This window comes from Watersipora subatra, chromosome 7 (genome assembly GCF_963576615.1).
Source record: "Watersipora subatra chromosome 7, tzWatSuba1.1, whole genome shotgun sequence".
NCBI lineage: Eukaryota > Metazoa > Bryozoa > Gymnolaemata > Cheilostomatida > Watersiporidae > Watersipora > Watersipora subatra.
Window position 1 is genome coordinate 48744311 of NC_088714.1, and position 288358 is coordinate 49032668.

A 288358-nucleotide genomic window follows, 5' to 3' on the forward strand; every position below is an offset into this window, starting at 1 on the left:
CATAATAGTTTAACCAGCTACCTAAAGCGTCAAACAGTCTCAAACCTGTATCTGTAGTTAGTAACAGTTGAAACACATCTATATTTGGTTTCTCAAGTTTAACAACTTGTGCTTCATGATCTCACTATTATTCATACCTTAGTTGCTTTGCTCCATGTTGGTCGGATTGCTTCTGTGACTCTATAAGTAGTTATCTCGGTCGACTGTCGCTTGTTGTAGGTTTTAGGCTAAGTTTTATTGCTACATGTAGTTGAAGCATTCATGATGTTAATCAGTGTTCTTGTCTAAATCCTTATTTAGAATGTTTCAAACATGAAGCAGCAAGGTCAAATTGCCTTACCTATATAAAGCATTTGTTATTATTACTATTATCTTACTCAAATATCAGGGACTGCTTTTTGGCAGCTTTTTCTTTTTTATGAAATTGATGTTTTCAGAAGCTACGGGGCAAAGGAAAAGCAAAACAGAAAATAACATCAGCTCCTGAGCCTGTCGAGGGTTTGTGAACTTACAACTCTCTTTATCAACGTATCCCGTACACAAGCATCCTAGATCATGCACGTAGCTAGAGCATGCCACAAACAGGTCATGCTTCATACACCCAAAAGTTGCTTACTATAATCAGTTGAATGCATGAAACATGATTACCTGACATGCCAGTTGCTTGAAGGAGATTTTACACTCAGGTAAAGCATTGCAGTTGTTGTCTCTGTTAGCAAAACTTACTAGCATTCTATTTACAAAAAAGGTTCATCGAGAAACATTTGTATTTGTAAGTTCTGACAAATATTCCTTATCGTATAATTTTCAATATGTTAAGCTTATAAACATTGTTGGACAGTACCATGGACTAGATTGGCTTGATCTTACATGTATATACATGTAAGTAAATGTATATACATGTAAGTACATGTACATACATGTACTTACATGTACATATACTTACACATGTAAGTAAATGTACATGTACATATACTTACATGGAGTAGTTTTGTAAGAAGTTCATTTGTTTATTTGGTTTCATTAGCAAAGTGCTATCAAAGTTTACTTCTGTTATCTGAAAAGTTAGACACGCATCATATAGATCAATATCTTTCATGAAATATGTTTGATAACAGTGATTAAGCTTATTAGCTGCTTAAACAAATGCACTGTTTGTAATATCCAGATTATAAAGTTGAATCATGTCTAGCATTAGCTGTAAGAAGGTTTTACTTGTTTTTGTGCAACTGTTGACTAAGTTTATATTGTTTTTAATTTTAACTAGTTAAATATTTTTATTTAGTTTCACCCCGAGTTATAAGTTTTTCAGTTGATATTGTTACTGAGAGTAGCTCACCCTTAGCTCAGGCTTCGCTCTGGACACTGGAGCTTGTGACAACTTCATCTGTAAATCAATATGGGAGAAGCTAGGAAAGCCAAACCTAAAACCTACTACAGTTAACTACAAATCAGCCTCAGGACATCTCATAGAGACGCTTGGCAAATACAAAAAGAAGCTCTCTCCATCATATTTGCTCTAAAGAAGTATCACCAGTACCTGTATGGTCGACGGTTTATCTTGGTAACTGACCACAGACCTCTTCTCACACTTCTAGGACCTACCAAAGGAGTTCCAGCTCTAGCAGCCAACAGACTAGCAAGATGGGCACTGGTACTAAATCAGTATGACTACACCATAGAATACAGATCTACCCAGCATCATCAAAATGCAGAAGTCCTCTCAAGACTGCCAGTTGGACCTGATAAAGAGTTTGATGCAAGAGAAGATGAGGATGATGTTGATACTGTATGCACTATTCACACTGTTGAACAACTCAGACCAAGATACTCAACAGAAGAAGATCAAGACCCTGGAGATAAACCTGATATAACAGAGGAGACAAAACTGCAACTACCAGCCCCTACAACTGTAACAGAGCAACCTCCGTCTAGAAGAAGACCACGCAACCCTCGTCTACCCGATGGAGATGAGTATAGCAGAGACAAACCCCGAAGGTCTAAGAGAACCAGAAAGAACCTTTAGCTTAGTGAGGAGGTGTCATGCAAGTGCCAAGTATTATTGGTACTTTGCAAACAAACATTATGCTTATTAGCTAAAGCTTTATACAAGCTAATATTATATAGTACTGTCTCATTATAGCTATTAATAATGCTTGTAGCTTTTTACAAAGCTTTTCTATGACCAAACATATAAATACTTGGGTTTTCTGTTATCAAATCAGTTGTCTCTGGAGAGTGCAATAAACCACATTTCTCTAATTTAATACTCTATTTGATTGCTTCTGTGCAGAAACATAACAAGAGCTCTCATATATACTGAGTAACTGTTGTATTCTGGTTAACTTTTTTTATCTTGTATGATGGACCTTGAAACATTTACAACTCCTCACATCTGCATATTACCAGTTGTAGTTTATAAACCCCTTATCAGCTCAAAGGTATTAAAAATGCCATATTGTTGTGACACGACTTCAAAGAAAGACTTTTAAAGTGAAGCCATTATTTATTCATAGCTTATCGCATGACATTGTCTTTTTATATTAGAAAACCTCAAGAATTAACTTACTTGTACCTTTAATATATTAGAGGAGCCAGGTACTGAAGCTATGGACTTAGAGATGGAGTTTGAAGTGACAATGATGCCGGTTCTGGCTGACTGCAGCAGACAGAGACTGAGGAGTTTTTGCATGAGTTTACTTAAGTATGGCTCAAATATAAATGAGAGGGTGACAATTAAAGAGGTCATTGCAGCATTTCAGGTGAGTCAGTTCCCTTTCTCGTCATCAGTTTGCAAGTTGATAAATTGCTAGCAGTTTTTACTCACAATTGATCAATTTGCAATGATCATTTATTAACTCATTGTTGATAATAATTTAACAAAGAAACTCCTAGATTACTAGTTTGATTGGTTTATTGTTAGCTTCTGTAGTGCTTGTAATTTGACTTGGTTCTTGATTAAATTCTGTTTTGGCTCATTGTTTGTGCTGATTATAGCTGTCAAAAGCTGTCCTTGGCTCACTTCTCAAATAGCCTATCTTCATTTTTCCTTTGGCTTTTCCTGTTTGCAAGATCACCATCACAAAAAGACTTTTACTTAGTATAGGGTTTATTGTGACTATATGCTCATTAGATTAACCACAGGAGTAGTTGAAGTAGAATGACCTTCCTAACACCCACCAAAGGTTTTTGTGTGACATGAGCCATCAACCTACTGCTCATAAGCCAGAGCCCTAACTACCAGTTATGGCTGTTTGCTGATTTGATTATAGATGACTGAGTTTCTCTTTGGCACATTTCTTAAATTGATCATAGTTGACAAAATCTTATATTGACTCATTCCGTGAATAGACTAAAAGTGCACTTGAAATGGACTGAAAGTTGATTAACTTTCTCTTAGACTTATTTTTGGAATTGCATACACTTGGCTACATTTTTCTGTGACTTTTTTGAGCTGATTACAGTTTATTAAGTCCTTCCTTGACTTACTCCTTGAATTGTTTTAGTTGAGTAAATTTCTCTTAAACTTATCTTTTTAATTAGCTATATAGTTGGTTCATTATTTATGTTGACTTTAGTTGAGGGATAGGCTTCGGATTGACCATATATGTAGCTTACAAGCTACAAACTAAATCACCTCATCGAAATTTCACTTCTTGCTGTTATCATCCATTGCAGGAGAGCAACATTAAGTTGCCAGGGCGTGCGATGCAGCTCATATCAGAAGTCTATCTTGACTCCAAAGGTATAGATTTTCACAGGCTCTATAAGAGACTTGAAACAGCCCAGTCAAAGACGGGTAGAGACAGTGTTCGTGCTCGACAGCTACTGGGGGACCGAAGGCATTATAACCAAGTATTATATTTTGTAGAGCTTCAGTCTACCTTATGCCAAACTTTTTAGAACTAACAATTTGTCACCGTAATATGTAATGTTAGTTCGGTCTTTCGTAAAAAACCTTTTTAGCTGATTTTTAATTGATAAGTTTTGCACAAATTTTTGCAAATTGTATATTTCTCACTACCATTGCAAGTTGAATAAGGTATTTAGAAAATAGTTTGAACGAAAATGATAAAATTAAGATGTTATTTCATTTGTTTGAGTTGAAGATATACCTATCACTGCCCAGATTTAGTCTTCTATAGTCTTGAACGACCCGCATCAGAACGTGAACAACTCTTGCTTCAGGCAGTAGTTGGTTTCAAGCAGTATATCGTTAAAAGACAAAGTTTGTTCATTTTAGAATTGCTCTACAACAACCAGTTTAGTAAGTTATTTGCTGCAAACAGCTTTTGAAGGTTGAGGCTTTTTTATAGATTGCTTTGTCTCAAAATAACTCAAAGAAAAGAAAGATTTATATGTATAGTTATGAAAGATTTTGCAGCTGCATGAAACCACTTTAAAAGTTATATAACCAATTCAATAAATTTATTTAAGTTATTAAACCCTTCTTTAAGACAAATTAGTTTTTCTCCTAATCTTGTTATGTACAGATAAGTGAGGAAGCCAAAGATGCTGATTTCTTAAGGAGAATAGAGGAGCAACTCGTTCAGTGTCAGCACTATTTTGAGCTTGAAAGCTATAGAGCTGGCTGCCTCAGGTTAGACACCAGCAGGACTGGGAGGCTTTCTCTTGATCAGGTATGCAAGTTTGTATCATAGAGGTCATTCATAGCACTTGTAACGAATTGTTACTCTGAAACACTAGTTGATAAAAGTGAATATCTGTTACATGGTTTGTATCAATTTCAAGTGTACGTGTTTTTTTTTAATTAAAAGCATCTCTATTAATAAATCCAACCCTGTGTGTGCGCGCACACGCGCACATGTGCTTATGTGTGCACACGTATGGGGGCACATGTGTGTGTGGCTTGTGTGCGTGCATGTGTGCAAAAATGGTTGTGTGTGCAAAAGTGTTTTTGTGTTCATGTGTATGGATGTGTGTATGCGTGTTTATGCGTGTGTGTGCACGCGCGTGTGTGCGCAGGAGTGCATGTGTGTGGGTGTGTGTTTATGCATGTGTGTGTGTGCATGTGCGTGCGTGTGTACGTGTGTGCGACTGCGTTTGTGCATGTTTGTTTGTGAAAGTATGTGCGCATACTCGCGTGTATCCATGCCTGTGCACCGTGCATGTGTGTGTCTCTAAGTCTGCCTAAGCACTCTGCATTTTCAAATTTGCTAGCCGACTTTGTCAAAACTTTACACGCAAATATTTGATGTCAAAATTTCATCTGATTCCTGAAAATCAGCCTTTTAAACACCCATTTGATTAGAAACTCAAAAAGGCGTCTTGGCATTCTTTAAGGACATTTGTTTTTACCGAACACATTTATTAATTGATGTTGTAAAAGCAATGCAGCAATTTGCTTAGTAAATCTACACCATTCGGCAGACTATCTATTTTAGCAATACCATGCACATTGCACACCAGGATTACTGATGGGCAGATTATGTAATGTGTAGCTTAGCTAGAACATTCTAGAATCTAGATATATTTTATCTAAAAAGACAATGAAAACAGTATTAACATTGTACAAGCCTTGACTGTTGTAAATGCAGTTATGAATACTAGTAATACACAGTTAGTAGTAGTACATGCACAACATAATGTTGTTTTTTGTATCAAATCTGTTACAGTGCTTTGGGATCAATAGCAAACTGAGTTCCACTTTTATTCTGTTACAGAATGGCACTATTGTTCTCAAATTAATATACAACAACCAAAAATTGAGATCATTTTGCCTTGCAAACTCTGATAATACCACAAGTCAAATACAAATACAAAAATCTACTTTTAATGTTAGCGTTTTTGCAAATTCTTTAAAAAATCTGAACATGAAAGTAAATTTTCAAAACTTGTTAGAGTTGAAAGTTTGTCTGACTACAGCTTATATAGTATATTAATATATCTCATCTCTAAGTTTACCTGACTACAGCTCATGTATGATATCCAATATATCTCATCTCTAAGTTTACCTGACTACAGCTTATATATTATATCAATATTGCTCATCTCTAAGTTTACCTGACCACACCTTATATATTATATCAATATTGCCCATCTCTAAGTTTACCTGACCACAGCTTATGTATTGTGTCAATATTGCTCATCCTCACTTTTTCCTGTTATTTCCTGTTAGTTAAATTAATCTATCATGTTAGCGATATATTAAAATTTTATATATGTTTATTTACATGCTGTTTTTACATCTAATTCAATTATAGATGAAGCAGCTGGCTAGAGAACACGCACTGCCTATATATGGAGCTCTATTAACAAATCTACTCAACAGGTGTGATGATGAGAAGAATGGTTATACAAGGTAAGCTGATGCTGAGTGTTTTGTGCTAGGTTTCTTTTTGCTCTTCTCACAACAATTAATCTTCTAGCATCCTGATATTTTCAGGTTTTTATGGCGTCGACAGCGCTAAGATTATTAATTGCTATAAGATCAGTTGTAGCAGCATTTAGGATCTTCGATTGTTAAAGATAATACAAATATTCGTCTCTAAAGGTAGTAGCTTTACACTAAGTTTCTTGATTTTAGTTAGCTACATGACAGTACAATGGTTTATTTCTATAAATACACATCTATAAGTTTATATACTATTGTTTCATGGAATACTTATGTATGCTTGTCAGCATATCTTTGGCCAAACCACTTATTTGTTATTTGGTTCATATCTACCAAACAATGTACATAAAATAAATGCACACGCGTGTTTGTTCTACACCCGTCTACTAACTGTCATGAAGATACGAGTCTACATAGTTATCATCTTGACCTGTTTTATTGACTTGTTTGACCCGTTTTTTAAACAACTCATCAAACAAACAGCTCAAACTCAAAAGCATTACTTGAAAGAAGAATTTATTATTTATAAAATGGCAATGAAAAAGTTCAGCACTGTTCAAATACAGTCGTTACTTTTTTAACTGTTTCACATTACTGTTCTCTGGTTGCTAATAGCTGGCCCGAGTTCATGAACTTCTTGACAAAGGCAATGGAAACCTACAGCACCAACAACCTTGGCAAACCAAAACTGGGAACTAATAAACCCAGACTTGAGCAAGGTATGCCATAGTGTGCATTTGTTTTATCTTTAGTCAATTTTAATATTTATATATCATATAGTTTTTATAAATATTTAAAATGTTATACGCATATATTAGCTATACATATGTATATATAGGCATACGTATATGTATATACTAGTTTAATGCCCGGCATCACACTGCTAATGAAATAATTACTCAATAAATTTGAGTAACTAATCTAATAAACAAGCAAAATTTGTACTACAGTAAGAGTCGTGTAAGAAGCTAGCTTATTAAACATTATGCGTAATGATCAACAGTGCTAGTTAATAACCCTGTGCTTCAAGTGTGCGTACTTTAACCAATGTAATGACTATGACCATGATACATCCCCTTCTATCCATTCAATTCTAGAACTAGAGGTGCCAAGTTCAAAACCAGTAAAAAGGGCAATTTTAGTCCCTGAGACTTTATCGCTATAAGTGTACATGCGAACGACAGACACTGAGATTTACAGAGATATATATACTGTATACATTACACTTACATATGTATATATGTACACATATGTATATCCTTCTCAAGACTTACCGTAAAGCCTGTATTTGAATGCCACCTCTATTTCAGCGCCATTACGGGAAAAAGGTTGAAAAATAGAGCGCCACCCTTTATTTGAAAGGGTTAAAGTTATTTTCTCAACATTTTTACGAAGTGTTTAAAAAATATAATGCCTCACTTTAATTAAGCGTCACCTCTAATAAAGCGCCGGTCTATGGGAGGGTTTGAAAAATAGAGCGTCATGGCATTCAAATAAAGGTTTCACGGTATATAAACTTCATGATTTATATCATTTTTGAAATATAGAAAGATTTTGATATGTATGTCAAAATTTATTTATATATGTAAGCAGTTCCCAGATGATTTCTCAATCAACAGGTTCTGTAATAACAAAGGTTAAACGGAACTCTGTGTGCTTTAACGAGCCTGGCCTGTCATCTTATGGCACATTCCAAAAGCCTACAGTCAGTGGAGTGGCACACAAACTCGTGTCCAGTAAAGAGCATAAGGTGCCTGGACAAGTACCTGCTAATGAAAATCACATTATTCAAGGTACTGTAAATGTATTATATGTGTCATCTATCATAAAAAGCAGTCGTAACATTCATAAGAAAATAGAAAGTACGTCAAATCGCATCTAATAGTCGGCCTTCTAAGGCTATCTAGCCATCAGCCATGCTAAAGGCCAGAGTACAACAGAGGTGAAACAATTATGATACATTCAAACAACAACATTGCTTTGTGCTACCACTGAATACACTGCCATCATCACCTATGATAAATATTGAACCGTTTTGCATGCAGTTAGCCAGTCAAAACCAAGCAGCAAAAAAGCATCAAGGAATCTCTGGGATGAGGGTTTCGCTTGTAGTCAAGCCTCGCAATTATATATTCTCTTTTGCATTTTACGACTCAATTATCAATAATGTCCAGACTTTTTAGTTTTTTAGTAACAACATTTCAGGCCTCATTTTACAGCATTGATGACTCTGAGAACCTATTTTTTTCCCAGAATAATACAAACTTATAGCAGATGCTTTTTTGTAGTTTTTCCTCATATTTCTCCCTCTTAAAAGTTAACTAACAGCATGAGGAAGTCATTTATGGCAAAACGTAGTATGATATACAATGCCATTGCAGACGATTATCTATTGCATGAATGCAAGACAAAGACCCTTGTATTGACTGCCAATCCGGTACATTTCTTTCATCTGGTTGCCAAATGACAGATTTGGTTACCAAACATGGGAGATAGGATGCAAGGCAAAGTATATTTCAAAAATAGTGAACAAATCTATTGATCTATATCTATAAATCTATATTTATACATCCAGCATTAATTTTTTAGCAGATGTTATAGAATTACAGTAACCACACTAAGCATAAATCTTGTGAAATGCGCTAGCATGAAATTTTCCTTCACATAAATGGAAAGTTTAAAAAGCCGTTTGTAAGAATTTGGTGTTCTCAGAAGTCATCCGTTTAAAACCTACTAGCGCACACTCTGTTTACACGATTAAGGAGTTTAAACAAATAATAATATTGCAAATGAAATAATAAGCAATATAATTTTATAGCATCGCAACTGTTTCTGATCAATATTTGGCAAACATCGTTAAGTTTTTTGTCTGTTTTTATAATTTGAAAATATTGTTGAAACCTGGTATTTGGTCAAAATTATAAAAAAGTTAATGTTCAAACCGAATCTGTAATGTTATCTGCTGCTGTCATAACATTTTGAACTATAAGCTAACCATTTAAATAGATAACTTCAAGAACATGTAAAACAACGCAACTATGCAAATCTTGAGCTTTCGGAATATAAATGTTGTTGTCTATCACTATAATTACTAAGCAGCAATTACTAAATCAGCTCCAAACTACCGGATTCCATGAGTCTTCTTTATGCAAGGCTAAGCTAAGTTCCACTTCACAGATCTGTATTAACGCTGTAGGCTTATCTGCCTAATACAAAGGCTTCTACTAGCGAATGCATTCAAGGTCAATCTATGGCTACTAGTACCCTAGCAGTCTAGTGTGCTGTGAGAGATTATTAAACTCTGTGCACAATATTCCAATAATCGTGGAAGGAGAGTGATTGGCACAGGTAGTAGTGCGTCAGGCAAGGAACCTGCATGATGCAGGTTCGAATCCTGCATGATGGAGTTTTTTTTACTAACTTTCAATATTGGCGACAAAGGGACAGTCGAACATGGCTCCTAATATAGCAAATATCTCCTTAGTGCTAATTTACAAGGCAAAGCAATAACTTGACAGCCCCAAAAATACAATTGAAGCAAGTGACAGTATAATGTGAGGTCATGCAACACATTTCTTTTTTGTTTGTCTTGACAGCTTGCTGTCATGTTTTAAGACCACTCAACATGCTGGAGTGTTTGCTTTTTGTGATTTGTACAAAATTTGAAGCTAGCGGTTCATATATATTACCAATGCTCTTACCAATCAAGGTTCACTAGCTTTTTATATAGCTTATATTTTCATTCATTTTGCCAGAGCGTAGTGTTCCTGACCCTTCCGATGAGATAGATCTGAGACTTTCACAAGAGGATTCTAAGGTTCCTACAAAGGAGTTTGTGATTAATGGAAAGCCTGTACGCCTTGTCATGCCATCTAATTTTCAGCAAAGTTCTCAGCCTATTATTGATCCTCCGCAGCAACGCCTCAAGCTAGATTGGGTGTAAGTCTAATTCAAACTAGATATGTAGTTCTAGTTTAAACTAGATTGGGTGTGAGTCTAATCTAAACTAGATGTGTAATTCCAGTTTAAACTAGTTTGAATGTAAGTCTAATCTAACCTAGATGTGTAATTCCAGTTTAAACTAGATTTGGTCTGACTTAGGTTAGATGTGTAATTCTAGCTTAAACTAGATTGGGTGTGAGTCTGACCTAAACTAGATGTGTAATTCCGGCTTAATTAGATTGGGTGTAAGTATAATCCAAAACAGATGCGTAAGGTCAGCTTATATTACGTTGGATGTAAGTCTTGCCTAAACTAGAAATCAGGTCTTATACTAATTAGACCTGTTAGACTGTAACCGACCACATTGATCTAGAATCCTTTGACTTATAATACATGATTTGCGCTGTTCTAGTAAAAATGATGGTAATTCAATAGATAAGATAAATTGTTTTATAAAAAGAATTCTAGTATAAATAGAAACTTGAAATTGTTTTCCCTTTTTCACATAGTCTTTACGCTATGACAAACACTTTTGCCATCGATATATCAGCTTTTTAATGCTTTCAGCATAAAAATCTGTAGATGAACTTGTTACAAAGTCACTCGATACAATCTTAATCTAATCATCACTTGTAAGGAGAGTTTCTTTTAAAAACTAAATGACAGGCCCAAACAGGTAGCAATCAGATAGTGCAAAATTAGGACTGTGGGGAGCATGTGGTAACAACTCTCAAGAAAAGTTGTCGATCGTTTTTTATTGTTGTAACTGCTGTAAGATACCCGCATTTTCTTGATAAAAAGAACTCCAACTATTTATGAACATCAACCTTTATTCTAGATCCTTTTCGACCTGCTTTAAAAGTTCACAGTAGGTAATACCATGAACAGTTGAGCTTCTTTCAAGATAGGAAACGGTGATGGACCCCTTCATGTTTCATGTAACTAATTATGTAACTATGTAACACGTAACTATAATTATACAAATATCTCTTACGTTGAAGATATGGATATAATGGAAAAGGAGTGAAGAATAACTTACATATGGTGAGCAATGGAGACCTACTTTACGTTGTCGGGCACATGGCAGTGCTTTTCAACCACAAAGGCCACAAACAGAGGCATTATAAAGAGCATACAGCTTTCATCACTAGGTTAGCCTTCACTCCTACCATCTCAGTCAAACTCAACATGTAATAAAATTTCTGCTACAAAAATTCAAACAATTGAGTTCAGTAAGTAAGAGGGGTTAGTATTTGATTCTGTGCTCCAATTGGTTAGGGGTGTGTAAAAATGTTGTCAAGTTACATCAATCAGTAAAAATTATCTTACAGAAATCCACACTAAGACTTGTGAACTACCGAACACGTATTCCAACTTACCACACTTACACCAACCAAATCACAAGACCTTTTTAACATTTTGCATTATTCCAAGCTTGCTCTTTTCCGCATTTGCGTTACAGGTTTCAAAATCTTGCGCAAACTATGCCCACAATATTTGTATTTATCCTTCCACACATATGACAAACATCATTTTCTATTTAATGACACCAACATACTAAATACACCGTCATATGTTTTAGTTTACGAACTTTTTGTTACTACAACTTTCCATTTACTATTCCGACTCCTCTGCAATGTTATTAGACACAATACTCTCTCTCCCTCTCCTCTCTCCCTCTCCTGTATCTCCCTCCTCTCTCTCTCTCCTCTCTCTTTTTTCTCTCCCTCCTCTCTCTCTCCTCTCTTTCTCCTCTCTTCCTTCTCTCTCCCACCCCCCCTTCTCTCTCCCCTCTCTCTCCTTTCTCGCTCTCCTCTCTTTTTCTCCTCTCTCTTCTCTTCCTCCCTTTCTTTCCCCCCTGCCTTTTCTCCCTCTCTTTCCCCCCTTCGTTCCACCCTCTCTTTCTCCCCTCTCTTTCCACCCTCTCTTCTCCCCCTTTCCTCCTTTTTTCCCCTCTCTTTCCCCCTCTCTTTCCCCCTCTCTGTCCCCTTCTCTTTTCCCTCTCTGTCCCCATCTCTTCTCCCTCTCTTCCCCCTCTCTTCCCCCCCTCTCTTCCCCCTCTCTTCCCCCTTCTCTTCCCCCTTCTCTTCTCCTCTCTTTTCCCCACTCTCTTCCCCACTCTCTTCCCCTTTCTCTTCCCCTCTCTCTCCTCTCTCTCTCTTTCTCCCCTCTCTCTCCCCTCTCTCTTTCTCTCCTTTATTTCTCTCTCCCCCTCTTTCTCCCCCTCTCTCTCACCCCTCTCTCTTCCTCTCTGCCCCTTTCCTCCCCCTTCTCCCTTACTCTATCTACCCTTTCTTTCTCTATCTTCCTCTTTTTTCCTCTCTAATCCCTCTTTCCTCTTCTCTCTCCCTTCCTCTTCCCTTTTCTCGCGACTCTTCCCTCTTCTTTTTGCCTTCTCTTCACTCTCCTCTCCACTCTCCCTTTTTCTTTCCCCCTCTGACCCCCTTCTCTCCTTTTACTCTTTTCCCCTCTCGCAACAGACTCTTCCCTCTCACTCTCCCTATCCCCCCTTTCTCCCTCTCTCCCCTCTCTTTATTTCTCCTTCCTCTTTTTTTCCCTTTCTTTTCCTCTCTTACTCTCTCTTCCCCTCTTTTCCCTTCTCTTCCCTCTTTCCCTTCTCTTCTCCCTCTCCCCTCTCTCTTCCTCTCCTAATCTCCTCCTCTCCACTTTTCCTCCCCCTCCCCTTTTCCACCTCTTCCCCTTTCCCACCTCTTCCCTCTCCCCTTTCCCCCTCTCCCTTCTCTCCCACTCTCACCCTTCTTTTCGCCACTCCCCTTCTCCCTCCCCCTCTCTCTCCCTTTTTCTCTTTTTTTTCTCCTTTCTCAACTTCATGTGATGCTTTACTACATCTTTTTATCTCAGCCTGGTTCTGCCCTGATTACTCTTTCCTTCATAGAGTTGTGAATATAATAGTTGTTTTGGCAATCACTCATGACCCATCCTGTGTACATGTCATCTTAGGTCCTTTTTCTATCAGGTTGTCTTAAAAATCAACTTACACTAAATTTTTGTAGATTTTATTAAAAAGTATTAATATTTCTCTATCAGTCGCCATTGTTTTTGACGTATGAGGTCATCCAATTGTCAGAATGTTTCTAAATTAAAATCTATAAAACTTGATTGTGATTAAAATGCTCAAAAGTAAAAAATATGTGTCATATGATGACAAGTAAATATCGCGTTCAAGTTGAACTGCTATGCGTCTCTATTCTGTCGGTCTCTTTGCATTTATAGATTTCATAATCACACTTCTGATTGATCTGAGCATTTTAACCCAGATCAAGTTCTTTCAATTTTAATCTTGAAACATCCTGGCAATCAGATCACCTCAAACATCAAAAACAATCACAAATAATAGAAAATACCAATACTGATAAAATTTACACAAACTTTTTTCAAGTTGATCTCTAATGTAACATATCTAGTTACTAGGGAACGTACTTCAGACAACAATGCTGCTTTTTACTGCTGCCAGCTAGCGTTGGATCATAAGAATTTTTATTTTCTCACAAGGTTGACGGGTATTACTTTATTTCAGCATATCAGTGCATGGCGACAGGATTCGAGTAGCCACGAGCCAATCACGGTATCTTCTTGGCTCTGCCCAGATTCGTATTTGGAGGAGTGACAATTTACAGACAGTTGGCATACTTGAGGATGAAACTCATTTGGTTAATACCTACTCTAGTCTGATGTTTTGTGTGCCACATGTAAGTTTTGTGTCAATGTCTTCACATGGGTGAGATAGATTATAGGAATTTCATTTATTGATTGATCAACCTGTTTTAAAATACATCTAGTATTTTAAAACTCTCTGAGTGTTCAAGCATTTAAACCTTTCTAAGTGTCCTCTCCTTTCTTCCTTTCCTTCTCACTTCTATCAGTTCACCATCTTTATCTCTCGCCTCCCTCTCTTCCTCTTCGTACCCTCACATTCTCTTTTTGTCACACTTCTCTTTCTCTTTTCTCTTTGCATTTTATTTCTCCTTCAAATCAACTTTTCAACTCACACTCCTGCGATTTTTCTCATACCTTTTTCTTTTCAACTTATTTTCTTTTTCGCTCCGTGATCTGTAAGGGCCAGTGGCTTTTTGTTGGTGAACTATATATTTTGCAGCAAACAAAAGAAATCTGTTCACTACAAAATTTGATAATTTTTTTTCAAAATATATAATTTGCCAAACGTTTTTATTAAGAACTCAATTCATTCTAATTGTCTTCTCAGACTAACATTTATGAATTTTTGTTATTTCCTTAAGATTACTTAGGCTGTGTAAAACTCAATTTTTTTAGACATTCATTGTATTTTTCTTCCTTGAGCTGTTATGGTATTATGGCTTTGCTAGGAACGATTGTCATCCTCCTTAGACTCCGCTACAAGATCTGCATACTGTAATCAGTTGTTGGTGGGAGAGCAGAGAGATTCAGTACATGTGTCTGTTTGGGACATTGGTACACAGTCTAAGTTGGCTACTACTCCAGTCAAAACTGATAAACTGTGTTGCTTAGGATTTAACCCGGTACTCCCACTTTCGGTAGTAACATTAGGTGAGCTTGGAGTTCTATTTACACATGAGAAGATAACTCCTTTGCCCTGAGCCAAATTGCTTTACTGTATGCCCCATAGTTTTAGTTTGTTAGAAGGATTTATATGCTAAGTAATTAGAGGATTTGCTAGCTTAGAAATCAGCATGATTATTACATGCGAAGATAATTCTTGATAGATTCACAGTATCTACCAAAACTAACGTTTGGGTTAGTTTTGGTAGCTAAATTCTATTACTAGCTCTCTACTAACTAAATTCTCTACTCACTAAATTAGTAGAGAATTAGATAGAGCATTTATCTTGGTTAGCTACTGTCAGTTTTGTGCATGCGTTGTCATCAGGCTGTAGATCTCAACTGAGGATCTGCAGCTTGATGACAGCACACGCACAAAACTGACAGTAGCTAACCAAGATAAATGTTCTATCTAATTCTCTACCATTATATATATAATATCCATACATTTATGTGTATTTAGTCTTCAGCTACTGTCAGTTTTGATGATGCAGTCTATCCTTTTAGGAAAGTATAGACTGCATCAGATAGGATATGATAGGATTCATATAATATATATGCGGGTGGTGCGTCTGCTCATGTGAGTGTGAACTTGTAGGAGTCTGAGATGTTGAAGCTGAATATGCTGTCTATATTTATTAGTTAATTTGGTGTAAACTGGTGCGCTAGCATAATTACTTACATCTAGTTATAGTATTCTTAGTGAGCTAAGTCAGTGATCAGCCACCGCGAGTATAGTTATGGATTTTACTTAAACTTTAGTTGGCAGCATTATAACTACTCAATTCTAAGAGTAATCATACATTTGCTGCATTGAGAACCAATTTAGTTGGCAGCATTATAACTACTCAATTCTAAGAGTAATCATACATTTGCTGCATTGAGAACCAATTTAGTTGGCAGCATTATAACTACTCAATTCTAAGAGTAATCATACATTTGCTGCATTGAGAACCAATTTAGTTGGCAGCATTATAACTACTCAATTCTAAGAGTAATCATACATTTGCTGCATTGAGAACCAATTTAGTTGGCAGCATTATAACTACTCAATTCTAAGAGTAATCATACATTTGCTGCATTGAGAACCAATTTAGTTGGCAGCATTATAACTACTCAATTCTAAGAGTAATCATACATTTGCTGCATTGAGAACCAATTTTTCAAGCAAAGCTTTTCAACCCAGAATATGGTGATAAGTCTTTTAACTGACAATCAGTTATCTAAATTAACGTATAATTAATTATCAGCTAAGTTATATAAATCTGGGATTTCTTAAATACAAGTTTTACTTTTAATTTTTTCAAAGCTATTATGATGTATTTAGTTTGCGGTCATAATATAGTCTTCACTAATACATGTACATTAAAATGGAGAGAGGTAGAGTGTTATTAAGGACATATGTGTTATTTATTCATTGCTGTCTACAATCTTTATATATTAGTTGTCATACCTGCCAGCACAGTGTTTGTTCTGCTATCATTTTCCACGTTACAGGAAAGGAGCATTTCCAATGGTGGAAATTCGATAGAGCTAAAAAAAGAATTACTCCTGAAAAAGAGCCAAACTTTGGAGTAAGTAACTTTACAACAATAAGTTAAAATGCTAAAACAGGCTAAATTTGGAAAATTTCATCATTTGTTAGTCCACCTTTGGCGACATCTCTGAACTCATTCTTTTCTATACGTCATGCAAGTTGTTTGCTCAATGGTAGTAGTTCTCTCTTTATGTTTGATGCAACCACCAATTATATGGTAGTTGCTGCACGGTACTGTAGCAATTAATGCTATATGGTAAGTATCTGATGTCAGGCTAAATTAGTTTAAAAGTCTATAGCGCTAGCTGTCAAATCTCACTTTCATCATACTTCTGGTATTAAAACAGGCTATGTGAAGATGTAATAGTGCTTCTTGTTGGTTGTTTATATTCAAATGAATATGATAAACCAGTAAGAACATATTAAAAGAAAGTTCGGTCTTTCCAATTTTGAAAAAAAGTTGAACGGGTTTGTTTTTATTTGTTAGTATCTAAATGGTTGTTTTAGTGTTTTTGGTATGTATATACCAAAGTGAAGAGTAAATCGTAAAATCACTTGTAAACTCATATATTTTTCCAAGGGCATTGCTGTAAATTATACTGTATCAATAGTATAAGTAGGTACTCTTCCATTTGTCTACACTTGTGCAAAATTTAGGTGTAAAATTTCCATTAGATTTGTACAAAAAAGTATAGCACTTTGCTACTTCCTGATTGGATTATCGATGAATGTATTGGTGCAGCTGGGAATGAAAGCTAAATTCTACACCTGCATGCATTACTCTGAAGATGGGGAGCTGATCACCGGCGACTCAAATGGCAGTGTTTATGTATGGCGTAAGGGAGACAACTCTCCTTCTAATCACATCAAGCATGCTCATGAGGTAAATTTGAGCCTTTTTCGCCAAAGTTAAATATTTTTCAAAAATCTTAGGAACTGTGTGAGCGTTCCCAAATTTAAGTCTGTATAAGTTCAAGTGTATATTAATGTGATTGCCGCGTTATGTAATCATATATACTAAATTAATTACTGTCTGTTGAATCTGTTGCTTGAGTGATATTTCTTGCTTTCAAATAATGGCGGGTTATAACATAGATTCAGTAGTAGATGAATAACTTGTACCTTGCTATTAAAATGCTGTATAAAGCACTTAAACACAGCCAGGCCTCGGTTTTTAAATGCTTCAGATATTGAATAGATTTGAGTTCAAAAACCATTCTAAATTCAATTGCTTCAGTTGTTGAACCAAAATTTGGAACTTGAACACTTCGAACATAAGTGAAAGAAAACCATACAACACGGTTCAGTTACTGGATGTTGCTCTATCATTATCTCTAGTATTCAACTTTCACATGTAGATGTGGTTATTGTTAAATACAAAGTACTGAACGCATTTATTTTTAGTATGGTGTATTAATGCATTATTTGATTTTCATTTTGATTTAAAATAAAAGGCACAAGCGACTTTTACACTTTTATTTACAAAAAAAAACTGAGGAAGCGAGGCTGGTGTATGAGCTGCTATGTGTACAGTAATAAAGAGTATTATTTTATAGACTATCTATTCTTTTAGTGTTCTGTTTATGATGTGAAATAATGTGAAAATGCATCTAAAAAATCATTTTTAGTTTATGTGTGAATTGAGTTCATTCACATTATTTGTATTAAAAGGATTTCTGAATTTAAACAATTTGCTTTTTGAGCATTATTCTGAGATGTATTGCGACTGTGTATTCAATATTTTTTACCTTTAGTGTCTTTTGCATTTTTGATCATTTGTCTGACTTTTTAGCAAAAGCTTTTTTTAATTTCTGATAATGGAAGTTAGTTATTTAAAAGATTTATAAAACTAGGAAATCTTAATGAAAGTCTTTAGTTAGAAGAATGAAGTTCGATTTAAATATTAAATATCATTAATGCTAGCTGGTAGTAAAAGTTGCACTTCTGGTTAGCTCTCTCAAATGTGTTTTTGTGCAATTTCACGGTGGCTCAAGTCAAAGTGTAGGAAAGCGAGAATCATTTTCACAAGCCTAAAAGCGCTATTAAAGACTTCAAGGAGAATGCAGCACCCAAAGGTAGTTAGGTTTGATCATATCTTATATAATTATACTAGCGAAATGCCTAGCGATGCACGGGTATTAAAAAACAGATTACAAACCGTGCCAGGTAATGTAGTTGCCTGTAAATTAACGATTATGGTTTGCGATTAAATTTGAGCAAGTCAGTATCCATATTGCGGAACTCACTAATAAGAGCCGTGAGAGCAAGCTTTAGTGACATTACACCATAACATAATGCAGTCATAGTTTGCCGTCTGTCAGAAATCGACCGAGCATGCTTGAATCGAGCATTATGGTAGAAAAGAGGTGACCTAGTTCTCAGTATCTACCACTTCCAGTACTGTCCAATTAACCTGAAGGAATGCCTTTGCAACACGCCCTGTCTGACAAAGCCAGGTAGCCATTTCACTTGCCTCGTGTGCAAAGGAGAGAGGTGAATTTTTAACGTGCCCACAATATCAGTGTGGTACACGAGGCCTCCAAGTTATGGTCTAGATCCTAAAGACCCAGCAATTAAGGGTTGAAGGCTTGCTGGGAGCTTTTTGTAACCACTAATATTGCCCAATGAAATCAATGCATCTTGCGTAGCTCAATTGGTGTGCTTATTGCCTGGTGAAGGGGAAGTTCTGAAATAGATCCTTTTGAGATACATGTTCTTCATTCCATGATTTTAATAGCTATAGCTAAACAGATGGTATCACAGACAAACAGACGCCTAGATTTATATAATGTATATAGATAGTTATATCACATACATTTTATCATTATATCGAAATACCTTTGATGTGTCTAAACTTTGCTTTTTTGGCTTTGTGGTAATGCAGTTCATTTTGGTTGTATTAAAATTAAACCTGAATATATTGAGAGAATTTTTACTATGACAAGAGTCGTGTCTGTCTGTCTGTTCGTCTGAAACCATGATAAGAGCTGATGAGGAAACAAATAATACTACACGGGGATCAAACTCAGATATCCAGGTTTGCAGCCAAGAGCGCTACCAACTGTACCACATTTTCTCATCAGGGAATAATTGTACACATAGCTATTACATATGATGACCTTTTATGGTGTACAGGACTGCCAGATTACTAATGTTCTTAAATTTCTCTATTTTTATCATCCCTGCCAACGCATAATTATGTTCAGTCTATCTTATGATGTCAGACTTAGCTGATGTGACAGTGTGTACAAATAACCTAGTGATGCATGTAGTGTTTCTACCTTGTACGACTGTTGATTTAGCAGGTAGACTCTCTTGAGTTGAAGTAGAATCGTAAAAGAGAGGGCAATAATGCATCAAACTTGCTTTTTCATTTATTTTAGATGTTTTTAACTTTTTATAGGGCATTTTGACACCTGATCATTATTATAAAATTCTGTTCTTACAGGGACCAATCGCTGCGCTGACTTTGTTACGGAACTGTCTCTTGACTAGCGGAAAGAATGGTGTGATAACTCTATGGAAATATGGGTATCACCTTGATAGAATTATAGATATAGGCATCAGCCTACCGTCTGTGTCATATGGCAACTCACTCCTTTATTTCTCAGGTATGTTTTGGAATTTCTTTGTAAACCATCTACATGTACCCGTGTTTATAGTCTATTTGAAATTTTTATTAATTTTCAAATTTTGTAAACTTATTCACAGCTTTCCCATCATGATATAATAAACAATATTTGTTTTCTAATTTGGAGGAATTAAGGTAAACTTCAATTTTTACAAAAATTGGTAATAACTCCCTGGTTGCATCACAAACCAGGGTTAATATATTGGAGTTGTCAATACTATCCTATTATTCACTATGGGTCCCTTAGCTAATGAGCCTTAGAGGGATCTGTTCCTCTATGGGAGGTGTTATTACAGACATACTGCTTGTGGGCACTGCTACCAACTCTATTATGGTGCATGAAATACATTGCAACTCTCACGGAATGCCAAGAAACCTTATGCTATTTGATCATCGCTATGCACAGGTTGGTGTAAGCTGTGATGGAATGTGAAGTTTTATTTAGACCCTTTTGAATTTTATTGCAGACATTATATTACCCTTAAGTGATATATTAAACCAAACTTTTATTTCTTGCCATAAAAACAGAAAAAAGTAACACTTTTAGCCATAAGTCATACTATAAAACAAAATTTTAGATCTGCTAGAAAAGAATAAACATTTAAAGTCGTAACAAATTATACAAAATGAAATGCTTTTTTGTATACAGTATATGTTTGCTCCAGCATAAGAAACAAATATTGAAATAAATTTACTTTGTATGTAAATTCACTATCCTGACTCCTCCGCACTATTATTAGTTTATGAAATTTTGAAACACTTCTGTTCAACTCATTCAATAATTTCTGGTTTCTCTCTTTTTATATTTGTTTTGGCATGTAAGAAAAACATCATTTTGGTTGATGATCACCAATGTGAATATAAAGGTGTACATACATATAAAGTTTGACTGTATGACCAGATAACCAGAGGTATGTTAGAATGCGACCAGGATACTGTTTAGTCAAGTAACATAATTACCAAAAAGTTAAAAATGCTTCCGTTTCAAGTATAGTTTAATATATTGAAATGTCAGTTTCTACATGTTTTTTTGCTAACTCTGAGAGTTATAGACAGAATTAAATTATCATATTGTGCCAGGATGAGACAAACAAATCAACTAAATTTGCGTCTGTTCTTTAACTGTTTGTAGACTACATTAAAAAGTATCGTAACAGGTAGGAGTGTTGAAATAGAAATAACAGTGAAAGTGGTATAATATCAGTTAACATCAGGATATGCTATGAAAAACTCTGTTAGATGTATTGACAACTCGCCCTGCTATAGGTGTGTGAGTTGAACATACAAAGTTTTTGAATATTGGATTTATCAATTTATAAGAATATTTTATATAATTATAAGAATAAGAATGTTATAATTTATAAAGTTTGGTATTTAGATAAGAACAATAACACAACATCATTGTAGAAAGTTAATCATTGAAGACTGGTTTTAGACTACTCAATCCTGATTACAACTGAGTTTTTAAAAGAAAGAGAAATAGGTCATTAACCTATACAACTATGTCATCTCTTAGTTATGTTTTATATAATTGATACAAGCTGATTGCTAACAAACTCTTGGCAAACATATATGTTTTTGGAAACTATTTGCTGTAAGTCATTTAAATGCACTTAACTTCCATCCAGCAATGGGTAGATAGACAGATATGTACACACTTTATACACATGCTTAAAGGGCTTGCTTAGGGTTAATAATTAGCACTGTTTACCATTACGCATAATGGTTGTTAAGATGGCCCAAAACTAGGGTATTGTTTTAGAAGGTAGTTTCTAAATCTCTGAGGTTTTGTGTTTAAGTTTAATAGTGGGTTTTAAATTTTACTAACAAAAATATATATAATTTATAACCAGGTTTTTTACCACTGATTAAATGAGTATTCGTGGTTATATTTATTGAGAGAATATTGAAGACATCTGTGTATGCTTCTTCCTAAATCCTAACCCAGTTCTCAACAAATTTGATAGACTCAGCATAGGGTGGTCATGGGAGCGATCGCATCAGGTGGAATATTTGAAATTTCTAAAAAAACATTGTGAATGCAGTTCTCCTTATAAGGCTTGCACGCTTTTACAATTAAAGGTGTTACAAAGTCTATATGTTGTGTTAGGGTGTTGCTGGTGACATCGTCTCTATGGCAACGTTTCACGACAAAGACAACCCTAAGCTTGTAATATGCTCAGGGTCATCTGGTGACATTATCTTATATGACACGGAGAGACAGGAGGTTGTTGCTAGCACAATTATACCGGTGAGTGATCACTGTGGCAGGTGCTTGGCATGAGTGCTTGGCTAAATCTAGAAGAATGACATGTCTTCACTAACTTACCAAGCGTTCTACAAGTATTGATAATACAATGTAGATGGCCGCAGAGTAAAAACTTTGTAGACAGTCCTGTATAGAATGATAAATCTACCTTTCCAAAAATAAAAACTGTTGGAATGAGAAAGCCGTTAGTGTCAAGTGAGTGAGGAGAATGACAAGGTCTTCTAGGGGTCACAAGCAAGTATTGTATAGAAATTATTTAGTCAGTCGATGTGTTCTATTCAACAGGATGTGATGCTAACCAGTATGGCTGTTTCAGCCTCTGGTGTTTACCTGTTAGTCGGAACTCAAAAAGGAACGTAAGTGCTATATCAACTGTATCAACAAGTGGTGTATCTGACTGTTTTACTTGCACTTTCCTAGCTTATTATTATTGAACAGCATGACGTCTCACATCCTTTAGTTAGTGTTAGTTAAATCATAAATGAAGTTGTACATATATCTGCCATCATGGTACAGCTTGCACTTGACATCCGTTACAATTTACAATTACTGAGATTAAAATTTTCTAAAAAAGAAGTAAAAAGAGTAAAAAGAATTAAGTCTTTTCTTGTTGTTATGGCATACATATGACATTCTAATGTTAGACTCGGCAGGGTCTGTAATAGACATGCACACATATTACACACCTTCTACTGATGAAATACACACATATTACACACCTGCAAGTGTTGAAACACACACATTACACTTCAAGTAATGAACGAACGCAAATAATCTTAAATACACAGTTGTAAACTGTAGAGTTGTGAAAAATTTTGTTAAGGTGATAAAAAAATCGTAGGCTAAATCTATGAGGGAAGATAACTCCAGTTTTAAGGTTGCGAGTCTTTTGTTACATTTACTATCTTAATGCTATGAGATATATATAGCAAGTCTTTTAAACACAATCAGCTGTATCCAACACAGTTTATGCAGTTTGTATGCACTTTATATGAGTTTTACAATTATACATTTATGCAGTTTTTACGACGATATGAGCTAAGTGTTGAAAACGAGCAATGGATAATAACAAATAATAATTCACGATATTATCTCTATGGAGAATCGGAATTGGGTTGCTAAAAATCAAGGGAAACCAATATTTTTTGAACTCTTGTCCGCTGATGTTAAATAATGTCTGACACCTGCATTACTCACTATTGATTTCAGTACCCTCAGTACACAAATACCCAGACAAGCTCTTATCTGCTTTTCCTTGTTTAAGTTGGTCCCTATATATGTAGAGGTTATGTAGCTCTATTGTCTAGGGTAGCTGATATTGGTCAGGCTTACCTCAGAGTGATTACAAGGGTTTATTGTCACATTCTTCAGTGATTATGGTTATGGTAACGTAGCAGATGCTTTGGCTTCGGGGGGGGGCATTAGGAATAGTATCAAGAGTTGTGGTGACTTTCGCAAGTAATATCTAGCAATTTCATTCATAGAAAGTGACACTACCATTAGCTCAAGTCAGCAAGAAAGGATAACTTTCATAGAATAAAACCTTCAGAGTTTGTGTGATAAACAAACCTATACTCCTCTTTATTTCTAGACTCCACAATCATCAATGCCTTTTTTCTAGAATCCTTACTAAGTGACCCTCAACTGGGTCTGAGATCCTAGTAGTATGTATAACCTAAAAGTTTGAAGATTTAGGGTAGCTCTCATTTCACCCCTCTGTGTATTGATGCTTTCTCTCTGCTACACTCCATCTGACTAGCTATTCACTGTTAGCCTTAGTTCTTTCAGTTTAGACTTGGTTTCTTACTTCAAATATGTTTTAGGGTTATGCTGTATCAAGTGGAAGTTAAAGATGAATTTGTGCTGAAGAAAGTTGCAGTAAAAACTTTGTCCAAGTCAAAGGTGGGACTGGTGAGTGTTTCACCAAAGGGGTCACTGATCTCTGCAGTGTGCCATTGCACTGTATATCTGTTGGCGTGGAAAGAAGGAGAAGACAACGAGAATGAGCTTACTCAGATTGGAAAGTTTAAAGTTAGTCAAATGCATTACTTATTTGTCAAGTTGTCAATACAGTTGCTTCATATTTAATTTTACATTGAATTTGCTGTCGGAGGGATTCAAATAAAGTCAGCAGTAATATTAAAAAGGAAACTTTAGTCATCTCTGCGTATGCCCTGTGGGCAAATATTAAGCAGCTGAGCTATTTTTATCTATTTCTATTCATCAAACCTCAGCTACAAAATTGGTATCAGTTTACAAGCTTGCATCACTTGTTCTTAGTTAAAATTCTCCATAATATTACAGAACAGTGTTACCGATTTTATACCAAACGAGTATGCTTTGCAGTCTTGTCTCGTGTACCTTTAGAGATTGTAATTAGTAGTCACTATATGCATAATTAATTTGTGCAGTGGCAAAGTGTCTGAATGGTGTAGAGGTTAGAGTGCTGGACTGTAAGATGGAGGGTCTAAGTTCAATTCCTGGGTGAGGTGGTCTTTCTAAAGCTCTTAGTGTGACTTCAGACAGAGAAACACTTGTCTTATTACAGTAAAGACTGGAGTATAGTGTCGGCAAAAATTGTTCCTTTTCCAAAAATATTTTTAGTATGCTTTTTCAAAGGTTTTTCTCAAAACAGATTAACACTCTTAACTTTAACAATATGTAACAGTATTAGATGTACAATCATATCACATGATCTGCATGTACTAACATGGTTTATCTTAATCAAGTCATCCATTTATCATACCATATGTTAATTTATCACATACCCCTAATTTGAGCACATATCGGTGTAACAAGCACATATAATCATATGAAATGTCCTTGAGCATCATACTATAATCTATATGTAATGTTATCTAGCTATCTGAGTCTATAGATTATCTCACTGAGCGATATATCTGTGTGTCTTAAGTGTAGATTTAACAGTATTCATATGTGATTGTTCCAGACACCTTCCTATGTTGGTCCAGTTACTCTCCTTGATTGGTCAGTGGAAACAAATAACGGAAGTCATATACTCCGTCTCTTTTCTATGTCATCCCTACAGACGAGCTTATGTAGGTATCTTTGTTTTGCCTGACCACTTAGTCTGATAGAACACTAATATATATATACGTGTACATACACTAACCTCAGTGTTTGTCTTTTTGCCTCTTTGTCAAGCCCTGTGTCCAGTTATAGCAATTAAAATCTAGCATTTAAAAATCTACACAGCTCTAGATTTGATCCCAGAACCTCCAGATCTAAAGGTGGAGAACTTAACTATTAAGCTTCACTGAATACATTGGGCTAATAGTCATTACATTGGTTAATATACTAACGCTTAGAGTGGTTGTTCGGGGTTAATAACTACCACTGTTGACCATTACACGCAACGATTGTTAAGCTGTCCCAATCGCGTTATTGTCTTAGTAAAGATTTTAGGAAAGATCTACCATTCCAAGTAAGTTACTTCAATTCATTAGTTAATTATTCTATTACCTGAGCAATGCAGGGCATTTGATTAGTATATATAATTCAAAGTCTGTGTGTTGTGTGTATGTCCAGCCATGGCGATTAAAATCTAGCAAGAAAGTCTGCGAAGATGAAACCTCCAAATCTACAGGCGATGAACTTAATCTCTATACTAAAATACCAAAGTGATAGATGATTGTTATGACCTTGTTATGACCTTTATTATATCTGTTAAAATACTTTTGCTTAAAGCACTTTGGGTTATTAACTACCACGCTTGACACTTGACAGTTACACGGAACGGAACATAACTTTCGTTCCGGAACAATGGAAATAGTTTTAGTAAAGGTATGCTTACATTTAGTAACCTACCAGGTAAGTTACTCAAATTCATTAAGTAACTATTTTATTACCCTTGCAAAACCGGAAATTTGGCTAATATATGTATAGATATATATATCTAACTTAGGTATATATATATTATATATATCTAATTTAGGTATATATAATATATATATACCTAAGTTAGGTATATACATATATATATATAATATAGATATATTATATAGATTATATAGATAGATTATATATAATAAGATAGATGGATATATATCTGATAGATATATATGCAATTGAACTTGGAACTTCCAGTTCTGTAGCCAAGCATTTACTTAAAAGATTAAGCTGTCCAACTAGCTATACTATGGAATAAATTGTGCATATACTCATTACACCAGCCAGTCTTTCATGGTTTCATGCTTAATAATTCAGCGAGCGTTATACGTGAAGCCATAGCAGAAGAACAATAAACTCCCATGGCCAACAACACTATTGCAATTATTATAGAACTGTAGTAGGCACTGCAACCGATACAGTATGAATTACAGAAATAATATACACAGTACACAGAAATAAACAAACACCTTCACTTAAAAGTGTCGTAAATGTTAAAAGAATCGTAGATTTTGTATGCTGATTAAAAGTAAATTTTCTGTGCAAAAACCTTTTTTATTACGTCTGCAAAGTCGAGTATTTACCTAGTATATTTAGGGCATACTAACTGTGCCTCTCGGCGTTCCCCGGGTATTAAAAAATCAGCTTATAAACAATGAGAAGTGGTGAAGGTTGCCTACTACTTGCTATTAGCCTGGCACGTTGCCAATAGAAAATTACAGTACGCTAGCTAATTAGCGCCAGGCTTCTAGTGGCAGTGCGCCATGACGCAAATACCATGACCGCGTCATGGTATTTGCTTCTATATAGCGACATATATGGCGTAGTTAGTCTATCAATCTCTGTAGCCGAATCAATACGGCGTTGGACTGGTAAATGAGGGGGTCCGAGATCAAATCTTCTTCGGTACGGCTTCTTTATTCTAAGATTCTAATAATAGCTACAGCTGGACATACCGAAGGAAAACTGATGACAGACTTTGAGAAATATATATAGTATATATACTATATATAAATCTCAAAGTCTTCAGCTTTTTCAAGATTGATTAAAATCAAGCAAAAATGACGTGAATTCCGGGATTATGAGCCTTAGAAAAAGGTACTGACATGGCAGTAGCTGCAGTATAGAAGGATACGGCCCTGATAAGATCTCTTTTTACTCTTTGGAGCTTTATATATTCAGTCTGTATGTACATGTTAGATTTTCAAGTTTATTTGTTGCCTTTGTTGTATAGGATGCATTTGTTTTAAGACTACATGTAATTATTCATTGTATGTATTAGTGCTTTTGGTTTCTCAAAGCGTTAAGAAAATATGAAGCAAATATTGAAATGAATCACTTTTGTGTGAAGGTTTGACTACATAAATCTTATGAGCAGATGGTCAGCTTTATATTAGAATAAAAGGAAGATATTGCTTAGCAAAATAAACTAATTAGGCAAAAACTGAAAATGAATGTTTCAATAATGTTTTTAGTTTATTTTATTTTGTGTTCTTATTATTTATTTTCTAGGTTGGTTTGCAAAAATTTTTCTGATGAGATGCACCCATTAAACTTTTGGGTTATGTTCATACGTACATATACCAGTATTTGAAGAATCAGTTGCTCTGTTTTAGGGGATCCTCTAAAAATGGAAATGTTAACTTCACTGCATCCTTTGCATAGCTGTAGCTGGTCGACTCATAAGCTTCCTCTACTCTACACTACTGCAGGTCAGGCTTTAAATCCTGTTATACCTTTCTACGACTATGTCTCTAGGACTATCTCTCTAGGACTATGTCTCTAAGACTATGTCTCTAGGATTATATCTCTAAGACTATGTCTCTAAGAGTATGTCTCTAGGACTATGTCTCTAGGACTACATCTCTAAAACTGTGTCTCTAGGACTAAATCTCTAAAACTATGTCTCTAAGATAATGTCTCTAGAACTACGTTTCTAAGATTATGTCTCTAGGACTATGTCTCTAAGACTATATCTCTAGAACTATGTCTCTAGAACTATGTCTCTAGGAATATGTCTGTAAGTTTATGTCTCTAAGACTGTCTCTAAGACTATTTCTCTAAGACTATTTCTCTAAGACTATGTCTCTAAGACTATGTCTCTAGGAAATTGCAGTTCTAATATAGAGCCAAATGTGAAGAAAACCAACCGCTCTCTTATTTTGTCTGTTTTCCCTTTATTTTTGCTTTTGCTTAAAGAGCTTTTTCAAAATCATGAAAAGTTAAACAAATAGTTAAATGTATTTTTATGCTAGTAATCGTGATGAGTAAACAACTCCTCATTTGTTCGTCTTTCTTTGTACAGAAGCTGAGATATGTAAACAGCGAGCTCATGCCTTGTCTAACTGTTTAACCCGTTGATATCAAAGACTGCGAATTGCAATGATAAAACCTACATCATAGTCATTTTTACATGTTTCAGGTGAATAATAGTTTATCTGTAATAAAAAAGCAGATATACTTTATTATACAGACACACACTTTGTGTCATTTTATGAATTACAACTCAGCCTACCTGGAGCTGTTCTACCTTTGGTTACAACACAACGTCAAACATCTAACTCGTTGATATCATTGATAATACTTAATGTTAATTATGATGATAATATAAAAATGGTAATTATATAAAATTTCCAAAGCAAATAATTTTGTCCTAATTTTTAAACAATCTACTACAAAGCATTTTGCATTAAACTCTCTAGTTGTATTATAAAGAAGGTCAAGGGGCTGAAGAAAAATAAATGAAATTATGGAAGGAAAACCTTAATTTAAAGCTCTAAAATAATAGGAATTTTTGGCAGCATGCCATTTATATTTTTTCTCTGATAGTATGTGTAGTAATCACAACCCTAGTCATCAGCTAGTAAGGACACAAATCAACAATAAGAGTGCAAACAATCACACAATCAGAGACCGTGCTTCCTTCTATTTACAGTGGTAGACTGATATTTTAATTTTGGATTTTAAAGTGACAAGCGTGTGCACTTTGGCTTCTACTGCTCATTCCTCATGTCTCGTCTGTTGCCATTTTATAATAACTGTGTGATTGGCTCTGTTATGTGACTAATATAATATCAAGCTAGCAAATGGTGTTAGAGTCATATCAAGGCCTCTTGGATGTGTTTCCAAATATTTTAAGTATTATTTCTTCTTTTCCCCAGGCTAGCTGACATCTATGTTACCTTTGTTTATTTGGTGATGTTATGTTGTCATTTTCAACTAGTATTGGACTAGTGCTTTTATTAACTATATTATATATGTGTTGCTTTATTGCAAATAATTTCAGTTCAAACAAATGTTTTCTAAATTATGCCACAACTAGCAGCTAAAGCTAGCGTAGTCGTTTTTAGTGTAAGCACCATCTAATCAGACAGACAAGCCAAACAAACTCATACCTCGACATACGAGTGCCCAATATACAAGAAACTCAAAATATAAGCAGAGTTTTAAGCAAGTTTCTTCCTTGAGATACGAGTAATCTTTGAGATACAAGCATACGAATCCGTTCTTGATGGCCACTATCTGGTCAAGTATAGAAGATACCACTTTCAAAAATAGCATCACTAATTCTCTCTTTTCAAATCAGATTTTAAAAAGTTGTTTAAAGGTTAGCTAAAGGCTATACGAAAGCAAAAAGCGCCAAATTGAAAGCAAATAATAAAGTATTAAGACTTAAAGTAAGTTTAGTTAAAAATTAAAACTTAGTTTCAAGCGTGCGATAAATTATATTAAAGATTGCTACAATTCTTATAAATTTTATTTTATTAATGAGTCATTGTAGGCCCTGTGCATGTGATTGTTTAGCAGTTTTGTAAAAGTCAGGCTATAACAGTCTTTCATGAGATCTGTTGCTGGGAGTTGCCCTACCATTCAATGGGAATTATTTCACCTTTGCAGTAAACTTTCTTTTACCAACAAAAAAATTTGTCCAAATATTTTCAACATTTCTATATGCCATCAAAAAACGCTGAAATTTTTAGATCAAAACTAAAGTATTTTTGTACTCATTATAGATGTACGGGCTATCTTTTTGTTTTGGTATTGAGATTGACAACGGCCTTGTAGACGTGTTTGATGAAATCATATTTTGTTTATTTTACATTCCAAATGTAATTAAAAAAAATTAAATTTTTTGCACATTTATTCATTAAAATTTATGTTTTATCAAGTGGTCCACTCAGCTGACTTGGGATGATACAGTTTTCTCCTCTTGGAATGGTTTTAGGTGTTTGGTACAGCAAGCAGTGCATTGAAGATGGCCTTCAATGCATAGATGTCAATATCAAGAAAAAGTTGATCGCTGTATGTAGCAAGCAGGGATATCTATGTCTTTTCCGGTATCCCTGTACTACCAGTGGGGTAGGTGAACAGTCACTAAAACTGCAGAGAAATACTATTGAAAATTGATACTTTTGCACTGTGAAAAATGCTTTCACTAGTTTTTTTGCTTGGCATGATATGTCATTTGTAGATTATTTTGTTTTGTGTGTGTCACAAATTTGTACAAGGAATATTCAGAGAGTTAATTAATGACTTTATGATGAGTTAATGAGAAGTTATCGTCTCTCATAGAAGTGAATGGCTTTTATTTGTATCATTTGTCATTTTTCGTTGTTCAAACTTTATCACGATAACTGGGTGCATGACAGACCAATAAACAGACAGGCAAATACCAAGATTTATATACATGCATATAAACACAATTGTATTGAGGCTGGGGTTGTTATGACCAAGTTTGGTGTGCAAAAAATTGTAATAATATTTAAAGATCTGGTAAAAATAAATCTACTCTAGCTTTAACTATGTTTGCTACTAATGCAAGGAGGTAGACATTTATTAGTTACAAAATAAAAGATTTAAGCTGCTTTTTCATTTGTGAAAGTAAATTTAGACAAAACTAAACAATCAACATAAGAATCAGAGGGGGATTTTCTTATCTAGTGAAAAGATTATCTACCTTGAAAATCCAATTTAATTGAACAAAAATATTCTTCTCTAATTTGTTTAAGTAGTTTAATATATTGCTCTAAATGTAACAGCACTTGTATTTAGTAAAACTTTATAAAGAATTGTTCATTTTCATTTGACTGAATGTTTATGGTGTTACTTTTATTATCTGTCATTTGTGGATAAGTAATAGAGGCCTTGTTCCTAGGTCTATCGTTTTAAGGTAACTAGCATACTTTGCATGTTACTCTCAGCTTTTTATATGACACGCAAGAGAATTGGCATAAACGTATTTTGGTTTGTTATCACATGTTAACTACAGGTAAAGTATTATATATGCACTAGTATTTAAGAAGATTTTGTCAAATAAAATATACTAAAATTAGCTGCACAGTTTTAATTGTGGTTCACAATGAAATAGATTGGTTTGGTTTAAATAAATAGCAATAACGCTCTGATGGCTTTTATGAAACTGATGATACATGTGCATGTTAACTCTTAAATACTTTCGTGAGTTATCTTCTCCTGCACTATAAGTTTTGCATTTGAGAGCTTGTACTTCTCTATATAGATGCAGTCAAGCTACTACTCATTCGATTTAATGAAGTTGAACTTTACAGTTTTTACTGCATTTGCTATTAAAACGAGTTTTCAAAATTCTGTCAAACTGTATAATAATACAGTAGCCACAAAGTAATAGTTGGTGAGCAGTATAACTTATTCTCATTATGTTTTGTTTATCTTCTCTTTCTCAGATTTTCAATTTTCTAAAAATTATCTGTGGTTTGTAATATAGCAGTGTCTGTCCGAAAAATGACAAATTTGACCGATAGGTGAATCTGGTGACAGGCGACGCAATTGATGCATGTTGTGAGGTTCCTGCTAGAATGTTGGGTTGTAATGTTTATTTTTTATTATTACTGTTATTAATATTATAACCTTATAGTATTAATATATATATGTGACAATATGAATATTATACTGAACTCTACCGCACGTATACCCATATTTCACTTGCTCATGTATAATGTATATTCATATTTTACCATATTGCTATCCTAGGAGTATGTGTGCGAGACAGTATAGGTTGTTCAATGTATGGTACAGTATTCAAATTTAAATGTCCGAACTTTTTCAATGCCTGTAAATACCGTAAGTCCTTATGCTCAAGCCGCGCGACTTGTCGTTGAGCGCGGCTTCTGGTTCAAGGTAATAAGCCGCGGCTAAATCCAAGTTTTTAAAACTTACGTGAGGCTTAGGGCGGCTTCTCGATAAATGCGGTCTCTGCTCAGTTCCGTGCTATAACCATAGAACCGCAGTCATGATACACTTTTATGTACGGGATTTTGGCAACCTACTCGTTTATTTTCAGGGTCATGTTTATGGAATACTTTAGACTAACGAAGAATTTATCGCTAATGTTTAACTCACCACAGTCGTAGGTCATTAAAACCGTTTCATTCCTGACCGCATATTTCCATAAACGTGAAGCCCTCTAACAGCGCAATAAAAATTTAGCTGGGACATGACAAAAAGTTGTTGATGCAAGGGTTTAGAAATTTTAATTCGAACTTGGAAGTAAAAGAAAATTCTTTTCACATGTACTGATGTAGCCTGTTTTCTTATTCAAGAGTACTGGGTATAACGAAACCCTTCTCAACACTCTCGCTCCTGAAGGGGTCAAGGACGACAAAACCTCAGTCATTAGCCGCGGTCTGTGGGCATACGCGGCTTGTTGGAGGATTATTTTTTCTTTCGTGAATCATCTGGTTTTGAGCACAAGCCGCGTGGCTTGAGCATGAGGACTTACGGTAGTCAAATATGGTCTAGTCTGTATTAGTCCAAACAAATAAGAGTTGTCTGCACTTAGATTTCACCTGCTTTCAATCCTAAAATAGGGTGAGACACAGACACATGTAGCTAGTTTCATTATTGATCAAGTTGCAAATGTTTCATCAGCTGCTATTTCTTTTTAAGTGAGATAGTCAATACCTTGTCAGCGAATCAGCATATTCTGACTAACGCGTTTGTCATATTGTGTGTTCTCCCTTTTGCATAGGCATTCTCTCACACCTACCGATGTCACATCCAACCAGGAGATATTCTCTTCTCTAGTCCTAGCTTGGTGCTGACTCATGGCAGCATTGACTCGTGCATCATGCAATGGAAACTCCTATAAGCTTTTATGATTAGAGAGACTTGTGACAGTAGAATCACATCAAGTTAATTGTTCAATTCACCGTTATAATAATTATGGAAATTGTCTGTTTCTATTTTAACATTAGCAATTTTTATTTATAATATTGAATGCATGTTTTAAAATCAAGTAAATTATACCCTTATGATACCCTTAACACAGGGGTAGGCAGCTCAGTTGGCATGCGGCCTGTGAGCCGTAGTTGGCCCACCCCTGCCTTAACATATGATTCTTTCAGGCTTGATGTGAAATTCTAGCAGCTATTTCACACTGCAATTTAGGTGATCTATACAATAATAAGAGCAGAGTTTGTCTGCCTGTATGTCTGCCTGTCTGCAGCCAGGGTTAGAGGTTAAGATAAAGGATCACTTTCAACAAGGTCCCAACTCGTGACATTCAGTTTGGTAGATCGACACTCTAACACTTGTACTAGTCAATCACCTTTAGGCATTTCTGAATAATTGTTTATATACTTATACTCTATGTTTTATCGTAAAAAAGGGAGCATAAATAATATCAATAAAGTCTGAAAAAAGACCATTTATGGATAAGCTTTTATGGTATACTTCACTCCTAGGTTGCTAGTATATTTAATAAATAAAGTAAGTGGTTTCACAAATATTGCAGTTTCACAGGTGAATATAGAATTCTGGTAAAAATTAACAATATAAATAAAATAAATGAATATTTTGCAATGCTGTACAATATATTATATTACAATAAATAAACACATAAGTTAGTTGAAGCTTATGGTATTCTAAATTAAGTTGCGATGCCAACTTTCATCGCTGTTTCTACCTCTGAACCTTCTCACAAAAAGACTTTTATTCACATTTCTTCGAAGCATGTAGAGGTTTGAATGTAAATTATTCTATCACAAGTATATGGTAAATTTTCAGCTGGTGCGTCAAAGGTGGTATTTAACTGGCCAACTAAATACTCAATTAGTTGTTGGTAATCACCAGAAAACAACGGGTAAAGACCTACAAACTATAATTTGGTAGAACATATGACTTCAATGGTAAATAAGGCCAGTTCAATTTTCTTAGTTCTTTTTTTAATTTGGATGCTGTATAGTGAGCGTATTTCAACCTCTCACAGTGACATTACCACTGAGCTAAATTCTCATCTAAATTGGTAAAAAAAGGTGAGAACCAGGGGCAGTAATAAGCATTTTTCCTCATTTCCCCAGCTACATAAGTATATTTAAGAAAATACTGAATACCACATTTTTTCATACCGTTCACATATTTGTTTAGAACAGTAGATGTTCTCCCATAGCGAGATATTTTTACTTATTTTGCTAACAATGTTGGATTCTAAATATTGAATGGTCATTCATACTCCATAGATCACTGACATGTTTCAATTCTCAAGTACCAGATATCCACGGTGTGATGATTTTATTTTGTACGTACCAAGAGATACACGCTACAATTGTATTGCTAAGTCTTTTAATTTTGTCAAAAGAAATAAATGTATACATAAACTTAGTTGTTTCAAACTTTTCATGTATAAATTTCTGTTTTTGCATTTTTGACAACACATGACAATACCTTTTTATTAATTGATTTTTTGTGGCATCGTAAGTAAAACATTTTTTCCATAATAATGGTTCTGGACTGCTTAATAAAGGTTATAAATAAGTAATAATGAAGAACACATATTTTGCCTCAATGTTATTTAATGAAAGATATTCTATCAGAAAGACACTAAATAGAGATAATACTATGGCATTGGTTTGGTTTGGCTTCATTAAAGTATTTTACTTGAGATTGTTTTAATCTAACCTGAGTTGAATTAACACAAAGGCCAAACAATGGGAGACCTGATTAAAAGTGAGGGTCTTTTGTACTTTCTACCATTTAAAAAGTTTGTACACTTTTTTATCCCACGACCAAACGAGCGGAGCGAATGTTTGAGTTTTATAATAAATGCATGTGCACACAACTCACGAAAATTATTCATCAACAACGTCGCAAATCCTTGTACCGAAATCTCATCAACAAATTTCACCCTTTTTCTATGGAGTCGTTTAAGTATAATAACGATACAAAACACATATAAACCCATTTAAATGTATTACCAAGTCTTTGAAAAGTGTCGATAGTATCTTAAAACTTACTCATCTGATTGGATTATACACAAATAGACAGATTAGTTTGGCCGAAAATCGTTATTAAAACTTGCCAAGCCTTACTTTTATCAAAATTAAGACCGGCAAACGAAACGCCAAGCGACAGAGAAGAGACCCATTAAGTCATGCGCATTCCACAAAAAAATGATGTGCACATTTCACCAGTCTATAGCATTGTCGAATTGCCGAAGGTTTCTGTAATTAACGTAGAAGTACTGAAATATAATCGTTTCTTTTTTGTCGATTTCAAAGTAACTGACATTTTAAACACTTTTGAGTACTTTGGCTTTCTAATTGATGTCCAATGAAAGCAGTGAGAGTAAAAGAAATGACGATGATATTTTTTCTAATGATTCTTATGAGATTATTACAATATTTAATTATAAGTTTGGATGACTATTGAAGTGTTATAGTCACACTAACAACATCGATGATGGGCAATATGTTACTGTTATTATTTTTTTCTAAATAGTTTTGTTAAATATATTTTCTAAAAATCTATATAAATATCACAACTTCTTGATATTGTTAGCTATGACGTTTTGAAATGTAAAAAAAATTGTGCATTGGTTTTCTATTATTACTATATTAATAATATTGGTTCTAATAATATCAGTGCATTTTACTTCTAATATTGCATTCCTCCTATTGCAGGGGGAGAGATATAAACATATAATCTTTTTCTTTCATTATTGCTGTTTGCTGTACATAATGACACTCACACCCAGTACATTACAGCTACCATTGCAGTTATCCTATTGCGCTGCAGTGCCATTTGACTGCTAATATTGCATTTCTCAACCATCAGTACCCTTTCTTTTTTTCTAATATCACTTTGGTCATGGGCTGTATGACAGGGGAATTTTTAGTAGTTAGAAATAGATGACAGTCAGAGCAGTGAAGAAAGATCTCTTCAAGGGATATGGCTGATGAGCAAAGAAATCACTTTGTCCCTTTTTATTGGACAGTCCATAATAACTTTTATTGAAAAAATGTTTCGCTCATGGTGCCACAAAAAAATAAATAAGTTAGTTAATAAAAGGTACTGCCATGTGCTGTCATAAATACAGAAATAGAAATTTATTTAAGGAAGATTGACACTATCAAACTTAGTTATACATCTTATCTCTTTTGACAAAAGATTAAAAGGCAGCAATAAAAATGTTGAGTTTATCTTTTGGGAAGTACAAAATAAAATCATCACACCGTGGATATCTGGTACATTAGAATTGAAACATGTCAGTGATGTATGAAGGAGTTAAACCATTCATTATTTTGGATCTAACAATGTTAGTAAAATAAGTTAACATATGTAACAGTGGGAGAACATTCACGGTTTTAAAAAAGTTTAGCTGACACAAAACAGTTTGCTATCATCTGTAAATTAAAAAATAAATAAAGAGTATCATCATTCATATCAGTCTTTTGTTGACATGCTTTGTGGTTTTTGAAACTTCCCCCTATCAAATGTATGTCAAAGCAAAATCAAGGGATGACTAGAATTCACACACTTTTTATTCTATGCTAACTTTTTGTTTAATCTCTGTACTGCTCTATAGTCATATAGGTTCTACATGACAATATGTTTGATTGTAAAACGAGTCATGCCTGTGTGCATGATTATGCAACAACCATGTCAAGAGAAGTAGTTTTCCGTTGCAGTTATGACTAGGCTTCAGATTTCTAGTAGCAAAAGAAGACGCTCACAACATCTTGAAGCGCAGGAAGGAGAGGTGTACAACAGTATGGACTGTGCAAAGACAAATATCTAACTCTGCATCAATCTATTGTTGCATCGATCTATTGTTGCATCGATCTATCGTTGCATCGATCTATCATTGCATCGATCTATCGTTGCATCGATTTATCGTTGCATCGATCTATCGTTGTATCGATCTATCGTGGCATCGATCTATCGTGGCATCGACCTATCATGGCATCGATCTATCGTTGCATCGATCTATCGTTGCATCGATCTATCGTTGCATCAGTCGGTCGTTGCATCGATCTATCGTTGCATCGATCTATCATTGCATCGATCTATCGTTGCATCGATCTATCGTTGCATCGATCTATCGTTGCATCAATTTATTGTTGCATTGATCTATTGTTGCATCAATCTATTGTTACATCAATCTATTGTTGCATCGATCTACTGTTGCATAAGTCATCGCTTAGTTGTTTAGTAGTTTCGTCGTTGCTATAAGATAAACAGTTATTTACATTAGGCGTAAGATGTATATATAATTTGTTTACATCTGCTTGTTCTCTATGCATTCTGAAACGATTGAATAAGTTTTGACCAAGCTTTTGCAGAGCAACTTTTATAGGTCTAGAGATGGTTTTAAGCTATATTATTCTAAAGGGCTGGACTAAAGGCTTCCTAATGACCAAATACAGTTAAACTATTAGAGTTTTCAGATATAAATAAATCTTTTGTAGTCAAACCTTTGTGGTTCTCAACATGGTCTTAAGATGGTGATGTTCTGTGGAATTGAATTGGAAATTGGTACATTGAGGCAATCATAAGGAGATGATTGATTATATTTAAAAACATTGAAGAGTTTGAAACTGTTTTATTGAAATATAAACTGCATACATTTGCTTTTGTAAAAATAAAGGGAACAATCTAATTAGGTAGAAATCATAAAACATGTTATACTTTAGTAGCACTGTCAAGCTACACACGACATGTTATAATAAGGGCAATATTGGTCCGGAGTTGTCACATATATACATTTGTCAGCATCAAAATCAGCGCTAAAGGTATTCCATTGTTTTTTGGGTCTCTCATGGGCTAGCTGGCAGAAATAGCAGCTGTAATCTACAAGGATATAAAGGTAAAATAGTATAAAACTTAATAAGTGAGCATATGGCAGTTTGGTCTGTGTCTTTTCTGGTGCATTTGCACCAAGATAATTAACTGGAGTTGTGTTTCCGCCGAAAGCATTCTAGATAGAAAGGCTTCCAGTCTGTTTACAATTTGAAATAAGTTTTTGCACAGACTTCATACCAAACCAACTCAAAACTCTGACCATACAAAATAGGCCGCATTTTCAGCCAACAAAATACAACATCGATATCCATTCCATTTGAACGCTTATTAGCATAAAGACAAAAGAGTGTCACTCCATTGCTGCTCACTATATACATACTAGCCAAATGTCCAGAGTTGCACGGGTATTAAAAAACAGTTTATGAACAGCGGCAGGTAATGTAGTTGTCTGCCACTCAACATTAGCCTTGCACAATGACAATGATTAATTTGAGTATGCTACTATCCGTTTTGCTAAACTTACTACTAAGAGCCGTGAGAGCAAGCATTGGTGACATGACGTAATGCAAAGTTCTATGCGTATTTTAACCAAGATTGCCAAGATTAACTTATATTGCTTAATGAATCCATTGCATCTCCCATAACGTAATTGGTTAGCTTATTGCCTGGTGAACGGGAAGTTCCAAGGTCAAATCCAGCGCGATGCAGATGTTTTATTCCTAGATTTTAATAGCCATAGCTGAAAAGACTGCACAACAGACTTTAAGATATATATACATATATACATATATACATATATACATATACATATATATATATATATATATATATATATATATATATATATATTACATGTATGCATACTAATTATAGTATATATTTAGTAATTACTGATTAATATTGGTTTTAAGTTGTTCTGGTATAAACAAACCTAATACTATTAATTAAATTTTTAGCTGGGAACAGAATACATCACCATTGTATTTCTGAAGCTATTGCAAAATATGATCGGTCATCGGTTGTACTCCATCAATGATGGTCATCAAAATCAGACAAACATATTAAGCAGAAGTTTACTGCTCTTGTGTTGGCGACGGAAAAAAAGTCATTTCTACAATCTTTTTTATACCAAACAGACTTGTCAGTGTGGAAGCAACTCTTATAGATTGTCCTGGTGTAAATGCATCATTTAGTGTCATTTCTCAACAAATATTGGGTGTTTGATAAACATGCAATATTTGCATAATTCTATGCTCAACTACACAATTATCAGCATTTGACAATTTTTTGAAAAAGGAAAAGCCGCTTTCAGTTTGGCCTGTATTAGTTTAAACCCTAGTCTAGATTAAACACTAATAGTTTTGTGCTACTATTCATATCAGATCTTATCAAGAAGCCAGTGTCATTGTTGACAGTTTGGTGTAGGTGCTTTTCTAATTGTCATAGCCAGTGTCGTTGTTGACAGTTTGGTGTAGGTGCTGTTCTAATTGACATAGCCAATGTCATTGTTGACAGTTCGGGGTAGGTGCTCTTCTAATTGACATAGCCAGTGTCGTTGTCGACAGTTTGGTGTAGGTGCTCTTCTAAGTGACAAGGCCAGTGTCGTTGTCGACAGTTCGGTGTAGGTGCTCTTCTAATTGACATAGCCAATGTCATTGTTGACAGTTTGGGGTAGGTGTTCTTCTAATTGGCATAGCCAATGTCATTGTTGACAGTTTGGTGTAGGTGCTCTTCTAATTGACATTGCCAATGTCATTGTTGACAGTTTGGGGTAGGTGCTCTTCTAATTGACATAGCCAATGTCATTGTTGACAGTTTGGTGTAGGTGCTCTTCTAATTGACATAGCCAATGTCATTGTTGACAGTTTGGTGTAGGTGCTCTTCTAATTGACATAGCCAGTGTCATTGTTGACAGTTTAGTGTAGGTGCTCTTCTAATTGACATAGCCAGTGTCATTGTTGACAGTTTAGTGTAGGTGCTCTTCTAATTGACATAGCCAGTGTCATTGTCGACAGTTTGGTGTAGGTGCTCTTCTAATTGACATAGCTAGTGTCATTGTCAACAGTTTGGTGTAGGTGCTCTTCTAATTGACATAGCCAGTGTCATTGTTGACAGTTTGGTGTAGGTACTCTTCTAATTGACATACAAGTTGGCATTGGCTATGTTGTACAAATCCATCCCTGCATAGAGCCGAGGCTACCGATCAAGTTTGCTGAATGTTTCTTTCAGAATTCAACCGGGCATTAAAATTATACAGTGACATAAAATAGTCAGTTTGCATTCCTGTGTGTTATCAGTAGTACGCTCTCAGTTATCCAGTGTTATCAGTTTCTGTAGAATCAGATCAAATTTATAATCATTATTTACAACGGTTTATGCATTACGTATGTGTAGAGCTCGATGCACCTATATATAGAGCTCAATGCTGATATATAAAGCTCAATGCTGATATATAGAGCTCAATGCTTATATATAGAGCTCAATGCTTATATATAAAGCTCAATGCTTATACATAGAGCTCAATGCTTATATATAGAGCTCAATGCTTATATATAGAGCTTATTGCCGATTAATGCTGCCATGCTTGTAAATAGATCACAGGGCTTGTGAGCTCACTGCTTGTGAGTACAGCTCAATGCTTATATACAATAGCACCATGCTTACACGTATGGCACAATGCTTATATGCAAAGTGCAATGCATATGTATAGAGTTTATTGTTTACCTCTAGAGCTCAATAAATATAATTAGAGCTTATGGCATGTTTAAAAGCTCATTGTTTAAAAATTTTCATAAATTAGCCCGAAAGGTGTCGGATAACAATATTAAATTAATCATAAGTTTTAATATCTCATTTACTCTGCAGAAAGCAAAGAGAATTTGCTGCTGCTCTATAGATCGGTACTACTCAGTGTCATTAAAGTTATGTACTATGTTTTAAAACGATTTAAAACCAGTAGCCGACAGTTTGAGTTCTAAAATTGGAAAACTCTACATACCTCCTTCTATCCGATGTTTCGTTTTGTTAAGTTCATACCTATTTCTCCAGTTATGATAGTAATTAAAGGCCTTGTCATCATCTGCTACGTAGTTGAGATGTTTGGCCAAAGCTTTGGGTGAGGTAAAGTTTCTCACGTGTATAAAGCTATTTGGTGGAGCAACTTTTGTATATTCCTCTATTGACCTGCCTCCTAAAGCTACTGGAATCGTCTGTCCATTTTCTTTTAGAACTTTCCAAAACTTTTCAGAAATGTAGTCTGTGCAGAGGGTACTTTCAAATGACAAATAGAATGTATATTCTCCAAGAGCCGGCTCTGATTTGTTGGCTTCATTCTTTATCAAATCACCGAGTTGATCGAGACAGCCTTCGTATTTAGTGTACGCATCAACTCTTATATGTTTAGACAATTCCTGTACATACTCTGCTCGAGCACTCGTTACTCTGTGTTGCTTCCATAGATGCGAGCAGTGTGAGACAAACCACAGCGCTCTGGCTTCTCTATGCTTATGCAATGCCGCAAAGTTTGTATGATTACTGTTTGGTCTTTTCAATACTTCAATAGCAAAGCTATACAAGCTTCCATCGCTGTCGGCAGCGTAAGTTACAGAATAGTTGAAGAGTCCATTCCATCTTTCTCGTTGTTTTCTGTTTAATAACAAGTGGTCATAAGGTTCCTTGGAATGAAATGCTGTCAACAAGGAGGCACCTTTCCACCTAGGAACTTTGTAATGTGTTACAGCGCGTTCGTTGAATATCACTAAGTCAGCACCGGAAATATTTGTGCCACCCATTTCTTGTATGCATTTGTATTTGCCACATGTTTGGTAAAACTTGTGGAATTTCACATTAAATCCATTCATGGTTCTTAAAACTCTTGTTTGCTCATCTTTTTTTTCATTCCTGCTTTTTTTAGGTTGTCCAACATTTGCTAAAAACTCTTTTTTACTGATGGCTTCTGCAGGATCTCCTAAAATAAACAAAAAAGATGCTTACTGGTTAGCGGTGAAGTGGACATCAAACTGCTGGAGCTGCTCAGACAAAAATGTATATATGAACCATAAACATTATTGAAGAGTGATGGCTGTACAAGTTTGCTGCCAACAATGAACTGGTTGAAAAACTACAGCATTGACCCACGAGGCAGTATTCAGGAAACAGCGAATCTGACAGATAGCTTAAGCTGAGCTCATGTCTCCATAAGCAAAGTTAGAAAAGATCAAGCACTCCAGCTCAGTCTTTTGGGCCAAAAACAGGATGATTCTGGAATATTCTTTTTATTGCTGGGATTTATGTAATTGTGTTAAACACAATATTTGCTTATCTATATATATAAATCACAATGTTTGTCTGTCTGTAAGTTCATCTGTATATCCGTCTGTCCAGCTATAGCAATGAAATTTTAACAATGAGAAATCCGCTACAAATTGGATTTGAACTCGCAACCTCCAGTTCTGCGGATATCCATTTATTCAATACACTATACTCAGAGCAACTGGAGCAGCAAAGAGAGCAAATGAAACAGCAGAGACAGCAGCAGAGAGCAGTTGGAGCAGCAAAAAGAGCAGCTGGAGCAGCAGAAAGAAGAAAATAGATGGCTGATCAAACTTCTAACGCCGAAGAACAAAATTAAAGCAGGAAGAACTACTCCTAATTTTACTGTTTTGGACCCAAATACAGAGCTGCGACAGACTATTTACTGCGCTTCAGGACATTCATAGGAGCCAATTCTATTACTGAAAACAAAGTTCCACAAGTATTTCTAATCAATCAACCAAAATTTATTTACAAACAATTAACTGATTGGTCAGATCAACAAACTCCCAGGAAATAAGTCAACAAACTGACAATGGAAGATATTGAGGACTACATTATGACTCAATATAACTCTAGAACTTTCATCGTTAGAGAAAGATATCATTACTGGAGCAATATAAAAAAATCCAAGAGAGACAATTCAAGAGTTAGCAGCAAGAATTAGACATGATTCTACAACTTGTGACTTTGCAAGCATTACCGATGCACAAGATGAAACTTTATGTACAAGATTCATCTGCTCTGTCGGGAATGAAGCAATACTTAAAGCACTATTCAAATTGAAAGATGAAGACCTTACTTTTGCCAGGGCTATCGAAATTGCTATGGAAATGGAGGAAGCAGCAAAAGTAGCAAAGGAGACAGTCTATGGTGCAGCAGATCCTGTGAAGGTGGTAAACAAAAAGACGACAACTTCAAAACCGTCAACATCTGCAGATCAACAGAAATGTTACCGGTGTGGAAAATCTAACCACAAATCTACCGAATTCAGATATAAAAAATCTACCTGCAATTACTATAAACTTACAAGACATCTAGAAGTTGTCTGCCGTAAAAAGCAGAAAGGTGCTAAGCCTCTGAACTCAGTGAAGGCCGTCACAACACTGGAACACTAATCCACAGCTACATGTCAACCTTGATTTACAAGGTCACACAATGACCTTGGAAGTAGACACTGGAGCGGGAGACAACTTTATATTTCTGGAGGAAACTGGGTAGCTCTACACTCAAAACGTCAAAAGCTCAATATGAGTCCGCAACAAAAGACAAGATCGACACACTAAGAATCTGTCTCATCTAAACAAAGCTAGATTCATATCAACATGAGAAGCAATTACATTTTGTTGTAAGCAAAATACCAAGTCTCAACCTTCTAGAAAGAAATAGTATTCGACAACTTGGAAGCTCAGTTGATGGATTAATCAACCAATGTCAATCGTAGAAGATTAAGCAAATCAAATCCGATGGAAATCTACGAGCAGCATGTGAAAGACTTACTTCGGAGTTTTCTGATCTTTTCAAGAAAAAATTGGGATGCTTGAAGGATTTTGAATTAAATATATGCATCAAAGAAAATGCACATCCTATATTCTGTAAAGCTAGACCAGTACCTTTTGCCATTCAAGAGGATCTATCTCAAGCCTATGATGCCGGAATTGCAAGAGGAATATGGGAACCTGTTCAATTCAACTCTTATGGGACACCAGTGGTACCAATTAAAAAAACATTGCTGCCTGAACAAACCAAAAGAAAACTTCCAGTATGTGGAGACTACTTTGTAAACGGTGAATCATCAGTTGGAAACACACAGACAACCTATTCCACTACCAGAAGATCTGATGAAAAAAACTGGGAGGAGGACATGGTTTCACTAAACTTGACTTGGCTGATGCGTATAATCAGATTACTCTGACACCTGAAATTCAAAGGAGATTAGCTCTCATCATGCACAGAGAAGTTCTACTACAGAAGAGATTATCATTTGGGATTAGCTCTGCCCCAGGATACTGTCAAAAAATCATGGAGTAACTAACTCAGGGTCTTCAAGGAGTTGCTGATTATCTTGATGGCATTCCAGTAAGCGGAGACACAGCTTAAGATCACCTGAGGAACCTTTGTAGAATTCTACAAAGACTTCAAGACAGAGGACTATGATGTAGACTGAAGAAATGCACATTTGCACAAGAAACTGTGAAATACCTAGGACAGCAAATTTCTAACCAGGTAATAGCCAAGGGAACTGGAGCGGAAGCTTTAAAGAAGATGCCAGTACCTATCAATGTGGCTACTCTCAAATCTTTCTTGGGATCATTTCAGTTTTACCACAAATTTCTACCAGATCTATCTACAATTACAGCACCTCTCCAAAGGTTACTCAAGAAAGGAGAACAATGACACTGAAGTACGGAACAGCAGACTGCATATTTGAAGCTGAATGAGATGCTATGCAACAACTCAGTGTTGGCACACTTTGACCCTTCTCTGAATATCGGGATTTCTTGTGATGCATCAGACGTTGAGCTAGGAGCAGTACTTTTTCACCAATACAAAGAAGGCAGTGAAAGACCAATTTCTCATGCTAGCAAGACACTGACCGATACTCAGAGAAGATGCAGTCAAATTTAAAAAGAAGCTCTATCTATCATCTATGCACTAAACAAGTTTCACCAGTTTATCTATGGGAGGAAGTTCATCTTGGTGACAGATCACAAACTTCTACTAGCGCTGTTTGGACCAACTAAAGCAACACCCGCTATGGCAGCAAACAGACTGGCAAGATGGGCTCTTACTTTCAACCAATATGACTATACCATTGAATATAGAAAAACCTCTGAACATGGAAACGCAGATGCACTCAGTCGCTTACCCATTGCACATGATGACAAGTTTGATGGAGAGAAAAAAGGCACTGTCAAGATATTAACACTGTCTGCACAATCAACACATTGGAAGTCAGCTGAATCCATTAGATCCTGGTATTCTGAAGAAAGAGACTGCTAAGGATCCGGTACTCAGCACAGCAATGAAATATCTGAAAGATGGATGGTCTAAAGGGCATGATGGCAACCAAGCTAGAACCATGACTGAAGGCTATTCTGTAAAAGATTTCAAGATACTTGAGATGTCATTGTCAGCTGATAGCGGATGCTTGATGTTTGGAACAAGAGTTGTCATACCACTATCTCTACAAAGACAAGTTCTTCAACTTTTACATCTTGGACACTTTGGCATGCAGAGAATGAAGCAACTTGCTAGAACTGCTGTTTACTAGCCCAGGATGGATCAAGACATCACAGATACTGCACACCAATGTACTTCATGCAATGAGCATCAAAACAAGCCGGATCATCTACCAAATCACCCTTGGATGATGCCAGAAAAACCATGGAGCAGAGTACACATTGACCATGCAATTAACTTCATGGGAACCAACTGGTTGGTGTTAGTGGTTGCCTACACAAAGTATCCATGTATATATGCTACCAGTTCAGTAGCAACCGAAGCTGCTAGAGACTTACTCGAGAAGGACTTTGATCACTTTGGATATCCACATACCAAAGTGTCTGATAATGGAACTACATTTACTTCCGAAGAATTTCAAGAATGGTGCAGAAATCGAGGAATCATTCACCTGACAAGAGCACCATACTATCCAGCCATCAATGAAGCTGCAGAAAGTCTAGTTCAATTCTTCAAACAAGCGCTCAAAAAGTCGGATCTCTCAGCTCAGTCTGCTTTGCAAGAATTTTTGATGTTGTATAGGAGAACGCCACTGTCTTATGGTTACACACCCAGTGAACTGCTGAATAGGAGAAAAATCAGAACAAAGAGCGATACATTACTGCCATCACCAGCTCACTTAGCTCAAAGCAAACAGATGCAGGATAACCGATCAACTAAAGCAGTTCATCATTACACAGTTGGAACACCGTGCTATGCTTTATACTGTGGACCCAAAAAAGATAAACAGCCTAAATGGGTGGAAGCTGTTGTTATCAAAGTATTTGGCAGCAGAACAGTCAATGTTAGAGTACTACCCAAAGGACCAACCTAGAAGAGACATTTGGAACAGCTCTGTCGTAGACATGCTTCACCAGAAGATGCCAAACCACCTGCCGAAATACCAACCACTCCAAGCAGTCTTCCACAATCACAACCATTGTCTGCAGCTACAGTACCAAAACCGAAATCCAAGATTGCCTGATGGCAATGAATACAACAGGGACAACCCCAGACGCTCAAAGAGATAATCTAATCACTGAAGTCACCCATACAACTTCAAGCTAGCAGGGAGGTGTTGGGACATTACATTGGACAATCACTGCATTACATTGTGAATGAAATTGACTATGTCATTATAGTATTATACATAGCTTTTTATTTATGGAATAATTACAGATTACTTTTACTTGCTTAATGTATAATTCCAGGATAATACTTTTGCTATAACAGCTCTCTATACATATATATATACTTGGGATGTCTTTTACCAATTCATGGTAAACTCAGTACTGGAATAAAGAACATTACAGTGAGAACACAACATATAATGTTTACAGAAATAAACGAACACCTTAATTTAAAAGTTAGACTGGTTAATGATTCTGTTGATTAAAAGTAAATTTCCTGTACAAAGCCCTTTTTTATCACTGCCGCAACGCCTGACATTCACCTAGTAAATGTATAATAAAGAAGAAATCTTACTGTCATGTTTATATTACATGTATTAGTTAGCCAATGTATGATATTGATAGATTACCAATACTATTAAATTACCTGTATGTACTTTTAAAACACCTTTTTTAAATTCACTCAATAATTCCTGATTACTGTCTTTGCATTTTTTTGAGATGTAAAGGAAAATAGAATTTTTTTTGATAATTATTGATGCCATTAGAAAGTTATAGTTCTATACATACATGTGTATAGTTGCACACATACATGATTCATACATCCATACATGCATCCATACATATATCCGTACATACATGGGCACATACATACATGCATGTATACACAGACACATCCAAACATACACATATATATTTATACACACATCTATACATACATCTATCCATACATATACACATTATGTACTTTCATGCATACATACATCTATACATACATCCATGCAGACATTCATCCATACATGCATATATACTCGCATATATACATGTACTTCCATATATACATACATTCATATATATACACACGCGAGCCCGCGCGCACACACATACATTGATATATACATACATATGTATGTATATATGGATGGTTATTGTTTTGACACGTAATGTTCTCTCGTGAATTAAAAGGTCAATAAAAGGCTCAATATAAAACTTCTCATAGCACTAGTTTATGACAAACACTTCGAGTTTTACCGAAGAGCCCCTACCAAATATGGATGCTCGCTAGTTTAGTTTTGTTTCAGCTTGGTCTAATCGTCTAGTCGTAATCTGATCATGTGACCCATACTTCCTGCCAAACAGCGAGAATAATTTCTGCAGCATTTTTCGACTATCACAGGTGACCAACAGGCTCGTCATGTTTATCAAAGGAGGATATGCACTCCTTCGAGCCAAGGTTAAAAAATTGAACGATTTTTTACGGTAGGTTTTGAGATATCAGTGCTCAAAGTGACAGCATTACAATGATGATGAAATAGACGCGTAAGGACAACAGACATGGTTTTATTGAATGGGTGAAGTGCGTTTGTGAAAATATTTCGACGATTGAGGTTGCATGAAAGTGTAAACAGAAGCCATCTTGTTTAATTACGCCCCATTTGAGTCGTTTTGGAAAGGGATTCTAATCTACGACAGTTTTGAATTGGCGGCGATTAACTGTTCGTCTTTTTAGCTTTTAAGAGCTTTTAATTAAATTTTTACATTTTTTGCACCTACAACACAGCAGAGTAAGACATGGTGAATCCTTTGATACCAAATAACATTAATGTGAATTTTGTTGCAAGTCAACCTTTAATGAAAGTAAACTGTTGCATTTTTAAATTTTTTTTATTTAATTTTAATTTAAATTTTCTGTAATTTAGGTCACCATGTGCCTGTTAACACTTTAATGTTCAAAAAAAACTTTGGAAGACTAATTAGTAGTTTATCAGAAACAGACTTAACAAATGAAAGTCAAAGACAAATATATGCAGAATGCGCTGTAACTGATTTCTCTAATGAGCTAGATTATGTATTAGTCTCCGAAAACCCGGATGTCTCCTTGTCGTAAAACATCAAAGTGAAACTTTCCTATGTATTCTAACAGCTATTGAGTAACACTAAACTATATACCAATATTTGATTCGAATGATTTGTTTAACTACGGCTGGTTCAAATACAAATGGTCTAATAGACCCATTCGTCCAAAAACGTTTAGTCTAAAACTGATCTGTCCAATATACAATTTGATCTAATGATGATTAATCTAAAATGGATGTAAAGACAATAATAGAAATATGAAAACTTAAATCAGATATTCGTGTTTAGTACACACAGGTTAAAATAGCATTTATTTCATTGAATTAAATGTAAACTCAAGTCATTTTGTGTAGAAAAACCTTTACAATACAATAAGAAAATGAAAATTTAACAAAAGAAACCGTGTTATAATTATACTGTTAGGTTAAGGTTTTAGATATGTGCCAGTGCTTGGAGAGGTTAAATATTGTTATTGTCCTTTTTGTTAAAAACAGTCAAGATTCTCTCCGCTCGTTCAATATCTTTTCTTTTGAGTTCTCTCTTATGTTCTCCTCAATAATGGGTTCATTCTGCTCTCTACCAATGTTTTGTTCTTTTTGTAGTTTGAATTAGACCAATTGTTTCGTTGGAGCAATCAACACCTTTAGACGAGTTGATTTTAGGTGAATTGGTTTTGAACCAATTGAAATTAAAACGATCATCGTTAGATCAGTTGTTCAGGGCCAACCATGGGAAGACTATAATAGTCAGAATTTTTCACAGCCTGTAGCTTTTTGAAGCCTTAGCTCTTACTGAAGAGTGTTTGAAGAGTGGTTAGCACTGTACCATCAAATCTTCTACCCGTTTGTTTCTAAAGCTGTCATAATCTACTGTCAGCATCTCAAAAAATAAAAACACGTAAAAATCAATCACAAATTTAATCTTTGCAGTAATTTCACAGTGTTTGGTTCGTAATATTTTCATGCTTTGTTTGAACCAAACTTGTTATATACTAATTCTCTGTTTAATGATTCTTTTCTCAAAGCATTGTAGATTCAGTTGGTTTAAGATTTTTTGCTTTTTCTGATGTATGTTGCAGCAATAATATGACCCTATTTCAATCATTTTCTTGTATACTTTTTCATCAATTTTTACGTTTTCCAATATGTTGATGTTTGATGTTTTTGAATAAACAACAGCTAATACTAAAAACCAAATTACTGTAAACTTTCAGGTAAACAAACTAGATGTGTATTCAAAACAAAAATTATTTTCAGTTCTTAGACAAATAACATTTAATTGATAGCTTTTTAAAATGAGAAATATTATATTTAAACTGTCTTACCTGTCATAATCCATAGCAGAGTAATAGTAGTTAATATCAGGGCAAGTAAAACCATGGCTCGACGCCTCGTGTATATCATGGTTCTTCTGTGTATACCGCGAAAGCAAATGCTGTTGTGTTTCATAATTGCTTAGCATTACACACAATCACTTTCCGTCTTACAATGGGTCGTATTATACAATGCTTTTCTCTTGTCTGGTTTTGTATGAACTAAGACTTTCGTTATGAAAACAACATAACTAATTTGTTTGGCCTGAAATATTATAATCTTTACTATAATCTTTACTATAATCTCTACTGTAATCTTTATTATAATCTTTACTATAATCTTTACTATAATCTTTACTATAATCTTTACTATAATCTTTACTATAATCTCTACTGTAATCTTTATTATAATCTTTACTATAATCTTTACTATAATCTTTACTATAATCTTTACTATAATCTTTACTATAATCTTTACTATAATCTTTACTATAATCTTTACTATAATCTTTACTATAATCTTTACTATAATCTTTACTATAATCGTTACTATAATCTTTACTATAATCTTCACTATAATATTTATTATTATAAAAGCTGCGTTCTTTTGTCATTTTAGAGCCAAAGGTAAATGTTAGAAAAAAGGTTGCGCTTTGCAGGATTTGAACTATCAACTTCTAGTATGGTGGGCCGATCGACTGCCCACTGGGTTCACAGAATAGTTGTACTTACAGTCATTACACCTGATAGTCTCTCACCGTACACTGGAATGCCAAAATACAAGTAGCTTTAACAATTTGGCAGGTTACAATCGCTTCTAGTCTGTGGTATTTTACCAGATAAAGTCAAAGATAGTGATTGCATTTTGTGAGCTCCTTGCTATTCTATTGTTTCCCATATACTTAATTTGTTAGTAGATTACTACAGATTTGCAAATGATTTAGATTTTTTGGCAGATGTACATTTATTTTGACTGTTATGATGAAAATTTAGCTAGATTTAATTTTGGCTGTTTGAACTGACCAATCACTTTGCTACGCTGAATGCGTATTTTGCCAATATATATTGCGATATACTTTGTATATTTGATTTTGCAATATATATATATATATATAAATTTTTTCTTCACCCCGGTTAACCCGTATGGGGGGGTAATTTCTGCCCTAACTCGGGTCTCCTACCACAGACCTGGGAGTTTGAGCACTCGCCTCAAGATCTTAGCTGTTCCCAATAGCGTACTTTTCTGCAACTCACCTGAGTTGATTGCTGTCGGTATTTGGGCAAGCCACACTTTATGTGCCGATGTTATTGCACCCAGTGCCCCAATGATTACCGGGATTACAGTTGTTTTTACAACCCAGCATTTTTCATTCTCTTCTCCAAGAGGGAGATATTTCTCTACCTTTTCTTTTTCTTTGCTGGCTATATATTGTAGTCATTGGGTACTGCTATATCTATTATAGTAGCCCTCTTGTTCTCCTTGTCCACCACCACTATATCCGGTTGGTTTGCTAGGATATGCTTGTCAGTCCAGATGTAGAAGTCCCAGAGGATCTTAGCGCGGTCATTTTCATTGACCTTACCAGGAGCTTCCCACCAGTGTTGTGGTTTATTAAGGCCATACTCATCACATAGACTTCTATTCACAACATCTGCGACATGATTATGCCGCTCAGTTTATGCGTTTCCTGCTAGCTGCTTGCATCCACTGATGATTTGTTGGATGGTTTCAGGTGCATCTTTGCACAGTCTGCATCTAGGATCGTCTCTAGTTTAACAGATTTTTGTTTGGAGTTGCCTTGTTGGGAGCACTTGCTTCTGGGCTGCCATGATTAGCGACTCTGTATTGGCCGTTAGGTTTCCTTTGTTCAGCCACATATATGTCTGGTGAAGATCACCAACCTTAGATATTTGTCGGTGGTATGCACCATGAAGAGGTTTCATGTGTCAGTCAATTTCCTCATCATCAGGGTGAAGCTCCATTGTCAGAGCAGCCGATTGAAATTCAGCTAGCAACTTATCCGAAGTGGCCATGAAGGCTGCATAGGCTTTGATGCTTTGCTCTTCCTCTTTCACTGTCTGCTGTACGCTTTTGAGTTTCCTACCGCCATCTTTCCTATCGAGATACAATCTAGTAGTATCAGATACATATATATATATCTGATACTACAAGATTGTATCTCGATAGGAAAGATGGCGGTAGGGAACTCAAAACATTTTAGTACAAACGCATCTGATGAGTGCATCGCACGAAACAAAATTGTAGTGCTATGACTAAAAGTTTACTTTCTTCATAATATTTTTTTATACATGTATATATATACAGGACAGATAGCACAGTTGGTAAGGTATTGGGACAGTGATTATTAGGTCCTCGGTTCAAACCCCAACAACTGCACTTTTCCGGTGGTCCTTAGACAAGACCCTTGCTTGTATAACGTCTACAACCTCTATGATGAATGCAATAACCAAAGCCATGCCGGCTCGGACGTTGCCCGGTCAAACAAGGTCCGCGCTGTCTGTAGCTGAACCAAAACAAGGCAGTGAAAAATGGGCTACTGGTTCAAAACGGATGAAATAGACTCGGACTGATAACATGGACCTCATGCAATGCTACTTTATGAGTGAACCTCAAAAGTGGGGCTATATGGGAAGGATCCGTCAACTGTGGATAAACATGTGCCCTGAATTGCCACTAACCGCTAAGCAACTTGTAGTTCAGAGGAGTAACATAATCAAGCGGCACCTCATATCGCAACTTGAGGTAGATGAAATTATGGAACAGTTCACTCAGGTAACCTCAACCAACGAGGAGTGCATGTAAACACACACTATCACACATACACAATCGTGTGTTGACTGACGGGTTGAAGAAGACATGCACTTGGACCTTGACCCAAGGGTAAAAGAGCTTGCGGAAAATATCCTCAACAAGATGCCAGCTGCTAATGATTATGGAAGCAGGGTACAACTACGAAGAGTTAGCAAAGCCATACCTAAGAAGCTGTTAGAAGACATTAACTTGGCACTGGAGTCGATCTCAACTGGATCGATCAGTGAGACTAATGCCCTAATCTACAGTACAGCAATCGTCATCTTGGGGGAGATGAGTATTAAGCCACTGCCAACAAGGCTTCAAGCCATTCCATCCTGGCAGCTGAGGCTACAAAATAAGATCAAGGACTTGCGCAAGAAAGTTAGTAGGCTCAGTAAAAGATCTAATCACAGTTTGGAGCGCCCAAAATAGGAAGCCACACTAGAAGCTCTAGAATCTGCCAAACAGCAGCTAGTAGCACTCTCGGCACGACTGAAGCGGTACACCAAAGAGCGGGATAACAAGAGAATGAACAAACTGTTCATCAATATCCATCTAAAGTGTATTCCCAGTTCAAAGGTGAACTGCAGAGGAAAATGTCAGATCCTCCCCGATCTAGCACTTCAAAGTTCTGGAAGGACACCTGGGAGAAAGAGACGACTCATAACACCACTGCAAATTGGCTGAAGAGGCTTAAAGAGAGCCATCAACACACTGTGGCTCAGCAAGGACTCACCATCGGCGAAGTGGACATCAAGTGCAGAGTGCAGCGTATGAAGAACTGGGCAGCACCTAGCCATAACATGATTCAAGCCTTCTGGTTAAAGAAATTGACATCACTTCACACTAGAATGGCTAAGCAGATGGAATGCCTAATAGAACAAGGGGATCATCCAGAATGGCTGACCAAAGGACGAACTGTACTTCTGATAAGAGATCCAAAGCAGGGGCCGATTCCCAAAAACTATCGACCAATAACGTGCTTGCCCACCACCTAGAAACTGCTCTCAGGAATAGTTGCAGACAAACTGGAAGAGCACATGAGTCACTATATGACCAGTGCTCAGAAAGGAATTGGGCGCAACACCCGAGGAGCCAAACATCCTTTACTGGTGGACCGGACGGTCTGTCAAGACAGCAAGAGAAGGCAAACCAATCTTGCCATGGCTTGGATTGACTACAAAAAGGCCTATGACTCAATTCCCCATAGTTGGATACTTGAGTGCCTCAGTATGTACAATGTTCACCCTGCTCTTGTGGCATTCATCAAGATGTCAATGACCAAATGGAAGGCGGAACTGGAGGCTAATGGCAAAAAGCTGGCGAGTGTAAAAATAAAGCGAGGCATCTATCAAGGTGACTCCTTATCACCGCTGCTCTTCTGCATATGCCTAAACCCTCTAAGCAATATGCTGGAGGAGACTCAATATGGGTACTAGTTTAAGAGTGGCACCAAGATAAACCACCTCTTCTACATGGATGACATCAAGCTGTACGCTAACAAAGAAAGGGACATTGATTCGCTAATACACCTCACTCAGGTATACAGCAAGGACATCGAAATAACCTTCGGTATTGAGAAATGTGGTAGGCTAATTTTTAAGAAAGACCATTCTATGCTCACAGATGGCCTAAGAATGCCAAATGGTACCATCAAAGATATAGAAGAAGGGTGCAACTACTTGGGGATTATGCAAAGCAACATCAACCACGAAGCCGAGGTACGTCACAAAGCCATTACTGAATACAAGAAACGCCTTCTGCAGGTCCTACGGAGCCAGCTCAATGCCAAGAACCAAGTCATGGCAATAAATACCTATGCACTGCCAGTAATAAGATATCCAGCAGGCATAATAAAGTGGACTGAGGAAGCCATCAAGGAAACAGATATAGCAACTCGTAAACTGCTGACCATGCATGGAGCACTCCACCCAAAATCTGATACTACTAGATTGTATCTCGATAGGAAAGATGGCGGTAGGGAACTCAAAAGTGTACAGCAGATAGTGAAAGAGGAGGAGCAAAACATAAAGCATATGCAGCCTCCATGGCCATTTCAGATAAGTTGCTAGCTGAATTTCAATCAGCTGCTCTTACAATGGACCTACACCCTGAAGATGAGGGAATTGACTGGCACACGAAACCTCTTCATGGTGCTTACCAACAACAAATATCTAAGGTTGGCGATCTTCACTAGACATATATGTGGCTGAACAAAGGAAACCTAATGGCCAATACAGAGTCGCTAATCATGACAGCCTAGGAGCAAGTGCTCCCACAAGGCATCTCCAAACAAAAATCTATTAAACTAGAGACGATCCTAGATGCAGACTGTGCAAAGATGCACCTGAAACCATCCAACACATCATCAGTGGATGCAATCAGCTAGCAGGAAATGCATAAACTGAGCGGCATAATTATGTCGCAGGTGTTGTGTATAGAAGTCTATGTGACGAGTACGGCCTTAATAAACCACAACACTGGTGGGAAGCTCCTGGTAAGGTCAATGAAAATGACCGCGCTAAGATCCTCTGGGACTTCTACATCCGGACTGACAAGCATGTCCTAGCAAACCAACCAGATATAGTGGGGGTAGACAAGGAGAACAAGAGGGCTACTATAATAGATATAGCAGTACCCAATGACTACAATATAACCAGCAAAGAAAAAGAAAAGGTAGAGAAATATCTCCCTCTTGGAGAAGAAATTGAAAAATGCTGGAATGTAAGAACAACTGTAATCCCAGTAGTCATTGGGACACTGGGCGCAATAACACCGCCGCATAAAATGTGGCTTGCCCAAATACCAACAGCAATCAACTCAGGTGAGTTGCAGAAAAGTACGCTATTGGGAACAGCTAAGATCTTGAGGCGAGTGCTCAAACTCCCAGGTCTGTGGTAGGAGACCCGAGTTAGAGCAGAAATTACCACCCATACGGGGTATCCGGGGTGAGGAAACAATTTTATATATATATATAGTTATATTATATATATGTATATACACTATAATATATATAATAAAATTATATATATAGTTATATATATTATTATATAGTTACTACATTTTTATTGTTAGATATGTAAACATGTGAAAACTTTGCAAAATAAGCATTCATCATAGCAAAGTGATTGGTCAGTTCAAACAGCCAAGATTAAGTCAAGCCCCTCCCCAATACGGCCACAATTGTTAGGCAAGTCGGTTTTGCATTCTTACTTCGGAGACAGACATTTGGATATGTTACTTTAATAAAATTGGTTTTTTGTTGGACAAAGATTATCCATTTCTTGTCTTCAGTTATATAACCGACAGCAAACTTGGGAATGTCGACCTATCATTTTTGTAAGTCTGCTAGGGAGGTTTTAATGATAGCTTTTTGTGTGAGGTAGACAGAATAACGGTGTAGTTGTATTGTGCCAAAACACTCATGATATTGATGTAACTTAAATGTTCATTTCTTATTTAACTAATGGTCGTACCTCTTGTATTATGTGTAGAGCCCGACCCAGCGATATCCCTTGTCCTTGCCATGAATATAGTTTGATGAATCTATGCCTCTCTCTGTAGCGAGTGTCTGTGTGGCTTGGAGGGCCACTACTGCATACAGTTAATGCCTTTTTTAATAATAGTGGTGGTTTCATGTGGCCAAGTGTCTGTCATTCTTGGAAGCTATCTTCTCCTAGCTCACTACTAGCTATCTCACTCTCCACTCCTTAACACTTCCCTCTATATAACTAGGGCAAGTGCTAATATTAGATTAGTATACTATAGAATTACATGTTCCTGGTTGTCGTTAACAGTAAGTAAAGGTATAATGTTATCTGAGGTGTAGTGTTGATTAAAACTAAAGAGTTATCATTCCTACAAAGAGTTTAGTTCAATTCTGCTGGCTCTAGCAGGTTGTATTTTAAGAAGCTTTGAGTTAAGCTCACCCTGCTAGTTTCTGCTGAACCACAGCGGTCTCAAAATTGTAACTTACAGACGCCACATGTGAAGGTTATACACACCCACCCCCAAAATATTTTGCTTCAGTATTATGCATGTTGGGTGTGAAACAAAGGAGCATGACAAACCGGCATGACCAACTCACTGTACTAGTTTGCAGTGTGGTCCACTGATCACATGATAAGTAACTCGGGTTACAGAAGTTTAAAAGATTTACAAAAAAACATATGGTGGTAATGAATTCTATATTGAATTAAATAGGAAAAAGCCTCTATTTGAAAGCAAGATAAAAGAGTGATATTAACAACATAGATAATGTAGTCAAAACAAAAGAAATGCTGTTACAACATTTGGTATCCTCAAACTATGAATATATGACAAGATATAATAGAACTAGCTGTGCCCCCTGGCGTTGCCCAGGTATTAAAAATCAGCCTATAAACAATGAGAAGTGATGAGATTTGCTTACCAGCCACTTGAGTTGCCTGCCACTTGCTGGCAGGCAACTCTCCAGGAAGTGGCAGGCCATTGCCAAGTGGCCTGGCACATTGCCAATGGAAAATTCCACTAACTTAGTTAGTAAACTTCAAATGCTGGTAGGCAATGACGTTGCGTCAGCATTGTTGCTCATCTAGGCTATTCTAATAATAGCTATAGCTGGAATGCAGACAAACATACAACATACAGACATAAAACATACTTTGAGAAATATATAAATAGAATACGCCGTGTTTTCGAGGGCATGAAAAACACAAAATGATTGTTTGCTGATTGAGTGTCAGTGCAAGTATTGTATGATTCTGCAGAGCTGGTCTCGTCGTCTTCAGGAACAGCAGCCCTAGACACTGCAACACCAAAACTAAAGCACCAGGTTGTGACAGTTGCATCTAAATAATGATGCCAGCCATTTCCAGCCGTGGGCGAATAGTCGAGTAAGGCTGTGACAGCTCTGCACATGTTCGGCTACTGCCAAAATGTTGAGCTGGATTACATGCTCCCGGTTGAGTAACATTGGGTGGGCTGTCTGTCCCATGACTTCATAATCTGGACAGTAGCATAGATGTCTCACCATTTGTCAAACGTAAGCAAGTTAGGGTTTAGGCCCTATTGATACAATGTTGAAACAGCTGAGGCCTACAATACCCCCATCAGGAAATTACTCAGGCGCTGAGAGAGGGTCTATTGTGTTGCAGTGGGATTGGGTGTTCATCAAGATGACTCATGGTGAGCTCTGAAAACAGTGCGTGTGAACAAGCACTCGGGCACAGTTGTACATACCATGTTCTTGACCACGCTCTTTGAATTGTATGGTTGGTTGCCTTTTTAGAAAGATGTTTGCGATTAACTTTGTTTAATTGGGAATGCCGACCTATCATTTTTGTAAGTCTGCTAGGGAGGTTTTAATGATAGCTTTTTGTGTGAGGTAGACAGAATAACGGTGTAGTTGTATTGTGCCAAAACACTCATGATATTGATGTAACTTAAATGTTCATTTCTTATTTAACTAATGGTCGTACCTCTTGTATTATGTGTAGAGCCCGACCCAGCGATATCCTTTGTCCTTGCCATGAATATAGTTTGATGAATCTATGCCTCTCTCTGTAGCGAGTGTCTGTGTGGCTTGGAGGGCCACTACTGCATATAGTTAATGCCTTTTTTAATAATAGTAGTGGTTTCATGTGGCCAAGTGTCTGTCATTCTTGGAAGCTATCTTCTCCTAGCTCACCACTAGCTATCTCACTCTCCACTCCTTAACACTTCCCTCTATATAACTAGGGCAAGTGCTAATATTAGATTAGTATACTATAGAATTACATGTTCCTGGTTGTCGTTAACAGTAAGTAAAGGTATAATGTTATCTGAGGTGTAGTCTGTTCAGTATCTCGGTATAGACTGACTAAGAAAAAGAAATGCACTTGCTATTATACTGTCTTGTCAAGTGTGAGTTGTCTGTCACTAGGCCAACAATATAATCACGGAGCGGCAACTCCGAATCTCAATAATTATGTGACAAGCAACCCGGCACTGCTGGAAATAGTAATGGCTAAATGAATATGAATTATTCTACTCATATCAATATGCAAAAGGCGTGTAGGGCACTTACTATCATTTTGTACAATATTATCATCATCTTAGTCATCTTTCTTTCAAAAATTAGGTGTAATTTATTTATTTTTTATATGTGCATTGAACAAAACTCTTTAAATGTATGCAAAATACTTGACTACATACTTGTACTAGTCATTTGAACTTATTTTGGGGAAAGTACAATCGACACCGTGCCCGAAACATTTAGAACTGCTTAATACATAATAGGAGTTGTGGCGACATAGTTTACTCTATTCATATGTACGTATTTCACATAGCCAACATCGTGTTAGTAATAGTTTGTTGAAAAAGAACACAACTCAGGCGAGAAAAGCGTACCTGGCATAAGGTATACTGGCATGAGTTTGTTGAAGGCGTTTCTATAATTACGATGCCTTGGTTCTACAAATAGAAACAAAATCAAGGCTGTATCGCTTTATTTTCCAATAAGCCAACCGTCATTCGCTTTCCAGCTGAGAGCGTGTTTATAAGGAGATTTAGGGTAATGTAATTCTTTCTATTGTAAATTTACTTATCCTATTCAGTACTCGATGCACAATACGTCTGCCTTTGTATTCAATCAATAGGACTGGATGATCTGATGAGTTAGGAGCTTTTATTCAGAAGTATTCATACTGACTGTATAATTAGTAGGCTAGTAACAGCGACGTCAGTGCGCGTGCTAAATGAATCGAATATGAAATCATGTCTCGTACTCTTTTTATCTCTCATTTTGTTAGTGTTAGTCGGACATGTTTTATACATTCTATCAGGTAAGAGTGAGTGATTATGAAGATTAATCCTTGATTCTACCTTTTGCTTAAACTTTTGAGAAAGGTTTAATAAAGAAGAAAGCAAATATAAATGTAACAGACTGGACAGTTGGTGTCAGACCTGCCAACCCAAGAGTGGGGCAATGCGTGAGAGTTGGCAGGTATGGTTGGTGTATAGAGATGAAGATTGCTAATGTGAATTAAAACTTATGGATATTTCGGCTAGGATGGCTTTTGGCATGAAATTTGAGCAAAAAGACAGGTTTTCCTTTTTATTTGATCACGATTTTCTATCTTCTGCATTATTAAGATGTATATTTCACTGGCTACCCATTCCCTTTTAGTATGACTTGCTTGGCAATAGTATTTTTCGTAGCATCCTGTAGACTGTTTATACTTGTCTGTTACGCCAAATAGACATGAAACCTTTTTTCCATAACCATAGTTCTTTTAAAATCCTCAAGAACTTGATGTTGAGTGATACCATCAAACCATCCTTTGCTAATATAGAGCATGAATCATAAATGGGAGTCCCTCCCATGTAGTTTCATTTTTGCTACTTAACTTAAGAGAGTTAATGAATTTCTTTAAGTGGCTTCTAAGTTGTAGTAAAGTCGTTATTGCATCTATTGTGTATAGACCTGATTTAACATTAGTGCAATCAGACATGTATAGATTCAACCTCCGTAACAGCAAGTTTATAGTTCTTAAACTGAAAACCCTTAAATTTAAAAAAACATGTTCTATAACTTGCATAGACTCGATTTATCTTTCAAAGCCTCTCAATTGTCATCAAGTTTGAAAAATGTGCTTATATGTTCATTTTCCTTTTTATGCCTTTATTTAGATTTGTTATGAATGCTTGTTTTTGCATAACGATAGGCGGGCCTGAGCACCATTTCAAAGGCTACGCTACTTTTCATTCATTTAAATATTGATTAACATAAATATACGTATTTATTCTGTAAATAGTACATCAAACTACATGTACCATTTAGTTAGCTCTCAATTCAGATCTTATAGATTCAAGACTGACTAATACTCCCTCAGTTTTTCAAAAAGTGATAAATATACCAAACATGGTACACCCATCATATCACATTAAAGTATACTTAAAGGTATCAAGTGAATTAAGGTTGGGCTTTTAGGTTCGTTCATAAAAAAAATTATGTCTAGAACCTTTTAATATGGATGCATAAGCAATTTGATCAGACCTCTCCATGTTTTTCACCGAAACTGAAGTATTTAGTTTAAAGTCTAAGTTAAAGTCTAAAAATTTTAGAGATTTTAAAATTTTTAGATTTTAAAAAGTTTTTAGATTCTAAAATCTTTAGACTTAAGTCTAAAAATTTTAGACTTTAGTCTTTTATATTTCATTTAAGACTAAATAAATAGTATTGTAATTTTATACTCATCAGTGCGTTGAACCATCCACTGTTACATTAAGCATATGTTGACATCAGCCCCAACATATGTAACAGTCCTAAGCATAGCATCATTTTGTTGTTTGTTACTAGAAAAACTAGCCTTCAGATAAAAGACGTGTTCATGTCTTTTACACGAGCTTTATTCCAGACTCCTAAGCAACTAAGACAACTAGAACATTTGTGACCACTCTTTGATAAATAGCCAACTCTAGACTTACACTCAACACCCATATACGTTTTCTTCAAGATGATTTACATCAGTTAGATAAACTATGATACAAATAACAACAATAGCAAAGAATGCCTTTCTACTTGTGTTGTCATATTGTTTACATGCATTATTTTTGGCAACTTCTGTTCAATTTTAAATCATTATCATTTCTTGGTCTATTTTTGAACTGATCAGCTTTGATAGACACTACGTACAAATCTATGTACTACTACCCTTCTAACATGGCAATATATTGCCAGAATTTCTTGGCCATAAACTTATTAGCCAAATGTTCTAAATTCAAATCAGTTTCTGCCTTTGCTGCTCATGCACTGGAGATGTCTAAAACTATCGTTAACTAGAGCAAGCGCTCTCATTGTACTATTGTTACTCCAAATTTAGCGTTTCTACACATTCTTTCATCCTAACAATTAACAACTAACTTAGAGTTAACAACTTAATTTAGTAAGTTAAGTTTAAGTAAGTTAACAACAGTTAACTTACTTAACTTACAGTTAACAACTAACTTGTAGATTATTAGCCGATGGTAATTTACCTACACACATTTACCTACCTACACATTTTATTATCTACTGTAAACTTTGATTGAATGTTCTCCGGCCAGATTATTTGTTGAGTTAGTATTTGTCACATCCTAAAGCTTCCTTACCATCTTTACCAATCAATTGTCACTTTTGTCTATGTCTATGTACATCCATTTACACGTCTATTTACTCTAATATTTGATCGACCAATTAACAAGACTACATTGTACTTCAAAGAACCATTTGCAAAGGTGTAGATAGTGTTGAACCTAACAAGATGTTTGCCCATTACGCGAGTGGCAGAAAGCTCTCACTTAATCGTTGCAAATTTATCGAACCATAGGTTGCAGAAGTGGTTCTGCAATTGAAATACTTTTCAATGTCACATGTCATGCTTGTCACACTCAGCATACACATATGTCAGCCGTGGAGAATATTAGTTACAAATAAAAACAAAAGATTATGGACACTCTGTAGCAGGTGTAATAGTTATGCTTGGAGATTTTTAGTTGCGTCGATACACAAGAACATAATTGAGGGCACTTTAGAGTACATTAATGGTATACAGCTTTGAAAAAGAGTTATTATTCTCTGATGCCCATATTTGTGTGATTTATTACTTTATCAGCTTGCGGCATCTTAGTACGTATTAATTATTAAGAAGTATTTGAGGAAAATCTTTTGTAACTCAAAGATATTCCCATATAATTTTTTACAATTGCCACACTTTTACAGCTGCTGAAGAACTTTTCGCAGATGTGCTTTTGAAAATACAACTGGTCCGTTTCAACAGTGTGCCAATTCTTTAAAAAGCTACCACTAGCTTCTAAAGGATTCTAAAGAGACTAAATGCAGACCTAGTTATCTCAGCTCAGCTATGTAACATAGAGTGACACACTATTCTTTAAACAACCAGGTCATGATTGTTTGGTCTACATAAGAGTGTATAACAAATTGTTATTTCCACAAACAACAATTTTTAAAAGATTCTTTCTAGTTATTGTAGAAAGAACAAAGCATAGGCAGACACCAAAAAGCGTTCTGTGTTTTTATACGGGTCTGCAGGTAGCCGCCCTAGGCACCAGTTTTTGCCTATCCTGACCTACAAAGTTTTACATTCGTGGCTTTTAAGACTAAGTTCTTCAGAGTGCAGGCTATTTTGTATCTACACTCGATATTGACAGACTTTTAATAAACCCTTTGGGCCAACCATCATCATTACTTTAATTTTTTGTTTTTATAATATATATATGGATAACCAAAGTATCCTTCATTTTTTCGTGACGTCGTTTTATCGTTGTCTGTCATCTTTATGGACAAACTTTGTCGCTAAAAATACAAAGCTTCTGCAATTAATTATTGCAAACAATGCTTTTGTTTGCAAAGCTTTTATTTTAGTATCAAAACAGCACCGAAAAATACTATTAATCAAGAAAATGACGATCGTTTTCTACAAAGATGGTGGCTTTTTCGCGGACGAGCATATGTGCAAATGGGGGTGATGACGTAAAAAAACGATGGTTGCTTTTTTTATTTAAACGTAATTTTCTGATAATTTTTTTTGCACAGTTGCGTGTACTCCATGAGCTGAAGAACTGCTAGGTTGTTCGCAAATGAAAATGAATGCTAGGTTGCGCCTCTTTTTGCCTGCAAATAGAGGCGCAAATAATATTATATTTTATACTAATATTATTTCAATAAAGATTAACTAACTAATGAAAATAAGTTTTGCTCTTTTTGAAAGGTTCATAAACATTTTGGCCATTTATGCAACAGTAACAGACAGAGCACACTACCAAGTTGTAAAAGGCTTTCTGCCCATAGATGTACCACATACTGAGCAATTATTTGACACTATCAACTATAGCTGTGGAAGTTATTTTATGGAAATCGACAATGCCAGGAGTATTTTGTAGACAAACTGAAGCAAATAAAAACATTCAACTGCTGGGCAATGAAATATGTGCCCTTTTCCTAAGTACTCCACATTCGATGAAACAATTGTGTTGGTTAGTCTACCACATTTCGTCACAATAGCCCACCTAGTTTGAGGGAGCAGCTGTAACTCTACAGCTTATGACTAATGGTTCTTTGACACTACTCTTCAAGCTGGTAAAAAATTCGGAGAAGATTAAGGTTACTTCACAAACATAATTAGCTAGAAGGTTAGACGTAATTAACATTGTGACAGCTAACCAAATGGTATCAGAATCATGGAGTGAAGTTTTACCTTAAAGGAGCAATTAGGATGTATTCAGTCATGGGTACTTTGTGGTGAGTGCTTTTTTTATTGCTTGTATGGAAATGCTTCCAATTTTCGTACTTTAAAAAATATAGCATATTAATTAATCGAACTTTGGTCTTGCAAACAATGTGAAGTAAGATCAGGTTTATTGCCTGTTCATCAATCAAGCAAAGCATGCCTTCATGAGTGACGTACTACTAAAAACTTAGTATTATTTTGTACTAAACAAGAACTTTTTCAAAGACAAGATTGTTTTAGTGTGATTGGGAAAGCAGTCTGTCGAGATATTATTAGTTTTCTTTATGCACTTGACCCCCGGGTTACAGCATTGACAGCATTGACCCCGGGTTACAGCATTCCTGTCTCACGGTTTTTTGCTTTTCAATGTGGAACATGAAGTTTGCCAGCCCCTCGTTGCAGCGTTGTCTTCGGCATAACATCAACAAAAATTTCTTTCGAAATTTAAATTTAGCGATCAGTGCTCTGCATACGTCGGAGTCGCTAAAATGCTGGTATGTTACTCTCCGAAATCTCTCTCAAAAACGCCTTAAAGATGTATGATGCTCTCTCAGTTCTACATTATTTGTGTTTCGTAAGATGATTAATTGAGACGATGACATAATTAAAGTTTAGTTTAGTAGAATACACACTAAAACTTAGCTGTAAATGCTCATGTAGTGAACTAAATTAATTAAAGTTGAATTCAAATTTTATGTTCTCCGTCTGTCTCTAAGGTAAAAACTTCATGCAGTACGTACTGTACATGGTAATGTTACATTTTATTGCAAATCCTAACCACTAAATAGGGAGTTATAGTTAATAAGGTTAATATACTATTTTGTTACTAATTTTTAATGTGCATTGCGTATATAAAATTTGGAATCTTTTCTTACAGGAAGGGGAGGAGTGTTTTTATTCGATAATTACTATACCCCTCTATATGACATTTGCTAATAAGAAGGGCTGATAACTATATAACTTTATCACTGACTTCCTTGCAGCTCTCTTTCCACTTTCTTTTGCCTTCTGTTCTGTCTAGTTCCTTCAACTTTATGTTACACTTCACTACATCTTTGTATCTCAGTCTGGGTCTGCATGAAAAGAGGAATCAGGGCAAAACCAGAGTCTAGACTGAGATACAAAGATGTAGCAAAGCGTAACATAAAGTCGAAGGAAGTAGACAAAACACACAAGAGAAAGTGAAAAATAGAGCTTTATGTTTGTTCCTTATCACCTCAGCCACCATGTTCTTCTTTGTCTATCTTAATAAACTAACATAGAGAATGCTATTAGTGCTATGGTTGTAGTTAATCCTTTTTCATTTAAGATTGTGTTCTTTCTATTTAAACATTGGTTATGCACTTGACTTTTTTTAAACTAAAATAATAACGGCTGTTTTCTCCTTTTGTGTAGCGACAAGTTCATTATAATTTGTAAAAATATGATGTTATTTGCACTGGTTAATGTCATACATATGACTCTCTCCAAAGTGTGTGCCTTGAGACGTACTAACAGCTTCTACTCATTCAAATGTTTTCTACTCCTTCATGCTTTTGTTAAAGGTCAAACAAATGTTGTCTACATTCGTGCTGTTCTTCAAAGGAGTCCAACATATGTGACCATCTTGCCCAAAAATCACTCTACACATGAAAAGCCAACAATTCACCAAACTGCTGTTCGAATCGTCCGGCGAATGAATGGTTACAAAGCAAGGCGAGCCGCCTATCTTATCAATTGCGGGCAGTATAGGTGCCGAGTAGAATCGGGAACTTCTTCTAACGGAGCAGACATTGCATTTTTTAATGAACAGGATGTGGACTTTTACAAAAAACCACCAAAAAAGAACCAACATGTGCTTTGGGCTTTCCAATCCAAAGAACCACAAAACCACATTTATGAAGCGATGAATGAGGAGTGGGATGGTCTTTTTAATTACTCTATTACATATGTTCGACAGAGTGATGGGGTCTTCTTTAATTTTAGAGATCGTGTTGTGGCAAAGTTACCGCCCGCCCAGATAAACTTCGCAATGAGATATACAAATAAAAAGCCAAGAGCTCTGTGGTTTGTGTCACATTGCTTGAACCGATGGACGAAGCATCGCGTATGGAGTGCTCGAGTAGAATACGTTCAAGAACTGTTAAAATATATGCAAGTTGATGTTTTTACGAGGTCATCAACCTGCAGAACGCAATTGGGTAGTCTAATAAAAAGATTGCCTACTGGGGGCCAACCTGCATTAACATCATATACGTTCTATTTATCATTTGAAAGCACCATATGCACAGATTATATTACCGAAAAGTTCTGGAAAGTTCTAGAAACAAGTGGACAGACGATTCCCGTAGCTTTAGGAGGTAGGTCAATAGAGGAATACGAGAGAATTGCTCCACCAAATAGCTTTATACACGTGAGAAACTTTACGTCACCAGAAGCTTTGGCCAAACATCTCAAGTACGTAGCAGAGAATGACGATGCTTTTAATTACTATCATGAGTGGAGAAACAACCATGTGATACAAAAGAAGTTGAAGACAATCAGATACATGGGAGGTAAGAAAACGCTACAGTTTTCTTTTTCATAATTTTCTATCGATAGCCTTTTTTCCTTTTTCTTCTTTCTGAGTTTTCTTAACCTCTCTTTAAACCTCTCTCTGAGCCTTGTCTTTGTCTCTCAATTAGCGTTGTCTTTGATTCAATTGTTTTTTTACTAATAGGCTAATTAACCCTGTACATGAGTGTTTATTTGTTATTGTTTTAATTAATATTATAGAGTGCTGTTTCTTTACGGCTAACAGCAAACTTTAGTTTCTTCTGAAATGCTTCAATGATTTTAAAACTTCTGGCTTAACTAATTGTATCAGCTTATTAAGAACATCATGTAATAATACGCATCTACTATAGCAGTAATCAGGTGGATTAGTTGCACTATCATGCTATGATTTTGATGATAAATACATGTATGTTCATAAAATATACATACCATGAATAATAGGCAGAGAACATCATGTTATAGCTTAAATGATATACATATACATACCAGTAATCATGATAGGTGGAGTATCATAATATAGCTTAGATGATATACATATTTGTAATCATAGGTGGATATCATGTTATACCTTAGATGATATACATACTAGTAATCATAGGTAGAGTATCATGATATAGATTAGATGATATACATACCTGTAATTTTAGGTAGAGTATCATATTATACCTTGGATGATATACATACCTGCAATCATAAGTAGAATATCATGTTATACCTTAGATGATATACATACCTGTAATCATAGGTAGAGTATCATGTTATACGTTAGATCATATACATACTAGTAATCATAGATAGAGTATCATGTTATACCTTAGATGATAAACATACCTGTAATCATAGGTAGAGTATCATGTTATACCTTAGATGATATACATACCTGTAATTATAGGTAGAGTATCATGTTATACGTTAGATCATATACATACTAGTAATCATAGATAGAGTATCATGTTATACCTTAGATGATATACATACCTGTAATCATAGGTAGAGTATCATGTTATACCTTAGATGATATACATATCTGTAATCATAGGTAGAGTATCATGTTATACCTTAGATGATATACATACCTGTAATCATAGGTAGAGTATCATGTTATACCTTAGATTATATGCATACCTGTAATCATAGGTATAGAGTATCATGTTATACCTTAGATGATATACATACCAGTAATCATAGGTAGAGTATCATGTTATACCTTAGATGATATACATACCAGTAATCATAGGTAGACTATCATGTTATAGATTAGATGATATACATACCTGTAATCATAGGTATAGAGTATCATGTTATACCTTAGATGATATGCATACCTGTAATCATAGGTATAGAGTATCATGTTATACCTTAGATGATATACATACCAGTAATCATAGGTAGAGTATCATGATATGGCTTACTGTCGGTAGGTTTGGCAGACTACAGCTGCTTTGACATTTTGTTCTATCTTAAGGTCAAGGTTGGCTAACATCTGCTTTAAGTTACTACCGTCAAGGTCAATTTGGTTTGTTCTGGCTGTTTGATGTCCAGCATGGCTGTCAACTGTCCTGATCATTACGATGACACCTCACTCCATATCACCTCACCCCTCTTTTACTGGGTTTCCATGCTTCAAATGGATTCGGAGTTGACCTCTACCGACGAATTCTCACCTTACCGTTTCAACAATTCGGATTTGCACTCTATCAGTTTTTCCAAGGCTAGCGAAGTACTTTTCAAAATAGAATTTGTTAAGTAGACTTGATTTTGGGTACACAGTCAATTTTCAATTTACGTATCGTAAACTTGTTGCACTAACTCAGCCAGGATGCCCGATCAGAATTTGTTCTTTCATTTTTGCTGCCCTCTAACTTAAAAAAATACAACCAAATTCCCTACTTGTTGTACAGTTGTTACTTCAAAGGTTGCATGGATGACAGTCACTTGTAGTAAAAAAACATTTAAATCCTAGAAGTTAAGCCTAGGAAGAGGTCAGCACTAGTGCAACGGGAATCTGTATAATCGGTAGGTTCAGCTATTAATAAGGTAATAAAATAAATAAAAAGGTAATTATTTCATCATCATCGTACGAGCAACCCTCATTGGCAATAGTAGTTAGAAAATACCCACTTTGTGGTATGATGAAAATGCTCTGAATTTCTTACCTTTTTTGGGGAGAGCTTTGCCAGGTATCAATTCGAGTTCATCAGCGGTGAACGTTTATGTCACATTAAATAGTAGTCTCACTGCGAATGCCTTTGCACAAAATTAGTGAAATGAAATGACGTCGATTCCATTGGGATTTTACTGGTTCTATGATTCAGAGGGAAAGAAACTCCGAAACCATTCGAAGAATGGAAACCCATTAAAATCTCAGAGTGCCTCACTTCTCAATAGCTAAATATTAATCGTGATACAGGCGGGGTTTAACATAAATTTTACAACAATTTATACAAAGACTAGGGAAATGCCTGGCATTGCACAGGTAATAAAATAATTACCTAATGCATATGAGTAACCTACCTGGAAAGCTAGATCTTTACTAAAATCTTTACTAAAACAATACCTGCATTTTGGGCCAGCTTAACAATCGTTACGCGTAACAATCAACGTGATAGTTATTAACCCCAGTCAAGCGCTTCAAGTTTGAGTTGTCTTAAATCTTAACCAATGTAATAACTAATTGCTTAATGAATCCGCTGTACACCACGTAACTTAACTTGATGACAAGCGGATCTTTTATCAATAGATTTTAATCGCTATAACTGGACGTAGGGTTTAATAAAAAGTCAAGACAAACACTGATCTGTATATATACGGTATAGAAGTAACCTATTAGCCTATGATCCTCTTAGATTAAGAACTAGATCTGCGAAATAAACATAACTGGACTAAGTTGTTTTTGTTCGAAGGTGACACGGTTGAAAGTGATTCAGAAAAAATGTTTTGTTTGCATGATGTCACCACAACAGTTTCTCTTCCATTACGACCTCAACAGACTGCTTTTTTCAGGTAACCTGAAAATTGCTTTTAGGTGAAGCAATACCAGGTAACCTGGTATGGCTTTTCCTAAAAAGTAAGAAGTTGCTTTGCCTGTATGTAAGAAATGGGAGGGTGTTAGAAAATAACCTGCAGTTTTTTAATTTTTGTAATATTTTATTGTAGTGTTAAGGTCAAGGATATTTATTCTGTTTTGTTGAGGTCAAGAGTAATTGATACATTTTGTAGATTACTATTGCTACTACTGCGTGCGAGCCCATGAGCGGCCAAAGAATGTCTGGCAGACGTTCAGCACAGATTTTAGTGCCGAACAGTGTCTTGATGTCTCTACACCTGATCTCTACTGTCCCTATTACAATATCTCATGCGAGAGCCAGAATCTGTGATATATCGCTTTTTTTCAATTGGTAAAATCTCTTTCATAGTTAGTATGCAGGCCTCAATGCTTTTTGGTAACTTAATGCTTTTCTATTTTAATTTTGTTTCATGTTTATTTCTGTTAGTATTTTCTAATTTGTTAAAAAATTTTGTCAATCAGGGATAGATATGCTTAAACGACATGTAATAAGTATATTACTTTTGAGGCAACTGAAAGCACCAAATGCTATTTATGTATATTATAGCTTGATGGCCAAACAATATATAATTTGTTAACATATTATTAAGAAGAATTAGGTCCCAAGGTGTAAATATCATGGCCGCAAGTTCAAAGGTACCTTGCTAGCAAGGAGGATAACAGAATTATAAAAAAACAGTACCTCATGAATAGTTGTTTTTTTTTCTTTATGCAAGGGAAGCTGGAGAAGAAAGCAAAAATATGCATTTTATAAGAAAAGCTGTTAGTGGGGCAAACCACTTCATTTTAATCCTTAGCAATCGCATTACAGAATAAGTTTCAGCCATTTATTAAAGGTTGACTTGCAACAAAGTTCACATTACCGTTATTTGATATGAAAAGATTCACCATGTCTTACTCTCCTGTGTTGTAGGTGCAAAATATGTGGAAAGGTGATTACAAGCTCTTAAAAGCTCAAAAACGAACAGAAAATCGCAGCCACACGAGACCGCTGTAGTTTAGAATCCCTTTCCAAAACGGCTCAAATGTGATGTAGTTGTGAAAGATGGTTTCTGTTTACACTTTCTTGCAACCTTATTCGTCGAAATATTTTCACAAATACACTTCACGCATTCAATAAAACTATGTCTATTGTTCTTACGCGTCTGTTTTATCGTCACCGTAATGCTGTCACTTTTAGCAGGATATCTTATAACTTACCGTAGAAATTCATTAAACTTTTTAACCTTAGCTCGAAGGAGTACATATCATTGTCTGATAATCATGACGAGCCTGTTGGTCACCTGTGATAATCGAAAAGTGCTGCAAAAACTATTTGCGAAGTATTGGGTCACATGATCAAATTACGGCTTGCCAATTAGACCAGGCCGAAACAAAACTGTAAAGTAGCGAGCATCTATATTTGATACGGGGTCTTCGGTAAAACCCGAAGTGTTTGTCATAAACTAGTACAACGATAAGTTTTATATTGAGCTTTATATTGGCCTTTCAATTCATGTGAGAACATACGTGACAAGACGATAACCAAAATAATAAATCAAAATAAAGAGATTCCAATCTACGGCGGCTTTTCGTTTTTGAGCTTTTAAGAGCTTGTAATCACATTTCCACATATTTGGCACCTACAACACAACAGAGTAAGACATGGTGAATCTTTTGATACCAAATAACTGTAATGTGAATTTTGTTGCAAGTCAACCTTTAAGGTAGGTTCAAGAAGTAGCTGAAACATGTAAAGAAATAGTGGTGTAGAAATACCTTGTGGCTCAGTCTTCTAAAACCAAGGTTCTGAATAAGTAACCCTTGATTATTGTAATTATTCTGTGATATAATTGTGGTTGCGTTGTTATCAAACCCAACTTTTTCCAAGTAAGATTCTATTTCATTTTTGGCTGTTGCCTGTCATTGGGATCCTTTGAAAGTTCGCAAAATTGATTTTACAATCTTTATCTTTCCAATCGAGCAAGTGTAAATCACGGGCTAGCCGGGTCACGCAAGATTTTCGCCACGCATATACAAAACAAAAACAACAGGGTAGACACACTTTTCGCGGTCTTCCGCACGAATATTCAAAAATACTAACAGATGTCAATTCTATCGGCTAAACACAACCTACTAATGGATGAGCAACCTATTAATGTATCCGAATACCTCATATAAAATAAGCCAACCATGTTACATAATGGTTAATACCCACTTTTTCTCTGGAAATATGCCTGCCCGCAGTTTTTGGCCAAGAATAACCAGGGTTCATTATACACCAAAATGTTTCTCACGGGTTCCGGAGGTAGCCCGTACTGTAAATACTAGGACAAAGATAATTTCAATACTGTTCTGTTTTTAGCTGCACTACCAAATGTGAAAACTTTCTAAATTTTCACAACATTTTTACACCTATATAGATTATTACGTAGTCCAAAGACAAGTCCGTTGAGGTAGAGTATTGCCCCTATGGCATCACTTGAATACTAGAAAGCTTGAAAAGCACAGCGCCAGACTTTCTGGTGTGGTTCTCATATCAAGGTTTGCGTCAGATGAAGGTGAGGACACCTGTGACAATTAAAAATTTCAGCTGATAGTAGGAGAAAGTTCCAGAAAGGGATGTGAGAATGCTTAAAAACGAATTTAGCATTAGCAGCTGACAAGAGAAGTGCCTGAAGCAGGGTGCTGATAATCTACCATGTCTCCTTAATATGCTCGGTGTTTGTTGGATATTAAAAGTCACAAACACAGCCTATCATCACTATTTACATATAGATCCAACTTTGTAATTGAAAAGCTCTAAAAAAATCTTAACTTCTGTCAGTTAACTTTAGTCAAATTTAACTAGAGATTCCACTGTCAAACAGCCCATGACCAAAGTGATAATGGAAAAAAGAAAGGGTACTGCTAAAGACGAACTGTAAAGAGATTGGCTGGCAAGGCAGGTTGGTCAACGCGTCGACGAAGGACAATGATGTCATTGTGTTGTAGTTGGCGAGGTAAATTTATAACAAAGTCATTTAAGTTCTGAGGGAAATTGGTGATATGACCTCTGAACCCAAATTGGCCACTATGCGGCATATTGATATTGTAGGATTAAACTTAGCAATGAGTTACTGTTTTATAAGTGTAAGAGTAGATAACAATTCAACTGATGGACCTGGGTCCATATTGTTGGCTGCACTGAATTTATTAACAGTGTCAGGTCTAACTTGTTGGCACGCATGACATACTTGTATTTGAGCATTGTATGTAATGAAATGTTTCTCATTACATCCAGTACATGTGAGCTGTGATATGTTGTTGTCAAGTCTGCCTAGAAAGTTGTTAGCAGTTCTTGAAAATCAAGACAATCTAAAGATTGAAAGTGAGGAGTGTGATGGAGGGGGCAGCATTGGGAGGAAAAATATTGTTTTGTGCAATATTTTCATGGTCAATGATGTCCATAAAATCATGATCATCATCTGGAAACAAAGGGGCTGCCAAGTCCATGTCATTTACATCGCCTGCAACATCTAAGGAGTTCTTTGAATCAGATGAGTTGTTGTTATTAATTTGAGTAGCGTGTTGTTGAACATTAGCATTTGATGTTGATGGTTGCTGTGAGGACCTTCTATTTATTCTCCTATTGAGCTTTAGTAATTGAAAGACACGTGGACGGCCACTGCGTTGGCCACGACGTGGTGTTCTGGGAAATTGTATGTCCATGATAGTTGTCAAGTTGTTTTGAAATTAAATTCAAAAAGTCAATTATGCAAAACAAAAGGTTTTATAAAAATTACACCTAATCTACTACTTTCTCAAACCTATGTTTTACAACAATAAAATAAATATTAATTAAAGCTGTCGGCCTAATCTACTGTACTGTATGTAATTTAACAACAGCAATAATGAAATATGTTTATTATATTTCTGAAATGCAATATTAGAAGTTAACTGGCAAGCTGCCGTGTAATATACACAGTTTGAATGTTGGTTGTGTTGAATGTAGAATGGTTTTGATAGCGATCTGTAACAAAAAGCGAGCATCAGCATTCACGCGTCTGGAAGTTTTCCGCAAACTGGAGCAAAATAAAAAAATGTTCTCGTCATTAAGGGGCATTGTAGTTCAGCCCTAGCTTGTACATAAGATGTAAAGAATTTTGGCTAATGTTCTAAATAATTTAATAAAACCTTCGGTAATTGGAAAAAAAAAAAACATAGGCTGATAAACTGTGTACCACAATTTCGCACCTGTAAATCGATCTACGCCTCAAACGGTCTACGCTTAATACAGAAACCTTCGGATAAATAAATTCGAATTATTATTCTTATAATTAAATCTTATATTAATTTTATAAAATTGAATATTTATCCTTATAATTAAATATTTTTGCAAGATATTAAAACGGAAAGACATTAGAAACCTTTGGCAATTGGACAATGCCACAGACTGGTGAAATGTGCACGTTTTTCTTGTGAAATGCGCACAACCTAATGGTTCTACTCTCTGTTACACGGCCTTATCGGCCTTTCGTTGGCCGGTCTTAATTTTGATTAAAAAAGGCTTGTCATGGTTTTAATGGCAATTTTAGGCCAAATTAATCTGCCTATTCATGTATAATCTGATCAGATGGGTTAGTTTTAGGATATGTCTACAAATTTAAAAGACTCGGTAACATATTTAAATAGGTTTATATGTGTTATGTATCGTTATTATAATTAAACGATTCCATAGAAAAATAGTTAAATTTGTGGATGAGATTTCGGTACAAGGGTTTGCGAAGGCCTTTCATGAATAATTTTTGTGAGTTGTGTGCATATGTGCATTTATCATAAAGCTCTCAAACAATTGCTTCGCTCGTGTTTGGTCGTGGGACGAAGAAGTCTTGAACACAATAATGATCCATTGATGTACCATAATTCATCAAATAAATACTTAACAAACTATGAAATAATAACAAATAGCGTTTATAGTTTAAGCTGTCTCATAATTATGATCTCCACTGTAAAGCAGAAAATTTTTTCAACACTTATTAACACTTTTCATTACAAATAGAAGTGTGTATTTGCATAAAATCGGAAACTTTATTGACCATACAGAATCTATTCATAACCGAAGAACAAAAGACCTATTGAAATTCTTTAGAATTGTGGCTAGCTATACAGAGGCGCTTTTATCAATCGTTAGACCAACAACGAGTAATGCAGACAGACTGTTTCAGTATCTTCTATGCTTTAAGCTACGGAGCATGAGCACTCCGTGTAAGATATGGAAACGTACACTCACTATATGTTTAATAGTAATTGGATCAGCGATAGCATTTCAACTAGCAGGTAAGGTTCTGTATTATACTTGTTCATTCAACTGACCAGTTAGTTTCTTCTACTAGCCAGTAGAATGACTGCAAGTAATACAAATAGATTATTTCAATACCTGTGTCACCAAGGCAGAACAACGAGTAACGTTACATGAGATCGGTTTTGAAAAAAGCGATTCTAGTTTGGTGACTGAATCGCTGGCAACATGCGCTGAGAAACCCCAAGTGTAAGCAAGCCCTCGAAGATCGAGTATGACGTCTGCTTAGCTTACTGCGAACAGAGACTGTGCGTGTTGTTAAGAGCATTATTACACAAGCTATGGCTCTGTGATCTTGTCTGAACATGTCTGAGTCCCGTAGCAAGGAAGTCTCAATGGCTGGAGACATGCCCAGTTACCGAGAGCAATATAAGGTCGAATGTCATTCGGTGGCCATTTTGGGAATTAGGCCCCAACTAGTGTTTGCAAGGCGAGCATTTCAGACCCCTAGGCTACAGTTGCTCTCTCATCCCCTTGACTGGTAAAACCTGAATAATAAACTAAAATAGCGTCACTGCATTTTTGTCATGACAGAGTTTGGACAGTGTTTTAGCGTAAGCATGACACTACCGGCCTTAAAGGTTGACTTGCAATAAAATTCACATGACAGTTATCAAAAGATTCACCAAGTCTTACTCTGCTGTGTTGTAGGTGCAAAATATGTGGAAATGTGAGCTTTGTATTGGCCTTTAATATCACATGATAACATCGCGTGTCAAAAAAATAACCACAATGTTTGAGTACGTCATCGAAGTAAAAAGATTCTAAACTACGGCGTTTTCGTGATGGCGGCGATTAACTGTTTGTTTTTGAGCTTTTAAGAGCTGGTAATCACATTTCCACCTATTTGGCACCTACAACACAACAGAGTAAGACATGGTGAATCTTTTGATACCAAATAACTGCAATGTGAATTTTGTTGCAAGTCAACCTTTAAGGTGAATAGAACTTAGCTCACCTACACATCTGCTATGACAATGTGACGGCCGATTTCTGTATGCTTTTGCTTCTGTGATATTTGTTAACCAAGTTCTTGGCATCATATTATTTGACTGCTGCTTTGTAGCTGTTAACATAACAGAAAAACCAGCTGTGCGTAGCTACTTTGAGGCGTCAGCTATCTACTTCTACTCTGCATATTAGATAATAACCTTTTCATATAGACAACAGAAAACAACAGTTAAACACTTCTACAATTAATGTTACTGACTCTTACAATTAATGCTATGATGTCATTACTGTGTTAGAGAGTGCTCTTAAAAGCACCTTCACTATCATCGCTGACCTAGTCAGGAGTATTTATGTTTAAATAATCACATTATTTCTGTTAAACAATAACAACTGTAAACATTTTGACAAATTATATTCTAATAAATCATAAAGTTAAAATTAAAAAAGGCAAATAAACAAATAACTTCATTTAATTGAATTTTAAGTGAAAATACAAAAATAAAAAAGCAAAAGATAAAAATTTTCATTAAGTAAAGAAATAATATGTATATACATAATATTGTATTATATCTATTGTGTATACACAAATCATGTATTATTATTAATACATAATAACACACGATGTAATACATAATATATATAATACATGATAGTATGTAGTATATAAACACTATTGTGTGCTTAGTTTTTATTGAGCAATATCAAAACAATTTTTTTTTCACAAATCCATGAACAAAGTAAAAACTATAATTAATTTTGTAACAATAAAATGGTTTGAACAATAGCATTGCGCAGGTATAACGTTGTGTAGGTTTTATCAAACTCTGTATACTCCATTACACTATTCAGTACGCACTTGAGGAAAAAAGCTTCTCAAATTATGTTCATGGTTAAAAGAATTTATTTGGTTATCTGAGTCAACCAACTTTTTGCATTAAGGATCAACTTAAAGCTGATCTCTAAAACTCTTGAATGTTGTGTAAACTTTAGTATTAACTCAACAACTGATGGCTGTCTTATGCATTTGAGAATAACTAAACGCTTCCAACCATAGAGAGTAAATAGCTGCAACTATTATTATAATAAATATTTATTATAATAATAAACATATTTTTATTTTATTAATAAAAAAACAAACGGTTTTAGTATAAAGCTTGTGTAGCTAGCAGAAGAAGCTTTCTAGCTTTGTCTATTTTTGATATTAATATATATACTAATATATATATATATATATTTTTTCATTACCAAGAATTTCAATCAGTATGTCATTGAAAACTATGTAATGTGCTGCCAGCATTCATTTTTAATTTACTGATCGGTTGTAATATTTTGGTATTTTTGGCGATTTCTCAAGAAGCCTTAGTCCAATTGACTTGGAACTTTAGAACTACACTAAAGACATCTAACGCACGAAGTGACCAAAATTTCGTCATTCCATTTGAACTGTTTTCCGAAAAATAAAACACACCTGCAGCCGAGTTTACTGGGGTGTAGGATCGGGTAGGAAAACATTTTTCTGATGTGCCAAGGCTTCAAAATGTTAATCATTGGATGATTTCATTCAATAATATCACAACTTCGTACTAGCTAAATATTATGAGCGCAATCGAACTCATTAGCAATCATGTTTACGCCTACGACCAGAGGACATTTTCTGGGTTTGGCTGGTGTGCCACCGAGGAGTATTTAAAAGCTCTAACTAGATGCAATGACCGCTTTCCATTGTCCTCATTAGTCTCCCTTGTTTCATCATCCATATTTTCACCACTACCAGTTACATGTATATCCTAATCAATGCGCGTATCCCATGACATAGGACGCAAAGGAAACTGTAAGTCATCAACTTGTCTATCCATAGCATCGACTTTACCTGCTTCATTAAATACTAGAGTTATTCCATCTGTACATTTAAGAAATGACCGACCTAGTACAGATATGCCATATCACAGCTCTTTTATTACAACTCGAATGCATGCAATTAGGCCTATACAATCAATATTTAGCTATGGTATGGCGCAGTCATATGCAAGTGAAATATTTTGTGCTGATCTGCTTGACTTGTTTATAACTAAGACGACAGCGTCTAAAAGGTAGACAGACAAGCTAATCAGCGTAACTATCGACTTAGGCTACACAAGAAAAAAGCGTTTCAGTGAACAAAAGTTTGGTTTGATTATTAGCAATGGTATCCAGTCAAAGGTCAACCAGTGATTATAATTGACTTTCAAATAACCAACTGATAGGAAATATGTTCCAATGTTCCACTGCACTGTTCCACAGAATGCTTGAGCCTTGCCAACTAGCAGGTTAACACATGCGACACAAGCCACTGCTAAAACTAAACTTCATAATAATAGTAGACATTGTCAATCGGTCTGATCGCAATGCAGTAGCATGCTTTTGCTTTCTCTGTTTTCATTTTTACTATTAATCAAAAATGTTTTTTCACTGACAAACCAGAGAAACATTTTCATATATGGCTCACATAGGTTTTTTCTTATAGGTCTACTCACATTGATCTACTCACATAGATCTACTCACATAGATTTACTTGCATAGATCTACTCACATAGATCTACTCACATAGATTTACTTGCACAGATCTACTCACATAAATTTAGTTGCATAGATCTATTTTTATAGATTTACTCACATAGATTTACTTGCATAGATTTACTCACATAGATCTACTCACATAGATTTACTTGCATAGATTTACTCACATAGATTTACTCACAGATTTATTCACATAGATTTACTCACATAAATTTACTATCATAGATTTACTATCATAGAGTTACTCAACTGAATTTACTCGCATAGATTTACTCACAGAGATTTAGTTGCCTAGATCTACTCACATAAATTTATTCACATAGATTTACTTGTATAGATTTACTATCATAGAGTTACTCAACTGAATTTACTCGCATAGATTTACTCACAGAGATTTACTCGCCTAGATCTACTCACATAGATTTATTCACATAGATTTACTTGTATAGATTTATTGAAATCTCGGGGAGGGTATCCGACACTCTCCTGTACCCCAGTCAAGGCAACAACTTTCTTAACTGTACAAATGTGAAGATTATGCAACTGAAATATAAGCACCTCTAGTGTACCACAATCTAGTGTACACAATCTAGTACACACTCTGTGTATAGAGTCCCTTAGTTTTACACTCTGCTATGTATATAGTTAGTGAAATCGCATCATGTTCAACTGTATATCACCTCTCTATACTGAGTATAAAATCAGTAATATAGTCAATCATTGACTTGTGAGCATTTCAACAGACGAACTTTTTGACGAGGTGTAAAATTTCAGCAATAATTTGACTCGAAAAAGTAAAAAAATGACCAAAAATATATAAACTAACTTGACTTTGAATTTGTCTAGTTAGTTTAGATTAGAGTAAGTTATACCTCGTATATCTGAACCTTCTCATCGCCTAGCTTACGCTTTCGCACCTCAATAAAACAACAACTACAGCGGGCTTTATTGATTATCATTACTTCATTAATTTATTTGTTTTTGAGATTTGTTTTACAAATTTTTTCAGTTTCAACTTCAATTTTAAATTTCAATTCACATTTAACTTTGTTTTAATAGCATGAGTATTTCTTCGGAGTATTAATTGTTAAACTTTTGTGCTCTAAAACACATGAAATAAAATACACTGCGTTCTTATAAAAATTTTACTACAACAGTTACGAAGCTGGTTTAGAAATAAATAAACTTTGAATGTAAAGGCTTGCTTTATTAACAAGACGCACAGCCGTTAAAACTTGCGCATGTTACAGTAAACACACAGGGCAAGCGCCCATAGCATAAGAATAAGTATTAGTGTCAGTGGCTTTCGACTTTGTGTGAAAGGAAAACACGCTTTATTTGCTGGTAAAATTGCAATGTCGTTTGGCTTATAATTAAATCTACTCATTGTTGGTTCACTGTTGGTTAGAATAAAGCCTGCTTATAATTTGAACAGTAGTTTAATTTTGTAAGGCGAGATCTCAATCCATTGTATTATGTTGTGTGGCTTTAATGCTTGTGCATAAAATTAATAAGGATCTTCAGAATTAAACTCTGGCTTACATCGCTGACACGCATTAATGTAAAGATTTCTAGCGCTGCCTGCGAGTTAAACCAAAACGTTTCATTAGCACTGTCCATGCAGTGAAGCTGACCCCGCTGTTTCAGCCATTGTATTTAATTAAATAATTAGAAGTGTTTGCTCGTAACTTGGGAAACTTGTAAACAATTAATATGACTATAACATCATACGTTTATAAGTGTTTGAGATAATAAAAGCTTTGTAAATAACGATCCAACATACACATACATTTTAGAGAGGTGCCAAAAGATCTGTGTTAAATGGCTTGAACTCGCATGGCTATACATAAAAGACCGCTGCATTAAATGACCAATTGAACAGGCTTCAAGAATGTCTTTAAAGAGAGAACAGGGGCGCAAGAAAAGGGTGGATAGCTCCAGTCTATATGGGCTAACAAAATCATAGAAGTTGTGAGCTAGTCAATTATGAAGATGCAATTTAAACACTTGTATAAAATATACTATATTAAATAGAATCTGTTGAGTGGGTTTTTATGATTCTAAATGCAGAAAGGAAACGCGCAAGCAATATTTTGCACCGTTGCAAGTCAACCTTTAATAAAACATGTCAAGTTTAATCGGCTTAAAGCTGATCTAGTATTTTAAGAGCCGTGGCTTAGGTAAAAATTAGCCTACATGATCTCATGTTTTTTAGCCTCCTGAAGCCAAATATTTACTATAATAAGAGCCGTGTTTGTCCATCTGTGCGTCCGAGGCCACACTAACATTGCCGAGCCACACTAACAGCATTAGAAAGAACATTGCCTCGCATGGTAATCAAACCCATGATTTAAAATTAAGTACACTACTACTAGACCACCCAGTCACCATACCACTTCACTTGATAAGTGCGCAAATACTGATTACCCATGACGATCTCTCACTGAATTGAGACTGAGAAGCATACTAGTGATCATATAAAGTCTAGCACTCAGGTCCCTCGCCAAAAAAGATACTAAACTCAACACAATGATGTAACATCACATATTATACTTAGTATTAAATCAGTTAAACTTGATTAAGAAGTATTCTATGAACCTTTGTGCTGCTAATAGTGTTTACCAATCTTGAGAATGGATAACTTGAAGCTTAATAAAATTAGTATTTACTCTTAGAGTTCAGTACTCCTGCTCTTTTATTGTCAATGCAAAGCTTTTTTTCCAGTTTTAGCCTCAGTTCCAACTATTGGACTGCACTTAGTGACCTGTCAACAGACCAGTGACCTTATTTTGGGAGCCCACTATAGAAAGACACTAGTTTTGCTTTCCACTTGTCATATAGCTTTATTTAGCTTTGTTCTTATCTTGAAAGGAATCTGGTAGTACTCAAGCTATTTTTAGCAGTTCTAAAACCAGAGAGTTTTGTGCTCATTTAAGCTGAGCAGCAGAGTCTCGAAAAGCTCTTTCAGCAATCACATTTTGTTTTTAAAACAAACAATATACGAGTATAAAAACCCTTGTACATACGACGGTTTATGTACTGTATATATGTTTACATGTGTATACGGTGTACACTTCTCATATATATAGAAGACTCGCCTTTTTAAAAAAAATCTAAAAGTTCAGCAACCAGGCTTAAGTAACAAATAAAATAAAGAAAAATAAAATGTTTCTGTTCATGGTTTATACAAGTAAGTTTTGCTAGAATCTATAAAAAAATATTTTTAATGTTGCTTTGGTACAAAGGCTAACACTTAAACATGTTAGTTAATAATAATAAGCTAATAAGTATACATGTATCATGTCAACAATTTTGTATAGAAAATTATGTTATGTTGCGCATGTTTGTGCTATTAACTATTACCTAAAACATTCAATAAGTTTAAAATAGCAAAGTACAAGCTTTTAAGAATTATTTTGTAAACATATAGTTACTTCGATAAAGATATGATTTTACTACGTCGTACCTTTAAAGGTTGGCTTGCAACAAAATTCACATTACAGTTATTTTATATCAAAAGATTCACCATGTCTTACTCTGTTGTGTTGTAGGTGCCAAATATGTGGAAATGTGATTATAAGCTTTTAAAAGCTCAAAAACGAAAAGCCGCCGTGCAGCTGCGATTAACTGTTCATTTTTGAGCGTTTAAGAACTTGTAATCACATTCCCACATATTTGGCACCTACAACACAACAGAGTAAGACATGGTGAATCTTTTGATACCAAATAAACTGTAATGTGAATTTTATTGCAAGTCAATCTTTAAGGAAATACACTTTGAAGTTGCGATGGTGATTGTAATTATGGTACCACCAAGTGAATTTGTTAGTGTTCTTTGACATTTATGGCATAAAATCACTATAGGCTATTTATCATCTCAGATCATACATAACATACATATTTGAGAAGCTAGTTTTGTAGGCATGTTGTCTGCTACCAAAGGTATTCTCAAGAAATATTGGCAACAGTGCATCTTAGGTCAGTACAACGCGTATACAACGCATATACAAGGCACTTACAACGCACAAACATTGTGGATACAACGCGCATACACTAGCATCACAACACACATACAACGGTCATTAGAAAATAAATAGAATACTTTATGTGATGTTTTAGACCTGTTTTATTAACAGACTATAAATATAAATAAAGTATTGAATAATAATAACATAATATTATTACTATTATTATTATTAAACATTAATATCATTAATAATACTAGAAATTCCCCTGTCATACAGCCCATGACCAAAGTAATATCGGAAAAAAAGGGTACTGATGGTTGAGAAATGCAATATTAGCAGTTAAATGGCACTGCAGTGCAATAGGATAACTGCAATGGTAGCTGTAATGTACTGGGTGCGGGTGTTATTATATACAACAAACAGCAATAACGAAAAGAAAAGAATATATATCTTCCCCTGCAGTAGGAGAACTGCAATATTGGCCAATATTAGAAGTAGAATGCACTAATATTATTAGTATAATCAATATTATTAATATAGTAATAATAGAAAACCAATGCACAATTTTGTTTACATTTCAAACTTCATAGCTAACAATATCAAGAAGTTGTGATATTTATATAGATTTTTAGAAAATCTATTTAAAAAAGTGTTTGGTCATGACAAACAGCAATAATGAAAGAAAAGGAATATATGTTTATATCTTTCCCTTGCAATAAGAGAAATGCAATATTAGAAGTAAAATTCACTGATATTATTAGAATAACCAATATTATTAATATAGTAATACAGTAATAATAGAAAACCAATGCACAATTTTGTTTACATTTCAAAACGTCATAGCTAACAATATCAAAAAGTTGTGATATTTATATAGATTTTTGGAAAATCTATTTAACAAAACTATTTAGAAAAAATAATAACAGTAACATATTGCCCATCATCGATGTTGTTTGTGTGACTATAACACTTCAATAGTCATCCAAACTTATAATTAAATATTGTAATAATCTCATAAGAATCGTTAGAAAAAAATATCATCATCATTTCCTTTACTTTCACTGCTATGGACATCAGTTATAATATTAAAGTACTCAAATTTTCCAAAATGTCAGTTTGTTTGAAATCGGCAAAAAAGAAACGATTCAGTATTCCTACGTTAATTACAGAAACCTTCAGCAATTCGTCAATGCTATAGACTGGTGAAATGTGCACGTTATTTTTTCGTGAAATGCTCACAACTTAATAGTTCTATTCTCTGTCGCTTGGCGTTTCAATTGCCGGTCTTAATTTTGATAAAAGTAAGACTTACCAAGTTGTAATCAATCACGGTTTTTAAGCCAAATAAATCTGTCTATTTGTGTATAATCCGTTCAGATGGGTAAGTTTAAGAATATGTCGACACTTTTCAAAGACTTGGTAATATATTTAAATAGGTTTATATGTGTTTTGTATCGTTATTATACTTAAACGACTCCACAAAAAAATGGTTAAATTTGTTTATGAGATTTCGATACAATGGTTTGCGACGTTGTTGATGAATAATTTTCGTGAGTTGTGTGCACATGCATTTATCATAAAAACTCTCAAACATTCGCTCCGCTCGTTTGGTCGTGGGAATAATATATTAACAGTGTCACGTTGTGCCGCATGCATTGTTAATTACTTGTGTCGGTGTTGTATTCGCAATGTTTGCGCGTTGCAAGTGCCTTGTATGTCCGTTGCGCATGCGTTGTATGAGCGTTGTACCGACCTAAGATGCATCGTTACCGAAATATTAAATCAATTCATTAATCACCCATTTTATCCTATTCTGTGATTAACAATAAGGGCTGACTAGTGAAATAGTACGGTACTAGCAAGACTCCGAAGGTCTCAATTTACTTACATATATTTACACTCATGCGCATGTTCAAAAACCATGTTAATTGTAGCCAGTTTTGTTGACGAGTAGAAACATAGCTTTTTTTAAATTATTTGTCAAATGTGCAGGTGTTGCACCAAAGCCAAGCTAAAAGGCAATTATTAGTTAACATTTACTAATATTTTTATGTAGAAAATCCTTAGATTTCTATTGATGTACCATAAATCATAAAATAAATACTTAATAAATTATGATTTAATGACAAATAACACATTTATTTTAAGCGTTCCCATAATTGCGATCACTGCAGCAACTAGGTGAAACGGCGTAACACTAAATTGGTACGTTCTTGTTGCAGTCTGGCTGTGGAACTTGTTCATGAATGCCGAGCCCATGGTAACGCTTAGACGTCTAGATGGCTATCAGACAGGTCTCTCGTCTCGTGTCATCCACTGTGGAAAACAAAAATGCCTTCTGCAGTGTGGTCGGAATACCACTTATGGCGCTGATCTTATTTTTTTCAATGAGAAGGACGTCAACTATTACGTAAAGCCGCCTTCTCTGAATGAACAGACTTTAAAAGCCTTCCTCACCAAAGAACCACAGAACCATTTGTACACAGCCAACCATGAATCATGGGACGGCTTTTTTAACTATTCCGTAACCTACTCTGAGGACAGTGAAGAAGGTCGATACTTTAATTTTCCGAGAAAACTAGTTCGTAAGTCTTTGAGCGATCGACGAAACTTTGCTCTAAATTACAGCACTCGACATCCTCGAGCGCTGTGGTTTGTTTCGCATTGCTTACACAGATGGAAACATCACAGCGTGCAAAGTGGAAGGGTTGAGTATGTTCAGGAGTTGTCTAAACATTTTCCTATAGATGCGTATACACAGCACAGTGTGTGCAAAGAACAACTCGGTGATTTGATCAAGAATGAAGCCAACAAATCAGAGCCGGCTCTTGGAGAATATACATTCTACTTGTCATTTGAAAGTACCCTCTGCACAGACTACATTTCTGAAAAGTTTTGGAAAGTTTTAGAAACAAATGGGCAGACGATCCCAGTAGCTTTAGGAGGCAGTTCAATAGAGGAATATGAGAAAGTTGCCCCACCGAATAGCTTTATACACGTAAAAAACTTTAGCTCACCAAAAGCTCTGGCCAAACATCTCAAATATGTAGCAAAGAATGACTGGGCCTTTAATTACTACCATGAGTGGAGAAATTACTACCTCCTGCCCAAACGGATAATGACCCGGTCAATTGGAAGTAAGTTACGATACACTTTTCAGGGTCTCTATTTTGATCAAGAAAACCTATAAAGCTATTGTAAGGGTTGACTGAGTTCAGTCAACTTGAAGCTTAAAAATATGTTGCTTTGTGCTACTAGTAAAGCAGACAATAGCTTCTTAAAGTCACTTCAGAGTGTAACAGAAAAACAGAATATATATATATATACTGGTATATATATACTGTATATGTATATGATGTACATATACATACATAATACTTCAATATATAATATCTATATGTATATATAAATCTCAAAGTCATCATTCAGTGTGTCCAGCTATAACTATTAGAGTCTAGAATTGCAAGATTTGCTTCATGCTGGATTTGATCTTGGAACCTCCCAATTCATCAGGCAATAAACTAACCAGTTATGCTACGCGAGATGCAATGAATTCATCAGGCAATATGAGCCATTATCTCACTTAAAATATGCTTAGAACTCTGCGTCACCCAACGACACTAAAGCTTGCTCTCATGGCTCTTATTAGTAAATTTAGCAGTACGGATAGTAGCTTACTCAAACTAGTCATTGGTGATGAGCCAGGCTAATGGCAAGTGGCAGGCAACTACATTGCCTGCCACTGTTCATAAGCCGTTTTTCAATACCCGTACAATGCTGGACAGTCGGCTAGTATAAATATAAATATACAAACAACATAAATAATATACTAACATTCCAGCTTTTAATATAAGCTTGCAGTAAGCCTGGTACTGCCTGAGAGTTCTTCAATTTCAATTAGATAGCCAGCAGCACACATGTAGATTTTCAATGCAAATTGCTACACTGCTTTCACAACAACATTCCATGAATGCATTCATTGAAGTTAAATGTCTTTCATGCACACGAAGGGACATTTTTGAGTTTCTAATCAGATGGGTGTTTAAAGCCTGGTTCCCATATACGTCGGAAAGCGCCGGCGACAGCGCTGGAGGCTATTAGCGGTGTAATGGGAATCTACGCGCCGAAGACCGCTGGTAGTTGCCGGCGGTCAACGCAAGAGTTCAGCACTGTTCAAATTTCGTGAAAAGCCGCAGGCCAAATTCTTTCTGAAATGCACTGTACAGGCGAAGGTCAGCATTATCGAAACGGCATGGCGAGCGAACATTTTTATGCCGTTATTAGCGATGCATCTTTATGTGAACATAACGCCGCCAAGCCTAGCGCTGCAAGTGTTTTGCTGCGCAATATTACCGCCGGTGTTTCGCAATCGATATGGGAACCAGGCTTTAGAGACTGGCTCTCAGAAACCAGACGGAATTTTGAAAATGAGTATTTTTGGTGACTTTTTGGTGAAAAGCTTGGAGCACATGCGTGCAAAATTTGGAAAAATTTACAAAACAAGTAAAAATACAAATAAATAAACAATAATAAAATACATAGTGTTTATGTAGACACACGCACGAACAATAATAAAATACATAGTGTTTACGTAGACACACGCACAAACAATAATAAAATACATAGTGTTTACGTAGACACACGCACAAACAATAATAAAATACATAGTGTTTACGTAGACACACGCACGAACAATAATAAAATACATAGTGTTTACGTAGACACACGCACAAACAATAATAAAATACATAGTGTTTACGTAGACACACGCACAAACAATAATAAAATACATAGTGTTTACGTAGACACACGCACAAACAATAATAAAATACATAGTGTTTCCGTAGACACACGCACAAACAATAATAAAATACATAGTGTTTACGTAGACACACGCACGAACAATAATAAAATACATAGTGTTTACGTAGACACACGCACAAACAATAATAAAATACATAGTGTTTACGTAGACACACGCACAAACAATAATAAAATACATAGTGTTTCCGTAGACACACGCACAAACAATAATAAAATACATAGTGTTTACGTAGACACACGCACAAACAATAATCAAATACATAGTGTTTACGTAGACACACGCACAAACAGTAATAAAATACATAGTGTTCACGTAGACACACGCACAAACAATAATAAAATGGTACTTTTTAGTTTAGATTTGACCATAACTATAACTGAGCAGTACATACTTTAAAAAGACTGTTCAGTAATTACATTTTATTTTAACGCTTAGGATACATAATATCTCTGTCTATATGTCTATGCAGAATAGGAAATGAAAATATCTAAAACTTTCATGGACTCTTGTGAATACAGCAAGTAAAACCCAACATATTTGAGCTTGTTAGAAAGCCTATAGTTTAAAGGTTGACTTGCAACAAAATTCACATTACAGTTATTTGATATCAAAAGATTCACCGTGTCTTACTCTCCTGTGTTGTAGGTGCAAAATATGTGGAAATGTGATTACAAGCTCTTAAAAGCTAAAAAAACGAACAGCTAATTGCAGCCACACGAGACCGCCGTAGTTTGGATTCTCTTTCCAAAATGGCTCAAATGGGACGTAGTTGTTACAGGATGGTTTCTGTTTTCACTTTCATTCAACCTCATTCGTCGAAATATTTTCACAAATATAGTTCACACTTTCAATAAAACCATGTCTATTGTTCTTACGCGTCTATTTTATCGTCATCGTAATTCTGTCACTTTTAGCAGTGATATCTTATAACTTACCGTAAAAATTCGTTTAATTTTTTAACCTTAGCTCGAAAGAGTACATATCATTGTCTGATAATCATGACGAGCCTGTTGGTCACCTGTGATACTCGAAAAGTGCTGCAGAAATTATTTGTGAAGTATTGGGTCACATGATCAGATTACGACTTGCCAATTAGATCAAGCCGAAACAAAACTGTAAAGTAGCGAGCATCTACAGTATATTTGATACGGGGTCTTCGGTAAAACCCGAAGTGTTTGTCATAAACTAATGCTATGATAGGTTTTATATTGAGCTTTTTATTGGCCTTTCAATTCTCGTGAGAACATCACGTGACAAGACAATAACCAAATTGTAATGACAACGTCAGAGAAATAAAAAGATTCCAATCTACGGCGGCTTTTCATTTTTGAGCTTTTAAGAGCTTGTAATCACATCTCCACATATTTGGCACCTACAACGCAACAGAGTAAGACATGGTGGAATCTTTTGATACCCAATGACTGTAATGTGAAATTTGTTGCAAGTCAACCTTTGAGGATTGTATTTTTATGCAGACTAATACTATGTAGCCCAATGAAGCTCCTTCACTAAAACCAAGATGTTGTGAAAGTGTTCAGCAACCAGGCTTAGTTTTTTATACGCAGTTTGAATAAAGGGTAAACATGTATGACGGCTTCACAAGTGCTGCCGTTCACAAGTGCTGCCGCTCCAGCTGCTATCAGTTATCATACAGTGATAACCATCTTGTATATCCATCAATATGCATATGAGCTTGTGGATCTGTATCGAACAAGTACCAAAGTCAACCTTAGTGCAGTCTGAGTATTAACCTTGAAATTCCTAACAACAATAATCAAAGAAAGTAACATTTTTCACTTCAAAAAGTAGCCTGTTGAATGTATATATATATAGTACATTATTGGCAATAATTTCATACCACAAATAGAAATGTAGAGTTGCGTTTAATGCAGGCAGATACAAAATATTTTTATTTTCAAAGAAAATGCGTCTTCACAAGTTGTCAAACTCAAAGTAAAATCTTTAAAAAAATGCACATAATAAATGTGTACGTAAATCAAGGTTGAACAGAGAAACAATAAACTTTGTTATTTGTTAACTCACTGAGTTTAACTCTTTCTATATGTTAACAACTACATTCTGTTTGATCATTAACTATTGTGTTGTTATATGTTAACAACTACATTCTGTTTGACCATTAACTATTGTGTTGTTATATGTTAACAACTACATTCTGTTTGACCGTTAACTATTGTGTTGTTATATGTTAACAACTACATTCTGTTTGATCATTAACTATTGTGTTGTTATATGTTAACAACTACATTCTGTTTGACCATTAACTATTGTGTTGTTATATGTTAACAACTACATTCTGTTTGACCGTTAACTATTGTGTTGTTATATGTTAACAACTACATTCTGTTTAACCATTAACTATTGTGTTGTTATCAATACAACTAGAGTTCTCTTTATGCTTTTGTTTCTAAGCATGCCAAATTTCTCTGAAAGTTTTCTCATCATAAAACTAGGGGCAACATGATAGTGATTATTTGCCTAAGGCAGCAAAGCGCTGAATCAATTAAAAAAGACAGCATGCTCTTTGGAACAACTTGAAATAACATAGTTACCGAACAAATTCCACATTGTTTTTTTTAAGTTTTTCCTTTGATGATAGCTTTCAAAATGCCCACAGCTAGTTGAGCCTTTCCCTTCTTTGACCTTTTTGGATCGGTTGAAGATTTTTTTGGTAAAATCATGACTGCATCATTTAAAAGGCTTTATTTACTCCAACATTGAAGGACGCAGGCACTACTGTAATTAAATACCACTATAAACATCTTAACTATCTTAAATTTAAATCATCTTAACATACTAAACTGTTCAGCCCGCTAAATTGAACTTCATGGTCCAACAGAGAAACATGGTAAAAGGCATTTCGGAGCAAAAAAACAATCATTTAAGGTTGGATTGCTGCTTTTAGACAGGCTTTACCTTTTTTTAATTTATTTTTTATGTTGCAGCGCCATACAGGTTTGTAACAGCGTCATACAGGTTTGTGGCAGCGCCATACTTATTTGTGGCAGCGTCATACATGTTTGTGGCAGCGCCATACAGGTTTGTGGCCACGTCATACAGGTTTGTGGCAGCGCCATACAGGTTTGTGGCAGTGCCATACAGGTTTGTGGCAGCGCCATACAGGTTTTAGGTTTTCTTAAAAGCAGAAAAAAACTGTAGAAGTTACTAATTAATAAGTAATAGTCGTGTCAAACAAGTTTTCGAGTCAATGGTAAGGCCTTGAAGTAAACGCAGACAGAATAAAACCTATTTTAGTCAAAGTGCACTACTCCAGCAAATACCCGTTTTATCTTCACCTCAGGCGTGGGTCAAGGAACTCAACATTACGTTTGTAGCGCAGCACGAACATTACCTGGCTGCTGAGGTTGACTACTAGTGATTGTTATGCTCAACAGACTCCACTCAAATTCACCGTTATTGGCACTGAGCTCTACTAGAATCGATGGCTATAGGCACTGAGCTCTATTTACATTAGTGGTTACAAGCAATGAATCCTGCATATTTTAATGGTTGAGCGCAATGAGCTCTATTCACAATTCTCATCAAATTTGTCAAGACTATTGTCTTTTTGCTTTTTTCTGGCTCTTTCCCCTTTCGTTCTCCTCTTCCTCTCTTTGTATCATGAAACATAGCAAAGGTGAGAATTTTTCAACACTCTACCCTTTAATAGCGTACATTTCGAAAAAGTACTTATTTCCATACGTAAACCCAAGCCCGTATTCCTTGGGGCGACTAGCCGGCTGAGCCGCCCCAACTTTTTAGTGATTTTTGGTGGGCAAGTACTCAGAATTGCAGTCTAAGCTCATTCACTGGGAATTGTCAACAACTAATTTACTAGCAATTAGCGTGCTATATTGTCTCCGTGGTGATGTCGTGATCTCGTCAAATGAGTGATCTTGTAGGACTTTGTAAAAACGTGGAAACTGAACTTTATTGCTTATAGTAGGAGTGTGAATAAGACCCCCCAAACTTGCATTTTCTTTATCATAAAATAACCGAATCAAAACATCAATGAGGAGCACTATAGGACAGGCTCGTGTAAATAATCTTCTAATATTACACATATATAAAGATGTTGAAATAGATACAGAATCAGTTGTAAAAGATTTCTGTCATATACACATTGACAGAAAAAGAGCTATTACAATAAAAAAGTAATAGCTCTTGTTCTGTCAATGTCCTTTACAAAAATCTGTAGTGTCATGAGTTATAAATCGCAATTTTATTATCGTTTGTTGAATAAAGAAAAAGTTTTGCCTTCCATGAACCATAAACAATATATTTATGTAGATTTTGATGCTTACAATTGATTGCGTTTATGCCTACGTTGAGGGTTGTTTATGCTTAAAAGGTCCAGCGCTTCGGAGCGCTGTTCCAAACCCCGTTGGGGGCTTACACCGCCCCCCAAACCCCCAGGTGTTCATAACTAGTTGCCTAACATTTGCCGCCGCAACCTGCAACCAGGAAATACAGGCCTGCGTAAACCTAATTTATTAGCGCATACTGTTTTCTGATCTTTCAGTAGATTGTATAGAAAACACCACAAAAACCCTCAACTTGGTGTACTGCGCTCTCAATGGCTGATCATATTTCACGAAGCGAAAAGGTTTTCGCTGATTGACTGCATTGTTCCCCTAACAAAATGTCCGAGAAAATGAGCCTCACAGCTAAATGATCAATTGTTTTCCAACAAATAAAGTACATTATATTTAATTTGGAAATGCATCAATAGCTATGAGAGACTGCTTGATAACTGATCAATTCAACCCACCCATACACTCTGAATGGCACCCTGTATCTCGGTGTTGTTCTAGTGGTAATCACTTCACATATAACTTCATCATTTTCACTTCATCTTTGCGGCACAGGTATACTGTTAGAATGTTATGACCTATGTTATAATATAAATATATATATATATATAAATGTATAGATAGATCTATAAAACTATAGATATACATGTACCTATAGATATAAGATGTCATATAGAGAGGTATAGAAATTGTCAGTAATTATCCAATACAAAGTAATTATCCAATACAAATAGAAATAAATCATGATGGTAAAAACCATCAAGATTTTTTATACATAATGTACATATTAAAAGCTAGTAACAACATATTATGTTAACCTTTGTACCTATAGTTACTTACAGTAACTTCAGTGTATTTAATTGTTGTGATCTGCAATATAGCGTAACATTACAATGTACTACATGTAGTACATACCGTAGAGAGTTCTTACCTTCGGGACAGACATTTAAAATAAACGTTGAATTTAACTTAAATGAATTTAGCCTACTAAACACAGCTAAGTTTTTGTATGTATTTCACTAAAGTAACTTCAACTTTGTCATAGCCTAAAATTTTATCACCTATCTGTTTTCGATTTTGTTTTCCTTATAACTTATAACAAATAACACTGATCTGAGGAAGAGACTGAGCGAGCATTATATCTCTTTCAAGCGTTGTGACTGGGATTTCGGCAATTATCATATCGGCATTTTCGTTATTTTGACGTAATCAGCACATCGACTGCCAAATTTTAATTTCAATAGAATTTTTTGTTAATGTTGTATGGCGGAAAAAAGTCGAAAAGACTTTCATCCTCTTTTGGCGAGGACAAAAAACCATCGTGTTTGACTTTGTATGGCAAAAGTATCAAGGGTAATAATAACAAGGGTATCTGTATCCCGAGGCCACACTGTAATAATTAATAATACAATATTTGATATGAAAAAAGGATATTCAGTATATCGTAAGGACACTAGGTGTGATAAGAATGGCTTAGCCTTGTGGTTAGGCGCGCTTGATATTTGATATTTGCTTTGAATGTCATGAGATCCAATCCAGTACAAAGGTGATTTTTTGTACCTAAAACTTTGTCACTATAGCTGGACAGACGAATGACAGAAAACAGTGAGATATGTAAATGTATCTCCTATCTATCAACATAGTGATTTAAATCTAGCAATAAAAAGCACTGGAATTGAGCTCATTGCAATTGCAAGTTTGCGCACATGCACAACTAATCGCACGAACAAGGAGTTCGTATCATTCTTAAAGGTTGACTTGCAACAAAATTCACATTACAGTTATTTGATATGAAACGATTCATCATGTCTTACTCTGCTGTGTTGTAAGTGCCAACTATGTGGAAAAGTGATTACAAGCTTTTAACCCTCTGAGGCCCATACACAGAAGCTTTGCTCTAAAAATTTTCAAACTTTTTGGATAGTTTCCAGATGTATGTTTGAGCGTTTTTCTAATTTTTTAATTTTCTAAAACGACCCTGACCTGAGATATTAAATGTTGCACTCACGCAACATTGGGCTTTAATGCTACCTATATACATTACGCATTAGACAATAGTGGTATGAAGTATTTGAGCCAGTAAAATAACTTTATTTGAATAAATAAATGGTAAATGTACTTATATACATATACATGTATACAGATACATACATATATATAGCACATATATTGTATATATATACATTCAGTATATATATATTGTATATATACGTACATATACGCATACATATATATATATGTATATATTGTATATATGCATACATATATGCACACATATATATATATATATATACATATATAAATATATATATATATAAATATATATATATATAAATATATATATATATATATAACACAAGCATATAAGTTTACATCACTGTTTGAAATAAATAGACTAAATCCTATATCAATATCAACTGCTCCAAAGTAACTATAGCTCTCCATTCGCTTGCAGTGATAGGTACGAAAATAATTTTGTTCATCAAGAAAGCAGAGACTATTTCACATTTTGTAGTAGTTATTTTCTTGAACAGCTTGCCGTGACTTCGCTTTGGAGCCTTTATTGACCAATGAGCAAAATTGTCATAGTGAACATTGCATGGACCTCTTCCAATTTCTTAGCTGGTGTAAGGCATAGACTAGCATCACCTGCTGCAGCTGGTCGTCCTTGTTTGGCAGCACCATTGACTTGGATGAGACTGTCGGCAACTTCAGCTTGAAATTCTTTTCTATTTAGTACTTTATTTATGGTAGCTTGAGAAGGCGACTATCACTTCTGTAGATATTCCAAGTGTTGATTTCGGCTACCATTACAAATGTCGTTACAGGTAGAGATATCATCACCGGCTCTTCATGGCAAAACGATACTCTGCTAAAAATAAATCTTACAAATCACTGCCTCCCATATTTTTATGTGGTTGTATAACAGCAGGCATGTTATAGAAACGATGCTCTTTTGATGACTTGTCCCACCGTTTGGCTTGAGCAAGGGGCTGTACACCAGTCAATGAGGAGAGAACGGTGATATCTTTGTTGTCACACTATTTGACAGCAACCTATGGAGTGCCATTTGTAAAATTTTGTGATATCCACAATATAAAAACTTTTTTAGTATATAAGTTCACATGTTTAATATGTGAAGATTCATGTTTAGTATGCTAACTTACATATTTAGTATGCCAACTTACATGTTTAGTATGTGAAAATTCGTGTTTAGTATGTCAGTTCACATGTTTTATATGGCAAGATTCATGTTTAGTATGCTAATTTTCATGTTTAGTATGTGAAGATTGGTGTTTGGTATGTCAAAATTCATGTTTGGTATGCTAACTTTAATGTTTTGTATTGCGAAACGCGCATGTTCGCTATTCCGCCGCGATCCTGTTTGATATGCCAATACGCATGTTTGTTATTCAACTTTTATTTTATATGCGATCTCCTTTTTATTACATTTCGAAGAAATGCTCCTAAGTCAATCGCGCCCTGTTTTACACGTAGCCCGCGGCCCATCGATAAATAGTTGGCAAACGTGGAGAATTTCGATCAATAACCCTGGGGAGCGAAGACACTATAGCGAGATTTCCTCACTTGCGTACATCCGAAGCTAGCTTTGCCACACTCGTTTAATAGAAAATTATTTCAAATTCAAAAGTTGCTTGACTTTGAAAAAAGGTAAGAGTCAAGATTCTATTAAGACTCAATTTTCTATATGTGATTTTTTATCACAGCAAGTGAGTATTGTAGGTTACTGTTCTGTTTTGTAGTAACAACGACGTAGATTTCTTCAACGACCTTTTTTATAATATATTGAGGAAGTTAATTATTAGATGTTATTAAAAATTAAATAGTTATTGAGGAATTCTCCAAGTTTGCCAACTATTTATCGATGGGCCACGGGCTACATGTAAACAGGGCGCGATTGACTTAGGAGCATTTATTCGAAATGTAATAAAAAGGAGATCGCAAATAAAATAAAAGTTGAATAACAAACATGCGTATCGGCATATCAAACAGGATCGCCGCGGAATAGCGAACACGCGCGTTTCGCGATACAAAACCTTAAAGTTAGCATACCAAACATGAATTTTAACACACTAAACACCAATCTTCACATACTAAACATGTAAATTAGCATACTAAACATGAACCTTGCCATATAAAACATGTGAACTGACACACTAAACACGAATCTTCACATACTAAACATGTAAGTTGGCATACTAAATATGTAAGTTAGCATACTAAACATGAATCTTCACACATTAAACATGTAAACTGATATACCAAAAATGTTTTTATAGTGTGGATATCACAAAATTTTACAAATCGCACTCCATAGCAACCACATTGTTGACCTCCTTTACATAGCTGTCATAAGATCCTTTACTATCTCGTTTGAGGACTTTTGCATTATTGAGCATGCATTCTTGAACCCTGTTGATTCGAGCAGTATCTGTATAGAACATCCCAGTTTTATTTAGCTCAGAGATGAAGGGAATAGCAATAAACAAGTTGTATCCGACAATTTTGTACCTCCAGTTCTTTTGTAGAGTAGATGTTAGCTTGAGCACAACATAATCTTCTTAGCCCAACTCCGTCCATTTACCATCACCACCCTGGTATACTTGAGTCATGCAAAATGCCACTGACTCCTGCTCGATGCTAGATCTTGAAGCGCCATGGATGTGGCTTACTCTTTATGTATTGTCGGGTTCTATTTATAGACATTCATTCCATATGGCACCTATCCTTCGTGACATTTTCCAGAGCTCGTCTAGCAAATTTGTTCCATCAACTCTGCTTCTCATTCGAAGGCAATTGCTGTTGCTGTTTGAAGTGGAAGGCTTTGAATGCATTTTGTATCTACAAACTAAAACAGTAGATTTTAAAATATTATTCATCTAACACATAAAATTGCCCAAAAGAAAGCCTACACACCTAACTATCATGCTATATCAAGTGAAATAATTGCACAAGTTTGTATCATTCGGAAATACCAATTTGCTTTGGTAATAAATGACTAATAGCAGTAGTACTAGTAGCAGTGAAGGTAACCTGGTAATATTACTTCAATGGTAGTCAGTGTACCTCTACTACCATCTTTACAACACTAAGTATTATGCACATCAACAAGAATGAAGAGCATTAGCCCTAACAATGGTCTATTGGAACGGCCGATACTAATCCTTTGGCTTGCAGCTTAGCTATGTAGAGCCCAATGTTGCACTCCTGCACAATAAATTTTGAGCTCATATAGATAAAAGAAAAAAATTTACTTCTTCGAAACATTTTATGTGTGTAAAAATATGGTCAACATAGTACCAAAAAACAGAAAATGAGTTATTCCAACTTACCTCAAAGAGCTATAAATCTTTGCCTAAAAAGTTGCTTTCCTCATGTGTGGTCAACTCTCAATTCCATGGAATGTTCAAGAGTTATGTGATGACATCACGAGCATAAAATCCAATCAATTTTGGGTTTAGGGTTGCATAAAGATATGTAAGAAGCCACTTGAGAATAATATTTGGCTATAAAGCATTTGTAGTTGCTCTATCTAGTTTTGAAAATTATGTTGCACCAGTGCAACAAGGGGCCCCAGAGGGTTAAAAGCTCAAAAACAAACAGTTAATCGCAGCCACACGAGACCACCGTAGTTTGGATTCTCTTTCCAAAATGGCTCAAATGTGATGTAGTTGTGAAAGATGGTTTCTGTTTACACTTTCATGCAACCTTATTCGTCGAAATATTTTCACAAATATACTTCACACATTCAATAAAACTATGTCTATTGTTCTTACGCGTCTATTTTATCGTCATTGTAATGCTGTCACTTTTAGCAGTGATATCTTATAACTTACCGTAAAAATTCGTTAAACTTTTTAACTTTAGCTCGAAGGAGTGCATATCATTGTCTGATAATCATGATGAGCCTGTTGGTCACCTGTGATAATCGAAAAGAGCTGCAACAATTATTTGCGAAGTATTGGGTCACGTGATCAGATTACGACTTGATGGTTGAATAATGCCGAAAAAAAACTGTAAAGTAGCGAGCATCTATATTTGATACGGGGTCTTCGGTAAAACACGAAGTGTTTGTCATAAACTAGTACTACGATAAGTTTTATATTGAGCTTTGTATTGGCCTTTCAATTCACGTGAGAACATTACGTGACAAGACAATAACCAAACTGTAATGACAACGTCAGAGAAATAAACGAATTCCAATCTACGACGGCTTTTCGTTTTTGAGCTTTTAAGAGCTTGTAATCACCTTCCCACATATTTGGCACCTACAACACAGCAGAGTAAGACATGGTGAATCTTTTGATACCAAATAACTGTAATGTGAATTTTGTTGCAAGTCAACCTTTAACTATTCTATCTACAGTATCCTTATCACTAAATGAGGATGTAATTTATGAAGATCTACATCCTCTTTTTGTTTGATCAGACAAGTATTCGACAAAAACAGTCCGACATCTCATTGTTTCGTTTGTACCGGTATCGAGAGGTACCAGTTTCATTGAGTTCAAGGTGTTGATGGTTAGCTTCTGCTGAAACAGTAACCTTTTTCATACATACACTTTATGTACTCATTGCTATTATTAATTCAACATGTTCATGATTTCTGTTTTCTTTTCTCAGTTCATAATAGTTGTATCACTACCAAATTATTTAATTTGATACAAATATATAAAAATTTGTACACATATATAAACATATGTATGTTTATTTGTATAAACATATGCATACCGGTATATAAACATATATATATATATATAAACATATATTTATGCTTATATAATTAAATAAACATATGTTTATATGTATAACGTATGTATATAAACACATATATTTATATGTAAATGTATATATATATACAACACTAGATGGTTTATCTACATATACATGGTATATATATATATATAGTACCATATATATATGGTTCTTGTGGCTGCAGCAAGCACTGTTTCACGCTAGCCACTTGCCAGGCTGCGATTTTACATGGGAGTTGTAGTTGCAATAAGTATCGGTATTCTTATTTATATTAAGGTTTGTATTGTTATACATGTATTATATATACTTTAATAGCATCTCCTTTGGCATTGAGTTTTCTACCTAACACTACTTATCTGAAATAATTTATTGTATATACATATAACTATAGGTGTTACATGTATTTTTTTATTTAGATATATATAATTTGTTTATTTTATATAACCTTTTTGAAAAGCTTGGTATGTTTACTACCAACTTTGTCAAAATAAAAAAAGCGTGAAATTGTGAAAATAACATATTTGTAATGTAATAAGTTGTAAGCAAATGACATTCCATATTTTGTTTCTTACCACCATAGCTAAAATTAACAACAAATATACATCTTCTGATAATATTTTAATAGTTATTATAGTTTTATTTATTGACTTATTTTGTCAGATTACCACTGCTACTTCTGCAAGCAAGCTCATAGACGAACGGCAAATGTATGGAGAAGTTTCAGCAAAGCCTTTGGTCCTAACCAATGTACTGATATGTCTACACCCGATAAACATTGCCAGTATTACAATTTAGACTGCGATCATACGCGTGACACAGTGGGAACAACTTGGACATCTGTACAATATGATCAGCAAGAACAAACAAACACCACATCCGTTAGACCTAGTTAGCATTACCTTCTGTTCATCACAGATGAATATAACTACAGAACATTCCAGAACTATATGATATGATAAATTGGATAACAGCCGGTACAACCGCGAGCTCCTCATTGAACTCAGGGTTTTCCTATAGTTGACTAAAATGTATTAAATATATTTTTTGACAGTTTTGTTTAGATGTGCCAAATGAACACAGTTCTTCCACACCAGAGAAGTTTTCGTATGTTCCATGATAGATTCTTAGGAAGATGCCAATGATTGTGATTTGCAATAAGTAGAGTTATATGTGCAGGCTTTTTTCCTGATGTTAATAAAATTAAAGGCAAAACAATTCCTAAACTCGTAGATAGTGCTAGACATTTTGATGTGATATATTTATGACTCTCCATTGAATGGTAACCTAAATCTGTTAAAATAGCATTCAATGAACACATTCAAGTGCACCTGATCTGGGGCCTTGAGAACCAATACATGTCTTTAGCCAAAAGCAAAGAAACCATGTGTGGAAAACATGTGTCACTTTGATTTGCCTGTAGCCTATGTGTACGTCTAATGGTTTCATTTTTGTGCCTAATGTCTGTTACATTACTAGCAACTAGCAGAGGAACTTGTTTTAAGAGTGCTGGAGAACAATTTAAAAATCTCATCTTACCCTATAACAGGCCACCTAACAACAGCTGGTATGAAAAGTTATTTTATAACCAATCCTCCATAATAAACAGCTGATGACGCATCTTGCGTGTATACAACCTAATTGGACTACAGTGAACATGGTTGTTTTTGTTGCTGAAGAGAATCTATACCTCAGCCGTAACTGTCAAACCTTCTGATAGGTCTATTCTAGGCTAATGCCTACCAACTGTGTTACCTGCTAATGCCTGCCAACTGTGTCACCACTCCTAAATACAAGTAGGTAATATTCGAGGCTTTGATGACAAAAACGCATCTACGGCACCTCATTTTTGATAACTCTGGTACTGCTTTATGAAATACATACTTTCTCCCAGACATGCTTGCCTTCTTTTAAAACCACTGTAAAAAATACATGCATCCCATCTTGTAATACTCCTATGTAAATGAAAACAGAAAATACCATCTCAACTTCACTTTCATTGTCACATCCAACAACTGGAATGGCCTTGACCTTTGAACAATCACCTTTTACATGATTCTTTTTGTGCAAGTTAATGGATTTTAAAGTGGTCACTGGTCATTTCTCATAAAGTTATATTTATAGTCTTTTTAGATTATTATAGCCATTAGCTGTCAAATAGGTCTAACAGCAATGACTGAGATCATACTATTATTTATATACATATCTACTAATAACAGTAATATAATTGTGAATTGAAAAATAGTCATCTGTCAAAAGTTAAATCAATGTCAGCGAGTAAACTATTAGCTGTATAATGGTGGCTAAATCTTGAAACATTTAATAATTATAACCTAATGCAAAAAGATTCTGTTATAAAACAGTTTTAATCAAACTTGACCTGATAATTCTTGGAAAAAATGTTAACAGTAATGTATAAAAAACTCCAATTCTTGGAATCAATATAAAAATATTTTATAACAAAATCAATATAATATGTTATTTATCAAGATCTTTAAAAAAACTTAACCAAATATCACACATCGCTGAAAGCCTGGACTAGACAAAAAGATATCCATTTGTCAAAAGAAGCTAACTATCATGAATCTTATCAAATCATTAACTATACCATGTAGGCCTATGTTGCAATTAACAAGGCAGAAAACTTAGGTTATAAAGCTATGAGAAAGCAAAATCTAGAATTCTAGCAGTAGCACCTAATGGCTGATGTGGAGTAGTGTTGATCCCCTACGTCAAATATTGATAATCCTATGGCTATGGCTATCACCATTTACGATTTTCTCAGTTCGACCGCCAAAGCGGATCCTAAATCTGCTGCCTCCCCAAGAGACATGCCTCATACTGATGACTGTGGGCAGCAGGTATAAAATAAGAAGTTCCCTGAACACCCATGCCTTCACGTGACTGAAGATGGAGTAGCGAGGCCAATGATTCTACACAAGTGAAAATATGTAAGCCAGCGAACAAAATATTTTGACAACTTTTTTGATTTAGAGATACTCATAGAGATACTCAGAGACTAGCACAAGCCTGATTCGTCTGTTTACACAGTGATAATAAGTAACAAGCGATAAACATACTTGACATATTTTAGCAATTTTCATAACGAATACACAGATGCGAAAAAGCAGTTCCATCCAATAGCAGCACAACTTAATACATCGTTCTGAAAGTTACAAGATGGCACAATTGGTGTATATAAAATGTGTTCTGAATAGATTTGCTGCCATATGAAGAGGGTTTAACGGTGCCAGTCACTCGTTGCACACTCTATTTTAGACTAAACATGTGTCCCATACGGGGGGGGGGGGGGGGGGGGGGGGGGCTGATCAGATCTCTCAAAGAATGTTGGCACCAAGACTCAAACATTATGCCAATACTGACAATAAAGGACCAGAATAGAAATTTAAAATTAACTGTTTCCTAGTTGTCAAAGTTATCAAAGAAACTGCTAACATTAAAAGTAGATGAGGTTTAGTAACTAAGATGCACAGCAAGACATGGTGTACTAGGTACACGGTGTATACTGTATAAGGCAGAATACTAGCATTACAACCAGGGATATGTCCAAGTACAACCAATGCCTTTTACAATAAATACACAATATAGGCTACGCTGGACCCTCGGCATACGATTTTAATTCGTTCCAGTGTTAGCATCATAGAACGAAAAGAGCGGTATTAAAACCAATAGTAATTATCTAATATAAAAACTAACTGGTGAAAATCATCAATTTTTTTATATAAAGTGTACACATTACAAGTTAGTAACAAAATAATATGTTAACCTTAGTAACTATAGTTACCTACAGTAACTTTAGTGTATTTAGAGGTTATGACCTACAATAAACTGTAACGTTACGATGTACTATGCGCAGTGCGTGTCGTAGGGAGTTCTTACCTTCGAGACAGACATGTTGAATTTAACTAAAATGACATTAGCTTACTAAATACATACTTAAAGCTAATTTTTAGTATGGATTTTAGACTATTTTACCGAACTTCAGCTTTTTTGTTACAAAATTTTTTATCACGTATTTGTTTCCGGTTTTGTTTTCACAACAATTAATAACGAATAACTAGAGATATGTCCAAGCACAACCAATGCCTTTCGCTGCAATTACACAATATAATACTATAGAATACAATATAATACCCTACATATAATACAATACATATACGGAGAGACTCACCTCTAAAACGGAAGCTAATATATAATCCATAATGCACCAGCATAGAAAATGTGCTGGCAGTGATATATAGATAGGTATAGCGAAGAGATATTGCACTGCCAGGGCAGCAATAGGACCGAGTATAGCATGTTCTGTTAATGGCTCGAGAAGAATGAGCTGAGGCATAGCAGCCCATCGGAGGTATGTCCACCTGAAACACATGATAACTATGGAGCACAGGCTAAATATGAAAGGACAGCCAGTGTGTAATTGTTGTTGGCATGGAGTGTTTTGGTCAAGTTAAACAATGAGAATATACAGTCGGCAAGACGTCTACCCGTGTTACAACTGGATTGGAAAATGGAGTGGCTGCATAAACTGAGATCTCTAATAAAGTGATTTTATGATCACAAAAGTGTACACTTCTCCCTTATTGAAATCCCAAGCATAGAACACCGGAAGAAGTACTATACCAAAATAACAATTGCTACATTTTAGTTGAGCAAATGTGAGCAATTGAATTCATAATTAGAGTAAGTGGAGATAAATCTTGATCTGAATACTCAACATGAACAATTTATGTTAATCTTATGCGATAAAAACATTTTTCTTAAGAAATTCACAGAATGTTTTGGTGTGAAGCTTGTTTATTGTCACAGTATCCTGATCAGGAAAGGCGTGATATCATTTTCATGCCTTTTCACATTTTCATTAATAGCAATAAGAATTGTGGCAATATTGTGTTCAAGCACTTCAGCCTCAACAAATCTGCTGCGGACTGAAAATGCTCATAGCCAATTGACAGTGTACAGTAAAAAATGAATTTTACCAAGTTTAAACATATATTGACAGCTTTTTATCGGCGGATAGAGACTCAGATAAAGCAGGTGAAAAATACAACAGCTGCCTGACTCACTCAAGGAAAAACGGCAAAAAATAAAAAACTTATTGCAAATCAAATAACTATGATTGTTTATTTATCAAACTTGACCTAAGATGATTATGTGACCAGCAGGTCCTGTCAGACTCATGCATCCAAGATGATCATGTGACCAGCAGGTCCTGTCAGACTCATGCACCAAAGATGATCATGTGACCAGCAGGTCCTGTCAGACTCATGCACCTAAGATGATCATGTGACCAGCAGGTCCTGTCAGACTCATGCATCCAAGATGATCATGTGACCAGCAGGTCCTGTCAGACTCATGCACCTAAGATGATCATGTGACCAGCAGGTCCTGTCAGACTCATGCATCCAAGATGATCATGTGACCAGCAGGTCCTGTCAGACTCATGCATCCAAGATGATCATGTGACCAGCAGGTCCTGTCAGACTCAAGCATCATGTCAACAGAAATGCAGACATTAAGCTACAGAGTGTATTTACTGCTACCTGACTAAGCTTAAGGTGTTCATACATTACCTTGACATTCTAGCCTTGAATCCGCTCAGAGATGTGAGGCCTGGGTTTTGCTGCGCAGGTTGGGAGCTCAGTACTACACGCCAGCCTCTACAAAGTAATGGCTCCATGCAAGTTTCGCATCAAATAAAAGCACAGTGTGCAACCAGTAGACATTACCAGGGAGTAGTGCCTGTTACCACGGAGTAATGCTGCTACTGCTGCTTAACACACAGTCAACATTTTAACATAATTGACATCATGAAACACACCAGAATTACTTCAGCCAATCTTATTGCCTAGGGAAATATAGGAGCTAACATATTTATGGCTCTTCCTTGTAAACACTAGCAGTAGTACATTATATATGCTATGTACACTATGTAGTATGTACACTTACACACAATTATGCACGCCTATGCACACTAGTTACACTATGTATACCTATGTAAACTATGTACACTGCGTACACTTAAGGGCATTATGTATATCAATGTACACTTATATATACTAATATACACTAATGTACACCTATGTGCCCATATGTAAAATATGTACACTTATTTTATTTATACTATGTATATCTATGTACACTACATATACCAATGTAGACTTATGTACACTATGTATACCTATATAAAAAATGTACCCTTATGTATATTAATGTACCCTTATGTATATTAATGTACACTTATGTACACTTATGTAGGATTGACAGATGTAACTTGAGGATAATCAACTGTTTATTTAGACTATTCAGTATGAGACTCATAGATGTACACTAATTTATGTATAAGAGAAGACAACTTTCAAAGTATAAGACATGACAACTACATACATGTAGGTTACACTCACTAGGCAACAAAAACGCAGTGTTATGACAGGCTGTCTGTGACAAGCCGAGTCCATCTCACTATAACCTGAAAACAGTCACACCTTCAATTGCAATCACCTCAACATAATAATTTTCCGACATGCAATGCAAAATTAAAGGAAATATTCCATTCTAGGCATGAAATAGATTTTAACGTAACGCTTTAAGTTTTTTGAAATATTGCAGTTTCGTGGGGAAAGGAAACCTCACATAGGCAGGCCTACATCTCCATTCTTGTCTCTTCAAAAATTTAGTAACAATAAGAACCTTTTTACTTTGATTACCATTATTGATTATTGATAACCATTTTTAATAATTTAGTTTCATTAATAATTTAGCTTCACGCAATTATTTTAATGCAATGTGTAACTACTTCAAGCATTTATCAAAGTGACATCGTAATTGTTTGACTAAATTAGAGTGTAGTCATGTAAAATTTTTCGCCCCAGCAGATGACAGTTTCAACATACAATGTTAACTTGAAAACAAATTTATATCTTATATAGAGGTTTGATGTCGTATGTAGGAGCACGAAACTGTATCGAGATATTTTGGACATGTAGAAAAGTACTTTGTGTTAAAGCAACTGTTTGCATAAATTTATATCGAAAGTCACAAAACTCTTATATACAGTGTGACAACATGTCAAGATTTGACTGCATTATAAGTGTGAACCATTGCCTGAGGTCTTTTCTGGGAGTTCTACTATTATATTTTGAAACTTAAACAATCTGGGAGTAGATCTGTCTTTACGTCCTAGATAATATCAGGTGGATGCTAAACCTTGCCTCAAACACTAGTAAATAACAGTTATAAAACCTCAGCATAAATTAAGACTGCTCATTATCTGTTGTCTCTTAAGCCTGGTTCACACTATATCGCCGTAAGTCCGCATTTTTCTTTTGGCATTCATCGTCGATTATGTGAACCATCGACGAAGCAAAGCGGACATGTCGGGAAAGTTTGCAGCTGGTCAAACTTTCCCGATACTTCGCCGACTGCCTTTCAAATGTGAACCATTTTGGCGATGGTAATTCGCGGTCGCAGATAGCGTGATTTATTTATTTTCGTTCATAACCGTTGCTTCTGGACTAGTACTTGATTTCAGTCATACGAAAACAAAGAAATAATTTAATTTAAATTTACGAAAACTTTAAAAAGAAAAATGAGAACACTATGTCACTGATGCAAACGCGGATGGGTTTGTGATCGTGTAAACATCGTTACCATCGAAAATCACTGAAGTACTGTGGCATCAATACTGAGATACGGTGATATAGTCTGAACCAGCCTTTAGACTAATGTACAACAAATGTTTAATTGCTACTCTAGAGATCTATGGCAGCGGTATGTAATCAATGGAAACTTATTGCTACTCTAGAGATCTATGGCAGCAGTATGTAATTGCTACTCTAGAGATCTATGGCAGCAGTATGTAATTGCTACTCTAGAGATCTATGGCAGCAGTATGTAATTGCTACTCTAGAGATCTATGGCAGCAGTATGTAATTGCTACTCTAGAGATCTATGGCAGCAGTATGTAATTGCTACTCTAGAGATCTATGGCAGCGGTATGTAATTGCTACTCTAGAGATCTATGGCAGCAGTATGTAATTGCTACTCTAGAGATCTATGGCAGCAGTATGTAATTGCTGCACTAGAGATCTATGGCAGCAGTATGTAATTGCTACACTAGAGATCTATGGCAGCGGTATGTAATTGCTACTCTAGAGATCTATGGCAGCAGTATGTAATTGCTACTCTAGAGATCTATGGCAGCAGTATGTAATTGCTACTCTAGAGATCTATGGCAGCGGTATGTAATTGCTACTCTAGAGATCTATGGCAGCAGTATGTAATTGCTACTCTAGAGATCTATGGCAGCGGTATGTAATTGCTACTCTAGAGATCTATGGCAGCAGTATGTAATTGCTACACTAGAGATCTATGGCAGCAGTATGTAATTGCTACACTAGAGATCTATGGCAGCAGTATGTAATTGCTACTCTAGAGATCTATGGCAGCAGTATGTAATTGCTACTCTAGAGATCTATGGCAGCAGTATGTAATTGCTACTCTAGAGATCTATGGCAGCAGTATGTAATTGCTACTCTAGAGATCTATGGCAGCGGTATGTAATTGCTACTCTAGAGATCTATGGCAGCAGTATGTAATTGCTACTCTAGAGATTTATGGCAGCAGTATGTAATCAATGGAAACTTAAAAAGCGAGTGTAGTAGCTGTCCTTCTTCTAAACAAATTTAGGTGCTAATATCGACTGACAATATCGACAAGGAGCGATATGCACTATGTTGCTACAAGCGCTCTCTAATCAACTTGCCTGACCATAATGGCTCCGAGAAGCGCTGCCGAAGGTCACCCAAAGGTAATGGCATGTCTTTCGACTTGATATCAGAATTACAAATCTCAAATGATCAGAGATTCATGAACTACACGAGCCAAGGTCAAAAGAAAAGTTTTACCTTTTTAGTAGGAAGAGAAGACAACTTTCAAACCAGATGCGGCTTATATAGGGGTGCGGCTTATAGCCCGAAAAGTACAGTAATTAATTCTTAGAATATAATGGCAAGTTTTTCTAAAATCCAGCAGCACCGAGGAAATGATAAGCATAACCAACTCGAGTATCCCAGTAACTATGACTCATCCTCATAGCATTTCTTCAATGTTATTTCAACAGCGTTTTGCCCAGCTTCATATTACAGAATGAACCTTTGTGATATAGAATATAATTTTTTATGTATAAATGTAAGCTGACCATCTTCATAGGTAATTAGCATGTAAACTTTGATCGGGTCTATGACTTGTAGGAACAAAAAACAACAGTAGCTAATAATTCGAAAAATAATTCTATTTTAAATCAACAGTTGGAGATTTTCCGTCACACATGAGTTATTAATCTTCTAACACAGCATTGCGTATTAAAATACATGTCCTTGCGCGCTACGGCCAGCCTATATGGGGCCTCCCAGCAACTCCCTCCCAACAACAATTCAGACAAATAGACTAACTAACAATGTCACATGAACTTGAAATGTAGTCAACTATAATTTTGTATTCTAAACAGAAATTCAGTGCTTGCTTTTAAAAGATTTGCAATGAAGTAAACAACCACTCAAACAAAAGGCAAAAGTAAATCTGTCATTTTTAAGCCTGCCTTACAAACAGTATAACTGGATACAGTTATTGCCTGTGGCTTCAACACCAGCACGGAGTACTCTATTAGTCAAGTCTACATGACAGTGAGTCATGCTCAAAGTCACGCCATCTGGGTACAAGACAAGCTACTGTAGCTTTGAACTTGTGATCGACCAAACTGCCATTTCTCTAATGCAAGCCACTCTAAAGACCTTTGTATTAGAAAGAAATAAACGACAGAATAGAAAGAGGTGAGGGAGGAGTAAAATGAATGTGGCAAATAAAAAACAGGTGAGAGAGATAAAAATGGGAATGAAAGAAAGAGAGACCGAAAAGGAGAGCGAACATGGAGAAAACGGAGCAAAAAGGAAGAGAGAGAGAGAGAGAGCAAAAGAATAAGGAGAGGGTGAAGGAAATAGGGCTAAATATGCCTCTGAGCTGTGTGACACCTACTTATTATTGATAAGTTGTGCAAGAAAGAAGTCCTCTCCAAGATAGGAGGAAAGTGATTCCAAACCTCCTTCCTCATCGAGAATTTTCTTACGGAATAGGCAAGACATGCTAGTCATACAGTTGATGCCGACAGCATTGGCTGAGACATACACCCTAGCATGAGCTCCACCAAAATAAACCTACAATAGAAACATCAGACCAGTTAGATGATGATAACAATAGGTCACCACAGAAGACACCCGAAATGAGATTCGCGGAAGCCAAGAAAATATTAGAAGTCATATTTGTCAGTCAAACCAACTTCAAGGTCGTTATATCACCGTTTTTGGGCAGAAGCATTTGACCGCAACTTGAGACTGGTTCACACTATATCACTATATATCAGTGTTAGTCACACAAAACTTCGGTGATCGTCTGTTACAATGTTCACACTATTACAATTGACAAACCGCATTAACATAAGCGATGTTATGCTAACACATGCTAATACGCATTAAAATAAGCGAGTTAACATGACATAGTGTTTTAATTATACGGTCGCAGAAATAATGAAAGAAAAAATAGATCAAGCATTCTGTGATGGCCAATCACCATCGCCGAGATATTGCACAAGCTGTCGTGGATGCTCAACGAACTACCGAGAAGGTCTGACAGCTCTGTAATGTTTCTGTATGCCGGTGCCTCGCTAATGCCATTGGTTTATAGTACACATAATTTCAAACTATTAGCAATGCGCACCTAAGAATTAGTTGAAATGACAACTCATCCAAAATTCTATTTGGGATAAAAAATGTTTATGCGACAAATATTATGCCATTCTGAAACAAAGTTCTTACAAAGCCGGCAACATAAAACGGCGCAGTATCATCAAAATTATATTTGGGATAAAAAATGTTTTTGCGACAAATATTACTCCATTCTGAAACAAAGTTCTTACAAAGCTGTCAACAGAAAACAGTGCAGTATCAATGTGCGTCCAGAGCACTGAGTTTTCACTTGGTCCAGTAAATAGTTGGCTATGTAACCGTAATGAGAAAACTTCGAGCTTGTCAATTACCTGTGGTACCGTCTGTGCAGAAAAATGTTGAACAATTAGTACTCGTTCAACAAAAAATATATGCTTGATCAAACTGAAGTTGTCAGAATCATTTTTTGCAAAATGTGTATATTTTGAATTGGCAAAACTCCTTCAAGTTTTAAGCAAACCATCAAATAACAGAGCTATTTCCTGTACATGCTTGGCATTGTGGGATAGCATACCCATAACAGAGCTATTTCCTGTACATGCTTGGCATTGTGGGATAGCATACCCATAACAGAGCTATCTCCTGTACATGCTTGGCATTGTGGGATAGCATACCCATAACAGAGCTATTTACTGTACATGCTTGGCATTGTGGGATAGCATACCCTAGCTTATTTCTATTACAATAAAGTAGTGTTTGCACCTTCGCAGTTTTGTTTTCGATGGCTGTATATTAACCATTTCAATCATGATTAGGAATGAAAAATGGCACCTAAACCCGGACTATAGCGTCTTATAACATAAAAAACTGAGATGCATTCCAATGCTTTCCCTCAGCATGTGCCCCTAACTGCTGTCCCATATAATATGGCTGCACTTGCCATGAGTTCAAACACGCTTTTCCAACTTGACATGCTTACAAGCGCATTCCTCATGACATCATCACTCGTCAACAAAGCAGCCTACATTTGTTACTAAGTTAAGAAAGATGAAAATGCTTATGATTAGCATATTCTATAATAATCAATGAACAAGGAGATGGCATGTTTTGAATGGATAGAGAGGCCTGGCTGTCAACAAACAAGCATTCTTTCTTATTATCGAATTACAATTACGCATTCGATCAGTGCAGGATAGAAGACTCACAAACATGTGAATCGGTTAGGTTAGACCGTGGTCAATGATTAACCTTTAGACAGCCTCACATGATAGGAAGGATTAAAGCAAAGTCCACAAGCGGTTGTTGACTAAATATTTTAGCTTTTTTATTATTTGATGGCGTTTCTTTTGTACAAACACAGCTGAACTGCTGTTCAGCTAAAGCCGTTGGTATGTAAATCCAGCGCAACAACTATGTGTGCATAGGAAATAAAAGAGAACAGTCAATCATGGTATACACCTCTTTGACATCTGTAATTGCCAAGTTACTGAGTGTATGTATAAGTTCCGTGTTCAAGACTCTGTTTCTATTCAGATAACAGCGAGTTGTTTCTTACTATCCAATTTAAGAATCCTAATAGCGTCTCGCTTGAACACCAGTTGATGCAAATAGGGCTCCTATTATTAGACTGATGAGAGGAAGGAACGATATGGAGCTGGCTGAAACTGAGAAGGCTTGACTGGTGGCAAATTCGGCTTCATTTTTTTTTGTAAATTCTTCCAGCAACAACGTTGGAAGATAGATCTATATACTTTGTAGTAATGATTCCACAAACAAGTACATACGTGTTTCCTTATTTCGGAGATGGAGACTACCGAATTTTATGAATTAATTATCATGCTGAAACTAAACCAAGAGAATCAGGAGACTTTTAAATATTTATTAACTTACTAGCTGTGCTTCCCAGCATTGCCTCGGCATTAAAAATCAGCTTATAAACAATGAGAAGTAATGAGAGTTGCCTGCCACTTGCTATTAGCCTGACACATTGAAAATGTGAGCAAGCTTATTAATAAAAGCTACCAGCTTCTCGTGACGTAAAGCAATCACCGTGAGTAGTACGAAAAGCTGTTGGGTATTCACTCTCATATAGCGACATATATCGGCTAGCTAATAAATCAATCTCTATGGCCTCATCGATATGGTGTCGGACTGGCATACAGGAGGGTCTGAGATCAAATCTTCATCGGTACGGATTCTTTATTCCAAGATTTTAACAGCCATAGCCAGAGGAACACACATACATATGCTCAAACTTTGAGATATATACATATATAGATTCCAGTTTTGTATCTTTATCAATTTACAATATTAATCATTCTTTTTATGGTATCCATATTATTTTTTTATATAAGACAGGTCAATGAAAAAGCTGAATTATTGTCGTTTTTATCATGCGGTTGACTACCTAAACAACCGGCTAAAGAATGCGTTTTTATAGCCTCCGTTTTTTACCAAAGATTCTGCCGAACTTGGTTTAAGATATTTTTATATCTCATTGATCACATCTCATGAGAAGCAATCCTACTACGCATCTTCTATGCTATTATTGGCCATTGACCGTCTGTCTGTCCATCTGTTCGATTTTTACTGATGCAAAGGGTTAAGCATAAATTAACCTGAGCATTTGGAAAGCTGACTTAGCCAATTAGCTCAGCGTACTTAGAGCATGAGCCTAATAATCTGAATGTCACAGGTTCAAGACCCATATTGGTCAACATTTGAGTCATCTTGTTAATTGCATGTACAGAATTTTGTGATTAAGTGAAAGTTGGCACATTTAAAACAAAATTTTATTATAACACACAAATAAAAGACTTCAAATTCAGATAAAATTCAAATTCAAATAAAAGAAAATTCATACTTCACTTCAGTTTATCATTTCTAACAATTGAACTTCGATTCAAAAGTCACCTTTTATTACTGACTCCTCTGGGACTGGGAGTCTATTAAATGAATCTCAAATGAAGCTGACTTGAGATAGAAGGAGTTATAATGGAAATTGTCACTAAATTATTGAATTAAACAAATTATTTCTCATTCGTCAATTATGAATGCTTAAGAACGGAGCAAATAGTTCCCATTGAGAAATCTCAGTATTAGATGACTATCATTAAGCTTGTATAATAATTATGGGTATACTGTTGTTGCACCTAATTTTTGTAGTAAGTATTGATAAGGAATTAAGGTCTAGCGCGTGTCAATGTCTACCAACATGAGTATTTTATATTGAAAGCTAGATTTCGGAAACAAAAACTGCTGAACTGTTTTCTGAAGAATTTATAGGTACCAGTAATTATCCACAGAACTTTTCCTACTGTTAAAGAGATAAACAAGTATGAGAATTTGGATAATCTAAATAATTTTTTATATATTATTATATTTAGACTATATTTCTTACATAAACCGAGCTGATTTAAAACCCCCGTCTGCAATGCCTTCATATATAAATTCTGTTGTGATTATTTTTTGCAAAACTAAGTTAGATACAAAAGTATCTCTAAAAGCCAATAGTTGTTATTTTTTAGTTCTTCTATCACACTTCCTCTGCAGTATGAATAGGACAACTGAACTCAGCTTAAAACTTTGCTAATAATGTGTCATAGGTAAACTTCAACTCGACGTAGGTAAACTGAGTAGCTTTTCCTGCAGATTACTGAAAATAATACAGCCACTAAATAAGCAATAAATCTACAACTTTAATTAAAAAACAGTTTGTTTTACATGTTTTTGATCAAATACTAGCCTTGCACAGATTCTACTTTTGTATAACATCAAATGTGAAGGAAATTTAGAAAAAATTAATGCAGATAATTGTTTAGGGATCCAATTTCTCCACTCCCACCCTTCCTCACTCCTTGTGTGACGTTTTGTAATCACAAACCAAACTTTGATATCGCTCTGTGTAGCTGAGTTACTAGTGTTCTATTGAGGCTACGCCTAGAAACGCTCCGCTATCCAGTTGGCCTATCGTTGTCTTATCTACTGCCCAAAGGCCAACCATGTCAACATAAGGAGACGCGGTAATAATTAAAGTCTATTGACTGCACTTATATCTGCCACTACAACTATAATAATCCCCTCGAAATCTACAGACATGGATGACCCTCAACGATACTTATGGCAGAGGAGGTGCTGCTGACAGCAGGCGTACTACACAAACTTCAACTATGAGTTCAACAACTACCAACTCCCCTTAAGCGACCAATATACATCTAAATGAACAATATTTACTATAATAAGAGCCGTGTTTGCCACCTCACCACTTAAAAAAGATTACATTCAACAGGATTCACCACTTAAAAAAGACTACTTTCAACGGGATTCGAACTCTCGATTTTCGGCAAAAGAGCTCGACGCTATTACTTTCCTCACTCTACCAAGTTGCAGCATTTTGAAATATTTGTACAGTTAGTTTTGACATCTGACAATCGCTCGCGGTGTACCAGACTGCAGGGTACCAGTTTACAAAAGCCCTAGAGCTACCGTAGCGTTTAGTATTGGCTGCAAAACATTAAAAAAAAGAGTCAAGTTTCTACAAAATAGCCTCCAATCATATATAGCAACTGCCAGCTTGCTCCGAGCGACTTCCCAGCGAACATACATGTACATAAATTGCATGTCTCAGCCAGTACATTTAACTGGCCTGTTGCTTTCTATCTTCTGATTTATGTCATGCCTACATTAGGATTTGTCTCACTTCCATATGCTCTGATTAATCGGTATGTTTTACTTTTAGCGTATAAAAATGTTTAATTGAAATGAAAATAACTAAATAGCTGGGCAGTCAAAAACTGTGCTGATCTCTCAAATGTCGCCAACCGTAACATAAATTGGTTTCTGAAAAATTAGCAAAACGAGTAGCATACATTGAACAAAGCGACTACCTCTAATCTGTCAAGAGGTGGCTACACGCTGAAGAGCCCATATTTCAACACTAAAGCTATAATAAAGTTCATCCAATAAGTTATCCAGAGAGATAAGGCCCTAATTCTATCTCACTCCTCTTTATTCGTATATGAAAATAACGGAAGGATATGCATCGTACAAGGAGACATCACACAAGCCCAAATCATCGAGCATTCTCAGTGGATAAACAGAGAAAGTGATGAGAAAAAGTGAAATTGGCCAAAAAGAAATAATCCACTCGCACTGATTAGTAAGTTTTTATTTTCCAAAAGAGTAAAATAGTTCTTGATATTTGTATTATTTATTTTTAGACAACTCAGCTTTCAGCAAATAAACACGCTGACAGCGAAGCCGCAACATGAAAGGGCATTAAGAATCTTATGCTATATCTTTACTACATGAAGTAAAATGCATCAATCAATGGACTAGGAAAATTTAGAAGGCCAAGGTAAAGAAATGTCACTATACTTATAAAGACTACATCGCCATTAGCTAATTATAACTACCAATCCTCAACGAGAATTCAAAGACATGATACGCAGCTATAGCAAAATGTCCTACAGTATGAACTAGGTCGATTGACGATTGCTGGCATAAAGATGTGGGGAACCTTCATTTATTAAAACCTAAATGGGCAGTGTCTGTGTGTCAGCATCACCCACAGGCCTTGATTGCCAAACAAGGACTGCCATAATTACATGAAATTTAACCATAAAGCTTCACGAGGTGAAACACAACAACTAAAAGGAAGAAGCAGGAACGGACCGTTAAGGTACAGCCACACATGCCAATTTTTTTGTTGATGCTGACTGAAAACACGGAATGAACGAAAAACACAGAATTATTCGGCCAAAATTCACAGAATTGTCAGAGCTGTGCATGCACACCGAAACTCTCGACAAACCGCTTTTAATTGGCTAAACAAATAATTAGCAAGCACGATTTTAGCAGCTTTTGCAATCGGTATAGTCTAAGACACGTATTACGACATTAAGATTTCGGTGTGCATGCACAGCTTTGACAATTCTGTGAAATTTGGCCAAATAATTCTGTGTTTTTCATTCATTTCGTGATTTCTGTCCGAATCAACGAAAAAATTGGCACGGGTGGCCGTACCTCTATAATACTGGCCAAATTGTCGAGAGGCAAATATTGCGTAATCCTTTAGCAGGTTGTGGTATGTCATATGTATGTATGTACGTGTATGTATGTACATGTATGTATGTACATGTATGTATGTACAGGTATGTATGTACATGTATGTCATATGTATGTACATGTATGTCATATGTATGTACATGTACGTATGTACATGTACGTATGTATGTACGTATGTATGTACGTATGTACATGTATGTATGTACATGTATGTCATATGTATGTACATGTACGTATGTATGTACGTATGTACATGTATGTATGTACATGTATGTCATATGTATGTACATGTACGTATGTATGTACATATGTACATGTATGTCATATGTATGTACATGTACAGGTATGTATGTACATGTATGTCATATGTATGTACATGTACAGGTATGTATGTACATGTACAGGTATGTATGTACATGTACAGGTATGTATGTACATGTACAGGTATGTATGTACATGTATGTATGTACATGTACATATGTATGTACGTATGTACATGTATGTATGCTCGCACTGATCAAAGCAAATTAAAACTGATCAAAGTCATCTTTTATTCAGAGGCTTTGAAAAATGTTAAAAGCGCACCTTCATTGTCATCAGCAATGTCTGTTTGTCCCATAATGAAAACCTAGTAATCATTAATAGGTTTGTATGAAAGCAAGTATTAAAAACTAAACTCTGGTTTTGTGTCCAGATCAGCTAATTAAAAACACTTGAAAGTAAAGGTGTGATTTTTCTACACGCTCCAAAACTAGAAATTCTTATTCAACTCACTTTCTCTAAGACCCGACTAAAGGTGAGCTCTCCATCAAGCATCATGGGTAGTTGGTGGACTAGACCAACCTTCTCTGTCATGTGCAGCACCATATCAGTCAAGCTGTCCTCACTCACTGAAAACACAGATATTGACTGTATTTGATGGCTACACGAACCGACACTCTGAACGCTCTTCTTATCAGATAAAAACAGACTTTGCATATTTGGAACGCTCCGCGCCATTAACAACCTAAAAGCATTCTTAGCCAAAGCAGTCGAGCATGGTAATCCTATGCATTAATCCTGGGAAACTTCGAGCTCGTTCCTGGTTAAAAATGATGATTACGACTGTTCATTTTTACATTACCGTCATACCTCGAGTTTAATGCATTCTGCGATTACGCTCGTTTGTCAATTCTTTCAAAATAACAAATCAACTTTCCCTATCTGAAATAACGGAATACTCTCTTAATGCTTGCCTCGCATTCCCCTTCACTTTTAGCCGACCTTTTAAAAACTTTTTTGGAACTGATCCGATAAGAATGACCATGCGATACCGTTCTCGTTAGTAGCCTCTCATATACTCAGCCACCTAGCGACCATATCAAGAACCATCTCATATTTCAAGGCAAAAACTTGCTCAGAATTTTCCTCGTATCTTTTATGTTGGGACATTCGTATGCCAGGGCATGACTACATTGAGCAATGACAACATACTAGAATTAAAAAAACAACATACTAGAATTAAAAAAGTGTTAATTGTTTCAGCTGTCAATCTAGCTCACCAAAACATTTAAATATGCCCTCTTGTTTTTATATTTCCGTTTGTACAACTAATCTAAGACCATATGAAATGGTTGTTTCCAGGTAATGTAACTGAAACCATAAAAAATGCCACAATCTCCATAAGCAAATACTTAACCATCTTCCTCTGGAAACCATTCAAAGGAATGAGGAACTATAATAATTTTGCCAGATGTTCATATGGCAATACTTGCATCGATAGCAGAAGGCATATCGGTGTTGGTATCGAAGGTGTTAGGAACCAGCAAACACGGAGGTATGAAAAATGTTCGGTGTGATTACACACCATTTGTCAAGCCATGTCCATATATAAACCCCAAAGCAAGCACGGAGCATATAAGCGAAGTCCAAAGACATCGTGGCAATTTGTGGGAGAGCTGTTGTATAGTGCAGAATCTCAATTCGCAAGAGTCTAGCTACACCAGAGATCAGTCCAATCGAATTATTAAGATTCGCATGAACAGATTTCAAAGGATTCGTCTACTAATCATGAGCAAGAGCTTTACACCTTCTCTTCCAGCAACTTTCCTATAATGTGCATTACAATCACTACTTGACTACTTCTGACAAGTGAAAATTGTTTAATGATGTTTCTCTTTGCGCCGCGTGACTGCTCAAGCCTTTCTTTGTAAATCATAAATAGTATACTTTACTCACGGATGAGAAATATATGCAAGCAGGCTGCACGCACTATTAACTGAAATATGAACCATTTTTACGAATGATTAGGTATCAAAGCCATAATTCTTTCGTTATATCATGTGGGTCCCTTTCTTTCTGATATTTGAGTCGAGCCAAAGTCATTGAATAAGAAATGACACGAGAATAAGGAATGACACGAGAATAAGGAATGACACGAGAATAAGGAATGACGTGAAGTACTTAGATAAGAATCACACCGCCATAGATTACAGTCATACTTGGAGATATGTCGAGCTTTTCATTTGACATACTTTGACAAATGAGAAACTCGACATATGAGCACAACTCTGAGCAAAATTTGCCTTGAGATACAAGATACTGTTGCGATATGAGCATAGGATACGGTTCACAATGAGGCTGCTAGCGAGCTGAGTATGCGAGAGGCCGTTTACAAAAACAATATCATTTTCGTCAGATGAGTTTGAAAAGGTTTAAAAAAGCCAACTAAAAGTGACAGAAAAAAATGATTAAAAATGGGAGAAAAAGAGCCGGAAGAGGAAACAATATTGGAATAAAGTTTTGTATAAGATTACAGTTTATTTTCAAATGGGTACGCAGTGAGTTAAAAACGTTTACCGGCGCGTTAAATTTAAGTTCATTTTATATTACATAGTGCCACAAAACGTAGTGCATTTAGTGCATTGACGCCAAGTCTCTCTCACATCGCCATTAGCTGCTACTGTCAGTCTCCAAGATAAGACTCCATAAGGTACTGTACATAATAATGTGACATTCTATTGCATATCTTAATTTGTTACTTTGTGCGCAAAGGTGGTGATTTGGAGTAACTAGAACATGTTTTTCCATTGTAACATCCTGTTTTTATGTGTTTATTTTCAGAGAATGGAAGCGAATTAACATATATTCAGTTATTTTATGTAGAAAACAACCAATTTGAGATACGAGTGAATTGACATTCTTGCTCAGTACTGGATACATTAAGCTCATATCTCAAGGTATTACTGTGTTTACTTGGAGTGGAGCATAGATTATGTTGAATTCCCTGACAGTATAAAAGTGACAGTGAAACATATAAGTCACTTGACTAAGAATCTATTATATTATTTATAATTTATCTACATTATTATATTGTTTAATGTTTAAACGCAAATGCATCAAATCTTCTCTAATTACTCCTCAGTTAAATATAAAGTTTAAAAACACACATAAAAGGGTAAGAATTTACTTTTCAAAGTAATAATTTTAATGTTTAGCACAATTTAAAAAAGAATTGTCTGAATTAATAAATGAGTGCGTACAAACCATTTTCTGAATCATTTTCCATATCATGAACGTAATGGCTGTTTCGCATTACACTATGAAAGATGAAGTACAAAACACCATTCATACAAGACAAAGATGATGAGCCAAGATAGGCAATAAATTTCCCAATAAATTCCCAGACTGCTGGCTGTACAAATTGGACATTTCTCTTAGGATGGCCTTGAAACATGAACAAGTAGTTAGGACATGAATCAGGAAATGAATCTGAACATCAAGCTGAGTGTACACTAATTAATAATCTGCAAAATTAGCCAGATTTTGTGTAGGCCATTTTACAATATAAGTAATAATATAAACTATATGCTTTACATTGGTTAATTTTTCTTCATTCATATTGGTTGTAAGAGCACGAAGCTCGAAGTTAACATTTTCCGTCTATTTAGAATGTACGATAAGGGATAAACAGGCATCTGGATGTTGTCCGACAATATGCAGTCGTTGGAATAGAGTGATGAATCCCCTTTAGAATTTATCAGGTCTCTTAAACTTTCTCACATATGTTTGCTCAATCTGTTAGACTTAGGCTAATGACTTGAGCTTAAGCTAATGATTTGAGCTTAGGCTAATGGTTTGAGCTTAGGCTAATGATTTGAACTTGGGCTAATGATTTGAGCTTAGGCTAATGATTTGAGCTCAGGCTAATGATTTGAGCTTAGGCTAATGATTTGAGCTTAGGCTAATGATCTGAGCTCAGGCTAATGATTTAAAAATATTGGGAGTTGTCCATAAGATAGCAAGAGAAAAGGTGGCTAGATCCATCAACTGACATTTTCCGTTACTAGAATTTAGAAATATTTTAATGTACTGCAATAAAATATACTTTAGCAAATTTGGGTTTATATTTATCTTGTGTTTACTTAAACCAAAAATACCTGTATTATCAGCTCAATAAAGAGAAATAACACTGGCTACTTTTTTTGCATCACCAAGCCAACCCACTAACTGCAACTTCCTGTAGTGTTTAGCATATCAGTATAATTATCTATTGTTCTAGATTGCTTGTAATCAAGTTTTTACTACATAAAAAATTGCAACAATTCTTTGTAATAACAGAGATTGAGCAAGCCTTGTAATACTTTGTATGCGATTTCAGTAGTCGGAAATATCACAGCCAAATATATTTTCAAGTGAAACTGATCATTGTTCATAACTAAGCGAAGCCAAACTCAGTGACATTATGTATTTTTTGATAGGCTATGTAAGAAGTCTAAAAATTGATCACGAGCCTAGTGAATTTTGATCGAGCTCTTTGGCAACCTTCTTTGTTAGGAATTTTGTGTCAAGATCAAAACCACGACAAGAACAAGTAAGCTCCGCGAATGAAGGAAGAAGCTGCAAAAATGACTGAGAAGGCTCCTTGTACAACTATTGGTTGGGTAAACTATGAGTGACTAGGTTCAACTGATAGACAATATCCATATTGTAGTTTCTCCTTCTAGGACCCTAGTAGCTTTTCATTACACCAACAAACAAGGTAAAAGATAATAACCCTAGCAGTATGTGTTTGAGGTAGAAACAACCATACCATCAATACAATAAAACCATACTACATAAACAACACAAGTTCCAATCATTGGCAAAAGGACTGTAGAGTGTGGGCAGAATGAATACAAGAGTCGAGCTAGAGGACTAGATAAGGGGAGAAGTGTTTGCTCGGCGTAGATAGTAACTAATTCACAAACTAGAGATGCATAGGGTGTCAAGTGTTAGGTAAATGTTGCAGCATTATTCTACTACACAAGAGTGAGCAGATATGCCTATCTCGGGATTGTAGATAATAATACTGCGCTGCGTAAAAACGCAGCGCATGACTCATAAAGCCTGGTTCCCCTATCGATTGCGATACTCCAGCGGTAACTCGCGCCACAAAACGTTTGCGACGTTAGGATGGGCGGCATATGTTCATACATAAGCTGCATCTCTAAACACAATCGCGTAATCAAATAAAATGTTCGCTCGCCATGCCGGTTCTACTTGTATAATGGTGACATTCACCCGTACAGTGCATTTCGGGAAGGTTTTGCCTGCAGCCTTTTTTGAAATTTGAACAGCGCTAAACTATTGCGTTGTCGCTGGCAACTACTGGCGGTACCCGGCGCATAGGTTTCCATTTCACCGCTAATAGCCTGCGGTGCTGTCGCCGGTGCTTTGCAACGTATATGGGAACCAGGTTTACTCTGGCATCAGCAAGCTGGTGATTTTTGTTGCTTGAGAAGTAATCAACTTTTAATGGCAATCCAAAAGCTTTGACACTTTGAATAGTACTTTGATACGTTGTCAATATCCTTTGTCGTACTTGTTAAAAGCGATTATGTAATATGATAGATGATCATGAAGATAAAACATCTCCATTGGTTGATGGGGTCATAGGGAAGTTAGACTGAAATGTTTTCCTTGTTATTGCAACGCTAGGGCCCACTTGAAACATGACAGTAATTGAAAGTTAATATTGACCACTGGATTTCATTTGTCAATATGCTATTAGATATTAATAGAGCACCTCACTAAAATTCAACATAGAAACTATGAAACCTAGCTCTGTGCTGCAGCACAATCAGTAAACTTTTTTTAAAGCATGAGCTAAGGAGTTTGTGCTGAAGGTAACATCAATCAATCAATCAATCAATCAATGAGTAACTACAGCTCAAGTGCATTATTAGAGATGTCACACTTGAAGCATTTTTAAACTCGGCTAATCAGCCAGCCTCTAACCACCATGATGAAACATTAGCTAAATATCGAGGAATATCAGTATTGATTTGGCAAGTCCTTTCATCCTCAGATAGCAGATTATACAATACTAGAATATCACTAATCTATCATTCATGTATCTTACAGGATGGGCAACAGTAAGCTACTTTTTTATTTGAAACAAATTATGAATTTGAGAAAATGTCTGCAGGAAATATAATATGTATTTATTTTATAGGCCTGTCCATATGTTAAATATCAATGGCTCTCCTAATCTCTGCCCCTTTCACTTTATCTGGTTTAGTCGCTTATAATAACTGAGCTAGAGTATAAAACATTTTTCAAAACGAATGTGCAAATAGTATTATTTTATACTTAGTAATTACTTGTAAAATTTATTTCCCATAGCTGTCACAGAGAGACTAAAGCCTGGTTCCCATATACGTCGTAAAGCACCGCAGGCTATTAGCGGTGAAATAGGAACCTACGCGCCGAGGACCGCAGGCGAGTAGGTTCCTATTTCACGTAGGAATAGGAACCTACGAATAGGAATTTCCTATTTCGCGGAGGTTCCTGTGTTTAACGCAGGAACTCTTGCGTTAAACGCAAGAGTTTAACGCTGTTCAAATTTCGCAAAAGGCTACAGGCAAAACCTTTGCGAAATGCACTGTACAGGTGAAGGTCACCATTATAGAAACGGCATGGCGAGCGAACATTTTATTTGATTTCGTGATTATGTTTAGCGATGCAACTTATATGTGAACAGATGCCACCGAGCACAGCGTCACAAGCATTTTGCTGCGCAAGTTACCGCCGGAGTCTCGCAATCGATATGACAACCAGGCTTTATACAGCCCAAGATGGTTAAGATTGTGAAGAACACATTTATACTCTAAGGATACGTGTGAAACCTACCAACAGGAATGAAACCCCTAACCGCTCTATCATTTTTCTGTTTCGGTCTTCCTCCAGGAAGAACATTGAAGGTGTATGAAACCCTTCCAGAAAAAATATTTTTGGCCTACTCGCTTCTTGACAAATTTATAATGGCTCTGATATTTGGAGAGGAAATCTGGCAGCAAATTTTGGCACAAGTACGGTGACGGCAGTTGGCACACCGGCACCAAATACCTATAGAACAATGACAGGTCTTTGAAAAGGGAGGTTCAAATAGTATAGAATAAATCAATTCAGCCACGTGCCGCTGTCAGCAGGCTGGCAACAAGGAGTGATAACACCATGGTACCAATACACCCGAGACTTCTAAGGTGCTGCTTGCAGAAGACAATATAAGCGAAACAGTATTAGTGACAATAAAATGAGCCCAGGTTGTGTTACCTGCTACTTGTTGCCATGAGCTGTCAAGCTTTTTAGGCCAGATTACAAATACAACTAATAAACTACTCCAACTGAACTAGCTAAAAAGAGCAACATTTTCATACACAGAGTGAGTTGGACAAAAAAAGTTTGGAGAAGTGCAATTGAGAAGCCAATGGAACTGTTACACACTACCCACCCTTAGTACTCATTAACCACAGGGTTATTTATTAATCCAGGAAAAATCAAACAGGGGACTGATGCATCCTAGCCAGTGCAGGGCAGTTCGGCTGAGCTTTAGTATCGCTATGTTTACATGACACACATGCGGATTTGGAGTTGTGCGCACATTGTGTTATTGTGCGATAAGTGTTGCAATGGACATTCACAAAAAGTGGATTAACGCCGGCACTTTGTTAAAAAAGTAAGAATTCTAGGCCATAAGTCAATAATTAGCGACGCAGTTTTTGTCACGCTTAGCGACATTTGGAACATTAGAACGTTCGGATATGCTGAAGTCGAAATAAAAACCAACAAAGTGTGAAAGTGTTAAGAATGGAATAGCCTAGGTGGCATTTTCTCACGCATCATTCACAATTGCCTTTTCTATTATTCGCACGATGAAACATTCGATAAAGAATTGTAAGTAACAAAACTCGATTGACTTGCAGTTTTTTCCCTTTTCCAAGATGCGGATGACTTGCAGATTGATACAAACTTGCCATCAGGCACATCAAGGAAACAGCAAATAGAGAGAGTGTTTAGCAACTATAACAAATATATAAGGATATTCAAGTTTAACTTCAGTATGTAATATAATCCTGAGTTATCTCAAGCTTTATAATCGATGCGAAGGCAACTGAGCTCGGGTTTCCTTACGTCCCATAAATTACTTCAGGGAGCTTTATGCTGCCTGCCGCGGCCTTCACCTAGCCCTAGAAGTAAGACAGAACACTTACTCCTTACACCAGCATCTGAGATGAGAAAGAGTGGGTATTGTGCTGCCTCGTAACCGTTCATCATATTGTTCACCTTTGGATTCACTCCTACATTTTGAGCTCCTGAAAAACATAAGAATCAGTTTACAGCCATTACTATTACACATATGTCGTGTTGTTACATAGTAAATGTTCATGTAGTGGAACAACAAGCAGACTTGCATTGCCAGTTAAGGCTGGTTCCCACTATATCGTCGTTTGTGGGCGTTTCCTTTCATCGCTCATTGTCAATTATGTGAACCGTAAACTGATAGCATCGACCGAGCAACGCAGGTACCTCGGAAATATTTGGAGCTGTTAAACTTTCCCGATATTTTGGCGAGCATCGACGACCGCCTGTAGAATTTAGCAAGATAGCGTGATTTATTTATTTCCGTTTATGATAATTGTTGCGGGACTACTATTTGATTCTAGCACGCAAAAAGATGTTTCTAATAGAAATGAGAACACTACGTCACGGAATATTTGCTGATGCAAATGCGGATGGGTTTGTGTTAGCATGAACATTGTTATCATCGACGATCGTATTATTACCGAAGTATTGTGGCTGAGATAACAGTATTATAGTTTGAACCAATCTTTAAATGCGTGGACATGTTGTCCATCTATCTTTAGTATAAATATACTTCCTTAGCAGGGTATGCCAAAAGTATGAATTGATTGCAACACACTGATATTTAGAGTAGTACTGGTGCATAAAGGTGCATATCAGTTAAATATTTACTCTAACAAGAGCAGTGTCTGTCCATCTGCAAGTCCGTCTGTAGGTTGGGCAAAAAGATTGCTTCAAAACCGAGATTGGATCAATAAATAACCCGGCGCTTATTGAGTACTGAGGGTGGGCAACTTGTAGCAGTTTCCTTGACTTTTCAGTTAAACGTCTTTTAGCTTTTTGGTCGTCAAACTGGCAATATTCACCTTGGCCACCCGGTATAGAACCATCTTCACCAACCATTGCTTTTTAGGATTTCAGTATACTTGTACACGTACTTATTCTTTGCGTGTTAATGGCAAAATCTCTGTCAGCACAAAAGACTGCAAGGGTATTAGCTTTAATAATCTTATACCACAATAGCTTCTTCGTGCTTGGATTTATACCAAACCCACTTCTAGATTTGTCAAAAATGCCAAATCATTGTTGCTGTCCCAACCTCTTTGAACGAAGCTCTACAAAAGCATCGCATAAAAATGGCAGATTATTATCGTATTTCCCGTTGTCTGAAGTCTTCAGGTTGATCAAACTAACAATACGCTACATAGACTGTAAGTATGACAATAATTATGTCTGAAGCTTCACATATGCAAGCATGTTTCCAGCACAGTATTAAAAACTATTGCAAAACCAGATTTCTTATGTTTACAAAACGCACACATCGATGCTTTGCTGTTGCTGCCTTTCAACAAAAGAAAATTTTTGACCTGCTTCCAGTAATATCCAGTAATAAACAAAATGAGAAGCAATCGTTGTGATGACCTTCACCTACCCATGTACTGCGCTAAAAATGTTGCTCTAGGTGTAGCCTAGATACATGCTAAGATTAAACAGTCGAAAGACAAACCTCATACAAGTGTATGTCAACATAAATTCACCGGGTTAGAGTTGGATAATGCTTCAGTGCGTTACAACAGAATCTCACATCAGTGCAAGAATTAACCAAACTAGTGATAACTAACCTATGACAAGTAACTAGCCAGTGGATGACTAGACAAGCTAGAGATAACCTTAATACCTGTAGCATCACAAAGTGATAGGGTAAACATTTAATTGGCTAATGACAAAAACTTGAAAACTTGTATTTTAGACTTCAGATTAACCCAAATATTAAATATTTTTTCTGAAATATCTTCCTTAAATTTCCATTATGAACTCAAATTTTAATGCCTTCTGATTATATTGGATGCGATAAGTTAAATTTCGATTTCTTTAGCGAGAAAAAATTTCGAGCCAGATCATTGTAACACTTTTAAGCCAATACTAATCGCTAGTCATCATAGGCTGTCAGTACTATCTAATGAAAATCTCATCTATGTGATAAATTAAATTGCATTTAGGTAATCTTCAGGAGTTCAGTATATATGCACTGGTTTCTATGAAAACCTTAAAACTTAAGTCTTTGTGAATAACTTTGTTGTTTTCTTTTTTCCTCTTTTGCTGTTTTTTTGCCCTGTTTTCTTGTATATACAAACAGGTTTCCTGCTCCTAGTTTGTAATAACAACTTTCCATCGACTACGACAGCACTTATAATGGCACAATTATTTTTTAATAATAATTTTTTAATAATATATTTAATAATAATAAAATAATTAGTAATATCATTTTGAAGCTGTAAGTTTACAGAATGGAATGAAAAAAAAACTCTGAGTAAATAGTTTTTATTTCACACTCTCTCATCTCAAAAAGGTGATGTTTTAGAGAAAGCAGAAGAGACTCATGAATAAGTTTCATTATCACTGACATGTTTCAAGTCCTCTTCAACCTCTTTACACAGTTAACTCACAGCAAGGTGTATTTTGTGACAAAACTTTCAATAATTTTGTTATGATGAGCCAAGTGAAACTACAAAACCAATTTTTAGATGGGAAAATAACTACAATAAAACCTCTAATTGAACTCTAAAATAGAGCGCCATGGCATTTAATTAGAGGTTTTACGGCATTTTATAAATTCAGTGGCATCGCTGAAGCGACCAAAACCAGCAGAAAAAAAAAGAAATTTGCATTACTTACTACCTTCAAATACTGCACTTTTTTATCAAGGTATGAGCATACAATAATTTCCTATTAGCCTACTCATGGCAAAAATAAGGTCCATAATGTTCACAAATTGATCGGCAAAAACGTAAAACAGAAACGTTTGTTGGGCCCTGGCACTTGATAACCACAACCTTGTCAATTTGTTACCTGAAACTTTAAATCAACCAACTTATAGTTTCGCAATATAACGACTATGTTTTGGTAACTATCGGATCAATAACTCAGGGCAGATATTTTTCAAGTAGTACATTTTCACGATAGGACCGACCTTTCAAATTGCACCGCAATGATTCTATCGCTCCAATTCTTATTGATCTTTGCTGGCATGATATCAGGACATGGCAACATTTTCAAAAACATTCCAAGGTTTCGACTTTTGGTGAACCAAAGTTGTGTCATGAACAGCGACACAATTAACACTGCTTGTTTACATACGAATATAAAATGGTCATCTCAATCCTTTTAATAAATACGCAATGGTGGTCACGCTGACTAAATTGAAAAACGGTACTTTTGTCTTTGCAAGGCTCCAGAGCAGTCTCATCAGACTTGCTATTATAAACTAGCGTGAACTATCATCAGGTACGATTGAGATTCAAACTGAGTGATCGCGACCGGGTTAGCGCTGAATATCTATTCTTGTTGCTACCATTGATAATTGATTAGTCAGAGGACTTCATGGAAACCCAAAAACAGGGACTTTGTAATATTAGGTTATGCAATGGCACAAAATTATTATTAAAATTCAAGTAATCCTATTTTGATACAGATATTTTATTTTATCTAGAGAAGGTATGGCTAACAGGTCAGCAGTTCGCATGATGAGGTAACCAAAAATCTTTTTGCGGCAGTCGGATTTATAAAAAATAAATATCATAACAGCATCGACCCTGAAAATGATCTGCACATTTCACCCACAAGGGACCACACTTTGATAAAATAATAGCAGGGAAGAGGCAAGAAAAAGTTAAAGACAATAAAACGTGTTTTTTTTTAATTGTTTTACATGAAAAAAATGTTAGACTCCTATTAGAATGACCTTTAAATATCATATAGTTTTCATAAATTCTGAGCATGCCTGTTTTTCATTATGCCATTTTTACTTCACTCCAAACAAGGGGGTTCGATCTTGCCCTGATCAGTCGTAGAGGGTTCATCGATGAAAGCAAATAGAGAAGCGCTGATGTAGAGGTCTGACTGTACCCTCACCTCCTAAGTTAAGTTTGTCAGCGGTAGAAACACCTCTCAAATTTTAAAATTCTTTATATTTTTCATATTATTTAAATTTATTTTTAATTTTTTAAAAATTTTAATAACATTTGTAATGATTTCTCCAAGGATACTGGAACCAATTTAAAAAATGGATTCTTGTTTAATGTGAGTTGAAACTCCCCAATTTCAACTACTAAACAATTTGATTGATCTTAGATAGATTATTGATCATGTGACTAAAGACTGGTTCACACTGATCATCGTATGGTTATTGACTGAATTCACTATGAGTAACAATGTGGTAAATGAGAACTTTAGATTTCCAACCTAAGAGTGCGTTTTATTTCACACATTACAGTAGTATCATCAAAGTACCGTCGTAAAATCAAGCACTGACCCAAAATTCCCATTTTCTACTAGCAGCGAAGTAAATATCTATAATCAGACAATACTTCGGTGATCGTCGGTAATAACAGTGTTCACACTATCACAAAACCATCTGCGTTTACATGAGCAAATAGTCTGTGATATAGCGTTCTCATTATACAATGTGGTCCCAGAAATGATGAAATACTAGTACCGCAGCAACTGTCATGAAAGGAAATATAAACCGAGCAACCCGCGACAGCCAATCATCATCGCTTATGTGGTGCTCATTGCGCATAGTGTTGTGGATGCTCGGTGAACAATCAGGAAAGTTTGACCGCTGCATTCTTTCTCGACGTATCCGTCAGTATCCATCAGTTGACGATGCACATAGTCGACAAATGATTCAATAATAGCTGAGAGGACAATGCCGACATATGGCAATATAGTATGAACCAGCCTCGATGCTAGTAATAATATTCAGGAAGAAAGCATGAAACATTTTATCATGCAGGAATCCATGTATTCCAGCTCGAAATCATATGCGAGCTTGATTGAGCGTCTGCGTAGCCAAACCATTTTGTGATTTATATTGACGTGTGTTTTCAGATAAACACCTTAGTTCTCTGAACTAGTTTATTAAAACGGTAAACTCCTACATACTGAAGGCTTGTCATGATAAGGATCATGAATATATTCCGGTCCACAAAACCAAGCGGTTTGTTGTGTTGACAAAAGTGTTTACCAGTCAAACCTAATGATAAGATTGAGAGGGCAACTGCATGAGCAAGGATACAGCTGATAGGAGCTTATCTATAGCATTGTGTGCTCAGCACTCCGCCTGTAAACCAGTATATGGTAACCACAGCTGGGTTTGAGTATGACTGTTTGTAATATGCTAACAAGAGGCTTTGCATGAGGGGCAAGCTAAATCGATAGGGAGGAGCCTGAGGAGCTCTGAGACGTCGGCAACTATTTAGACGATACTGTTTGTTTTCAATTCTTAGTGCATGTTGCTCACAGGTAATTGCACTAAATTAGCTGTTATGAGACAGCGTTAAATGGTCTTGCAATCTCTGGAATAAGAAATGAGCAAAGGTAGCCTTTTATCAATCTACTTTCCAAACTTGTATGAAGATTTAGCAGAGTAAAGAGGGAACTAGCACTAACGGATGGTAAGAGCTGCATGAAAGTCAGCGATAAGACTGAACCATAAGACAGTAATTGCCGAAACGATCGACTGCAGGAGACTTTTTAAACTAAGCAAAAAGAACAACTGAAATTGGCATATACTGCTGATACCAGGGCAATTAGCAAATCTCTAACAAAATAATAAATAAGAAATCTTACTTTGAGCAAGTTGCTAGAAAATTTTTAACTAGATTTTAATTAAATGTTAATATGTTTTCAATGTAAAAAACATAAATATACTTTAGATTGTGTTCTATTGTAATAGATGAAGGTCACTATTTTAATGCTACTGCGACTAATATCCTGTCTTTCAGGAATAAGTATGAATAAAAAATGGAAAGCGGATATCAAAAAAACTGTCTCACAGGTTAAAGAGCAGAAGCACGAAACAAAAACTGCGTCACTTGCTCACAGAGCGAGCGCCATTCTGGTAGGTGACATATGGCTGGCACCAAACAGAAGCATCACACAAATCTTCTCATCTCGTATGGCACGCTCGATGGTGAGCGCCAAGCTGACATGTCTCTCGGAGTTTCCTGTTACATACCTTCATTTTTTTGTGACGTCATTCTATCGCTGGCGGCCATCTTTATGGAAAACTTTTATCGTTAAAAACACGAAGCTTCTGGAAATAACTATTGCAAACAATGCTTTTGCTTGCAAATTTTTTATTCTATTACCAAAACAACACCGAAAAATACTATTAATCAAGAGAATGACGATCGTTTTCTACAAAGATGGCAGCTTTTTCGTGGACGAGTGCATGTGCAAACAGGGTGATGACATAAAAAAAAGATGGATAGTTATACTCGGAGCGCGGTGGCCCTGAGAAGTTATAACAATATCGAACTAGGCAGAAGACTTTGGTAAGTTTAAAGGTTGACTTGTAACAAAATTCACATTACAGTTATTTGATATCAAAAGATTCACCATGTCTTACTCTGTTGTGTTGTAGGTGCAAAATATGTGGAAATGTGATTACAAGCTCTTAAAAGCTCAAAACCGAACAGTTAATCGCCGCCATCACGAAACTGCCGTAGATAGAAGCCATCTTGTTCAGCTACGTCCCATTTGAGCCGTTTTGGAAAAGGATTCTAATCTACCTCGTTTTTGCCATGGCTGCGATTAACTGCTCGTTTTTGAGCTATTAAGAACTTGTAATCACATTTCCACATATTTTGCACCTACAACATAACAGAGTAAGACATGGTGAATCTTTTGACACCAAATGACTGTAATGTGAATTTTGTTCCAAGTCAACCTTTAAAACTATCCCCGCTAAATCTAGACAGACAGAAGCACAGACTGACAAACTTTTAGATTCATATATAGATGATCACATAAGAATAATAAAAATGAGACAAACTGGATGTCTCGTTAATTTTAAAATTAGTGAAAGACGATCTCAAAAACTCAAATTTTGATTCAAACTTCTCTACTGATAAAAGCCAAATAGCACACTGGCATACCCTACAAAATAGAAAACAACTATGCTAGAAATTTCCATATAATGCAGGGTGCGCCTGTTTTACAGGAAAGGAACACAAATTTCCTGCCAGGATTGCCATAAGGTATGCGCTAGAATTGACAAACCTTTGAATAATTTAGCATCGACTTGTGGATACTTGGCAAAGAGCCCGTTGAGAACCTTTATTAATTCATGATCCTCGCTATCTTGTATGCAGAATAGTAGCTCGTACTGCAACATAATGGTGCACCAATCTTGGTCATCATCACAATTAGATTTGTCCTTAGGAGGCAAAAAATACAAAAACTGAGAATTTGATCATTTCTAGAATGTTTGACAAATCCATACAAGTGGCTGCCCTATTTCTAAGACGAAACATGTAAACAGAAGCAATTAAAAAGCTAAATACGGAAGGCCTCCGTCATATTTAAGATAAATTGAGGTTATGACTTTGAAACACTGTTTTTGACTCGTTAATTTAACAGACAGATCGTCGATATCAAATAATCACTTCTAGCAGGGATGGCTGATTTAAATCAAATGATTAAAATCATCCTAAAATATCATGTTTGACATATTTTCTTCAGAACTTTCCCATCTCAAAGACTGACTCTAAAAAAATGGTACTTATAGAGGGTCTACTGTGACTATGAACTGCACAACTTGGTAAAAATTAAAATAAAAATAACTTTTAATAAATTAAAGTGATGCAAAGTTGTTATGTTATGTTGATAATGTTTCCATGTGGCACACTTCAATAAAATAAAATAATATTATATTAGCGGTTATGAGAAAAAAGCTGGTAATATATGTTTTCAAAAAATTTGATTTAAATATTAAAAATCTGATTTAAATCAAAAGATCTGACTTTTTAGCTAAAAAGGCCGATTTTTTTAGTTAAAAGAAATCATGATTTTTTCCAACCCTGACTTCTAGAATAAAAGGTTTCCTTGAAAGTTTTTTAAATTTTTTAAAACAGTATCTACAATATCAATACTTCTAAAGATCCTTTGGATAATAAAGACACAAATTTCAAATTAAAAGTTAGCAATAGCTGCTTTGGATTCTAGACAAATCTTTGTAATTATTTTTCTGGTTTGACAAATACAAACTGTTACACGCAAGCTAAAGTATTATTGAAATACCAACCTACAGTGATACATAACCAGAACAAGTTAATAACTGGAACATACGCTCCACAATTTATTAGTTTCTGAATTTACCATAAATTCTGCAAAATTGGCTAACTTAAAAGTCTACAACTTTCTAAAAAATCAGCTGTGCGCCCTTTACTACGATGTACCCCGTGTGTGGACGGAGTTCTAAAACCTGTTGTGTGCTATTGGTAAACACACCAGTCACCGCTCAGCAAACCATTTCCAAAACAACAAAAAATCCAGCTGAGCATACAGTAGAGGTGTGCTGCTAATTGCTATTTATTTGTTTAAAAAACCCCATAAAATGGCATCATACTAAAAGTATCTGTTATATTTTATAAAAATTGAGTTTCAACTTTGAAGCATGTTTTTGAAGCTATTTTGACATGTTAATCTTATATGTATAGAGATTTTTTATAGTCATTTCAATGAATAGTTTCCATGAAAGTATTGTTTTCAAGTCTCTAAAATTGTATCTACATTTGTTTACTTGACTTTATTCACAGAGCTCTTCAATTACCAACCATCAAACTTTACTGACAAAGTGAGTGGCCAACCTCAACGCTGTAAATCGGTCAATATATGATGCCATATGTCATACTGTATGATGCCATATGTCTTATTGGGTCAAGGACACGGTACAGCAGATCTCACCTTAGGATAATTTAACGTGAAATATGTTGTCAAATTGTCAACCAGATTTGGGTCAGCGAGACCGTTCAGAGGTTTGACTATTGATACACCAGGCATGTCCAGTCCCTTCTCTGCATCCTCCTTGAGAGGTCTGTGCAAGTGCAGCTTGCTGTAAAAACACGAACTACCTATATATTTATATATATATATACATATATATATATACATATATATACATATATATACATATATATATATACATATATATACATATATATATATACATATATATACATATATATATATATATCTATATATATCTCTTTACAGTATATACTGTAAAGTTACAGTATATACTGTAACTTTACAGTATATACTGTGTCTTTACAGTATATACGGTATTTTTACAGTATATACTTATACTGTATCTTTACAGTACATACTGTAAAGATACAGTATATACTGTATCTTTACAGTATGTACAGTATCTTTACAGTATTTTTACATTATATACTAAATGGTATGATGCAGCTAAGGGCTATCTGTTAAACTACAGTATTTAAGCTGACAGTATTACTTAATATACTAAGAAGTACCAGACTACTGAGAGTGGTATTAAAAATAAACCGGACCCCTAAGTTGCAAAACTAATATTACTTTCTTTAAAGGTTGACTTGCAACAAAATTCACATTACAGTTATTTGGTATCAAAAGATTCACCATGTCTTACTCTGTTGTGTTGTAAGAGCCAAATATGTGGAAATGTGATTACAAGCTCTTAAAAGCTCAAAAATGAAAAGCCGCCGTAGATTGGAATCTCTTTATTTTGATGATGTAACCACGAAATTTGGTTATCCTCTTGTCGCGTGTGTTCTCACGTGAATTGAAAGGCCAATACAAAGCTCAATATAAAACTTATCGTAGCACTAGTTTATGACAAGCACTTCGGGTTTTACAGAAAACCCCGTATCAAATATAGATGCTCGCTACTTTACAGTTTTGTTTCGGCCTGGTCTAATCGGCAAGTCGCAATCTGATCATGTGACCAAATACTTCGCAAATAATTTCTGCAGCATTTTTCGATTATCACAAGTGACCAACATGCTCGTCATGATTATCAGACAATGATATGTACTCATTCGAGCTAAGGCTAAAAAATTAAACGAATTTTTACGGTAAGTTATAAGATATCACTGCTAAAAGTGACAGCATTACGATGACGATAAAACAGATGCGTAAGAACAATAGACATGGTTTTATTGATTGTGTGAAGTATAATTGTGAAAATATTTCGACGAATAAAGGTGCAAGAAAGTGTAAACAGAAACCATCTCTCACAAATACATCACATTTGAGCCGTTTTGGAAAGGGAATCCAAACTACGGCAGTCTCGAGTGGCTGCGATTTTCTTTCGTTCGTTTTTGAGCTTTTAAAAGCTTGTAATCACCTTTCCACATATTTTGCACCTACAACACAGGAGAGTAAGACATGGTGAATCTTTTCATATCAAATAACGGTAATGTGAATTTTGTTGCAAGTCAACCTCTAACATTGTTAATCATAGTGAATTGAGTGAGTGCTATAAATTATATGTTATTATTGTACATGTATACGACTTGAATCATTAAAAGAATGAAATGTTCAAAAGTTAGCCTACATAGTCATTGGAAAACATAATTTTACAGCTGTTTGGTTTACATATTTGAATCAGGACAAAATGAGGATTAATTTAATATATAATTTACAGCTATTGTCTCACAATGAGTAACAATGTTGTACATGAGAACTTTAGTTTTCCAACCTAAGAGTGCGTTCTATTTCACACATTACAGTAGTATCATTAAAGCACCGTCGTAAAATCAAGCACTGAACCAAAATTCCCATTTTCTGCTGGCAGTGAAAAAAATATCTATAATTAGACTAAGAGCTAAGAAGTAAACAGGGGTAATTATGAATTAAACATGACATTTATGTTGCAAAGGCCCAGAGCATTATCACGCATAGTCATAATGACCTAAAGCATTCATTTCCATTATCGTTAATACATTCTGACTAACTATGGATGGAGTTAAGTATAAATATGCTTCATTATGTATACCATGTATAGGATAACAAAAGGATACACACGGTGTCTAGGGCGATACATGACTATAAATACTGACAGTGTATTGTGTAAGCTCAACATTTCAACCGCCACATGGCCTTGCAAAAAAGTTAATCCAAAGATTTTCAATACCATCGCAAAGTAATGACTTGACTAAAGATAATCCTAGTTGCAACCGCATATATGTAATACTTAATTTCGGTTTAGTAGAAAGGCACTCGGTTGATAACGCCATTCGTTAGAGGCCAGAACAACAATTACATACAAACGTGAAGAGTGCTAACAAAGTAACATTTTAGTAAAGGCCAGATGTAATGATGGTTTTGTATAGCACACCAAGGGAGTACTATAAAATAAGCTGAGATCAGATGATAGACACGAGAGGTTTCAGATAGGCTAATCGACTAGCGGCTTAACATTTGATGGCCACATTTCATAGACGACAGAACCATAAATGTCATACTTGTGAATTACTGATACCATATGTTTTTTGATTACGTAGGTTTTACAAAACCGCAATTATTACAAATATGCGATAGATCTCGATAAGCTAAGCATTTGTTTAATGCCAGAAGACAATCTGAAACATTCACAGATAATGAACTATTCCAGTGCAAATAAGTTAAATGAGGCCAAATCATTTTAATTTGAAGATAATGCTGAAAAAGAATGTTTAAGAAAGAAATAATTTTCACTAATATTTAAAGAACACAGAAAACGCTAACTTTCAATCTCACAAGTGATGTCAGTTTTAATGATTGCGGAAATACTAAAGCGAGGGGATAAAATATTTGCCCGCTAAGAGTAAGGGACTTCCCTTAGACTATTCGTAAACAAGACGCATTTTTTCTGGTAACCGTAGCAGCAAAACCACGTCGCGTAAAAGCTCATCTATTATTATAGACAAGCAGATATGTGGAAACAAGTGATATGTTGATATAAATGTAACAACCCTTTACGATAAACTAAATTATTTTATCAAAAGGTTGTTCACATATGACCAATATGAATGATTTTTTGAAATGCCTGACAAAATGGCAGACTAAGTCTTATATAAAGGTTTTATCCATAAACTCACAGAAGATGGAGTGCCTGTGCCCCTAACCTTTAAGCAACCATATACATACAACCCCTCAAGATTCTCACAGATTCACACACAGGTATTCAAGCGTTCTAGCCCGCAAGCATACACCAGCAATTTACAGCACTCTAGGTTAGTGACTAATACCCTATGAGGGATGCCAAGAATGAACGTCCTTTATATTAGAGAAACTAGTATTTCCTAAAATAGCTGTATGCCATGTATGTATAATACCATCATTTGAACCAGTGCAACGGTACAGTGGACCCTCGCCATACGATTTTAATTCGCTCCAGTGTAGGCATTGTAAGGCAGAAATATTGTATAGAGGGGTATAGAAATCCATAGTAAATATCTAATGCAAACACCCCCTAGTGAAATCATCAAAATTTAATATACGTGCTGTACTGTACAATACATATTAAGAACCACAAACAAAATACTAAGTTAATGTTAGTAATTATGGCTACCTACAGAAACTTTAGTGCATTTAGTGGTTATGATCTGCAATAAAATGCAACATTATAATGAAGTATGTGCAGTAAGTACCATAGGAAGTACTTACCTTCGAGGCAGACGCATAACATAAACATTGAATTTAATTTGAACGAATTTAGCTTACTAAACACATACTACTTAAGGCTATGTTTTAGTATGTATTTTTAACTATTTTACTGAGGTTCAAATTTTTCATTGCTAAAATTTCATCTCCTGTTTCCGGTTCCATTTCCACAATAACTAATAAAAGTAATAATAATAACTAATAACGTTGAACTGAGCGAGATTGAGCATCGCATGTCTTTCATTCATTGTTAAAGAGATTTTGGCGAGCAGCATAATTGTTATTCCAACGTCATCAGCACACCGACTGTCGATCTTGAATTTCAAGAGGACTTTTGGTCAATAAAGTATGGAGGAAAGATATTGTGTATGGAAAAGGTGAAAAATCATCGTGTTCTATATCATAGCAGGTAAAAATCGTATAACAGGGTCATCATAACCCGAAGGCGCACCATGATTACATTCTGACTATCGAGGCTTCCGACTATGGTATATCGCATTCAAATAAAATGAAGCAAATTCGCGGGTGTCCAAAGCATTGTCCATAATTAATAAACCTTTAAAAAGACCCCGAGGTCCCATCTAAGAAATGAAATTCGTATGTGGCTTAGTTTTCTACTATTAAATATCAATCAAACCATATTCTACAATTACTGGCACAAATCAAATGACTGTAGCCTAAGTTATAACGATTACTGTGAACTAATAGGTTCCAAGTCTTCAGAGCGCCTCTAGCCCAGTCCATATTACTCCTCAATATGTTTAAACCTTCCCTATAGAAGTTTCCTTTTAAAGATTTTACTCAAATTCTACAACTGTGACCTAAATTATACTTTGAATAATAAGATTTAACCACCAGAGGGCCTACCACCCAGTTTAACCACAAATGTTTCATTTATATCTGACAACTATAATTTATGTTGCAGCGGAAACATTGAAATACATACTATAATGGTGTGTTTATGGCCCTAGAGGCCACTAGCCAAACAACCTAGAACTATATATCCTACGATCATCTCTGGAACTATGGAACTTGTCCTGTGAAAGTTTGGTCCAAATTCGTTTACTGGTTTCAGAATGCATAGAGGGCAAACAAACAGACAAAAGTTTGTCTGTTCTATAGTTCTATATATACTGATAGATAAATATGTATATTATATATACTTGATAAATATATTGTATATGTCATACATATATATCTATCTATCTATATTTGATATGTACAGATATATATATATATATATTATATATACATATTGATATATGCTCCTTGCCTCCAGCAGACAAATGACGTTTGCGCTTTAGCTAACTGTAAAGCAAAGGATCGGTAAGCCAAACTTACCATCACCATAATATTAATCACCTGCTACTGTTGTCACAAGCCATGCTATGCTTAGAATTTTTAGCACAAATTTTAAAGCTTTCATTTGAAACCAACTGTAGCCTATCGCATTAATGCAACTAACTAGGCTACCAATGAGAATATTTTCCAGCAAACCTTTTCAAAAGACTTGAAGACTGAGCTACAATGTTTACCATAACCTATGTTAATGTGTACGACAGCTATAACCAATTTCACTCACCTGTATGCAATAGAGATTAGATAGAACACTAAAACAGCAGACCACAGCAAAAAGGCTATCCATGAGAAAATCAGGATCCAATCGAGTCCAAGGAGAGAAATATTACTGTGAGCCATGTATCCGGAAAGCCCACCAACAGGCAACAGCTCTCCCACCTAGTCTCTAGCATTGCATGGTCGCATTCCCTGTAAGACCAGAATCAAAACGTAGTGATCATCTCATCAAACACATCTTTAACGTTAATACTATGTTCGACAGTACCTGACTTTGTTTTTGTAAAATAATGACTTTCTCTCACTCCTATAAACCAATTTTCCAACACACGACGCAATTACATACGACGCAATTACATACGACGCAATTACATACGACGCAATTACATACGACGCAATTACATACGACGCAATTACATACGACGCAATTACATATGACGCAATTACATACGACGCAATTACATACGACGCAATTACATACAGAGCAATTGTCAACCTATGATGTTCAGACTTTCTTAAAGGTTGACTTGCAACAAAATTCACATTACAGTTATTTGGTATCAAAATATTCACCATGTCTTACTCTGCTGTGTTGTAGGTGCAAAATATGTGGAAATGTGATTACAAGCTCTTAAAAGCTAAAAAAACAGTTAATCGCAGCCATCACAAAGGTTGGTTATCCCTTTACTTTGATGCCTCAACTCAACGTATTGTTTTGACAAGATGGGTTATAACAATAAGTTTTTGAGCTTTTAGGAGCTTGTAATCACATTTCCACATATTTTGCAAACAACGGAAGAGTAAGACATGGCGAACCTTTTAATACTAAATAACTGTAATGTGAATTTTGTTGCAAGTCAACCTTTAAGTTTATTACACAATTTGCGAGTCGTGGCCGCTTACCAGTTTGTACTTTCACTCTTCACAAAATGTAGCGAGAAAACAGCAAACTTCAAAGGCTACTAGCGCAATGATGATCTTAGAGGGAGTTACTCTCTCTCTCTCACTGGGCCAGAGTATGAGAGAGATTTATGTGTTTTATTTTTAAAAGATTACAACATGAAAATAATCCATTCTAAATTATATCTTCTACAAAATGGGGTAAGCTATCATGCATACTTTTTTCCCTTTCTCAATCATCAAACTTGAGGATTGATGAAACTTGAGGATTGATGATCGTTCATTTCAGTTCGTATCTCTAATAGGATGTACTAACATAAAACATCCTAGCACTGGTCATTACCTTATCAATACCTTATTAATCTAGCTTTTACATTTAGCTTTCTTATAGTTTCATATAACAGTGACATATGTAATTCCTTGAAGTACTTATCTAACAATTTATAGAAGTAACAAATAAAACAATGTACATAACGTAATAGCAGAATTTATTCACATACCAAGGAAATATCGGCATGAACCCACTTCAGGCGTCAAAGGTTTGACTGTAATTACAAATACAGAACTGAATACAGTAGAACCTCGCTACCACTAATTTATCATATCAAATTTCCAAAATGCAATGCAAAACATCAGCAAATATTTGTCTATACATACAAAGTAATTCCAACATATTATGTTCAAGTTATTTATGAAAACGAAGAGGCAGAATGCAAAAATATAAAACATAAGTTTACAAAATTAGTGAAACAAAAATAAGATCGATTACTTTGACGTGATCTTGCATAACTTGAATCTAGTCCAAGTTAAAGTAGGTACAGTACCTTTATCATCACTATTACCTAAATAGCGCCATTTTTTTCCATTACATTTATCCACCGGTCTCAAAAGTAACAAATACAACTTCTTTCGATAAGATACTACTTTATTAATTTGTTTGGAAATAAATAATAATTTATCTTAATCTTAATTTAATCTTTAATAAACCACATTTGTTTTAATGGTGTATAATTGTTATTTGGTGTAATACAATAATCTCTTAGTTTACACCTGCAGTGTAAACTAAGAGACTATTGTATATTCTTTGAGCAGTGGAGTGAATTAAATGAATTACTGACTATTCTTATGGGAATATTGTGTCAAACATACAATAGTTTTAACATAGGCCTACGGAGAGAATTGAAACTTTACAAATAATTTTGTAACTTGCTTAACCATACAGACATAACGTAAAAGCCTGTCTCAACGAAGCATAAATTATGACGCTCATTAAAAATTACAAAAGAAGCCAACAATGTAATGATAGTATTGATTACTCATCCTCTACACATAGTAAACGACAATTAAATTTCTCTCTCTCTCTCTCCCTCTCTCTATTTGGTGATAACTCCTACCACCAAATTAAATCTGAGGAAATAAAATGTTACTGAGTGACTCTCTATTCAGAAAAACAAAAATACATATAAATACTGACATTGTTAGATGACATTAAGCATTTTGAAGCACAATGTTCCTCACCCGTGAATAAAATTAAATAGTTTTTATTCATTAAAACTATATTGCTAACATATTTTTAATTTCTCTATATATATAGTATATGAATTTGATATATATCATAAAAATATATTGTTCGTATTGCAACACATAAACAAAATGTTTGTATCTGCACTTAGCATTGTCATGTTTGCAGTTACGTTCACTTCACCAATATTAAAAGTTGTTGCAGTGGTTTATTTTTCAAAATAATAATTTTTGATCACAGCTAAAGCTTTCAATTACCTTTTCTATATGATAATTGCTACTTTTGCAACAGAATAGACTGCAACATAGAAGGTATTATTCCGTATGTATAACTATTTGATTTAGAGACAGAGGAAAACACTGTAAAAAGAGTATATTGTAGAAGGGCAATTAATAACCTCTATTGTGTCACAAAATACTATGAACTTAGTAATTAAACTAGCATTTAAATGATTTTTCTGGCATGAGAAAGTATAACGTTTTAAATGCTTAGGGCACAACGACTCTCCAGTTTTCGTTGTATTTTCTTAGATATATCAAACAGTTTTATTGGTGATACTCCAATTATGCAGTCATCTAAATAAAAAGCATGATCACTCGTTCGTTGTGTAAACTCGGCAATCGCACAATTATTAGTACAAGTTAACACTTACTGCTGCTGAACTTGACGTACAATAAATAAAAACTACTCCTTTGTGTTGTTTACTAAAATCGTAGTATACCAGTATATGTGAATAAGTAGAAATGCCACGAGATCTCTTCTCATCGACAGCAACAGTCTAGGTCTAGGTCTAGGTGTTTTAAGAACCCGTAAATCCCGAAATCGGGCAAAAGAAGGCCGTTGAGAACTTTATTTAAAAATAGTCAATAAAAACATAAAATTATGGTAAGCCGCGCAAGTTGCGCGATGTTCTAGGTAAAAAACTATTCATATAAAACCCGGTGTTTGCACACACAGCTGAAGGAGCACCCCCCGTAACCAGTCTTGTTTCATGACTGTGAAGAACATTTTGTATTTGGTTAAAACTTTCGATAAGAGATTCATGGCAGTCGTCAGATAAAATCTTTAGCATGAGAGACATTCTTGCATGTTTGCGTCTTAGTTCTAAAAGTTCTAGATCTATAAAAATTCTTGCCTCTGTAACACTCTGCCTACCTTTCAAACCAGATATAAACCTAACCGCCCTTCTCTGAACTGCCTCCAATGATGCTACCTGTCGCATCAAATGAGGGTCCCATACTTCACTCGCATATTCCAATATTGGTCTACACAGAGTGAGATATGCAACCCTTCTAACCCTCATCGGCGCATCAAACAAAACATGCTTCATCATTCCCAATCGCTGACTTGCCTTAGATATGATTGAGTCTATATGTAAATCCCAATTAAAATCATTTGATATAAAAACTCCGAGGTATTTAAAACTGTCTACTACAGATAAAGGTCTGCCACTTAGGTAATACACCACATCTGGGTGTGTAACTATACTGGGTCATTGTAACTATAGTGGTACTATGTCCAAGTCATGAACATTCAGGCTCATGTGCTCATGGCTAGCGCAGGTTCTAAAGCGTGAATAACAATTTACTAAACAATTTTTGATTAGTAATTGGTTATGATTAAAGCTGAGGCTAACAAAGGTCAAACTGTGAACTTTTTTGATTTAGCCAATCAGCATTGGCTATGGCGGCTCTAAAGCCAATAAAATTTTCAGATATGGCTACGCGGAATTAAATATAGAGCACCCTCGGTCATCAGTTATGAGCCCCAGAACGCTTGCTAAATATAACAATTTTAATTTGCAGAAATAATTTTATATTTGCAAATGTAATTGTTGCAGTTTAATTAAAATAATTCTTTAATAAAAAATGGCGACTTTTAACAAGAAAAGCATGCTAAAAACGAAATATTATAATGGTGTCATGGCTACGAGAATGTGCGATAATACCCGAGACCTAGCCATAATGAAGTTCTTTTTCATTGTGGTTGTTTGGCTGTGCACAGCTAATGGACACTCCCGCCTTTGCAGCTGCGATAGAAAATTGAAGAAACGACGCCGTTTTAGCCTTTGTTTACACCGACTGGGTGCCCAAGCCCACTATTCATGAAAGAGTAAGTCATTTTTCGAACCAAATTGTTGCGTTGAACCATTTAAAAGGTATTTCCCCTAATTTAAGTAAATGCGCGATAAGATATGCAACACTAAATGACTCTAATTTTCTGCAACGAGTAAAGACCATTTATAGGTGCTCAACTTCTATTTTTAAATTGGCGTGGTTTTGATGATCCTCTTAGACATTGGTGCGTCATAAACGATATAACTTCTTGTTTAACTTGATGAATTACATAAATTGCTAGATGGTTGGCTCCCTTGTACTCCGTCTGGATTCAGCGATGTCACACACAAATTTTGTTCTAATATGATGTAAAAACACCTCTATCGACAATCCCATGGTTTAAAGTATGCATGTGCTCCCACCAAATCGCGTGCATCATGGTTTTGTTAGCTAGCTTACTAACATGCAGTTATGATTATATGGCGGCACAGCTAAGTATGCATTTACTTTGCTCTCAAAATTTAGATGGCCGATGAGGAGGATATCCCTGAACCGGCTCAAGTCATGAATGAACACAGTTATTCCATCATGCAGTATAAACCTTTGCATGTGCAACGCTTAGAAAAGACCCTAAACCTAGATGGCCTAATCAAGGCTACTGAGCGAATGGTGAAAGCAGTCGACATGTCAGACGAAGAACAGTATGTCTACATTTGTTTGCGAGCCTTTACCTGCATAGATGTTACAGAGTAGTTCATTGTAATATAGGTTTTTGGTCGCCTCAAACTGTATACATAAAGTAATGCATTGTCGATCTTGTTGCTAAGGCGTGAATGGCAGCATAAAGTTCATCGATATGAACATGTCACTTAGCAACAAGCTGGTTAAAGTCAACGATAAAATTAGAGCAGCTACTAAGAATAGTTCAAGACCACTATTGAATGGAATTTCATCATCGCTTTTCTTTCATCCACAGATAATCGTCTATAAGTGCTTTCCATCATTTTGCTTCTTGAAATTGATCAGCTCAAAATATTTAACGCTGACTTTCCATTTTTCATTCTTCACTTTTTATTTCTCTTATATCTCTTTCGCATTTCAGTATTGTATTTGCAATGTACTATGTGAGTATATCACATTTACAAGGACATGTACTTACATGTATTGTAATTGCGAAAGTGTAGGAAACAGTTTGTGTTCTGAACTGTTGAAATTATTGCTTATATGCTAAAAACAGTCGTCTTTATTTTGTAGAAATTATCATTTCAGGGATAGATTTTAAATGTAAGCCCGTCTTCTACACCACGGCGCAAAGTAGGAGAAATTATCACATTACTGAAAAAAGTGGTAGTATTATTAAACCTACAGAGAATGTTTGTTGTAATAGAAATAATATTTAGCAGCAGTTGGTTACATGCATTGCCACTTGCAGACAACATCATTAAACAACAATGGTTGATTTCAAATTTCTGAACAGTTTAGCTGCATTGCTTATCAATCATTTTTGGTTATGTTTAGAGACGTAGCAGACGTAAACTTCATTAAACGCTTCAAACCAACTAAAGTGAAAGCCAAGAGAGACCGTGGGAGACCTTGCACTCTTGTGCAAACCAGCGTCACAGGTAAAAAGTGAGACTGCAAATATTTAGTCGCTAGTTTTAACGCCTTTGGTTGCTAGGTATCGGCTAGGAACTATTGTCAAATAACAGCTCTATGAACAAACATCTCAGAGATTAATTCTCTTGGTATTAGCAGTGCATGAATTATGCTTGGTGTTTCAGAAAAGAAGCTGATGAGACAGACGCTCTATGTTATTGACAATCTCAAGTACAAGAAAAAGTGGATACGGGTGCGTCATGTTTGGTATATTTTCTACGCCTGCTGTAGTCTAAACATTCGTAAACGTGATATTACTTTTTTGGTATTATGAAAATCGTAAGATATTAAGGGAACAGTCTGTTTTACCAAGATGAGATACAGCTTACACAATAGGGAAATAGTAAGGCGTATTTATTATGAGCTTTATACATTCACTGGGTGCTTACAACTAGACGCATTCTATGACTCTTACAGGACATGTTGCTGAGTGACTCTGACTCGTCAGCGGAAGAGGATGATGAACCAATCACAGAAGCTCGCTTCAAGTTCATGCTCAAAGAGCACCAACAGCTCCGGAAGTGTCAGAAGATGTTCTCTTATATGCAACCGAATGCTGTGAGTGCTATTATTTGAGCATTAGGCTTAAAAGCTGTGCAAGGCATAGGAATGGACTCTTATTTAGTTCTCATCAACACCATGTAAATCATTGAATATCAATATGTAATTGTTAGCTTATAAATTTGAGGTCTGAGTAGGTTATCTGGTGTGTCATTGGCTATTCTTTGAGATGCGCCATTTGTCTAGGTGAATAAAGAAGAAAATGTGTTTGCATAATTTGCAGCGAAATGAATTCAAGCAGTACACATATGGGGTGCTTGGCCAAGGTGCCTTTCCTAAACCAGTTAGCGATTCAGAGGTGGAGCCAACACAGCAGTGTAGTAAAAAGAGACCATTGAACAAGTCGTCCAATATCAAGAGCAAGTTTTACAAAGATGCCGAGGCTGAGGAAACTGAATCGGTAAGTGTGTACGGAGTTGTTAGCTCATGTTTTAAACTGCCATTTAGAACTTTCGCTTCATTGTATGGGCATTGATTGCTTCAACTTCCATGATAAATTATTTGTCAGTGCCTTGGTAAAACAGAGAAATTGCTCTTATTGCCGTAAGATGAGCACTACTCGTGTTGTTTAGTCCCACTGCAATGAGGGTGATCAACAGAGTGTAGAGGCTTCAGTTGTGACTGCTGCGGCGAAAGGAACCAAAACGAAGAAGCCACCAACAGCTGAAGTGCTTTTGGCGAGGCGAAAGAAGCTCTGGCATACTATTGTCAAGAAGGACATATCTAAGGCAGCCAAAGCTCGGCTAAGCGCTCGCAAGGAGCTACTTAGCAATGCCAAAAAGGTTTGTATCTTGGCATTGCTCAGTCTATTCGTGTCTAACCTCTCTCTCTTACACAGCAATGTTGCTTTCTTGTCTAACGTTGGGTGGAATCATGTGTATCGTGGTGATTGATGGATCTTATGACAAACATGTTATATCTTGATTGAAAGTCATTGCGTGTTAGAAATTCCGTGCGTTCTGTTTAGTTTCCGCATAAACAACAGTAGCAACTAATCGCTTGCTTGGAAGTTGGTCACAAAGCAAAAAGTACAAGTACTAAGAAATTGTAATCGTGTTATCATTGACTGATCGCAATTATACTTTGTGATTGAAGTTTTTTATTTTCGTTTAAAATCTGATAAAACAAACTTGCATATTTTCTCTCATAATATTTTCTCTCATAATATAATATTTTCTCTCATAATTTTGCTGATGGTTAAATCTTGGTTTGATAATTACCAGACTACTTCTTTATTATACTGTTGTGAGAGACCACCGTTTCCTTTGTCTAGTTACAAGCTATTGGCTAGTGACTGCTTAGAGGTGTTCCTCCTGTTAAAAAATCATTTTTGTATTAGATTTGTTTTTTCTTTGCTGAAAACTTTCTGAAAGTTTGTTTATCTATTGCTTTGTTGTGATCTACAAGAGTCATTGCATTATTTTTAATTTTGGTTCATCAAACTGTAGAAGTTAATGTCTGTTTTGTTATCTCTTACTCACATCACGAAAGTGTGGAGTTTTGTAGCCACTTCTTATCTTGATAGTGGACCTTGTGTAATTTTCCTTAAAAACATCGTCTATCTTATTTAAACTACAGTAATGCCTCCTTCACAGGGTAAAAATATTCATTGAAAAATTAAAGAGAGTAAATAAGAATAACAAAGCTGAAATACATAAATATCTATAATACACTCGCTCAGTGATATCTTTCCTCGAGCACCTTTGTGATATCAGTCGTCACAGTTCACTGTTTTCCTGTCACGTTTTGCGATGTGTAGAAGTGCTAAGTACTTGTGATATCCTTAATTGTGCCTCTTAAATGTTCTCGACCCTCAAAATTGTTTAAAGAACAGAAGAAAAAAGGAAAATCTTTACGATCGATGTAAATGAGACTATTAGATATTAGTTATATTAGTTTTCATTTCATCAATTTTCTTTTTTCAGGAGAGGCATTCGTTCTGATTAACGGCAAAAAATCAAAGATTAATGTACATTATCGGCAGTTTTATTTCACATGGCTATTGTATATCGTTTATCTTCATGATTTTATCTGATATTCTTACAGTGTGCTGTTGGCATACAGAGGCAAAAAAGGAAAGAAGCTCTCGCTTCCCACAAGTCTGTTTCAAGTATTCAGTCACGTATGAAGCGAATCTGCAGAGAGGTTGTGACCTACTGGAAGAGGTTTGAAAAAGTAGAAAAGATGCAGATGAAGAAGGTACAGAAAGAGGCCCAAGAGCAGCGTAAGCAAGATCTCAACTTGCTAGAGGTTAGCTTATATCTTCGCTTGGTGTCGTTGGATGGCTGTTCTCTTGCAAATATGAAATAGTTCACTCTCACATTTCTGTTCACGTATCATCGAGCTATTTCTTCTCTCTGAATCACAAATGACTTAATATCTTTGTTTCGCTTTAAAGGTTTGATACAGAGTATATGACTTGTGGCAACATTTGCTCTGACTTAAGGTTGACTCGGACAACTGGCATGAGCAGACAGGTGTTAATGCTTGTTACCTTGTTGAGGCTGTTGAACAATCATAGCAGAAGCATTTCTGTACTTTTCTATCAGTTTGCTCTCAGAATTACAAAATTAATTTTTTTTAAATGCAATATGAATGCTTAGTGAACGACATTGCAAATACGTATATTAGCGCAACAATCCATTTATTTCAGTATGAAATCGTTTGTCTGAGGTTTGCTCTTTACTGTTGATCTATTGTATAACTAAAAATAATAGTCACAGTCACATAATGAACACATCCGATTCTGGCAACGGACCTAGATGATACGCAAAACAGCATGTAATGGCTCCCTGGAGCATACACCAATCAGCATATTCATGTAACTTTATTTATATTTATAGCTTGCTCGACTAATGTTATTTTGAGTTGTGTTCTCCTTCATCATCGTAACTCTAGAGATGTATAATAAACTAGCTCATGCTCTTCATCAATTGTTGCCATCTGTCAGACAATATGTAAGTTGTGACTTACCAATATACTATGAAATTGATAGTCTGTGCTACATTGGAATGTTATATAGGCTTTGTAGTGACGTTTTAAGTTGCGGGGTTACCTCTGTAGTGCGATACTGAGCATTTGCACCAAGTATGTTTGCATTTGTGCGGTTACTTATCGACATCACTATCCAAAATTCCCGAGGCTGTTGCTCATTTGTATCCTGTTTTATTTGTCTCAATATGTATCTAGTACTTTATTTGTTCATGTATAGTATGGCATTGGCATCTGATTTGTTCAACAGGCTAAAAGGCAGGCACGGAAGCTGAACTTTTTGATAACGCAGACAGAGCTCTATGCCCATTTCATGGCCAACAAGATTACAGGGTCCACAGAAGCTGATAAAGCTGCCATTCTGAGCCGTTTGGAGGACAAGGATGAGCTGAAGCTGCACAACGATGCTCTAGATGATTATGGTACCGGCGCATAAATATAAAGATTTCATTATGATATGCGTGCATAGACATAGAGATTATGTTATAGTATGTAAGCGTAGGTGTGAAGGTTAAACTATGGTATGTCTGCATAGACTTTATGGATATACTCCAGCAAGTATTCATAGACTTGAAGGATATACTACAGCAAGTATTCGTAGACCTAAAGGTTAGGTGATGGTATTCATAGACTTAGAGAATATACTCCAGCAAGTATTCGTAGACCTAAAGGTTAGGTGATGGTATTTATAGACTTAATTTAGGCGATGTATGCAAAGACGGATATTAGAGAATAGTACACATTTACAGGATAAGGATTAGATAATGGGTTGAAATGCATTTGTTTGAAGATTAGGTACATTGTAACGGAATGTGATTCTCGTTTGATATGCAATAGATACATAGCCTTGAACATATAGGCCTGCAAGGCTATGCAATAGATACATAGCCTTGAACATATAGGCCTGCAAGGATATGCAATAGATACATAGCCTTGAACATATAGGCCTGCAAGGATATGCAATAGATACATAGCCTTGAACATATAGGCCTGCAAGGCGTCACCACATAATCTTTTAGGGCAAGTTTGATATACTGTTGACATTTTCTCGTATACAACAAGATGCTATTGTCAACATTTGAATATCCTGCTGGTTGTCATGAAACACATTAGCTAATGCTAAGAAAATACAACTCTGGTGTTTTGTAGATGCTGATGAGGTGAAAGATCAGGTGCTACACAATGCTGAAGATGCGTACGTGAAGCATACGAGTAAGGTATGCCTTTCTACTTTCTCTCGCATTCCACTACCCTATCCTGTTCTCACTCTGTCTCATGTCTCTTTGTTGTCAAGAATATATTTGGTGCTCTTTTTATGCTGGCAGACAGAGAAATTTGACAAGGTGTCTCAAGCGGGTGGTAGCCTGTCAAACCCTGTTGGAGAGGCAGATTATCCTCAGCCTAGTATATTCGTTGGAAAACTGAAAACCTACCAGATAAAGGTGTGTGTCTATAAGCGACACTGTGTTTTTGCGGTAATTGTGTGTCTGTTGTTGCAGCTATGCACGTCCCCTTAAATTATTAGTCTGATATGGCAATTGCTTGTGTTACATAGCATTGAATTTTATCGCATAACAGCAACATGTGTCATGAAGCAGTTCCATGTGTCATGTAGCGGTGTCACATAGCATTACTATGTGTTACGTAGCGGTGTATGTTTTATCTTGAATTACCATGTCCATCATTTTCACTTTAACACATTTCGAGCTTTCTTTTTTGCATCGCTTTCATTAGCACTTTTTCTCCTAAGGATCACCACTAGACGATTTCTTTTACAAAATTGATTCAAAGCTGTATTGCTTGTCTTTCTGTACTTTTTTGCTTCGACTTTAAGGAAGGATTATGTAATGGTTTTTGTTCCACCACAGTTAACACTCGCATTAGTCTTTTTATTATCTATGATTTTAAGGCTAAAAAAGAAAGTATGAAGCACAGTTTAACATTATTCAAACAGCATAGAACCAAGCTATCTGAAGAAGAACAGTGTACATTTGCACTGGTTTACAACACTGGAAAGCTTTGATAAACTTCGGACATCGTATGTTCAAATTTCTTGACATTGACACAAATATTTACCCAAGTTTCAGATCATCTATCAAAGATTTTGTATTACAGAGTGGTCCTGAATCGTTGTTTGTCTATATTCTAGTTGGAAATTCTCAAGGTAGAGAGATATAAGGGCATGGTCACTGCTGTTGTCTGTTTACCCTTCAATCTATTGCCTGCATTTTCCTTTTACAGGGTATGAATTGGCTAGCAGACCTCTATAGTCAGGGTATCAATGGAATATTAGCTGACGAGATGGGGCTTGGTAAAACAGTCCAATCCATTGCCTTTCTGGCTCACTTAGCCGAGGTCCATGGTATATGGGGCCCATTTTTAGTGGTTGCGCCTGCTTCCACTCTTCACAATTGGCAACAAGAGTCGGCTAGATTCTTGCCGAAAATGAGAGTTGTCCCGTACTGGGGTACTACTCAAGAAAGGAAGGTAGATTATTTATTTTTATATGCGGCTCCACTATTTTTTACCATTGCGCATATCTACGTTCATTAATTATTCTAAATGTTTTATCAAGTCGTGTCGAATTTTTTAAAGAATGATGTCCGTGTGCGACTGCTTTAGCCCTTCAGGTGCAAACACTAGGCTGCTAATGGTATGTGTTGTAAGGCTCAGGCGGATGCAGCAAATGTTTTTACTCGCACCAGCAAGAACATGTCGACCAATGTCAATGATAGCCATTGAACTCAGGTTTTAGTTGGTGCAACACCTCAACTCCCACTTTTAAAGGCTAGAATGTTAACCTGGGTTTGCTGGCAAGATAACACAGGTTAACTTTTTAATTACTAAAATCCACTTGATCAGCGCAAAAGTCAAATGTTTTTTGCTCTCTGCTGGACGTTACCTATATATAATTGCCAGTCTGAGAGATGAACACTCACACTAGTTATACTGTGATCACTTCGCTTGAAATACAATCATACCGGATCCTGTTGTCAAGGCATTGTTAGTTACAAGCCTTGCATTGCTTGTAGATGTAGATACATGTAGGTTGCTAGTTAGCAAATTAATTAAAAACATGTCATGGATCTCCCAATATTAATACTTTTGATTTTGTTTGATGTTTGTTAGCGCAAACTGAGTAAGAGGTTTGGGTAGGGGCAGGGCTGTATTGTTCATTTTTAGGATGCCTCTGCCAATATATTGAGTAGGCCCCTTAGGCAACTTGTGAGGGCTGTAGACCCGAGCGGCCAGCGGGGCAGATTCGGGAGGGGTGCAACGCCCTCTCGAATATCGAAAAATTTTTACAGAACACACAAGAAACCTTATCTGAGAGCAGTTTTAATTGTATTATTGCAACTTATACAAGCAAGGATAATACTAGAAAAATTTCTCAGAAATCATCAAGAATGCTGTGTATCACCTTCTGTACAAATTAATGAATACATATCATGTGGTATGTAAACTTGTGCCAGGGGTAAGAAAGTAAAATATTATGATTATTGATTAAGATTTGATAATAAACTCTTAACAGAAAATCTATAAATAAACGACCAATGATTATTTAAAATTGAATATTAGAAGGTTTGCGATTCTGCTGAGAAAAAATAATGGTAGAACAATGAAGCTAATTTGAGCTATCTAGATCTATAACAAGAGCACCAGTCACTGAGTGGCTCAAAGTTCAATGTGATGTCAGAGTTCTTTACTGAAGATTATTTAAATTTGAAGATGGTTGATTTTAAATTTAACAAAGTTCGAGATTCTTCTCACGCCTTGGGTGATCAGGTTTGGTGCAAATGGTACTACCCCCTTACCCATGGATAAACAGATTCAACGAGTGAGCCTAAAATAAAAACTATACAAAAAGTATATCCATGCAAATATAGATAATAATATAGCTCATTAAACAAACAAATTATAGACATATAATACGTGACTAGAGCTTGTCAAACAGAAATTAAAAAAGAAAAACACAAAGTTACGAAAAGTTTAAATCGGCTGTTACATGTATGCAGTCTCAGAGAAAATCTTGAGTTGAATTCCATGCAATGAAGTAGATGTTTTCACGTAAAAAAGAGTGTAGAAGAATTAACAAGCATACTCGATATATGAGCAGTAAGAAGAAAGCTCGCGGCAAATTCCTTTTTTTCTTGAAAGTTTCAAGATAGTTCTAAACACGTCTGCTTCACGCAGCGTCGATATAACAAATATAATAATAAAGAAAACAATTCAAACATCATTTGCAAATTGTAATCAGTCAAGTGGCTATCGTCAAAATATTCCGTAAAACTGCAATAAGGCTAATAAAGCCAACCAAGAATTATTCTACACGATCTCGTAAGTAACTGGCTTCCCATAACTATCAAAATATTGATCTTAAGTAGAAGTAAGTGTTTTGAAAGTCCAGAATTTATGGTAGTCGTCAAAATCAAAACTCTTCGTCAGTTCAACAGCGTCTAGCACATTAAAACTTGATCATTATCATTAAGTATGTGAATCCAGAATGGACAAATCCGAAAAGTCTGAGCAGTAAACATGGTTGTCGAAATGGATTCGCTAGGTTTGCAACCACTAGTAATATTCTGAAAACGGGCTCTGCACGATACGTTCGCACCTTTCGTCCGAACATTGTCGACACTAAACAACAAGAAAATCACCGTTTGGCCATTATGGTTGCTGAAATTTTGCCTCTGCACAGCAGAGGCTGCCTCATAGAACAATACGGCCCTGGGTAGGGGATAGTGTAGGTGAAGACAAGCAAGTCTCGCATCAAAACATTTTTCTCACGAAATTTGAAACCATGAATTCACAGAGTCTGACATTAACACTTCAAAGTCTGAATATTGAATTGAGTAAATACTAAATCCTTTAAATTGAGGCCTATATTTGCATCAAAGGAACACTGAATGGTTTACCATAGACATAGACATTGCATACTATTACCAATACAAAAATTTAAAGATTGAAAAACTATAAATCTTGTTTTTTTATACCTGGTTTAAACCAGACGGATTAAACTGCACCAACCCCGCAATGATCTCATCTAAAATTGTCAATGATCGTTTAAAATATCTCAAAGACATTCTCAGTGGAGCTGTTGCGCTATACAATTTAGTCATTTGCAAAATGCAATTAAATAATTTCAGTTATATCTATTTACTATCTAATTTCAGATATTAAACATATTATACAGGTATTCACATATTATTGTTTTTTATGGTCCATACAGCCATAAGCGGGTGCCTTCTTTAACAAATCTTATATAAATTATAGAATATCAGTTTTAGTAGGTAGAAGCTGTCCGCTTTATATTGTGACAGCAATCATGAATGGAATATAGAGCGCTCTTTGCTATCCATATGAATGTATCTCTTAGTCTTCTCTCTTTATTCATCTTTCTCACCCACACATTCCTTCATGGATTATTCCTCCAGTTGATCATCTCACACATTCCTTCATGGAATATTCCTCCAGTTGATCATCTCACACATTCCTTCATGGAATATTCCTCCAGTTGATCATCTCACACATTCCTTCATGGAATATTCCTCCAGTTGATCATCTCACACATTCCTTCATGGAATATTACACCAGTTGACCATCTCACACATTCCTTCATGGAATATTCCTCCAGTTGATCATCTCACACATTCCTTCATGGAATATTACACCAGTTGACCATCTCACACATTCCTTCATGGAATATTACACCAGTTGACCATCTCACACATTCGCTCATGGAAGATTCCTCCAGTTGATCATCTGACACATTCCTTCATGGAATATTCCTCCAGTTGACTATCTCACACATTCCTTCATGGAATATTCCTCCAGTTGACCATCTCACACATTCCTTCATGGAATATTACACCAGTTGACCATCTCACACATTCGCTCATGGAATATTCATCCAGTTGACCATCTCACATATTCGCTCATGAAATATTCCTCCAGTTGACTATCTCACACATTCCTTCATGGAATATTCCTCCAGTTGACCATCTCACACATTCCTTCATGGAATATTACACCAGTTGACCATCTCACACATTCGCTCATGGAATATTCATCCAGTTGACCATCTCACACATTCCTCCATGGAATATTACAACAGTTGACCATCTCACACATTCCTCCATGGAATATTACAACAGTTGACCATCTCACACATTCCTTCATGGAATATTCCCCCAGTTGACCATCTCACACCTTCCTTCATGGAATATTCTCCCAGTTTACCATCTCACACCTTCCTTCATGGAATATTCCCCCAGTTGATCATGTTACTAACTATTCCGTCTCCTCAGCTATGTGTTTATTTTTAAGATTTTACGAACGTTTTGGGATCAAAAGAACTTACACACGGAGGATGCATCTTTTCATGTAGTCATCACCAGCTACCAGCTGATCATACAGGACTATAAATACTTCTCGCGGCTCAGCTGGCACTATATGGTTCTCGATGAGGCGCAAGCTCTCAAAAGCAGCTCAAGGTGAGTAGAAGTCGTGTATGGTAATCTCCATGGTGTGTGGTAGCCTCTATGGTGTATGGTAGTCTTCATGGTGTATGGTAGTCTTCATGGTGTATGGTAGCCTCCATGGTGTATGGTAGCCTCCATGGTGTATGGTAGCCTCCATGGTGTATGGTAGCCTCCATGGTGTATGGTAGCCTCCATGGTGTATGGTAGCCTCCATGGTGTTTGGTAGCCTCCATGGTGTATGGTAGTCTTCATGGTGTATGGTAGCCTCCATGGTGTATGGTAGCCTCCATGGTGTATGGTAGCCTCCATGGTGTATGGTAGCCTCCATGGTGTCTGGCAGCCTCCACCCAACTCCTCACTGGCTTTATATCCTTCTTTTCTGAATTATTAGTGTGTTTATTTGTTAGCTATGCAATGACAGCTTTGCATTGTCGGCTTTGTAATTGGGTCTCCGTTTTTATGAGAACCTCTTTTTTAGATTGCTGCCTTTTTATAAGCATATCTGATTTCGATAATGCTTATAAAATTTGCATATATCTTTAATGCTGGTTAGTTTAGTATGTCTCTGCCGTTATGAGTTATCAGTCTCAGAATAGTATGTTATGGTTAATTAGGGCATTGGATGCAATTGCTTAGGTTATTACCTGCAATCTCTTAGAGCTTAGGTTTGGGCTGCGGAGCCCAGTATATGGGTTTCATCAGCCGTTTGTTGTTATCAATACCTTAAGGATATGGGCAGTGTCTTCTAGATGTGCAAAACCAATCCTGTATATACTATGCTCAAATTTTACTTGCTTGTATATAGATATCACCAACTTCCATCAATGATAGCTTTCAAATTGTACCTGCATGAAACCATTTCTTAGTTTTAGAATAAGAGAGAAGAAACTGTTATTTTATTACCATTTCATTACTGTTTTTAGCAACCGTTGGAAGACATTGTTGAGCTTCAACTGCAGGAATAGGCTCTTACTCACCGGTACACCCATACAGAACAGCATGGCAGAGGTGGGTGGTTTCCTTATTGGCTGCACCTCTAATACCTTTTTGTTATTGAGACAACTCCTCGATATTCACTGTTCCCTAGAACCTCCTACTTACAGCTCGGTTAGTTTCTTTTTGGTTTTCTCCAGCTCTGGGCTCTACTGCATTTTATCATGCCAACACTGTTCGACTCTCATGAGGAATTCAATGAGTGGTTCTCCAAAGATATCGAGAGCTCCGCTGAGAAAGGCAGCACAATAGATCAAAGTAAGTTGACATTTTCACTGTCATTGAAGATGGTAATAGCTGTACCACTCTATGCGGACCCTCTTGGATTCATCATGCATAAGTAGGAGACTTGATAGTATCATTAGGTGGGAACGTGCATGTCCTTACTTTGTCTATGAACATGTCACGTTTATCATCCTGAATATTCAATGTTTTGCATAAGAGGTCATTTGAATGTAACAAATAATAATTGGCTTGCAAAGTACAGTAGAACCTCTCCTTACGAAATTAATTCATTTTAGAAGCAGAAGATTTTAAGTAGAAACCCACTTTACCATACAAATGTCCTAATCGGTTCCAAGCCTCCACAAAACTCAGACATAGTGTCTGTAAAATTATAAATAATAGTTAAAGCCTGTAACAAGTAGATGTTAAAATTATATTGCTGCATAATAAATAGAAAAAGTATTCGTGGGAAGAAGAAAGAACGGAGAAATGGTGGACAATAACTATGAACAATTTGTTTGTTTACCTTTGGCGTTGGATGACTAGGCTAAGAAATTGCTGAATTTCGCTAGCAAGTACAACTGACTGAGTTTTCCAGGGATTGTACCTACCCTTGAAAACAAATGGGACAATGGATGGCAGGAAGTTGCTGGGCATCGGCCAATGGCACAGCAGTTCCGGTGCTCCACTTTTGAACTGAGCTGCCCATCCGCTCAAACGGCCAGCAGCACGATTCGTATTTAGAAACATCTTTTGTATTTTGGAACAATATCTATACAACAGAACGTTTCAGAGCTGAGAGGTTTTTATGTGGTGCTTTTGTAAGAAGAGTTTATGCTGTATGTTTTACTAGGACATATACTAATGCTAATATACCTTTAAAGATGGTAATATGGCAAAGGCAGGCACTGATTCGCTAGTCGTCGTAAATGCTCTGACAGAATACTATATACTTTCTCTTTAGATCACCTCTCACGGCTGCACATGATATTGAAACCGTTCATGTTGAGGAGAATAAAAAAGGATGTAGAGAATGATCTTACTGACAAGGTGAGCAGGTGTTCTTGTTGCGTTGTCAGATGTTGCGTTCTTTTTTACCATTCTGTACAATTTATGTGTAAGTTGTCATTGTCGGATTGGCAAACTATATTTTTAAGTCTATATTTTGTTGACAGATAGAGGTGCTAGTCTATTGCCCACTAACAATCCGACAGAGGTATTTGTACGATGCCATCAAGCGTAAAATAAGCATTGAAGACCTGCTAGCCGGAGTCACGCAAGCGGCGGCTGCCTCCAACACCACCAACAGTCTCATGAACCTTGTTATGCAGTTCAGAAAGGTAAGTGACTCTCGAATGTTGCAATTCATTGTTTATAAAGACCTTGTAGAGTTTGCAACTCTGAACTTGGCCATGTGACAGCCATTGCTCATGGTTTGATGAAACTGTTACCACAACTACTCCTGCCACGCCATTGGTGATTGCACCTTTTTTCCTCATTACGCCATGACTGGCTGTTTGCATCATTGTAACGTTTACGCTCAAGTGCACTAGTAACTTATTTCCTGGATCTTTTTTGTGAGTAGTGTCCGGGGAAGGAGGAGGGGCCCATTTTAGGGTGACCTGTAGCAATTATTCATTATGTTCATACCTGATGTTGTGAGGCGTCTGGTGTTTCCATGTTCCTACATGTATTTGTCAGTCCATGCCCACCTTCGCCTTTATTGACACATAAAAGCAAGTGTGAGATATGTCTGTTACACAAGCCATGAAAACTATTAATATAGTAACTAGTAATATAGTCAGTTCATATGAAAAAAGATGGTTATCAGGCAATTTTCTTGGTAACTAAAATCCCTCATTGTTCATGATCGCAATCGAACAATTGTACTTTTGCTAGCCAAAATACGTGGTAAAATTAGCGATGTTATGTCGTTGTGAGCGAAAAGGAGCAACATTTGCAAAAGGAGTAGCTCTCAGGTCATTCACACCCCTCCTTTAACATTTTTATTGGTGAGTTTATGCCTTCTATGATTTTTCCTATCAGTGGCTCTTGTCATGATTTGATAGTTTGCTAGGCCACAAGTATACTTTAGTATCAGCGATAGTGTTTTCACCATGTCCTATTACCGTAAAACCCCTATTTGTTCTAACTTTGAAGGCAAGTTTTATTTTATAACCACATGTATATTTAGCAATGTTTGATAAAAGCTCATTGCACTTATTGATATTTCCCACAGTTTGTAGCCAAAACTGGCTTTTTATGTGCACCAGAAGAGAAGTTATGACTGTCGATCATGATACAATGGTAAGCCGAGTTAAGGTAACCGTAAGGATGCTACCAAATAATATGCTATAAATCTGCAAATTTATAAGTTATATAATAATAATCTATTAAATGCTACATATATATATATATTCATGAACCAGTGACATTAACAAACCATTCTTATGATACATGCAGAAACAGCAAAAGCATTTACATTGTTGGCTCGGCCAGTTGCTGTGTCACTGTTGCTTTTGTTTGGAACGATTTAATCTTATGGCTGTTTAATACCTTCCATGATGTTTTCTGACCTCAACTCTTCTTCTGCGCTGCTGAACTTGACCATATTAGCTTCCAAACAATTTTTTGGCAGAGCAAAACTTTTACGCTTTACCATTTAGAATACACAGTTCTGGCGCAAATAAAGGGAAACTGCATGAAATTTTAGCCTCAAATCACATAGTAGTACAGATTCCATCGTAAGTACTAAAACTTTTAGTAACTAAAACTCACATACATCAAAGTATCAAGACTGTATTAAACAAGCAACTACTATTAGCCTGATACAGTAATGATTTCTATAGTATTGCATTCAAAGTTTAAATGGAAACAACCTAAAGCTTTGGAGTTGGAAAATGGACTTTGATGCAAACAGAAACAACAAAATGATTGTTATCGATGTAACTGAATCAATATTAGGACTATTTTATCGACACTTTTCTACTGATCACTTGTTATTATGGGTTCATAAAGATCAAAGAATGTCAAATAGTGGCGGTCAACTAGAGGTGGTGTTCAATTAAAGGTGGCGCTCTATTTTTCAGCCCTTCTCCTATAGTGGCGGTCAAATAGGTATGGTGTTCAAATAAAGGTGACGTTTAATTAGGGGTTTTACGGTATATGCTCATTTAATATGAAACTCTGGCCATGATGATGTGTGAAATGTAAAATTCTCTTTTGAGTTTGTATGCTTCCTTTCATAAAGTTATCCTCCCCTCTGTATAATACAGTATAATCTTACAGTTGTCAGTGTTTATCATGTAACATCTCTGCAAATGCGATAGCATTTGCAGAGATTATTACACGATAAACAGTCATGCTATTACATTAGCATGACTGTTCATTTGTTTGTTTAGGTGTGCAACCACCCAGAGTTGTTTGACAGAAGGGATGTAAAATCACCCGCTTATGTGTCGATAGAGCCCTACTTGTTGCCTAAACTTATCTACAGAGATGGGTTGCTCGATTCAGGGCTATCGAGTCGACAGCACCTCCTGTACCGACAGTTTTATCTACACAACTCTGCATATGTTCATGAGAGGTCATTATGCAGCTCATCAGGTCAATTACCCTCTCATACCCACCCATACAACTTTAATATGGTTTAACTTCATCCAATTTGCAAGATCTGTTTATTTATGTAGCCGTTTGTTGAAATATATCTGGTAAAATTTTATATAGCCATTTGTTTTGCAATGCTACTTTTCATTATTGTTTACTGTGTCAATTTTTTTGTGTTTCTCTTTTTGAAACTTGTTTTGATAGTTTCAGTTTTTTACCTTACCATTGGTATGTAATGATAGGTTTTCCGTTACAATGAGAACATGAATTAGGCAGAGAATAGATGCATGGTTTTCACACCTCTTTGGCTATGAATGACACTAATGTATTTCTCATTTATATTTTAGAAGAAGAGAACTTATTCTCATGGATGAGATTGGTGGGGGTCTCAGCAGGTCAGCTTTACAATGTCATGTACAGGGGACTATTCCACATGCTGCGGCAAATAGCCCTCGTCATGGCTGAGAGACATCAGCTCTCCCATGACAAACTCTGGCATTCCAACTCTAGGTGATTCTTATTTTCCTTTATGCTAAATTGTCACATTTAATTTTATCTACTTATCGCGGGAGTTTTCATCCCTTGAACAGATCAGATTTCACTATTGTGTACCCGGCTTCATCATAGCAATTTTTAGATGTCATGTAGAAGACCGTGTATGTGTGACAATGCAAAGGCTTTGAGCCAATGACAAGCCAGCTGCTATTTGATATTGTAGTTTTGTGAATAGACGACTCCTACTGGTGAGTGAGGAAGCCGTCACAGACCCCACTCATAGAGACACTGGTTCTGCGCTCTCCAGCTTGATTTTCACTAACTATGAGTCAAACTCGTATGGTCACTTGACACATTCCCACTATTACATGAAGGAAACTCCAGGTAAATGTTGCATATGTAGATACATGTGAATAGATTGGTAAATGTTGCATATGTAGATACATGTGAATAGATAGGTAAATGTTGCATATGTAGATACATGTGAATAGATAGGTAAATGTTGCATATGTAGATACATGTGAATAGATAGGTAAATGTTGCATATGTAGATACATGTGAATAGATAGGTAAATGTTGCATATGTAGATACATGTGAATAGATAGGTAAATGTTGCATATGTAGATACATGTGAATAGATAGGTAAATGTTGCATATGTAGATACATGTGAATAGATAGGTAAATGTTGCATATGTAGATACATGTAAATAGATAGTAAACTAGTTATCTATTCCAAGCAAGTCATTTACGAATTTCAACAGCAACTTTGTGCTATCGTTTAAATCCTCTTATAGGTAATGGTGATCGGGCAAGATAGAACTCGCTCGTATCTGGCTGTTCAAAAATTGAAGTGGTTTAGTTTTATGCAAGTTTTCCATTTTATTCCTTATTGATTACCATCACATATGTCACTTTATTATTTTGTGGTAGCTAGCTACATTTTAAATAAGTATAGTGTATAGCTGCAATGTTGTAATTTAATTATTTTTTTTCAATTTTTTATGATGGGATTGTTTTTATAGCTCATAGAAAGATAAGGCTGCGGGATCATCCCGAATTATTAGTCACCCCTGTTGTCCAATCACCTGTCAAGAAAAGGCAGCACAAGGTAATGTTTCGCTCCATCATTTTTTTGCATCAATGCTTACCACAGGGGAGGAGTTGTGTGCCCATGTATAATTGGGCAAACCTAGAAAACAAGATCTTTAACCGTTGCAAACACTTCACTTTTATGTAATTCTTAGCCTCGGCCTGTTTTTGTACGTAAATTTGGTGCCAAGCTTTTCCAATTAGACATTAATCGAATTCCATGAAATAGTATGCTATTACCCGTAAATGTTAAGATGCAAAGTTAAATCTAAAAACAGGGGGAAGGTTACTTTTTCTGCATACAAGACTTTAGTTATTAGTGTTAATTTCAAATGACCTTATCTCAGCCACCTGAACTACCAGGAGTGGGTAGAGCAGGTGGCTGAGATTAATTGGGTTTAGTGTAGTAATACATGTGTACTGGCCTATTCTTCAGTCTCACAAAGCCAAATCTCCTCCTCCCGCTGAGGATGTAGTAGGTGCAGCTAGCAGCACTAAGGAGCTCGGTCGATATCATCATGAAGAGCACAGGCTACACAGGACTGTAGAGCTTCAGCTAACAGAGATGCCTCTTTTCCTCAGTCACCTTATACCTAAGGTAGAGTCATTCACTGTTATGTTTCGTGTCTCAGTTTACATTACCAGAGGGTTTGCCGTGCTTGCTGAATATTACATACGGTTTGTAGTGAGTTGGTTTGCTAATGTTGTTCTGGCTTGTGGGTTGCATGTTGTGCAGCGTTTGTCAGGTTGCAAAGCCTGTGGAGAGTGTGATCATAAAGATATTGTTTGTTTTTTCAAACCATAAAAATAGTAAACCCTAGATTGGCGAATAGCTATCATTACAATGGAGCAAAAGGGAGGCCTATAATTGGCTGATGTGCATAAAGTCGCAGTAATGTGCATCACAGCTTCAGAGCCTTCAATTGAGCAATGAGTTTAGTAGTAAAAGCATGCTTGTCATACTAGTTTTTAAGTCATAAACGTAACAATAAGACCAATTTTTTTGTGAAATGTCATCAGAGGAGACTACAACACCCCAGGTATATCCTGAATTGCCTATAACAAGACAGAACTTAAACTCAAAACAAGAAGTTCTCAACAATATCATAAGCTATCTATGCCAATTAAAGACACCAAGCGGAAAGCTGCTAGTGGAAAATAATAGGAAAACCGTCATCATTGGTTTTGAGTCAGCAGCCAAATCTGTACATGGCATTGCTCAATATCTTTTCAGCTACTACCCTTACATCAACTACTTCCTAACCTTTAAGATCAACAAGGATCACATAGAGACTCTGTTTTCCATGATACGATCTAAGGGTGGCTATAACAATAACTCGGATGCGCAGTGCTTTAGATCTGCACTCCGAGCACTGCTCAGAAAAGCAGATATAACACCAAGTCCCAATGCTAACTGTATTGATCTGGATGTAATCAGGGCTGAAAAAACTGGCCAACTCCTGCTACATTCTCTGGCTAGAAAGAAGGAAGAGACAAGCTGAGGAAGGTGAAGATGAGGAGTTTAAAAAAAGAATTTCTAACTTAAATGTGATGACTGTATCAAGTTCTTGACCGATGTAGATGTAGTAGGAAGTAGAAGTAGTGATGACATAACCCTAATCTCAGTTAAAAACAGAGGAGGATTCGTGGCGCCAACTCCATTGATAGGTCGAATATGTATAGCTGCAGAAAAGTGCTTACGTTCACATAGAGAGCTATAGTATCACGCAAAGAGTTTTTAAACAAGTAACATCACAGACAATAACACATGTCTTATTGCATAACCTCAATCAAGGTTTTGCATGCATAGTGCATGCCACCAATCTACTCAGAACTATAGTAAATCGCGAAAATTAGAATACACTACGCCGCTTCAAAGCAAAAATCTAGTTCAACCAACCTTTGACCAGAACTATCTCGTTTAGTTATTTTCAGTCAGGTCTATTGGATGTTTAACTCAGTGGTCTAGCTTAACTGCTTCTAAATCTCATTTGATTCATTATCTTGTTATTAGTTCAATTTCTATTTGGTCACTCTTTGTATTATCAATGATATAGAAGCTTCTAAATCATTGGTATTATCCATTACCAATGTGTAAGATTCTTGCCTTTCTCATCCAAAGTCATTATATAAGTTTTATATATTTTCAATAAAATATGCAGTCTCAGATGCACAAACTATGGAATAATTGTGCAGGTTTTAGTGCTAAGTCAATAAATATCCATAGATCAACTGATTCACTCTACACATGACGTTGCGTCATGCTATTTATACGCCTCACTTGTTTTGATTATTCGCATATCTAGGGTTTACTATATTTATGGTTCAAACTATTGAGGGTAGTTTACTTGGTATGTTGTGTTCAGTTGTAAAGATCAGAGATCAGTTTCAATTTCTTAACACGAGTTGTAAGCAGTGATGGGTATCAGCATCTTATTGATACCAGAGATATAGCAAACTCTCAGTCTTCTGGTTGTAAGTGTTCTGTTGTGTTTAGAGGAGCTAGTATCGTAGGTAGGTACATGCGGTTTGTTTCATTTTGCAGGCAGTCAGTCCGTCTCTTCAGTGCTATTGCTACGATCGGTCTGCTCAGTATGAGCTCATCAGGCGTCTTCAGTGTTCCTCACCAGAGTGCAAACAGCTTCTGCGGTTCGGGAACCAACCATCTGTCCATCAAACATGGCATAGTAAACAGTCTGGAGGACTGGAGGCTATTAACCCACCATACGGCTTTTCAAATATTTATATACCAGGTTAGTTTGGTACCTTGTATGTACGGCTTGGTTCCATTGTACATGTGTGTACAGTTTGGTTCCATTGTATGTACAGTTCGGTTCCGCTGTATTTACAGTTCGGTTCCGCTGTATGTACAGTTTTGTTCCATTGTATGTACAGTTCGGATCCGCTGTATTTACGGTTTGGTTCCGCTGTATGTACAGTTTGGTTCCATTGTATGTACAGTTTGGTTCCGCTGTATTTACGGTTCGGCTCCGCTGTATTTACGGTTCGGTTCCGCTGTATGTACAGTTTGGTTCCATTGTATGTACAGTTTGGTTCCATTGTATGTACAGTTTGGTTCCATTGTATGTACATTTTGGTTCCATTGTATGTACATTTTGGTTCCATTGTATATACAGTTTGGTTCCATTGTATGTACAGTTTGGTTCCATTGTATGTACATTTTGGTTCCATTGTATGTACAGTTTGGTTCCATTGTATGTACAGTTTGGTTCCATTGTATGTACAGTTTGGTTCCATTGTATGTACAGCTTGGTTCCATTGTATGTACAGTTTGGTTCCATTGTATGTACAGTTTGGTTCCATTGTATGTACAGCTTGGTTCCATTGTATGTACAGTATAGTTCATTGTATGTACAATCTGATTAGACTAGCTAAATGCCCTGGTAATAAAACTAATAAAATAATTAGCTAAATGGTATTAAAATAATTACCCCAGGTATTAAAATAATTAACCTAGGACACTTATATTTCGCTAGTATTTAGTTTCGTGAGTAGCATACAGAATAAAATTTTGCTGTAACTTAATTTCGCAGCTCTGATGAGTGCGAAAATATAGTGATGTGAAAATAAATGCAGGGGAACAAACATAATTAGATTCCACAGGTCCAGTTCAGTGGTAAGAAAAAAAATTTCAATTTGGAACTAGTTTGTAATTGTGAACCGCAGGTAGAATTTTGTGGGCGAGATCGATAATGCAATTTGGTCGCTTGCTGCCATTTGTTTCTTGGACTATCAATGAACAAAGCTATTTAATTTCACGTTTTCGCTCGTTCGTTATGATAGTTTAGTTTCGCTCATGAAATTTTTGCCAGAGGATGACTCCGCGAAAACGCGAAAGTTAGATGACGCGAATACATACGTGTCCTAGGGTACCCAATGAATTTAAGTAACTAAAGCTAGTAACTTACTGTAATAAGTGTCCTTGGTCTGAAACCATCTCGTTACATTACATGTATTGGCCTCTCACGTTATCATGAACTTGAATCGTGCTAGTATTTTCATAAGCGCAGGCAAGGACAGTGTAGTGAGTTAGCTCGCTGGTCTGCAGACCTGAAGGTTCCGAGTTCAAATTTAGTGTGAAGCGAATGTTTTGTTCCTTAAATTTTATTGCTATAACTAAACACATGAACAACAAATGACAAACACGGAGATTACATACATTACGTATATAGGCGTGTTCATAAATAATAATTTGACATTTAGACTTATTTGATGCCGCTACACATGCACATTTGCTCCCATTATAAAAAAATTTTAATCAATTGACGCAGTATTTTCTTGGCTTTCAGATAGTGTAAAATTTACTGCTTTCAAAAAAGTAGTTCCAGAGCTATGAAGTGCGACATGCGTAAATGATGGGACATTTTGTGATATCCCATCATTTATAATAATAGTCATTTAATAATAATATGACATATATACAGTAGAATTTTATTGAATGGTTTAGTAGCTAGGACTCTGCCTTATGATCAGTAGGTTGGCAGTACGAGTCACATGACCATTAGTGGTGTTTAGGAAGGCCATCCAACCACAATTGCTCCTGTGCTTCAACTAAACGTAATCGTTACGCCAGTATTAGTACAAGACTCGCCAGTATTAGTACAAGACTCGCCAGTATTAGTACAAGACTCGCCAGTATTAGTACAAGACTCGCCAGTATTAGTACAAGACTCGCCAGTATTAGTACAAGACTCGCCAGTATTAGTACAAGACTCGGCTGGCAGCGGCAGCTTGTGACTCCACAATGAGTAGAGAAACTAGTCTTTCTTTTATACGACTTCAATTATCGCTAATAATTCGTGTATCGTATATGTAGCATGTTTGGGTGTCTGTCCGAATTTCATTTATTTCGTCTCGCTTGATCATTCAATTCTGACCAAATCAAATGGCGAGCCCTCGCTAACCATTGAGTTCATTTCACTGTTACAAAACTGGCTGACTTTAGATAAGAGGTCTATGATAGTCGACGCAGGCAAAATGCATGTCCTCGATGAGCTCTTAACAAAATTGAAAAAGGAAGGACATAGAGTGCTCATCTACAGTACAATGACAAAGGTCATTGACCTCCTTGAGGTAAGAATGGGCTTATATTACTATAGCCTTTGAGTCATCCTAGCAGTTTATTCAATGCATTCAAGTCTAAAGTTATGTTAAAATTATCCAGACAAGCTGATTTATATGTGGCATTGGCTTGAAGGTGACATTCGGCGTTATTTGTGAGTTAATTATGCTAATCTCCTCTACTGTTTTTAATGATGCATTTCATGTTTTATAAATGTTTGGAGATTCTCTTATCCGATCTGATGGGCGAGTTATCCAGATTATGTTTATTAGGTTCTGCGTGATTAGATTTGTTAGCAGTGACTGTTATCCTATGATGCAGGAATTCATGTGGTACAGGAAGCACCAGTATATGAGACTTGATGGATCAAGCAAGATATCTGAAAGAAGAGACATGGTCTCTGATTTCCAAAACAAGGCAGACATATTCGTGTTTTTGCTGAGTACGAGGGCTGGTGGGCTCGGTATCAACTTGACAGCCGCTGATACAGTGAGTTAGAGATCTGTGGGTAGTATAGATCCTTAACACTCAGGGCAGGTGATTGAATAAACTTTAGTTGACAGTCAGTCGGTGTGATCCGCTAGCTAGTGGCAATATTTCACCGTCTGCCATTAGACAATGAATGCAAGATAGTTGCTGTCATTTCATGTGCAAGTCAGAATGATTATGATGCATGACAAATAGGTTCAGCTGCTAGGTCTAACGGTAGTTAACAGGGATTAGGTAGACTGAACCAATGTAAGTGATGTGATGCTGTTAGCTTTTTTTGTCACATTTGTTTCTCAGTGTTTGCATGAAAATTCGTGAAAGTTACTGGAGCTTTAAGCAGGTGATCCTCCTTGTTCAATATGGGTCTGACATATTCTGTTTACTGTATGTTTGAAGGTGATATTTTATGACAGCGACTGGAACCCAACCGTTGACGCTCAGGCTATGGACCGAGCTCACAGGTTAGGTCAGACTAAGCAAGTGACCGTCTATCGGCTGATATGCAAGGGAACTATAGAGGAACGCATTCTTGAGCGGGCTCGTGAGAAGAGTGAGGTATGCGCATGCATTTCCTCTTGTTACCTTTAGTGCTGGGACTGTATCAGAAATTCGTTTTGGTACGATATGATGGTGTAGCCAACCAATATATCGAAATATCGGATATGTTATTCGGAGTTGTCTTACCTGTCCGAAAAAGCTGCTATTGGAGAACAACTCCCTAACGAATCCATATACCAGTATAATTCTTTGAAGAATAGGGTACCAAATCGAGTAGAGGGCTATCTATCGACAATCATTCACCATGGTATTATATTGAATTGAATGTCATTCATCAGAATTATATTCTATTGGACTCTGTAAGCGACAACTGTGATACTAAAGCATTTAAATGGATGGTTTTATTGACAACTGGTTAGATAATTTAAATGACAGTGGATTAAGTAATTGTCAAGACTCTAATATCGACGATATCTGATATTTCGATATGGGCAGAAAGCACTCGGTACGGTCGGTCTCAGAAAGTGGTATCGACGGTATACCGAAATATCGTAATATCGTCCCAGCACTAGTTATCTTGCGCAATTGAATTTTACTCTTCCTCTTTTTGTCTTGCCTCTTCTTTATCTCTTCCTTCTATTTCTTCCTTCTTATCTTTTCCTTCTCCTCTCTGCTACCTATGTCCTTATATTCTTATTCAAATATGCCAGGAGGTTACACAGTTTCAGATTCACACTCTCGGATTTATCTGCTCGTTATTTAAAGTAAAAATCTTCATTATTTTTCTGTCTCACTAGTGATAAAGTGCATCTCTAATGTACCCCTCCTAACAGGTTCTATTAGCCTACATCAAATACGAGTAGTATTAAGGTCTACGGGTTGTTGCGTGTGTATTAGAACGATAGCTTTGAGATAAACGTCTGTACATGAGTAGGTCTGCCAGTTGATTACCTAATGTCTCTGGTAATGGATACCTTAACTTTGGCTGACATTTCCTTATAATTGTTGGGTGTAGATTCAAAGAATGGTCATTAGTGGTCACAATGACTTCAAGCCAGATGTGCTCAAGGCCAAGGAAGTCGTCTCCCTTCTTATTGACGATGAAGGTCTGAAGCAGAAAATAGAGCAGGCACAAGATTCCAAGTTAGAGAGAGCAGAAAAACGAAAGCATGCTGCCGCTCTCAAAAAGGTATTTTTCGGATTATGTGACTCATCGTATTCGTATGTTAAACATGTAAGAGGTCTGATCCAAAAGTTCCCAGAATGGAGTTGCATACACTTGCATATTTGCATGATGGAAAAACCCATTGCAGCGTTTGTTGGAAAACACCTCCGGAGTGTTGTCACAAAATTTCAGGTTGCTATGACAATGCGTTCTCATGTGAGCCGACAATATGTCAAGGTCTGTCAGGTGCTTCCGGCGATTTGAAAAAAATTTATCGTCATGTCTAATCAACCCGGATCAGTGTATTTGCATTAAATTTTGTGTGAAATTAGGGAAAACAAGTATATTATGATCGTCGAAAGAAAGTTTTTATCATTCCTTAAAGCTTTCATAAAATTGTTGCAAGCGTGCATCCGGAGCTCCTTTTGGTCATCAGTTAGCAAGCGTGGCACGAACTTTGCTGCGACTCTTCTCATGTTTAAATCGTCAGTTAAAACTCTTTGAACAGTTCCAAAACCAAGTCCAGTCTCTCCAGATATCTCTAATGGTTAAACGTTGATCTGCCATGACTAGTGACCTCACACTATCGATTGAAGAGCAACTTCTTGCTGAGGCTGATATGCCAGACCCCGCATCATCTTCAGTGCTGTCTCCACCTTCACGAAAACATTTGTGCCACTCAAAAACTTGTGTTTTTGTAAAGCTGCATCTTGAAAAACTATATTTACTATTTCAACTGTCTGAGTACTTGTTTTCCCTAATTTCACACAAAATTTAATGCAAATACGCGGTCCCAATTGGTTAGACATGATGATAAATTTGTTAAAAAATTGCTTGAGGCACCCGACAGACCTTGACATATTGTCGGCTCACGTGAGAACGTGTTGTCATAGCTACTTGAAATTTTGTGATAACACTCTGGAGGTGTTTCCCAGCAAACGCTGGGATGAGTTTTTCCATCGTGCAAATATGCAAGTTTATACAACTCCGTTCCGGGAACTTCTGGATCAGACCTCGTATGCTGACACTGTACTCGGCGTGGCATTCAGGGTATTATTTCAGTTATATATCTCTGTAGAGTTTTATTTATGTCTTTGCATTTCTCATCCGCAATGTCATTGGAGATCGATTTGGCGCCCTGTTTCTGCTGGGAGTGGGTGCCACTGATATCACATTGGTCTTTAATAACAGTAGTTTTAGGTAACAAATTACCCTAGTAATTCTTTCCCCCATAAACTTAGATTTATAATTGTTGGCTATCAACTTTTAGAACTATTTTTACCGCTTTCAAATAATAGCTCTATGTCTTGTTTGCTACTAGCCATAGGTATTCTTCTAAAAGATTTTGTTCCACCTTCATGAATCATGTATATGTAATGTTTATAAAAAGTTCTGCGGTATTGTGACCAACCTACTAAAATTGTTACCAATTTTTATTTTGTAAAAGCTGTGTTTGCAATTGCTTAAGTAGAAACCAGCTGCCGGATGTATGTAAATAGGTAATTCTGCTGACTTAATGCTGACTAGCTCTTTTATTTGTTATTGTTGTGTAGTAGTTAGCCAAAAATAATACAGTGATGAGACTGGAAATGAGAAGATCAATTTGAGGACACGTTAGGGTTGTCCATTGTGAGAAACATGAGAAGAGCAAGAGTGGTGCATCTCTCTCTCTCAAGCCGTTCACATCTCTCTTTCTCTCAGCAACACTTCACTTTGCTATTGTCTTGCGTGCAGAAGAAGTAGTGAAAGGCCTTAGGATCTCTAGAAACATTAAACAATTATATGAGAATGACAAGACAACAGGTTTCCAAATACAGTAGGCCCTCCTACAACGTAAATAATGTGTTCCGGGAACGTTTACGTTGTAGGGATTTTACGCTATGTGAACAGTAAAATACATGTAAATTGCCCATTTTGTTTCAATATATTCCCAAACTCACCCTTTCGGCCAAAAAAACTAGACAACTGTTTAATTTTTTGGCTGTACCGTAACTGCAGTATTATTGGTATCATTTTAATGTTAATGATTGCGACAATAAGTTATGAACATTTTCGACATTCACTTAGCAATGATTTTTTGTTTCTTTTAGACAGTCTATTCTGCAAAAAAACCAATAACAAATGTTTCATACGTCTACAATAAAGTAAAACAAAAACTATATTTTGACGATAATAAGAGTGGTGTGCACCTGTCTGCTGTCTATCTGTGTCTCCAGTGAGTAATGGTTAGGAAAAAAGATATCTTTCGACATTACTCAAACTCATGGCATTTAGATCGGTAGACCGACGCTGTAACACCTGCATCAATCGATCGCTTTTCAAGTATTTCTGAGCAATTGCATAGCTACTTATTCTCTCAGTCTTGTTGACACATCTGAGGGTCTATCATGGCAAACTATGATGTCATGGCACTTGTACATGAGTGTATATATATAATAGAGATTGCGCTATACGTATGTCGTTTTGTATCACAAGTCTGGCGAGAAAAAGAAAGCGAAGTTGTAAGGCTAACTACAAAGTTATCATTTTTAAAGAGAATGGGAAAATTTTCACCAATTTAAAATTTTACATTATAGGGATTTTTTTATGTAGTAAAAAGCAAAAACTTTGCATAAATTTTTTACGTTATGTTGAATTTACATCATAGGAGGTATATGTTATAGGAGCCTCTACTGTTTGCATTTTACTATTTTATAACAGCTCGTTTTCCAAGGGAATTTAAATATCTGAAGATTTCTGTAAATGAGGATTATCTGCTTTGCCAAAAGTTTGTGTGATTTTCAAGTGTTAGATCTACCAAATAATACGTTGTCAGCTTTAGGTAACATCGAGACGGATAAATCTGGCAGTTTCTAAATAACTATGTATATATTGTTTTTGGTCATCAACTTCCTATTACCATATGGCTGTCTATCGATACCATTTTTACACTAAGGCGCCCTTGAATAATGTATTCTATCAGTTAAACAATGTAGACAGTGGAGGAAACCTCGCTTTTTCATAGAATTTTTCATCTAACAAAACCAGCTCGCGAAACATACAGAAAGCCATGTGTGTTCTGCTAGAGTCTGACATGCCAGAAACGGCTGATAGATTAGTAACTTACACAAAGTGTCTCGGGTTGATGATAAATGTTTTTTCTTTGCCGTCCTTGATGACCTTGGAAGTGTGAAGATGATTAGAGTTGATTCTCATGAAAGGTCGGTTCTTGTCTTTTGCTGCAACAATCAGACAGGGTATAGCAAAGTGTTTGTAAACTTTAGTTACTACTCCCCATAGTAGGTTACAGAATGATTGTTAGTACTCGGAGGTGTTCTAGTCTATCAAACTCATGCTATATGTAATACTGCCTCCTTGATGTCTAACTCAACTGGACTGTCACGGTAAGCACACGATAGCGTCCCTATCGCACACCACACCAGGTGATAGTGCTACATCACTATATTGAGGTTTTTGTATATGTGAAACATTGGAAATCGGTTTACGTCTTTCCATTTCACTGTTTTACTTTACTGCGCCGGCTTTTCTGTGATGCGTTTTTGTAGCGAAAAGAAAGATCAAAGGTTGTACACCACCAAACATGATGTCTCATCAATTTAGGTTTTGACAAGCTTCAAATGTCATCCATGTACCTACAGTTTTTTTTCTCAATGTTTTGTTATTCACCATGCAATTGAATCTGAAATATTGAAACATATTTGCACCGTATGATTATGATCGTGGTGATAGGTAGAGTGTAGTAACTGGAAAATTTCATCCTAGTACTAATTGGAAGAGGCCTTTTGTTTTATCTTTTTGAGCGACGATAATTAGCGCACATGAAGTTAGCATTGCATTATTTGTCAAACTTATCAAATAAAGCACTTGTGTCACTTGTCTACCTACCAACTGTTGTCGCTATAGAAGCCAAGGTCTCTACTTTCTCCAATTGCTCTTTAGTGAAGGTCTTTCTGCTAATAGCGAGGATTCCTACGTGAGTCAATGTGCATACCTGTTTTTCCACGTCACATGCTATCTTCAAAAAGATTTACCATGACATTCAACAGTACCAAATTACAGCTGTCAGATTTATCTGCTCTCACATGGCTACACACAAAAAATACAGGTTAATCTCCTCTGCTGTGAATACCCTGAAAAGGAATCCGACAGAAGGAAGCAGATGTTCTATTTACTTATTATAATTATACCCAGTTGGATGTATAATTGTATTTAATAGTAATGAAATTGCTAGATTCACAAAAGTTATTTGTGTTCCAAGGAATTTTTATACCAAGTAATAGATTACTGAAAGTGAGTTTCAATTTTCTTCCTGGCTTGATGTATATTTTTTTCAAAAATTGACCAGCTGCCTAGGAAACATAATCCACTGAAACTTTTTATAAACATCTCAACTAGGTCATAATAGATATAAGTAAGTTGTTTTGGTTGTATGGTACATTGCCTCCTGACATATCTAAACACTTACTGGGCTAGTAACAAACCACTTTTGTATTACACTATTGTAGGGATTCCATACAATCACATTGTACTAGTACTGACAACTAGTAGCAGCTATTTTGAAGTTTTCCGTAGCTCACACTTTCGAGTAAGTGCACAGACGCAATAGAGCATCTTACCTTGAGAGGCCTGTCTGATGACCAAAGGTGCAGCTGTTTCAGTAAATAGGGTGTAAGAAAGATGGACGGCAAGAGGGTAGTGCTGGCAGCGTAAATGCTGCAGCATCCTATCGTCAGCACCGCTATCTCGGCTGCTTTAGCTGTTAGCAATGCTAGATATGTTTCTATTCCAGCTCTGTACACAACTGTTCGTGTAAAAGGAATAGCACATCTTAATAAACAGTGTATTCAATTATTGTGCTAAGTTAGGTCAGCGCGTGACATGTAACATGCTGTTTTAGGTTTACCTTACATGCACGCCTTTCTCCAAAAATGGTGGACAGCAATATTTCACTTGTGGGATTAATGTAGTGTTTGACCAGTTTTTCAAAGTGTGGTTTGTAGAAACTAATATTTGCCCATCATTTTATAAAAGAAGAATTATTATACATTCGAGTAGTTTCGAGTGTTGTTACCTTGAGACCCTGTGATCCGTTGCACGGTTGTAGGAGGGTTGGATTCGGTTGAATTAGTTTCGTCTGCGGCAAGGTTCCCACTGGTATAAATCCTCTGTTTCTGATTTAACGAGCATATAATGGGTTGTGGAGGCAGTCTTGCTTGCTTGCAGTATCTTTTTGTTGATGTTGAAATTTCTTCGCAGTATTTTAAATTTAATTTTTGAATTTTTAAAATCTTCGTGAGGCCTTGCGTTATTCTAACGGCTGGTCCAGCCAGCTGATGTACACTGGAGAGCATCTCGCCTCCTTATTTTCTTTACTTACTGCTTGCTTTGCTTGAAATATTTCAATCATGACTTTTAGCATGCCATGAATTCTAACAATTTGTGTAGTTTTGCCCATCATCAGGCCTCTCAACAATGTGTACTCATATATATACGTATATATATATATATATATACTCTTGTGTGTGTACATATGTATATATATAAATTAGTAAATAATTAAATAGCGTACTTATCTTTTTCCAGCTACTGACAGTCTTGCTTACGCAATCATCAGGCTGTAGACTTAAACATCAGGCAGTAGAGTTGAAGTCTACAGCCTGATGATTGCGCAAACAAGACGCTGACGGTAGTTGCAAAAATATAAGAACACTATCTAATTATTTAGTAATAATTTACATAAACGTTTTATGTAATTTTAGTAGCAGACAATATTATATTGTAATTGTTAATTGTCTACGCTTTCGGCAACCCTGCTCTTGGCTAATTTTTTAACATTCCGATGTATGCATAGCAATCCAATCTTTGGTATTTCAGGCAGAAGGTCCCAAACCAAAGAGAGTGAGAAAGAGTGGTACATCGAAGAGCAGCAGGTTATCAAAGTCTGCGACTCCAAATGATTTAGGTAGTAACCATGTTGGGGAAGACGAGGAAATGGAAGATTTGGTGATAGATTGCGTAAATGGAACAAGAGCTTCCACTCCAGGTGGGAGTCGTCTTTACACGTCGTTACCTTGATGAGACTGTTGAGCAATCGTCAACTGTATTACTTACCTTTGTATGCATCCATAATACATACTGTTGCCTCATGCGCATGAAAAGATAGTTTTTGGTATCACTGTCTATTTCCGCCACATCTTCTCAACTGAAACTGTTGCTATGCTGGCGAATGTAGGTGCTCATGTGTTTGGCTCAAGCCTTCGATGACATTGACACCTGCTCCAACTTGTCATTTTTAGTTTGGAACACTTTTTCATCACTGACTTATCATTGGGTGGTTTTGTAGTGATAAGCATTTTCAGTTTTACAAAGTTAGCAAAAAGTAGAAGCACATGGTAGCAATAACTATTTCTATTTAATAAAATTACAAAGAAAAGTCTTTTTAAATGGCCATTTTATATACAGCATGGTGAAACTATTGTTGATCTGTTTAGTTACGAGGCAGTGTGCTGGTCCATGCAAGACAATGGGTGTCCTTGAACATTGGCAATCATGAGTCTCTGTGAGAGTAACTTTTTTGCTGTCTATTGTAGTCAACAGTTCCGCTCCGTCGACTCCATCTGGAAGGTCTAGTACCCCTGTAGTAAAGACAGCAAAGACTAAAGGTCGTGCAAAGGGTAGTGGATCTCTCAGAGTTCGAACATCAGCCTCCATGAAAAAAGCGTTAAATGCTGCTGAGATCGCCGGGACAAATGCTGCTTATGCCGCTGTCGGGATAACCCCGAGCAACAAAAAAGGTGTGATTGTGTAACAAGTTACATCGCTCCTTTGTCAGCAGTTGTGTATCATCCACTGCCAATTAGGTTCATCGTCTAGAAGTACAAAAGTGTAAAATTGGTCCATGTCATTTTGTATGGTTGACTTGTTTAAATCACTTAAGTTATGTCTCAAGCTCTCAGTGTAAATGATCAGATGAAAGTCTGTGACACCGATTTCAGTACTCAAAAGTGTGTGCCTTTATTTTTATCATTCATAAAACTGTTTTTTATCAAAAGTTTTTTATGTGATTGTATGTGATTGCTATATCTATTGTTTGGTGGACGACTAGACTAGATTTTGGTGAGGTTTTGGGTTGACGTTTCAAGGCTAACCTTGTTTAATTAGCATTATTTTAAATGCAGTATTGCAACAACTATATCGACCCAATTTCCATTAACCTCTGCTAGTCCCTGACTAGATTGTTTCAGATCTAATCTTGTTGATCAGATTTTTGTCATGGGCAGCAACTCGTCACTGCTGATATGATTATTGTATATTGTCTTTGTAGAAACAGGAAGTAAGCTAAAGAAGGGAAGATAATGGATCTGCTAGTGGTACATGATGAAACAAGACTAAGGTGTAATGATCCACAAAATATTATTTATATGGAATTGTCTTCCCACCGAACCAACCTTTTTTATGATTTGCATTTGTGCAATAATTGTTGATCGATTCCTTTGATTGTTGTGAGTTCTTGCTTGTTCTATTGGAGTCACGCTTTCTTTTTATCCAGCAAAATTTGAAAGTTCTCTCAAGGTGTGTTCTTTTTTCGATGCTTATGAAATGCCCAGTTGGCAATTCACAGTTTATGGGCATGCATCTTTTTCTCAAACATTTTTTTATGAACATTTCGTGAATGCTTCATTTTGCTTCCATCATTGTCTGCATTTCGTCATCCTGTGTACAAAATGAATTGAAGCAATGAAGTATTGTTCCGTTTTTTTATTACCATACATAAAGTGTAAATAAGTGTACATTTTGTATATAGATGTATTTTTGTACAGAAATGGACATTTGCAAATCTATTTTTTGTAAAAATATATTTTTATTTGTGCAAGGCTTTGGCAGAATGGTTGGTTGCTTCTCTGGAATATATTGATGAATATTTTGCCACAATGATGCGTGATGTTATGTATCATACTAGTCATTCAGTTAGCAGCCACAGGCTGTCCGCTGTCTCAAGAGAAACTCACAACTTTCATAAATGTCTGATATCTAGTGTCAGGATAGGCCGAGAATAAAGAAACCCTGTGTAAGCAGCTGCAAGTTAAAGTCGATCAAGGTTATTGAAGCTCTGGGTGTATCCAGGTAAATAATGGAATTTCCTTTGGAAAGAGAAATTGTCAAGATGTAATTAAAGTTAGACAACGGAACTGTTAATGCTAGTGTTGAAGAATAAGGCATTTGCTTACCAGGTGTGATAATGTATTCAATTCAAAGGAATAAAAATATTTTGGCATTCAATAAAACTACTTTGTAACAACTATGTGTGATGAGTTACACAGTAACACTTTTAATAATACTTGGCAAGCTGCTTGTATTTTAAAAGATTGGTAAAAACATAAGTGTAGAGACAACTAAGGTTTTTTCACTCTTGGTAAGTAAAACGGTAAGTTGCAATGTGCAAGTGTGACCTAGAGTAGTTTTTGTGTGGGAGAGGGTAAAATAACTCTATTCTAAGGAGGTGCACAAACTGGCCCATTCCAGCCCATTGCTAATATCCCCATGCAACCAGAAAATGCAGTTTGAATAATTGGTTTGAAGGGTAGGGCATAACGGTAGGTCTGTTTTAGAAGTTCAGATACTTTTATTATATAAACTATAGTATTATTTATTTAATATTTTTACATATCATATATAGGTGGTAAAATATAACTGGGTAATATGCTATGTAATAAAATATAACTAGGCAGGAACAGATAATTCCACAGAAAAGACCCATAGTCATATAATAACATATTTTTGTCCAGTGTTCATGTTTAAATTAGTCTATAACAATAAATAGCATGCTGTAGTAGAACATTATTTGATGACAAAAATATATAATTTTAAAGATTGGTATGCGTATTGAGTAACATTCTTACTGAAGCTCGATATAATTTATGTCAGCTTTGCGTTACCAACTAGTTTGTAGTGTGGCTATATTTAGACACCCCAATTGGCTAATAAAGACAGGTAGAAAATTTTGTAGATGTTTTATTTCACATCAACTTGGTAATAATACTTACATTTTGAGCTATTAATGGTTTAATAGCAAATAATTAAACATTTTGCTAATGAGAATAATGCGATACAACGTGCTCTATGAAACTAATGCTCTAAGGCATATGTGTCAAACTCAGGCCCGCGGGCCAAATTTGGCCCGCAGTGTGATTATAATTGGCCCGCGAGATCATATCAAATGTGCATTAGAGCTGGCCCGCGGTATATACTGTGCCGCTAATACTACAAATCCCATAATGCTTTGCTAGTATTTTGCCGCGCAGTAAAACCCGGCAAGCGCTCCTTACTTCCGTTTACAGTCATCGGACAAATTAATAATCGCATCGGACAAATTAATAATTTCACCCTCCACAAAAATGGTCAAACGAAAGATAGACAACAGGACTTTCCAAGACAGGTGGGAGGCAAATTATTTGTTCACGACTATAAAGGACAAACCTGTTTGTCTTGTGTGCGGAGCTAGCGTGGCTGTAATAAAAGAATATAACATAAGAAGACACTATGAAACGAAACATTATGAAAAGTACAAGGACCTGGACCTAAAGCAGAAGCTGCAAAAGGTGGAGGAGATGAAAAGAAGTCTGGCTTGCAGGCAGACCTTGTTCACGAAAGCAAAATCAAAAAGTGAAGCTGCTGTAAAGGCCAGCTTTATTGTGGCAGCAGAGATCGCAAAATCAGCCCGGCCCTTCAGTGAGGGAGAGTTTGTCAAAAAGTGCATGGTCAAAGTTTGCGACATCGTGTGCCCAGATAAGAAGCAAGAATTTTTAAACGTGAGCCTGAGCAGAAATACCGTGGCTGAGCGTGTGTGTGAGCTTTCCACTAATCTACATGAACAACTAATAAAAAAGGGAAAAGATTTTATTGCATACTCCCTTGCTGTGGATGAGAGCAGCGACACGTCTGATACTGCCCAGCTGTCAATCTTCATCCGTGGAGTAGACTCGAGCCTGTGCGTCACAGAGGAACTTTTAGGATTAAAATCAATACATGGAACGACCACAGGAAAAGATATCTTTGAAGAAGTATCCAAATGTATGACTGAAATGAGCCTGCCTTGGGATAAACTTGTGGGACTGACAACAGATGGTGCGCCCGCAATGTGCGGTCAAAAGAGTGGATTGGTCGGCAGGATTCAGGAGAAGATGCGGGAGGAAAATGCAGGTAAGCTTACAGTTTATCACTGTATCATTCATCAGGAAGCGCTCTGTGGCAAAGCTCTGCAAATGGAACATGTTATGAGCTCTATAAAAGGAGTGGTCAACTTCATAAGAGCCAAGGGTTTGAATCACCGGCAGTCCAAGTCTTTTCTGGAGGAGTTGGATTCAGAATACAGAGATGTGCCTTATCACACAGAGGTGAGATGGCTAAGCAGAGGGAAAGTACTGAACAGATGTTTTGAGCTGCGCGAGGAAATCTGTCAGTTTATGGAGAACAAAGGGAAGGACACAACAGAGCTGAGAGATGAAAAGTTTCTGTGTGAGCTGGCATTTCTCTCTGACATTGTGAGCCATCTCAATGTGCTTAACCTGCAGCTTCAGGGACGGGGCCACGTCATCACAGACATGTACGCAGCTGTGAGGGCCTTCAAAACTAAGTTGCATCTGTGGAAGACACAGATGGTGCAAGGAAACTTTGGTCATTTTCCGTGCTGCCAAACCATGGCAGCAGAAATTTCTCCTGCCGTGCTGCCTGGCGCACAGTTCGCTGAAAAAATCAACGCGCTCAGCGCCGAGTTTTCCCGGCGATTTGCCGACTTCGAGGCTCAGAAAGGGAGATTTGAACTGCTCAGTAACCCGTTTGCGATCGATGTGGAAAGCGCACCAACCAGCCTCCAAATGGAGCTAATTGAACTCCAATGTAATGACATGCTCAAATCAAAATATGACTCTGTTGGTGCTGCGCAGTTTCCATGTTTCCTCCCCGACACAATGCCTCAATTACGCACCCAAGTTGCTCAGATGCTCTCAATGTTCGGCAGCACATATCTATGTGAGCAACTGTTCTCTATGATGAAGTTGAATAAAAAAAACCTCTCACAGAAGTCGACTCACTGACGAGCACCTTCACTCCGTCCTGAGGCTTTCCTCAGCTCAGAGCCTGACTCCAGACTTTGACGAACTTGCATCTAAGAAAAGATGCCAGGTATCTGGCTTAGACCAATGTGTAGAGTAAATCAGAGCGTAGCAAACTGAGCTTGAATATATCTGTTTCTTATGCACTTTTTCTACTGCAAGGCATGGTCTGTCAATAGTTGAAATGTTGGATTTTTATCGAATGACATTATTATTTTTGGTTCTGTTGTTGGCTTTGAAAAAGATTTACTTGAAAAAGGAACTGGAAAGGATAAGGGGAGAGACATACTACTTTATTTATTTAAATATGAAATGGATTTCACCGTGTCTTTTATTTCAAATTTAATTTCTCACATTTTGTAATATAAAGCTTTGGTTGTTCCAAATTCTGTGTTTAAGCAGAACTAAAGTTTGTTTCCATATGAAAAGGTTAAACATTACATATCAGTTGCAGTTAATTTTTCAATAAATATTGACTTTGGCCCGTGACTTTACTTCTCTGCTTGATTTTGGCCCACTGTGAATTTGAGTTTGACACCCCTGCTCTAAGGAACATTGAAAAATGGAAATGAGTTTCCCAATAATTTAATCATTTAATTTAACCATTAAAATGTTTAACCAACTGTTAATTATGTTAAGTGCAGTTTTGTGCATAAATTTTTAAAAAGGTTTAAAATTTTAAATTCTTTTAATTTTTTTATAAAGGTTTCGCAATTGCCTCAGAAGTTTGACAAACATTCAGCATCTTGAGAATATTTATTCCCTTTAGCTGTCATCATGTTGCTTGCTTTGTCAAAATGATTTCAAGATGACATTTTTTCACAATTAATCAATAATTATGCTGTTGAATTCCTTATTATTATTGTTATTGTTGTTGTTATTTTAATGTTATTAAAACGTAAAGCCTTACATTTTGGCAAAAATATGTACAGTAGTGCGTAAAATTAACTGGAATATGTTTGATGGAAAACTTAAATTTTCATTTACAGCATAGCTACTCATTGTGAATGTAGTCAATAGCCATTAATTATATGTTATATTAATAGCTTTAGTAGCTAGCCATTAATTATATGTTATATTAATCCTCATTTTGTCCTGATTTCAAATATGTAAACAAACAGCTGTAAAATTAAGTTTTTTAATGATTATTTAGGGTAAATTCGAAATGTTATATTTGTTTAATGATTGAAGATAGCAATCTATACAGATATGATCACACCACATACATTTTTATTTGCTTATTTCAAGCCATATACACAAATATGACTAAAAGTAAGCAAATAAAATCTATTTGGCATGTTATGTATAGTAAAGATTTAAATTTTGCTAAAAATATAGAGTCATATTTGACAAGATTTATGGAAAGTTGAATTAAAGAGAAACCATAAATGAAGACAAGCAATTTTAGGAATGCGCTATTAGATCAGCAATCCTCGTGAACCTTATTTCTTCTACTCACCTTACAGCATACTCTTAGTTCGTGCCAAGCTGTCCCTTGTACGCAGCTGGCTGCCAAACTGGAAGTAGAAGATGCCCCTAGTAGAGGCTGACCCCTGCATCACTTGTAAAGAGTTAATTAAAAAAGCCCGAGATGCATTACAAGAAGAAGAGAGAAACTCGGGTGTCGGAGCTATCAACCCGGCTATGGCAAAATGTTATGCAGACTACGGGAAAGTCTATTTCGAATGTGAGTTGTATTACGATGGCCTAGAGAACTTGAAAATCTCTTTAGGTATTTACCTTGACTATTTGAAAGAAGATGCTGGCAAATCTATCCAAGTAGCAGAAGTTTATACGAGCATCGGTAACACGTATGTTGAAATGGAAAGATATGGTAAGGCTATGCCGAATTTCTACAACGCCACCGACATTTACAGAGCAGCTTCTGGAAACCAGACAAAACTTGAAGGTCACGCTGAAACGCTTTATTATACGGCTGAAGCTTTGCGAAAGCAGTGTAGCTTACAATCTGCTCTGGATTATAATCTGCAAGCAGTTTCCATGCTCGTCGATGTTTATGGAGCCAGAGCAAATAAAGAAAAATTGGCGTTATCGTACTATTACCTTGGATGCACTCTGCGCGATCGCTGCCAGTTTGAGCAAGCAGACAAACACTTGCGTACGGCTAATACCATGTTGAAACATCTTTATGCCGAGCATTTCCTCGAGGACCCGTCTAATATGAATATTTTCAACACCGCCAACCTGTTTATCGCTCGTGGAGAAATTCAAGAAATGATAGGAAATTTCTCACAAGCTCGATATCGTTACGAACATGCAAATATTGCTTGTAAGACATTCTGGGGAGATGATGACGAAACATCTCATGTGTTTTATGCCAAAATATTTGATAAGGTTGGAGGTTTAAGCTTAGTAAAAAGCAAAACAGACGATGCTCATACTGACTTTGGAGAAGCGTATGCTTTACGATGTGAATTTTATGACGACGAACCAAACCATGCTGCTATTGCAAGAAGTTATATATTATTTGGACATGGCCACAGAGATAGATTTGAATATGAATTGGCCATATCGCATTATGAACACGCTTTAGATATTTACGAAGTGATCTACAACGACCACACTCCTCCATGTCATCCAAACATTGCTCGATGTAAAAACCATATAGGTCTGGTTTATCTAGCGAATGCCCGGTATACAAAAGCCTTAGAAATGCATAACGACGCTCTCTTCATGCTTAAGGAATTCTTTGGAGAAAGCACCAACCACCCTGATATAGCCAACACCTATCAACAAATTGCTGAAATTTACTACACCCAAGGTAACTTTGACATGTCGCACGAGTTTAATCACAAATCCCTGACAATGAATCGAGCCCTCCATAAAGGGCAAGTCGATCACCTAAGCATTGTAAAAAATCTTTACGACTATGGTCGAACATATCTAGGTCAAGGCGAACTACATCAAGCTTTGCAATACCTCACCAAAGCTATGACAGTTATAAATTGCATATTTTCTGCCGACGTGAATCTACAAATTGTTGTTGATATTCGTTGTACTTTGGGCGATCTTTACTTTCAGCGACGAGAGATGGAACAAGCTCTCACCAGCTATGTTAGTGCTATGCAAGTGGCGCAAAATCTTTACGCAACTGATAGCCATCCGTCGATCGCAGCTTGCTGTAAACTTGTGGGTGACTTATTCACGTCTACTCGCAACTTTACCGAAGCGATTAATTATTACACATCGGCCATATCGATGTATGATGAATACCACCAAAGAGAGAACATGGTTACCGAAGGCAACAGACATCCTGGTAAAGCCATTACAATGCTATCTTTGGCGAAATGTCATGCAGAACAAAATGACTTTGTATCAGCTAGGAATATGTTAGATGGTACCCAACTAGTTATTTTAGCAACTTTTAAAACAGCTGATCATCCACTGCGAGCGGACATGGACAAGCTGCGCGGAGACGTGCATTCTAATCTAGGTGAGTCAAAAAAAGCCCTCGAGTGCTACGGAGAATCTCTTGCAATTCGTCAAAAGATTTACGGAAAAGATAGCAAGCATCTTTCGATTGCAGAGAGTTATTATTGCATTGGCATGGAACAAGAAAAGCTTTCCGAAGTCCAAAACTCGCTAGAGAATCTAAAACGAGCTCTAGAAATTCGTGAATACGTACATTTCAACCAAAAGCACTTGGACCAAGCCTCAACTTACAACGGACTTGGTCGCTCGCATCTTGAGCTCGGACATAAAAAAGAAGCGAAACAATATTTTGAAAAAGCGCTAGATATAACAAAAGAGCTGTACAAACCTAAGCATCTTGAAAGCGCGGAAGTAGCTAACGCCTACTCTGACCTCGGACAGTTCTTTTGCGCGATTGAGGAATACGATAACTCTATCAAACACCATCAAGAAGCACTTGAAATTTATCAGAGGATTAGAGATCATCGAAGTGAAGCAATGACTCAAGATGATATCGGACTTGTACAAATGCATGCTGGTAATTTTGACGATGCTATTGATACTCTCCGGCGATCACTTAATTTAAAGGAAGAAATTTGTCAAAGGGCTCAAGAACAACTATCGGGATACAGTCGAAGAGGTAAAGCACCAGCGAAGAATATTTCTCCGGAAGTAGAGCAGATTAAGAGAGCACACAATCCCGAGATCGCTATCAGCTACAGCTATATCGGAAACGTACTTCTTGCGGATGCCAAAAGTCCACATCACGGAGAACCAAACAGCCAAGAAAGATTCGACAAGTATGAGGAAGCGTTTAAATCATATGAAAAATCTCTGGCGCTTCTTTACGAAGTGTATGGTGATGATGGACAACATACCGACATCGCTGACTGTCTTAGTAACCTCGGTATCGCACTTCAATCGGAGGCGCTTCAGTTTCAGCGAACCAACTGTGGTCATGGAGAAGACAACTGGGAAGAGGCGTTGAATTATCATAACAAGGCTTTAGCCATGTGGACAAACTTGCACGGAACAGTAAATCCAAATGCCGACATTGCTCACAGCTACCATAACATTGGAAAGTGTTACAATCATAGAGGCGAATTTGAAGAAGCCATACGATATTATGAAAACTCATTAGAAGAATTGATTAAACTGTACGGTAGAACGTCTAACAACTTGGCAATAGGTTTGGTTTACGCGAGTCTCGGCACAACATATTACGAGGCAGGCTTGTTTGACAAAGCTCGTGAAAAATACGAAAAATCTCACACAATCATTCATCCAGCTCACCATAAAATCGAACAGAATGTTCTAGAAGTGGCTGCATCATATAGAAATTTGGCCAATGTTTATGAGAACCTTGGACGACATAGCGATGCTCAGAAAGCTAAAGAAATCGCGACAAAAATTATTAATGAACGAGTTGGGTTAGATGAAAACGTCGCTGAGCAAAAAAGATGTCTAATACAGTAGTTACCATTGTTTGTAATAAGATTCACATTGAAATAAAAAATTACTATGATGAACTTTTTTCTATGTTTACAGATATGCATCTTTTAAAAATAGACTTCCATGCTAAAGAATCTTTGTTCAAATTTCAAACTTTAGTATCTAAAATTGATTTTGATAATTAAATTGGAAAATATTTCTAAACAGGTGTTACAACTTTTCAATTTGGTTGGAAACTGAAGTAAATATTTGTTTTGATCTTACTGTACTATTTCACATCCTACCATAATAATATCTTAGACATGGCTGCTTATAAAAAAAAACAATATCACTTTCAAGGTTGGCAGTAATTAAAAAAATACACTTTAGCTTATAAAATTTTAAAATGTTACTTATATTGTGGAATAGTACAGAAGAGTAACTTTATTTGTTAGTGTAAGGAAAAAGTTTTGCATGGAGCTATACCTTTCTCAACAGAATTAAAACTTTATGCCAACTCAATGTATATATGGTAACCACCATAGCTAGAAATCAGAATTTTCAATATGCAAATCTCAGATTGATTTGTATAACTCGGTTTCCTGTAAGATAGCAGCTTATTAAACATGTAAGATGCCCAATTGTTGAAGGGAAGGCATCTTGCTGCTGTGGTGAGTTGCAACAAGAAGTCTCTCTGAGGCCTACCAAAACCACAGCCGTAAAAATGTTTGTGCGCGAATTCTGGCAGCCCTAAGAACAATCATGCCCTAGTTGCCAACCCATTACATAACCCTAGTGGCTATTTCATGGCTCCAAAATAACAACCCAAAATTGTGACACATTGTAACAAAAAACAAGATTAAAAGGAGCAAAAATCATTTAACAATAGTGTCTAATAGGTGAATGTTTGGCGTTGCATGGAAATAAAATGTTTTTTTTTACAGAAAGTTTACTTTAAATCAACATAATTATACAACATTTACTAATATAACTTTTAAATGAAGATGTTTTTTTATTTCTATTTGCTATTTGCTATATTTCTATTGCTATTTATGTTTACTGTGTTTATTTCTGTGTACTTCATACTGTACCGACTGCAGAGCCTCCTACAGCTCTATATACTGATTGCAATAGTCTTGTTGGCTTTAATGAGTTTAAGTATTTTTCTTCATATATGGGTGCGCATTTTTCTTATGGTGTGGCTTCACAGATCTTTTTCTGCGACAGTATGTTGTTACGCATAACGCTGGCTGCAGTTTTTAAGGTGAGGCCATAAAAGATTGGCATGTGTTCCAAGTATCTGCCCAATCTATTCCTTGGTATAACCAGTTGGACTATGTAGTGTTTTGGATAAACGGTTTCTGCAAAACTGAAAGTTGTAAGTTCAACTCCCGCTTGCAGCGGATTTCTCTTTTGTAAAATTTCATCGCTATAGCTGGACAGACAGGCAGACAGACAAAAATTGAGATTTATTTATATACTAGCTGCATTACCCGTGTTCGGGAACAGATTTACATAAAGCAATAGTTTTATTGAGAGTTGTCTTTCATACTGTAAAACAACTCCAAATATGCAATCTACTGAAATTTTTGTGCTGATCAGACTGCATACACATATGCAGTCGTACATGTCAATAATGTTGGAGAGACCAATGGAAGTATGCAATGTGTTCTACAGCTAGTCTACAATGCATCAGCTTCGAACCACTCAAATTGGAGCTGTCCTAATTTTGCACACAGAACTGATAATGAAGTTGACATTGCTAGGCAAACTGAAGTTCTTCAAACTGGCAGTATTGAGAACTTTTACATATTTTGAGAAATTCTAGAAAATATTTTGCTTTTGCACTGCTAAGCTATCGTCACCATTTATTGAATTGAGACTTCTACATGCTTAAAACACTAATCATGACTCACCAGTTCTTTGTCTATAGCCTGTGTTTTGACATGGTATATACAAACTGTGCAACAGTAATGTGGTTGTGTTGATAAAATCTATTATCAATAAAATCTACCATATAAACTACATATATGGCCTTTCGCTTTTCCAACGTAAGGCATCATATCTGAAGCATTTTTGGACATTCGTCCCATAGAAAAATTCGGCCATATACTGTGTTGCAGGACTGTAGTCAAGTGCGAAGTTTTCTGCCCATACATGGCGCCTGGTAGCAGCTGCTGTAGTTAGTGCATCTTGCTGTTGTCGCTGCTGCATCTGCTCGGAGGTTTCTGCACGTCTGGCCACTGTAGCGGCTACTCTGAGCCGTTTGAGTCGCTGCTGGGTCGGCTCAGCAGTCTCTCCACTTCTAGCAGCTGCAGTACGGAAATCAATATGTTCTTGCCTTTAGGCAGTAGGCTTTTTGGGAGGCATTGTACTGCTACAAGCGTTTCTAAAAGTGAATGAGATGGTGTGCTTTTTTGTAATATACGTTGCTTGCTTTCTTCTCACCGTCGCCTATTGCAACGCTCGGAGTACCTGTGCAAGTTCTGTAGTAGCTGTAGTTCTGTGTTACTCGTACAGGTACTGTACATGTAGCTGGAAAAAAAGTAAAAGTAAATCAGCTCCGGAAGGAAATGAATATGCTTACTATCCCAAACAGTTGCAAATCCAACGTTTTAAGCAGTGGAGGTTTGGCAATTCATAGACAATAGAACATTGAATAAGAAGTACAAACCTTTTCGATGTAGAAATTTAGTAGATCAAACGCAGTAGCAGTACCCGTGCAAGTTCTGTAGTAGCTGTAGTTCTGTAGTACTCGTAGCTGCAAAAAAGTAAAAGTAACTCAGCTGCGGAAGGAAATGAACATGTTTATTATCACAAACAGTGGCAAATTCAACGTTTTCATCCCTTTCACTGAAGTAGACTCATTCATGCGTTTTCTATGGTCGACCGCCGTAGACACATTTTTGTGACTTTCCCAGCAATTGCTAGTAACTGAATTTTATTATTCGTTGATAACATAACCAACGATCTTTAAGACTTATATGGTAGTGACAGTGTTGTCCAAAGACTTCTCTATTAAATTACCCTAAAATTTAAATTTAAATCTTTTTCGAGAATTTCTAACTAAAAAACAACCATTTTTTTGTAAGTTTTGAACACGCCACCGAGTTAGAAAACAATTACTTATGTTGATGACATTATAGCCGATTCAGATTTAGATTTTTGTGATTACACAGATAATTAAAATGCATAAAGTACAAATACAATGAATTTTTTTGCATAGCAGTGCTTGTTAACATGTTAGAAAAATGAAATATATAACCAAAACAAACGTTCTAGATAGAGTTTCAAATTGAAAAAATATTATCAAGCAGTATTGGCAAAATGGTTGGCAGTAGGCTGATAGCTAAATTTGTACATGGAGGCAAGTGAAAGGGTTATGTAGTGGAGGTGTGGCAATTCATAGACAATAGTAGTATGTAGAGAGCAGATCTACACACGTTTGCACTTAAAGTGAGATTTTGGGTACATTTTAGCCCGAGAAGCTGGGGGCATGGTGTTGTCTGATGGAAAGTTTGGGGGGGGGGGCTAGGTGTGTGAGTGTTGGGAGCTAAGGTTATGAAGTGCTCGCTGAGTCATGCTGAGTCATGGTGTGATGAGGTGAGGTGAGTCACGCGGTGTGAGGTGAGTCACGGTTGTTTTTGATTTACGGGAACTTGTGGGGTTCCGGTAGAGGTCGCTCTTCCGGGCCGTTTTAGGGGTTGATGGGGAGCTCGGTGGCGGCGGGTTGGCGGACGGTTTGCGAGAGCGTTGGCGTTCGTACGTCTTCTCTTTCTTTGCCGTTCCCGAATGAGAATGACGTGTCTGCAATGGAATTATACGTTATTTTTAGAACTCGAATATATATTGAGTGGTAGTATGATATAGGAGATGAGCTACGGAAGGGATGGTATATAAAGTCAGTTGGAGCTCGATAATCTCGATAGGGTTTACATACGAATTAGATAATTCGGTTAAAGTAAGAACCTCTTATTATTCACTTCGATTGTAAACTTCATAAATTCTGAAATTATCCACCACTGTTATGGATCCACCACTTTTTAAAAGAAAATATTATGTTATTGGAGCTTCCGAGGACTCAACTTCACGTACTATGAAATTCAACAACATTTCTGAAAGATTATCCCAATAGGACATACAGACAGACTATGACAAAATAGGACTTATAGTAAAACTAAAACATTCAGACAAATTAGTTCATTCAGTTGAACTAAGGAAATAAATGCATGTAATACTTACTGAAGAAGCAAATTCTTCCATCCTTTTCTGAGTATGTTTAGGGATATATCCATTTTGCTGGTGAGATATGGGAATCTACAATAGCATTGATTACAGTCAGACTACAATATACATTCAAACCAACTCATTCAATTAACTCCGAAGAACCAAATTCATCTGTTTTAATCTGAGTAGGGATATAACATACACTTTGCTAAGATATTGGAGTTTGCAATTGCAATGAATACAATCAGCCTAGAACACATAGTTACTACTCAGAAGAGAAGATTCATTGTAACATTCCTACATAACATTTAGATTGAATTTGTAGTACTTACTGTAAACCGTAATCTTTCGTTGAGATCTTGATAGAACTTTTCACGTAAGAGAAATCGACAAGCTTTTCGCTTCCGGTCGCTTATTTCCATTCCATGAGAGCAGTAACCCCATCGCTTCACACATTTACCTGCACATTGTAATCGTTCTTGAAATATCCTTTTTCTGTTGTCTCTGGTACTCATTGTGAAGTTATGAACTGAATTGAAAAGGCATATTCGCTCGAAGGTTTTATAACAAGTAGAAATGTTGTCGTGGTTCATTAATTTTGTGACCTAATGATATATATAAACAGATTTCGCGAAATTCAATTTCGCGAAATTCAATTTCGCGAAATTCACTTTCGTGAAATTCAATTTCGCGAAAGTTGACTATATAATATATATAATGTGTAATTTTTGCGAAATTCACTTTCGCGGAATTCAATTTCGCGAAATTCAATTTCGCGAAATTCAATTTCGCGAAAGTTGACTATATAATATATAATGTGTAATTTCGCGAAATTCACTTTCGCGAAATTCAATTTCGCGAAAGTTGACTATATAATATATATAATGTGTAATTTCGCGAAATTGAATTTCGCGAAATTCACTTTCGCGAAATTCAATTTAGCGAAAGTTGACTATATAATATATATAATGTGTAATTTCACGAAATCCAATTTCGCGAAATTCACTTTCGCGAAATTCAATTTCGCGAAAGTTGACTATATAATATATATAATGTGTAATTTCGCGAAATTGAATTTCGCGAAATTCACTTTCGTGAAACTGAATTTCGCGAAAGTTGACTATATAATATATTTAATGTGTAATTTCGTGAAATTGAATTTCGCGAAATTCACTTTTGCGAAATTCAATTTCGCGAAAGTTGACTATATAATATATATAATGTGTAATTTCGCGAAATTCACTTTCGCGAAATTCAATTTCGCGAAAGTTGACTATATAATATATATATAATGTGTAATTTCGCGAAATTCACTTTCGCGAAATTCAATTTCGCGAAAATCTGTTTACTATTTTCGCTTCATTGATTCTGTTGGATACGCCACTATTCTTCAATACCCTGTATAAGAAGCTTACTCAGTGTAATTTTCCTTTTCATCACTTAGTCCTGCTCCTGATGCCTACTTATATACAGATTGAGATTTTGGGGCAATCGAGCGTTGATACCATAAGGCTTGTATGCTTCAGCTAGAATTCTGTTAGCCGGCTACTCGCGATTAAGTTCGTTGAGTGTCGCTGTGTTCAGGCTGTCGTGTGGACAAGCGCCTTGGCATTCGACCTGACTGTTTTCCTAGGCTTGCCTATGGAATTCTCCTGTTTGGTTTGGCTTAACCATTCCATAACAGTCTCTTGCCCAGTAAATAGAGGGATGAGCAAAAAAAAGAAGGCCCAATGGACAGATGGAGGAATTGTACTAAGGTAGGTATAGGTAAGTATTCGTTTTGAAGAGAATATAAAGAAAATGAATATATGTATTGTTTTGAATAAATGTAGTATGTATCATTTATTCTCTCAAAGATTGATGAATGATAACAGGGTTCTCTTTACCAAAAGTATTTTGTCATGATTTTATCGAAAGATTGTGTGTTATATATCACTTCACAGTCTTTTCCATATTTTGAAGATATCAGTTAGAATGTGATGCGAGTAGATTCTGGTGTTATTTGGATTAGTTGGGGGAATATTTGAATGAGTGAATTTTTTTTGTAATCATTCGAAATATTCAATTCGTTTGTCGTTCAGCTTTTGTCATTGGTTACATCATATAGATAGCAACTGAGAAGTTTTTCAAGTTTTGGATTCCATTTTAAGATTCGTCTCTTCTTGATAAACAGGAAAATTACATCAACCCAATGAGATAGATAGGGTAGAGGCGATACGTACATTCTCTGTTATTAACTAATGACGACTCGAGCAGTCCACCGTATTGTTGGTCAAAACGTAAACAAAAGCACGTGCTCTACCATTGTTGATGTATAGGATGCAGCTAATGATTGGATCAGCAAGCGTACGCACCTACTTCTGTTTACGTAATGGCTTTGCCTTTACAACCATAACTGAACTCTCGTCCTACCTCAAGTCACGTGATGTCGCCTATAGTCTGTCTATCTTATTGCGCAAACCTACCTTCATCTTATGAATGGTGAATCATAATCTGTAACTTCGACTTATAACCGAATAGAGCATTTGCAAAATCTCGAACACCACTTCAAGATATACTCATTTCAGAATTTTATCAATTGGATTTGTTATCAGCTCTGACTCATTTAATCTCCCAAGTAGTTCAGTGTCTTGTGCTCTGCATGGAATCGACTCAGATATTCTGCTTGGAGCGAGTGCAAGTACAATTCTTCATGCAACTTTATTGTTTCATACGGATGTCTCAGAATAATGTTAAATGAAACCGAATGATTGAATAATACCGAGAATGAGAATAAACAGTGATGTAATGGTGTTCCAAAGAACTCAATATTCCTATGTGTTAAGAATTAACTACTTTGTTGAAATTACAACATTGTTGAAGTCAAATCAATATTTTTGAAAAAAAAACATGTGATGTCTGACCAATTCCGAAGTAACAATAAAATAAACTTTTTTTAGTTTCCAGTTCTACAACAATCGATTCCCATTCAAGACTATATTGATAGATATTGCTCCGAAGAGTTAGTTAATATTCCAGCTTCAATGAGTCAACAAGTGTAATCTTCAAAAATGATTCAGATAATCACAAGGAAAGGAAATGACAAATTTTATTGTTTCTCTAAGACCTCATAGGAAAATTAAAGAACCAACTTCTTACCATAATATGGCTGTAATAATAACAAAAATTGAGTTACCTAGCTTTTCTAATATTGAATTTTTCATGAGTAATAGAGGATTTGAAAGAATTGACCACAGGTTATGAGTAACATAATTAGAAGAGCTGACTCAGATATAGGAGTTCTATGTGGAGATGAATAATTCCTGAACCCGAAGTAAAAGTGCAGAGGAAACAAATTAAGAATTCATCGCATGTAGGATTATGACTCAGATAAGCCACTAATCTTTTTGGGTTCACTATAAAAGGTATTCTTCAGTTCGTGATATTCATAATTCTACTATCGTCGAAATCTTGATTTTGAGATCACATTTCCAAAAGAAAGAAAATGGATAAACAACAACGATCTTTGCTGTAAGTACACCTTATAAATTCACATATCGATATCATATATTCATATTTTACATTGTTCTATTAATTATATTCTCAAAAATTACATAATTTTGTTTTAGAGAGATTTCCACTGAGAACATGCTAAGAGCTGTACATGGAAGGGACGAGAGTGCTAATGACTTTCGAGAACTCCAAGACTTATCCACTCCGTCCATTTCCAAAGCGTCATCGCATCCAAGATCTATATTCGATTCATTCGTGGAGCTGGAGAGAGTTAATTCTCCAGAAAAGTTCTTCGAACCTGAAACAGAGAACAAAATCATAGGTAAGTTTAAATGGGTTACTTTATGTAGTCATCAATAACTCCATCTAGTCAACTGATCTTGGAAAGGAAATATATTGTACAAGGAAATGTAAAACTAGAAGTCTCACCACTAATTTTTAATTTGTAAGTCAAACTTATATTAATACGATTTTAGGAACCAATATCTCCCAATTTATACCATCTAATCAAGTAGTTTTGGATGATGTATAGATTGTACAGGAAAATGTAAAACTGGCAGTCTCATCGCTAATATTCGAATTGTAGAAAAAGGGGATGATGAGATGTCTACACCATCCAGACAAAAGAAAGGAAAAGCTTTGCTAAGTGTATTATCTTTATCTTCAAAAATCCCAGAAACTATGAAAAATGAATTAAATATAATAATAAATCGAATTATTCAAGACAAAAGAACGACTGAACGTCAGATTGATACTTTATCTATATTGATTGGCGACAACATAACTGATTGATATTATTCCAAAAGAATGGATGAGTGAAAGCCTGAATGAGTTTTTAGTAAAAGAATGCTGTACGAATGGAACTTCAATTTATCCGTTACTGTGATATATCCATCATGACTTTATCAACAGACGACAATCTTGTGATATACAATCCTCACGATATTTTTTGTAACATGTATACTTATATGGAAATATAATGACATTAGCATCCCTACACAGCTTCATTTGTCTCATTGTATTTTAACATAAATACAGTTACATTCTACATCGATGGAATAAAACATATGGATATAAAGAAGTTTCAATTAATTTTCACCAATACGAATATCTGAATACAACTTACGTAAAATATTCTGCACGATTGAACCTAATTTTTGATTCGCTCGGTCTCTATTCTCAAAATCTTCTCCTGTTCAACAATCTTACCGGCAACCTATGCAGTTGCGCATGTGTAACCGGAATTACGCAGGGATAAATTGTTCGAGTATGTTCTATACAGATGAAACCAAGATATGACGTAGTTTGTATACCCTAACACCGGATATATGCTCGACTTGAAAATTTTTCCCGAAGTGGAGTTATCGAAACTTAATTTATCGATAACACTTGTATAATAAAGTTTAGTACTTCATCGAATGAGTTGGCAACTATAACTGAAATCCACATGTTATCGTAATTCGTTCCTTACGAAAGTGAATTTTTCGAACTAAGAATACGGAAAATCTACAACTACTAGAATTATTGGACGTTAGACATTCACTTCGAAAATCAAAATTGTGTTGTATATAGACTTCGTAGAGAGAGTAACTGAATCTTTTGTAAATTTATTCCAATCAACATTTTAAAACATTGAGAATTGTACAATCAACCGAATCTTTCTTAGATTCATCTCATGCAAAATTGCAAAATATTGTAAGTTATACAAAACTTATATTCGGTAAATCATCCGTTAATAGTAAATTCAATCCTGTACGATATAACAACATATAATCACTATAAAATTCAATCATATTAACAATTCCTTCACCAAAATTATATCACCGAACAGTTTCCTCAAGTAATCAATGTCTTCATATACAGAGATTGTGTGTTGGATCCTGCGACCAACACGTAGAGGCGACTAGGTCGGCTTATTCTATCGGTCTGCATTCACCCTTCACAGGGGCTGTGTGCGGGTTGCCCGTGACCAACACGCGGAGGCGACTAGGTCGACTTACACCACCGGTCAACATCAACCACCTTGCACAAGGGATAGCTCCCAGAGTGGGTTTTGTACCAGGTCGACAAGGTCGACCGGAGGTCGACGGGGTCGACGATGCTTCTATGAATTTATCACCACAGCACAGTCCATAGACTAGGTCTTTGGAGTTAGCTATATGCTTAGTGTGGTTCTGCTATCGCTCAAGGTAACCGAAGAAGTATGGTTCCAAATGCAATGCATATATTTGAACAACATAAAAGAGCCGAGGCTCTGCCTTAAATACATTCAATTATGCAAATAAGGTAGCAAAGGCCAGCCTCCTTTAGGGGCGTGGTTACACAAATGAAAAAAGGAGCACAACTCCAAATGATATAAAGAAAAAGGGGATGGCAACATAACGTTTCCATCACACACGCCGCCCCTATAGACGACCATCGGCTATATAAAAACAAACCAAAAGAAAAGAAAAATAAAATAATATGAGAAAACACAAACTAACTGAAGCATACCAAGGATAAACAATGTCTTTCACGGACTTCGGTCGCATCTTTTATGGAGTCGACATCCGGTTTGCCAATTCTTCTAGATGACGGGCCGTCCGTCTGAGATTAGAGGCCTCTTCCCGAAGGGCGTCCACCGTGACTCGGGGTCGAATGTCTCCCAGTCGGCTCTGGACGCTTCCGACCGTTGTTAATATTTTCCTGGGAGCTGGTATGGGTCTTTCCACTTTGAGCGGACTACACCGCTGGCCTATCCGCTTTTTCTTCGGGGGAGAGGGAAAGGGCGCCTGGGGTCCTCTTCTCACAGGCGGCTTCGCCTTAACCGGCCCATAGGGTGTGGGTTTCTCGAAGGCCGGAGGGTTAATCAGTCGGACCTTCTGGCTCTACGCGGGGTAACTGGCGCGGTCGACCTCATAAATGTCGATGCCCGTTCCACCATGGGTTTTTCGTATCTCCACATCCCTTATTCTGGACTGATGTTTAGAGATAGTGTCCCTGGAAGTTGAATTCCTCCCACATTTACAAAAGAATCTAGTGAAATGCTGCGCGATATGAATACGGCGCCGTCGGGGAGTGGACAATAGCTGCTGACACAACGGGCAGTTGGTACCACCTTCCCGGCATAACCTCAGTATCTTCCTAGCCGTTTCTTCAGAGACCCACTTGGTCGGCAGGTGAGAGTTTGGGTAGGAATCCTCTTTCACCGAGTCGGGCTCCGTATCGTCTAGGGTTTCGTTAGGAGCTGGGTGGAGTTCCAGAGGAATTATTAACTCGGGTAGTAGAGGCAAGGCTCCGATAATTGGAGAAGCCTTCTTTATTGTTTCCTTCGTTACTTCCATGGTTAGAGGAGGTGCAGATGTATACGCTTCGAGTTGACAGCAAGCAATGAGCGCGCTCTCTCTGGTGTCCAAGATGGCCGCCCTCTGACCTTGACCTCTGGTGGCTTCTCCTGATTGGACGGCGCTAGTATCATAGTCGGCTAGGTACGCAGGGGGCTTTCTGTTTCGTTGGGGTCGTGGGGTGTTTCCAGTCCCGGCGGTGCTAGCCTGAGCTCCTACATTTCCCGTGGTTCTTGCTTCCTCGGTCGTCAATCCGCAGCCAGGGTCGAGGCCAGCCCTCAAGTTAGGGTTGCGTTCCCCTGGAGAGACCGAGGAATCCTCGCCTGGAAACCGAAGTGATTCCAATCTTCCCGGCGATTGTAGTATTGGCAACTCCATTAGTCGACTAGGCAGGAGTGATTCTGGAATAACGACATCTGGATTACCGTTCTCTCGTGATACTCGTCTCCGGGGGTGACCTCTCATGTTAGGACGTCGGGCAGGTTCGATTTCAGCTGGGGCTCGTCCTTGTTGCACCGGACTAGGGCGACAGAGCCTTAACCTTCCTTCAGCTTGAGTGGATCGCTGGCCATATCTTTCTATTTCGTAAGTATGATTTTCGTGACTCCTTAGTACGCGATAGGGTCCCACATACTTGGCCGCTAATTTTGGATTTTTCCCTTTTCTTCGCCGCTTGCTTAGTAACCATACGAGGTCACCCTCATTGAATAGCGGAGGCTCTCTCACATCGGTTGATACAATCTCCTTCTGTCTATCTCGGAGGAGAGTATGGGCTTGCATCAACCGGTCGTGAACAGCCTGGACATACTCGTGTATGCTCGTAAATGATTCCAGCCTGTTTCCATACAACAACTGGTCAGGAAGACGAAGCTCTCGACCCAACATCAAGTAATTGGGTGTTTCCTTAGTGGCGGAGTGCGGTAAACCTCGCAGCGTCCGCATGATTTGTGGCAATAACTGATCCCAATCCTCTTGTCCTCTGCCCAGTAGAAGGGCTCGTAGGGAGTCACCCAGTACTCGATTATTTCTTTCAACCACACCATTCCCTTCGGGGTGGTACGGAGTGGTCCTAGATTTGTCGACTCCCCACAAGTCACATAGCTCTTGAAATAAAGAGGACTCGAATTGGCTCCCCTGGTCGGTGTGGATAATTTCGGGCAGACCGAAGTAACTGAATATTCTCTCGTCCAAGACCTGAGCTACCGTTGGGGCTGTAGCGTCGGGGATAGCTAAGGCATCTGACCACCGAGTGAAATGGTCGGTGAGCACCAACACCCAGCTATTTCCTCGAGGGGTCTGAGGTAGGGGTCCCACCAAGTCTACGGCTAGACGTTGCCATGGCCTCCCGGCGTACAGCCGTTGTCGGTTCCCGGAGGTCCGGCCCTTTCCCGTCTTGGCCCGCTGGCAAACTTCACAAGAGAGAACTGCCCTCCTGATATCTCCAGCCATGCCCGGCCAGTACCAATCCAGTTGGACGCGTTTCAGGGTCCTCTCCACACCGCAATGTGTTTGTTCGTGGGCTTTCTACAGGAGCTCCTGTCTCAGCGTTTGGGGGCATACCACCACCACCCTTTCTCGTCCATTCTGAATGAGATGAAGGGTCAATACACCTGACTCGTCAAGCTGGAGCTGGTGGAACATCCGGGCCAATCGCTGCAACTCGGGGCTGCCTACTTGTAGCACGGCCTCTTCTATTCTTTTCCGGTTCCTGACGGCCTGATAAATTATCCCTAGGTCGGTAGCGGGCCTCTGTTGCAATGCCCGTACTTCGTCTAGCGAAGTCTGCACCACCGCCAACAGTTCCGGGACCGTGATTTCATCAGTTTCTTCAACGGGTCCTGGTTCACCTGTCATCTTGACGGCCCGTAACCGAGGGTTTTGAAGCTTTCTGAGGGGGTCGTCCAACACTTCCGGTGACCCCGCACCGCATGGCAGCCGTGCTGGAACTGGGCTGGCTGGTGTGGAAGTCGGGAGGTCGGGCCCTGATGTATGTCCGCTGCTGGGTAGTCGAGGCCATTCGTCCTCATCCAACTGGCGGGCGCTGGGACTGGGTCCTCCTGTACCTCTTGGTGGCTGTACTGGAACTTGGTCCACTGGTACAGTAGTTTCCCCATTTGTCCCTGGAGTTACTAGAGAGTCACACACCTGTGACCTAGTTGGCCCCTGATCCCGCTTTTCAATGGCTGCACACTGCCGGCAGTCGATGCACTGTCGTCGACTCAATCCATCGGCGTTACCGTGCTTAACGCCCTTTCGATGGATAATTCGATACTTGTGCTCGGCTAGGCTCTCCAGCCACCAGGCCACCTGGCAAGAGGGTTCCTTCCTCCGGTGCAACCAAACCAAGGAGGCATGGTCTGTCCGGATAGTAAATTCTCTGCCATATAGGTAGGGCCGGAAATGTCGGACAGCCAGCACGACTGCCAGCAACTCTCTTCTAGTCACGCAGTAATTGCGTTCGGCGGAGGAGAGGGTCTTGCTATAGTAGGCTATAGGTCGCTCCTTGCCTTGCTGGACCTGGGATAGCACAGCCCCGGTTCCTACGTTACTAGCATCGGTATCGAGCACGTAGGGTAAGGAGGGGTCAGGATATGCCAGTACTGGAGCGTGCGTCAGTGACCACTTGAGCTTAAGGAAAGCTTCCTGTTCCTCTCCCTCCCACTTCCAGGGGACCCCCTCGCTTGTCAGCAAGGTGAGAGGTTTGGCGATCGAGGCGTAGTCAGGTACGTATCGGTGATAGTACCCAGTGGTACCCAAGTATGATCTTAACTGCGTCACATCCTGGGGTGCTGCCCATCCACTGATGGCCTGAATCTTCTCAGGGTCGGTAGCCACTCCAGTGTCGCTGACTATGTGGCCCAGGTATTTAACTTGGGTCTGGAACAGACTGCATTTAGAGGGCTTTAGTTTTAACCCGGCCTGTCTCAGTCGCTCCAACACCTCTGCCAGCCTAGTTACATGACTAGAGAAGTCTGCCGACATGACGATGATGTCGTCCAGGTACAACAGCAAAGTTTTCCAGTGTAGCCCTTGGAGGACGCGTTCCATTAGCCGCTGGAAGGTAGCCAGGGCGGAGGTCAGTCCAAAGGGGAGCACCTTCCATCTCCATAACCCACTGCGTGTGGCGAACGCTGACCGTTCCTGGGCCTCGGCAGAGAGGGGTACCTGCCAATATCCGCTCATCATATCCAAGGTACTGAAAAACCTGCTGCCGGACAAGGCGTCCAAACTCTCATCAATCCGGGGGAGGGGGTAGGCGTCCTGGCGAGTGACACTATTGAGTTTTCTATAGTCCACACACAATCGCCACGCCCTGTCCTTCTTCCTCACCAAGACCACCGGAGAACTCCAGGCCCCGTGAGCGGGCTCAATCATGCCCTGTTTCTCCAGGGCCGAAACCTGTCGCTCGATTTCGGCTTCTTTCTCGTGCCCTACTCGATATGGGTGTTGACGGACGGGTTGTGCCTCTGGAAGGAGGGGGATTTCGTGCTGTACCAGGGTGGTATGCCCCACGTCCTCGCTTCCTTGGCTGAACACATCCGCATAACAGACCAGAAGGTCTTCCATCCTTCGGTGCTCGGTAGGGGACGAACAATGTGGCGCCGCCTGTTGGAGCAAGTCCAGCATATGGGGAGGTACGTTGGAAGCAGAAGGGGGAGGTTCCTTAGAAATCTCGGCCTCTTCTTTCGCTGTCCAGGGGACCCCTATTTCGTCTGGCCCGACTCCAGTGTATTGTCCCACAACCGTCCCTGCCGTCACGCTGACTGGATGGTCGGTAGGATTCATGCAGCGGATGGCCACTCTCCCCTTCTCACCGGGTTGATGTAGGCTGGCGGCCACCATATAACCGTTTCTTACTCCCTCGATTAACCCAACTGGTTGATAGGACGAGGACGTGAGACGTCCGGCAACCAGGACCTCGGTTCGAGGGGGAAGCGTTGTGGCTCGCATTATTTGAACTCCACTTGTCAGGGGTCGACCCTCTCTGTCAGTGCAAGTCAATTTCTGCCCATTTAACACCAACGTGGGTTGCTGAAAGTTCATCTCACAGTGGTGGTCGACCAAAAAGGGCATGCCCAGGATGGCATCTTCCTTCAGGGCACACACCACTAGAGACACAGTGACCTGGACACTCCTGACTCTGACTGGGAGAGTGATGAGTCCGTGAAACTGCAGCCGGGTACCATCTGCCATCCGCCCATAGTCTTCTCGAACCTCTAATTGGCTCTTGACATCCTTGGGTAAGCGCTCAAAGACATGTCGTCCCAACAGATTAGAGGTGCATCCGGTGTCCACGAGAAACTGGACGGGCTGACCTCCGATGCGACCTGGCAAGAAATAGCTGCTATTGTGTGGCTTCCACAATTCATCTCCATGAGTTCGTCTGGCTTGGCTCATTCTCTGGGGGCCTTTTCGGGAAGGTCGAGACGGCTTTGGCCAGACGTACGTTTCGTCCTTGGCTTCTGAGGGTGGGAGACCTGCACACTCAGGTAAGGGTTGATACTGGTTATGCAAGGGGACCGGTGGCGAGCAGGGGGGAGCCTGTGTTGCCTAGTCCGTCGTGGCCGTTGCCACTGGCCTTGCCTTGGTATGGTAGATCCACAGTCAGCACTTCCCCCTACTGCTGTGGATGGGAACCGTTTCCCGACCTCATGGCTTGAGGTGATTGTTCTTGGATAACTTGAGGACACCGGCATCGTACATGTCCTGTCTGGCCGCAACCCCAACAGTTAGGGTCCCTTTTCTCTGCTCCCCGTTGCCCAAGTCGGTTTCCTTCTTTTAGTTCATCTGCTAACCCTTTTATAGCCATTAAGACGTCATTCAGGGTGGCTGATGGAGGATCCGAGTGGACGGGGGCGACTGTAGCAGGGGTAGTCTCCTCCTCCTCTACTGTCATTACTATGGGTCGAGCACCAGACCGAGGAAGAGTGGGCTGAATTTGCAGGAACTCATTCCCTGCCTGCACTGCTTCCTCTAAGCTCTGTGCTCTTACTGCTAAAAGATGGCGTTGGAGGTGCGTGTTTCCCAGAGTCAGGGAAAATGCATCCATGGCCATATTAGCTTGGTAGGAATCCGGAAGATCAGCGTATGCTATCTTCACTAGCCGCTTCATCTCCGTTGCATGTTCTTGGAGGCTAGTCTTGGGTTCCCTCTTGAGGTGGAGCCTGCTCTTAGCCTCTCTCGGGGAGAGCCCGTACTTGGTGCGTAAGGCCGAGAAGATGGAGGCAGGCGAGTCTCCTCGACTACAACTTCTGGCTCCCTCCTTCAATGTCTCACGCAGGTGGAGGAGAGTGGCCTTCTAATTCCACTCATTAGCTTCTGCAACCTCTTCGAACTGGGAGATGAACAGTTCCACATCCTCATTCCCATCAAACTTCGGTGGCTTGAAGCTAGCTTCCTTCTTCGGCATTTGTAAGGCTCTAGTAATAGCCTCTGTCAGCTGACCAATCTGGTCGACCTGCTGTAACTCTGCCTCAGCCAGATCTCTGGTAGCACTCCGTCGGCTGTTTGGCATGGTTACAAGGTTTGTCTTATAAGTCCGAATCACCGCAGTCAGATCCCACTGCCGCCACCAGTGTGTTGGATCCTGCGACCAACACGTAGAGGTGACTAGGTCGGCTTATTCTACCGGTCTGCATTCACCCTTCACAGGGGCTGTGTGCGGGTTGCCCGTGACCAACACGCGGAGGCGACTAGGTCGACTTACACCACCGGTCAACATCAACCACCTTGCACAAGGGATAGCTCCCAGAGTGGGTTTTGTACCAGGTCGACAAGGTCGACCAGAGGTCGACGGGGTCGACGATGCTTCTATGAATTTATCACCACAGCACAGTCCATAGACTAGGTCTTTGGAGTTAGCTATATGCTTAGTGTGGTTCTGCTATCGCTCAAGGTAACAGAAGAAGTATGGTTCCAAATGCAATGCATATATTTGAACAACATGAAAGTGCCGAGGCTCTGCCTTAAATACATTCAATTATGCAAATAAGGTAGCAAAGGCCAGCCTCCTTTAGGGGCGTGGTTACACAAATGAAAAAGGGAGCACAACTCCAAATGATATAAAGACAAAGGGGATGGCAACATAACGTTTCCATCACAATTGTAATCCTTGCTTATTTTCTCTCTAAATTCCTTCAGATTGCAGGTGAAGAAAACTCGCAAGAGTGGGGTGGGGACAACCCCTAGCTCTAGTTCTCTGCGCTTTAACCAACGCTACAACCTGCTGAACCCAACAGGAGGGAGCTGAAACCAACTCATTTATGCTCTGCTGAACCCAACAGAGTGCGCTGAACCCAACGCTGCTGACTGTACAACCTGCTGAAACCAACAGGAGGGAGCTGAACCCAACTCACTTCCGTTCTGCTGAAACCAACAGAGTGCGCTGAAACCAACGCTGCCAACTGTACAACCTGCCGAACCCAACAGGAGGGAGCTGAAACCAACTCACTTGTGCTCTGCTGAACCCAACAGAGTGCGCTGAACCCAACGCTGCTGACTGTACAACCTGCTGAAACCAACAGGAGGGAGCTGAACCCAACTCACTTCCGTTCTGCTGAAACCAACAGAGTGCGCCGAAACCAACGCTGTAACCTGCTGAAACCAACAGGAGAGAACACAACTCTTGTAAGGATAATTATTTAATTATCCTATTTATTTGTAGTCATTTTGTGTGAGCTTGCTGTTAGTGACGATTATAAATGATATTCCTCCAACTATAATGACTTTATTATAGTAATACTAGTCATGCATTCAATTCAAGAGTCACACCCAAGCTGAACTGCCTAAAAATTAGTGGCAGTATTTATATTACATAAGCGATTGGCCTAGAGATTGACGGTTATCGTTCAAACCGACCAATCATATCGTCTTGCTGACTGCCGAGTTTCTAAAAATTTTCACATACAGAACAATAAAAAATTATTCCTAGACAATGAGCCATTATAGCATAACAATCTAAACACTAACAAAAAGCCCAGGAAATTCTACATATACTGGGTAGCGAACAGTAAGTGTAAAAAAACATTAAGACATATTTCGATAATGAAAAGGGCTAATTACAAAATCTTATCTCGAGAAAACGTAGAACAAAAACGGAAACAATATTGTTTAAGTAATCTTAAACCACTAACAATTAATTATAACAGAAACTTAGAATATTTTGACATGTAACCATGAACATAAAAAATGTCTTCCAATGAGTGAACGGTAAGAAATAAATTATAGAAGATTGTTCACTGCGTAAAAGCCTTAATAAATGGCGTCTGTTATCTTTTCTAGGTCAACCACTATCCCAGAAGTCTCCTCTCTATATACGGTATATATATTGGCTACATCACCTTTTCCCTTTGATCACTTCACCATGTTTTTCTGCGACGGGTGTACGGAGCGCCTTGATGAGCCTGACGTCCATGAGACCGATAGCATCCAAATAAGACAACTCTTTGGAGTTATTCCCCTACGGTCTTTTTCATGGCCACCACTCCTTTCATAGAGTTTGTTCTAGAATATCTCGCTTTATTTTTACGTTTACAACACAGGCTCCATCAATCTTAAATAGTTTCAATTCTGAAGAAGACCTAGACTCCTTATAAATCTCATTTTGATCCAAGATCATGAGAGCTGGTACGCTCCATTGAAACGATGAGGAAATGTTATACATTTGAGGATTGATGATTGAACATAATGTCACACGCTCCCCCTTGCACTCGATAACGAATTGCAAAGCGATCTCATTATTGTTATTTTCGTCAGTCTTATTTGCTTGTATTACTTCTAAAGAGGCTGGAATATCCAACTCTTTTAGATCAACCCATTTCCATGGTTCTTGCACGTTCTCGGTTTTAAAAACTGTTGAAGTAGGTGACGATGTTTTCTTCACACCTTCCGTATAACTATCCTCGGATTCAAATAACCGCTTTACTACCGAATTTTCCTGACTGAACTTCGTAATAACATAGGTTTATTTGATCTAGACTTGGTTGGTCTTCTACATCGTCTTTGTTTTATATTCAATTGGGATATTCTTTCAGAAATATTGTCGAATTTCATAGTACGTGAAGTTGAGTCCTCGGAAGCTCCAATAACAATCAGCACTGACTAGTAACGTATCGTGAATTTATATATTTTCTTTTAAAAAGTGGTAGATCCATAACAGTGGTGGATAATTTCAGAATTTATGAAGTTTACAATCGAAGTGAATAATAAGAGGTTCTTACTTTAACCGAATTATCTAATCCGTCTGTAAACCCTATCGAGATTATCGAGCTCCAACCGCGAAATTACACATTATATATATTATATAGTCAACTTTCGCGAAATTGAATTTCGCGAAATTACACATTATATATTATATAGTCAACTTTCGCGAAATTGAATTTCGCGAAAGTGAATTTCGCAAAATTACACATTATATGTATTATATAGTCAACTTTCGCGAAAGTGAATTTCGCGAAATCTGTTTATATATATCATTAGGTCACAAAATTAATGAACCACGACAACACTTCTACTTGTTATAAAACCTTCGAGCGAATATGCCTTTTCAATTCAGTTCATAACTTCACAATGAGTACCAGAGACAACAGAAAAAGGATATTTCAAGAACGATTACAATGTGCAGGTAAATGTGTGAAGCGATGGGGTTACTGCTCTCATGGAATGGAAATAAGCGACCGGAAGCGAAAAGCTTGTCGATTTCTCTTACGTGAAAAGTTCTATCAAGATCTCAACGAAAGATTACGGTTTACAGTAAGTACTACAAATTCAATCTAAATGTTATGTAGGAATGTTACAATGAATCTTCTCTTCTGAGTAGTAACTATGTGTTCTAGGCTGATTGTATTCATTGCAATTGCAAACTCCAATATCTTAGCAAAGTGTATGTTATATCCCTACTCAGATTAAAACAGATGAATTTGGTTCTTCGGAGTTAATTGAATGAGTTGGTTTGAATGTATATTGTAGTCTGACTGTAATCAATGCTATTGTAGATTCCCATATCTCACCAGCAAAATGGATATATCCCTAAACATACTCAGAAAAGGATGGAAGAATTTGCTTCTTCAGTAAGTATTACATGTATTTATTTCCTTAGTTCAACTGAATGAACTAATTTGTCTGAATGTTTTAGTTTTACTATAAGTCCTATTTTGTCATAGTCTGTCTGTATGTCCTATTGGGATAATCTTTCAGAAATATTGTTGAATTTCATAGTACGTGAAGTTGAGTCCTCGGAAGCTCCAATAACATAATATTTTCTTTTAAAAAGTGGTGGATCCATAACAGTGGTGGATAATTTCAGAATTTATGAAGTTTACAATCGAAGTGAATAATAAGAGGTTCTTACTTTAACTGAATTATCTAATCCGTCTGTAAACCCTATCGAGATTATCGAGCTCCAACTGACTTTATATACCATCCCTTCCGTAGCTCATCTCCTATATCATACTACCACTCAATATATATTCGAGTTCTAAAAATAACGTATAATTCCATTGCAGACACGTCATTCTCATTCGGGAACGGCAAAGAAAGAGAAGACGTACGAACGCCAACGCTCTCGCGGAGAAAACCTATACCTTAATCCTATAGTGTCAGCTTCATCGGAGCAAGTTCTAACATACTCTGAATGTGAATATTCAGTTCAAAATTCCGCAATCGATATTCTAATTGATTTCAAATTATTCTACAGAGGTGAATTATGTGGATATAACTCTACTCTTTCAATGTTGCAATGTCCTCCAGGATCAAATTTTCAAGATATTGACTTTATCTGTAATCTTCAGCCTATTTCAAATTCTACTACACCTAAAGATACCTTCATATATGATAATATTGGAAATAATGAAGGATTAGATTTGTTACTTCCTGTTCAGTTTCTCAATTCTTTGGGAAAATCAACTCTTATTTTAGTTCTTCGATGTGACACAGAAATTGATGAAAGATGTATTCCAAAACTTTCCTTTTTAAAACGAATGATAGATTGATTTTGAATTTTTTGTAACATTTATAGTTTATATTTTATAATAAAAACTTATCTCTCATTCAACCAAATATATAACATTCTCCGGAAAATCAACCCCTCGGTGTCCCAGATATTAACCCCCTCACTCATCCGGTAATCTCTCGCTCTCCTCGATAATCCGTGAGATCCACTCCGGAAAACCAACCAGCCCTCGATGTCCCAGATATTCACCCCCACTAATCCACCGATACTCCGCGACGATTCGGCCGACTAATCCGCAACGATTCCCGCGACTAATCCCGCGATAATCCACGTTTAATCGGATGACTCATCCCCCACTAATCGGATGACTCATCCACAGATAATCCGCCGATTACGCCAGGAGCGGATCCATACCCCCCTCAAATTCAACCCCCTACTCTACACCACAATTTCCCCCCAAACCCCAACATCTCATTCAACTCCACCCAATTCAATCTACACTCCTAGCCAATTTAATTCGCAACCCCCTTTTTCTATCCCCCCGCTGGATCCGTCACTTTTTTGTGTAGATCTGCTCTCTACATACTACTGACAATACAACATTGAATGAGAAGGACTCACCTCTTTGATGTATAAATTTAGTCGGTAAGAACAGCGTTTTTTCCAGTGGCCCCCAGAAACAAACGTTCACATGACCTTCTCGGTACACGATGGCAGTAAATATAAATTACATGTAAAGAACTACTCATTAATTTATTTTATTTAATGAGTAATACATTTGTATAGCTGTATAGATACCTTTGTATAGGCCGCAGAACTCAGGACGGTGTTCTTTAACACGACAGCAACTTTGCTGTTTAAAAGGGAACAGTGTCGTTGGGCACCGTAAAGAGGCGCGCAAACCAGAGATCACATGATTTTTGTGCAAAAACAATGAACAGGTTGTGTATAGAGGCGCACTAACCGGAGATACCCGTTAATGTGCCCTAGATACCTAGTAGCGGCTAATAGTTCAAAAAGTACGGTACTCTATAAGGCGGACACATACGCAGACAGACAGACAGACAACAATTGCCGTTTATATAGTAGATTGATGTTTAAATCTCATATGAAGCCATATGTTGCAAAATCTGTAATGTGAACAGCCCTGAAGCTGTAGAAAAGTTTGTAGCTTCAGCCAATCTGATAAACATATACATAGCTAAACGACCGCCCAACGTTGCACAGGTGATAAGCAAAGCTTTGCATAGACAGAAAGTTGATTTGTAATCAACATATATAGCTTTTACCATCGTAATTTTTTAATGAAGGTGTTTGTTTATTTTTGTGTGTGGCCGGCCAATGCATAATTCAAATATTTGAAAGCTCATGGCATAGCTGAAACAGATTGTTGAAAAACGTTGCCTGCTTATGCTAAACGTTTGCGCAAGATTTAAACTATCTTACAAACAGTGGCAGGTGATGTACTTACCATTGGCTAAGTTTTTCACCCAATAAATTTGAGTAACTTAAGCTAGTAACTTGAGCTAATATTTTAATTTTTACTATAATAAGAGCCGTGTCTGTCCGAAGCTAGCTAAGAAAAAGATCTGTGTTAGGAAAAAAAGATCACATCTCATAGGAATCGCACCCTTACATTCTGATGCGCGAATGTAAAGCCAAGTACACTAATAATTGTATTAATTGTGCATATAGTTGTTACAGATCACAATCTCTCATGGCACTTGGAACAGAAAGTGTGCGTGTTTTAACCAATCACCATTAACTGGATATACGAATGACGACAGATAAACACTTGATTTTACATTTAGATATTTGGGTAAAGGTGATAGTGTCAAGATTCCAACATGAAAGGTGTAAGAAAATTTTATTAGTTTAGCATTCCTGGAGTTGATGCCAAGTCAAATTGGCCTAATACATGATGACCAATGATAGTTGCCGGCGTTGAGTCATAAGCTAAGGTTTTGCTCAACTCATTGCGTGACGTTTTCTAACTTCTGTAGAAGGCGGCCAGATTTGAATCATTACTCTTAATTATTAAGTTGTCAATTGCTAAGGGATTATTTATTAGAGATTACAGGTTAGTTGCATATGCTACTTTTATTTTATTATACCATGTTATATTGTCTCTTGTCACATTTCATTTGATGTTCAGTACTTTTACTTGCTATCATACTCTAACTTTTCATATTTTATTGCATTCATAATTCTTGTGCTTAGCAAGTTGGTATAAAAATGGTACTGAAATATTATTTCAGGTTTCACGGTAAAAATAAAGATTGTGAACCGCAGACTTAACCAGTGAAATCGTCTCTCTTAAAATCCTGAGTGAATTCAATATTTAGAGTTTCCAACAAACTCTACACTGAGGTTGAGCTATCTCAGTGGTTGATACGATAGCTTCATCTTTTAGGTCCTCCGACATCTGCTGCCTCCCTTTAATCTTTTTTAAACTCTACAGAAGGCATATAACAACTTGTAGACCAATTAATGTCAATGTTAGTTTAAACTAAAATATATGTTATGAAAATATATATAACTAGAAATTCCACTGTCATACAGCCCACGACCAAAGTGACATTAGAAAAAATAAAGGGTACTGTTGGTTGAGAAATGCAATATTAGCAGTCAAATGGCACTGCAGTGCAATAGGATAACTGCAATGGTAGCTGTAATGCACTGGGTGTGGGTGTTATTATATACAACAAACAGCAATAATGAAAGAAAAGATTATATGTTTATATCTCTCCCCCTGCAATAGGAGAAATGCAATATTGGCCAATATTAGAAATAAAATGCACTGATATTATTAAAATAACCAATATTATTAATATAGTAATAATATAAAATCAATGCACAATTTTGTTTACATTTCAAAACGTCATAGCTAACAATATCAAGAAGTGATATTTATATAGATTTTTAGAAAATCTATTTAAAAAAGTCTTTGGTCATGACAAACAGCAATAATGAAAGGAAAAGATTATATGTTTATATCTCTCCCCCTGCAATAGGAAAAATATTAGAAGTAAAATGCACTGATATTATTAGAATAACCAATATTATTAATATATATCATAAAGCCAGGAATTGTAAGTTAATAATGTTATATTGTATGAACTGTAATGAACTGTATGCATAGGATGTGTGTAAGCAACTGGCAAACATAGCTAGCCCAAACATAGCTAGCATAAGTAATCTTATAATAATAGGATAAGCTGACTCGGCTACTGTAGGGCTAGTAGAGTCATTAGCATTCAGTGTGAGCACACACTGTGACATCTTCCTCTTTTAGTTGTTGTTACAATTCAAACTGCTCTAAAATATCACAAGTCAGACACTTACAGAAAAATAACAGTTTAAAATAATAGAAGTTGATTGCAAAACACAATTGTACAAAATCTGATTCTTGGTAGAAATTGACTCTTAGTCCAAAATCACACCAAAAACAAAACATTATTTTTTTTAACTAAAAACACACAAAAACCTGGTGGATGTAGCTTACAATAATTGTCCTAATCAAAAGAAACCTAAACGAGTGGGTGGTTTGGACACTCTTCCCGACCTAGTGACAACTGAGGAAAAGCTTGAACTCATTTGATTAGGATTGGTTGCACCTGTCGATGCAGGAGCGGCGGTGCCACTCTGGTCAACAAACTTGGGAACAACAGCTAACTGACTTTGCTGAGCAGACTGGACCGGAACCAAAGTTTTATCAGAATTAGTACTTTCAACCAGTTTCTGTTGTTTATCAAGGTTATCATTAATCAAGGTTCTATCAGAATTAGTACTTTCAACGAGTCTCTGTTGTTTATCAATGTGATCATTAATCGAGGTTTTATTATAGGCATGAGAAGATCTCAGGTATCTCAGGTTAGGTCTCAGATATTTTATGCTTGTGATTGTCTTTTAACAAAGCGACTGTGTATTTCCCCTAGATGTAGTCCTTGGGGCTTGAGTTGGTGGGGTAGGCAATGTAATTGTCCTCTTAAATTTCGAGCCTGTAGCAAAACTGCTGGAGATGGGAGTTGGTCACCCAATGGAGTTGACCGTAATGTGACCAAAACATCACACAATGTCTGACCAGATATCAACGCCTTTCTGAGGCTGTTTTTGATGGTCTGATTCATGCGTTCGGCTAAACCGTTAGAGCGTGAATGATAGAGAGAGGAAGTTATGTGTTTAACGTCATTATCCTCAATGAAGCATTTAAATTCATAAGATGTGAAATATGACGCAATGTCACTGACCAAGGTTTCAGGCCGACCAAAGTCGGTGAACTGCCTTTTTAGTAAATCTATGACTTCTAAAGACCGAGAAGTTTTTAATTGATAGCAGGCTGGCCACTTCGAGTATCGATCTACTGTTACCAAATAATCGTTGCCATCGAGGTGGAAAATGTCCATACTAACCGATTGCATAGGGTATTCTGGGATATCATATGGTTCAAGGCTATACTGACTGTTCGATCTCATGTATTCTTGACAAACAGAACACGATTCTATCAAATCTCTAATCTGACCTAAATAGCCTGGCCAATAAACTGCACCTTTGGCTCGCTCAGTACATTTACTAACTCTCATGTGACCAGCATGTATTTGGTCCAACACCGTTTTTCTCATTGCTATAGGAATAACAATCTGGGCCCGGCACAGTAACAGATCATTATGCATTGTGAGATCAGATTTTACATTCCAGTAAGGTTTTAGTGGCTCAAGGCAAGCATTTTTAGTCATTGGCCAACCATGCTTTATGTATGACGCTAGTATCTGCATTGTGGGATCTAGTTTCGTTGCCTGACTCAACTTTTTCTTGAACAGAGGCTGTGTGATAATGCCTGTGGTTATTGAATCAATCTGATCATGATCTAGTGCTTCAAGTTTATTAGCCTCAGCACCGTAGCTAGGAAGAAATGCACGTGACAACGTATCAGCTAAAATTAGGTTTCTACCTGGTTTATGAATTAAAGTGTAATCGTATCCTTGATTACGTAGTCTCATACGCATCAATCTAGGGCTAAGCTCATTTAAACCCTTTTTCATAATTCCAATTAGTGGAAGATGGTCTGTTTCTACCATGACATGCTGCCCGTATATGTACTGATGAAACCGCCTCAGACCATATTGAATCGCGAGGTACTCCTTCTCAATTTGCGCATATTTTCTCTGTGTTTCCGTAAGGGAGCAACTGGCATATTCTATTGGTTGGCCTGCATGCATTATTACTGCTCCCATGCCAAACTGACTGGCATCAACTGATAGGGTAACTGGCAATTCTGGATCAAACATTTTTAGCGTTGGGCGAGATGATACGAGGAATTTTAGTTTCTCAAACGCCTGCTCAGCTGCTTCGCTTCAGGACCATTCTACACCTTTTTTAGTTAGCTCGCGCAGTGGGGTGGTAACTTCCAACAGATTCGGACAGAACTTAGCTAGATATGTGGCCATTCCCAAAAGCCTACTGACGTCATCTTTACACTCTGATTTTGGCATTTTTGTAATTGCCTCCACCTTACGGACATCGGCCCTGATAGTACCATCGCCTATAACGTGACCTAGATATTTCAACTCAGACTGCCTAAAATTGCATTTCGACTCTTTCAATTTCAGATTACAATCCCTGCATCTCTGCAATACCACCTCTAAGATTTTATCGTGCTCGGTTTCAGTTGCTGCATGAATCAACAAATCATCTACGTAGCATTCCACTCCTTCAATGTCTTCAAATAATTCCGACACGGTTCGACAAAATATCTCAGGACTAGAGGATATTCCATAAGGCAATCTAAGAAATCGATATCTACCGAATGGAGTAGCAAAAGTCGTCAACAAACTGCTAGCCTCATCTAATTCAATCTGCAAAAATCCTGAGGTTGCATCTAACGTAGTGAATACTCGAGACTTTGAAAGTTTAGCAAATATTTCACTAGCTGTTGGTAATGCGAAATGTTCGCGTTTTAGATTTTTATTTAACTGTGTAGGGTCTAGACAAATCCTGAGTGACCCGTCAGGTTTCAGTATGTTTACTATAGGGTGCACCAGTCAGTTGCTTGTCTTACTTTAGCTATTGTGCCCTCACTTTCCATATATTGTAACGTGAACTTTAGTTTATCCCTTAGTCTAAATGGGACCCTCCTAGCACTTTGTATAACAGGCTGAGCGTTCTCTTTTAGTTGCAAAGCATGCTTACATGGCAACCTGCCAAGACCATTGAACACATCAGTGAATTGTTTAGCTACCCTATCTGTGACGGAATCAGCCCTATCAACCAATTCAAGCTCAATGCAACTGGGCAGCCCCAATAAAGTTGCCATGTTTGTATCAGTTTTTACGACTATAAACTCCACTGTACGATACTTATTGCTAACATCCACCAGTAACATAACCTTGCCTAATACATCAAGTGCATGTCCACTAAAAGACACTAATGATCTAGCATGCTTGACAATTGTCACCTGACTATTTACGCTGGCTAGTACAGTCTGTGAAATTACATTACATGACGCTCCCGTATCCACTTTTAATCGTAATGGCTTACCATTGCACTTAGCATTGATTGTCCATTCTCTTCCGTCATTGATGGCAAATGCAATGTCTCCGGTATTAACGCTGTCAGGTTCCGATACCTCATTGGCAGTGTTGTTACTGTTATCTCGTGAAGATAAGCATGCAGTAGAAAAGTGATTTTTACGGGAACATTTCCTGCACACCTTTCCGTAAGCTGGGCACCTCCCTCGTTGATGTTCCATAGCACAGTATTTACAGTTCTTTATCGTTTGTAATGGTCCAGTTCTATATTTTCTATCCGATTGTAGGTTTGGGCTCTTGCTCTGTGGCAAGGATACTTTCTGTTGTTTGTTGTGTTTGTTGTAGGATTGTAGGTTTGGGCTCTTGCTCTGTGACAAGGATACTTTCTGTTGTGGGGGTACGACACTTCGTATGGCATTAACACCATCTGTCGGGTGGTTCATTTCTCTGAGGTATTGCGTGGTAGCCTCTTTACGTTGGCATACTGAGATAACCTCCTGTAATGTACGATTGCCTGGCAAGTTGAATATATCCTCACGAATCAACTTAGACGATATACCTGCTACAATTCTGTCCACTAGCGCTTTGTCTTTCTCATCAGCATGGAATTCACAAGTTGTGATGAGGTCTCGAAGCGCTGTCACAAAGCTTTCAAATGACTCGCCTTGCTTCTGAACTCTGCTGTGAAATTTGAATCGCTCAAAGACTGTCTTTACCTGAGGGTTGAAGTGTTCAGTGAATGCTTTCTTTACTTCTGCAATGTCTTTTCGGTCTGCTATGTTCAGTGTTCGAAATATTTCTTGGCCTTGTGCGCCAAGCAGTGTCAATAAAGTCGCAACTTGTATTTCTCCATCCTTTTTAGTCTTTTCTGTTGCTATCATGTAAAAATCATATTGCTCGAGCCATGCTTTCCAACTTCTACTAGTCTCGCTGGGATTGTCTGTAGAATTTACAAACTTGCCGGCGGCTTGAGCCCTCCTTTTGCCATGTTTTCTTTTCGTTCTCCTCAAAAATCCCGTCCTGACACCATATCATAAAGCCAGGAATTGTAAGTTAATAATGTTATATTGTATGAACTGTAATGAACTGTATGCATAGGATGTGTGTAAGCAACTGGCAAACATAGCTAGCCCAAACATAGCTAGCATAAGTAATCTTATAATAATAGGATACACTGACTCGGCTACTGTAGGGCTGGTAGAGTCATTAGCATTTAGTGTGAGCATACACTATGACAATATAGTAATACAGTAATAATAGAAAACCAATGAACAATTTTGTTTACATTTACAAACGTCACATCTAACAATATTAAGAAGTATCAAAAAGAATATCCAAACTTAGTAATAGTAATACAGTAATAATAGAAAACCAATGCGCAATTTTGTTTACATTTCAAAACGTCATAGCTAACAATATCAAGAAGTATCAAGAAGAATATCCAAACTTTTAATTAAATATCGTAATCTCACAAAAATCGTTAGAAAAAAATATCATCGTCATTTCCTTTATTTCCACTGCGTTGGACATCAGTTAGAATACCAAAGCAATCAAATGTGTCTGAAATGTCAGTTAATTTGAAATCGGCAAAAATGAAACGATTTCGATACTCCTTACGTTAATTACCGAAACCTTCGGCAATTCGACAATGCAATAGACTGGTGAAAAGTGCACGTTATATTTTCATGAAATGCGTACGACTTAATCGTTCTATTCTTTGTCGCTCGGCGTTTCAAATTCCGGTCTTAACTTTTATAAAAGTGAGGCTTAACAAGTTTTAATAACGATTGTCGTCCAAGTAAATCCTTCTATTTGTGTATTATCCGATCAGATGGGTAAGTATTAAGATAATAATGACGGTTTACAAAGACTTGGTAACAGATTTAAATAGGTTTGTCTGTGTTTTGTATCGTTATTATACTTTAATGATTCTACAAAACGATGGTTAAATTTGTTGATGAAATTTTGATGCAAGGGTATCGTCTCAATGTTGATGAATAATTTTCGGGAGTTGTGTGCACATGTGCATTTATCATAAATCTCCCAACCAATCGCTTCGCTCTGTTTGGTCGTGGGATGATTTAAACTACTTTTGGTGTCAATTGGTGTACATTTTGCATGTTTTAAAAAATACATATAGGTGTGTGATGTATATTTTATAGATTGTATATATGTAATAAGTATTTCAATAAACATATAAATTGTAATGTATATTTAATAAAATATATATTCATGTATATACAAATAAAAGTAGGAACTAGTGTATTATTTTTATTTGGGTTTATCCACTTTTAAAGCCGTGGTTTTGTTAGGTCTCAGAGAGACCTCTTGTTGCAACTCACCACAGCAACAAGATGCCTTCCCTTCAACAATTGGGCTTCTTATATGTTTAATAAGCTGCTATCTTACAGGAAACTGAGTTATACAAATCAATCTGAGGTATGCATATTGAAAACTCTTATTTATATCAATGCTGGTCACCATATTTATATATATGGTATATACCATATATATAAATACCATATTTATTTATTTATATACATCGAGTTGGTATAAAGTTTTAATTATAATTAAGTTTTAAGTAAACTCACTCGTCTCTCTCTCCCTCTCGCGTTTGGTTGAGGCGGCTACGACTTTCTATGCTTGGGGCTTGATTGTGACATTTTTTATTTATTTTACAGAGCTGCATAAAAATTTTGAAGAGACTTCTAGCTTTTGCTGGACCAGATTCTGTCTATCACCGGAAAGGATATGGTATCAGTGAGCAAGAACAGGTCGAAACATGCTAGCAATTATATCCTGTTGTAGTTGCTGACCGATCGATTGGTTTGTTTATCCTTACCCTGTAGATGCTGGCACGGTGCAGTGCTTTTACAGATGTTGTATTTGGTTTTGTAAGAGTGTCCAGTTCACCTTGCACAGCTGTATGGAGGTTGATGGTTTAGTTGCCGTCAGCCCAACCGATGCACAGGTGGTACTTGGCTACATGCATTGCCAGTAGCAGGTTCAAATACCTTGACCTGACATTTTTTCCACTACTGTATTATAAAAAACTAACTTTTATAAATATGTGGTGATATTTCCTCTCTGCTTTGTTCCAAATTTGACCGTATATGTTGGAATTTTATCGAGACGAGTGGCCCATCTATTGCATCATCACAGTTAGGCTAAAATTAGTTTGAAATCTTTAGATGCTAAACTCACCATTAAGTGCACATGTAAGCAATGACATAAAGCAAGAGACATGAAAATAAATTCTTACTAAAAATCTTTTCAAAAAGCCTCTCAGCATCTCATCAACATGAAATAGAGATGAAGTTAGTTGCAGTCAAACATGGTTGGATAACTCCAACCTCAAGGAATCGAGCAGTGTTTGAGTTATCATCAGAGCATTGAAATTATCTTAACACTGTCACAAGCGAGACTGTCATCAGTTGATAATAGCAGTAAGTTACTCATTAAATTATTAATTAGCGATTTAATTTTATGCAAAATTTTAGGTATGGTAATTCAAAATTTAATGATTAATATTTTTCTTGCAAATAATTTATAAATTACATTGTTAATGCAGTTTTTCCAAATGCTTTTTTGATAATTTAGTGAGTAGCTTAGCTTCTGAAAAAAATTAGTTCACTAATTAAATTATTGATGAATTTATTTGACAAACTTATTTGGTAATTTATTGCTTACTGGAATTTAAGCCAAAAATATTTTGTTAATTTAGTTTAATTATTAATGCGAGCTCACAAGCGCGAAATTAATTTAATTAATTATTAACGAAATTTTAAACTACCAATTACTGACTGATTTAATTGCAATATTTGCCATCGCCCTACCTCTGGTCACAAGTACGTGTATTTGTTGGTAGATACCTGTATTTACACAATTTATTTATGCCTGTATACAGGCATATATCTACCGGCATATAGAAATACAAAACAAATAAATTGTTGCAAATTAGGACCAATGCAACAAAATATGCGCTACATCTGATCAGTTCTTACATCTAAAACATTCATATTTGAAATATTCAAGTTTTTTTCTGCTGACGGCATGTATGACATTACAGTTCATTAAGTTTTGATGACAAAATTAATTTAAAAATATATTAATATGTCTTGAATAATAATAATCTTATAATAACAATATTTTTATGTTATTGCTATTATTATAATATTATTTCTATTGTTAAAATAATATGTTATAATATCATTACATTTTATTACATAATATAACATTACATATTATTATAGTATTATAATGCTAATACTATTATTATGAGAAAAATTATAATGTTATTTCTATTGTTGATACTATTAAAGATTACATGTATATAATGACAAATATTGTGTATTTTTATTAATCTTTTTCAGTATCTGACTTTGACAGAGCATCAGAAAGATGAGGTTTGTTTGGAGCTCAACTGCAACTACTTAGGGTGCCACAACTTTTTGTTTTCAGTAGTTTATAGTATGAATATTTACATTTCTGTAATCAAGTATCTTGTGCTGCCTTCACGGAGAGACCAAGTATCTTGCTTGTGCTGCCTTCACGGAGAGACCAACTATTTTGCTTAGGCTGCCTTCACGGAGAAACCAAGTATTTCGCTTGTGTTGTCTTCACGGAGGGACCAACTATCTTGCTTGTGTTGACTTCACGGAGGGACCAAGTATCTTGCTTGTGTTGTCTTTACGGAGGGACCAACTATCTTGCTTGTGATGCCTTCACGAAGAGACCAAGTGAGTTCTCAGTCATTTACCAAAGAAGCTGATTACAAATGCCAATACAACATGTATACTTTGAATGTTATGAGATTCTCAACCTACAGTTGTTATTTGAAGTTATCTTCCACTGTACAACATTTACTCCTAAACATAACATAGTACTGTAGATGCATAGAGTTACAACTACTTTCTCTAACTAGCATCTGTGCTGACTCGATCGATAATTCACCTCTCTTTCGCTTCATGGGCTTAATGACTGAATGAAGTAGTATTGTAACAAAGTCAGGTAGTGAATACATATTATATCAAATTATATATAAGTATTTGGTATACCAAATATTATATTAGTCATATGTTAGTCACATTATACCAAATAGGTAAATGTGATTAGGGTAAGGCCGTTTTTGGCAGGATCGTGACGCGCGGGACATTTGAACGCTTCTTCGCATACTTCTTAGCTCAAACGCGAAATTCTGGTGACATTCATATTGTTTTAGAAAGCACTTGCCATCAACTATCACTGAATGAGATTTCATCTTTGTCATGCAATGCATTAACAAATTATGAACCATTAAAGCTGGTGTGACGCGCGGGACCATAATTTGGCATGAAAAACTACTCTTTGATCAATTGGAAAAATCTTCTGAAATTTTGGACTAATAACATTATTATTTGACGGGCTCAAAGCTCTATTGTCATTCTATTAGGAATACATACCATTTTGTTTCCAGGCCAAAGTTTAATGACTCTGTAAGGTTTGAAAGAAGACTACCACCTGTGACACTCGGGACTGTGATGCGAGAGACAAAAATAACATTATGAAAAGTTAAGCATTTTTCTATGTTTTGTAGTTGTTATACCACAAATTGTTATGAGTTGCAGTTGTAACATTGAATATACTTGTGCTAAACCAACCAATAGTTTATAATTGCTATATATTGTATTTATTTTATTTAAACAAAACACATATAGCTTGAAGATTGTCAGACTTTCATGCAGTAAACTATTTTTTCTTAAAAACATATTCTGCTATTATTATTGCCTCATTTTCTAGCACAAAGTGTCTCAGTGACCTGGTAGTTGCTGCTGGTACAATAACTGGAAATACTTTATGAAGAAAATTCCTGTTGGTGGTTCTTATGCCATCGGGGTTTGGCCGCGTGAACTGCTTGCTTGCACGGTGTATGTACTTTATAGGGTAGCTACCTACATTAGCTTCCCATGTGAGAATTTCTCCAATGCTGATTTCGGAGGCATAGGCCACTGCGACCAGCGTTTGTGGTAAGAACTGAGTCAATGTTTGTGAAGTATCTCCTGTGGTCACCTTTTTATTAGTTTCGCTGCTCGGTGTGGATGGAACTGGCTGCCAAGTGGAAGAACACCATTCCATCAGAGTAACATCACCATCTTCTTTAGTTGCTATGTGATGGCAAGATCGAATGCCGTGCATTGGAGGTGCAGTGGACTAGCGTTCTTTGCAGATCCTTGCTTTTTTAGTGATCATATTTTCTGAGATATATAAAATCATCATTGGTTTCACTGATTTGGAAGTTAGTATTGTTGCAGCTTCTGCAAATGACTTTGCCGAGTTTACGACATACCATCCTCGATATACTGCCATTAGAACCTGTTGTTTGATGCTTTCTCCAACACCATCTACTGCACCTTTGCCATGTGATGCCTAAAAAAAACTCCAGTCAGCTGGCATACCCATTTCTTCCTTATGGCCAATCAAGTTTTGAACTGTGAACTGATTTTTGATTTGCGAAGCGGATCCATCAGTTACATAATGAATATGTTGCCAGTTAAGATTTTCTGCTTTCAGAAATTTCGCAAGTTCTCTATGAAACGTGTAAACATCATCCTTAGTGTGTTCTTGGCTATCACTAACTATTGCATAGCATTTGTGGGCTAGGACTCCATCCAGCTTATAATAAACCATGACAGTGAATACTGTCACCCCTATTGTGGTGTAGTAAGAGCTTTGGATTTTGGTTGCTTGCTTACAGTTAAAGTTCTCACTGAAGTCTTTGTGAATGATCACTGCCCCATTTTTCAAATTCTGTTTGAGGTAACTGATTGATTTGTGTTGACAGTTGGAAGTGTACATTTGAAGGGAAAGTTATGTCAGTTGGTATTTCAGCAGCACAAGCAAGTCAGACGATGGCATCTGATCTTCGAGCTTGTTTAGGAAGCAGTTTTCACCATCTCTCCACTGATAAAAATTCACATGTTCTTTAGTGCTAACAACCAAACTATCGATTGAATCGGCGCCACAAGAGTCACATTCCCTCTTTACACATGATTCATTTTCCATGTTACACACAGTTCTTTTCAGTAGCTGGTAAACAGTAGTAGGCATTTCCAAAAAACAGACGCTGGCCTGCCGCAGTCCCAGTAGAGCTAATTCCGCATTTTCGCAGTATTTGCAAGCACAGACAATTTGATCATGTCTAGACAGTGGCTTGCAATTTACTGGGCCCAACTTTTTAAATTTACTAGGGCTCACCTTGACATCTGGATATTCCTTATTGAAAACCTCAAAGATGTCACTCAACGTGTAGTTCAGCAGGTGTTTCCGAAGCTATTGTTGCTTGTGGACAGGATGTGTGGCATGATGTTAACAGCAGTTTGGCAGTCATTAGAATACAGGCCAGTTCAGAACCAAAGTCTTACTATATCCAGAAGGTAAACCTACTTTCTCTACTGACTGAAAATTCAATGCGTGAGTGAAAGAAAATTTTTGTAACCGTACTTTAAAAATACACGTTTGGTTCAAAGATTACCTCGTGCTTTGCACACTAGGTGTGTGTATCAGAAGAGTAGGCTAATATTGACAAGCTCCAGATTGTGAGTTACAAAACATCATAAAATAATTCTAATTCATTATTTTTCTCAAAGAAACTGGCTTTTAGACTTGGAATATCTAGCATTACTTTCACATGCCAGGGTATCAGAGAGAACTCCCAAACAAATGCAGACATCACCATATTATTAAAAATGTCTTGCGCATCACAAATACTTCCATGTACTTATAAAACAGAAACTTGCAATATTTTCAGCAAATTGGCGAGTTTGGCTAAGCTATAGCAGGCCAAAATCGAATTATAGATAAGAATTTTTATCTCAGATAGCTTAGGAAGAACAGGCTGCAACTAAATGCACTAAAATTGTGACGCGCGGAACAAACTAATTTTTGCTTGCCTGAAATATAAGGAGAAATTTGCATTTGCTCGGAAAAAACACCTGGGCTAGAAAATTCACCATTGTATTGATTATAAAATGGAAGCAAAATTTATTTCATAATGAACTGCAAAGTTTGAGAGGATATGATCAATTGTCCCGCGCGTCACACACCATACAGTAAAAACCTACTTGTATGCCCAATATCTTCATGAGAGAAGATTTCATTATGAAAACTCTTGTGTTTCTACGTGTCTGAACATGTTTACTCATTAATTAACTGGAAATTATGTTTGCAAAAGGCAAAAAAAAATTGCCTTTGTGTGTGATACCATGCTTAGCCTTGCCCATTAGCTAGATTCAGCTATCTTAATAAAATGTTAAAATGAAAAGTGCCAGCTCTTAAAAGTTAAGTTTAGTTTTGAGCGCTGTTGCCACATATATACCTGTACTGCCATGGGTGGATGTGGGAGGATTATGTTACATTCAAATAATCCGAATCCACACACAACATCATAGTTAAATTTCGTTTGTCATTCTATTCTATTTGGACTATGTTCAACTTGTGCACTTTCATTTAGCCTGTAGGAACTGAATTGATCATTACTTGTTCAAATACTACTAAAGGTATTGTAAACAATACCGATATAATTTACCAGTAAAAGATACTTTTTTATTATTGTTTATTAAAATGCACAACTAACACAATTCTATATGATACTATTAATAACAAAAGGTTTAAATAGCCAATAAATGTTACACCCTTACTCAAACGATCGACTGTGTTCGTTGCTCGGTCCCGTACGGCTGTGGGTCTCAACAATCCAACGAGAGTCATGATAGGCCTAAGATATAGAGGCTCAGCAGTTGAGATAGTGAAGTAAAAGAAGCTCAGCTGACAATGGAAAATGAGGCTTCATAGGCAGGAAGAAGAGAGGCTCTACAGGCAGAGAGAAAAGAGAGGGAGTCGACACAGGCACAAAAAACCACCTCAGCAGGCAAGGGGAGAGAGGGAGCCTTGTAGGCCTTTAAAAAAAGAGAAACTGAGTCGTTGAAGCTGTTCTTTTTTATAGATGACATTGTTAGTCTGTGAGGTGTTGATGCGCTCAGATTCTGTTCTATATGTTGCAGAGGGCTAGCAATTGATTATTTATTTGTTTTAAGTACACGATCAAAGTTTACTGATTGGAAATGATGACTTACTCCAATTGTTCTGGTCATGTCTGGTAAAGGTCTAATTTTTTTAATGGGTTTCTGGCACATCAATTGATGTCTTTCTTCATGGGTTACTTCTACTAGAGGTTTCTAAGCTTCTTGTAGACGAGTATATGATGACTATCTTTATTGCAGGTCTCTGATGTAATAAATGTCATGTTCATTGTAATATTGCATATATTTCCGGTGTGAAGGTATTTTTTCATTATGCTGTCTGCTTTTGCTATTACTTCTATACAACTGAACAGTACTATTCACATGTAGCTTACTTTGTCCCACTAGTGCGGAAACAAGTTTCACTTACATGGAAAATTTAAGAGTTGTTTTCTCCTTTGAATAACCGCGTGCTTCTAGGAACATGTCGAATAGCCAAAATAAAGAACTGACACGCGGTTTCTTTGAGTCGGCAATCGGGGCCCCTCAGTGAATTGCTAGGACTTTTGGTTAATTAAGTTGCAAAGCAGTGGTGAACATGTCGTCGATGAAATTGAGAGCACTATCACCTTGGAAAAAGATAAAAGTTAACAGCTTATTCGACAACAATCCTGAATTTGAAGGATTTGGTGGTATAGAAGTTTTGGAAAACTACGACCTTTCTACGCAAGTAGAGGTAATTATTAACATATCTAATTACTGATACAAAAATTATTATTTACACACCTGTGTAAATTTTTAAGCGTTAGACACGGGTGAGTAGTAGCCGCTTGCGCATTGTGAAAATAAAAATCAAATAAATCACTCATTACTTAGGCCTGTAACACCAGTTTGCAAAGAAACTGCATAATAGGTGACTTCTACAACCAACTTTAAGAGCTGTATTTACTTGTGAGTCCCCATAAGTAGGTATACATGGCGCAATTATTTTCTAACGATGTTTTCAAGTTTTCTTCTACATAAGAAGTGAATGATTATTAATTACAAATTTAATAACCATAAATGTAGCTAAACGATAAATAACTGACAAACGCTCTTGAAATTTAAAACACGCACATTCAAATTATTAGCCCAAAATTGAATGTTGCAAAATCTGCAATCTTAGCAACGTTGGAGGCATAGACAAGCTGTTGTCATCGGTCAGTCTAATAAAAATATAGACAATTATTGTACCAAAATTACAACAAAGAATTGTTAGGATTGCAACAACCTGAAAAACTATACTGTAAGTATGGCATTGATCACAGTGATAGTACAGTGTTCAACCAACTGCTTCGAATGCTTTCGAGCGACACCTTACACACAGGTGCAATGGTATAAGTGCTCAGATTCACAGTACTACTATTAACCTAATCATAGGGTGTAACTCAATGATCGTGTGCTTATTAGCCAAATCTATGCCACTAATAACATCGCAGTTACTGGCGATGTTCATGAACAACCAAGTGAGTAGCTATCTGAGTTAAAATGGAGTATTGCTCACCCGAAAACTTCCAAAACAAGATATATGACAATATTATATTTTTCCAATTATTGAATAATTAGAAGAATATAATATTAGTCGAATAACCTTGCGGATTAAAGCATGTAAGTCGCTAATACTGAGAAGGAGGTTCAGCAGCATTTTGATGTAAAATGAAATTCACAGGTAATTTGCTTGATAACAACCAAAGATGAGTGAAAAAATCAAATTTATCGAAAAACCATAAAAATAGAAAAAAATGCTATTAGAAAAAATTCAATTTTGTCGAAAACATTATTTTTTCCAACCCTGAATTCTTCATACAAAATGATCACTCCTGAAAAAATGCGTTGAGAATTTAGGATGTCTTGTGACAGATTACCGCCCAAATGAATTCACTCAGGTCTAATTTTTGGTTCTGTATAGTCAGTTAAACCTTTTGGAATTTAATGGTTATGATATGGCTTGCTATTCCAGCACTTGATTAGTTGCAAAGTTATTATTTAGTCATTCAAGATAAACTTGCACAGCAACAGTTGCGGCTCCTTCAAAAGTCAATATTTGTAATATAGCCAGTTGTCTATTTAAAATACCGTAACATACGTTGTGAGGCAAAACACCCTAACATACATTGTAAGGCAAATACAGTAGCAAATATATGACTTTACGCCTGAAATAAAATACAAGATTTGAAGCTCAAAGTTAATATTTTAAGTAAAAGTAAAACCCAAGAGAATGTAGCAAAATACTAAAAAATATTTTAAGTTAGTTTAACTCTCATCTAGTCTGAATTAAAACAAGATATCTGCATAACTCAATCACCATCTCATTCTCTGCACGTAAACATCATTTCGTCCACACCTATGACAATGTTGTCTATGACAGCATTGTCTATGACAATGTAGTCTACTGCGTTTCCATGCTTGGAATGGGTGTTGAGTTGCTTTCACCTCAAATCATAAAGCCGTACAATCTCAGTGCATTCGATGCCATTTTGCTTCGGTGAATTTGTGCAAAGGCATTCGCTGTAAAACAAAGACATTCGCTGTAAAACAAAGACATTCACTGTTAGAGTACTATTAGACATCATGGGAAACGCTCACTGCTGATGGATTCGGATATACTCGGCTAATCTCATCTCTCCCCAGATTAGGGTAAACGAATCCAGTATTGCGATCAGGCATCCTGGCTTAGTGCAACTAGCTGCCTGAGCATGAATTAAAAAGTGATCGTGACCTGAAAGCGAATCTACTTTAACTTGTTTTCTTTAGAGTTCATCGCGAAATCTGGAAAGATCTTTATAATGCGACTCTGGTTCGTTGAAACGGTACAAGTTGGTTGACAGCTAGAAGTTCCAAACCCATTAAAACCGTGGAAATGCAGTGTATCACAACATAGTCTATGACAACCTAGTCCATGACAATGAAAAATAACACCTGAGTACAAATGTAACCTTAATACAAAGAGTTTATTAGTCTACTGTTGAATCCGCTTGTTGTTTGGGCTGAGTTTCCGAACCCTATCGAAATTATGTCATATAAAATATCATTTTTTTAGGATGATGTGCCTATAAAAGATGATACGGTGAAATTGAAGACCAAGAGGACAAGAAAAGCGTTAACATCACCTGGAACAGGTAGTACTGATACATAAATAAATTTGTTATTGGTCTAAAATATTGTCTATGTTGTTACTGTAGCAGTATTTTGTAGGAAATACTATATGTATGCAAGTATGTGTACTCTAGATTGATTGTACAAGTATTCATATGGTAGACAAAATAAAATAACAGGTATTCAAATTTTTTCAAGGCTTTTATAGATAGTCATGCCATTGTGCATTGAGAAAAGCAGCGAATTTCCATACGCATTTGTTTGTTATCGTACATTCAATGTCTAATCCATTATTGATGGCGTAATGGTAATATTGAGCTTTTTGAACTAATATTAGCAGTATGAAACATTTCAATATTTTAGTGGATGTCACTTTGTACCTCTGACCGATGATGGTTCGTTGAATAAATTAGAAATATGTAATTTTGTAAAGTGCATTGATAAAAGGTTAATTAATGCAGTTTGATTGGCTCGTTTCTATATGACAGGCAACCGAATCTCTTGTGTACCATCACTTCTTGGTAATTTGGTTAATGTTACAAAAATCAACATTTGGTGTAAGGCTACTACATCACGGAGTCAGTGCACTCGTTATGCTACATGATATATTGGATAGCTATTATGATGAGTTACATATATGCGATGAAGAAGTAAACATCAGTGGCTGATGCTTATACAGTTGAGTTGGTCCTTCAGTTCTGTTCAGCGCTAGACAAGTACATGAGTAGTTGGTAGTTTCTATGTGGGTTGGTGACATTTATTTTTCTGTAGATGAAGAGGCTGCTGATACCAAAAAGTCTCGAAAAGAAAATGTTACCAAAAAGAAAAAGTCATCCACGATGTCACAAAAGAAAGAAGAGGGAGAATCTATTGCAACTGGAGAGACGGAGAAAAATGAGAATAACGGAAGAGTTGAGATGTGTAAGTGAGGCTGCTACCTCTCACCTACGATAGTTAAATACCATTCTATAATATTTTTCAGTTTACCTATGAGAATTTGATTAATTCAATGTCAAAATCAAAGAGTTATGTCCAAATCTATGTGGTGATGCATACATCACCGGTTATTAGTTTCTATTTTGGACAGTGATGTTTCTTCCCCGCAGATGAAAAGTATGTGGGCGTTACAGAGTTGCGAGAAGATAACCTAACCAAAAAAAAATCAAACTCGATGCTGAAAAAGAAAAAGGAAAAAGCTAGAGAGCTGGTGAAAAGTAACGATGATGAAACAGTTGAGATGGGTAAGTCTATGAGACATGAGACGCGTCAGTCTATGAGATGTGTAAGTCTATGAGACGTGCAAGTTTATGAGACGTGTAAGTCTATGATATGGATAAGTCTATGAGATGCGTAAGCCTATGAGATGTGTAAGTCTATGAGATGGGTAAGTCTATGAGATGCGTATGTCTATGTGACATGTAAGTCTATGAGACATGTAAGTCTATGAGACGTGTAATTCTATGAGACGTGTAATTCTATGAGATGTGTATGTCTATGAGACGTGTAAGTTCAATTAGAAACATACTATTTCTGACACTTAGTCTTGCTCTCGTTAGTGTAAGCATGTACAGTAAGGCTGATTATCAACATGTATGAAGGCTGCGTAGGTATTAGATTGTTGAAAGAGAGCGATTCTAAAGATTTTTTTAAGTGAAAGTCGGATATTCCTTTGAGTTCTTTGATTTGTTCCACACCCCAAAAACTTAAAAATGTTTAATAAATATTGCGGGTTATTACAGATGCGTTGTAGAAAGCTATACAGAAACTAAATTAGATTAAAAAGCTGTTAATCAAGTTATTTGTATTAAATAAGGTTTTCATTGTTATGTTATGTATTCTTAGAGACCCGAGAAGGGGCGATGCAGTCTTGGGAATGTATAGTCTCAGAGGTAGACCTATAGATATCTGTGGCTCAAGTTATCCTAATTCGTATAACTTCACTAATTAGGTAAAGTTTAAACTACATGTAACTTGGCATATATATTATAGTATTTCTATTTAGTATTGTAATGTGACAATATAGGATGTTTAATATACAGTGCTCAATTTTCATTGTATGAACTTTTTCAATACCTGACATGGCCCAGTTTGTATTAGTCCAAACATAATAGGGTCGATTGTTTTGAACATGATGACTTCTTAGTGTCAGCTGTTTTAGTACAGTCAAACATTTTAGTCCACTGGTGGGCCACTATGTTTTCTACACATAGTGGCCCACCAGATGTATTGTAGTACATCAACATATAGACAAGGACTCATTGGGGCCATATGTCGATTACCTAAATACAATTTAATCCATCCCAACCACCTAAAAAAACACTAAAAAACAGGATACAGTGCATCCACTGGTTGCAATGTCCCTGTTATATGGTTTTTTCGTCTTACGATGTCACGCCCAATGTTCTTTTCATCCCCGTCATACGACATCAACAAAGATTTTTCTCGAAAATCAAATTTGGCAGCCAGTGTGCCGAATACGTGGGACTAACGAGTATGCTGATACGCTATTCGTTGAACTCCCGCAACGTCTGAAAGAGATATGATGCTCGCTCTCAGTTCAGCGTTATTCATTATAAGTTATAGTGAAAATGAAACCACAAACAAATAGGTAATAAAATATTAGACGACAAAATTAAAGTGTAGTTTAGTAAAATACACACTAAAACTTAGTTTTAAGTGTGTTTAGTAAGCTAAATTCATTTAAGTTGAATTCAAAGTTTATGTTATATGTCTAGTATGTAAGAACTACCTACGGTACGTGCTGTACATTGTAATGTTACATTTTATTGCAGATCTTAGCCACTAGATGCACTAAAGTTACTATAGGTAACTATAGTTACTAATGTTAACATACTATTTTAGTACCAGTTTTTCTTATGTACAGTACGTACATGTATATAAAATTTTGATTATTTTTATCTGGGGGTGTTTGCATTAGATAATTATTATGGATTTCTATACCACTTTATACAGCATTTTTGCCTTATGATGCCAGTACTGGAACAAATCAAAATCGTATGGCGAGGGCACACTGTATTACGATAATAATAGTGTATTTACTTGTTCTAATTCAGCACCTATGCTCATAAAGTAATAAACACCTATTTAGTGGCTATGATCTGCAATAAAATGTAACATTATTATGTATGTATATTACTGCATGGAGTTCTTATCTTTGAGACACTTGAGAGATACTTGACAGAAACACACTCGGTACACTACACTTTTGTGACACTACGTAACATAAACTTTAAGTTTAACTTTTAATCTAATTTAAATGAACTATACACACCTTTTAAACTAGGCATTTTTAGTCCTACACTATTACTTAGTTATTTATGGTAGCTGAATTAATTTATTGTAAAATTCAATTATAATATATAATTAAATATTTTAAATTTAATTATGTTGTATTTAGTTATATTAAATATAATATAAATAAATTAAATTTGCTAAAGTATATAACTTATTATTATTCAAACTTACGCTGAAAGTACACTAAACTTAATTCTAACTTGGTTTTCTTTTTCGATTTTCAATTTCCTTTCTTAGCTCCTTTTGGCCTCGCTTTTTGACTCGCTTTCATCTTCACTTTCAATTTTAGCTAACCTTCACTTTTAGTATAAGGATTCGATTAACTTGATTCAAAATCAAAAAAAATTGCGTCAAAATCCATGTGTCATACATCACTGCTACTTAGTTTCTATTTTGGACAGTGATCTTTGTTCCCTGCAGATGAAAAAGGTTCATGTGTTAAAGATTCACAAGAAGAAAGCCTGATCAAAAGGAAACCAAACTTGATGTTGAAAAAGAGAAAGGAAGCTGAAGAGCTGGAGAAAAGTGGCGATGATGAAACAGTTGAGATACGTAAGTCTATGAGATACGTAAGTCTATGATATAGTTGTAATGGCCATCATATTTACCTCTATGTTTAAAGCTCACTCTCTTAGTTGATGCTTACAACCCAATTCATTGATGATTGTATGCGGCTTTAAGCGTTATAGCAATCGATTCTTCAAAAATGTCTTTCTATAATAATTTAAGAAACAGAGTTATATAATAGATGAACATATTTTGTATTCTTGAAGGTGGCCATGTGATGATAATGGCTGATTTGTATGATAAGCTTTCTAGAGTCACAGTTGGTAGATTATTAAAATATTATTGGAAGTGTTGGAGCAGGCGATGTATGTAGATTATAGGATGACTAAGTCACGGATGAGATATATAAGCCAAGGTCACATGATAGGTTTACTTTGCTTCTGATAATACCTTGGAGAGTTCTTTCATGCTGTTGATATTGAGGTTATTTCTTTCCTTACATCTTTGTTTCTCCAGATGCTCTAATATTTAAGTAAACATTCTTTTGCCAAGTCGTCTTACATAATATATTTATAATATATATAATGTATTATGTAATGGCTCATTTTGAAGTGTTTAAAAATTTTTGTCAATTGTGTTACCTGTGTCAGTTGGCTTCCCTGACTACTTTCAGTCTCCATTTCACTTGCTTGAGGTTACAGCTCTCACATATTTACAGCGGGGTTCCTCATTAGCGATGGATAAAATTTTAAATTTAATTTCATATAATAAATTTTCCTTGCACTATAATGGATCACAAAGAGAAGGCACATGAGAGAACAGCTCTAAACTGAACAACAGGAATGATGTAGTGAGTCTGATATCCCTTTTTGTTACCATAAAACAAATCAACGTTCCGTTCCCTTCATGTTTGTGTGGGGTGTCAAAAAATATTCCAGGGATAGATGAATCCTTTTTTGAAATGCTGCAGACACGAATTGATAGTACTCTGAACAGAAAACATTTTTGGGAAAGTCTGAATGCCGATAATACGTTATTAGGTTATCCACTGTTTTTTGTGACGGGTGATTAATTTCTCAAATGGCCACTTCAACTGATCTACACTGTCATCACAATTCAAATATATTCGTCATTCTTATTTCGTTTTAGTTAGCTTGTGGGAAAGAGGAATTATAGTCGATTTGCTCCGATCTGTTACTGCAACCGAAGGATAGTTTGTAAACTGAGCTATTTCATAACGCAGTTTGATCGATTCTTCAAAAAACTTTAGTCGGTCAAAAATATGTTTTTCAAAATTTATCAACTGTTCACAATTTTTAGTGAAATCTTGATAATGTTTGAGTGCATGGGCAGCTTTGCATGGCTCAAGGCACTATTAACTTGTCACGACATGCCGCTGATCTTATTAAAAAGTTGGGCATCGCAGATCAATACCACAACAACCTGTTTTCTCTTGTAATAATGTAGTTTATTTTTACTACTTTTTGCGGTTACAGAAAATCTGGCATTTATTCGTCGACAAAACTGCCTTACGAACTAAAGAGCAATGATACTCAACAGTGTTTTCTCAGATAGTTACCCACTAGTGATTTCTTGGCTCTGGTGCTCACTAGATGGCAGTGGTGCTCTAGGGGCATTCCAGAAACAAACATAACTTTATGGCTCTTTCCATATGGTCCATGCAGCAATAGTAAAACACAAACTTGTGCGGATACCAATTAACAGGCTGTACTGAGCTACGTTCCTTGCATTAATCTTTGCATTGAAGAAAAATGTTGATCATCTTAGCTAGCTTTGAAAATCTGCAAATCATTCTCTTATGAAATAGGGAGACTGATGGTTGTAGCAGATTAAGGACTCTGTCATAATATTGTTTTGTACAATTGTGAAAAAAATACAGTTATTCACTTCCTGTGGTCTGCTCTGTTTTTTGGCCTGTTTTCCTTAAAGGTTGACTTGCAACAAAATTCACATTACCGTTATTTGATATGAAAAGATTCACCATGTCTTACTCTGTTGTGTTGTAGGTGCAAAATATGGGAAAAGGTGATTAAAAGCTCTTAAAAGCTCAAAAACGAACAGAAAATCGCAGCCACACGAGACCACCGTAGTTTGGATTCCCTTTCCAAAATGGCTCAAATGTGATGTAGTTGCGAGAGATGGTTTCTGTTTACACTTTCTTGCAACCTTATTCGTCAAAATATTTTCACAAATATACTTCACGCATTCAATAAAACTATGTCTATTGTTCTTACGCGTCTGTTTTGTCGTAATCGTAATGCTGTCACTTTTAGCACTGATATCTTATAACTTACCGTAAAAATTCGTTTAATTTTTTAGCCTTAGATTGGAGTACATATCATTGTCTGATAATCATGACGAGCCTGTTGGTCACTTGTGATAATCGAAAAGTGCTGCAGAAATTATTTTCGAAGTATTGGGTCACATGATCAGATTACGACTTGCCGATTAGACCAGGCCGAAACAAGACTGTAAAGTAGCGAGCATCTATATTTGATACGGGGTCTTCGGTAAAACCCGAAGTGTTCATCATAAACTAGTACGACGATAAGTTTTATATTGAGCTTTGTATTGGCCTTTCAATTCACGTGAGAACATACGTGACAAAACGATAACCAAATTTCGTGGTTACGTCATCGAAATAAAGAGATTCCAGTCTACGGCGGCTTTTCGTTTTTGAGCTTGTAATCACATTTCCACATATTTGGCACTTACCACACAACAGAGTAAGACATGGTGAATCTTTTGATACCAAATAACTGTATTGTGAATTTTGTTGCAAGTCAACCTTTAAGGATATTTAACTTTCGCCTCTGGTAGTCCACCAGCTTAGCTTCTATTTTTTTCTTGATGAGTTACTAGAAAATAGGTTCATGAAAGCTGATTTGCTGTAGGCTCATGGGTTTTTATTGTGAAGACTTGAGGTGAGATTTGTTACAGCTGATATGGATGGCTGGAAAGGGCTGTTTGTACCGACTCAAGTTCTCAGATCTCTCGCTGACCTTGGCTTTAAATCGCCGACCTTGATACAGGCGCTGGCACTGCCGGCTGCCATCAGGGACCGACAGGATATTCTTGGTGCTGCCGAAACCGTAAGTCTTGCACTTTGAGCTGCTGTGAAGATTAAAAATGGTTATTTAGCCACTAGATTAGATGTAGAAATGGTAGAGATAGACAAGTACACGCGCAGCTGTATACTTGTCGGTTTGAGTCACACAAGGTGTTATGAAGGGAATTCAACCACAATCACTCCCCTACTACGTCAGACCTAAGTCTGTAAGAAATACCCGAAAAAATCCCTACAAATGGTGGCTTTTTCACGGAGATATTACTATCGGCAATCTGAGTTTTATTAGATAAATGTAGAAGTCAAGGCGTGTGCCAACATTTACAATAAAACGGTAACGGAAAATCTTTTGAAAACATTGGGTTCTCGTTTAGCAATCGGTGGGTTTTAACGTGACCCTTGACCTCTAATATTTAGGTTGATCAGCGAGTTGCTTTGTTACAACTCTGTTGAATATCATCCAATGGGTTGACCTTTTCTTGATGCGCCAACCAAATTCGAATTATTAGCTAAGTCTTTGACTGGAAGTCACAGCCTGAGAAACCCATCAATCCCAACTTTACTCAACATGGAAGAAAATAAGTGGTGGGAAAATATTCTACCATGCCATTGAATGGACTTAAACTTTTGATTATAGCTTTCATCTAGTCTGCAGTGACCAGTGAGTTATACAACTGGACCACTATAGTGACCAGTGAGTTATACAAGTGGATCACTTTAGTGACTGGTGAGTTATACAACTGAATCACTATAATGTCCAGTGGGTTATACAACTGGACCACGATAGTAACCTGTGAGTTATACAACTGGATCACTATTATAGTGACCAGTGAGTTATACTAGACTGGACCACTATTAATAGTGGCCAGTGAGTTACACGACTGGACCATTATAGTGTCCAGTGGGTTATACAACTGGATCACTATGTTGACCAGTGAGTTATACAACTGGATCACTATTATAGTGACCAGTGAGTTATACAACTGGACCATTATAATTATAGTGACCAGTGAGTTATACAACTGGACCACTATAATTATAGTGACCAGTGAGTTATACAACTGGACCACTATAATAGTGACCAGTGAGTTATACAACTGCACCACTATAGTGACTAGTAAGTTATACAACTGGACCACTATAATAGTGACCAGTGAGTTATACAACTGGACCACTATAATAGTGACCAGTGAGTTATACAACTGGACCACTATAATTATAGTGACCAGTGAGTTATACAACTGGACCACTATAATAGTGACCAGTGAGTTATACAACTGGACCACTATAATAGTGACCAGTGAGTTATACAACTGGACCACTATAATAGTGACCAGTGAGTTATACAACTGGATCACTATTGATAGTAACCATTGTAGCTAGACTATTTGTAGCCTCTATAATAATTACATTCCTTTCATTAGGGCAGTGGGAAAACTCTGGCTTTTGGCATTCCACTTATTTACAAGATAATGAAGATGAAGGCAGACAGCGATGACCAGGGCATGAAGGTAATCACCTGCCATCATGTGTCACACATATACTTAAAGGCATAATTACACTTGATTACAATGAACTGACATGTACAGTTTCTAATGCCTGTTTGTGATGATATCCTCTGACAATATTGTTTCATATTTATCTGAAGCGCTACTGTTTTTGTTGTGTACTAGTTGTAGAAGTTGTCATACTTGTTTATCTGTATTTACACAATTCTTTTAAATTTTGGATGAAAAGTTGTGAGATTTGGATTATATGATTTGGTTTATAGTAAAGCAAAGCTGTTATAATTTGTAGGGTAGGTTTATATGCGGATATTAATAAATTCACCTTTTTGAATATTTCTAGGGTCGGCTTATATATGAGGATATAAAGTGCAATAATTATACTGTATATCCTCACATAAGCCGACCCTAGAAAGACCCCAAGGGGTGTGAATTTATGAATATTCGCATATAAACCTACCCTACAAATTATAACAGCTTTGCTTTATAATTATTAACATAACATATAATTAACTGTTGTTTTATTTTCTTAATAATGATAACTTTTTCAACTGCGCAAGCGGTACTATTAATATAAATAACTAAGTAAAGTTGTATGTTACGAGGGTAAACGTGCTAGCGATCACTTGTATGACCAACCAATCACAAATATAGAGTACTATTGTCAACCACGCGCTGCTTTGTGTGTGTGTGTGTGTGTGCGTGCGTGCGTGCTAACTTTTATCGTGCGAACAAAAGCTGGAAAAAAATAGGTAAATTGAGTGGGTTTGATTGAATTTTTTTCAAGGAACGTTCACATGAAGTGTGGTTTAAAACAAGCTAACAGGCTACCAGTCTCATGCTTAGCGCATTTTGAGTTGTAGTTGTTGGACTTGAGTTAGCATAATGCCATTTCATTTGAGTGCGATGGGAGTTGTGTGCGTATAGAATGACACTGTAGTTTGGTAACTCTTTTTCGGTGTGATTCGATTTGTAGGGTAGGTTTATATGCAAATATTCATAAATTTTTCTTTTCGGGGCTTTCTAGGGTCGACTTAGATGCAAGATTGCCTTATAATCCAGGTTATACAGTGCTTTAGTCATAAAATACTGTATATCTTCGAACATAAGCTGAGTATTTAACCCAGCTTTTATATATGAGGGTATACGGAATTTCTATGAATAACAACCAGCAATCTCTGAACATATTTTATTGAACAGTTGAAACTCTATAAAACTGCATAGGTCGAGCAAATTGATGTAATTCCTATTGATAGCATCTTGTGGGTAACTTATGAATCTTAGTCCGTAATCATATGAACAATTTTAGTGTATGATGAATTGATCCATGCATGTATCTCATACAGGTTTCAATACTATTCTTACCACTTTTTGTAGTGTAGTCTGAACACTAGTAAATCTCTGTAGCTGCTCTAGCCTTTTATGATCTTCTGCAGGAAAGAGTTTATGCCCTTGTATTGACACCAACAAGAGAACTTTGTGTGCAAGTTAGAGATCACCTGCTGAAGGCTGCATATTACACTGACATATCGGTATGTCGTAAGCTCAAATTGCTTTCAACTCTAGAGATTGACACTCGCGATCAGTGCTTGTTAGTATTTTATACTCTAACATGAAGCACTTATTTTATACCGTAATTTAAGGCGCTTGTTGCAACATGTCGATACAGACATACATCTCAATGTGAAGGTAATGTGTTTAGACAACTACGGAATATTAACGCAGTCATATGTTAACGCAGTCATATGTTAACGCAGTCATGTGTTAACGCAGTCATATGTTAGCGCAGTCATATGTTAGCGCAGTCATATGTTAGCGCAGTCATATTTTAACAGTCATATGTTGGCAGAGTCATATATTGGCAGAGTCATATGTTAACACAGTCTTGTGTTAACACAGTCATATGTTGGAGTAAATATTCCTACAAGGGTACATTGTAATTTGTATAATTCACTCCACAGCCCAGAAAAGTGCAAACCCTTGCAGGTAATTATAACATTGAAATAAATATATTATTTATAATCATTGAAGAGTAAATATAAAAATTGATAAAAAATTGTTACTTTACATTAGAAACTGGAATTACAGGCTGAGCAATGCTTACTGTCACAGGTAAAGCTGGTGGTAGAGATACACGGGTCAACTTACTCGACGTAGACTTAGTAAATTCCAAACGAATATGCCTTTTCTATCTTTCACTTTTTTTCTATACTTTTAATGTTTTATATTTCATTTTTACCTGCGACTTCACTTAAAGAGTTAAATATTTTTTTCAAATTTTACAATGTATTTTTAAAAGATTTGTATGTATTTATTAAAAAAGGTGGTCTCAGTGTTTGCTGTAAACTGTTGCCAGGTTGTTTGACAATTAATCACATGCTGCTTGTATCACAGTTGTGTCTGTCTCTGTGGTAGGTAGTAGCTGTCTTTATGGCAGGTAGTGGCTGTCTTTATATCACAGTTGTATGTGTCTTTATGGTAGGTAGTAGCTGTCTTTATATCACAGTTGTATGTGTCTTTATGGTAGGTAGTAGCTGTCTTTATATCACAGTTGTATCTGTTTCTATGGTAGGTAGTAGCTGTTTTTGGTGGCATGTCGGCACAAAAACAAGTTAGACTACTCAAGTCCAGACCTGAAATAGTTGTCGCTACTCCAGGAAGACTCTGGGATATCATGAATGATGAGGTGAGAACTTGAAATCTATTTTTTATGGTTTTAGGATCATTATCATAGAGTAGCGGAATTACAGTGCACCCTCAGGATACGATTTTGAATCTGTTCCTGGGTTGGCATCGTTTGGTGAAAAAATCGTGTGTAGCGGTATAGAAACTATAGTGATTATATAATGCAAATATCCTCTGGTAACAATCGTCAAAACTTTATGTAAGTGCTGTACATGTTAAAAATTAATAACTTAATAGTAGGTTAACCTTGGTAACTATAATTACCTACAGTAAAATAACTTCAGTTTATTTAGTGGTTATGATCTGCTTATGATTCTTCCTCCTTTAACGTCCCTATCAATTTTACAACCCATGACTAACGAATTAAAATTATACATGTAGTTATATAGTTATGTAGGTGTAATGAATAAGGGTTTATAGTAAATACTATATTAAATGCTAAAATGTACAGTAAATTCGATTTTAGGTCACTTACCCCCTGGCCACTTACCCCCTGGCCATATACCCCCGGTCATTTACCCCCTGGTCACATACTCCCCTAGGCTATATACCCCCGGTCATTTACCCCCTGGTCAATACCCCCCTAGGCTATATACCCCCAGGTCAATTACTCCCAGGTCAAGTACCCCCACACAACACATAATGCAGTTTTACTTAAATCAGTTAATCTTTGGTTTAAATCACATGAAAAACTTGCTAATTTGTCATGGTTTAGTTAGTAGTTAATAATGAAAAATTAAAAAAGACACTTAAAAATAAATGCATTTATTTACAATCTGATCATGAAATTGTATTTTAATACAAACAGACAGTAACTTACATGTATTTGTAAAACATGCACATGCATGGACACTTAATTTTAGACAATCATGAAGTTACATTTGAATATTGTGTGCTATACCATGTAAGAATTAAAAAATTTGTCTTTTCTTATAGTCCGCAACTATTGTCTGTAGTCTCTGCGATATAGCTCGATATTTTGGCCTTTGTGTTGGTGCTGGTTCACCAGCTAACAATTGGGTGATGGCGACTTCATTTAGTGCTTGCTCTCTACGAAGTATGATCAAGAAATACCAGAAGTTGGGATGGTAGTCACTGATGTTTGCTTGCATGTGTCTGTGCCATCCTTCAACATTATTGTTTGTGCGAGGCAAATTGTTAACAGCTTTTTCGTGAATACTCCACATTGTGTGAGGAAATCTCGGTTCACGTCGACCTCTACGTTGTTGTCGCCCAATGTACGTGTCTTCAAAATGGTCCACAACTGGTTGGGCGACTTCAGATATGTTATCTGAAAATGTCTCAAATGATTCCACGATGTCATTAACAGGCACGAGTGTGAGAGCTGCCTTAGAGCGAATACACATATTTATATCTACATCATTTTGGTGTTGGACCTGGAGGCCTTCATTTTGAACTTTCCTGTAGATCGCTTGTGATAGATGATAAAATCATCCTTGTAATGTAGTATCGGGAATACACTGTGAAGTGCATTTTAGTAGCATTTTCAAAGTCTATAATTATGGATGTAGGAGATAATTCCAGGTTCAATGCGTCCACCTGTTATTCACTCTTCAAAGATATCATGGGGAGGGGGTAAATGACCTGGGGGTATATAGCCTAGGGGGGTATGTGATCAGGGGGTAAATGACCGGGGGTATATGGCCTGGGGGTAAGTGGCCAGGGGGTAAGTGACCTGATACCGTAAATTTTCACTTACGTTTTGGTAATTTCCGTTTCACTCATGCAGTATCAAGCATTTACGAAACGCGAGGAAAGCTGAACCGAGAGACCGCGAACATCGTATCTCATCCAGGCATTGCAAGAGAGATTTTGTCGAATAGCATATTGGCATCTTTGTAATTCCAACGTATTCCGCAGACTGACCGCCAAATTGGAGTTTGGAGAAACATTTTTGTTGATGTCGTATGGCGGAAAAAATGCCATCACGAGTGAGCGAGAAAAAAATGCTGTTCCACATCGTAAGACGAATAAACCATAAAACAGGGATACTGTAACCTTGGGGTGCACTGTATTTTTATGAAAATCTTTGATATTCCATCTTTGTTTGCATTTTGCTATGAAAGTGTCTCATCGCCATCTCTGGTGTGAAGGTTGACTCACAGTTTTCAGATTCAGTTATTTATAACAATATAATCATGATTTATCAGCAATTCTTCTGATGTTAGGATAATAAATATCCAGTTTTGAAGACAAAACTCTTGCGATGTTACCTCCAAGCTTTGACAGAAGGAGATCATTTTGTCAATGAAACATAGATGTATGAATAACGATGTCAATGTTGACGATTAGCCAATGCAAAAAAATTTTTGACCACGATTCTAATACATTCTTCCCCACCTAGTCGCCACGTATGGCATGTTAATTGCCACGAATGGCAGATAACTATAAAACTAGGTCGAAGCAGATTCCAAAGTCTGCTTCATGTTTATATGTTGGATTGTGTCCTGCATTGTTTTTAGAAATTTGGTTATAGAACCCCACCAATAGGTTTGCGTGTATCATGTTGTGAAGTGTGCGAGCAAGATTTTTTCTTGGCACAAATCGGATAATCAAAAAACTGTCTGAAAAAGTTAGTCATCTTTTTAAACAATATTAACATACTCTGTTTTCGTAAATAAGGATTTTTCATTGACAGTTTTTAAGTAATTTAGTTCAAAAAACAATATATTTTACTATGATTATATAGCGTCACAGCTGTTTTTGGTCGATATTGCACAGATATCACAAATCTGTTTGTCCATTTTCATGGCTTGAAATGATTATAAAAACTACAAAATTATTATTAAACCTCCATTCTGTAATGTTATCTGCTACTGTTAATACAACATTTTTTTTTGCTGTCAGTCAAGCTTTACAGTAATTTTGCAAGAAATGTACTAGTTTAATGTGGTTCCAAATATCACAGGAAGTGGGCAGTTATCTCTCTACGGTGGTAAAGGCGCCTCTTCTGGTTCTTGATGAGGCGGACAAGATGGTGGAGAAGGGGCACTTTGAGGAGCTCACTAAAATACTAACACTGATGAAAGGGTCAGCAATGTTTCCTACTGATCCAAGTGTGTGCAGTGCTTCTTGGTAGACTGGGATATTTTGTGTTATTTTCTTTTTTTTAAACCGTTCTCTATAATTTAGATAGACTTAGTACAGATAGTAACATCACTGTAATGACAGCATAAGTAATTTGCACATGGTTCTTTTCAAAAGCACAATTTTAACCAATAGAGTTCGTATGATCCCATGTCTGCCCCTAATATTAGCATCGATATGATCTTTGAATCTTGTGTATAGTGTCATGAGCAGACAACCTTTACTGTTGTCATCTCTTCTTCGGTTATAGTAGTCTGTGATAAAACTTTTGGAATCATGACATCATTGAAGGGATTGCTTGTAGACCTAATTTTTTGTTTTATTTGGATTAGTCTCAGCCGATGTTTCATAAAGTCGTGAGTTATTTCAAAACTTGTTGATTATGCCATCATTGAGATGGGGAAGATTATAAATGTATGACATCATCATCAGGCTCTAAAAACATTTACTTATTACATAAAAATTAGTGGTTAGTAAGTGCCCAATTACTGATGTAGGTAATGTAGTAGCCATTGGCTAAGTTTTTTCACGCAATAAATTTGAGTAACTTAAGCTAGTAACTGTTGTATTATTAAGAGTTGTCTACCCTTATGTTTATATTGCTGTTAACCACACCCACTGTTCTGGAAGTTTCTAGGGACTCATGTTCATTCATGTGTGACTAATGAGAGACACTTATTAAATGTTGAGCATTCACACAAGCTGCATTCTTTAGCTAACAGTAATGATAATAAAATAATGTAATAATCTAACAGTAACTAAGGCTAATATTTTAATCTTTACTAATAATAATAAGAGCCTTGTCTGTCCGAAGCCAGCTAAGAGTTATGAAAAAAGATTGCATCGGTTGGTAAAATCAAGATGATTGCTTGATTTTTAACCACCTAGCCAAGATCATCTTGGCTAGGTGGTTAAAAAGATGGTTTCTTTCCTAACAAGATATTTAGGAAAGATCTTTCTTAACCGTCTTGTGTTAGGAAATGTTGCACATTCCTGGAGATGGGCAGGAATCATACCTGTACATTCAGATGCACGGATGTTAAGCCAAGTGTACTACCACTAAATCATGCAGCCACCTTGCCATACTTCAGAATATTTGGGCATATAATCATTACACATCATAATCTCTCATGGCGCAGTGGACAGCAAAAAATTAATCGCTATTAACTGGACATACGACAAACACTTTAATTTATGTATAAGTACTTGTAGATATATGCATTACATTTATTTATATACTATATATAATGCACTATAAAATGCATATTAAAACAGGAAAGATTCTGTTTTGTTAAACCGTTTTCGTTATAATTGCCAGTGCAAATTTAGATGAAGCGGTGACAACCTTCAGGTCTCAACTAAGTTGAACTTCTGGTGTGTAAATCTCAGATAGTTTTTTGTATATTCTCTTAAACTTTGTCAATTTCTCTGACATTTTTGTGTTCTCATGTAATAGGGATGAGGAGAGCTCTCGCAGACGTCAGTGCTTTGTTTTCTCGGCCACTCTCACATATGTACATCTGCCACCTGAGCGAATCGCTAGACAGAAGAAGAAGAAGAAAAAAAGAAAAAGGTATCAGATCAGCAAAGAATCGAAACTAGGTAAGTCATGGTGTATTATATTACTTGTTAAAACTTGGTAACTATGTAAGTTAGGGTTGATAAGATCAAATTGGTTTGAATTTGGTTTAACTGAAAATGAAGTTCTTTTAAAATTGGCCATTCTTAACATATCTGCACCGTTAAACTAAGCTGATTGTTATCAATTTTAAATTGAGCTGATCTACATTTTGGTTGTTTGTTCATAGAATGACATTCATAACTGTTATGTTGTAATCTGTCAGCTATGCAGTTCATAGAATGACATTCATAACTGTTATGTTGTAATCTGTCAGCTATGCAGTTCTTGAACTTCTTCTTGTAAGCCTGATGTGTGCAGAAAACACGCTGGTTCATCTGTAAATGTACTAAATAAAAAGTGGATTAGACAGAGCAATCCGGCGTACAATTAATGTATTTCCATAAGAGTTTTCCGGAAACATCAAAAACTCAAATCAGTTGAAGCTGTTTTAGTTAGATCATTTAGACTTTTCTGTCGGATTGGAGGAGACATCAATATAAAAATCGTACTTCCAGCTCAGATTCGCGTCTCGTCACGGCGCAAGGCTCAAGGCTCAATCACTAACACAGTGAGCGATTCCATTATTCAATTATTTTTTGTGTATATGACTCTCTGCTTTTCCATGCTAAAATATTAGCTTTTTGATGTTCTGTTTGATGAATAGAACCTCTCAAGAACATGACCTGTTTTGTCTTTGACAGAAACTTTCATGGTATTTTTTCTTTGATAACAGTTCCTGCTGTGAAATCGCTTTGAATCGAAGATTTTTAATTTCAACTAATGTGTTGCAATTACTTCTGCGGCCCCTCCTCTCAATTGAATAAATAAATAAAATAAATGGATAATAAGTTAAATAAATAGGTTAATAAATTTAACTGAAATCTAAAATTCTGAAAAACTGATCGCTACAAATAAACAATTGCTGCTCATTTAAATTATTATATATATGAGTTGGAGAATGAAGGTGTAATCTATGGTGAATGAAAGTGTAATCTGTGGTGAATCAAGGTGTAATCTGTGGTGAATCAAGGTGTAATCTGTGGTGAATCAAGGTGTAATCTGTGGTGAATCAAGGTGTAATCTGTGGTGAATCAAGGTGTAGTCTATTGTGAATCAAGGTGTAATCTATGGTGAATGAAGGTGTAATCTGTGGTGAATCAAGGTGTAATCTGTGGTGAATCAAGGTGTAGTCTGTGGTGAATCAAGGTGTAGTCTATGTTGTGAATTTTCTTGGTCTCAGACCCTCATTTGTCATCAGTAAAGTAATTATCTACAAGTTGACAACTGTAACTTGTATGTACTCTCTAGTACTTCCTAGAAGTGTTACTATTCCTACGGAGAGCATCTTTGAAGCATAAGTCTGTTGTGTTTATAAAAAAGTGACATGTGAATCTGGCACTCTATGCTAGAATGGCAGTACAGGCGTACCTCAACATAGGAGTCCTGGAAAGCCTTAAGCTTGTATGTTGAGGTATGACTGTACTCCAGTTCCATCCATTCAACTGTCACTGACTTATAGAATTAGTTTTAAATGACTCAGGGTATGCTGCTTTTAAAGTCCAGTCATGGTGGTATAAATAGCTGAGGGTTATGTTTCACTACATTTAGACTTGTTTTGTGCGAGCCTCTGCCATCAGCCTATCGTCAGTGGTGTATTTCAAAAGACTTGTTTATTTGTAATGTTTGCTTGTTTTATTGGTTGCAACATTTGAAAGTGTTTAGTTTTCAGGATTCAAATTATGCTCCTTGTCTTTGTAGATGAACTGATTGATACCGTAGGCATATTAAAGAAACCAAAGATTATAGATTTAACTGAGAAAACCCAAACAGCCAGCAAGCTAGTTGAGAGCTCCATCTTTTGTACACAGAGTGATAAGGTTTGATTTCCTTTTTATATAAGCTTGTGTTAGACTGGTTTTTACTGGTTTACACTGATTTAAACCGAATGTGAGGTTGGAAAGCATTTGTCATGTAGTCATGTATTAGTCATGTAAAGTATTTGGAGTGGACGTTATGCACTGCTATTTCAGATTCCCTCATAGGAGTTGCCTATCTTTAGTTGTTGGCGTCTTTTCGATGTTTCTTTTAGCTAAAGCAGCTTAGCTATGAAAGTTAGCAGATGTACTGGTAGGTTTTGGTCTTTGAATTGTCTAGACTTACCTAGCAGATCTACTTATAGCTGTTTGAAATGTTCAGTAAAATCTCTACTTATAACTACCTAAAAGCTAATTTCCTGAACACGCCATTTTGTCCGCAATAATTGAATGTGAACGGAGGGAAAATCAAGGGATGTAAACCTACAATTGCTTTTAACAAATCAAAATATGGTGAAGTTGTCCCTGTATAAAGTTATATGGGTTTCATGCTTGAGCCCTCTTAAATACTATGTACTAGTTAGATTCAGGCTAAATGTACAAATGTAAACAAGTTATCAATAGTATTGTAACCTTCAGATTATTACTGTTCTGATGGGCGAGTCCAAGAGGATGCAATTCCACATGCGGAAATGTTCAAATTGAGTTTAGACTGTAAATGAGAGGTTTTATAAGTTGGTTATAATAATTATCCAGTAATTGGAATAAATCTCAATGTTAAGTGCCAATTAGCTACAGCGTATTGATGTTTTTAATTACAATTCATTTCTGATTAAGAATAGAGCAATAACATCAGTTAATTGCACCATTTTGACCAATCAGAATGCGCAGACTCACATAATAACTAACCAATCAGGCGGCACAATGGCCATCATGTAGCTAATCAGTTTTCTATGAATTTATCTTTTTTCCAAATTATAGTTTTCTAGCGTTGGTATGTTAAAGGAGTGTATAAACTACATTGAGTCTTTGGGACAATGTGATGGCAGCAACCAACAGAACACTAAGTTGAATGTTTTGGTGTACATGATCTGATAATATTGTATTATTGAAGGTTGAACTTGCTTTAGATACTACCTGCGTCATTGTATTCCTCAAACAACTATAACCTACAATTGAACACGTTGCATGTCTTTAGTACTAGCATGTACACTACCTATATATCTGTAGTACCAGTATGTACCCTACCTATATATCTGTAGTACCAGTATGTACACTACCTATATACCTGAAGTACCAGTATGTACACTACCTATACACCTGTAGCAACAATATGTACACTGCCTATATATCTGTAGTACCAGTATGTACACTACCTATATACCTGAAGTACCAGTACGTACACTACCTATATATCTGTAGTACCAGTACGTACACTACCTATATATCTGTAGTACCAGTAGGTACACTACCTATATACCTGTAGCAACAATATGTACACTACCTATATATCTGTAGTACCAGTACGTACACTACCTATGTATCTGTAGTACCAGTATGTATACTACCTATATATCTGTAGTACCAGTACGTACACTACCTATATATCTGTAGTACCAGTATGTACACTACCTATACACCTGTAGCAACAATATGTACACTACCTATATATCTGTAGTACCAGTACGTACACTACCTATATATCTGTAGTACCAGTACGTACACTACCTATATATCTGTAGTACCAGTACGTACACTACCTATATATCTGTAGTACCAGTACGTACACTGCCTATATATCTGTAGTACCAGTACATACATTACCTATATATCTGTAGTATGTACACTACCTACATATATACATGTAGCTGTATATCTACACATTACTTATATATTTGTAGGACTTGTATCTTTATTACTTCCTAAAAAGGCATCCAGGCAGAACGTTAATATTTACCAACTCCATTGATTGTATCAGACGTCTCCTCTCCGTCTTCTCTCTCGTCAAGCAAACCCTGCTGCCGCTACACGCCAGCATGCATCAGAAACAGAGGCTGAAAAACCTTGAGAGGTTCACAGCGAGGTGAGACTCCAATGTGGATGCTGCTATTCATGCTGTGTTCCTGGTTTCATGTTGGAAACATGGTAAAAGGCAGTTTACTAAACTGCCAAATATTCTCGTACAGCATTATTACCGTACTTTTCGGACTATAAATCGCACCCTTATATAAGCCGCATCTGCTTTATTTTCAAAAACCCATAATAAAACAATACATAGGCCGCACCTTTGTATAGGCCGCAGAACTCATGACGGTGCTTTTTAACACGGCAGCTACTTTCCAGTTTAAAATGGGACAGTGCCTAACGGCACAGTTTCGTATTAATCGACGCTTTTAACCTAGTGCCGAACGAAACATTACCGTTAGGCATTGTTTCATATTTTCTTTCACCGCTAGAGGCGCACTAACCGGAGATTCTGGTTCATGCGCCCTAGCGATGAAAGAGAAAACCACAGAATAGCCGCACCCTTATATAAGCCGCATGGCTCAAATCATCAGAAAAAAGTAGCGGCTTATAGTCCGAAAAGTACGGTATATGCCACTCTTCCAAACTTGGGCGAGAAAAGGTCGTCCATTGCTATCTCAATTATATATAGTAGAACTCTGACAGTCTAGCGCGCTGTGAGAGATTGTCAGGTGGGTTGATAGAGTTCAAAGAATAAGAGGCTGCATCATTATTCAGGATATTGGTTAGTTGGTGCAAATGTTAGGGTATTAGTCAACCGAGCTGAATGTCATGAGTTGGAGTCTCGTTGAAAGCAATCTTTTATCATGGCTTCTAAACCTGGCTTCGAGAATTGTATGGACAGACTGACACTGCTTTTACTATAGGAAATATTCGTTTTTGTTTTACTTTATTTTAGACATACGCGATACTTCTTTTTTTGCATCATAGACCGCTTTGCCGGGAAAAGTAAAAAAAAAGATTGAAACTGACATTGAAGGTGCGTTTTTCTCTTAACATAAAATTGCCATAATCACATACGCTAAACCAAAGGAAATGATAAAAATGAAATAGATTAACAATACGAACGAATATTACCACAGTTACTGTATTGCCATTTAATTAAAAAATTAGGCTTTTTTTCATTTGAAGGGCTAGAGGGGGTAAGTTTTTGATGATCTTGAAACAGATTTGGTTATCTACATATACAGTAGACGCTCCTACAACGTAAATAGTCCATTTCAGGAACATTTACGTCACAAGGATTTTACGTAATGAGAGCAGTAAAATACATGTAAATTGCCTAATCCATTCTGAGATCATCCCAAACTCACCTGTTTGGCCATGCAAATAGGAAAAAACTAAAATTTAGTTTTTAATTAAACTTTTAAATACTTGAGTGACATTCAATAACTTTTAATAATTTAACTTTTACACGGTTTATAGTCCATGATTATGGTTTATGGTTTGTGATTATGATTTATGGTCTGTGATTACGGTTTATAGTCTGTGATTATGGTTTATGGTCTGTGATTACGGCTTATGGTCTATGATTAAGGTTAATGGTCATTTTACAAGAAGTTAAGGGTAACGCTCGCCTTCGATATCAATTTACATCGGTCTGTATATTTTTCTAGACAGCATTATCTATTCTGCAATGAAAGATAATAAAAATTGTTTTATATGACATAGAAATATCGTAAAAGAAAAAAAATATATACTATAACTAATAGGAGTTGAGTCCGTCAGACGTCCCATCTCTCCGTCACCAGAGTTCTAGTGTAAATAAAGATAGCTTACAATGAGGCTGACTACAACCCGTGACATTCATCTTGGTGGACCGTCACTCTACCACCTGCCTTCAAGTATTTCTGAATAATTACGCAGCTACTTATTCTCTGCACATTAACGACACATCCGACGATCTCTCCTGGCACCCTAGACTGCCGGGATAGCAGTATATATACATGTATAACAGAGATAATCCTATACATCACTTTCTCTCCAAAGTTCGACAAGAGAAAAAGCGAGATATTTTAGGGTTAACTATAAGACTCGTTATTCAAATAGAATTTAAGAACTTGCACTGACTTGAGACTTTACGTTATATGGAATTTTTTACATAGTACGAAGCAAAATCTTTATAAATTCTTTACGTTATGTGAAATTATGTTGTAGGAGGTATGCGTTATAGGAGCGTGTACTGTATTTTACTGTCTGTATAACGTAAATGTTCCTGGACCAAATTATTTGCATTGTAGGAGCATCTACTATACTTTGTTTTTTAAATGCTTTTTAAGGGTTGATTTAGTATTTCTGTTTGACATCTGATGAGTCTGTTGATTTGCAACATACTAATTGTAAGGTTCGCATGTTTTAATAAAACTGAATGAGAGATGTGCTACCCTCTGATTTAGTTATTAGGATTTGGTGTTTGTTTAATTATGTTCTGGTTTCCAGTGAGACTGGCGTACTTATAGCCACTGATGTTGCTGCTCGTGGTTTGGACATACCTAACATACAGCACGTTATTCATTATCAAGTTCCTCGGACTGCAGAGGTTAGTCTCTCCACAAACTACTAGTACTCTTGATTTCTATGGTGCTAGTCGTTTTTCTATCACATGTAGACGGGAATAAACTTGACACTAATAGCTTAAAGATAAACTTACACGATATTTTAGTGGATTTTTTCAGAAAATATCGGTTTTCTTCCATTTTTGATGTTTGAGGTGAATTGACTGCCAGGATGTTACAAGATTAAAATCAACAAAACTTGATAAAGGTGAAAATGCTCATATGTTATTATCAAATGTTAATTATTATAATTATCATAACATATAAGTTCGGTTAATGTAAAGTTCACCTAGTATAAGGTCTATGTGTCTATTACCTGTAAGGTACACCTACATTTCCCTGTTTTAATGTAAAGGCATTGGTGAAAAATTTTTGATGAGTTATTTCTTAAGTAGTTTAGTTGTCTTTTTTAAGTTTTTTTATAGTTTTAATATAGTTGTTTTGTTGCTAACTTTATTTAATTGAAGTATTTATTGTAAATATTTTGAACTGTTGGACAACTCAAACGAAAAACAAGAATATTTTTCAACATGATAGCTTGTACTAAACAAAACTTAACAAGCTCCTGTTTGCAGCTGGTCAATTCTGTGAACGAGTTATATCCTGCCAATCTTAGCCATGCCCATTATTCACTTTTAATATTTGTTGCCCTGAGGTCTCTTTTGCTCTGCTCTTTGCAAATAATGTACACAATTCTTAATATTTAAAGGAATATTCATCATTGGTTTTGCTCAGCAATCCAATTAGTAAATTCTTGAGGTGACTAAGTGATAACACAAAGCTGGTTCAGAGGCGAACCAAAGTGCACCAAGTGAAGACACAGGGTAGCAGGTGCTTGTGTTGTAGAGCTATGTGCATAGAAGCGGCCGGACAGCGCGGGCACTAAAGGATGGCCTCAGCGTTATGTTTGTTGATGAAAAGGATGTGACAAGCTATAAAAAGATACTCAAGTCACTGGAAAAAGGTGATACAGGCTTTAGTAGCATCTTGTTGCCTATGTTCAATGAAACCTCAGCTGTAGGGTTTCATTCGTGTTGTCTAGAGCATGTCTTTCGGAACTAGTTTTTATATTCCACAACGGTTGCTTGCGTTTGACTGTTGCGTTATGTGCTATTCTTTATCAATTTGCTTGTGTAGCATTGTTGTTGGTGTACCCCACTGCTATAAGATATGCATTTTGTTTGTAGTGCATGTATTTAAAATTTCACTGTTGTAGGTCTGTTTTTTAGCTGTGCAGACGTTAGGAAATCTTTTGCACTCGACACTGTGCTCTACACCATCCTCACCTTCTTGCATACTGTTGTTTATATACACAAGAAATTGAACAAATGCTGCCTAGATGTCAGCGAGCTGCATGTATTGAGTTGGGCATTCTAGCCAATGCGCAAAGCAAACTTAGTTCTAACATTAATTACTTGGGATGTTTGTAGATGACTCAGTCTCACAGTTCCCTGTAGACCAGACTGACCTGAGGATTTTTAGACCAATAATTAGTCTGGCTCAGCGGATAGACAGCACGCAGCACCGTAGTGACAAGGTCAAGCGTGAGGATGACTGGTTTGTCAAGATGGCAAAGGAGGCAGACCTCGGGTATTCTGATGAGGATTCCGGGTAATTTTATGCTTTCCAAATTGACGGATAGATATGACTTCGGTCAAAACTTCATTTAACGCAGCGTTGTCAATCAAAGTTGGTTGCAGAAATATCACCATCGGTATGGAGTGTTTACTAACCTGGAGTTAGTTGCACTAAACTAGATTTGAAATGGATGAGTTTAAAACTGGTTCCATAAAAGTTGAAGTACCGTACTTTTCGGACTATTAGTCTCTACTTTTTTCTGATGATCTGAGCCATGCGGCTTATATAAGGGTGCGGCTATTCTGTGGCTTTTTCTTTCACCGCTAGGGCGCATTAACCGGAATCTCTGGTTAGTGCGCCTTTAGCGGTGAAAGAAAATACGAAACAATGCCTAACGGTAATATTCCGTTAGGCACTAGGTTAAAAAGCTTCGATTAATACGAAACTGTGCCGTTAGGCACTGTTCCATTTTAAACTGGATAGTTGCTGCCACGTTCAAAAGCACCGTCATGGCTTCTGCGGCCTATACAAAGGTGCTGCCTATGTATTGTTTTATTATGGTTTTTTGGAAAATAAAGCAGATGCGGCTTATGTAAGGGTGCGGTTTATAGTCCGAAAAGTACGGTACGCGCCATTGCCATACAATATATAACAACCCTCAGAATGATATTTAGAAGTCTACAAGTATTATATATGCTAGTTTTACACTTAAATATAGAATTATCCAGAATTCAAATTGGTTGACAATTTTATTTGCCATAGACTTGTGGTTGGTGTGGTTAGAACAAAGTGCAAGTCAATTTTCAAGTGTTGGTCCATCGTAAATGGGTCAAAGAGCCAAAAGCTAAAATGACCATGAAGTGACTCAAGCCAATATAGCATGAATGCTAGCTTTAACCGAGACTTCCTAAAGACATGCTGTAGCGCACATACATACTAGTGTTGGGCCGGTATTGGGTTATCCGCTCTTACCGATACCGAGGGATTCTTGGTATCCGAGGAAACCAATCATTTTCGGTGTCAGCTAGGTATCCGCGGCCGGTTTGATATGATCGGTATTTATCTGTAAAAGCCTATCGGTATATGGTTATACGGATATCCTTAGAGATTTTTAAAACCTTCATGACGAACATGCCAATCTCAGCATGCATTGGCGAACAAATTCAACGAAAATTTTCACGCTTACTGTATCTACTATTATATTACGTTACATTGATAATGAATGTGTGGCTATTTCTACATGTTTCTATGTGAAAGAATGTTTTTTTGCACAGGCTACTTTTTGCACAACGATAAAAATGGTTCGAGACAGTTATGATTTAAAGTTTACACAATTTAAAGACACACTGATAACCACATACCGAACAATAGTACCGACAATACCGAACTTTCTTAGTTGGCAAAGGATACCGAAGATGGTAAATACCGAGGATACCGATACTGGAAAAACCGATAAAAATGTGCAAGGATATCCGATCCGGCACTAAATTAGATACCGGCCCAACACTAATACATACTAATAAATTTTTCACTTGTGACAGTATCCCTTTGAGCGGTGATGGCAATGGAGCGCATTTGTTGTTTCGCAGGTCTGATATGGAAAAGGAAGAGCAGCGTAGGAAAAAGCAGAAAGATCAGAGAAAACTAGAAGCAATGAAATCTGAACTCGCAGGCATGCTGACCAAAGGAAGCGGCCAAACAACATCTTACAGGGGGAAATATCCAACTGTCAGCGGTAAACTAGATCTGCCAAAGACTATTGCCGGCAAAAAGGGTGAGATTATAATACCGATTATTGATTATTGGAGACGGTTAGTTCAGAGCTTATGGAACATTTGATTTACCAATAAGATTGCAGCACCTTACAAGATAGGAGATATTTTCAGATGCGCTCTGAAATAAAGGAATTATAAAAAATATAAATAATTAATTTAAGCTATCAGTTTGCAGGACTGATTATGCTATTAAAATCAACAAATATCTATGAATCATTGATCATGTTATGCTCATATTGTATTTCATAAGTCATTCACGGGGTAATATATACATACCGTAAGTCCTTATGCTCAAGCCGCGCGGCCTGTCGTTGGGCGCGGTTTCTGGTTCAAGGTCATAGGCCACAGCTAAAGCCAAGTTTTTAAAACTTACGTGAGGCTCAGGGCGGCTTCTCGATAAATGCTGTCTCTGCTCAGTTCTGCGCTATAACCATAGAATCGCAGTCATGATACACTTTTATGTACGGGGTTTTGGTGACCTACTCGTTTATTTTCAAGGTCAAGTTTATGGAATACTTTAGAATAAAGAAGAATTTATCGCTCATGTTTAGCTCGCCACAGTCGTAGGTAATTAACACCTTTTCATTCTTGACCGGCATCTTTCCATAAATGTGAAGCCCTCTAACAGTGCAATAAAAATCTAGCTGAGACATGGCAAATAAGTTATTGATGCAAGGGTTTAGGAATTTTAATTCGAACTTGGAAGTAAAAGAAAATTCTTTTCACGTGTACTGAAGTAGCCTGGTTTCTTATTCAAGAGGACGGGTATAGCGAAACCCGTCTTAACACTCTCGCTCCCGAAGGCGGTCAAGGACGACTAAACCTCAGTCATTAGCCGCGGTCTGTGGGCATACGCGGCTTGTTGGAGGATTTTTTTTTCGTGAGTCATCTGTTTTTGAGCACAAGCCACACGGCTTGAGCATGAGGACTTACGGTACACAACAGCTCAGGGTCTATTCTGAAGGATCACACATTACAATGTAGATGGTTTTTAGATTTAGATTGGGTTGTAGTGATTAAAAATAATCTACATTAGGTAATAAATCCCACTTTTAAACTAGTAAACCCTAGGAGGTTTCACACTTTTGGCTGATTCTGTTTAAACTTCACATTCATCTGCTCTGTGCCTTCTGCCTAGTCACTAAAACATTTGGTTTCAAAATTTAGTTTTGAAACTCCATCTGGTTCCTAAGAAAGAGCTTCTTAAACAACCACCTGCGGAATATCTGATTGAAGATAATCCTGGTTATCGCCGGCTTGTTGCTAGTGAAACAATCTTGTGATGATCCTTTATGTGCCTAGGCTGGCCAGCGTATTGGCAAGGGCAATAATTCATGGTCAGATTAGCTGTGACAGATGGCAGTACATGGCTTTTCTGAAATGATGACCTATTATAAAGAAAATGATGTTTTTAAAAGAGTAAACGATTAATCTTTGATTATTTAAAGTTAGCGATTAATTCTGTACAGATTATCTGTAGTTTTAGTTAATTGATTTTTTTTAGACACTCAAGCTATAACTCTTGTTTCTCGGAAACGACGACCATGAGCAGGTAGAAAATGCAATCATCTTGGCGAGTGTCGTACGCTAGATGGAGACCGTTAATGTGTCATTCTCGGCAACATGAGACGCAATGGGTTTTACCTGCAGCCAATCTGTATATATCACAGCATTACTTCCTTTGCACATGTTCTAACCTTCTAGTAAAATCTTTTTGAGAATATAGATAACTTTGTTTACCAAATATAATTTGGATTCGATTTTGATAACAAATTTACTTGAAGTGATTATGTGGGCAGATGTGGCTGCTGGTACGCAAGTCAATCAGTTTTTATCTGTCTTATACTGAGATGATTTCTCTCGCAAACAGTTGAGTAAAGAACTAGTGTAAACTTATCTATGGAATAATAAACTGTTTTGTAAAGTAAATTTGCAAAATATATTTTTTAAAAATAAGTCTCGGATGAGTCTTGAAAATGAGCTACAGATAACAAGCAATTGTCACTCATCTGCACATATAGGGAGATTGTAGGACAGCAGCAAATAGTATGTACCAAATATGAGTCAATCGCCTTCCAACAGGAAGTAAAAATAGATGGACTGCATGCAGCCGTGATTATGAAAATATTGCTGTCACGCAATGTAGCCACTGAACAGAAATTTAAAAGTTAAAAAAATACTTGCCTTCCCGATAGCTTTGGACATCTAACATTAAAATACATAAAATAAATTGGAGCAATATTCTTGGAGAGTGTAAAGTGAGCGGAAAAGAGGTACGAAATATCTTTGTCAATACGCTAGTAACTTTGGTTACTCAGGAGAACCCATAAGTGGACGGATCATTAAAAAATCTGAGAGTATGATTGGCTAATAAATGACAGCCATGGTTGTCATACAATAAATGATGACTGACCATTCGCATCTCCCTCACTATAATAATAAAACTAACAACACGGAAAATTTTCACCCATCAAAAATAAATTGCATCATCTGTAAAATGTACAAACATGTGACATGAGATTTAGCACTAAGCAATGAACCCTTGCAAGTTTCCATGTGTGGGAGGGTACGTCTGGTCCGACAGCCAGTAATTTCATTGCATCGTAAAGCACCACCTGGTTTTTGGGTGAAACCTAGTCAGATTTCAGCAAAAGAACGGTAGAGCCTCGTTGATTTGGATGGATTGGCTGAGCAAAATATTGTTGCTGCCTCAACGCTAAAGCAGCCTTTGATCGCCTTATTGCAAATGCTCCAAGGATTCTAACTTCCTTTTCCTCCCCTGTCAACAGCACTCAATTCACGAACTTTTTGAACAAACTCCGGTCGTGACCCTGGGCTGCTAGCTGCATAGTCAAACAAAGTGTCACCGAAGAGTTTGTGGAGGTCAACAATAAAGTCTGTCACGGCGTCTCGGAGAACGCTGGTTGCTCCAGTTGTTGCTAAAGATTTGACCAGATTCCAAGCGAGAGGCAGAGCATGCAGTACTACTGACTTGGGCGTAATCTTATACACTTTCTTTGACAAGTCTAAAAAGGAAACCATGCTCACTATAAGCTGCAAGATTTGCATCAGTGTAAACTTTTGAGAGTTGTGTTTCCATGATGCCATAAAATCAAAGCAATGAAAAATGACGTCTACATTTCAACTCAGTTTGAAGATGTGTCAAGTTTTAACACAGTTTTGAAATACTAAACAAAGCGTTTTAGAGATAAGTTAATCATAACGCCCAAAATGAATTATTAAGACGAACAATACTGATAAACTGGTGTAAATACAGTCATACCTCTACATACGATTGCCAAGACGCGGGAAACTCGAGATACGAGCTAACTTTTTAACAAGTTTATTCCTTGATATACGAGTAATTTATGAGATACGAGCTAACTTTCTAGCAAGTTTATTCCTTGAGATATGAGTAATCTTTAAGATACGAGCATAGGAGCCGGTTCTTGATGGCCACTACACTATACATGTATGGCCAAGTATGCGAGAGGTGGCTGTGAACAGCATCGCTCGGTCTTTCTTCTCGAAGCAGTCAGAAAAACGTTAAAGGGTTGGCTAAAAGTTATAGAAAACCCAAGGTAAACAATTCTTAACTGAAAACAGATACTATTACATAGGGTCACAACTAAAAACATGTTTTTCCACTAATATCCTGTTTAGGTGGTTTTTCATAGTATGGTAACGGATTAATTTGTACTTATCTATTTTATATAGGAAATAGTGCCTTGAGACGCAAGTAAATTGACTTACGAGCTCAGTGCTAGAACGCATTAAGCTCGTATGTCGAGGCATGACTGCGCTATTAAACAAATATTCCTACATTATGCAACATGTTAACTGCTGCCTTCAAGCTGTTTTTTCAATTTTTGAGGAAAGGAAATCTAACAAATGAGGCCATCTGGCTAGTGACTGTCAGCCATGTTGTACCTGGTCGTATCACAACACCATAACATACAAGGATGCATTTATGTAGCAGGTAGCAGCCAGTGACATGATGCTACAAATCTACCAAGGACATTTTTCCATATACAGTCAAACATGGATAACTCGAACTTCACGGGACCGAGTGAAAGTGTTCGAATTATCAGAGCGTTCAAGTTATCAGAGCACTGTCACAAGTCCATGTATTTACTTATTTATTAGTAGATACATGCAGTACATATACAAACTATAATATAAATCAAAAGCACAAATGGCTTGTTTCAAATTAAATGCTTCTAATGTAAAGTTTAAAACGTTTTTATCAAAAAGTATAGAGATTTTTCTATCACTTGAGCTTGGTTTGTTGTTTGAGGTGATGTTATTGCCAGGACGTTTTTTAGATTGACATTGGCAAAACTTGATCGTTGTTGAAATGCTAAAAAAAGACATCTTTTTCTTTTGAGCGTTTTACCAATGATATACAGCCCCCATGGGGCTGTATATCATTGGTAAAACGCTCATTGGTTTTACCCATGATTGGTTTTACCCACGATCAATTTTGCCGATTTTTCTTGAAGTTTATGCAAAGATTACCTCACTTTACCTTGCTTCCGAAGGGCGATCGCTAAGCGGATGTTTGGTATAAATCAAATTTCACCAAACCTTTAGAAAAGTCGTTGACAAAAATATTTTGCCGATGGTGGTAATAACGATGCTTATGAATTACGAAAAGTTTAGGTTTACCTCTATGGCTTGGAATAAAGTGATTTTCTAAAGCGATAACAACCGTTTCGGTAGCCATTGGGGAAAAAACAGCTCGAGTTAACAGTGTTGAGTTCGAGTTAACAGTGTTGAGCTCGAGTTATCTATAGCAATTTATCATTACGTGGGAACGGACCAAAGAAACCATTCGAGTTAACCATGTGTTCGAGCTATCCGTGGGCGAGTTATCCATGTTTGACTGTATATATATATATATATATATTGACTGTATGTATATTGATGAGTACTATTAATGAATGTGCTCCACTTACATCCTATTCTGTCAATGATATCTGGTTTGGTCTTAGGGGTAGCATTCACTGCTACTTGAATGAATATCTGGTACAGCATTGTATGATCTACAACAGATTACCTCGAAGTCTATATAAACATGCATCTCCAGGTTAATTTGGTAGAATTTGTTCGACGATGCTTGCAAAATGAGCAGACCTTTGGCAAACAATACAGCATATTTTATGTACATGTTGGCAGACGCAGAGTCCGCGAACTCACCAAACATGCAAACAATACAAGCTTATACAACATACAACTTAGTAATTTCAAAGATGTACAACAGTAATGTGAAAGATGGTGCCGTACTTGAGTCACATTTAGGCATAGAATAATAGAATAGAATGATAATAATAAAGTAATTTGGGTTAGTCACCAATAGTATTGATGAAGGCATCAAGAAGCTCGGAAGCCTTTGTCTGGAGAGCCTTGTTCTTGGATGCAAGACCAGCTGCCGTGTTTTGCACCATGAGGTTGATGGAGGACTGAGTGACATGCAGCTTGATCAATTGGAGATTGGCAAAGTTGTTGTCTACGAGGGCATCGAGCGCGTGCATGGCCACCTTTGAATTGGAGTCCTTCAGAAGTAAAGCGTATTTGTCGAAAATCTGCAACAAGCAATCATCACTTTCTTTTGAAGATCATCGGATTTTCATGTACAAAACAGCTGATGATTTGACGCATGTTTGAAACCAAATGCTGATGGTACCAATTTAAAAATCACAGAAGTTTAGCAACTTGTTTTGCACAAGGGTTGAATGCACACCGGAGGAGCTTTATCTTCGATCGCAATTCCTGAGAAAATGTGACTTGATAACTCGCACCAAGACTTAGTTTCATTTGTGAACAAGAAATAGGGCACTAACCCCCTACCTTCACAGAGAAAGCTCCAATGAGCTTAGGCTTGGACACGAGCATGCCCATCAGTTCATCAATACTTTCGTGTCTTGCATTCCAATTGGCAGAGCTCATCGCTTCCAACAGGGGAGCTGCATCCTCTGCCGCTTGAGGGCCAACCGGCCTTCGCTTCATGCTAGAGATCAGTATGAACCAAGATCAGATGAGATGTGAACGAGGTCTTTGAAAAATCAGTTGCGTAGAAAAACGTGATTGGTTTACAAGATGGCTGTCGTTACTATAAATGCACCTTGATTCTGTTTCTATTGATACGTCTGATTGCAATTAATCGAAGTTAAAATAGAGTATAAAACCGATAGGTCCATAAGTCTTTGAAATATGATTACACCTGGACATGCAAATCAGGATAACCTTTCAATAAACAAAAATTAGTATTCTCTATACTGTATGTGTGCGATAGCAGCAAAGAGTGACTGTTTCTGTAATTATACAAGGTCCTCTTGAAAAACTAAGGCTATCAAGGTAGTCATACACAAATGTCGGTGAATATTTGTTGAACAGAAATGTGAAAGTAGCCTCTTCCCTGGAGGCAACAGCCAGACAGCGAACAAGTAAAGGTTCAATTATAGATTTCATGTCAGCATTGGCTAGAAAGAAGAGATAACCTAAGCAAGCCCTACCTGTTACTAATAGAATTTGAGGACTCGGCACTGTTGTTCCTAGAACCCCTGTTGAAGGTACCGCTTCTACGAGTACCTGAGGCGCTGGGCGTGTTGCTTGGCATTTCGCCAAGACCTTTCTCTTTTAGAGTCTCGGCTATCTGTTTCACATCACGATAGTCCTTATCAGACAGATTCTTTTTGAAGACCAACTCGAAGTCCTCATGTTTAAGCAGCATCAGAAGGATCTTCCTTGCGTACCACCTTGATTAACAGCAAAAACGCATGGTCAACGAAGCCTGCTAGAGACCTGAAGACCGATTTTTATGTCTTTCAGGAATTAAAGGAGATGTAAGAGCAGCAATGTCTAAACAGTAACCATGTTTACATAAATATTATTCAAAACAAAGCATACAAGATATATCTGATTTTTAACTTCCCACGAAATGGGAAAACCATGTAATTATTCAAATTTGTATCACACAAACTAAAAGACACTCCTGGTTGGTCAGCAGCATTTGGAAATACCATCACATAAAGTCCAATTGTAATGTACCATGATGCAAAAAAACCAAGAAAGATGAATCTCATTTAAGTCACGCATGAGCCAGAATATGAGAAAAACTATTACAGACGGTTCCCTACTTACGAACATTCGAGTTACGAACAACGGTACATACGAAGGCATCTACGTTGTTCGTAACTCGATTAACTTTCGAATTATTTGTTTGAACTTTGTTTGAACTTTACATACGTATTGTAAAGAGATTTGCCGGCCTTTACTTGGCAAGATCTCTACTAATAAATAAAGATAAGAGAGTGCCTGTAGTTTCATTCAGCTTTTAATTAGCGAAGGAAATTTCACCAGCCGAGGAGCATACGGCTATCTGCTCTGCTCAAAGCTCAAACGTTCAACGCTCAAATGAGCGCACTCATTTATATACAAATATCAACCGTTCCGGCTAACGGCAAACGGTAAGAACACCGGCTAACAAGATGAATGAATAGGACCGCTAGCGCGTTGGTATGACAACAATCTAAGTGACGATAAGTGATAGTGTTATGACGGTATATCAGATATAACAATAGCATAACGAGTGAAACAATGATATAATAAACGGACAACACATACAAAAAATAAGACAACAACGATAAGTGATAGCATAACGATTAAAACAACAATTTAATAGAAAGGACAAGACATACAATAAATAAGAAATGCAGTGTCATGGCCCGGCGTCCACCAAAGTATTATTTCCATTTTATTAAATATTTTTTTCAGTACCAACTAATACAGGTTAATTATACAAGCCTTAAACATACTTATATAAACTTTCAATATACTTATATAGGCCTTAAACATAAATTGTAATACAAAATATAGCACTGAAGCAACTTACGAACAAATTCACCTTACGAACAATTGTTCGGAACGTAACGCGTTCGTAGGTTGGGAACCGTCTGTATACTGTTCAAATTCTAGAGTCTGATCTACCAGACTGATCATCTATCTAATCTGTCCTACCACACTCTCATGCTAACCTTGTCTCCGGTGAAGAGTCCGAGCACATGCTTGCCACTACCGGTACTACCTTTTCTGTGAGATCCTTTATACCACTCAACAACTTTCCAGGACCAAGTCTCTCGCACAGAGTTGTTATATGCTTGATAGCCAGCTTGCGAACGATGGGATTCTTGTGCCTAGCAACGCAGAATGATATAATGCATCATCTTTACACATCGCTCAGAGACTTCGAAACAAAAGTTACTTCAGATGGCCAATTAATAGAGCCATAGGAAAAATGACTTGTTTCCAATTTATAAAAATATATATGACTGGGAAAGAGTTCACCTTCATGTAAATTCAACTCACTCAAGAATTCATGATTTTTCTTTTGACATGTAATGAATGGAAAACATTATTTTTTGATGATTGCTACTGGCAATGAAGTTATACTTATACACACAAAGCGAAAAGTGAAATAGGTTAAAGCAGTACAAAAAGTTGTCAGCTCTTCTTGATGCTGACTGAAAGGAAACAAGTCCTAATTGAATGCTGAAAAAGCATTCGATGAACACACGTCATTGATATATCCAAAGTATGGATAACTTTGGGGGACAATAGAAATACTATTACCCAAACATCCGTGCACATTGCATGGTGAGGAAACATTAGACACAAGGACTTACGAAGCTCCACCAACAATGAAGGCGATGAGACAGCGCTGTGAAGTTGTGTTGTTTACCATTGCATCTAGAGTCCTGTCCAGCTCTGCACGGATAAAGTCATTGGCTTCTCCATTTTTCGGCAGAAGGGTTTTGGCACAGCCATCAAGATCCTAAGGGTGGTCAGAAGGTGCAGGATACCAAACCAAATAGGAGAAAATGTAAATGTTCGAATATGCATTTTAAACTTATATTATTATTAGTTAACACAAAAACAGACTGATAAAATCATTTCTAGGTCATTTTTTCTTGTGACTAACTCCCAATTACAAATGTTGGATAAGACAACTTCAAAGACAAGCTATAATACCAAAGTATATGTCTTATGTACATCAACTTAGTAGACAAATGTTCACCTAAAATACTAATGCATGCGCCCATCTACACCGATTTAGCAGACAATACCGAAGCATATGCCTGTTGCATCAGAGAATATTTAAACGCTTGCAGAATTGCTAGAAGCTCATCAAATACCATGCGTTAGCTCAACTACCCCTAATCTATGGAGTCACATCAGAAAGGTTTGTACTATGCGATCACTACCCGAGCGACAACCTTGACAGAGTTGAAAAGAGAAGACACATAATATGTGTCTTATTTAATAAGACACATATTATGTGTCGATTCTATTGTGTCGATATTATGTGCTCGTATTCAATAAGAATACGAGTTCAACTGTATATCGGACTATAGTCACTGAGCTGTAGACAAACTCATAGCAGACTACAGGTACTCTGCTAGCAATTATGCTGTATTTTACACGGTGTGACAAGTGAGATCCCAGGATAAAAGTCAGTTAATAAATACAACATAAACAAAAGCATACTCACAGGATCTAAGGCCTTCTTCAGATTTATAAAAAGATCTCCCAGACCTATAACTGCCAGCTTAGCGACTTGACTTCTCAGGTTTTTAACTTCAGCTATTAAGGCCAAGGTTATCGAATGGGCGGATGGGAGAATGACATCTGCGTGGAACATAGCTAACCTTCGCAGCTTGTTAATAGCATCCATCTTAACCGACCTACACATTAGAAAGAAGGATGCAACAGTCGATGATACATGCCAAGTCACCAGCTAGTAACTGGAGAAGTTAAATTTTGCTACTATTGTCCATGACCAATTTTATACTTTAGAATATCATCTGCAAATGTACAACAGACCTAGCCTTGGCAGGGATAAAACATTACTAAGGTATGAAATTTCATTTAGTGAAAATACAACATGGGAAAATAAAAATGTATATTTTCAAGTTAAATTTACTGATCCTATCGTCTAAAGTGTTAAACAGTTTAAAGATGAGCTTGAACAACGTTTTAGTAGCTTTTTATCAGAGGGTGTCGGTATTTTTCTATCGTTTCCAATTGTTTTTGATGTTTGAGGTTATCTGACTGTCAGGATGTTCCAAGAGTAAAATTGACAAAAACTTGATCGCCGTCAAAACGCTCAAACCAAGGGAAAGTGCGATTATAACTGCAAAGAGATCAGCAGAATAAAAATGCGTCACGTTGCAACTTGAATACAATAGCCGATGTCAACTATAGCAACGGTAACAACTAGTGGCGTTATTTCACACGTATTTTACATCTGAGCGTTTTAACTGCGATCACGTTTTGTCGATTTTAATCTATAAACATCCTGGCAGTCAGACCACTTAAAACATAAAAAATAATCGCAAATTATAGAAAAATACTGATACTATGATAAAATCTACTAAACTTTTGTGAAAATTCATGCTTAAGGATGGTACTGTCGCCATACTAATCCAATTTGTCTCATATATAGCTCACACAATTGGAATATTCCCAAACTAATGTATGTACTTCCAAACCGTGTCTAAATTCATACAGACAGCAATGTAAATCTATGCCAGATCTTTCGATGATCTTTTGGCTTATCAGGTGTCTTACCAGTCATCATTCTCAATCAGTCGCATGGCATCCTTGAGAGCAACAGCTGGTTTGCTGAATGGCCTAGGTTCTTCAGTGGTTGAAACAGAAGAAGGGGTGGGGGAGTTAGCCAAACTAGACAAATTGCTTGCCTGCATGTGACTTAGTGATGAATGTGTCTTCATCGGCGAGCTGCCAGCTAAAATTGTCAAGGCAATAAATAAGTATAATAGTAACACTAAATACAAATAAATTGTTCCGAGAACAAAACCATAAGAATGAGACAACTCCAATAAACATGTTAACTGTGACAATGTATGCAATACCTTGTTAACAAGCGGATGTGAGAGAAAAGTGGCAGCTAGCTAGTGATCTTTGATCAATACGATGTAGCCAACGAGGTATGTACTAGCTACTACTACAACAAAAGCCTATCTTCCATATGACAGCGCAAAGTGCGCAACAAGGCGCACGACGTCGTGTGTAGGCCGGCTGTGATGTGGAAACGTAAATGCACGACAATCGCGTGACGTGCGTGCAGGATCGAACAGAATGGATCGTTGCGACAAGTGTGGGCGATGATGTATACCACAATACACCGATCGATCTTTTCAATCTATCCCACAATTCAAACAGAGGGCTGTTTTTCGAAGAAATGAGTCTCCCATACGAAAGAGTAAGCCTGGTTTTTATATGACAGCGCAAGGTCGCAACGGAGGGCTGTTTTCCGAAGAAATCGGTCTACTGTACGAAAAAGTAAGGAAATTATCCACCCTGTCCAATGCAAGCATGGCGCCTACACGCGCTATGGAAACACTGCATCGCAGCCCAAGCAATGCATTGCGCACGATCACTGGGCGGCGCACGATCATTGTGCTGTCATATAGAAACCAGGCTTAACTGTAGGGTTCATCTACACACCTATCTGTAGCCCTGACTCCTCATTACTGAGCACCTCTTTCCGACTCAGCTCAACTTCCTTTCGTCTCTTTTCAGCAGCTTCCTGCTGCCTTCGTCTCTTATCAGCAGCTTCCTGCTGCTGTTTTAGCCGTCTCTCCGCTGCCTCTTCCTGAAAATAAAATTTCATTGCTAGCGAAATACAAGTTAAATTTTCAGATCATAAAAGCGGTGAAAATTAGCTTCGAGTTGAATATTCAATGCAATTGTATGCAAAATAGATCATATGTAAAATGCTATTGCGCACTCAACTTTCCGCAAATGAAGTTTCACAACTCCAGCATTTGTGGAGTTAACCTGTCTGATGTGATTTAGAGATGACAAAGGTACCAGCCAGAAAATAAAAATTAACTTCATTACTATCCTCCACTTCACTACAAATCTGCAGGAAGACAGTGATAGGTAAGAGGGTTATCTAAAAACGAGAATGATGAAAAAAGGGGAGACGAAGGTGAGAAAGATGAGTCAGTGTTTCCTACTGACACAGTTTAAACTCTTTCAAATTTCTGCCAACAAACAGTAACACTAGCTGTCACAAGTTATCCATAGCATATAAGAAACAAAAGTCCATGATGCTGTAGGTCATGAGGGAATCATACATAGCTTGCGCTTCGTTCCTGACTGACAGGCTACTTAAGACAGGTAATTCGTTGCATCTGACCTGATATTCCTGATCAGGGAGTAACCTCAAGATGCCATAGGTGAAAAGCTCACGGCACTACCCAGTTTAGCAGCCCATATGCTTGCACCAATCAAGTGTGAAACGTGGAAACTTTAGTTTGTGAATTTGATTGTTGAACCGTGCATAAACAGATACAGAGATAGCGCACATGAGATGACAAATGGTATGGAATGGAACTTTTAGGCGCGAATGCTCTGGCACAAATCTTTGACGTAACGATTTCTGGCTTGGGACGTTTTAACGCAGACATTCGGATGCGGGTTACGAGTTCCGAATTTATCCATGTTTTGTTGTGAGTTATTACAGCTCAGTGAATTTTAAGCAAAGCGAAAAAACTGTACATTAGGGCTACATTTACGTACATGTATTTTACAGATATAGTTCATGAGATTCTTCAATCAAATTTGGCGATGTGAATGTAAACATTCATGTAACAATTGAAATAGTGATTAAAGATGCAAAAGTGATTAACAAAATAAACCGGCATGGCGACAGATCATCAGCTGCATCAATTGAAGCTCACATTAAATGTACAATAAAACGTCAAGTGAAAAACTGAACGGAATGAATAAAATACGCCATTCTTCAAATAAACTTTCAGTTCATTTTTTCTCATGTATATTCTTATTTTAGTTTCATTATCAAAATGATATTTTTCTTGCATTTTTTTGTTTTCATCAACATATTATTATTGTATTAGTTATTATTTGAAAATAGCACTGCTAAAAAGTCTAGCGCCAAAAAGTCCTGTGCCAGAACGTCTGCACCTGAAAATCGTAGACCACAAATGGTAAGTGCTCTCTCAGCATCCCACAAACACAACGTTATGTAATTTCTTAACTGACAACCTCACCTGCTCCAATCGCCTCTGATCCTCTTCTGCTGCCCGAAGCGCATCATCCCTTTCACGCTGAGCGCGACGCCTCGCCTCTGACTCTTCCTGTCGCTCACGTTTCTTTTTAGCTGCCACTTCTCTCAAACCCCTCGACATCTGCAGCCCTTCCATATCCTGTTAACAAGACAAATCACCAATTTAACGTACACTTGGTGCCAGCCAGAAGGTTTCTGAATATCGCACTAGATTAATGATATGCAGTTTCCGATGACATGATAACGGTGACTCGTTTGACCAAACAACTCGGATAAATGCCTTATAATCAAAGATATTTGTGACATTGGCAAATGTCAAGCGCCGACAGGTGCTTGCAATGAATGAAGCAAAGCTAGAAGGTGAGTGATGGAGGGTGAGTGATTTAGGATAATTGATGGAATGGCAAGGGACCATACCAATGACACCACATCAACTAACCTTGAATAGCACAATTAAAATAAAATTGCTGAAAAATACTATAAAAATACGTAACATGATATGAACCCAACACAATTTCTATTCATTTCGTATTGCGCATTGTTTGCATCATGATTGTGAACAATGAAGTTAAACGCTAAGAAATCACTACATGCTACCAGTAGAGCAGAATAGAGCAAAATGGTATAAATCGATGGAAATCAACTAGTTTAAATCTCAACTACTACACTCTATTCTGGCTAAACTGCTAATACAAACATGGATTAATCCTATGATATCAATGACTACGTTATAACATATACAACCTCTCTATGAAGCATGTGATCACACAGATGCAAGAGAGACACCACATCCACCGGCACAAGTTCAGACAGATCAGCCAACACATTTCCTATAATTAACTTACTCAACAGAAATACACCCACCATGGAAACTAAACATCCTTCCTATACATCAGATATATTAGGCAAATAATATTGGGTACCTCATCAGACTCCAAATCGGCCTCTTGACTATTCTGATCACGCAGCGTCGAGTAACCCGTCGATGATTTGCTCAAAGAGTTTGACCTTTCAGATCTGAGGCTGATCGAGTTGGAACGTTCGCTTTTCCCTTTTCCTGAATCTCCATCAAACATCCCTGTTGAGAAACAAACAGTAGAGGAAGGATGAGCAGAGTACGGGAACAGCTGTGCTTCAACAATTAGGCACTGAATTATATAATCAATAGGTCTGTGGACCAAGACAGACAAGGATCATTGGTGGTATTAAAACGGGCAACCAACCACAACTGCTCCAGTGTTGAACTGCCAAGGGAGACAACCCTGAGGTAGGCAATGGGACGCCATCTCAGCGCCATCATAAAAACACTCATAAACTGTCTAATCCGGCAAGTGTGAGAGCTCATGACACGAGGAACTTGCCTAACAATATTGAAAGTCTCTTTTCCAATATCGATGCGATGTGACTAGCGGTGATAAAGCTAGTGTTGGTCTCACAATGCCCAGCCTACTGTGATACCTACATATAAAGCTAGTGTTGGTCTCACAATGCCCAGCCTACTGTGATACCTACATATATGTATCTATCATATATATAAACCTTCTACACAGAAATTACCCAGTTGAGGTGTTGCAGTCATCTCCCATTACTTTGCACCACACTGTTCGCTACATCACAGTGTTTATAATATAATAGCCACATTGTTTTTGCTTGTAACACACGGGGGGGGGTTAACCTAAATTTTACAACAGTTTGAACGAATAAAGAACTAAGCTATTAGCCTACAAGGCTCTTGAACCAAAAACTAGACCTGGGAAACAAACATTACTGGATCAAAAGCTACATGAGTGACATGATTTCACCACACCAGTTTTCTTTCCATTCAGAAGATCAACAGACTGTATGTTTCAAGTAAAGCAGCACCATGAAAGGAATATTTTAATAATGGGCACGTAAAAAGTGGGTTAGTATAAACTACTTCACAGTTTTCCACCTTTCTTGGTCAGCATTGTTGCCTGTTAGCCAGCATATGTGAATGTGGTATAGAGGCAGCAAATAAATATAGTACACTTGATTCCTAGGGCTAGTGTATAGTAAGGCTAACAGAGCAACTTCCTATGGAAACCATGTCTAAATCAGAAAAAAATATATGGTTAGGCATTATATTTGCCTTGTCTTTATATAGTCTCAACCAGCCTTGCGCCATGTCCCAATGTACCCCAGGGTCGGGGTACATTGGGACGAACAAGTAGCATTGCAAAGATGCTTATAATTTTGGTAAAAATACTTTGCCACTCTGAGGTTTTGTGTGAAGGTGTGCAACATATGCCGACTTTGTAATACAGTAAATTACTAAAGTTGCTTCAAAATTATTCGTTTAATGTCAAAAAATTCCGATTTTGTACCAATGCGCCCCCCTCTCCTTACTTCAGGTAACTATGTAAATGTAAAACCAATACTTAATATAAATGCTACACAAAAAAACGAACTATATATAAAATTATTTAACTGAGATAATAATAATCAGCAATCAAAGGTTGACATTCTTACTGTACATCAGAGACACATGAACTGAAGGGTGGGTTTAGCACAAGGAAGGGTCAAAGATAGAGAGCGACATAAACACACACTCGTTTCAACTTACACTACAGAAAGTCAACATTTAATAAGTTTATATATTTTTATCATTTTTTATTAAATTTTTAGTTTCTAGCAGCTGCTTTACTGTCAGCTACTCCTTTGAAAATTTGAGACATGCTGGAAACTTCTTTGTATGTTGAAACATTTCATGTTAGAAACTTCTTTGTACGTTGAGACATTACATGCTAGAAACTTCTTTGTATGTTGTGACAAAATTTTTTTGATGTTTTACATGGAAAAAAAATGTAGAGATGATTATGATTTGATCTTTGAGTGCGCTGTTAAAGAAGCGTTCAACTCTATCAGGCAATTCCAAATGATAAACTGGAAAAGCAACGAGTTGGCATAAAGCGCTGTAATAAAACATTGGTACGTGGGCTCAACTTATGTAGCCACTCAGGCATCGGCATGCTGCCTCTTGCAGCATGCCGATGCCTGAGTGGCTACATAAGTTGAGCCCACGTACCAATGTTTTATTACAGCGCTTGAGTGAAAAATGGGTAGCATCAGCCATTCTAGCCACGACTAAGCCAAGCCAACCAGCGGAAAAGTGAAAAATGGAAGCGAGACATACCTTTACCGATGATTGTCACCAAGTCAGCATCATCATCGTTAATAGGAATCATTCCAGGGGCGGATGACGCCGCTAAGCCAAGGGGTGAAAGAGAGCTGCCAGCTGTGCCTAACATGAAAATAAAATCACACACGCTATGGCAACACTAAAGCAGTGCGAGGGAATGCTTAGCTCAGCAAGCTTGGCTTCAGCACTGTTCCAGCACTAGGTAATCAAGAGTGCCTTAATTTCATGATGTTAGTTTATCATTCCCTTTGTGATTCGATTGGGAGTTGTCTTTCCTCTACGGAAGTGCAAGCATTGTATCCATTCGCATGCAATATTTGTGAGTCAATTTCTAAAAACTGGAACAGCGTGAAGGGAACATAAAAGATTCCAATATAACTGAAAGATGAAGTACAAAGTGCAAAAAGGCGAGGTTTTGGAAAACAGGGGTGTCCCTGAAAAGAGACATAGTCAAGTGCAAACAAACGCATTGCCAAAAATTTCTTGAAGAGATGCCCGAGGAGGGGACTAAAGGTATGGTTGTAGGATTACCAGCTAGAGAAGAATACATAAGACTCAATAAATTACCGGTAGTGGGCTTCGGTGGTCGCCTTTTAATCTTAGATGGCGCTTTGGGAGGGGTTGTCAGTGTATCGTCGCTGTAACCCCGACCTACTACGGCTACCATCTCCTCATCAGCCCCTTGTGAACTGACAAGATTCTTACTTGTCGACTGCCGTATCTTTAAGATTAGACTCTCTGACTTGGTTGGCCCTACAAAAGAGGGGGAGGGGGCTGTAGCGGAATGACCGACCAACTCTATACCATTCCAGCTGATAGCATGAACGGCTATTTTGGTATAACCAGCTTAAAGTCTACATATCTCTGCTACGAATTCAAACAAGCCAAAAGCAGGGATCTTGGAGTATCCGCATGCTAGTTAGGAACTAACTAGAAAGTTGTCCGTCTGACTCAATGCCAGCATGTCATAGTAGAAATCATTGGGTATAAAATAATTCAACTGTTGTGCGTTTGTATAAAAATATTAGTTTTGTTATTGGTAAATTAATTGAAAATATTTTAAAAGCCTGCACCAAATGAAGCAATTTCATGACCCAGTTTTACTAAGAAATGGATCAGAGCAATCGGAATATTTGAAACAGGTGAAAAAGATGTAGAAACTATAAAATATTCTGATGAACCGGTGAAGTGACCCTAGCAACACAATGAGAGCATAAACATGGCCGGACTTGAAATCTTCTTGAATAATTTTTTATCAACTAAATTGGCCCAACTTGGCCAAAATAAAATCAATTCTCAAGCGTGTGCGAATTGCCCAAAGAAGCTTAATTAGTTTGATAACGACAAAAACAAAACTACAATTAGTATCAGACTTCACTGACATTCGAGCGATGGGAACAAAAATATAATATTTATAAGAGAGCCCTACACTATGGATTTAAATCCCTTAAAAATTTTTACCTGAACCATTCAGGTAATGCACCTACAAGTATAGGAGTAATAAAAGGTTGCAAAGAAACTATGTGACTATTTTAAATTAAATTCTTCAAAGACGTCAGACAACAGAAACAATGCAGTAATAATGCGATAGTCATAGCATATTGGTTTGATAAACTGAGTACAGGTCAGCTACATAATTATGCCATTACTACGGTCATTGACCTGCTGCAGTGCTCGTGCGAAAGCGTGTCAAACAAGCATGCGTGTAACTTGTTGCACAAGAAGATGACTCTTGATCTAAGTAGACTGCTGCCCTAACTTTGAAGCCTTATCTATATTCTATATATATATATTTCTCAAAGTATGTCGTCCATATGTCGTATGCTGTCTGCATTACGGCTATAGCTATTATTAGAATAAGTGTCACGGAGTACTGGAGTACAGTCATTAGAAGCCTAGCCGCTTAATGCAATTTTCCATTGGCAATGTGCCAGGCTAACAGCTTGAAAGTTACAGTTGTTTGACAAAATTTTAAAACCTTTACAGTTGTTTTCATTTTTCTCTTAATTTATTTCAACTACACAAAACACTTCTCTCATGGTATGTAGTTTGAAAGTTAGAATGGTAAATGTTGTTATATGTTAAATACAAATCAATTTTCTGTCCAGACTTTTTTATTACCCGGGCAACGCCGGTGGTACAGCTAGTATTGTATACACAAGTAAATGCTATGATCCTAAAACGCTTTAACAACTTTCCATTGACTGCGAGAGCATTGATAATAGCCCAATTCCTTTTGAATTGAATATTATATTGAAGCGTATAATTGTTATGAATAGAAAAACAATTGGTTTGAGTACAAAGCTCTTGTTGCTGAGGAGAAGCTTGCCAGCTTTTCTATTTTTGATTCTTCGTTATCAAAAATTTTAATCAGTGTCATTAAAAACTAATATTCTGTCAGAAACCATCTTTATTTCTCGGTTGTTTATGGTGCCCTCGGTATTTCAGCAATATCTGAAGAACTAATAGCCCATTCGACATAAAACTTTGAAACTAGACTGAAAACATATTACGCACAAATCGACTAAAATTTCGTAACCTTACATAAACCAAAAGCGCCAAAAAAACAAAAGCGAAACTATACGAATCTGAGGTGGAAAAACATTTCCCCAAATTATTTTGGTCCCAGTCAGCTTCAAGGCGTTAACTACTTTCTCTATTTCTGTCATCTTGTGTTTATCCATGTCATTTACCGTCATTCATTACATCCTAGAGAACTTTCCTTTAACACTAAACATCTGTTTCTACATCAGTAACATGCGCATAGGCAGAGTTGGAGCCAGGTTTTAGTGAAGGAGTACCAGACAAGAAGAGTGTAAGTTACACAAGATGAGAGGAGTGTAAGTTACACCAAAATGAAAGGAGTGTAAGTTACACCGATAGTTACTTGAAGAGTGCCAGATGAGAGGAGTGTAAGTTACACTGAGAGTTACTAGGAGAGTGCCAGACGAGAGGAGTGTAAAGGGGTGGTCACACGAGCGACGAACCGAACTAAATGACGCAAAACAACGTCGTTTTCAGCTCTAAAAAGTTCGGCCGAGGACATTTCTGACCAAAACGAACCTTTTTGGTCCTGCTCGAAATTTCGTGCCGAACCTTTGCTCTTATTGGCTGGTTAAAATTCTAGAATTCTAACGAGCACGCGTCACATTTCTACTTATGTTCGCGTGAGTAATGTTAAGAAAGAAATGGGACGATACTTTTATTTCTTTAAATAAACCACATGAAGCAATTTACGACAAAGTTTACCCAGACTTATGATTGTGTTGCATAAATGTAAGATGTTGCACTTAAGTTTTTGCATAAATTTAAGAGAATTGTGATTTTCTTTCGTGTAGAGTATAAGTAATGTGTCATATTCATCCTGATGAAGTATCGTTGACTGATTTATTTACGTAAAACCACAGTACTATGATAAAGACTGTTTCTGTTTGTTATGTACTCAGCATAGAAAAACATTCATATGTTAATAAAAAAATATAATTATGTTGATGGGAAGGGTTGGCAAAATCTTTGTATCGAGTGATTTATTTTGAGCAGCTGAACGATCTTCTGATAAATCTGCTGTGTAATTATAATTTATAATTGTTCCTCAAAGTTTTTTTGTTTACAATAGAAATATTTAACACAAATACATAAACACTACTAATGAAACCGTGTCCTGTCTCTCGTATGGTATCTAGAAAGCGAAGTTACTTCGGTGGCCGTGTGACATGTGCCACGAACCGAACCAGCCTCCGAACCGATCCTACGTCGGTTCGGTGTTCGTGTGACCACGCCTTTAGTTACACCGATAGTTACTAAGAAAGTGCCAGACGAGAGGAGTGTACGTTACACTGAGACAGGCTTGAATAATTAAGCAGCCCACAGGCAGCGCGTGAAGTGCAAACAAACCACCCGTCAGTGATACGGATTCTCACACAATCACTTTATAGAGACAGCAGTTTTAGCAACGGGCTCATATTTGCACTAGACACCGGCATTCACCTCCCCTGCCTGTGTCAACATTGTGTGAAAAGACTCGATAGTTCTATGTAAGGAAAGGCAAGCCGGAGAGGAAAACTGGCCAGCTAACAATTGAAATACATAGAACAGCAAACACGACATGAATATTGGCAAGAGAATTGAGCGCATCTCTTTTAACACAAACAAGGCTAAAACCTGTCGATTACAATTACATAGGTTTATTTCATTTGCATGGATATTTAAAACACAAATGACAAGACTGTTTGACGAGGTAGCTAAATGCTTCTGGTATGTTCAGATTACTTATGCACTGCTGACATTTCAGAGATCACTTCTATTATCATTAACTTCACTTTCACTCTTTTCTATGTAGTGAAAGCGCCTAAAATCACCATTATGACAATTCTTTTCATGGCTACAAATTAGAAAGGGTCACAGCAAATATCACTGATCCCTGAGCTCTCTTGACTTTTATATATAAATATACTGCCATTCCAAGTCTAGGTTTGACTTTACTGGTGTATTCATCGCAATAGTTTATCAGCAATCCACAGACCTTATGCTAATCCACAGACCTTATGCTAATCTTCCAAGTAGATGAACACTAGGAGAATGAGCGAAATGTTTATGAAGCAGAGATAAGCGAGGAAAACACCAGCAAGACTAAACCTAGACTTACGATTATTACTTCTTTTCAATCGAATTACTTATTTTCTTGTACGTAATTTAGTTTTTACGTAAAGTTTTTATCATACTATAATATAATTAATTCATTTTCATGAGTCACTGCCTGAATTATTTATCATAAGGCTTTTGGGTTTCATAACGAAATACATCTATTCTTATTAGAGTATTTACTCCCACATGCAGCAGTTTTGATATATGAAGCGAATCTAGGAACAAATGAAATTCATACGCTTGGCCTGTGTAGAAACTGGAACGATAATTTCCAAATAAATGTTATTAAAATTAAACCTTCCCGAAGCCAATAGAGCGAATAAAGGAAAAACCAGTTTAGACGATGTTGATCTTTATGGCCTGTGTTCTCAGCAACTTCTGATAGCATAAACAGAAACGCTCTAAATCAATGTATAAACATAGTTGATGTATAAAAACAAGCAAAGACATTAATCATACTACCAACTTACTGCCTTCGTTGAGTTTAGACTGAGAAACTGCTTGTACGCCGGGTATCTTCTCCCCCGACTCTGTGGATGACTTGGATTTTGACTGAGAGCTGTATCGAGCTAGCTTGGGACGAGCTTCGAATGGGTTATCCGCTTTACTCTCTGATGACGAGCTATAAAAATGTTGGTGCCATTACGATGTCTGTATACGCTATGACAAGGCTACAGCCCCGCAACACCATTCCTTAGATACCGGACTCCTCTAGTACCTATGTACACATGTGTACGTGCGTCTGCTTCTATACACTATATGGTAAATACAATCAGTCTGTTTGCAATGCGTATATATACTGTTTCAATGTTAGCTAGCTAAATACTTCGAAAGAAAAGAAACTTTAAGAATGCTAATTTCATTGGCTAGTAGTATCGAATATCTGCTGACTCCGACGGTTTAGGCAGCGTTGCAAGTATTTAGTGGCTGGCGTAAAGCAAATACAGCGTTTTATTATAATCTAGCAAATGCCAAACACCTCAGTATATTAATTGTCATCTCCTGTCAAAAGCTTCACAATAGTTTCTACCGCGTAACATGATGTGGTCTTTTCCTTTTTCATATAAATAAGTTAGACAGCTTTAGAGAGGGCAAATTTAAAAGGCACGTCGATAAGCGGAGTGATGAATCAGAGGATGCTTCGACTGCATTGCAAATTGAAAGTGAGATATTGATTGCCTATTTCCAAATAAAAAAACTGAATTCAGTCACAAATAGACAGCTTATACTAGATTCAGAATAAAACACATTTTACGATTCTTTCAAGTGACTCAACCTCTAGGACTGACCTGAAACTTGTGCAGAATAAATGTGAGATGATAAGTTAGGACAGGAGCTCATCCTGCTCTTGCCTACTGTTTAAAAATGTACAGTTTGACAAGCTCATAGGCGGCTGCTAACGGTTACAAGTTGCAGACCAATGTTTCTTTGAGGAAACATTTACATCTACATGTATTCCCATTAACCGGCACAAAGTCACCCAAAGGACAAGCGCATAGCAACACAGGCGTAAGTCTTTGTCTACCACTTAGCATTCAGCTTGTTTGCCGAACAGCTCATCTCGGATACAACATAATGACAACATTTTTATAACTTAATAGCAGGAAAATTTGCTAAAAAACTAAAATGAAAATAAGTGAAAAAATGTGTTTATGAGATGATGACACCCGGCATTTCTTATAGTGTAAAGTGAGCTTTTAAAACTGGTAAAACGACCCTTGCGAAAGTACAAGTACCTACCAGGCACTCTACCCGCCTGGTACCGTAACCAACTGGTATCGTACCAACCTGGCACTCTACCCAACTGGTACCGTACCCAACTAGCACTGTATACATCAGGCGCTGTACCTACGTAGCACCATGCTCACCTGGCTGTGGAAGGACTTGTGATGACCTCAATTTCACTCTGTTGTTTCTCTAATCTTTCGAATATCTTGTCAGCCTTCTTCTTACTCGCGGAGCTGCGAATCTTACTGAGACTGGCATTTAACTAAAAGCATACATGAGGTACTCTTACAGTCTGTTGTCTAACATACATGAGGTACTCTTACAGTCTGTTGTCTAATATACATGAGGTATTCTTACAGTCTGTTGTCTAACATACATGAGGTACTCTCACAGTCTGTTGTCTAACATACATGAGGTACTCTTACAGTCTGTTGTCTAATATACATGAGGTACTCTTACAGTCTGTTGTCTAACATACATGAGGTACTCTTACAGTCTGTTGTCTAACATACATGAGGTACTCTGACAGTCTGTTGTCTAACATACATGAGGTACTCTTACAGTCTGTTGTCTAACATACATGAAGTACTCTTACAGTCTGTTGTCTAACACACATGAGGTACTCTTACAGTCTATTGTCTAATATACATGAGGTACTCTTACAGTCTGTTGTCTAACACACATGAGGTACTCTTACAGTCCGTCGTCTCACATATGAGGTACTCTTACAGTCTGTTGTCTAACACGTTCTTCTAAATATTTGCAGACGACCTTTAGCTGAGTAACAAGTCTACAAGACTTTACTCCGACATGGACTACTACAGCTCAACAAGAGGTTTTACAAACAAGATGAAGTTGGTCTGCTCGGTGTGCACTTGTAACCTCTGGTAACGGAGCCCCTACTGACCACGCGTATGAAAACAAGACGAGCATAATTTTAATATAGATAATCAACCATAGCTTTTAGCTTTGGTGGTGGTTTTACTTTCTTAATAGTCTCATTTCCAGACAATCTTATTCCAGCCTCAATTAATGTACATTCCTTTAACAGAATGTTATAAATTTATAGGTGCAACTGATATCATGCTGTAACGTGACATCTTTCTGACAAGCATGAACATGTCATTTTTGTAACAGGTCAGGATATATTCAGACACCATACATATTTATACATGCACAAGTCTATGTATCTGTGTAGAGGAATATAAACTAGGCTATCTTATTGTCGTATAATTCGTTTATGTAAGAACTCGTCATTATACGAACGTCACTATAACGAATCTTAAAATATAATTAAAGGTGTATTACTGTCAAACCTAACTTATTAAACATGTAATGCTAAAGAGGTAAGGTTTAATATGTGCTGTTGTCTAGCCTTACAAGCAATACTACGTTACTGTTACAACAGTTTAAACACCAGTAAATTTTAATATTAGTATATCATTGATTTAGATACTATCAAACTTGTTCAAGTATTAAAACACAAACAAAAACATGATAGTTGTTGAAACTAAATACATTTATTTGAAGTATTGCGATTGCAACAATGAATATGGGTAGTTTATAACAGAACACATCACTGAGCAAAAAAGGGAGGCAAATCCAAGGTTGGTATTAACATAAATTTGAAAAAGTTAATATAGTATATACTACATATACCATATACACGTAATATATACACTGTATATACTACTACCTATATACACTATTTATACTACATACATACACTATATACAGTATATATATACCCATGTATTACATATACACATACACTACATGTATGACATATACAGTAGTGGCCAAAGTATTAACAACTTTCGTCATTTTGTGATCAATGAGGTATTTGCTCTTTCACTGCCACTCTGTACCACCCAGACCAGACAATATACATATCAAATGATTCCTCATATGATTTTATGTCCTTTACAAACATTTATCTAAAACAAAAACTGTCCCAACCGTCTCTGAGGGCATGTAAAATCGGAGTTCCTAGGAACAAAATTTGGAGTCAATGTCTGAGGCCTAATCCTCAGTGAAAATGGTTTTGTTAGAAGTTGTAATCTCATTAGAAAATTTGACTATCAGGTTTGTAATGATGCACAATATGCATGGCTTAAATAGATTATGCACTAAGTAGTCTACCCTAGGACACTTATGTATTCGCGGCATCTAACTTTCGCGTTTTCGCGGTGTAATCCTCTCGTGAAAATTTAATGAGCGAAACTAAACTATCATAACGAACGAGCGGAGCGAAAACGCGAAGTTAAATAGCTTTGTTCATTGATATCCACAATAAAATCGTAATATTAGATATGCAGGCAACTTTCGTCTGTGGTTAGGATAAATGGGAAATTTCTGGTAAACTCATTATAGCTAATACACCAACTGAGCAGCATGGCAAAGCAATATCAGTTTAGTCACCGAATTTGTAACTGATGAGGATGAAAGTCTGGTAGGTGTAGTCGTAAAATTGAAGAATAATTATTGCAGTGATGAATTTTATTATCATCCAAAAACAATATCAACCCTCATCAGGTCCAACCACATTATCGCTTTCACTGCCAATCATGTACAAATTCGTTACCGGCATAGTGCCAGCCATTTTACCGAAATTGCCGATATTGCTTCATGATATGTATACAGTATTTTTCAAGTTTTACTTTAATTATCTGTATAATCACGAAAATCTAAACTGGCTATTATGTCATCAACAACTAATTACCTGTTTTATGACTCGCACGGGGTAGTTAATGAACTCACAGAAAAATGTTCGTTTTTAGATTAGAAATTCTCAAACAAAAGTTTAAAATTGCTTCGTTGTTTTAGGCTGATTTTATAAAGAAATCTTCGGACAACACAATCAATTTCATAAAACACTTAAAGACCGTGGGTTATGTGGTCAACAAATAATAAAATCAGGTTACCAGACAATTGCTGAGAAAGTCAGAAAATGCGTTTATGTCAGTGGCCCCTAGAAAACGCATAAATGCGTTTATGGCAGCGTAAGGGTTATACAGTTTTGGTTGTGAAGTTGGTTGTTACCTATCTATTTTCTTCTTCTTGAGATTCGAGTGTGAAAGTCACGGCGGGAGGGACCTAGACGTCATTGATAGTCTAAGAAACAAATGGCAGCAAGTGATCAAATTGAATTGTCGATCTCATCCACACATTTCAACCTGTGGTTTACAAATACGAACTATTCCCAAATTGAATTTTTTTCTTATTAGTGAACTGGACCTGAGGAATGTAATGTTTTTTCCACTGCATTTATTTTCACACCACTATATTTTCGCACTCATCAGTGCCGCGAAATTAAGTTGCAGCGAAATTTTACTCTGTGTGCTACTCACGAAACTAAATACTAGCGAAATATAAGTGTCCTAGGGTATTTAAAGTTGTTCCACTTTTTGCTAAATGGACTAGGCAACAAAGGCAGTGGTGTTAACACTTTTGGCCACGACTGTAGATCTAAAGTTGAAGCATTTTACCACCTCCAGTTTGCAGCAACAATCAAATCACTTAGTTTAGTGCAAGACACTACCATTGGCTACCAGCTGCTCGCACAAACAAAGCTTGGTTGTATTACTACAAAGCTGAATGGTGCTATAAAGCATCATAGAAAGCAAAGCTATATCAAGTTATTATATCATCTACTAACAAGCGAGTGACTTGACTAACGATTTTAGTAAGTGAGAGTATAAAAACAAACTTGGCTAAACCATAGGCAACTGTTTCAATAGCAGTTATTGAAACTTGGAGTTGTGTGCACTATGACTAGTAACTAAGTCTACCTATAATGCGACATACCGCTGATACGAAAGATAGCCGATAATCCCACTAAAGAAACATACATCACATGAATATAGTGGGTTTATTGAACAGAATCAATCTAAAAGATGGGGAGAGGCTGTAATTACACAACATTAGTCCAATGATATCAGAAATGCAGAACCTAGGCAATAAACATCGTTCAGATGAATGACCGAAACAAAAGCAGATACACAGCGAATATGCACTCATATATTTGCAATCGGTGCAAAGGCTGCGAGCGACTGGTCTCACAGGTACAATACCGCATCAGTAAAGCCATTGATCAATATCCATGCATTATATTCTCCGAGCAATTGCATTACAGAAAGACCGATGTAGGATTTAGCTTTGCAAAGTAACACCGTTTCTTTTGTGCTGATAACAATGGAAAGGCTAATGAGGTGTGCTACGTTGCCTTACTGGGTGCAAAGCAGCTCGGCAGCCTCAATAGCTTCAATAGGAGGTTACGTAACACGTCAGCCGTTGCAAACCTGAAGGGCTCTAAGACAAGACTGTTACATTAAGTAAAATTATATAAATTGATGCCGCAACTGTGAACCCTGTCATCAGTTAAGGCATCAATTTGGACAATGAACCCTGAAATCAACATCTAAACAGACAAAGATGCACATATAAAAGCTCGCAAATCTTCCAGTCAGATTATTTGAAAAGAAACATTGAAAATGTGTTAAAAGGAATGACCACATCTAGACATATAGCTTTAGATTCAATAGATAAGCATTAGCAGACAAGTAGTAAAGGCTACATGCAAGCAGACGGCCCAGATTTGAGACTTACATCTATTTCCTACGGATAGAGAAAGATAACAATTGGTTAAAATACTTCACTAAGAAACCTGGGCTTATCACTGCACCAACCTAACAGCTAGAAGGAGACTTCACAGAGAACTACAGCTACAAGAAAGACGCTCTTATCATTAGTAAAACGATATAAGTGGTACAAAAGGAAAAAATATCGGAAGATGTGGTTAATTTATTTAGTTAATTTCTTTCTAATGTTATGAAAACTTTCAGCACCCTGTTTAACCTAATTTGTAGTTTTTAGTTTGTACAAATAATAAAGTCGAATCTCCGCATACCACACTAACTCATTGCAAGAATTGACTATACTGCTACTAATACAATAACTCTAGTACGCTTGCCAGTCCCACGGACTGTGAGAGATCGTCATGAGTAATCAATATATGGAGAATTATCCTGTGAAGTGGTGTAGTGGTAGTGTGCTTGCCTTTGAAACTGATGGCACGAGTGTGATTCCTGTGCGAGGGAATGTTTTTTCCTAACGCTCTTAGCGTCGCGACAGACAAACAGAGGCTGCTCTTATTATAGTAAATATTGTGACAAAGACTGTCTTGTAGATAAAGCCACACCTCGCTGTCAGAAACCTTCCTTATACGCATCTAAAGGCTGGTTCACACTATATCGCTATATGTCAGTGTCGATGCCACGATACTTCGGTGATTGTTGATGACACAATATTCAAACTATCCCAAACCCATCTGCGTTTGCATCAGGAAATACTCTGTGACGTAGTGTTCTCATTTCTCTTTTTAAATTTTTGCATGAAGAAACCTTTTTGTTTTCGCACGCTGAAATAAAAAATTAGTACCGCAGCAACTATCATGAATGGATATTGAAGAAATCATACGATCCGCGACCATGAATTACCATCACCGCAATGGTTCACTTTTGAAAGGCGGTTGCCGATGCTCGGCAAAATATCGGGAAGGTTTGCAATCGTCAAACTTTCCCGACGTGTCCGCGATGCTTCGCTGATGCCATCGATTCACAGTTCACATAATCGACGATGAACGCTGAAAAGAAAACGATATAAAACTAACAGATATTCAATGAGTCGCTAAAATAGGTGTAATGACCATTTTTGCATACTTTTGAAAAAGAGAAATTTGCAATTCTAGGATTGCATGAAACAGAAAGTTATAATTTCACAATGCTTTTAAAATGGAAAATAAATAGAAATAATGAAAGCGCTATTTGGTGCCTTTGTTTATTTCAAACCCCAATTCATTGTGTGACTTTTCTAAATTTCTATAAATGTGGAATTAAAACTTTTACAACATCTAATACATAAATAAAAGTTCAAATTAGAAATAAAACAAAAAAGGGTATTGATTTGCTTTGATGAATAGCATTTAGTAATGCAGATGTGGGCATACACAGAAAACTTGGAATCTATGCCTGAATAACTGATGTATTATTTTATACCAGAAAATACCAGTGTTAATATTACTGTAAAACACCCTTCAGCATGTTTTTATATGCCTAAAAATCAAACCAACACTTTGACTCGTCTTCATAAAAATCAAATAAAGTACAAACACAATGCAGCAATTGAAAGGGTAAGATCATAGAATTACTGCTGTCAATGTACGTGGGAAAGTACCTACAACAATTGTCATAGCCCGATGTGATGTCATGTGATAGCCCATTGTACAAAACCTAAGCACTGATCTCTTAATGTGACAACAAATCAGTCATCACAACAAAAAAGCATATTAATGGTTTTTAAAATAATCAATTTACTGTCAGTGCAGCTTTGAAAACTACCAACCGAAATGCTGGAACAGTTTTTTGGCATCAATGAGGAACAACCCGATGAATGGAATCGAGTGCTTGAGATGTCACATGACAGCAACAATGACTTACGACCTCATTACAAATGTACAAGTACTGAATATTTCCTAGAGCCTTATTGATGAATGAATTATTTTTAGCATTTGCACAATCTAAACGGTAACTTAACCCGAATGTAGTGAGAAGTTGACAAACATAAATTTTTAGACTGGTTGGACAAGCTACACCCAAAACATTTAAACAAAATTTTTAAGTTCACAAAAATATCATTAAAAATTTATTAATACCATAAATCCTAGTATATAAGCCCAACCGACTTATATATGAAGATTTATGGTATACTATTGATAAATTTTTAAAATTTTCAATTTAATTCAAATTATGGGATGATACCAGCTTTGCTGGTTCTAAAAGCTTTGCTGGTTACTTTAAACTAGGATATAATATCGCTGCATCCAGAGACTAGGATATAATATCGCTGCATCCAGAGACTAGGATATAATATCGCTGCATCCAGAGACTAGGATATAATATCGCTGCATCCAGAGACTAGGATATAATATCGCTGCATCCAGAGACTAGGATATAATATCGCTGCATCCAGAGACTAGGATATAATATCGCTGCATCCAGAGACTAGGATATAATATCGCTGCATCCAGAGACTAGGATATAATATCGCTGCATCCAGAGACTAGGATATAATATCGCTGCATCCAGAGACTAGGATATAATATCGCTGCATCCAGAGACTAGGATATAATATCGCTGCATCCAGAGACTAGGATATAATATCGCTGCATCCAGAGACTAGGATATAATATCGCTGCATCCAGAGACTAGGATATAATATCGCTGCATCCAGAGACTAGGATATAATATCGCTGCATCCAGAGACTAGGATATAATATCGCTGCATCCAGAGACTAGGATATAATATCGCTGCATCCAGAGACTAGGATATAATATCGCTGCATCCAGAGACTAGGATATAATATCGCTGCATCCAGAGTGACAAAACAACAATGACTGGGCAATAATGACCCGCTGCCTACCTCACTGTTTCCTGGTTGCTCAAATATCTACTGTGGTACTATTGACTTCTCGTAGGGGAAAAGGAACTTAGAAAATGAATCGACTGGAGTCGGTAGTTTCTTTTGCTGATTTCCATGAAACAAAGACTATGTCTAAGACCACTTCTACACCAGGGTGTCATGATGAGTGGTGCTAGCACCCCTAATCGACGGTATGAGATGTTGTTTGCAGGGGTACAAGCATAAAACTTGAAGCTAATGAAAGTGTATTTGTTGTCACAACAGCTTGCCAACTTGTGAATCCACATTTCTATCTCTTCTATGCATCAAAAATAAATATCGTAACGCCATCAATCCTGTAAATGATCTGCGTACTTAGATCACCAAAAGGAACCAAATTTCGATCGAATAACAACAGACAAGAAAAAAGTAAAAGATCATATAGCGGATTTGTTTTATATGCTGCTGTGTGAAAACATTAGACTCTTATTAGAATGACCTTCCCAATAACATGTATTGTTTTCATATACTCTGGATATGTCTGTTTTTCGTTTTGTTTTGAGCCTTTTAGTTTCATTGAAAGCAAGGAGGTGTGAGATCGCCCTTGTCAGTTGTAAGGGGTTCAGCGAGAAAAATGAAAAAGGGAAATGCTGTTCTAAAAACTTCAATCAAACATAATCAAATTTCTTATCGCATGCTTTTTGATTTCACAGATTAATGCATTGAGCTCTAAGCTCCGCTAACACTAAATAAACCACAATTTAGTGCCTTACTTGTGGAAGCTCATTGCCATTGTTATCGACTGGAATGTTGTCATCGTCTGGATTCACTGGACTATGGCTCTTTGGTATTGGAGGGACCTTGGCTGGTTTGTTAGTGTTGTTCTTTCGTGGTATAGTCGAGGCCTTAACTGGTATGTTGGAAGAGGAAAGATCTAGGAAATACATAAAAGAATGCATAAGCATATCATAAGCATATCATCAATAGATTCAGGTCTAATTAAATGACATTAACTAGTTACTTACTAGTTTGACAAAGTTACAATGTAACATTGACTAGTTAAGAGCGACTAAGAACTGTACCAAACTGATACCATACCTACTGGCACCGCACCCAACTGGCACCGTACTCAACAAACACTAAACCCAACTGGCACCGTACTTATGAGAAATTATGTTGAATGACTAGCATGTTTTATTTTAAGAGCTATGATTAATAGTTTAAAGCATCATACTTTAGAGAATTAATCACTATATTTGCATGATGCGAATTTAGAGTTGTGCTCACATATTGAGTTACAATGTGATAAGTGTTTCAATGAACATTCACATGTTGTCGATTAACACGGGTGCTTTGTTACAAAATAATAGGATTTCTACGCCAGAAGTCATAGTGGCGCATTCGGACCTGTTCCAATCGAAATAAGAATGACTGAAGTGTGCAAAATGGACCAGCTTTGCAGCATTTTCTTGCGTCTCATCCTAATGTAATGTCTCCATCTTTTGCAGACATGGAACATTCAATATAGATTTGTGAATAACACAACTCGTTAGACTTGTGGATCTTCGACATTTCCATCTGGTAGATAATGTAAACGTGCGGACTAATTGCGTCATGAAAACATAGTGTTAGAAGCCATCACTGATAACCGACAATTATATCCATTTCAAAGAGATGTTTTATGGCTTTATTTGAGTTGACCAATAAATACTTAACAAGCATAGAGATGTACAAATACTATATGACGTTCGATAGAACAAATAAATGCCTATAAAACTACCATTTTATGAGCTCATGCGCGATAGCCCAGGCTCATGTTAAACGAAATGGATAACGCAAGAAAAATTGCAAATTTGAATCGCTAATTTGTATACCTAGTTGGATAAAACTGATAGAAAACCAAAGGCTTCACTCAAATGATCAGCAAACTATTAATTCATAGCAATTCATACAACCGATTCTCTTCGATGAAAACCGTAAGTAAAAACAATGCTCCTCGGCTTTGTCCTTGAACAGAACAAGTAAGGTCGACACAAACAACAAACATCACGGATTGACATTCACGTGTTTACTTTGAAAACATCCACCTGTATACAAAGGACGGTTCACAATAATTACAACGACTTGTTATTTGTAATCAGGCCGTAAAAATAGCGGTCATTGTTTGGCATGCTAGAACTGTCAGCTATTGTTAAACTATAATCAGTGCTGGTTCAAAATGATCCCTATTTATTACTTTGGTGTAAAGTTTGACAATTTAAGCTGAATGCAACAAACATCTTTACTGTGGGAGGTATGGTATGAAATAACAAGATCCAATTATCAACATTGCAATCTCTATTACATACTCAGTGAATGGCTACATTTCATTCCCTTAGGCCAAGGTCACAACTATACAGTTGGTCTGAGTTCAGGTTTCTGTATTATCTTGTCTAATGATGGTGCATCAAAGGTCTCAATTTAGCAAAATACAAAAACACAGCAAAACATCAAATCAGGAAAAACTAAAAAAAAGATAAATGTTTCAACACGGTATAGTTTTAGAACCAAATACTGCTAATGATCACCTCTACATAAGAACTCTTCAACACACGACATGAATACTTGACTCAAAGTAATTTCCAACTCACAACTTTTGATGTGGAAGTCTTAAATTTTGTAAGTAAAAGTGAAGAAACCAGCAAAAAACTAAACAAAAAATGCTAAAGTATATAAAAGTAACAATATATATATATATTATATTAAACTTCATCTAGTCTATGTTTGAGTAAATTATGCTGTGTATCTCTACCATTCACAATACTGACGAATCTACACTGCTGAGCCTACACTTTCATTCATGTCTCCAAGTTGAGGTAACGCCGAAACCTCTTTCTATATATATTATAACTTTATTAATTTATTCTTTTACATCAAATTTAGTTTTTTACAAATCATTTTTCATGTAGTTTCATGCAAAACATTGATTTTAAACATATATTATTATTAAGATTGTGGAATGAATTAAACATATTACAATGTATACATATATTATTACTTTTTCCTACATAAATTTTGTATATAGAACAAGTAAACATCATATATAGTGGTATGTCTGTAGTAGTATTCACCAATGATGCCAATAAAGATCTCACCCACCTTTGGTAGACGATGAAAGTGTTTCATAGGCCCAGGTGTTAGCAAGGAGGGCGTTGGGGCTGCCGTCCCTCACTGTTTAACAAAAGAAAACTTGTGTCACACGTAAGTGTTCACTAAAAAAGCTTGAAGGCAAATGATGGTGCTACAAGTAAATGAACATGATTTGTCCCAACCACTTTGACTTTCCCATCAAAGAAGTCAAGGCCAACTTAATACTCAATTGGAGAGGTCATAGACGATGCACTATATATTCATACCTCGGCATACGATCTCAAGGCGTTCTAGGACTGAGCTGTCGACTAACTTGTGTCTAAAGGCAATATTTTCTATATAAAATATCTAAGTACAAATTAATCCATTAGCATACTATGGAAAAAAACACCTAAACAGGATATTACAATGGGCAAATGTGTTTTTAGTTGTTGTAATTCAGTACATGCACAAAGTAACAAATACCTATTTAGTTGATATAATCTCCAATAAAATGTAACATTCCTATGTACACTACTTCATGGAGTTTTTTCCTTCGAGAGACGTTGTGGATAATAGACGCCTGAGAGAGACTTGTTAGCAACACTTTTGGTACACTAAACTTTGTGACCATACACAATAGAAACTTTAAACTTAACTCAAATGAATTTATCTTACTAAACGCACGCTTGAAGCTGTTCAAATTTTTCATTAATTTACTTTAATTTTGTCATCTCTTGTTTCAGAATCTGCTTTTGGTTAATTGTGTTTTGCCTCGCAGTCACTATAACTTTCAGCCAACCTTTTAAAAAAATTTTCAAACTGAGTCAAGGAAAAAGACTCGCATACTTAGCCATATAGTGGCCATTGAGAACCGAGTCGTATGCTCGTATCTTAAAGATTACTCGTATCTAAAGGAATAAACTTGCTTAAAACTCTGCTCATATCTCGAGTTTCTTGTATGTTGGGGCACTCATGTGTAGACTGTATGACTGTAGACTGTATGACTGTATAGATAAAAGATTAGTGACAACGACTTGTGATGCTGTAGCATACACGTGTAGTAGGATATGACAGCACAGAGGTCAAAGTACACTCCTGAAAGAATACTCAGGACGAAAACAACGGAATGGCAAAGGTGAAATGTAAAAGATCAAGGTGAAATACAAGAGATCAAGGTGAGATGCGAGAGATCAAGGTGAGATACAATAAAGGTAAATGTCAAAATAGAGAGATCGTAGCAACATTAGTGAAATTGATATGACGCCAAAAAGACAAGGAAAAATTTACTACATCATCATAGAGATCCGATAGCCAAAACAGTCATAGCATCGACGAAGCAATGCAGATAAGTCGGGAAAGTTTGCAGCAGTCAAAATTTCCCGATATTTCTCTGAACATCGACAACAGCCTGTACAATGTGAACCGTTTCGGTGATGGTAATTCTCTGTCGCTGATAGCGTGAATTATTTATTTCCATTTATGATAGTTGCTGCGGGACCAGTATTTGATTCAAGCAAACAAAAACAAAAAAACTCCTTCGAGAAAAATTAAAAAAGAAAAAAGGAGAACACTATATCATGGAGTATTCGCTGAAGCAAACGCAGATGCAAACTTTGTGATAGTGTGAACTTTGTTTCATCACCAAGAAATACCGAAGTATTGTGATATCAACGCTGAGATACGTGTGAGCCAGCCCTAATGCGCACAGGAAGGAGACACTAAACTCAACTCATCATCCCCAGTCATTGCTCTTTACGCCTACGAAATAAATCTATTGAGGTAATTTGAAATGCGAGTGAACTTGAGACACATAGAGTGAGAGAGAGCAAAGGACTTCATATTGACAAAACAAACCTATGATCACAGCTCTACTGCATACTGATCAGCTAGCTACAATCATGTGCATTAATTAATATGTCTCTCTGCCGACCCTTTCTGAGTGCTCGCTAAATAAAACAACTTTTACAGGTCGCTGTCTTTTAAGCATACTACAGCTTTGCCTGGCTACGCCTGATGAGCAAACACAAGCTATCGCAAATCTAGAGCGTGACATCATCATATCAGCAGATATATTTAGATCTATTTCCAATCAAGACTTTGAAAGGAATGGACGAGCTGAAACCTAGTGACCAGTTTAAAGATAGTACTCAGTCACAACTAATTACTGCATATCTCTATTTTGTTTTGCTTTCAAACGTTTAGTCCACACTAAAAAGATCAAAAGATTTGCCTTCAAAAGATTTACATCCCATTAAAAGTGATTGGAATCAAAGGGACGGAAAAAACTGAGTCTACGGCAAAAAAGCATACGACTAACAATCTTTCAAGTAAATGCACCAGCAATACAACAAGACTAATATAATGATGAATACATTTATTGCAATGACCGCTAAGTGTGCGAATCACTAATCTGTTAGTAGCTAAAATACTCTAACAGGCTGGGATATATTAGAAATGTCTATAGAGAACATAGAGCTATTCGTATTTTAGCTAGCAACTGGACAGTCCGATGCACCATAGAGCTATTCATATTGTAACTAGCACCTTGGCAGTCCGATGCGCCATAGAGCTATTCGTATTGTAACTAGCACCTTGGCAGTCCAGTGCAGCATAATAATTAACCGCACAATAATTCTCAATTGCAGGAAGGTGGTCAATTGGTGAAGCGGTAAAGTGTTGGTCTACGAAATCGAGAGTTCAAGCCTTGTTAAAAGTAATATATTTTTCTTAACATTTCACTGTGACCTTGGACTCTTATTATAGTAAAAATTGTTGGGTGTTGTGGATCCACACTAGTGTTGGGCCGGTAAGGAGTTATCCGCCTTTACCGACACCGAGTGATTATCGGTATCCGGAAAACCAATCATTTTCGGTGACAGCTAGTTATCCGCAGCAGGTTTGATATGATCGGTATTTATCCGTGAAAGCCTATCGGTAATTGGTTATCCGGAAAAATTTTTGCAATTGACAGGCTACAGCATTACCAGCAACGTGTGCACAGGAGAATCTCCGGGACAATGAGCTACTTATGAAAGAGCTCATTTGACGTCTCACCCACAATCGCTATGTAACTGAATGAGAAAAATGAAAAAGAAAAATCATGCGTCAATTGATGTTATGGTTAATAGCAAAAAGCATCTTTGAGGAACACGCCAATCAAAAAGAGTCGCTCAGCGCACATTGGCAATCACAACTTTTCTCTCAGAAATTCTAAAACACAACAAATGTGAATTATATTATAACTCTTTCTTCAACGGACATTACCACGCTTACCTATAGGTGTCTAGTATTATATTACGTCTTACATTGACAAAATGTAAAACGTAATGTACGTTTCATATTTTATCAAATATAAAACGTATATTACATTTTATATTTGATAAAACCCCCGTTTGATATTTGATAATACGGTTGATATATTTATATGTTTTATATTTGATTTATCCCCCCTTGCGTTATATAAAAATGAGCAGTAGGTAAGCTGAGGTTAAACACACACTGAAAACCGTATACCGAACTACAATACTGACAATACTGAACTTTCTTAGTTGGCAAAGGATACCGAAAATGGTAAACACCGAGGATACCGACACCGGAAAAACCGACAAAAAAGTGCAAGGAAATCCTAACCGGCACTAAATTATATACTGGCCCAACACTAATCCACACCTTAGTTTGTTTTCCGTCCCAACCATGTGAAAAGACCACGAATCTGGTGCTTCGATAGTGATTATGAATATCAACTAGCATGCAGTTGTCAACAAATCTGCCGGTTCAGTTAAAGGGAAAATGTATGCAGCACGATTTCTTGCACACGGAGCAGCTCGCTACTGGCTTGTATGACTAGTACGCTTCTGGAATGTTCCAGAGGGATTTTCTCCTCAACGCGGAAAAAACATTGGCGTCATAAAATGACAACCCACGATAAAGATACTGCCTTGTAAACTAAAAAGCAAAAGAGTTATCCATGTTTTTATTATACAGAAAGCTTTTTTATTCGATGAAAAGTGCCAAACTGGCATGACTGGAGTGTTCCATGTTAGAATAGCAGATGACATTGATAAAACTACACTCATAAAAAAGGTGCAGGACATTTCTACTGAGATATTTAATATAATATGTAGCTGTAGTGAGTGAACCACTAGAGATTGTTCAGAGAATGTGTTTTAGACAAAGCAAAAATCGAGAGAAAAACTAGCTAAGAATATCAGCCATACCTGGTAAAGGGTTGAGCATAGGCTTCCCTCCAAATGACTTGTTTGCAGCCACACCAATCTCTGCTGTTTCCTTTTGTGCTTGCTTCGAGATACGTGGAGTCGCCCCCTCCTGTTTGCTCTTGCTGGATTTGCTGAAACGATGGAAGAGTCATAAAAAAGCAAAGATAGACTCAACCTTGACCCTGCTAGTGAGATAGACATATCAAAAGGTGCCCAAGGCTGGAGACGGTGCCCCAGCCGGTTAGGCTAGTCAGATGGTAACCACAACAGGCTAATGCTTTTACGATTTGCTTATAGTGAATGAGAAAGCGAGTTGTCCATAATTGTAAATAAGCAAATAGCATTGTGCAGCGATGAAAACAAACAATAGAGACAAAATGTAATAAAAACAAAGTAATACGTGTGAAAGTAGCATTTAGTGATGTACCTGGATACACCGAGCGCTGCTAACGTTACCCTGTAGCAAACAGCGAAGTTAGCTATAGTCCGAGTAAAAATTCATTAGCATAGTTCCACATGATTGGACATACATTTTATTGAATAACTCGATGCCATTTTGCACTATTTAGTAGCTGTAATACAGTAAATTTGATTTTGTGTACCAAAATGCATCATTTTTCATGAGAAAGACAGAGAATTCTCATGCGAATGTAAAGATTCTCCGTCAAACAGATCGATGAGGAGCAGAGAGCAACCACCTTACATCATACCTTACTAGAGACACGCAAACACAACACCTTGTGTCAATAAACTAGACAATTATTTATAAGTACATAGTGCTATTGTTTATAGCCTGCTGGAAAGGTAAGAGTTGATAGTTACGAAGGACGCTGAGAGAAATGGCAGAGTGAGGAGAAGTTGTGAGAGAAAAAGCCTAATCTATGCGCATTTTATGCATGGTTCGGAACCTGAGTATAGCTGCCAATAATGTCTCTGGTAGGAAACCCAAACTTGAATAGACATTACCTTTCACTTGGGGTAACCAGGGTGAGGTAATAATCATATATGCAAAACATATGTATCTATATATGTATATATACATACATATCTTACGTATATATATATATATATATATATATATATATAAGCCACACGGGCTTTATATATATACATATATATATCGAAGCGATTGTTTGTCTGTCAAATTTCCAGTTTAGAGCGATTGATTAAAATCGCTATAAACTGTTTATCGCTTATTGATAATATAGCATGCATGCTATGCTATATACAGCAATAGAACACAACGCTGTGACTTATCTCTATAAGTACAATACTACATCGTTTTCAAACCAGAACTAGCGCCACTAAATGAAAGGAATGAATTAATAACAAGCACACATGCGCGGAGTTATCTTCTCAGAGATTTATAAGCACCGCCTCCACATTGCGCCGTCCTGCCATGCGTGAAACAATGTTGTTGCAGCCATAAAAAATTTTAGTCATAACAATCGTTTAGTTTTACATATACTGATATGCACAAATACATACAAGCATACATAGAATGTACATATATAAGTTTACATATACAGACTTATGTTAGTTTTCGTTGTCGACAAAAAAACTTTAACATTAATTTATATATATTACATATAATTATTGATCCTTGGATGTAATATAATACAATTTAAATGTGAAAAAAATACTTTTGACATAAATAATATAAACTATTATTGTGTTTGCTCAGCAACAAAGCTGACCTATAATATAAAAACCATAGAATACGTAAGCATTAAAATGAGCTAGTGAAACTGTTTCAAGACATGAAAGTAATCTGACTAAGAGAGGGCCTTTTCTGATGATTTACTGACAAAGTAGAATGTAAATACCTGTACATACATGTATGTACCTGTACATACCTGAAAGGGGGCTTGGTAGAGACATCCACGTCGGGTGACTCAACATTGGAAGCTTCCGGACTACCACTGTAACTCATGCTTGCTAAAAGACATAAACATGAATAAATAA

The 288358-nt window shown here is 36.7% G+C and overlaps 10 protein-coding genes and 1 pseudogene across 12 annotated transcripts in view; 7 read left to right on the forward strand and 4 right to left on the reverse strand.

Moving 5' to 3' along the window:
- Window positions 1-560: 560 nt before the first annotated feature.
- LOC137400850 (echinoderm microtubule-associated protein-like 2) lies at window positions 561-33785 on the forward strand. The gene is made up of 21 exons (XM_068087192.1): window positions 561-686; window positions 2590-2762; window positions 3679-3855; window positions 4494-4640; window positions 6225-6322; window positions 6971-7074; window positions 7975-8148; window positions 10111-10294; window positions 11299-11448; window positions 13836-14007; window positions 14644-14845; window positions 16355-16431; window positions 19843-20005; window positions 20322-20431; window positions 22136-22276; window positions 22580-22650; window positions 24118-24325; window positions 25245-25353; window positions 27820-27915; window positions 30429-30562; window positions 33210-33785. Exons 2-21 carry the CDS (start codon window positions 2610-2612, stop codon window positions 33327-33329), a joined length of 2790 nt encoding a protein of 929 aa, XP_067943293.1. The 5' UTR covers window positions 561-686; window positions 2590-2609; the 3' UTR covers window positions 33330-33785.
- On the reverse strand, window positions 11827-13248 carry LOC137399630 (octapeptide-repeat protein T2-like). Its single transcript, XM_068085811.1, has 5 exons — window positions 13227-13248; window positions 13068-13118; window positions 12874-12930; window positions 12072-12486; window positions 11827-11833 (listed from the first exon to the last, which is right to left on the reverse strand). The coding sequence occupies exons 1-5, from the start codon at window positions 13246-13248 to the stop codon at window positions 11827-11829; spliced, it is 552 nt and encodes a 183-aa protein (XP_067941912.1).
- Window positions 33786-41250: 7465 nt separating the features above from the next.
- LOC137400851 (alpha-(1,3)-fucosyltransferase fut-1-like) lies at window positions 41251-42120 on the reverse strand. Its single transcript, XM_068087193.1, has one exon. It carries the CDS (start codon window positions 42118-42120, stop codon window positions 41251-41253), a length of 870 nt encoding a protein of 289 aa, XP_067943294.1.
- Window positions 42121-59593: 17473 nt separating this feature from the next.
- LOC137400024 (alpha-(1,3)-fucosyltransferase C-like) lies at window positions 59594-70320 on the forward strand. The gene is made up of 3 exons (XM_068086327.1): window positions 59594-59710; window positions 65701-66690; window positions 69911-70320. Exons 1-3 carry the CDS (start codon window positions 59635-59637, stop codon window positions 70066-70068), a joined length of 1224 nt encoding a protein of 407 aa, XP_067942428.1. The 5' UTR covers window positions 59594-59634; the 3' UTR covers window positions 70069-70320.
- Window positions 70321-84810: 14490 nt separating this feature from the next.
- LOC137400852 (glycoprotein 3-alpha-L-fucosyltransferase A-like) lies at window positions 84811-90526 on the forward strand. Its single transcript, XM_068087195.1, has 2 exons — window positions 84811-85690; window positions 90342-90526. The coding sequence occupies exons 1-2, from the start codon at window positions 84811-84813 to the stop codon at window positions 90524-90526; spliced, it is 1065 nt and encodes a 354-aa protein (XP_067943296.1).
- A 10130-nt stretch (window positions 90527-100656) lies between these two features.
- Window positions 100657-141140, reverse strand: LOC137399235 (ceramide glucosyltransferase-like). The gene is made up of 11 exons (XM_068085251.1): window positions 141019-141140; window positions 139345-139389; window positions 137952-138136; window positions 132644-132791; window positions 130958-131063; window positions 123802-123903; window positions 116063-116178; window positions 108537-108715; window positions 104078-104164; window positions 102676-102865; window positions 100657-101416 (listed from the first exon to the last, which is right to left on the reverse strand). Exons 3-11 carry the CDS (start codon window positions 138065-138067, stop codon window positions 101216-101218), a joined length of 1245 nt encoding a protein of 414 aa, XP_067941352.1. The 5' UTR covers window positions 138068-138136; window positions 139345-139389; window positions 141019-141140; the 3' UTR covers window positions 100657-101215.
- Window positions 141141-142369: 1229 nt separating this feature from the next.
- Window positions 142370-175681, forward strand: LOC137401080 (chromatin-remodeling ATPase INO80-like). Of its 2 annotated transcripts, none has more exons than XM_068087431.1 (30): window positions 142370-142478; window positions 142949-143124; window positions 143942-144045; window positions 144205-144272; window positions 144497-144637; window positions 144864-145040; window positions 145213-145422; window positions 146687-146890; window positions 147882-148053; window positions 148781-148848; window positions 148957-149073; window positions 149873-150118; window positions 153959-154125; window positions 155037-155121; window positions 155247-155364; window positions 156296-156381; window positions 156507-156671; window positions 158733-158937; window positions 159285-159447; window positions 159656-159816; window positions 160457-160542; window positions 160960-161121; window positions 163069-163276; window positions 165490-165617; window positions 165928-166095; window positions 166492-166650; window positions 167609-167782; window positions 173633-173801; window positions 174349-174552; window positions 175083-175681. In XM_068087431.1, exons 2-30 carry the CDS (start codon window positions 142949-142951, stop codon window positions 175112-175114), a joined length of 4323 nt encoding a protein of 1440 aa, XP_067943532.1. In that variant the 5' UTR covers window positions 142370-142478; the 3' UTR covers window positions 175115-175681. The 2 variants fall into 2 exon arrangements, with proteins under 2 accessions (XP_067943532.1, XP_067943533.1); XM_068087432.1 differs by having other exon boundaries at window positions 159288-159447.
- Window positions 175682-177153: 1472 nt separating this feature from the next.
- On the forward strand, window positions 177154-178969 carry LOC137400853 (general transcription factor II-I repeat domain-containing protein 2-like; annotated as a pseudogene).
- A 1430-nt stretch (window positions 178970-180399) lies between these two features.
- LOC137400854 (tetratricopeptide repeat protein 28-like) lies at window positions 180400-183777 on the forward strand. The gene has a single exon (XM_068087196.1). The coding sequence runs from the start codon at window positions 180400-180402 to the stop codon at window positions 183775-183777; it is 3378 nt and encodes a 1125-aa protein (XP_067943297.1).
- A 37058-nt stretch (window positions 183778-220835) lies between these two features.
- LOC137401099 (ATP-dependent RNA helicase DDX24-like) lies at window positions 220836-250717 on the forward strand. 2 transcript variants are annotated; one of them, XM_068087456.1, is made up of 18 exons: window positions 220836-220982; window positions 223326-223404; window positions 224153-224302; window positions 224488-224622; window positions 227117-227248; window positions 230165-230316; window positions 231716-231802; window positions 233233-233328; window positions 234369-234482; window positions 237411-237532; window positions 239046-239191; window positions 240969-241087; window positions 242926-243107; window positions 245489-245588; window positions 246451-246568; window positions 247035-247215; window positions 248772-248956; window positions 250462-250717. In XM_068087456.1, the coding sequence occupies exons 1-18, from the start codon at window positions 220845-220847 to the stop codon at window positions 250503-250505; spliced, it is 2280 nt and encodes a 759-aa protein (XP_067943557.1). In that variant the 5' UTR covers window positions 220836-220844; the 3' UTR covers window positions 250506-250717. The 2 variants fall into 2 exon arrangements, with proteins under 2 accessions (XP_067943557.1, XP_067943558.1); XM_068087457.1 differs by having other exon boundaries at window positions 227141-227248.
- Window positions 250718-250863: 146 nt separating this feature from the next.
- The window catches only part of LOC137400855 (TOG array regulator of axonemal microtubules protein 1-like), a 45540-nt gene continuing 8045 nt past the window's right edge, over window positions 250864-288358 (reverse strand). The window contains exons 6-25 of the mRNA XM_068087197.1: window positions 288250-288331; window positions 286394-286524; window positions 282204-282275; window positions 279839-279999; window positions 271747-271868; window positions 270349-270500; window positions 265802-265987; window positions 265229-265330; window positions 262953-263152; window positions 262058-262213; window positions 260487-260634; window positions 259587-259764; window positions 258508-258700; window positions 257642-257790; window positions 256994-257152; window positions 255473-255715; window positions 254808-254967; window positions 254311-254542; window positions 253916-254002; window positions 250864-251983 (exon numbers count right to left, since the gene is read on the reverse strand). Of these exons, the coding sequence (XP_067943298.1) occupies window positions 251718-251983; window positions 253916-254002; window positions 254311-254542; window positions 254808-254967; window positions 255473-255715; window positions 256994-257152; window positions 257642-257790; window positions 258508-258700; window positions 259587-259764; window positions 260487-260634; window positions 262058-262213; window positions 262953-263152; window positions 265229-265330; window positions 265802-265987; window positions 270349-270500; window positions 271747-271868; window positions 279839-279999; window positions 282204-282275; window positions 286394-286524; window positions 288250-288331 (3179 nt within the window). The 3' untranslated portion in view covers window positions 250864-251717. The remainder of the gene's footprint in view (window positions 251984-253915; window positions 254003-254310; window positions 254543-254807; window positions 254968-255472; window positions 255716-256993; window positions 257153-257641; window positions 257791-258507; window positions 258701-259586; window positions 259765-260486; window positions 260635-262057; window positions 262214-262952; window positions 263153-265228; window positions 265331-265801; window positions 265988-270348; window positions 270501-271746; window positions 271869-279838; window positions 280000-282203; window positions 282276-286393; window positions 286525-288249; window positions 288332-288358) is intronic.

Bases quoted from the DNA above. Each gene is read 5' to 3' on its own strand.
- LOC137400854 (XM_068087196.1), top strand. From the start codon at position 180,400: ATGCCCCTAGTAGAGGCTGACCCCTGCATCACTTGTAAAGAGTTAATT.
- LOC137401080 (XM_068087431.1), top strand. From the start codon at position 142,949: ATGGCCGATGAGGAGGATATCCCTGAACCGGCTCAAGTCATGAATGAA. The intron at 166,651-167,608 runs GTATGCGCATGC...TGTTGGGTGTAG, and splicing joins GGGCTCGTGAGAAGAGTGAG to ATTCAAAGAATGGTCATTAG. The intron at 167,783-173,632 runs GTATTTTTCGGA...TTGGTATTTCAG, and splicing joins ATGCTGCCGCTCTCAAAAAG to GCAGAAGGTCCCAAACCAAA.
- LOC137399630 (XM_068085811.1), bottom strand. From the start codon at position 13,248: ATGTACACAGGATGGGTCATGA. The intron at 12,931-13,067 runs GTGGCGAAAAGA...AGGAAGAGAGAG, and splicing joins GAGGGGGAGGGAGAAGGGGA to GGGAGAGGGAGAAGAGAAGG. The intron at 12,487-12,873 runs GTAAGAGAGGAA...AATAAAGGAGAG, and splicing joins GGAAAAGAGGGGAAGAGAGA to AAAGAGAGAGGGGAGAGAGA.
- LOC137401099 (XM_068087456.1), top strand. From the start codon at position 220,845: ATGTCGTCGATGAAATTGAGAGCACTATCACCTTGGAAAAAGATAAAA. The intron at 224,303-224,487 runs GTAAGTGAGGCT...TCTTCCCCGCAG, and splicing joins TAACGGAAGAGTTGAGATGT to ATGAAAAGTATGTGGGCGTT. The intron at 227,249-230,164 runs GTAAGTCTATGA...GATTTGTTACAG, and splicing joins TGATGAAACAGTTGAGATAC to CTGATATGGATGGCTGGAAA.
- LOC137399235 (XM_068085251.1), bottom strand. From the start codon at position 138,067: ATGGCTCACAGTAATATTTCTCTCCTTGGACTCGATTGGATCCTGATT. The intron at 104,165-108,536 runs GTAGGTGTCACA...ATTACTTTGTAG, and splicing joins GCACAACTTATCAATAATAA to AGGCTGGCGTGTAGTACTGA. The intron at 101,417-102,675 runs GTGAGTCTCTCC...TCACTTGTGTAG, and splicing joins TATTAGCTTCCGTTTTAGAG to AATCATTGGCCTCGCTACTC.
- LOC137400024 (XM_068086327.1), top strand. From the start codon at position 59,635: ATGAAATCATGTCTCGTACTCTTTTTATCTCTCATTTTGTTAGTGTTA. The intron at 59,711-65,700 runs GTAAGAGTGAGT...CTTTTGTTAAAG, and splicing joins TGTTTTATACATTCTATCAG to GTCAAACAAATGTTGTCTAC. The intron at 66,691-69,910 runs GTAAGAAAACGC...TACATTTTGTAG, and splicing joins GACAATCAGATACATGGGAG to ATTACTATTGCTACTACTGC.
- LOC137400851 (XM_068087193.1), bottom strand. From the start codon at position 42,120: ATGAATGGATTTAATGTGAAATTCCACAAGTTTTACCAAACATGTGGC.
- LOC137400852 (XM_068087195.1), top strand. From the start codon at position 84,811: ATGGTAACGCTTAGACGTCTAGATGGCTATCAGACAGGTCTCTCGTCT. The intron at 85,691-90,341 runs GTAAGTTACGAT...TTTATGTTGCAG, and splicing joins AATGACCCGGTCAATTGGAA to CGCCATACAGGTTTGTAACA.
- LOC137400850 (XM_068087192.1), top strand. From the start codon at position 2,610: ATGGACTTAGAGATGGAGTTTGAAGTGACAATGATGCCGGTTCTGGCT. The intron at 8,149-10,110 runs GTACTGTAAATG...TCATTTTGCCAG, and splicing joins TGAAAATCACATTATTCAAG to AGCGTAGTGTTCCTGACCCT. The intron at 20,432-22,135 runs GTTGGTGTAAGC...ATGTTGTGTTAG, and splicing joins TTGATCATCGCTATGCACAG to GGTGTTGCTGGTGACATCGT.